General features: G+C 56.6%; 26 protein-coding genes and 1 long non-coding RNA gene across 36 annotated transcripts in view; 12 read left to right on the top strand and 15 right to left on the bottom strand.

The window, feature by feature from the left end:
- mrpl11 (mitochondrial ribosomal protein L11) overlaps nucleotides 1-13,832 on the top strand; it is an 18,308-nt gene extending 4,476 nt beyond the window's left edge. The window contains exons 3-6 of the mRNA XM_088909050.1: nucleotides 11,609-11,704; nucleotides 11,784-11,877; nucleotides 12,864-13,023; nucleotides 13,342-13,832. Coding sequence (XP_088765176.1) covers nucleotides 11,609-11,704; nucleotides 11,784-11,877; nucleotides 12,864-13,023; nucleotides 13,342-13,450 — 459 coding nt within the window. The 3' untranslated portion in view covers nucleotides 13,451-13,832. The remainder of the gene's footprint in view (nucleotides 1-11,608; nucleotides 11,705-11,783; nucleotides 11,878-12,863; nucleotides 13,024-13,341) is intronic.
- Nucleotides 871-4,449, bottom strand: tmem265 (transmembrane protein 265). Its single transcript, XM_088909056.1, has 2 exons — nucleotides 4,428-4,449; nucleotides 871-1,877 (listed from the first exon to the last, which is right to left on the bottom strand). Exons 1-2 carry the CDS (start codon nucleotides 4,447-4,449, stop codon nucleotides 871-873), a joined length of 1,029 nt encoding a protein of 342 aa, XP_088765182.1.
- Nucleotides 13,833-16,830: 2,998 nt separating the features above from the next.
- npas4a (neuronal PAS domain protein 4a) lies at nucleotides 16,831-23,200 on the bottom strand. The gene is made up of 8 exons (XM_088909049.1): nucleotides 23,026-23,200; nucleotides 22,406-22,560; nucleotides 21,861-21,963; nucleotides 21,178-21,427; nucleotides 20,979-21,088; nucleotides 20,529-20,664; nucleotides 18,963-20,398; nucleotides 16,831-18,528 (listed from the first exon to the last, which is right to left on the bottom strand). The coding sequence occupies exons 1-8, from the start codon at nucleotides 23,198-23,200 to the stop codon at nucleotides 18,500-18,502; spliced, it is 2,394 nt and encodes a 797-aa protein (XP_088765175.1). The 3' UTR covers nucleotides 16,831-18,499.
- Nucleotides 23,201-36,993: 13,793 nt separating this feature from the next.
- Nucleotides 36,994-48,108, bottom strand: efemp2a (EGF-like fibulin extracellular matrix protein 2a). Its single transcript, XM_088909016.1, has 11 exons — nucleotides 47,902-48,108; nucleotides 41,250-41,391; nucleotides 40,982-41,030; nucleotides 40,656-40,886; nucleotides 40,078-40,200; nucleotides 39,786-39,902; nucleotides 39,241-39,360; nucleotides 38,653-38,772; nucleotides 38,427-38,553; nucleotides 38,143-38,338; nucleotides 36,994-37,698 (listed from the first exon to the last, which is right to left on the bottom strand). The coding sequence occupies exons 2-11, from the start codon at nucleotides 41,331-41,333 to the stop codon at nucleotides 37,537-37,539; spliced, it is 1,329 nt and encodes a 442-aa protein (XP_088765142.1). The 5' UTR covers nucleotides 41,334-41,391; nucleotides 47,902-48,108; the 3' UTR covers nucleotides 36,994-37,536.
- Nucleotides 48,109-51,739: 3,631 nt separating this feature from the next.
- On the bottom strand, nucleotides 51,740-57,056 carry fibpa (fibroblast growth factor (acidic) intracellular binding protein a). Of its 2 annotated transcripts, none has more exons than XM_088909039.1 (12): nucleotides 56,976-57,056; nucleotides 56,611-56,675; nucleotides 56,198-56,291; nucleotides 55,912-56,110; nucleotides 55,297-55,423; nucleotides 54,935-55,035; nucleotides 54,712-54,845; nucleotides 54,277-54,385; nucleotides 53,967-54,030; nucleotides 53,797-53,883; nucleotides 52,609-52,706; nucleotides 51,740-52,345 (listed from the first exon to the last, which is right to left on the bottom strand). In XM_088909039.1, exons 3-12 carry the CDS (start codon nucleotides 56,280-56,282, stop codon nucleotides 52,276-52,278), a joined length of 1,074 nt encoding a protein of 357 aa, XP_088765165.1. In that variant the 5' UTR covers nucleotides 56,283-56,291; nucleotides 56,611-56,675; nucleotides 56,976-57,056; the 3' UTR covers nucleotides 51,740-52,275. The 2 variants fall into 2 exon arrangements, with proteins under 2 accessions (XP_088765165.1, XP_088765164.1); XM_088909038.1 differs by having other exon boundaries at nucleotides 56,969-57,047.
- A 3,624-nt stretch (nucleotides 57,057-60,680) lies between these two features.
- On the top strand, nucleotides 60,681-62,987 carry ccdc85b (coiled-coil domain containing 85B). Its single transcript, XM_088909015.1, has one exon. The coding sequence runs from the start codon at nucleotides 62,224-62,226 to the stop codon at nucleotides 62,824-62,826; it is 603 nt and encodes a 200-aa protein (XP_088765141.1). The 5' UTR covers nucleotides 60,681-62,223; the 3' UTR covers nucleotides 62,827-62,987.
- A 1,090-nt stretch (nucleotides 62,988-64,077) lies between these two features.
- fosl1a (FOS like 1, AP-1 transcription factor subunit a) lies at nucleotides 64,078-69,933 on the bottom strand. Its single transcript, XM_088909014.1, has 4 exons — nucleotides 69,730-69,933; nucleotides 67,793-68,026; nucleotides 65,769-65,876; nucleotides 64,078-65,224 (listed from the first exon to the last, which is right to left on the bottom strand). The coding sequence occupies exons 1-4, from the start codon at nucleotides 69,847-69,849 to the stop codon at nucleotides 64,691-64,693; spliced, it is 996 nt and encodes a 331-aa protein (XP_088765140.1). The 5' UTR covers nucleotides 69,850-69,933; the 3' UTR covers nucleotides 64,078-64,690.
- Nucleotides 69,934-75,114: 5,181 nt separating this feature from the next.
- mus81 (MUS81 structure-specific endonuclease subunit) lies at nucleotides 75,115-82,104 on the bottom strand. 4 transcript variants are annotated; one of them, XM_088909026.1, is made up of 16 exons: nucleotides 80,499-82,104; nucleotides 80,294-80,423; nucleotides 79,962-80,065; nucleotides 79,745-79,852; nucleotides 79,544-79,624; nucleotides 79,303-79,391; nucleotides 79,023-79,175; nucleotides 78,086-78,283; nucleotides 77,668-77,795; nucleotides 77,467-77,579; nucleotides 77,234-77,350; nucleotides 77,037-77,132; nucleotides 76,806-76,937; nucleotides 76,549-76,652; nucleotides 75,612-75,695; nucleotides 75,115-75,493 (listed from the first exon to the last, which is right to left on the bottom strand). In XM_088909026.1, exons 1-16 carry the CDS (start codon nucleotides 80,634-80,636, stop codon nucleotides 75,427-75,429), a joined length of 1,842 nt encoding a protein of 613 aa, XP_088765152.1. In that variant the 5' UTR covers nucleotides 80,637-82,104; the 3' UTR covers nucleotides 75,115-75,426. The 4 variants fall into 4 exon arrangements, 3 of the variants coding, with proteins under 3 accessions (XP_088765152.1, XP_088765153.1, XP_088765154.1); XM_088909027.1 differs by having other exon boundaries at nucleotides 79,745-79,849; nucleotides 80,499-82,085; XM_088909028.1 differs by having other exon boundaries at nucleotides 78,086-78,280; nucleotides 80,499-82,055.
- A 2,121-nt stretch (nucleotides 82,105-84,225) lies between these two features.
- ovol1b (ovo-like zinc finger 1b) lies at nucleotides 84,226-91,131 on the bottom strand. Its single transcript, XM_088909042.1, has 4 exons — nucleotides 90,661-91,131; nucleotides 87,613-87,818; nucleotides 86,338-86,527; nucleotides 84,226-85,848 (listed from the first exon to the last, which is right to left on the bottom strand). Exons 1-4 carry the CDS (start codon nucleotides 90,758-90,760, stop codon nucleotides 85,550-85,552), a joined length of 795 nt encoding a protein of 264 aa, XP_088765168.1. The 5' UTR covers nucleotides 90,761-91,131; the 3' UTR covers nucleotides 84,226-85,549.
- A 7,446-nt stretch (nucleotides 91,132-98,577) lies between these two features.
- cfl1 (cofilin 1) lies at nucleotides 98,578-102,581 on the bottom strand. The gene is made up of 4 exons (XM_088909012.1): nucleotides 102,366-102,581; nucleotides 99,760-100,070; nucleotides 99,537-99,613; nucleotides 98,578-99,330 (listed from the first exon to the last, which is right to left on the bottom strand). The coding sequence occupies exons 1-4, from the start codon at nucleotides 102,366-102,368 to the stop codon at nucleotides 99,218-99,220; spliced, it is 504 nt and encodes a 167-aa protein (XP_088765138.1). The 5' UTR covers nucleotides 102,369-102,581; the 3' UTR covers nucleotides 98,578-99,217.
- A 2,436-nt stretch (nucleotides 102,582-105,017) lies between these two features.
- atl3 (atlastin 3) lies at nucleotides 105,018-112,671 on the bottom strand. 2 transcript variants are annotated; one of them, XM_088909011.1, is made up of 13 exons: nucleotides 112,564-112,671; nucleotides 111,266-111,497; nucleotides 110,911-111,048; nucleotides 109,839-109,943; nucleotides 109,672-109,722; nucleotides 109,510-109,566; nucleotides 108,459-108,551; nucleotides 107,703-107,841; nucleotides 107,193-107,320; nucleotides 106,980-107,036; nucleotides 106,495-106,566; nucleotides 105,824-106,255; nucleotides 105,018-105,710 (listed from the first exon to the last, which is right to left on the bottom strand). In XM_088909011.1, exons 2-13 carry the CDS (start codon nucleotides 111,473-111,475, stop codon nucleotides 105,648-105,650), a joined length of 1,545 nt encoding a protein of 514 aa, XP_088765137.1. In that variant the 5' UTR covers nucleotides 111,476-111,497; nucleotides 112,564-112,671; the 3' UTR covers nucleotides 105,018-105,647. The 2 variants fall into 2 exon arrangements, with proteins under 2 accessions (XP_088765137.1, XP_088765136.1); XM_088909010.1 differs by having other exon boundaries at nucleotides 112,370-112,625.
- A 1,802-nt stretch (nucleotides 112,672-114,473) lies between these two features.
- LOC148810767 (uncharacterized) lies at nucleotides 114,474-116,888 on the bottom strand. The gene is made up of 2 exons (XM_088909013.1): nucleotides 116,549-116,888; nucleotides 114,474-116,176 (listed from the first exon to the last, which is right to left on the bottom strand). Exons 1-2 carry the CDS (start codon nucleotides 116,886-116,888, stop codon nucleotides 114,474-114,476), a joined length of 2,043 nt encoding a protein of 680 aa, XP_088765139.1.
- Nucleotides 116,889-119,782: 2,894 nt separating this feature from the next.
- On the top strand, nucleotides 119,783-123,548 carry LOC148810766 (forkhead box protein N2). Its single transcript, XM_088909037.1, has 5 exons — nucleotides 119,783-119,920; nucleotides 120,698-121,157; nucleotides 121,774-121,883; nucleotides 121,997-122,058; nucleotides 123,081-123,548. The coding sequence occupies exons 2-5, from the start codon at nucleotides 120,726-120,728 to the stop codon at nucleotides 123,467-123,469; spliced, it is 993 nt and encodes a 330-aa protein (XP_088765163.1). The 5' UTR covers nucleotides 119,783-119,920; nucleotides 120,698-120,725; the 3' UTR covers nucleotides 123,470-123,548.
- A 1,444-nt stretch (nucleotides 123,549-124,992) lies between these two features.
- On the bottom strand, nucleotides 124,993-126,932 carry tmem223 (transmembrane protein 223). The gene is made up of 2 exons (XM_088909040.1): nucleotides 126,315-126,932; nucleotides 124,993-125,578 (listed from the first exon to the last, which is right to left on the bottom strand). Exons 1-2 carry the CDS (start codon nucleotides 126,769-126,771, stop codon nucleotides 125,280-125,282), a joined length of 756 nt encoding a protein of 251 aa, XP_088765166.1. The 5' UTR covers nucleotides 126,772-126,932; the 3' UTR covers nucleotides 124,993-125,279.
- Nucleotides 126,933-127,216: 284 nt separating this feature from the next.
- On the bottom strand, nucleotides 127,217-133,550 carry yif1a (Yip1 interacting factor homolog A (S. cerevisiae)). The gene is made up of 8 exons (XM_088909043.1): nucleotides 133,264-133,550; nucleotides 131,386-131,615; nucleotides 130,821-130,925; nucleotides 130,234-130,312; nucleotides 129,968-130,025; nucleotides 129,726-129,881; nucleotides 128,260-128,353; nucleotides 127,217-128,182 (listed from the first exon to the last, which is right to left on the bottom strand). The coding sequence occupies exons 1-8, from the start codon at nucleotides 133,289-133,291 to the stop codon at nucleotides 128,027-128,029; spliced, it is 906 nt and encodes a 301-aa protein (XP_088765169.1). The 5' UTR covers nucleotides 133,292-133,550; the 3' UTR covers nucleotides 127,217-128,026.
- A 4,665-nt stretch (nucleotides 133,551-138,215) lies between these two features.
- LOC148810763 (uncharacterized) lies at nucleotides 138,216-142,814 on the top strand. Its single transcript, XR_016086603.1, has 3 exons — nucleotides 138,216-138,634; nucleotides 139,654-139,828; nucleotides 141,428-142,814. It is a non-coding gene; the product is annotated as an uncharacterized LOC148810763 (long non-coding RNA).
- A 4,243-nt stretch (nucleotides 142,815-147,057) lies between these two features.
- Nucleotides 147,058-156,706, top strand: ehd1a (EH-domain containing 1a). The gene is made up of 5 exons (XM_088909009.1): nucleotides 147,058-147,794; nucleotides 150,491-150,588; nucleotides 153,629-154,041; nucleotides 154,140-154,304; nucleotides 154,704-156,706. The coding sequence occupies exons 1-5, from the start codon at nucleotides 147,391-147,393 to the stop codon at nucleotides 155,229-155,231; spliced, it is 1,608 nt and encodes a 535-aa protein (XP_088765135.1). The 5' UTR covers nucleotides 147,058-147,390; the 3' UTR covers nucleotides 155,232-156,706.
- A 3,968-nt stretch (nucleotides 156,707-160,674) lies between these two features.
- On the bottom strand, nucleotides 160,675-162,671 carry map1lc3cl (microtubule-associated protein 1 light chain 3 gamma, like). Its single transcript, XM_088909008.1, has 4 exons — nucleotides 162,614-162,671; nucleotides 162,031-162,086; nucleotides 161,855-161,961; nucleotides 160,675-161,523 (listed from the first exon to the last, which is right to left on the bottom strand). The coding sequence occupies exons 1-4, from the start codon at nucleotides 162,669-162,671 to the stop codon at nucleotides 161,355-161,357; spliced, it is 390 nt and encodes a 129-aa protein (XP_088765134.1). The 3' UTR covers nucleotides 160,675-161,354.
- A 1,264-nt stretch (nucleotides 162,672-163,935) lies between these two features.
- Nucleotides 163,936-169,207, top strand: LOC148810760 (uncharacterized). The gene is made up of 4 exons (XM_088909002.1): nucleotides 163,936-164,256; nucleotides 166,689-166,827; nucleotides 166,920-167,114; nucleotides 167,196-169,207. Exons 1-4 carry the CDS (start codon nucleotides 164,056-164,058, stop codon nucleotides 168,455-168,457), a joined length of 1,797 nt encoding a protein of 598 aa, XP_088765128.1. The 5' UTR covers nucleotides 163,936-164,055; the 3' UTR covers nucleotides 168,458-169,207.
- A 1,258-nt stretch (nucleotides 169,208-170,465) lies between these two features.
- ttc9c (tetratricopeptide repeat domain 9C) lies at nucleotides 170,466-173,825 on the bottom strand. 3 transcript variants are annotated; one of them, XM_088909004.1, is made up of 4 exons: nucleotides 173,537-173,652; nucleotides 172,496-172,835; nucleotides 172,119-172,301; nucleotides 170,466-171,280 (listed from the first exon to the last, which is right to left on the bottom strand). In XM_088909004.1, exons 1-4 carry the CDS (start codon nucleotides 173,546-173,548, stop codon nucleotides 171,132-171,134), a joined length of 684 nt encoding a protein of 227 aa, XP_088765130.1. In that variant the 5' UTR covers nucleotides 173,549-173,652; the 3' UTR covers nucleotides 170,466-171,131. The 3 variants fall into 3 exon arrangements, with proteins under 3 accessions (XP_088765130.1, XP_088765131.1, XP_088765133.1); XM_088909005.1 differs by having other exon boundaries at nucleotides 170,466-171,176; XM_088909007.1 differs by lacking the exon at nucleotides 172,496-172,835 and having other exon boundaries at nucleotides 173,537-173,825.
- A 343-nt stretch (nucleotides 173,826-174,168) lies between these two features.
- Nucleotides 174,169-176,751, top strand: LOC148810758 (transmembrane protein 179). Its single transcript, XM_088909003.1, has 4 exons — nucleotides 174,169-174,674; nucleotides 174,800-174,937; nucleotides 175,283-175,361; nucleotides 175,867-176,751. The coding sequence occupies exons 1-4, from the start codon at nucleotides 174,262-174,264 to the stop codon at nucleotides 176,065-176,067; spliced, it is 831 nt and encodes a 276-aa protein (XP_088765129.1). The 5' UTR covers nucleotides 174,169-174,261; the 3' UTR covers nucleotides 176,068-176,751.
- Nucleotides 176,752-177,736: 985 nt separating this feature from the next.
- On the top strand, nucleotides 177,737-186,454 carry LOC148810757 (heterogeneous nuclear ribonucleoprotein U-like protein 2). Its single transcript, XM_088909000.1, has 14 exons — nucleotides 177,737-178,800; nucleotides 178,957-179,068; nucleotides 179,151-179,227; nucleotides 179,617-179,756; nucleotides 179,842-179,941; nucleotides 180,040-180,152; nucleotides 180,255-180,518; nucleotides 180,741-180,863; nucleotides 180,966-181,082; nucleotides 182,449-182,617; nucleotides 182,721-182,936; nucleotides 183,148-183,218; nucleotides 183,307-183,414; nucleotides 184,140-186,454. Exons 1-14 carry the CDS (start codon nucleotides 177,885-177,887, stop codon nucleotides 184,236-184,238), a joined length of 2,625 nt encoding a protein of 874 aa, XP_088765126.1. The 5' UTR covers nucleotides 177,737-177,884; the 3' UTR covers nucleotides 184,239-186,454.
- An 899-nt stretch (nucleotides 186,455-187,353) lies between these two features.
- On the top strand, nucleotides 187,354-232,116 carry LOC148810756 (serine/threonine-protein kinase MRCK alpha-like). The gene is made up of 38 exons (XM_088908999.1): nucleotides 187,354-187,460; nucleotides 187,971-188,252; nucleotides 191,510-191,601; nucleotides 191,876-191,959; nucleotides 192,044-192,139; nucleotides 192,416-192,564; nucleotides 192,655-192,748; nucleotides 192,971-193,171; nucleotides 194,037-194,285; nucleotides 194,379-194,458; nucleotides 195,328-195,404; nucleotides 195,507-195,602; nucleotides 195,707-195,825; nucleotides 196,183-196,425; nucleotides 196,755-196,865; nucleotides 196,979-197,196; nucleotides 197,296-197,398; nucleotides 197,490-197,614; nucleotides 197,743-197,848; nucleotides 198,925-199,073; nucleotides 199,319-199,407; nucleotides 199,527-199,579; nucleotides 199,800-199,904; nucleotides 199,999-200,082; nucleotides 200,254-200,359; nucleotides 200,448-200,572; nucleotides 200,772-200,893; nucleotides 201,202-201,283; nucleotides 201,604-201,820; nucleotides 201,972-202,034; nucleotides 202,921-203,159; nucleotides 203,244-203,601; nucleotides 203,824-203,921; nucleotides 204,018-204,102; nucleotides 223,884-224,001; nucleotides 229,701-229,906; nucleotides 230,512-230,578; nucleotides 230,667-232,116. Exons 2-37 carry the CDS (start codon nucleotides 188,075-188,077, stop codon nucleotides 230,559-230,561), a joined length of 4,770 nt encoding a protein of 1,589 aa, XP_088765125.1. The 5' UTR covers nucleotides 187,354-187,460; nucleotides 187,971-188,074; the 3' UTR covers nucleotides 230,562-230,578; nucleotides 230,667-232,116.
- A 2,668-nt stretch (nucleotides 232,117-234,784) lies between these two features.
- LOC148810755 (leucine-rich repeat neuronal protein 4-like) lies at nucleotides 234,785-238,329 on the top strand. Its single transcript, XM_088908998.1, has 2 exons — nucleotides 234,785-234,994; nucleotides 236,825-238,329. Exon 2 carries the CDS (start codon nucleotides 236,830-236,832, stop codon nucleotides 237,583-237,585), a length of 756 nt encoding a protein of 251 aa, XP_088765124.1. The 5' UTR covers nucleotides 234,785-234,994; nucleotides 236,825-236,829; the 3' UTR covers nucleotides 237,586-238,329.
- A 1,099-nt stretch (nucleotides 238,330-239,428) lies between these two features.
- On the top strand, nucleotides 239,429-244,505 carry LOC148810754 (uncharacterized). 3 transcript variants are annotated; one of them, XM_088909024.1, is made up of 6 exons: nucleotides 239,486-239,832; nucleotides 240,347-240,465; nucleotides 240,538-240,609; nucleotides 240,807-240,878; nucleotides 241,624-241,680; nucleotides 242,779-244,505. In XM_088909024.1, exons 1-6 carry the CDS (start codon nucleotides 239,565-239,567, stop codon nucleotides 244,072-244,074), a joined length of 1,884 nt encoding a protein of 627 aa, XP_088765150.1. In that variant the 5' UTR covers nucleotides 239,486-239,564; the 3' UTR covers nucleotides 244,075-244,505. The 3 variants fall into 3 exon arrangements, with proteins under 3 accessions (XP_088765149.1, XP_088765148.1, XP_088765150.1); XM_088909023.1 differs by having other exon boundaries at nucleotides 239,429-239,832; nucleotides 240,347-240,609; nucleotides 242,782-244,505; XM_088909022.1 differs by having other exon boundaries at nucleotides 239,431-239,832; nucleotides 240,347-240,609.
- LOC148810753 (uncharacterized) lies at nucleotides 244,426-248,177 on the top strand. The gene is made up of 2 exons (XM_088909025.1): nucleotides 244,426-245,819; nucleotides 246,365-248,177. Exons 1-2 carry the CDS (start codon nucleotides 245,114-245,116, stop codon nucleotides 247,354-247,356), a joined length of 1,698 nt encoding a protein of 565 aa, XP_088765151.1. The 5' UTR covers nucleotides 244,426-245,113; the 3' UTR covers nucleotides 247,357-248,177.
- A 364-nt stretch (nucleotides 248,178-248,541) lies between these two features.
- rps6ka4 (ribosomal protein S6 kinase A4) lies at nucleotides 248,542-264,324 on the bottom strand. The gene is made up of 17 exons (XM_088909021.1): nucleotides 263,145-264,324; nucleotides 261,847-261,918; nucleotides 261,291-261,509; nucleotides 260,519-260,634; nucleotides 259,988-260,095; nucleotides 258,717-258,797; nucleotides 256,608-256,711; nucleotides 255,791-255,941; nucleotides 253,766-253,927; nucleotides 253,494-253,619; nucleotides 253,187-253,320; nucleotides 251,843-251,936; nucleotides 251,457-251,627; nucleotides 251,093-251,284; nucleotides 250,664-250,823; nucleotides 250,003-250,166; nucleotides 248,542-249,321 (listed from the first exon to the last, which is right to left on the bottom strand). Exons 1-17 carry the CDS (start codon nucleotides 263,230-263,232, stop codon nucleotides 249,118-249,120), a joined length of 2,346 nt encoding a protein of 781 aa, XP_088765147.1. The 5' UTR covers nucleotides 263,233-264,324; the 3' UTR covers nucleotides 248,542-249,117.
- Nucleotides 264,325-270,224: the final 5,900 nt, after the last annotated feature.

The following is a 270,224-nucleotide window of genomic DNA, read 5'->3' as shown; positions in this document are numbered from 1 at the left end:
CTCAGAGCCCTTGAAGACGCAATTGGAACAGCAGCTACTGTGTTGCAGCTCACAGACAAGGTTTCGGAACAGTGACTCTGACAGGAGTGCCAATCCCTGTAGCTCTGTAAAGTAATTAAAGCCTTGCTTTGCATTCTAGATAGCAGATGTATGTCGGGGCTCTTAGCATTTTGACAAATGGCCCCTAGTTCTAATTGAGAAAAGGAAATGGCTGACGCACAGGGGCTTTTCCAACAGTGAAACTGACCCGCACAGTTGCACACTGCTATAAATCAACAGTAGGTCACACGTCAAGAAAAGTTCCTTGACTAACTGCTGGCATTGTTGTACTGCTGTGCCTGCTGGCTGGCTGGGCAGGGGAGGTAAATGAGGCAGGTTGTCTCTAATGAAACAGTGGAAGTAAAGCCTGCTTTAAAGAAGCTGCAGGGGCTCCCCTCAAGGCCGCTCCCCCTAGACCAGGAGGCTTCAGGACATGTTTGAGGAGGGTGTCCAGCCTGAGCTGGGAATCTCTGAGTGAAGGTCTCTCTCCAGCCCCTCAGATTCAAGTCCAGAACAAACTTGTCAGGTGTGTGTCAGGTGGGCTCGATTACAGACTGGCCCACGGGCTTGGCTGTCCAGGCCTCAGCTGTTTTGGGTAAGGGACTGGCGGGCACCTGGGCATTGTCTCTCGCCTCCTTCCTCCCCTCTCTCTCCCATCCCTGTGGTGAAAGGAAAGCCACTTAGCGCTGGTTACAGCCCTGCCCAGGGGTGTGTATTACCTGTGCATGGGTAGACCGCTGCTCTGGCGCAGTGCAAACGCAGGCCCTCTTGGCAGCGTCGCCTCCGGAGGAACCCGGGGCCAGCTGTGTTTCCCAGGGGGCCAAGCTACTGCTACAGCTCCCTGGTGATGAAGGAGGGTCCCAGGCTGTCCTCGGTGGGCTCCATGCCGTCGAAGGGGGCCGGCGGGGTGTGGGCATGTGAGAGGGGCAGGGGTGCCACCAGGGCGTGGCGGTGCCTGAGGGAGGTGCTGCCAGGCTCGGGGCCAAGGCCCTGCGAGGACTCAGCCAGCTGCCCCGGGTAGTGCAGCACCGCGCAGAGTTTGATGACAATTGCCAACACATTCTTGCCCAGGAAGACGGTAGAGACTCGCGGGTCGTGGTACCAGAGCATGTTCCCCCCGCGGATGAAGAGCGTGACCACGTTGATGGTGGCCAGGCTGAGGACGGGGTACACCATCATCCTGTGGGGCACAATGTTCTCGCCCTGCATGCTGATCTCGCTGAGCGACACGCAAGGCAGCACGAGCAGCAGGACGTAGCAGTAGAAGAAGATCAGCCCCTCGGCCCAGAGGGGCAGCCCTTTCTTCTGGGGTTCCCACAGGTTGGCCTGGATGTCCAGCACGTCTAGCAGGTCAATGACCACCCAGAAGAGCCAGTTGCGCAGGTCCTCCTTCTTGCGGAAGCCGGTGACATACTCCATGTGGTCGGTGGCCACCAGGATGACGAAGAGGGAGGGGATGGAGATGGACAGCAGGAGCGTCAGGGTCTTGCGGGCCAGCGGGTCCGGCGCTCGCCTGTCCGACTTGTAGTTTTGGTAGACGAAGTACAGCTTGATCTCCAGCACGAAGATGAAGAGGAACCACAGGACCATGGCGTAGCCTCGCTTGGCAGTCTTGACCTCGGCGCCGACCCAGACTGCCACATACCGCAGGACAATGAGGAAGCACAGGTCCCCGACTAGGACCATGATGCACACCCCAATCTTCTTGGGCCCCAGGTTCTGCTCCACCAGGTACACGTCCATCGCTGCCATGGTGGACATGATCACGATGGCCGACATGCAGACGTGGGGCTTGTTGGTAGGGGGAGGAGGGGCCATGCTGCACTGCACTCCACAGCCTGTAGAGAGGGAGAGAGGAAACAGCAATGAGTCTGGAAAGACATAACTCTGTTGCCTTAGTCATTGCTGAGTTTTGGCAGCTTTAGCCGTTACTCTCTGTGTGAGATACAGCCCTCAGCCCCTGCATGTGCTGCTGCAGGTGTTTGTATGTCACAGTGCACTGGAGCAAACCTTCCTCTGTTTCTCCAGGTAGTTCTGCAGGCACCTGGCCACCCTCACAGCCTGCACATGTCTGCTGAGACCTGCAGACAGAACTGTTGCTCAGCCCTCCTCTCCTGCAGGCTTCCTTCCTATTGGGGCTGGGGAAATGCTGACTGCTGTACAGACCCTCTGGATGAGGTCTGAACATGACACTCGATTTTCCCAGATTAGTGCTCCCCCACCTGCCTCATTTTCCTCCTCTGGATTTGGCTGCTGCGCTGTGCTGTGTCTGGCCAGCAGCCCCAGGAGAGCCATCCACTGGCTGCGCTCCCCAGCCCCTGCCTGTTCCCATTCTGCATGACATATGGGCAGACTTGTGGAGTCCTTGACAGCAGTAGTCAATGCTGAGATGTGACAGAGCTACAATTGCCTTTCAGATTTTATTATGCAGCTCCTTGTTCTTGCTGGAAGTCCTCTCTGTCGTCATTAACGGATGTGATATCCGCTGTTTCATGAGTGAGACAGAAGAGCAGGCCTGTCGCTCTGTCTTTAGGTTCTCCGTATCCTCTGTTCTTTGATTGACGGCAGTCAAAACCACCTTTTTTAAAAGGCTTTTTATGTCAAGTCTGTTTCTCCACATCAGTAAAGAGAACCACACTTGTTTTAACTCTCTGGTCTCAGGTGGCCCTAGTGCTGTTTTTGGAAGCAGCATCGAAAGACTGATTGTTTCTGACATGGAAGTTTTTCTCTCTAAATTAGCGTCTAATTCAATTAAAGAGCTCCACTCGAGCACTCAAAGACAGGAAGAGGTGGGGAAATGTGCTCGGAGAGCTGTCTTCACAGGACCTGGACTTAGTATCTCCGGCTCACAGGACTCCTGAATCCCCTGAGCAGAGCACCGCTCAGGACATCAAAGAAATTTGGTCCTGATTGCTGAAGTCTGAGGACAAATTCTCCTGGTGCACAGGCAGTGAGTCTTTGCCGAGCTGGCTCTGCTTAGAATTTTGATCTCTGTGTCTTTGAAAGAGGTTGCTGGATGCCATTGAAAAATAACTCTGATCCTGCATTCAGTATCACCATAGAAAGTGGTCTAATTGCTTATGTACTTTGACAGAGTGTTAAAATGCACCTTGTAGGAAACCCTCAGTTTGCACCTTTGCTCTGGATGTGAACTAACATCTTGTTTCAGCCCTCGCTGCCAGGTGCACCCAAGGGTGTGCGTGTTTCTGAGATTTTGGGGATGTGACTGCAGAGAAGCCGTTATATAGACCGGGCTTTTCACTACGTCTCCCACTCAGTCCACATCCCCCTGTCCCCCGCCTTTGCTGCCTGTAATCCTACAAAAGCACTTCGACAAGAGGGATTTGGAGCAGTAAATCTCTCACCCTGAACTTCAAATCCTCATTAAGGCTCAACGTAGTGTGTCAGCTCTGAAATCGATCAGCACGGCATCCAGAATGAATTCTGCCCACAGAGCTCATTCACAGGCCTGCGGCTGTGCAGTCAGGGAAATCACAATGAATAAAAAATGTACAATAAGTATTCAGCTTTTCAGCAGAGACATTTAAATATTTTATTAAATATTTGATGACCGCTGTGGACTGTGAAACTGTTTTTTTAAATGGCTTGCACATTGGATATGTTAGGCTTACTGTTGCAATATGAGTCTTTAGAGCCCCCCGAATTCTGCTCAGGGGGAGTCTCCCCGCGGAGTCCCCCAGAGCTGGGGAATCGGGGGCAAGGGCCACCGACCCTGGAGGTGGAGGGGTGTGGTCAGCATCACGCTCCGGCTGGATTAACCCCCGGCTGCTCCTTTGGAAAGCAGGCTGAGTGGACCTGAGAGCCGTCTGGAGGGAATTAGAGCTCCATCGCTGTCCCCTCCCTGGGATTGAACCCGGGACCTTCCGGTCAGGAGCTAGACGCCCTTGCCGTCCGAGCTACCACAGCTACTTTATTTTATATAGCGCCTTTAAAAGTAGCTACTCGGAGTGCTTTACAGTAAGAGGACAAAAACTGTGATAGGAAATAAAACGTTAGTAAAATAAGGGTTTTAAGTGCAGTGTACGATGCAAATCAATTAACGTTTCTGAGTCTGGATTTGAAGATGCTCTGTAAAATGACTGTTCCTTATCCTTCAGGACCAAATTGCAGAGCTCTGGGGAGCAGGAGAGCGCCAGGTGGGGATGGTGACTCCGTGAAATAAAACGCCTGCTGTCTGGCAGTGCTGGTGCTTGTGTCCCTGGCTGGACAGACACAGCAGGGTGCTGGTTGGGCCCCAGTGCTCTCCGTCAGCGCTGGGAGGGGGGAGCTGGGACAGGCTGCAGTATTTCGGAACGTCCTGGTGCTGTTCTGAAGATATTAAAAGGCACTTTGGCCTTTGTAACCCGATCAATAGACTTGTACAGTACCTGAGCCCAGAGCAGCAGACATCACTCTTCCCCAGCAAAAAGAGCTGTTTGTAACCAGGATCCTGACAGCTGAGTCTCACCCAGGAGCTTTAAAATGTGAGACTGGAACAGTGCTGCCTGTGTGCACAAAGAAAAGCGCTTTTGATTCATTCCAGCGGCTTTTATCGCCTTAATGAAGTGTTGCGGTGTGATGTTAACGGTAAATAAATAAGCCATGGAGGAGGGGGCTGTGCCAGCGCGCGGTGATGGATCAGGACCAGGGGCGCTGAGCCAGATGCCCATCAGAGTAGTTTGTGCTCCCAAAACGACTTGTGGCTATAAATGAATTAGCAGGTATTAATCACAAGCTCGGGCAGAGACGCCGGGCTGCGCAGCCAGAAACGAGGTGACAAATGATCCAATCTTGCTGTGAGCCCCTCCAACACACACAGAGCAGTTCACAAACCCACCAAGAGGGGGCACTGTCATATTGTTTCATTCTCGAGCTTGTCAGTCTGGCGAAATGTGACCTAGTACAGTATTCTCCAACATTTACACCCCTCAGTGAGGAAAGCTGTTCACATTAACCAAACTCAGGCACAGTCTTCCATGCAGAGATGTAAGCTGGGTCTCCAGGGGTCCATGGGTGCCCAGCTGTCTGTAGCCACACAGGGGGCAGAGCTGTGAGCCTCCTCATTCCCAGGGCTGTGTGACGAGATGTGGGAGAGCAATGCAGCAGCCAGCCCAGCGAGTGACCGAGGGCTCTGTGGATCAGTGATGGCCAGGGGGGCTGTGAGGGTCCCGCCCTTTAGTTACTAAGAGTGGCACAGCAGGCAGTGCCAGGGCCCCTGAGTCCCAGCTGAGCCTTACAGGCTTGTGGCTTGCTGTCATGTGACCCCATGTGCCGAGGTCACAGATGAGGCTGCACCGCTCCTACAGGGCGCTGAGGGGCGCTAGCCGTCACTGGGCTGGCAGAGCAAGGAGAGGGGAGCAGGTAGCCGAAGGGGGAGGATCCTAGAAAACCTGTTGTGCTTCTGTCGAAGAGAAAGTTACAGGCAGCAATTAGTCTCAGCAGTCCTGGCGGTGTCTAGGGCTGTGCTGCAGAGAATGGAGCTGTGTTCCTTCATAGTAGTGCCAGTTTACAGGCTCTGAAACTGCAAAGCCAGAAAAACTGGGTGAACTGTCCCAGGAACCATGCTGGTGTGTTATCTGTGCCAGTGCAGTGCCAGCACATCTCTACAGTTCTGACTCCTGTCCCCTGTGTCCACTTCCTCCTCACACAGGACACTGACGCCTGTCCCCTGTGTCTATCTCCTCCTCACACAGGACACTGAGCCCTGTCCCCTGTGTCCATCTCCTCCTCACACAGGGCACTGACCCCTGTCCCCTGTGTCCATCTCCTCCTCACACAGGACACTGACGCCTGTCCCCTGTGTCTATCTCCTCCTCACACAGGACACTGACCCCTGTCCCCTGTGTCCATCTCCTCCTCACACAGGATACTGACCCCTGTCCCCTGTGTCCATCTCCTCCTCACACAGGACACTGACCCCTGTCCCCTGTGTCCATCTCCTCCTCACACAGGGCACTGACCCCAGTCCCCTGTGTCCATCACCTCCTCACACAGGACACTGACCCCTGCCCGCTGTGCATGGACAGTGGACCGGACACTGACCCCTGCCCGCTGTGCATGGACAGTGGACATGCACCCCACACACACACACACACACACACACTGGACTGGAGTCCCAGCCCGCAGGCGGCGCGAGAGAGGAGCTCTTCACTGGTTTTGTTCCTGCCCGACAGGGTTAAAAATCTGAAACTTTTTTTTAAATTCGCGTGAAAAAAATAACGTCTTCAACCGAAGGAATACCGATTTTCTTTTAGATAAAGTTCTCAGCTACTTTTAGATAGTTTCGTAAAGCACTGCATTTGCACTGTGTAGCAGCTGGCCCTGTTTGAACACGGCGTGTTGTTACTGCTCGCGTGTAATTTAAATGCATTTCTGAAATGAGCAGTTGAGAGTGTGCTTTGTCTAAATGTGGTAGCGGATATGAAAAGAAAATATTCACCAGGTTTAAGACGCTCAGTTCTTGAATGACGATTGATCACAGATCGAGGAATTGAACCCACTTCGATTGTCAGTTCAATAACATCCGAACCCAAGCAAAGACGCTTTTCGGGTTCAGCAATCCGACGCAGTTGCAAACCCGGTTCTTTTAGAGCCACGTTTCGGTTCTAACTGGTGTTTCCGGTGCAAATCTGACCCTTGAGATCGCAGGCGCTGGTTCGGTTCAGTTCTTCGCAGGGCGGGTTCCGAACCTGTCGGGAGAGTTCAGGAGCGGTCTGGGGACAGCCGCTGACAGGCAGGGTCATTTCTGTGGTGCCTCTTCTACAGTCAATCCTGAAAACCGCTGAACTTCGCTTTTCGCCCACGGCTGGACAGCCCCTACAGCCTCGACGAGCCGTGACTGTGCGTTTTCACACTAATTTCATTAATTTCGTTCCTGCGACTTTGCCCGGGCTGCGCGCCACCACCGCGGGGACAATGTGACTGCCGAGCGCGGTCTGTTAGAAGCCGGTTGAGCGCTTCTCCGCGGACCCGGTGCTCTGCGGTTCGGGCTGTGATCGGAACCTCGTGTTCGGTCCGCCGGTCTGGCGGGACACGGCTCGGAACTGCAGTCTTTCCTCCGTGATCCTCGTCCACAAGGCAGAAAGGTCCGAGGCGCCCCGCCTTATACAGGTAGGTCGACGGAGGTCTGTCCGGTGGACGCGGCTAGCGGTGGGAACAGCAGCAGCAGCAGAAGTATTTCTTCAGTGGAGACGAGTCCCGTGCCGTCCCCGAGGCAGGTCTGATGCTCTCGCACACAGACCGATGTTACAGCTTTAATTAATCATCTTTAATTGAGCTCGTCTTCAGCGCCATGCCGAGTACACTAGAAATCTGTTCCCTCGCAGTCACCCCACGGGCTGAGTGCGTCACGATATCCTTTTCCTTTGGAAGCGTTTGTCCTTTAAGACATCTGTGCTGCTACAGAAATCCGTTTTCAGTTCCGTAGCGTCAAGTTTCTCGTCTCCGGCGCTATCGGTTACAGAGCACAGCGTAAAAAAACGTGAGAAAGTAGCGGTTTCACGGGAGGGTTGTGCGCCGGTCTGTCCCGGCAGGTCTGAGCGCTGACTGTCTCCGGTCTCGCTAATGAGGGCGGGTAGCGCAGTGTTGAGCTCCCGTTTGTGATGGCGCTCTGAGAGCGCCCCTCCGGGCGTGTCCGGCAGGAGATGTGCCTGCTGGTCCAGTAACCCGATTCTCTGCCGTCACACGTGTTCCTGCGTGTCAGAGTACAAGAAGTGTAACGCAACTGTACTGTACAATAAGTACAATTGGACTGAAGAACAGCAGCAGTAACCTGAAATTTTGTTCTGAAAGTCCAGCGTTTTCACATTTGCACTCCGGAGTGTCAAACCACAGCTCCCTCTGACACACTCCAGAGTGTCAAACCACCGCTCGCTCTGACACACTCCGGAGTGTCAAACCACAGCTCGCTCCCTCACTCCCTGTCTCTGTGCACTGGCCAGCGTGCTGCTGGAAGTATCGCAGACAGTGGAATATCACTGCAGCGCAGAAGCTACAGTCAATGAGCAGTGGAGCACAGCAGGGGCACGGGCAGAGCTGTGTTCTCGCTGCTCGTCTGGCCGGTGAGATACAGGCTCTTTACAGCGGGTCTCTCCACCTGCGCCGGCCAGAGCACACTGGCGCGAGAGGGGCCGACTGGTGGCGGTCTCTCACCCCCCTTCCCACAGCTCCTCTCGCTTGCCACCTGTCTCACGGTCTCGTATTCTTAATCACACGCTGCTGATGGAGACGTCGTTCAGCCTGCTCTGCTCCCGGGCAGTGTCGCGCTGCATTAATAAGGCTAGAGGAACGCAGGCTGCCTTTCCAGCAGGATCGCTCTGTAGCTGTGAGGAGAAGGGCAGCTCATTGCTGTGGGTGATTTATAAGTAATTCTCTGGCTGTTAAAAGAGCTGTTGGATGTGGACACACCCCCAGCCTGTGTCTCTCGCTCCCGGCGTCCTCCAGAGACGACAGCCCGTGACACAGGGAGAATGTCTGGTCTGAAAAGATGTTAATGTGCATAATTGCCTCATACAGGAGGCACATCTCAACCTTTCAACAGGTTTTTAATATTCTGCACACAGATCTCTGAAATACAGTAGGACTCATTCCTGGTGGGGGCAGGGATTGTTCCTGCAGGATCTTATCCTGATCGCTGGCTTGAGGGCCAGGCAGACCCCAGGCATGTGTACTCTGTGTCCAAGACGGCCCCCTGCCCTGCCCTCTACCCCAGTCCCCGTCCTGTCTTGACCGTCTGGGAAGCTGGTGGACAGCAGAGGATTTGAACTGGGAGCCCTTGGCGCTCGGCTTCCCTTCAGATTCCCCTCAGAGGGAGGTTCTGGTGAATTAAAGAAAAGGCTGCGGTTTTGAAAATGAGCCGATGAATATTTAATTACTTTTCTGAAGTTTTTTTTTACTTGGAATAATTATCTGCATCTCGGTGATTTATAGCAGCTGAGATCAGCTCTCTGGGGCTGCTGTCACCTGAGGAGCGGAGAGGCTCATACATCACCCACAGGAAATAACAGCCTGGTGAAAGCTGCAGGTGAAGATGAAGAGGCAGGAGAAGGCCAGTTATTCCCTGGAGCAGAAGAGCTGGGACATTAGGAATGGGCCTGAATTCTGTACTGAGTGTGTTCTCATCTTAGTAACTCCGGTAGCCAGGGGATGAAGAATCGGAGTTAATCGGGACAAGCTGCTTCCTCTGGAGCGCAGGGACGGGGGAACAGGCTGTGAGGGCAGTTTCAGGCCACAGCCGCGCAGAGCAGGAGACGGGTGGATGGGACCGGTCTGCAGACGGCCTTGGAGCTAAGAGGTGTGCCGCAGTACAGATAGAGTCACCCAGGGAACATTTCACACTCCGGAGTGGAGCAAGGTCACGTTTGGAAACTGACAAGGGATTTATTCGGGACAGGGATTGGGATGCTTTTTTGCACAAAGCTTTGCGGGTGTCTGGAACAGGCCTTGCACTCAGGGAAGAACATTTTTGGATGGCATGGCTGCATTTGTGACAACAGCGCCAGTGGAAGGGAGGGAGGAATCATTTAAGAAGTTTAAGAAGTGCAGCCTTGCCTGCAAATTCAGCTGTAGAGATATTTAAAACACGAGAACTCGCCTTTCTGCCTGCTGCATCCTGACAGCACAGTAGTGTCCGTTGTGGTCTGTCAGTCAAAGAGGCATTTCTGTTTCTGAGTACTGACACTAATCTCACTCCACACAAAGCCCACAGTCAACACCAGGCGCAAAACATGCGTGTAATCGCCAACAAGTCGAGCCCCTCGTCAGCGTGTCTGCGTGTGGCTGACCCCAGCCTCGGCCTCAGACAGGTTCCCGATCCTGCGACTGGGCTGGCCCAGTTCAGCGCCATGCCCTCTCTCGCCTGCTGGCTGGGTCAAGGCAGGAGAGCCCCTTCTTGCTGTGCTCAGTTACTGGTTAACTCCCTTCCAGCCCGCTGACGTCTGTGTGAACCAGCTTCTTTCTCCATTTCATACTACTGTAATGATAATCACATCAGAAGCACTGGAGACTGGTGATACATTCCTGAATCATTCATGAGTACGATCAATACAGACCCATCAGTCTCTGATCTTCACAGCCCTCTGACTGTGATCAGCACAGACCCATTGTTCTCCAGCCAGTTACAGCACAGTCCCAGCAACCATTGACTGCTCTTCCAGGCTGTAAGCTGAGTGACGTTTGTGAGGTGTGCTACTCCTTCACAGAATTCATCCTTCATCCCCTCACTCACTCCTCTCGTTTTGGAAACTGACAGAACTGGGAAGTCTCAGCAGCACAGGTTCAGCTCTAGGGAATGATGCACAGCTTCTCTGAGCCACACCAGCAAGAACAGCAACTCTCTTCTTGTTACAGAGCTGCTTTGTATTCAGAAGGACTGTCTCACAGACATCTCTGCTGGAGCACTGCAGTATTCAGGAGTGTGTCAGCATGTTGCAGTGTGCCCCAAGTGTGTCACCGTGTTTCAGTGTGTCTCTAGTGTATCTCTATTGTGTCGCTGTGTTTCAGAGTGTCTCTAGTGTATCTCTATTGTGTCGCTGTGTTTCAGAGTGTCTCTAGTGTTTCTCTATTGTGTCACTGTGTTTAAGTGTGTCTCCGGTGTGTCAGTGTTTTGAAGTGTTTACACAGCAATGTTTGTGCTTCCCTGTGTGTTTGTGTCTACTGGGGTGTAGTAGATAGTTGTGTGGTACATAGTGCGTGTTGGAGTGTGTGTGATTGCAAGAGGGTCAGAGTCTCTGTGTGTGTGTCTTTGCATTATTGATGTTTATGGCTGCAGTGTGGCAGTACAATCATAAGCAGTTGTCACCCAGTCATATTTTTCTATTATTTTTATTTATTTCTTTTTCTTATTTCTCAGAAGAGATAGAAGATGGTCTTCATTACCGGCTGGGATCGACTCGGCCAGCCAGGGGCTTTTCCATTAGGACTGTAATGGATTAATTTCGGCTCTGGCTTTGTGGTTATGGAGCGACGCTCTTGAAGGGTGACGTTCAGACGTGAGCAGGGTGCAGAAAGAGAGAGAGGGAGACCAAGCGAGGAGTCGTGCAGAATTAACACAGCCCAGCTCTGGTGGTTTCCCACAGAAATGTTACAGTGTCATTGTCAGCTCTACCGCGGTTTCTGTCGTGTCAGTGAGGGGCTGTCCACAGCCGGGGTGTCAGTGACAGACTCTGTAATCGGTTGGGGAGTCTGTCCCTGTTGTGCTCGTTTTCAGAGAGGTATTTGGAAGAAGAGAAGTCTCGGTTTGTGCCGCAGTAGTGAGGGAAATGTAGGAGGTACTGAGGTGACTGGGGGGCCCGTCCAGCACCTTCCTGCTGCAGGGTGTCTGATCTGCCCAGCAGTTATATCTTTATTGACGAGCAGCGCTTGTTAGGGCCAGTAGCGTTGAATAAGGGAAATGAGGAGCGTGTGACCAGTGTCGCCTCGAGACAGTGCATCAGCCTGCAGCTTTATTGGGGTGGATTCTCACCCAGCCCCTCTGTGGCAACACAGGTCTGCGAGTCTGGATCCTGAGGGCTCCCTGTCCGCCTGTCCGCCTGTCTGTAACACTGTTGTCTGTGTCTGTCTGTCTGCTCAGAGGGGGATTCCCATTGGTCAGTTCTGCAAGGACTTCAATGAGAAAACCAAGGACATCAAGGAAGGGATCCCACTGCCAATTAAGATCTTCGTTAAGGTCAGTCCTCCTTTCCCATACACCTCTTCCTCTCCCGCTCGGCTTGGCTGAAGGGTCACTAACAGCCATCTGCTCTCAGCCTGACAGGACGTATGAGCTGAAGATCAGCCAGCCCACGGTGTCCTACTTCCTGAAGGCCGCAGCGGGCTTGGAGAAGGGCGCAGGGAGGACAGGTGGGGCCCCTGCCGACAGACAAGCGGAGACACTGCTGTGTCAGGCGGGTCGTAGTCAGTCACTACTTCGCCTTCGCTGGTGAAGAGTCCAAGAGCTGAGCAGTGGTCGGGTGGCTCTTCGATGAAGAGCCCATCAGTTTGATGTTGTGTCCTTACAAGGTCTAGCGGTCTGTCGCTGAGTGTCTGGCCAGGAGCACTGCAGAGAGAAGCACTGAAATGGCTTAAGTTATTAAACATTGTGCGAGGATCCGACGAGCAGGGAAGGTTCAACCAGACCCAGATCGTGCGAGAGCTGGCTCTGTATGGTGCAGACTGAGACGGGTTGCACTCTGCTCCAGCTCTGAGGACAGTTCACTGACCTGTGGAGTTTTGACAAGCCGAGCTCGGGCTGCTGCCCTGTCTCCCTCCACGCCCATGCGTGAAGAATCCCACCCTTACGCTGACAGCTTTCACTGTTGATCAGTCAATCGCTTTTATTCTCATATTGCACAGAGCTTTCTCCAGGTACTTCACACAAATTGTACGTCAAAAAAAAACTCTCAGTGTTCACGTTTTCTGTGTTCATTGGCTTTGTTAGTAGTTTGGCAAAAGATACTTAACTGTATCACTGAAGTTAAGACGACTCTATTACAACCTCTGGCGCCCTCTTGTGGAATGTGTTGGAAATTTACACAGAACCTGGAAAAATACTTTCCACAGTCATTCATGAAAAATAACACATTTAAAAATATTTGTGAGTGTTTAATGCAAAGTTGCATGCACAGTGGACCTGTAAGAGGTTTTGAAATTAAATAAAAATTACTTATTTCTGCAAACTCTTTCTTCAGGTCCGTTGCTCTTACAGTGAGAGAGACAGTGGTGGACAGTGCCTTGACTGTCCCTGGCTTTTGTGTGAGTGGTCACTGTGTGCGAGTGGTCAGTGCAGTGATAGTGTACAGTACTGCCTATGGCCTTGAGTCAGTGGTCAGTCTCTCCTGCACACACAGGTCATGAAGTTGCAGGGATGGTGTCGGTGAGGCACGTGTATGAGATCGCACAGGCCAAGGTGAAGGACGAGAGCTTCGCACTGCAGAACGCCTCCCTGAAGACGGTTGTCAAGAGCATCATCGGCACCGCACAATCCCTGGGGATCAAGGTGGTCAATAAGTAAGGAAATCCACTATCATCTTCACAACCTCCACTGCTTTCTTTCTGCGTTATTCTCAGTGTCTCAATAACTGTCCACCACCCCCACTGTCCACTGCCCTCACTGGGTCTCCCACTGTCCCCACTGTCCACTGCCCCCACTGCCCTCACTGTCCACTGCCCTCACTGTCTCCCCCCACTGTCCACTGCCCTCACTGAATGACCTCCTCTCATTAATGAACATTCTCTTGTTGGCTCTCACTGCCTCGGCTCCCTCGGGGAGCTCTGTCCCCAGGGGCTGTGTCTGTGTCAGCGTGCGTCTGTGTCCTCTCTCTGCAGTCTGTCCGCCGAGGAGTACGCCGCCTTTCTCCAGCAGAAGGAGGAGAGACTGAGGCAGGAGCAGGAGGCTGCTGCCGCAGAACTCACTGCGTCCAGCAAGAAGAAGTGATTGCAAGCCTGTCGCTCCCTCTCGCACACCTGTACCTGTGTCGCTCCCTCTCGCACACCTGTACCTGTGTCGCTCCCTCTCGCACACCTGTACCTGTGTCGCTCCCTCTCGCACACCTGTACCTGTGTCTCTCCCTCACACATTGGACGTATTGGATGCCAACTGCTCTATCACACACCCACCAATGCCTGTATTTAAGAATGTTTGATATTTAGTGGGAGACTTCATAGTCGGACCCCCTGTCTCCTCAGACATGTGAGCGCTGAGCAATTCTGACACGTACATTCATCAGATATGCTAAACTGTAACATGGAGCCCAGGTCACGGATGACTGTTATAGAAAAAAATAAACTTTTTGTTTTGGTTATTTAACAGTAAAAAATTGCTTGTCGTTACTTAACTACAGCTTCACTCAGCAGGAGTTCTGTACTGGGCTGAAACGGGCCAGAGGCCTGGAAGAGGTTCAGTAGGGGTGGCTCTACCTGGTCCTGCTTCTCTCGTGACTAAAGCGGTTCTGCCTGTTTTCTTGGACACTGATGAATCAGTTTAAGAGCCCTAGTGGACTTAAAAACCTGTTCTGCTGGATGTGACCTCAAAATAATAATACTCAGTTGGAATTTGGTAAGATCCTCCTGCTCTGCCAGTGGGAATCATTACCAGAGCACCAGATCTCTTCCTCATTTCACCTGCAGATCACTCCTCCTCAGTCTGTGGCTGTTGCCTGCAGTGACCACAAGAGGGCAGCACAACACTAGCAGTGAAGGAAGTCTGTGGCTGTCCACTCTATGCTGTCAGACCCTGATCCCTCTGTCCAGCCTGGTCAGTGCTTTCTAATCTGGAGTGGTCATTTTGCCTCTGAGGATGTCCACTCTGTGCTGATGGACCCTGATCCCTCTGTCCAGCCTGGTCAGTGTAATCTGATCCTGCTGGGTTGAGGTCTCTTTGTCATTTGGAGTGGCTAAAGCAGAGAACAAAAACACCTGTTTTTTACACACACATGCACATAGCAACAGCACAGAGGAGATGATGGGGATAATAGTAGTAATAATAATAGTCCCACACAACATAAACAAGTGGCTAAATATAACTCTGGCACAGTTCACACAGACAGGCAGCACAGCACAGTGAGCAATTCCTTGTGACTCTGAGGGAGCAGGCTGGACCTTCTCTCCCGATGAGCTGCCCTGGGACAGACAGCCTGGGCAGGGGGACCAGTCTGGCCACACAGCGGCTTCGTGATGCAGGCGGCAGGGGTCCGCTGCAGGGGAGACTGTAGTCATCCTTCGGATGAGACGTAAAACCGAGGTCCTCGCTCTCTGTGGTCATTGAAAAATCCCAGGGCATTTCTCGAAAAGAGTAGGGGTGTTACCCCGGCGTCCTGGCCATATTTCCCCCAGTCTTTACCAATCATAGCCTCCTAATGACCCCCCTCTCTGAACTGGCTCCATCACTCTGCTCTCCTCCCCACTGAGAGCTGCTGTGTGTGAGCGGACTGGCGCATCATCTAGGTGGGGCTGCACACTGCTGGTGTAGAGGGGATCCCCATTACCTGGAAAGCTCTTTGGAGTGTCCAGAAAAGCACTATAGCAGTGTTAGCTATTAGTATCCAGAGCTCGGCGCTGCTCAGGGACCTCGCAGGCAGTTCATCGCATCACGAGCCAGGAAACCACTGCATACTGTGGCCGCCTCTAGGAAGAGACCGTGTCTGTGCCGTCCAGAGCAGAGGCCTCGGCCCTGGTTTCGCTCCTTGAGCACCGAAGGAGGCCACTTCCAGCTGCCTGAGAAAGAAGTTCTATTTTTAACCTTCTTCTTGTCTCAACGACTGTGTTGCTAAGAGCTCTTGTGGATAATGAGCACATGAGCCCCTCAGTGCACAAGAGGGAGGAGAGGACAGGTGGAGGGTGAAGGTCTTCACCTCATATATTTGCATGTTGTTTTCAAAAGGCACCAGGTGTCAGAACGTCAGCCAAAGACAATTGGCATGACCTGCGCTCTTGCCCTCCAGCACTCCTGTTGGGCTTCTCTCCTGCCCTCCTGCTCTCCTTTTTTCCCAAGCTCCAGCTGAGCTGTGTCATTCGCAGCAAGCCTTGGAGGAAGATGGGTTCCAGAGCTTTCCTGCTCCCCGAAACCTGGCCGCAGCACCTTGGACTGGGAAACCTCCCACCTGTCTCTCTGTCTCTCTCTTGCTTTCCTGGACCCCACAGCGCACCTGGAGACTAAGAGGGGCATTTAGGACTGAAATAAGGGGCACTGTTTTACACAAAGAGTAGTGGGGGGAGGTCAAGAGCAAATGGCCCAGTTATTTTGTCAAACCCGGTACCCAGGTTTCTTAAAACAAACACCCAGATGAGATATTCAGTTTACAATTAGCAAGGGTTGCTCCTACCTGCAGTGTGTCGATTGAAGGACGTGACTGCGGCCCGGTTCTGGCCAGAACCTGCCTGCTCAGTGCTGTCAGTGGCTGGGAGTGGGCTAGCTCTGTTCTTCCGTCTATCCTTCAGTGCAGCAGAGCAGAGGAGGCTGGAGGGGGGCTTTCAGAGTCTCTGCAAGACAATCCAATCAATTAGTGCACAGAGAAGAGGGTGGAGGGAGGCAATGGATTGATAAGTGGCTGTCTTTCTTGTCATCTCTAATAGAGGAGCACTAGAACTCAGTCTCCGTGCAGGAAAGCTATATATAGAATTCTATAGAATTCATCTCCACTGCAACGACCATGTCAGGGGGGTCTAAGGGAGTGATGGTTGTGTGCCTATTGCTGGTTTGTATTTCAGATACCAGGGCTCAACAGTTTGTGTGTTTGCACATCTGTTAAAAAAACACAAAAAGCATGAAAAATGCTTATTTTTGGTACAGTGGTAGCAGTAGAATACCTGCCCCTCTTTGTGTGTAGAAGTGCCTCCATTTCATTCCTAAAGGCGCTCTCTTGTATCGTCCAGTGCTGCCCTCTCATGCTGTCACCCTTTCTCATCAGGCATGTTTCTGACAGTCTCCGGAGCCTGAGCAGGACCAGAGAGATTGTGATTTTCTGTCTGTAACTCCAGTTTCAGCCTCAGCTCTGGAAAGTTAAGGAGCTCAGCTGTGGAGAGTTAAAGAGCTCAGCTCGGGAGCATCAAGGTGTTCAGTGGAGAGTTTAGGTGCTCAGCTGTGGAGAGTTAGGGTGCTCAGCAGGACACAATACTGTCGTAGGCATAGTTCTGCCTGCAATGTGTGTGTTGGGTCAGCCTGAGCTGTGCTTCTAGCTGGCCTGCACTGACTGACACCGGGTTTGCTGTAGCCTCCAGCGATGTACAAGAAGATCAGCACCAGAGTGGTAGTGTACCGTGTCTGATGCCATGAATGTGTTCTGTATACATACAAAATAAAGACAAACACTCTGCAGGTATCATCAGCTTTTAAGTGCACTTTAATATAAATGCATTTGTTTAACAACAAAATACACTTATCAGCAACACAACTGTTTCACAATGTCCATTTTCTTAAATGTTTTATAAAAAAAGGTTTTCTTTCTGTACATACTGTATTTATATAAATATACAAATTTTACTCCTTTCACATTCTGTGAATCACTGTACAGCATATACATATCTATAAATATGTATATACATAGAACATTTTTCTTAAACTTAGCAATTAAATAGCTAGAACTTATACAGGAATCAATCCTTATACTTGACCGTAGACAACTCTACGTTAACGTGACGACACGGAGGAACAGACACATTCTCTCCGTGTCGTTGGAGTTTAGTGTAACAGTACCCAGAACAAGAGTTCTTTTACCTTTGTTTCCTCAACCTGCGTCCCGATACTGAACCCCAGGAAAGACTGGGGGTTCTCTCACTGCGCTGGCACGGCCCCAGCCATGCCAGGCATCCCAGCTAAGCAACCCGCAGGGCACTACTGAGCGAAGTCCACCGCACCAGGACCCGGGCGGCTGGCAGGGGGGTCACCACGGCGTTTCAAATATTGATGCCACCCTCCCGCTGGCCAGCTGCCCGCCCGCGGCTCGGTGCACTCCATCCCATCGGAATACAATCAGTGTGCTCGTTGTGCATCTGGCAGACACACAACTCTGCCATTATTCGTCTGGAGGGCAGTCTGTGCACCACATATAAAACAGCTCTACTGTGGCGCAGCTACTGCCTCTCTCTGTTTTTTTTTTTACATTTTTTTATACAACACAATACACAAGGTCTTAAAAGCCAGAAACATTGCAGCCACAAGCGAATATCCCATCAGCGCTGAAGAAGCTCAACCAAGCAGTTGGTTTTTTTTTCAAGTTTTCAATATTGCAGTTCTGATATGACAGCAGCAGATGGCGCTCTCCTCCTTGAGAGGACCCCAGTGTTATTTCAGGCAGGGAAGCTCTAGGTCTGTGGGCGTGGTGTGGCAGGACACCTGTGGCTGGAGGGAGGACTTGTGTGCTGCAATGCTTCTCACTCCGATAACTCAGAAGCAGGACCCTTGACTCCTGCCCCTGAACTGGTGTGAATCTGCAAGCTAGTCAATGCAGCGGCTCCTATTCAACACTGAGGTCAAATTGGGTCGTTGTTGTTTTTTTGTTCTCCCGTGTATGCATTGAGCAAGCGAGCAAGCTTGTTTCTATTGTACCAACAGCAAGGAAAAGCTTTTTGTAAAAAAACATTTTTCTCGATAAGTTACATACAGATTACTCACTACGAGTGAATACAGATACATATGTAAGTCCGCTTACAATGTCCTCTTTGTCTCCCAAATAGCTACAGCATGTTGCTATTCTATCCAGTATGCTCTTAATACAGTGCTTACAATCTCAGTGAATATGCTTTCTCTCTGTACAAAACTGAAGCTTCCATTATTATTATGCACTCAAACCGGCATCTCACCCAGAGTACATATTATGCACCTTTGTGGGAAAAAAATAGAGAAGACAACCTTGGTCCCATCAGTAGCTGAGAGCTAAAAACTTCAGTGAATATTTTCCTCATGTTAAATATTCTTCACATTTGGTAAAAGAAGCTCCACAAAATATGACAATATGCCATACTTAATGAAGTAAGTCACAGACTTATTTTAGAACGGAGGATCCCTTCCACTCCCATCTGCAAGACAAGACAAGACAGAGGAGAAGTTATTACTGGGAGTCCTGCAAGACACACAGAGAGCAGACACTGGCCACTGGCCACACGGCAAGCAGAGACACTGACCACCGACACTGGCCACTGACCACCGACACTGGCCACACGGCAAGCAGAGACACTGACCACCGACACTGGCCACACGGCGAGCAGAGACACTGACCACCGACACTGGCCACACGGCAAGCAGAGACACTGACCACTGACACTGGCCACACGGCGAGCAGAGACACTGACCACTGACACTGGCCACTGACCACCGACACTGGCCACACGGCGAGCAGAGACACTGACCACCGACACTGGCCACTGACCACTGACACTGGCCACACGGCGAGCAGAGACACTGACCAACACCGACAGCGCTGGCAAGACTCTGGCTCGGGGAGCAGACTCACCTTCGTGGAAGTTGTCTTGCATGTGATTCCGGAGTTGATACAACTCATCGTGGAACCCATCACAGGGGCAGCTCGAGGCACTCGCCTCAAACACTGGTTCATACGAGGCTAGCTCTTCCAGGAAGGACTGCTCTTCCGGAGACAGGTCGGTGGAGGGGGGCGAGAGGGGCGCCGCCAAGGGCACCCCCCCGGCCGCCACCCCTGCCACGCTACTAGGGTGCGCCGCTTCGACGCGTGGATCCGCTGCGTCCAGGCTGAGTGGACTACTACCAGCGCCCCCAGCCGTCCCCCCGAACTGGGGGGCGGGGCGCCTCGCCGTCACCTGGCCACCCACCTTGGCGGGAGGGAGGGGCGGAGCGGCGGCCAGGGACGGGACACTGGGAGAGGGGGGCGAGGAGGAGGAGGGGAAGTCCTTGAGGATGCTCTCGAAGACGTTCTCTTCGAACAGGGAGGCGTCCTCTGCCAGGAGGGAAAAGTCGATGCTCTTCCATGGCTTGAGTTGGGAAAAGTCCACCAGGAGGCCGGGCTGGGGCGGGACGGGAGGCACCCCAGCCGGCAGGGAGGAGCTGCGGGCAACGTGGGCATGCTTGGCGCCGAAGAGGGGGTCGGGGTACAGGGCCGAGCTCAGGCCCTCGGCCAGAGTGCTGATCTGCTCCGCCAGCAGGCTGATCTCCGCCCTCTCCTTCTCCGAGTAGCTGAAGAAGGAGAAGGGCTGCTTGATGGGCGAGGCCTCGGGGGTCAGCAGGCCCTCGGGCACCATGGGCACGTCGATGTACAGGGGCCCCCTGACCTCGGGCACGGTCATCACCGTGCAGTCGCCGTCGCCGGGGCTGTCGGGCGTCGGGGGCAGCTTCTCGTAGGCGGTGCTGCTGCAGCTGTCCAGCGGGAAGAAGAGCTCGGAGGCCGTGGTCTCGGAGGGCGGGAAGGTCTGGTCGGGGGCCCCGAACAGGAAGCTGCAGCCGCCCTGCTGCGGGGTGTAGGGGGGGGTGCAGACAAACTCCTTGGGCGGCGGGCCGGGCAGCAGGGGGTCGGCCTGGAAGGGGAGGAACGCGCAGTTGCGGGCAAGGAAGTCCAGGGCGTCGCCGGGGGGCTGCTGGCCGGGGGCCGCGGGCTCCTCCTCGGCCGAGGAGATGCTGGACCGCGTCCCGCCCAGCTGCATGGGCTCGTCCGGCCCCAGAGCCGCCGCGCCCTGGGAGCCGCCGGCCCCCGCCTCCTCGGAGAGCTCCTGGCCGCTGTCCGCGGGGCAGACGGAGCCGAAGTCGAAGGACTGGACAGACAGGCCGCCGCTGCTGGGCGTGAAGACCTGGTCCGGGCTGGACAGCTGGCCCGGCGACTGCAGCAGGCTCTCCTGGTAGGAGGCGGTCGCGCGCAGCACGAAGGCCAGCTGGCTCTCCTCGGACGCCAGCTGCTGTCTGAGGCTCCAGGCCTCCGCGTCACTGTGGGGAGACAGGAGAGGAGCACACGGGTGAGTGCGAGAGGGAGGGAGGGAGAGAGGGACAGAGAGAAAGAGAGGGACAGAGAGAGCGCGGTCTGGCCGCGGCGGCGGGGGGCGGAGTGGCGGCTCACCTGATGACGTAGTTGTGGCAGCTGATGGGATTCTCCCGGGCCTCCAGCTGGAGCAGCGCGTAGATCCAGACCCAGGAGGAGTCCCGCGCCTGCAGCCGGACGACCAGCTCCACCTTGCCATCGCCGGCCTCACTGACTGCGGAGGGGAAGCAGAGAGCAGCGTGAGCGGGGGTGCCGGGGGGCAGGGGTGGGAGCAGCAGGAGGGGCAGGGGCAGGAGTGGGAGCAGGAGTGGGAGCAGCAGGAGGGGCAGGGGCAGGAGTGGGAGCAGCAGGAGGGGCAGGAGGGGCAGGAGTGGGAGTAGCAGGAGGGGCAGGGGCAGGAGTGGGAGCAGCAGGAGGGGCAGGGGCAGGAGTGGGAGCAGCAGGAGGGGCAGGGGCAGCAGGAGGGGCAGGAGTGGGAGCAGCAGGAGGGGCAGGAGTGGGAGCAGCAGGAGGGGCAGGAGTACTTACGCAGGCGGCAGTGCTGTGCAGAGGCGTGGGACAGGTCCTGCGGGTGCACCAGGCTGTACCAGGACCGGGACAGGAGGGCGGCTTTGTCGTAGCCCAGGTAGACGGAGAGGCTGCGGACGAGAGGAGCGGGCGTGAGCGCCGGCGGGCGGGTCTCTCTCCGGCGGCGCGGGGCAGGGCCGGCTCGGGCTCGGGGGCTCACCTGTCCGAGCTGTCCTGGAAGGCCATGTCGCGGCTGTGCCGGCTCTCGAAGCAGGCGAGGAAGAAAGAGTCCTCAGAGGGGCGCGGCCGCGGCTCCAGCGGGCAGCAGAAGGCGATGAAGACCGGGTTCGAGGACCAGTAGGAGCCCGCGGGCGGCTGGAGGAACCGGCCCCGGATCAGGACCAGCTTGTTCCCGGCACTCTGCCGCCGGACCGACTTGGACGTGTTGAAGCGGCACCGGAACAGGCGGTCTGTGGGCGAGAGGGGGGACGTCAGACCCCCAGACTCCTCACGCGCCCCCAGACTCCTCACGCGCCCCCAGACTCCTTGCAACACACAAACTCCTCATGACCCCCAAACTCCTCATGACCCCTAAACTCCTTGCAACACACAAACTCCTCATGACCCCATAACTCCTCATGACCCCTAAACTCCTCATGACCCCCAAACTCCTCATGACCCCCAAACTCCTCATGTGCCCCCAAACTCCTCACGCGCCCCCAGACTCCTTGCAACACACAAACTCCTTGCAACACACAAACTCCTCATGACCCCATAACTCCTCATGACCCCTAAACTCCTCATGACCCCTAAACTCCTCATGAGCCCAGCTGCACCCCTCTGCTCAGCACGCACAGCCCTTCCTCCCCTCCCGGAGCCCCGGGGGCACGGAGCGGTTCTCACCCGCGGCGGCGGCAGGGCTCGGGAGCAGGTTGCTGCGCATGACGAAGTGGTCGGTGGGGTCGATGATGTCATACACGCTGTCGCCTTGCGCCACGAGGTCCACCTGGGGAGAGCGAGACGAGCGTCAGTCCGCAGCGGGGGGGCACGTGAGTCACCGGCCCCCGGACCAGAACACCCGCGACATCTTCTAATGAGTTGCTGATTAAACGGCAATAATTAGTGACTCATCGCCCCTAATATCAGCCCGCTGGTAGGTAGCGGCTCCCAGTCAGCTCGCTCCTCTGACTCGCTAAGTGGCTTATTCATCGCGAGTGAGTCACCCGCGCGCGGATCTGAGCGAGTGGGAAGAGGCGCTAATTAAAATGTTATACTTGTTTAAAACGAAGAGGGGGCGACACAACTTTAGTGGCAGCTGATGCCCGATTAAGCTATTATTAATCGTAAATAGAGGGAGCGCTGGAGGGGACCTGAATTAACTCACTGAACCGCGCTCGTTCAGCAGCGAAGCGCATCCCCGCCCGTCCGCCGGGAGAGCGGCTCCGTACCATGGAGTGGCCCAGGTGCTCCGTGACGTTCTCCGACAGGTAGAGCAGCTTGCCTTCGCTGGTCATCACCAGCAGGAAGCCGGAGAGCGCCTGGACGAACTCGGACAGCTCCTGGAAGGACAGGAACGCCCCGCTCTCCTCCTGGGCGCCGGTACCTGCGAGAGAAAACAGCAGAAGCGCTTTGTTAACCGGGGGCACGCGCCTCCAGCTCCAGCACCGCGGACAGCGACCGCGCGCCTGCTGGCCGGCCGGCGACACGCGCCTCCAGCACCGCGGACAGCGACCCGCGCGCCTGCTGTCTCGCCGCAGCGCACACGCGCACGGGGAGGTCCGGCCGAACAGAACCGACACCGACACCGCGCTCTCGGCGAGGCGCGCCGGGGGGAGCCTGGGCGCCAGTCGGACTGTCCACCTGTTGATCCCCGGAAGCCCAAGCGAGCAGCTCGTTCAGACCGCGCGATTCAAGCAGTGGTCAGACACAGACAGGTCGGTAGACCTTCCTCTTCCTCGGGCTGCCTGATGGACGCGAGAGCCCGAGACATCCTCTCCGCTCCCCGACGCGTGCTTAGACCCCACACACATCCTGCTGCTCTGGGCTTCGTGGGTGCTCTTGTGCTTACCCTGCGAGAAGAACACCGATTTCCTGGTGTACATGCACGCCAGGGACATGATGTGAAGGTAGGAGAGCCGAGCTTTGTCCGCTTCGGAGATGGGCAGCAGCTCCTTTAGATTCCGGATTTCGGCGTTGATCTGGTCCCTCCGCGCCTTGGACGCCCCCTTGGTGGACCTGTACATCTTGCCGGAGACGGTGGCGGCGGTGGCGGCTCGGCAGAGGGCGGGGTTCGCGCTGCCTCGGCGGTCCGGTTCTGGGAAGCGAAGGACAAAGTTCTGTCGTTCTCCTCTCGCGCTCCGTGTAGCTCCAGGCTCCCCAGTCTGCCCGCGCGGATCCCCGTGTCGGTGCGCCTCGCGAGTCCAGATGCCGTGGCCGGTGTATCTGGTGGAGGTACTCCGCGCGCAGCCCCCTTATATAGGCTGGGTGCACGAGTGGGGGCCCGCTGGCATCACCGACGTCACAAGGGGGGATGATGGGGGGGGGGGGGGGGGGTTCGTTTGCACACAAGAACCAGTCCGGAGCCGTGAGGCGCTGCTGCCCCCCCTCTCTGACTCCGAGCCCACGTCACCCACTCCTGCCGATGACGCGGTCGGGACAAGGAGCTCCGGCGACGCAGACAGCCCGATTAGGACAAAATCGGAGAGGGGCGGGACTCCGCGCTCGGGCTCGGTTTGTCACACTCGGACCCGGGGCCGCGTCGAGCCCGCAGGTGAAGAGGAAGGCGCTCTTAGTGCCTCCTCGGTCTTTCGGATTTGACGCGCACGCCTGAGGACTTTGCTGCAGAGCCGAGCCGAGCCGGTCCAAGCCGAGCCCCCGGCTGAGCGGAGTGCTGGTGTGTCCGTCCGGGCTCTTTCCAGCGCGCTCTCAGTTTGGGGTCACTGAACACCGATAGCGGGGGGGAGGGGGGGTTGTGCGCTCCCGGGATGCCCATCACACGTGCGGTGCAGTTGCAGGACAGCCCGAGTTTTGTGAATGGCGGCGGGGTTCGGCTGCAGCCGAGCCGGGGGGGTTCTGCTGAAAACCGCGAGAGTCGGAAAGCGACGCCGGGAACCAGACAAGGCAGAGATGGCGGAGGAGAGTTTCATTCTTCTGCGAGGAAGAAAAAAATAATTGCGTTGTATTGGTTACATAACCACGTATCATTCCTTATAAGGGGAAAAGATTTGGGTGAAACGTAACTTTGAGGTGGCGTCTCACTGCGCAACTGCCTCGGGTTTCTATGCACGACTCGTATTAACAGTCAGGTCTGGTCCTCCCTTCCACACACAAGAAAACACACTCGGACGACGGTGCAGACAGTTTTATGTACAAGTGCACTGAACTGGGAACGGGGGTAGGACAATTAATCTCACTTCGCGGTCACGTCTCCCAGACTTCAGTCAAATCGCAATCGCACGTTATATAAAGAGGCCGGGAGAGCAGCGCTCCGCCGGGCGTGCGGACGGGAGATAAGGCGAGTCGTTAGTCGAGTAAATATTGGTGACCAGTCCGGAATAAGCCAGCAACTGGCGATCGAGAAGGAGGGTCGTCCTGCAAGACAAACGCCATTATCTTTCAGAGCAAAGCAAAATAAAAGCCAAACCGTCAATCTGCTCTGAAAGCAGCGGACTGCTACACCTCACACCGACACTTCATGGCGTGGACGCGCCAGGCTCTGTCCAGCAGGACATCGCCCAGTTGAGCCCAGGCGACTGAGCTCCTGAAGCCGTGTTCTCCAGTAATCACCCGCTCACAACTCCTGGAGAGTTTCTGAAACAAGTCCGCCGCGTGTTGTGAAAAAGAGAAAGATCTGGGTGACCTGTTCTCGAGAAATGGGAATCCGTAAATACATATAGCGCCTTTTATCTCAAAGGATCTCAAAGTGCCTTACGTACAGGTGGGGACTCGGCTCATCCACACCTGAAGTGCGGCCCCACCTGCATGACCCCACGCTCACCAGGCAGCAGGCGGCACCTGTGAACTCCGAGTTCTGACTGCTGTTCTCTATAGCAAACAAATCGCAAAACAGTCACCAATTTCTGTCAAATCTAGAAACAAAATGAGCAACAATATCAAAAGTAACATCGCGTGAGAACATGTTGTTGTTCTTTCTTCTCTGCGCAGTAATTAAGCTGCAGCTCTCGTTTGGATTGAGGCCCAAATACTTGTACCCAAGTCAGCATCACGCCGGTTCCGGCCCATTTTCTCCCTTAAATCGCTTGATTCTTAATTGCTTAATTGATATTCTGCGTCACTGCGAGTGCATTCATTAAGGACTAATCGAGCGCTTGAGGCCCGAGCAGTGGAAGAGGCCGGATGATCCCCCCCAGAAAAACAGCTTCCTTCGTAATGAGCGCGTAATGAATTGATCTTCAGTCTAAGACCCAGCTCATTAAGTTTGGACCAGCCCAGGTCCCGAGCCCGTACCGTGTGGTTGGAGCCGGGCGGACCGGTTTTGGGGGAGAAATCTCGCGCTTCGCTTCGGGATAAAAATAAACCCGGCGCGAGCGGGTCCTTGCACCAAGAGGGGCCGCGTGCTGCGGGAACAGCGGCTCGCGGCCTTGAAGGCAGAGACCCTGCGGAAGGGGTCTCGCTTGCTTGGGGTGAAATAAGAAACGGGTTTGTTCGGCTGCGTGGAAACTGGATATCTCAGCTAGAGAAGGAGCTTTAGAAACAGCAATTCTCGTGTTTGGCGTCAGGGGCTGTGCTGCACGAATGCGTGTAAATATCAAGGTCACGTAAATCTGACACACACACACACACACACACACACACACAGAGCTCTTGAGGATACATGGGCAGTATCCTGTCCTCAGCGGTAGGAGCCCCACTCGGCCCTGGCTGACAGGCGGGCTTCTGTTGTTTCGGAGAATGGCGGTGGTGGGGCGTCACGACGCCGCCTGTACCCCCCTGCCCCCCCAGTGGTGAACGCGCTCGGCTCTCGGGCGGTTGTGCTCGTGCCGGGAAGCCCAGAAAGGTGAACAACAAAGCCGATGACGTCGCGACGGCTGTAATTATAGCGCCCCAGCTCCGGGCACGATTACACACACGGGCTCATACCTGTCCATCGGAGAGTGACACTATGTATAGAGCAGTTTCTATTAATGGCTTTTAAAGGGAGAATGGCACGTACCCCCCACACTCAGGAACACGCTCACAAAGTTGAAATTCGGTCCATTTTTGGCGTCGGTGTGATTTATTTTTGTTCAGCGGAGAGTTCATGTGTAGTTCTGTCTCAGACTCCGAGGGCTCGTTACTGAGTGGGACTGAACTTCGGTAAGTGTTCGTGACGTTGCACAGTCATACAAAAATACAAAGGCAGCGATATTACCCGGCCCAGAGAGCCGGCCAGCTGCGCTTTCCTCTGCTGTTGCCAGTATCGTACAGCCCGGGCGGGCCGGTGAGGGACCCCGAGACAGAGGCCAACATCTGGATCTCAGGCAGCAGAGCCAACGTGGCGTCAGCAGGACTATGCCGCCTCTACGTAGTGCTACAGGTGCAAGTAATCACATTTGTTGCCAGAATGATAAAACCTGCAGGCGTGGTTTCTCGGTGAAGCGCGAGACAGGCGACTCCTCCCGCTCCTGACCCGCGCCAAGCACGTTCCTGCCTCTTCAAGACGCAACAGTGTCGCGCCAGGAAAGGCGCAGCAGGGCACCTAAACATCTTTGAAACATCGGTTCTTTTATCCTCGCACTTTTGGAATTAATCTGACGTGCTTTTCATTTTCCCACTAGAGTTTAAATTCTCTTAATAATATTGCTATTTTCTTATCGTGAATCTATTTTTTAGTACATGTATTATTTACTACATTTCCCAGAAGCCCCGGCGCAGATGACGTGCCCGAAACGCGGGAATGCGACCTCGGGGTTTAGAAACGTGGCGACTCGAACGGGAGCGGAAAGCGCTCACGTTTTCACCCCTTCCACGGGAATTACCTCCCAGAGTGGGCCAGGTACCACACTGTGTCTACACCGGAGGTTTGCAGTGGTTTGGGGACATGAGCGAGGTGCAGTTGTGCTGTTATTTTGGGCTGTCCTTCTCACCTGCCTGGGGGTCTGGGACCAGGAGCTGCAGCCCGAGAAACCAGAGAAGCTCTGGACCTCCCTGCTGTGAAATGAGCTGCAGGCTCAGCGCCAGGAGAGCACTAAAGAACAGCACCTGGGTGTCTGTGCACCTGCACTAACACCAGGCATGGCTTCTTGTAAAAGCTGGACTGGATCGGACAGCTGTGCAGTGGGAGTGTGATCACTAGGGCCGACAGTTTCAACAGCTGGATTCTGCCCCTCTTTTCCTTCTCCACCTCTTCCTGTCCGGCTGTCCGCGGAGGCTCGGCTCACCCCAGCTTCGCTTGTTTGGGGAGCCACACGGGTGTCCAGACACAACACCCCCATCGCAGTCACTTGCTGTGTCCAGCAGAACTCTGGCTGTGTGCGGAATCGCGCAGGGACACACACAAACGAGCTCAACCCCCCACACACACCCTGGCAGAGGGGCTCGTCTGCTGAGTGTGGGACAGGACGTAGTGCTGGAATCCCAAGGGACACTGTCCCCCTCGTTGTTAATATTGTCCCTCTAACGAGCAGGAGTCAGAGCTGTGCAGCAGTGGGCTGGAGACAGGAGGCAGTCCGCTCTGCCACTGTTCCTGCTCTGACGGCTGTGTGGACAGACCTGTCCCAGTCCAGGAGCACTGGGGTCTGCAGTGAGCGAATGGGCTCGCTCTAGAGCACTACTGGAAGGAGACTGAGTTTTTGCTTTAGAACACAGGCTGGGACGCGACGCAAATGACATATTCTAGCTGGGCGTGCAGAAACATCTAGAAGACTCACAAGTGAAGTGCAGATGCATATCATGTAACAAGTGCAACCAGGTTAAAAATAGTTATTTCTGAAAACTCATCCTTCCTCTCCTCTCCTACAACATGAGCAGTGTCCCTCTAGGCAGCCGCGAGCCTGATCTTCCCGAGTTTGTCTGTGCTTCCTTTATCCTACCTGTGCCGTTGTGGAGGAGGCTACTGGCAAAAACAGCCCCCCCTCCCTCTCCTTCTCCCTCTTCTCATTGATCACACCCCCTCTGCAGTTGAGAGCAGCACCAATTTTACCTTGTTTCCATTCAGAAAAGAAATGTTGTTTGCCTCCCTTCCCAGCAGCCTCAATGGGTCCTATTCAATAAGATGCTTAATTTCCTTTCATGATGCGAGCGCACTAACGAAGCCATTATTCTGGCCCTGCTGTGTGGGCATTCAGAATGAGGGAGGAATGAGTGCTGAGGCAGAGACAGAGTGGCATGGCCTGCCCGCGGAGACAAAGGCTAAGAGTCTGCTGAAAACAGGCCACTTGTAGCCCTGAAAGCGGCTCTTCTCCAGCCTGCTCGCGTTTCTGAGCTGCACGGTAGTTTGCTTTGATCCTCCCCACAGAACGACCCGCCGACCCCGTGTGTGTGTGTGTCCAGCTGTGTGCATCCCGTCTCTGTGGACCTGAAGGACGGTGACACGTCGGTTTCGTGTTGTGTGCAACGGACCTGCGAGACAGCTCAGAGCACAGGGCTGATCGACGTGATTGATCAGCCCAGGACAGACATTGCAAAGTAGGTTTTACAGATGATTTATTATTATTAAAAAACTTACAAATCCTTTATAACTGCAAATAACAATGCAAGAAACAGCAAACATGAATATTTCCACAAATTTTTAAAGTCTGGAGATTTTCATTTTTATTTCAAATTTGTACTTCAGGAATGCTACTAAATTTAGAAAAGGTGTCATAAGCAAAGCAGAGCAAAAGTACCAGTGAGATCAGGGTAAAGACACAGTGCAGTAGAGCCCAGCGAGATCAGGGTAAAAGCACAGTACAGAGCAGTAGAGCCCAGTGAGATTAGGGTAAAAGCACAGTACAGAGCAGTAGAGCCCAGTGAGATCAGGGTAAAAGCACAGTACAATGCAGCAAAGCCCAGTGAGATCAGGGTAAAAGCACAGTACAGTGCAGTAAAGCCCAGTGAGATCAGGGTAAAAGCACAGTACAGTGCAGTAAAGCCCAGTGAGATCAGGGTAAAAGCACAGTACAGTGCAGTAAAGCCCAGTGAGATCAGGGTAAAAGCACAGTACAGTGCAGTAAAGCCCAGTAAAGTGTTTTTTATTTTGAATAAGTGGTTCATTTCTTTCTAACCAGTTAAGGGACTGAGATGCAGGTGGGCCTGATGCTCTGTGAACTGCGAGAGTTCAGGTGCTGGGCCAGGGTCAGTTTGATGAAGAGTGTGAAGACGAAGAGCCCTGTCGCAGGAGCTGGGGGCTTGTCCTCTGCCAGCAGAGGAATCTATTTCCAGCCGTCTGCTGTGTGCACAACAGGACCAAGGACTCCAGCTTCTTGAAAGAAACGAGCTCATCTGTTGCCTAGCAACCCACCCACGCCTGTGCTGGAGAGCGAGAGTGGTGACGCTGCTCTCTGGCAGAGACGGACAGCCAGCCCCTCCTTCCTCCTCTTCCTCAGCGTCCCGCCTGGGAGCCCGCACCCTGTCCCAGCGCTGGCACACAACCGATCGCCCCTTGGCGGCAGTCCTGGTCAGCGCCAGGGCCGCGGTCAGCTGCACAGTGCGTCTCCGCCGCGCCGGTGTCCGGTCCAGCGAGCGCGGCTGGCCGGCCGGTGGCCTGTGAAACCCGCCTGTGTCTTTAAGCTTCGGCTGATGTCTCTGGACGCTCGGCACAGACGCCCCCGCGCCTCTCTGATTCTTAAAGGCTGTTTGTGAAGCTGTCAGCGCTGCTAGCCTTGTACCTGCCCTCTTCTTTTCTTGCCTGCTTTCACACTGGCTCTATTTTTAGAGCCGATGAAAAATTCTGCAGAGGAGGCCAGCAGCTCCAGCGCCTGCGCGTCTGCTCAAGGTGCAGTGAAGCCGGGGCTGGGCCTCGAACCCTGGAGCCTCATGGCACTCCTCCCAGCAGCGGGGAGAGCAGGCCGGTCCAGTCTGGGGGCCGCCTCCCACCTGAGCGCTGGCAAGGGGACACCCCCCGCCTGTGGGACCCCCGCAGCTCTGCTCTGAGGTCACGGTGGGGTAGGGCTTCCAGTTTCGGAGGGCGAGTATGCAGAAGGGACAGAGGGGTTTGTGGGGGAACCCCCAGTGCAGCCTTAACTCTGGGGAGCAGTATGCATCAGGCCCTGCGAAGCACACAATGCCAGTCTGCGAGATATAGAGGTGTGTTTGCATGGGGTTGTGTCTGCTCCCTTTTGTGCCCTATCATGCTGCCACCATATCGAACCTTCAGCCAGGGGGGCTGCTAACGGAGTCTGCCAGAGACCTGCTCTTTCTCTCCACCACTGTGCCCAGAGTTTCTACACACAGGGAATGAGCTGGAGTGTCAGTTTAAATTTAGCTCAGGAGTCAACAAGCTGTCATCCCAGAGAGCACCATGACGAGCTGGTTAGGGGCGCGAGAGGAGAGGACAGGGCTGAGCCGCGCTGCTGAGCACAGAGCAGGCGATAATGAGGCAGGGAAGATGCCTCTCATAGCTGTGTGATGTCACACACCTACCTCACGTTGCCATGGCAACCCTGCGTATGCAGCGGCAGCGACGAGCTGCAGAGGAGCCCAGAGCAGCAACCCACTGGAGAGGGGGTGCAGTGTGGAGGATCCCCAGCCTGGGACCGCGCTCCGTCACAGGGAGCCCCCCACATTCATCGCTGGCTGAGCTCTCTTCTGGGTGGGGTTAGCACTCTCCTCTCCGGGCCAGTCTCGCAGGACTGTTCTCCATGTGCTTTATCCTGCTTTCAGGACAAACTTCAGGTCTGTCTTCAGCCTGCTGCTTCTTGTGTACCCCACTCACGCGGCACTCCTACTGTACCCCACTCACGCCGCACTCCCACTGTACCCCACTCACGCCGCACCCCCACTGTACCCCACTCACGCCGCACTCCTACTGTACCCCACTCACGCCGCACCCCCACTGTACCCCACTCACACTGTGCTCTCACTGTACCCCACTCACACGGCACTCCCACTGTACCCCACTCACACTGCACTCCCACTGTACCCCACTCACGGCGCGCTCTAACTGTACCCCACTCACGCCGCACCCCCACTGTACCCCACTCACACGGCACTCCCACTGTACCCCACTCACGCCGCACCCCCACTGTACCCCACTCACACTGTGCTCTCACTGTACCCCACTCACGCTGCACTCCCACTGTACCCCACTCACGGCGCGCTCTAACTGTACCCCACTCACGCCGCACCCCCACTGTACCCCACTCACACGGCACTCCCACTGTACCCCACTCACGCCGCACCCCCACTGTACCCCACTCACCCTGGGTCTGCGTCTCCCTGGCTGATGTGGCCAGACCACAGGCAGAGGGGCTCAGTGCGAACTCACCTGAAGATGAGGGTCCTGATCTTCCAGGCTGGTTTGCCTGAAATGCTGCTTCCTTGGAAGCAGGTACCAGGAAGGGCCCTGCAGGCTGAGACCAGGGCTGGCTATTGGATCTGCCCAGGTGTGGCTCTGCGTGCTGCGAGCTGTGAGCTGCTGTGCGGTGATGCACACTGTGGGCAGCCAAGAGCACGGAGAGGTGAGAGGACGCCAGGCAGGTTCGGAACAGGTGCACAGGAGTGGGCAGCGGCTCAGTGGAGGCAGCGGAAGAGAGAGAGAGGTGCTGGATGCTCCAGGCAATTTTGTAGGCTTTCACCCACAATGCTTCTGAGTCTCTGTCTCCCAGCATGCCCAGCCCTTGCCCTGGGCTTGCTGTGTTGGAGTCAGGTCCTCTGTACTCCCTTCCTCTGGTGAAGTTGGAATCATGATATTCCACACGGTGGAGGGAGGTGGGGCGTCAACAGAAAAAGCATCCCACTCAAGTGAGAGCAGAGCAGCGAAGAGTAAGTACAATCACTGAGACAGCAGCTGCAGATAACTCCTTGAGCTCTGGTCACCGGGGTAACGCAGGTGGACAGGACAGGCGGGCGGGGCAGGACTTCAGGGCTTCAAACAGGTTTACTCTCTAGCTTTGACATGCTGGTGGCTAGAGTTAGGATTAAGGTTAAAGGGTCAAGGCTGGGTTAGAGTTTTGTGTAGGGGGGAGATCAAGGTGAAAGGTTAGGGGTCAAGGCTGGGTTAGAGCTCGGTGTGGGTGTAGATCAAGGTGGAAGGTCAAGGGTCAAGGCTGGGTGACAGTTCAGTGTGGGTGTAGATAAACACAAGTACTTGTCACCTCATTACTCTGTGTGGCCGACCAGTGTCACCTGCCGGCCTCCACATGGGAGCAGACAGGCAGCCCCACCCCAGCTCTCCACTCTCAGCTCCCCCTGTCCTCTGGGGGCTCTGTCGGTCTTTTCCCCGGGGCAGCAGAGAGCACAATGTCTGTGCGGTGAGTGAAACTTCCCGTCTGCCTCCACCACGTGCCTCTCAAGGGAGGAAGATGAGGAGGGAAGTGAAGAGTGACTTCTGTGTGCTCGTTGAGAGCAGGAGGAGGGATGGGAGTCTCCCAGTCTCTGGACAGACCCCAGTGGGACAGGCCCGCCATGACAGAGCTTGTAAAAGACTGTGTCCCACAATCCTTTTCATCAGTCCTTCAGGCACTGCTGATGAAATGTAAAGGCAGAGCTATGGACAGGCAGATAGACAGATAGACTGATCAATACCGATTGATCTAAATGGGCTCTGGTGTCTAATATGTGTGCTTCCACGCGCACTGTTTTCTCTAGCAACACTCTAGGGGCGTCGTCCCCCCCATTCCTCCAGCAGGAGCTATAATTAGCACAAACAGAGTATCTCTATTACACAACCCCCAGGAGGCTCTGTAAGGACTGAAGACTCAGAGCAGCTCCTGTCGGTTTCCAGCCAGTGAGCGCAGCCTGTGCAGCAAGAGGCTGTGCTGATTCATTCATAGCAAGTCCTCAATGAGCAGCGTCAGTTGCCAGGCAGCCACAACTTGCCTTCTTTAGGCAAAATGACAACACCAGTGTCACTGCTGGTCTCTTAGCCTGCGCCCTCTGATTGGAGCAGCAGCCAGCCAATCAGGAGGCAGAGTCAGCTTCAGGCAAAAGCAGGCAGGTTTAACCCTTTGGCTGCCGGGCCAAGAGACTCTCCTGTTTATTAGTTTGTCACAGTAAATCACGGCAGTGACTCTTCACTCTTGCCCTGATCTTACCGCACAGTCTTCTCATCATGGTTTGCTTTACAGTGGTTGGCTATGCTTTACCCTGATCTCACTGGGCTTTACTGCACTGTACTGTGCTTTACCCTGATCTCACTGGGCTTTACTGCGCTGTACTGTGCTTTACCCTGATCTCAGTGGAAGGATGAGTGAGGGAAAGAGGCTGAAAGAGAGGAGGAGGATAGAGAGTAAACAAGATTGAGATATTGATTTTTGTTTAAATGACTTATTTTATACTATCTATATTTGTGCAGTAGCGGTAAAGAACGAGGTGAATATATAACTGGCCACCAGGGGGAGCACTGAGCACTGCTTGGCACTGTTCAGCTCTCAGTGGGGAGGAGAGCAGAGTGATGGAGCCAGTTCAGAGAAGGGGTTATTAGGAGGCCATGAGGGGTAAAGGCCAGGGGGGAATTTGGCCAGGACGCCAGGGTAACAGCCCTACTCTTTTCAAGAAACGCCCTGGGACCACAGTGAGTTAGGAATTCAGGTTTACATCTCATCTGAAGGACCGTGCATGTTTTAGAGTAGAGTGTCCCTGTCACTCTACTGGAGCACTAGAACTCACACAGACCACGGGGTGAGCGCCCCCTACTGGTCCCACTAACACCTCTTCCAGCTGCATCCTTAGCTTTCCCAGGTCTCCCATCCAGGTACTGACCAGGCTCACACCTGCTGAGCTTCTCCATTGGCGGCTCAGTGGCATTTAATGTTTAAAGAAAGCCATCCTGTCACAGACTGAAATGAAACAACTGGACTGGCTTTGTCAGTGTCTTTCAGGGATTTCTAAAACTTGAGTCCTAAGTCCTTTTGATGACATTAGAGGAAGACTAAAGAGACTCAGTTGCTTTTCCAACATGGACTCAATCTGATTGACAAAGAGCACAGAGCAGAAACTCCCTACAGAGAGAACCACTGGCCCGTTGCGCACACTCACACAGATGCACACTCATGCAGAATGCACACAGGCAGGCAGACAGATAAACACACAAATACACACAAAGACAGACACGCACACAAGGAGACACATAATTAGCTCGCTGTTAACAGGGATGGGGGGTGGTAAGGACAGCGTGTAAAGAATAGCTTCCACATAGCCACGTGGAGACCATGCTAACTCCACACGGAAGGTGCTCTGAGCCAGAATCTAACCCAAGGCCTTGTTGCTGTGCTGATCCCCCCCATCCCCCAGAATAATAATTTTGGCAACACAGGTTTAATTATCAAACAGTCGTGCTGCGGCTGAGGTTTGGCACAAACACACAGACCCCCGGACTGCCCCCGCCTGCCGTGGGGTCTGTGTCCAGGGGAACAGAGCACATGAAGCCAAGCTCCTTGCCTCCTTCTCCCTCACTCTCTCCATCCTTTTCCAGCATGCTCTCCCATCCTCTCAGCCGCCCACGCGTCCCTAGCAACAGGATCGCCGTAGCCTAGTAACCGCATCTACGCACTGGCTCTGCGGGCGGGAGGACAGGATGGTGAGAGAGACAGCCGCGATGCTTCTCGGAGAAAGAGCACTGCTCCTGGACCTGCGGCATCCCACAGCAGTCAGACTGAATTTTAAAAACAGTGTTGCACAGCAATCGATGGAAAAGTCCCGATTAAAACCTGGCAGTGTCCCGGCCCCCCACACACAGGCACAGACCCCGCACAGGGACGGACGGAGACAGGGCAGGAGCAGGCTCACGAGTTGCTCCAGTCCTGTCCTGGGCCTCCAGCTCCCGGCCCTCGGAAGCACAGTTCCTCATTCCAGGCATCCCACTGGAGCAGATCAGTGTTCGGATTGGCTGCTTACATGGGAATGGGGTCTGAGTCTGGATATACACACACACGCGCAGGTGTTCTGGTCATTTGAGAGAAAATGGTGCAGCCCAGCAATAAGGAACGAATTCGCCTTGAAGGGGTGTATAGAGCCACAGCTTACAGACCTTGCTCTCCAGCCGCTACTACCCACTGCGTCCCGGCGCAGAGCAGAATGGAGGAACGTGCAGCCCGGAGTGCGGTCAAGAGGGAGGTCTTGTCTTCTCACTGATTCCACCTGGGCAAGCGAAGCTGTCTCTCACAGCCCCTCCCCGGCCGCGCTGGACACCTGTCCCCAGGTCTGGACAGGGGGTCTCCTGAGGAAAACCTCCACACTGTTTCGGCTCCAGGTTCAGCCAAGTCCCACAGCGGAGCTGTCCCAATCCCAGAATTCCAGGCTTCTCCCTGTAGCTGCTGTCAGGAATTTGCACAATGATCTGCCCACGCTGCCCCATCCTGTGCCGGCCTGTTGCCAGGTCCTAGTGCCAGGGAGCGCCACAGACTGGGGCGCCAGGCCAGGACACAGCGTCCCCGCGCGTGTGAGTGCGTGGGCATGTGTACACTCTGCATGTGCGAGAGGGACAGCGTGTGAGTGTGAGCCTCTCTCGCAGAGGAACAGCGGCTGTGTGGGCTGGTCCTGTCATCCGTGTGTGAGTCTGTGTCATCGCCATCGGTCCTGCCCGGAGCTTAGTGTGACCAGGAGGACGAGAGCCGGGCAAGGGCTCGTTCGTTTACGCAACGACACATGAGCACAAACGGGAAGAGCTACGAAACACGTGTGCAGCCTCGTGTTCCCAGGATCCCATCCTGCCATCTCGCGAAGGAAACCGGACTGTCAGTCCCAGCAGCAGGGCTGGGAACTTGTGTGATGCACTGGTGATGCACTCCCACACGATTCTGGTTGTGCAGCCTAGTTGTGAGGAAGAAGTTGCAGGAGATTGCACACAGGTCAGTATGAAGGTTTCACACGTGGCGATGAGGTAAGAGAGCAGGAGCTGCTGTTCCTGTGATATTCAACTGGAGTTTGTTGCAGTTACTTTAAAAGCATTTACAACCTGCTCTGCAAGAGCGTGAATGTGCTGCATGTGGCCGCTGGCAGGAACGTGTGAGAGGGAGCAGGCAGTCCGAGCAGAGCAGCTGGGACATCCTAGGACTGGAGGGGCAGGGGGCTGGCAGCATGCGTGGTGAAAGGAATCAGATCAGTGGTTTACTAGGTTACAGTTTCAGTGGGCAGGAGCTGTAGATCCCTCTGCTCTCTCCAGCTGGGTTTTTGGTGTCAAATACTGCCCTCCTGTGGTCAAAGCTGGTATTCCTCTGGCTGGCTGTCGCCTGTCAGTACAGCTGGCTGGGCAGTGTCAGGGAGAGCTTCTTGAGGTCCAGTTTGATCTGACTGTGGCCAGAGAGAGGAGTTAGTGCGTCACAGAGGAGTGTCCAGGTCTACCACCGTTCTTCCCGGAGAGGGTCTGTTAGTGATCTTCCTGCTGCTGACAGAGCTGTAGCAGCTCCCACCCAGTGCTGTTGACCTCGGCGTCGCGGCCACACCTGTGTGAGCTGACCGTTGTGCGCCTGTTTGTGCTTTCCCTGGCCGACCGCGTGTGGAGAATGTTTTTGCTGTAATAAGAAGATTGTGTAAGGGGGAATGTAGACTGCATTTAGGAAAATCTCATTTTGTGTGGCGGTACTATTTCTGCTGATATGAAGCCAAACACGCGACTCTCTCCCTCTCGTTCTGAATGGCAGTCTTGAGCTGCTGCCCCCTCCTCCCCCGCACAGAACAGTGTCTTCAGAACAGCGTGTGAAGTGAGATGTTCTCTGTTCTATCTATAGACGGCCGAGAGAGGCTGGGGGATTCAGAAAGGATTCAGAATCTCCCCTCTCCAGAGGGGCTGGGGTTCTGACCCTAATCCAGCACATACTGTAGCAGTAATTATCGTTATGGCCCTTATTCAAGATGAACAGCATAGACAGTCAGGGAGAGATAGCGCCCCCTACAGACACACAGAAACCCGACAGGCTGAGAGACAGCGCCCCCTACAGACACAGATACACTCACACTCCAGGTTTTCCAATTTTATTATTTTTTTGCCTTTTTTTTCCTACACAAATCCTTCATATCTTGAGGCCCCATAAACTTGATCTGATAATGAACATTTTAAAAAATAATAATCAAATACGTACATTTATATATGTCCTTCTTCTTTAATAAAAAAAACACAAAAAGGCAGTAAATACAAAAAAAGAGAAACTAATGCAACCCCACATCTGTCTGGCTCGGATTTGGAAAAGGGTTCGAATCTATTCGTCAACAAGGAGTCCAACCCTGTGGGATTTTATAGCGAGTGCACGCTCGTCAATGATTAAGGACTTCGAAGCGGTTTAAGGCCAATTAAGTCGCTAACTGACTGAATGAGGTTGTCACGAGCTCAGTGACCCAATGTGGCTCTGCAGGACCAGGAGAAACCCACTGCTCTCCTGGGCCGGCAGGACAGGGTCGAGGTCAGAGGCAGCGGCTCGGAGGCGGGCCGGGAGGGGTCAGTGTCCGGCGAACCCAGAGTGGACAGCAGCTGTAGTGGTGTCTGGGCTGAGGAGGGGGGCTCTCTCTAGAAGGCGTAGGGCCCCACGTAGATGGCCAGCCGCAGCGCGGAGCTGGTCTGGTAGCTCATCAGGGGGTTGACGGAGATCATCTCCAGGTCCAGGACGAATTCGCGGGGCCCGGTCACAGCGCGGGCCAGCACCAGCATGGCGCTAATGTTGTTGATTTGCTGGAGGGAGGGGAAGAGCAGAAATGAGCCTGAGCAGCGCTGGAGTGCCCTGCTCCTTTAAATCCCGATACTCAATCCCTGTCAGGATTACTCTGGAATGCTATCCCAAATGTGTAGTTGGACATTCCCAGCATTCCGATGAGATTAGAGGGGTTGTGTCTGGCAGCGCGGAGGAGTAGAAATGCGGGGACAGAATTTCAGAAAAACTCCCGACAGACAACGTGAAGCCGTCCAAGTTTCTGAAAGTGCTCAGAGTTCATTCCTGCAGAGTACAAGAAATAGGAAAACAAACGTGTTTGTGTGTGTCTGTATGATGTGTGTATATTGTGCCTGCGTGTGTATGCATCTCGTGTCCATGCGTCAAGGTGCGCTGTGTGTGCATAGTGTTGGGTCACCACGATCTCCATGGTCACTGCGGTCACTGTGATCACTGTAGTTGCTCACCCGGATGTAGAAGTCCCCCTGCTCGTCTCCGGAGCGAATGCGGAACGTGTTGTAGGCGCCGGGGTAGACGCTGGTGGCCTGGATCTGGAAGATGTCGGAGGGGACGGAGCGGTCAGACGTGATGCTCATGTACCGGTGGACGATGGAGAAGGGCAGCTCCCGGCACGCCGGCTTCGTCACCGGGCACACGCAGCGGCTGCGGAGAGCGACAGACAGGGCGATCACCAGCCAGCAGAGGGCACTCTCCCGCCCCACACGAGCCCGTGGGCCTGTCCGGCACGTACTTGTCCGACACCTGGACGTAAGGCTCCTGGCAGCGGTTGGTCTCCACACACTGGTAGCCCCCGTGGATGTTGATGCAGGTCTGGGATTCGCTGCACTGGTGAGCCCCCGTCTCGCACTCGTTGATATCTGCAGGGTCAGGGGAGGAGGGAGGCAGGCGTTAGCGCTGCAGCAGACAGGCCCCCGGGTCACCAGCGGGACCACTCCGCACCGCGGGCCGGGCCTCACCCTGGCACAGCCGGGTGCCCAGCAGCTGGTACCCCTCTGGGCAGACGCAGGAGAAGCGGCCGGGCTCATTCACACAGCGGTACTGGCACAGGTAGCTGGAGTAGCTGCACTCGTCGATGTCTGCAGCGGGCGAGAGGAGAGGTCAGAGGTCATTGTGAGGTCATGGAGGCGGCTGGCTGTGTCACTCCTGTGCATGTGTGCTGCCAGGTGAGAGTGCTTGCTGTACAGGTGTGTTAGTGTATAAGTAGTACCTTAGGTCTCTCGGCGTATAGGTGACTCAGTGAATATATATACATACTGTATGTCTCGTGTGTATAGATGTCTCAGTGCACAGGACTCGCGGTGTATAGGTGTCTCAGTATAGATACGTGAGTGTATATATACCTCAGTATATATGTGTCTTAGTGCACAGGTACTTTCTCAGGTTATAAGTGACGCCGTATAGTTCTCTCAATATACTGAAGCTGTTTCAGTGTACATTGTCTCAGTGTACAGGTCTCTCAGGTTGACTATATAAGTGACTCAGGTTATAGGTCACAGCGTATAGGTGACTAAGGTTATAGGTCACAGCATATAGGTGTCTCGTACCATTGCAGGCGAAGCCATCCTCTCCCAGCTCGTAGCCCTGCTCACAGCGGCAGGCGAAGGTCCCATAGGTGTTATAACAGCGCTGCTGACAGGGGGCACCCATGTCACACTCGTCCACATCTGCACAGAGTACATAGTAGAGAGTATAGAGTACAGTGCAGTGTGTACAGTATATCGTTTAAATGGTATATATGGTCTATATGGTGTAGAGTACAGTGCAGTGTGTATAGTATATGGGCTATATGGTGTAGAATAGCGGGCAGTGTGTATAATATATGGTGTATACGGTGTATATGGTCTATATGGTCTATATGGTGTAGAATAACGGGCAGTGTGTATAATATATGGTATATATGGTGTATATGGTGTAGAGTACAGTGCAGTGTGTATAGTATATGGTGTAGAATAACGGGCAGTGTGTATAGTATATGGTGTATATGGTCTATATGGTTTTGAGTACAGTGCAGTGTGTATAATATATGGTCTATATGGTCTATATGGTCTATATGGTGTACATGGTGTAGAGTACAGTGCGCCTCGCTCACCCACGCAGGAGCGGTTGTTCCCCGCCAGCTGGAAGCCGGGCTCACACTGGCAGGAGAAGGAGCCCGGCGAGTTCACGCAGCGGTGCTGGCAGTACCGGTACCGACACTCGTCAATGTCTGCGAGAGAGAGCAGCACAGGTCAGTCCTGTCGCAGTCGGACACTTCTGAACTCCACAAGACCCGGAACACGCTTGAGCTTCTGCGTGCTGGTTTCTCGCTCAGGACATAGAGGAGGTAATTTAACACATTTGATGATCTCAGCCCGGCACCCACGTTGCGCCCGGAGACATACCCACGCACTCGGTGCCGATCTTGCGGTACCCATCCGGACACTGGCAGGTGAAGGAGCCGGCGGTGTTGATGCACAGCTGGCTGGGCTGGCAGTCGTGCAGGTCCTGCTCACACTCGTCCACATCTGGCCACACAAAGACAGTGCAGTTAGCGGCCTGTGACGCCCCCTCTCTTCCCCCGACCCCTCAGCACAGCCCAGGTCCTGCGCGGGCTGGCCTGCTGCTCACACATGTCCACTCTGCATTTATAGGGTCCTAATAGCGTGGCCAATCAGCTGGTACACTAGAGATCCTTGCTCCAGAGCTCAGTTTCCCATATCACACTGGAGAAACAGACTGTGGGACAGACTCAAAGAATGGAATAGTAACAGACTTGAAGGAATACAGACCCACAGAAAGATGCTCTAACACACCGACTGTGCAGAGAGACACACAGACACATACAGACACACAGACAGTACAGACAGACACACAGATGGTACAGGCACACAGTCACACACACAGACACATAGTCACACACACAGACAGTACAGACAATACAGACACACAGACAGAAACACACATAGAGAGCAAAGCTCACCAGCACAGGTGTCTCCCTGGGGCTCGTAACCGAGGGAACAGGGGTTGAAGGGGGTGTGGCCAGCGGCCGGCAGGCTGGCTGGTGATTGGCTGGGATCGCCCGCCCCCGCGTTGACCTCGTTGTTGGCGATGACTGAGGCTGAGCGAGGGAGGCACAGATAGCCTCCATAGTGATTAAAACACTTCATCTCCCCCTTGCAGGCGTCCGGGATCGTCTCGCACTCGTTTATATCTGAGGAAGAGGAGAGCGGTGACCCGGAGGACCAGGTAGCAGGGTCTTTACAAGCCTGCTGAGACTGTGAGGCTCAGACTGGGGCTTCCACTTACCTTTACAGTGCAGAGTCTGGGCATCCCACTGGTACCCATCAGTGCATTCCTGCTCAGACAGAGGGAGAGGAGCGAGAGGGGAGAGAGAGGGAGAGAGAGGAGAGAGGGGAGAGAGAGAAGGGGGACAGAGAGAGGAGAGAGGGAGAGAAAGAATTTAGAAAACAATAGTGTTCAAGTTTAAGAATGAACAGTTTCACACTTCAATCACAAATGACCAACAGAGGCAAATGTACTTCACAAACAGGCTGGGGAGCAGCTTTCTCCTCACCGTGAAGGCGTCAGATTCAGAGGGCTCCTGTGAAATAGCTGTGTGCAGAGCACAAGTCAGCAGCACCACCCACAGAGGTCTCATGGTCTGCAAACAGGCCAGGACTGGGAGAGGTCAGCACCACGGAGCAACTTCTGGAGTCCTGGAAGAAAGATGGAGAGACTGAGACACTGAGACACTCTGAGACAGACGGAGACAGACGGAGACAGACGGAGACAGACGGAGACAGACGGAGACACTGAGAATCACTGAGACACTCTGAGAGAGACTGACACAGACTGAGAATCACTGAGACAGACTGAGAATCAATCACTGAGAATCACTGAGACAGACTGAGAATCACTGAGAATCACTGAGACAGACTGAGACAGACTGAGACAGACTGAGACACTCGGAGACACTCGGAGACACTCGGAATCACTGAGACACTCTGAGAGAGACTGACACAGACTGAGAATCACTGAGACTGAGAATCAATCACTGAGACACTCTGAGACAGACTGAGAATCACTGAGAATCACTGAGAATCACTGAGACACTCTGAGACACTCTGAGACACTCTGAGACACTCTGAGACAGACTGAGACAGACTGAGACAGACGGAGACAGACGGAGACACTCGGAGACACTCGGAGACACTGAGAATCACTGAGAATCACTGAGACACTCTGAGAGAGACTGACACAGACTGAGAATCACTGAGACAGACTGAGAATCAATCACTAAGAATCACTGAGACAGACTGAGAATCACTGAGAATCACTGAGAATCACTGAGACAGACTGAGACAGACTGAGACAGACTGAGACACTCGGAGACACTTGGAATCACTGAGACACTGAGAGAGACTGACACAGACTGAGAATCACTGAGACTGAGAATCAATCACTGAGACACTCTGAGACAGACTGAGACACTGAGAATCACTGAGACACTCTGAGACACTCTGAGACAGACTGAGACAGACTGAGACAGACTGAAAATCACTGAGACAGACTGAGACAGACTGAGACAGACAGACACTCTGAGAAACCCTGAGACACTGAGAATCACTGAGACACTCTAAGAGAGACTGAGACACTCCGAGACACTCCGAGACAGACTGAGACAGACTGAGACAGACTGAGACACTCTCAGGCATTCTCAGACACGCTGAGGCACTTTGAAACATTCTGAGACACTCTGAAAAACTCTGAGACACTGAGACATTAAGATGGACAGACACTGAAAGACACTGTGCCAGACTGAGCCAAATGGACAGAGACTAAGACACACTGAGACATTCTGTCTGATCCACCAGCAGGCCAGTCTATGCAATCTCCCTCCTTCAAGAACTGTAAGAACTCCTTCTCTCCTCTATCTCTCTCTGATGTTTTCCTAAACAATTTCCTGGTTGTTAAAGTTTCAATGTCTCACTATGTTTTTTAAAAAACAGCTTGTAACTTTTCTCCAATCTGTCTGGCAGCCTCACTGAAACTCTGGTGTTCCAGTAAATACACACTCTCTCACACACACACCAACACTGATACACACGCACACTTACATCAACACTTTCACACACTGTAATTCAACACTGACACACACCCACTGCATTTACATTTCAAATATTAAAACAGCCAGGCTTGTTTTGCCAAATTTTTCACTCCTGACCTCAGACTTGATCCCTCCCTGTGCCACCATTTACACAGCTGGGCTGAGAACCGCAGGATGAAAACACAAAACAATGTCAAAAATGTGCATGGAAATATAAATACGTGAGTCCAAGCTACTGCAAAAACAACTTGTGCTCATTCACAGAGCAGGCAGGATGGAACCCGGAGCAGTGGCTTTCTGTCACCCAGTACTTAGTCCTCTCCCTCTGCCCTCAGAACAGCACAGGTCCATCTGTGTGAGCAGCTCCCTTCCTGAGGGACAGGGGGACTGAGAGGCCAGAGGGGAGAGAGATGTGCAGACGAAAAGAGAGATGCAGAGATCAGGACGCAGAAAAACAGAGAGGGAGACAAGAAGATAATAGAGGGAGACTGGAGGAAAGGGAGGGACAGGACAGTCTGTGGAACTGACAGCAACACCCAGCTGTTGGTCCTGGGCTAGTCCCACTGTAGAGCCCAGACCCTGTAATTTCCCCTGAGGAGAAACAGGCTGTTTCCCAAGCACCTTATTACACCAAATTGCAGCCCTGCCTGCCTGCTGCTTCAGCCCTTTCATCTGGGGAGCTGGAATGAGCTCCCCTGCCTGTGCTGTCTGCTTGGGCTCAGCGCGCAGGCCCAGACCGCCCCTGTCTGCTCGGGCTCAGCGCGCAGGCCCAGATCGCCCCTGTCTGCTCGGGCTCAGCGCGCAGGCCCAGATCGCCCCTGTCTGCTCGGACTCAGCACACAGGGCCAGACCGCCCCGTCTGCTCGGGCTCAGCGCGCAGGCCCAGACCGCCCTGTCTGAAAGGGGCTCAGCGCACAGGCCCAGACCGCCCCTGTCTGCTCGGGCTCAGCGCGCAGGCCCAGATTGCCCCTGTCTGCTCGGGCTCAGCGTGCAGGCTGTCTGAAGCTCAGTTGCACTTCCAATCTCTCTGTGTCTCAGGACTGACAATCAGACTCCCGGTGAGCAGCAGTCTGATCCACTTCAGGTTTTGCCAGCTGCAGAACTCTCTTGAATGTCTATTCAGAACCAGGTGCCTCACACTGCAAACTGGGCTCCTTATTCAGAGCAGCGTCTGCACAGGCAGGCCAACGCAGAACATCAACCCTGATTGTTCCAGAGGCTGTGGGGGTGGGAAACTGGTGCTCCACATGGCCCAGTTCCCAACCCCCCCCCGGGGCTCCTCCCTGCTGTTCAAGTGCCCCCCAGGCTGACCACCCCCAGTACCCTGTGATCAAACAGTGCTCAGCCTGGGAACAAGCCCCCCTCCTCGCTGGAGGCCACACAGTGAGAGCAGAGACACAGGAGCCATCTGGCCTCTTGCTGAGCTCGCTTGGCTGCTCCCTGGCTGACTGATCTGAGGATCTCGTCCGGCCGTTACTCACAGGGATATCAGCGTTAACAGTGTGGACAGCCTGTTACAGACTCACACCACCCTTTGTGCAAAGAAGTGTCTCCTGTTCTGTTGTCATCATGAAGACCACCGGACTGGCCCACGCAACCCTGCTTAGAAATTCAGCTCTTTAGCAGATATTGGATGTGAGGGAACAGCAGCTCTGACCTGAACTTCATTCCCCAGAAAGCTGTGGGGTCTGACCTGCCACCCTCAGTCACATGACCAATTGGGTCTGTGTGGACCTGTGAGAGCCTTTGTGGTTTGAAGCTGGTATGCAACTTACTTGCCTGGTTAGTTCCTGATTGTGAGGGATACGAGAGGAAGTTTAATTACGACGACCCCTGCCTGTTACTTTGTAGTTGAGGGATGTGTTTGTGTCCATTTCTTGGGATGCCCTACAAAAAGATTACCTGCTGGGGCATCTGGTTGTGTCACAGTAATTCATCTGGAGGACCAGTGCAGTAGACTGGGGAACTGTCCTGTCTGCTGCCTGCTCTCTGCTTCCCCACAACCTCTGCTAAAAATACAGGGCCAGAGAGCAGTGAGCGCCGTCTGCAGACAGAGAGGGGGCGTCTGCATCAGAGCAGGCACGCGTGACATCTATCACATCACGAGAAGGCAGCTCCACCCTGCTTCAACACTTTCCTCTGTCTTCACCCGCTTCAACAAGGTTCACAGTATTCTAGCAGTTCATCTCCTTCAATACACTGACACAGCCCAGTCACAGGCTCTAGACTCCTCTAGTCCCTGTGGAGTCCAGCACACTGACACAGCCCAGTCACAGGCTCTAGACTCCTCTAGTGCCTGTGGAGTCCAGTACACTGACACAGCCCAGTCACAGGCTCCAGACGCTTCTAGTGCCTGTGGAGTCCAGCACACTGACACAGCCCAGTCACAGGGCTCTAGACTCCTCTAGTGCCTGTGGAGTCCAGTACACTGACACAGCCCAGTCACAGGCTCCAGACGCTTCTAGTGCCTGTGGAGTCCAGCACACATACACAGCCCAGTCACAGGCTCTAGACTCCTCTAGTGCCTGTGGAGTCCAGCACACTGACACAGCCCAGTCACAGGCTCTAGACTCCTCTAGTGCCTGTGGAGTCCAGCACACTGACACAGTCTAGTCACAGGCTCCAGATGCTTCTAGTGCCTGTGGAGTCCAGTACACTGACACAGCCCAGTCACAGGCTCTAGACTCCTCTAATCCCTGTGGAGTCCAGCACACTGACACAGCCCAGTCACAGGCTCTAGACTCTTCTAGTCCCTGTGGAGTCCAGGACACTGACACAGCCCAGTCACAGGGCTCCAGACGCTTCTAGTCCCTGTGGAGTCCAGCACACTGACACAGCCCAGTCACAGGGCTCCAGACTCCTCTAGTCCCTGTGGAGTCCAGCACACTGACACAGCCCAGTCACAGGCTCTAGACTCTTCTAGTCCCTGTGGAGTCCAGCACACTGACACAGCCCAGTCACAGGCTCCAGACGCTTCTAGTGCCTGTGGAGTCCAGTACACTGACACAGCCCAGTCACAGGCTCCAGACGCTTCTAGTGCCTGTGGAGTCCAGCACACTGACACAGCCCAGTCACAGGGCTCCAGACGCTTCTAGTCCCTGTGGAGTCCAGCACACTGACACAGCCCAGTCACAGGGCTCCAGACTCCTCTAGTCCCTGTGGAGTCCAGCACACTGACAGAGCCCAGTCACAGGCTCCAGACGCTTCTAGTCCCTGTGGAGTCCAGCACACTGACACAGCCCAGTCACAGGGCTCCAGACTCCTCTAGTCCCTGTGGAGTCCAGCACACTGACACAGCCCAGTCACAGGCTCTAGACTCTTCTAGTCCCTGTGGAGTCCAGTACACTGACACAGCCCAGTCACAGGCTCCAGACGCTTCTAGTGCCTGTGGAGTCCAGTACACTGACACAGCCCAGTCACATGCTCCAGACGCTTCTAGTGCCTGTGGAGTCCAGCACACTGACACAGCCCAGTCACAGGCTCTAGACTCTTCTAGTCCTTGTGGAGTCCAGCACACTGACACAGCCCAGTCACAGGCTCTAGACTCTTCTAGTCCCTGTGGACACACTGACACAGCCCAGTCACAGGCTCCAGACTCTTCTAGTCCCTGTGGAGTCCAGCACACTGACACAGCCCAGTCACAGGCTCTAGACTCCTCTAGTGCCTGTGGAGTCCAGTACACTGACACAGTCCAGTCATGGGCTCTAGATGCTTCTAGTGCCTGTGGAGTCCAGCACACTGACACAGCCCAGTCACAGGGCTCTAGACGCTTCTAGTGCCTGTGGAGTCCAGCACACTGACACAGCCCAGTCACAGGGCTCCAGACGCTTCTAGTCCCTGTGGAGTCCAGCACACTGACACAGCCCAGTCACAGGCTCTAGACTCCTCTAGTCCCTGTGGAGTCCAGCACACTGACACAGCCCAGTCACAGGCTCTAGACTCTTCTAGTCCCTGTGGAGTCCAGCACACTGACACAGCCCAGTCACAGGCTCCAGACGCTTCTAGTCCCTGTGGAGTCCAGCACACTGACACAGCCCAGTCACAGGTTCTAGACTCCTCTAGTCCCTGTGGAGTCCAGCACACTGACACAGCCCAGTCACAGGGCTCTAGACTCCTCTAGTGCCTGTGGAGTCCAGCACACTGACACAACCCAGTCACAGGCTCTAGACTCTTCTAGTCCCTGTGGAGTCCAGGACACTGACACAGCCCAGTCACAGGCTCTAGACTCTTCTAGTCCCTGTGGAGTCCAGCACACTGACACAGCCCAGTCACAGGCTCTAGACTCTTCTAGTCCCTGTGGAGTCCAGCACACTGACACAGCCCAGTCACAGGCTCTAGACTCCTCTAGTGCCTGTGGAGTCCAGTACACTGACACAGCCCAGTCTTAGACTCCAGACGCTTCTAGTCCCTGTGGAGTCCAGCACACTGACACAGCCCAGTCACAGGGCTCTAGACTCCTCTAGTGCCTGTGGAGTCCAGCACACTGACACAGCCCAGTCACAGGGCTCTAGACTCCTCTAGTGCCTGTGGAGTCCAGCACACTGACACAGCCCAGTCACAGGCTCTAGACTCTTCTAGTCCCTGTGGAGTCCAGCACACTGACACAGCCCAGTCACAGACTCCAGACGCTTCTAGTCCCTGTGGAGTCCAGCACACTGACACAGCCCAGTCACAGGCTCTAGACTCCTCTAGTCCCTGTGGAGTCCATATACAGTATAAGGTTAATCTTGTGATTACTAGTTCTTGTGTGGACAGAAGAGCTAACATCTGAGGACTGGTTAGAACTAGCAGTTAAAGTTTAGAGGTTAGAGCTATCAGCCAAGATCCTCTTTACTACTTTCTTTCCACTTTTCACACACTGAGCAGAAGGTTTCTACTGCTTCACAGACCAGTAGCAGCAATAAAACAAATCTGCCATCCATCCAGCAGAACTTCCTGGTTCTGACTCAGCCCAGCCCAGAGCCTGCCCATCTGGCTCCAGCGGAACGCCAACCTCACAAACCGCAGCAATCCCGCCCCCCTGGGCGCCTCCCCACACCCTACAGAGACCCCCTTTCCCAAAACGCAGAGCCGGCGGCGTAACCGTAAGCAGGGAACCGGGCCGGCGCGAGGTACTCACAGGCAGGCTGCGCGGACGTGACGGGCCTCTCTGTCGCACAGCAGCAGTGTGCTCATGTCCAGCCCCACGCTGAGCTCTGAGCGCATGGCCGGGAGGCGGCTCCGTAAGAGCGGAGAGCCCCGCCCCCGCAGAGCCCCGAGGCTGCGGATTCCTGGTGGGGAGCCAGCGAGCGCCGGCCCGCTCCCAGAACCCCACACCTGGTCTCACTTAACCCCCTCCCCCCCTGCAGCTGCTGGGGGTGGAATCGCCGCCCCTCCCACCCCCCCGGAGCCTGAGGCTGCACTATTTATAGACCCAGAGAGCGCCACAGGAATGTGACACGACCGCACAGAGACCGGCCACGCCACAGCACCGGCGCACGCACGCACGCACACACACACACACACACCACTGTTCGCGTTGGCTCAGTTCGTGCACAGGACAGGGGGCCAGGACACCCCATCTTCCTCTCTTCATTCTCCACAGAGATCGAATTCTTATTGACGCCAGTGATCAGGAGACCCAATTATACAGCTGGGCGTCCACTGGGGCAAGCAGAGAAAAACACCCCACTCAGCAGTGCCCGCCTCCCAGGATTCGGACCCGTGACCCTGGCATCCTCTGCCCCAGGCGCCTGCTGTCAGTGCAGGAGAGAATCTATTCAGCAACAACACTAAGCACACCTGACACAGACGCTGGGACTGGTCGCAGTCTGCAGCTGGGAGAAGGGTCTCAGCGCAGAGAGGGGGTCACGTTTGTCTGTCCTGTACGCAGGGGGCTCAAGGTGGGGTACATCAAGGCCAGCACCAGGCAGACACACGCACACAGGAAACCAGAGTACAGGGAGAACATGCAAACTCCACTCACACAGCACCCCAGGAGTCAAACGCAGGGCCCCAGCACTGTAAGGCAGCAATACTGACCACTGCCCCACCAGGCCGCCTGGCATGCCAGGCCCAGCTTGTACCCCACCTCCCTCTTTCCTGCCCCCTACCAGTCCCAGACCAGTCTCTGACCAGCCCCAGACCAGTCTCTGACCAGCCCCAGACCAGTCCTGTGCTCCTCTCCTAGTCTGGGGGACTGGGCCTGGATGTGGACACATTGTGGCTGCAAAATCTCTCCCTCCTCTGTACAGCCCCAGTTCCAGACTCCCACAACCCTTTGTGTAAAGACACACCCCTTGTAACCAGTGCTACACCTATTTCCCTCCACCGGTGTCCTCTGGTTATCTGGCTTGTGTTCCACCAGGGATTCCCAAGTCTGACACTGGAGGATTCTGAATACTGGTATCAGGTCCCTTGTACCCTCCGTTCCCGACGCCAGAGGTTCAGTGGGCCCCTCCCATGTGCCCAGGAGAGTCTCTGGTCATTATCCCTACACTGACTCCGAGCTTCAACATCCGTTTGTCCCACAGTGACCAACAGTGCAACTTGATTCCTGCAGCAGCTCAGCACTGCCCAACCTGCGGCCAGCAGAGAGGAAAGACGCGACGTGGAGTCGGACTTGAGGTTAGAGCTGTCATGATGCCAACCTTACATCCTGTCTCTCGTGTCGGGGAACAGCAGCAGCCGAGCCTCTCGGCAGCGTGCGGTGTCTGTCTGATCGTGTAGCTCTGGAATAAGATCTCTCCAGATGTTCACCGACAGCGGATGTTTAGCATCACTGTTGTGCTTTCAGTGTGTACTGCTTGCTGTGCGTGAAACTGAGACGGGCTTCGTTTCCTTGAGATGTGTACAAGTTTCCCCTCCCAGCGTGAGAGACTGGAGCTCAGCTGTAGGTAATTGGTGTGTGTGTGTGTCTATAAACAGGTTGTTTCAGAGCCCCGGTGGAGACATGTACCTGATCTGTTTTCACTACAAAAGAACAACCAAAAGGCATTGTGACAAGGCTGTAAGACAAGCACTGCTGTCGGCCCCCCAGCCCCAGGCATCCACTCTCACGCTGTCCCGGGACAGCTGCTGTGGGGGAGGGACTCTCCCCGCACAGGAAGGAAAACACACGCGTCTGCACCAGGCTCACCGAAACTCAGTAACAGGAACAAGACCCCCGGCACCACCTGCAGCTGGTAAAACCCGGAGTGGATCAGACTGCTTTGCAACATGCATGCAAGCCCAACCCTTCTGGGAGCCGTCATAGAGGAGAGGGACTGAACACTACACACCCACTGCAAAGAGAGAGAGATTAGACACTACACACTCACTGCAGAGAGAGAGGGACTGGACACTACACACTCACTGCAGAGAGAGAGAGAGAGAGAGAGAGAGAGAGAGAGAGAGAGAGAGAGAGAGAGAGAGACAGGACACTACACACTCACTGCAGAGAGAGAGAGGGACTTGACACTACACACTCACTGCAGAGAGAGAGAGGGACTGGACACTACACACTCACTGCAGAGAGAGAGAGGGACTGGACACTACACACTCACTGCAGAGAGAGAGAGAGGGACAGGACACTACACACTCACTGCAGAGAGAGAGAGAGAGGGACAGGACACTACACACTCACTGCAGAGAGAGAGAGAGGGACAGGACACTACACACTCACTGCAGAGAGAGAGAGAGAGAGAGAGAGGGACAGGACACTACACACTCACTGCAGAGAGAGAGGGACAGGACACTACACACTCACTGCAGAGAGAGAGAGAGAGGGACAGGACACTACACACTCACTGCAGAGAGAGAGAGAGGGACAGGACACTACACACTCACTGCAGAGAGAGAGAGAGGGACAGGACACTACACACTCACTGCAGAGAGAGAGAGAGGGACAGGACACTACACACTCACTGCAGAGAGAGAGAGAGAGGGACAGGACACTACACACTCACTGCAGAGAGAGAGAGAGAGGGACAGGACACTACACACTCACTGCAGAGAGAGAGAGAGGGACAGGACACTACACACTCACTGCAGAGAGAGAGAGAGGGACAGGACACTACACACTCACTGCAGAGAGAGAGAGAGGGACAGGGCACTACACACTCACTGCAGAGAGAGAGAGAGGGACAGGACACTACACACTCACTGCAGAGAGAGAGAGAGGGACTGGACACTACACACTCACTGCAGAGAGAGAGGGACAGGACACTACACACTCACTGCAGAGAGAGAGAGAGAGAGGGACAGGACACTACACACTCACTGCAGAGAGAGAGAGAGAGAGAGGGACAGGACACTACACACTCACTGCAGAGAGAGAGAGAGAGAGGGACAGGACACTACACACTCACTGCAGAGAGAGAGAGAGAGAGGGACAGGACACTACACACTCACTGCAGAGAGAGAGAGAGAGAGGGACAGGACACTACACACTCACTGCAGAAAGAGAGAAAGAGGGACAGGACACTACACACTCACTGCAGAGAGAGAGAGAGAGGGACAGGACACTACACACTCACTGCAGAGAGAGAGAGAGAGGGACAGGACACTACACACTCACTGCAGAGAGAGAGAGAGAGGGACAGGACACTACACACTCACTGCAGAGAGAGAGAGGGACAGGACACTACACACTCACTGCAGAGAGAGAGAGAGAGAGGGACAGGACACTACACACTCACTGCAGAGAGAGAGAGGGACAGGACACTACAAACTCACTGCAGAGAGAGAGAGGGACAGGACACTACAAACTCACTGCAGAGAGAGAGAGGGACAGGACACTACACACCCACTGACAAGGGAGAGAGAGAGAGAGAGGAACTGGACACTACACACCCACTGACGAGGAGGACAGAAAGAGAGAGACTGACCCCCAGGTAAACAACACAAAGAGCAGACGAAGACAAAACAATAAGGAGCCGTAAACTGTCCCACCTGACCAGAGCCTTGACATAATTTCACCCTTCCAAAAACTACACACCTTTCATGTGCTTAAAGAGTTTTATTTAAATTAAGAATAAAAACAGATAAAATAGCAGGTCTTGTGTGCAGGTATTCCCTCTCACTGGCTACTCAGCACACAGGTCCATATCGCCCCCTAGTGGCCCTCGATTAGTCAATGAGCTTGTTTCAGATCCAAGGGGAGAGCCTGCTTCTCCAGCTGCACATCTACATGTAGACGGCTTCCGACGTCCCAGCAGGCACTGAGGGCGGTCCCTCCGAGAACAGCTGTATGAACACTAACACCTCTGGGAAAACCGCCCCCTGGGGTCCCGGGAGAGAGGAAGAGGAGCTAACGGCAGGACCTCAGTGGCTCCTCAGTTCCAGAATCCCAGCCCCCGTCTCCCGAAGAGTCCCAGGGAAAGCCAGGCGAGAGTCTCCCTTGTCCTCCTGTCTCACGTCTCCAGCGGACACACCCCACTCCGCTGGTGTCCAGCAGACACAGCACGCTCCTGTCCCAGGCCTGGGCTCTGCAGAGAGGGGGCAGGAGGGACAGGGCAGGGGCGCAAGACGGGCGCTACTCATGGTACATCTTCAGGATGCAGCTCTTGATGACGCCCATGTACCGCTCCCAGATGGCCTGGTGCCTGCAGAGGAGTCAGGACACCAGGGACACCAGTCAGATTCCTTGTGCATGAAAGAAGCCAAGCAGGCCAACGGCGCCATCTGGTGGCCAAACCCAGCAGCACACCACATCTCAGTCCGATACAGGTTTCATTAAGATCCAACAGAACAAAACAACAGGCAAGCAGCTACAACTACAATTAAAAAAGACTTTTCATACGATTCAAACCTTAGGACAGGAAGAGGGGGGAGAGAGGAGAGCTCACCCTGTTCTATAGAACCTCACCTGAAGGCATCAAGGGCGCGTGCAGAGTTGGTGTACTGAGTCAGGAAGACTCGGACATCGTTCAAAATCCACCTGTCCGAGCGGCACGGCTCAATGAACTAAGACAAAGAGCAAGAGTCAGTGTACAACCCCTACACAGCCCAGCCCATATATAACCCAGGTCCTATATATAGCATGGCACAGCACCTCACACCTCTGTATGGTCCGGCAAGCCCCTGTACCAGACAGCAATACGGCCCAGCCAGCCCCTGTATCAGACAGCAATACGGCCCAGCCAGCCCCTGTATCAGACAGCAATACGGCCCAGCCAGCCCCTGTACCAGACAGCAATACGGCCCAGCCAGCCCCTGTATCAGACAGCAATACGGCCCAGCCAGCCCCTGTACCAGACAGCAATACGGCCCAGCCAGCCCCTGTACCAGACAGCAATACGGCCCGCCAGCCCCTGTACCAGACAGCAATACGGCCCAGCCAGCCCCTGTACCAGACAGCAATACGGCCCAGCCAGCCCCTGTATCAGACAGCAATACGGCCCAGCCAGCCCCTGTACCAGACAGCAATACGGCCCAGCCAGCCCCTGTACCAGACAGCAATACGGCCCAGCCAGCCCCTGTACCAGACAGCAATACGGCCCGCCAGCCCCTGTACCAGACAGCAATACGGCCCAGCCAGCCCCTGTACCAGACAGCAATACGGCCCGCCAGCCCCTGTACCAGACAGCAATACGGCCCAGCCAGCCCCTGTACCAGACAGCAATACGGCCCAGCCAGCCCCTGTACCAGACAGCAATACGGCCCAGCCAGCCCCTGTACCAGACAGCAATACGGCCCGCCAGCCCCTGTACCAGACAGCAATACGGCCCAGCCAGCCCCTGTATCAGACAGCAATACGGCCCAGCCAGCCCCTGTACCAGACAGCAATACGGCCCGCCAGCCCCTGTACCAGACAGCAATACGGCCCAGCCAGCCCCTGTACCAGACAGCAATACGGCCCGCCAGCCCCTGTACCAGACAGCAATACGGCCCAGCCAGCCCCTGTACCAGACAGCAATACGGCCCGCCAGCCCCTGTACCAGACAGCAATACGGCCCAGCCAGCCCCTGTACCAGACAGCAATACGGCCCAGCCAGCCCCTGTACCAGACAGCAATACGGCCCAGCCAGCCCCTCTCCAGGCCGGTCAGCTTCACCTTCTCCACCAGGTCGATGAACAAATCCCGCGCGTCCTTCGTGTGCATCAGCTTGGCTGCGATGTTCACCAGGCTTCTCGACAGGTTCTGAGGGAGGGAGAGAGTTCGGAAAGTCAGGACCATCACCCGTGCCTGCCGGAGAGACGCCCACAGTGGCCTCCCGCGCTCACCTTGAAGTTCGCCTCCATCTCCGCAAACACCTGAATCTTCCCCCGCAGCGCCGTGCAGACCAGACTGGGGCGGACAAGCACACAGGATTAAACATAGACCCTCCCCCTCCTTCACCCAGGACCCCCTTCCGAGACACAGACCACCCCTCCTCTCTCCCGGACTGGACCCGCAGGGACCCAGCTGCCCTCTGAACAGTCACAGTGACGCTGTGTTACACCGGGCCTAACCGCAGTGTCCCAGACGCAGGACACAGAGAGCCGAGGGTCCCCAGGGATAATCGGGGGGTCATTTTTGGCACACGGGCAATACCTCTTGTGCTGGTCCAGCATGTCTTTATCTGTGATGAGGATCTTGAGGTCCTTCAGATCCTGCAGGAATTCCTTGTCCAGATCAACATCCATGTCCTCCACCATGGAGTCTGAGAGAGAAAGAGCCAGCACTGGTCAGCCTCCGCGCCTCCCTGCCTCCAACATTCATCCCCAACTCTACAACTCTCTCCACGCCTCCCAGCCTCTGAGCTCCTGCAAATCGCAGCACTGAAGCAGCTCAGCTGGAGAGCACTGCAACCGAGGCTGGGGGACTGGAGTACTGTGGGGACTGGGGGGCTGGAGTACTGGGGGGACTGAGAGGCTGGAGTACTGGGAGGACTGAGAGGCTGGAGTACAGGAGTAATGGGGAGACTGGAGGACTGGGGACCAGGTTGACCGGGGGAACTGGGGGGCTGGGGGACCACTCTCTGCTCACCCACTGCTCCCACGGTCCAGTACTGGATAAGCTGACTGGCGCAGAAGGCAAAGTCTTCGAAGGTGAGATACTGCAGCTTCTTCTTGCCCGTCTCGAAGCGGCTGTTGGCGAAGAAGACGATGGCAGCGTAGTCCCTGCGGAGAGGCAGACGGACAGGGAGAGGCTGCCAAGGCGGCCCGGACCGGACCAGAACTCTAGAACTAGAACGGAACACGGGACTCACCGGGCCAGCCGGTCGGACAGCAGGAAGTGCTGCTGGATGTTCTCCACCAGGGGGCCCTTCATCTCCTCCACCACCTTGAACACCCGCTTGAAGTTGTCAAACTGTCAGGGGCGGAGAGGGAAGGGGCGTGTCACTGCAGCAGCAGCGTGACCACTCCACAGCCACACCCACACCCACACCCACACTCACTCACCCACCCACTCCACACCCACTCTCCAAAGGCACACATGCACCCCACTCTCCACAGACACACCCCCCACACACCCTCCCCACTCTCCACAGACACACCCCCCACACACCCTCCCCACTCTCCACAGACACGCCCCCCACACACCCTCCCCACTCTCCACAGACACACACACCTGGCGCCGGCAGCTCTTCAGCGTGATGCCAGTCTTGGCGCTGACGTCGTCCAGGTCCTTCTTGGTGCCCTTGGACAGTTTCTTGCCCAGAACCTCGCGCACAAACGCCTCGTCAAACGCGTAGTACCTGCGTCACAGTGTGCGCTTACCTCCGGATCAACACAGTGTGTCTGTCTGCGTGTGTGTATCTGTGGATCGCACAGTGCGTCTGTGTGTGTGTCTGGCGGGGGGGGGTGTAGCTCTTAATCTGTCAATCAGCATGGCCTGACTCTGAAGGGAGGGGTCTGTACCTCAATCAGCATAGCCTGACACTGGGGGGAGGGGTTTGTGTCTCTGGGGGGAGGAGTTTGTACCTCTCAATCAGCATGGCCTGGCTCTGGGAGGAGGGGTCTGACTCTGGGGGGAGGGGTCTGTACCTCTCAATCAGCATGGCCTGACTCTGGGAGAACGGGTCTGTGTCTCTGGGGTGGGAGGGGTCTGTACCTCTCAATCAGCATGGCCTGGCTCTGGGGGGGGGGGTCTGTACCTCTCAATCAGCATGGCCTGACTCTGGGGGGAGGGGTCTGTGTCTCTGGGGTGGGAGGGGTCTGACTCTGGGGTGGGAGGGGTCTGTACCTCTCAATCAGCATGGCCTGTCTCTGGGGGGGGATCTGGAACAGCAGCTGGTTGCTCAGCTTGGCCGGGTTGTGTAGAAGGCGCTCGGCCATCTGGAAGGTACGGTAGTGATCCATGGTGTCGCTCTCCAGGACGTCCTGCGTGGTTCCACACTGCTCCAGAATCCCACTCTTCATCCTGATGGCTACAGCATCGCTCACTGGAGCAGAGGGGAGAGGGGCTGTGTGAAAGACAGGGCAACCCACTGGACTCATGCTAACAGAGTGTCCCCTAGTAAGAGACTCACCAGTGTACCCATCCAGCCACAGCTGGTAGACCTCCTCATCCATGATGGTGGTGTTCCCCACAAAGACATCCAGCTCCATGGTCATCCTGGCAGCCTGGAGAGAGGGGACACAGCACTTAACATACAAATACACAGCACTTAACACACTCACGCAGCCTGGAGAGATGGGACACAGCACTTAACACACAAATACACAGTACTTAACACACTCACGCAGCCTGGAGAGAGGGGACACAGCACTTAACACATAAATACACAGCACTTAACACACTCACGCAGCCTGGAGAGAGATAGAGAGAGAGCGAGGACACGCACACGCACACTGGAGAGAGAGGACACAACATGCAGACAAATCTACATCCGGCACCTTTAACAATAAAACCCTAAACAGCAGAAACACTTCGTGTACATACAGCAAGGTCCGGGTGCACACCAGGACGTCACGGGTTCAGCGGTTTTCAGATACACGCAGCTGTTTCTGTTACAGAAAACAAACAAAATTCCTTCTTTGGAGAAATATCGGGTTCGACTCCGCCCAGCGAGCGTCCATGCAGGCGCGTTAAAATCGTTTTTGACCTTAATGCCACTGTCGCAATCTGCAGAGGTGCGTGAGGCTATCGTTTCTTCAGACTAAAACAAACAGGATGAACGAGAGTACCTTACTCGAGGCAGCTTATATTAGATGTGCGGCGTATTGCAGTCTCTGCATAACAAGTCTTTATCGCAGAACAACCGAAGAAATTTAAAAACCCGGCATGTCTGTTTACTTACGACTTACAGTCCTGCTGTCGGCGACACTCCGCCAGCTGCATCTGTTGTGCACGGTGTCACCGAGAAGACGTTCCGCCAGCCTGTTCCGCTCTGCACAGGAAGTAGCTTAGAAAGGATAGGGCACTTACAGATGACGTCAGAAAAAAAAGGAAGTGCTTTATTTCCTGTTTACAGCAGCAGAGTTTTCAAATGCGGGCTATCGCCACATATGGATGATGCGCCAGTCCACTCCCCACACACCAGCTCTCAGTAGGGAGTAGGGGCGTAGCCAGGAATTGATTTTTGGGTGGGCCTGTGCAAAAGTGGGTGGACTGGGCTCTAACTGACCGTCCTGCCAGCATAGGGGCAGCCCTCCAATTTACAATGCAATTCTCGAGCGGTATAATCGAACAGCAGAATTATGGGAACATTATATATATATACTGTCTCTCTCTCACACACACACAGGTTAAGCAACAATTACCTAGGCTGCCGAACGCTACTGTGCCACGGCGGACACACACACACAAAAACAATCAGTGCCTACCTCTGTGGTGAGGTTTTGGCCTTCTGGACCAGACGCAGGCGTCGGGCTTGGAATTGAATATGGCGATAATCTCATTACTGTCTAGAGAGTCGGCACATTCCCGTTCAAATGACAGCTAGTTTGCAAAGGCCTCTCATATGAGGACTTTGTCTTTAGCTGAAGAACAAGCAAGAGCTCATTTTCACTTGTTGCTTGTAACAGTTCTACGTATTTGTATGCCTGCTTTTAGATTGTTCAGTAGTTTTACGAGTTACTCTGAAGTTAATATTTTATTGCAAAACATAATGAACACAACGCAAAACGTAAGATACAAAATCCGTCCTAAATATTGTATTTAAAATATCATGCAGGGTTTTCCGTGAAGTTCGCCCCCCTACAGACAGCACAAACGATGAAACCCACCTCATTCGTTTGTGCCATTGAAAGTAGCGTTTGTGCTGCTTTTGTTCCCGAGATATAGCGCCTAGTTTTCCCGGTGATCACGTGACCATGCACGGAGACTTTGACCTCCAGTGACCCCGTCAACCGAGTTCAGCCGCTCTGTTACAGTTTAGCTCGTACCCTTAAGATTTTAAAGACAATCAATATCCATAAACATATGAGCCTCCTTAGATGTGAATAATACTAAGACATGACGCATGCCAACAAGTTAACCATCTATGACACAAACCTGTGGCTGTAATGCATGTAAAATCACCGTGATTTAGATCTATGGTTTTTATTTTCTAAGGCACTTTTTCCTTTTCTTTCCCTTTAGTGACAAGTTGTTGCCAAACACGTAACTGTGGGATACCAAGCGCTTTGAGTGGAGTGTCCAGAAAAGCGCTATATAAGTGTAAGCAATTATTATTATTATACCATCGTGACAAGACCACTGCAGCATGTCATGATAGGGACCCCATGTATATCACATGAATATCACGACTGGCGCCTTGCTTCCATGCCACCCTGGCACCGCTGTCTCAACAAAGGTCTAATTTCAGGACATGATACCCAGACAGGACGGGTCATGATATATGGACTTTGTGTCATTACACAGGTTCAACATATCCTGTCAGGGTATGTCCTATCGCGATATAGGGCCTTTCATGTCGCGACATGGGGGTTGGCGTTTTTGCCGGGGTATTTCATATCACGATATGCAGGCTTTAATTGCAAGAATGGTCTGCTAATAAAAGCGTCAAATACATACTTTGGATGTATTTTAGCACTGTAAACGTTGTTCACTTAAAAATACTGCAGGGCATTTAGAGGCGATCTGAATAGTTATCTGTAAAATGCACACTCGCATCTATCCGTCAATATTATCTTAATGTTATTCATGCATTCCAACACTTGTCATTTGTTTACAGGAGAAGTTTTAGATCCTCTTCGTGCTCAGCTCCTGCAGGTGGAGCAGTATCGAGCTGCTACAAGCAAACGCGAGCACTGCTGCTTGTGCTCGGGAAGCCAGGCTGTACTCCTCAAAACCCAAGGTGCCTGTAGCATCTCATGTGTCTTATTTGCTTTTTGAAAAACATAGATATATGCATTTGTTTTGCCAAGTTGGCTAACAAACCAAAAACCTAGCGCTAGATATCTCTAGGAGTGTCTGATGACAACAATAGCCAATTAGGCTATGGCTACGCATGCACCACCCCACTCCATTTACATCATTTTCTGAAATCAATCAAGCAATCAATCAATCAAGGTTTATTTATCAATGCACAACAATACAGCATACAGCGGTGGTTGTCGGACAGAAGTTGATAGAATTAAGTTTACAGAGTAGAATACAATAAATTAGTTTACAATTTACCAGATTAAAGCAATAAATAACACAAGGAGTAGGAATAGGAGGTATTTAGCACTGTCATTTATATCCTGAGAAGGCGAAGTACCAGGCGCACCTTATCAGTCTCAAGTGGCCTGACTGTTTCTCAGCGGTCTTTGGGTAACTGCTGGTGGCTGTGGGTGGCTGTTCAGTGGTCTTATTGCCTGAGGGAAAAAGCTGTTTTGAAATCTGTTGGTGTTTGTCTGTATGCTGCGGTAGCGTTTTCCAGGCAGTAGTAGAGAGAACAGATTGTGGTTGGGGTGACTGGGGTCCTGGAGGACAGACCTGGCCTTCCTGAGGGTTCTCACGGAGCAGGTGTCCTCGGTGTCTGGGAGCACGCCGCCGGGGATGAGCTGCGCTGACCTCACCGCCCTCTGCAGCGCTTTGCGATAATAGAAAAACGCTCCGACTCCCTCAGTGGGGCAAATACTTCCCAGCCTGGGGAAACACCAGCCCAGCTCCTGCTGCTCGCTGCTTTACTCCCTGAAGGCTGCGCTCCTGGGGGAAAGACTGCTCCCGCTTGGAGACAGAAAGAGGGAGACGCAGGAGTAATATCGACGCCCCGATCCGGAGCTGAGCACACTCCTGGCCTCACGGAGCAGAGAGCTGGAGAAGTGTATTCCCCACCAGTATCCCAGTGGGATAGTCCAGGACTGCGGAAACACCACACCTGGGCTCCCTGGAGCTGCAGGAACTTTCCTCCCAGCGGGGGCTCTGGGTTCGAGTCTGCGCCGGGCACCTTTTCACCCGGAGTGGCTCTGATCCCTGTGTCCCTGCCCCTGGAGGCCAGGAGATTCCCGGGGGGATGGATAGTATAAACTTGCTGAAGTGTTAGCTGACTAAACCCCACACAATACGATTTCTGCAATATTACGAGAGAACCGCTGGCCAGTTTTCACACAGTAATCCCTCACTCGGAGGTGGTCTGCATTCCAGTAACCCCACATCAGGAATTCCTGTCTCCACCCTGCTGGCCGTTCCGGAGCAGGATGCAGCAGGATCGGGGGGGTGTGGGCAGGGCGAGGCAGTCGGGCCCCCCCAGCCCAGCTGGTCCTGGAAAGGACACGGAGCCCAGATTCCCAAGAACACTGCTTTTCCCATGTTTTCTCCTGCTCCGCTGCTGGAAGGATGGAAGGAATCTGTCTTTTCCCTCTCTGCTCTCCCATTCACTCTCTCCCCCTCTCTCCTGTCCCTCTCTCTTCTCTCTCTCCTCTCCCTCTCTCTTCTCTCTCTCCTCTCTCCTGTCCCTCACTCCTCTCTCTCCTGTCCCTCTCTCTTCTCTCTCTCCTCTCCCCCTCTCTCTTGTCCCCCTCTCTTCTCTCTCTCCTCTCCCTCTCTCTTCTCTCCTCTCTCTCTCCTCTCCCCCTCTCTTCTCTCTCTCTCCTCTCCCCCTCTCTTCTGTCCCCCTCTCTTCTCTCTCTCCTCTCCCCCTCTCTCCTGTCCCCCTCTCTTCTCTCTCTCCTCTCCCTCTCTCTTCTCTCTCTCCTCTCCCCCTCTCTCTTGTCCCCCTCTCTTCTCTCTCTCCTCTCCCTCTCTCTTCTCTCCTCTCTCTCTCCTCTCCCCCTCTCTTCTCTCTCTCTTCTCTCCTCTCTCTCTTCTCTCCTCTCTCTCTCCTCTCCCCCTCTCTTCTCTCTCTCTCCTCTCCCTCTCTCTTCTCTCCTCTCTCTCTCCTCTCCCCCTCTCTCCTGTCCCCCTCTCTTCTCTCTCTCTCCTCTCCCTCTCTCTTCTCTCCTCTCTCTCTCCTCTCCCCCTCTCTCCTGTCCCCCTCTCTCCTCTCTCTCTCCTCTCCCTCTCTCTTCTCTCCTCTCTCTCTCCTCTCCCCCTCTCTCCTGTCCCCCTCTCCTCTGCCTCCGGACCCTTCAGAACTTCCGAACGGTATCGTTTTTGGAGCTGAAATTCACAAGGGAAGGGGTTCGGCTTGTTAGCAAGAGCTCGGGAGTCTCCTTATTGAGCCCTGGGAGGAAACCGGGCCTGGTTCTGCTCGGAGCGGAGGGGGGGAAGATGAGCGGTGTGCTGAGCCCACAGAGCCCCAGGCAGGGCACAGCCCGGTCAGCTGGCTTTTGTTTTCGCTGCAGTGTGGAAGCTCTTACAAATCCCCCGCACCCCCCCCCAGGCTAACACCCCGCATTGTCACAGCGCCGCTCGAACAATAGGTCGGGCTGCGGGCGGAAGGATGTGCCAGCAGCGCGAGCTGGGCTTTTACCTGTGACGTCAGCCCCTTTATAATACGGGCTCACACCGCTCGAGCCTAAAATTCATTTCTGTGGTTTTTTCCCCCCACGAGCACCGTGCGGAGCGAACGGAGGGGAGAGAGGGGGGGGGCGAGATTTCCCCGTCTGCGCATCTGCGGGGTTAATTAAACCCGAGCGGAGGGAGAGGCAGCGAGAGAGCCGCACCGACACATCCATCTCTGGAAAAACAGGACCAGGCAGCGGGCTCGGTGCGCGAACAGCGCTCTGCGGACACGGCCGCACAGAGGAGGGGCGGACTGGACTGGACGGGTCGAGTCCATTTTCCCTCGGCTGGCCTGGTTTAACCGTCGGCACGAGACGGCCCTGCACCTGACCGCGGTGGTCAGCGGAACCGCGAGGGGGTGAGTGTCCGCGCTCCCGGGCTGGGCTCGGTCCGGCATGCTGGAGAGGGGCTCTGCCCAGCGGCAGGAGCTCGGAAAAACACCCGGAGTCGAACCCCGCGCCCCCCCACCGCTGGGGTGCCGTGTGCGAGACTAATCCACAGACACGCAAGACCGGAAAATAGGGCGAGGAGGAGACTGTAATGGACTCAGCCGCCGCAGTGCCTGGGAAGCGGCGCTGTGACTGAGAGTAAACCGCGCACCCCGCGCGTTCCCGTGCGGCGAACACAAGGCCGGGTCCCGCGCCAGGCCGAGCGCCGCGCCCGGGGCCGCGCGGCTCCGACATGGGCAGCGGCGACGGCGAGCGGGCGCAGCGCGAGCTGGGCCGGCTGAGCGACGAGGATCTGCTGCGCAGCTCGAAGGAGGAGCTGGTGTCGCGGCTGCGGCGAGAGGAGGCGGACAAGATCGCCGCCCTGCTGCAGCGCGGCCGGCTGATCACCGAGGTGAACCGGCAGCTGCAGGGCCACCTGCTGGAGGTGCGCGAGCTCAAGGCCGTCAACCAGCGGCTGCAGCAGGACAACCGCGAGCTGCGCGACCTCTGCTGCTTCCTGGACGACGACCGGCTGAAGGCCAAGAGGCTGGCGCGCGAGTGGCAGCTGTTCGGCCAGCACGCGGCGCGCGTGCTGCGCGACGACCTGGGCGGCTACCTGCAGAAGCTGGCGGAGCTGGAGCGCCTGCAGGGGGCGCTGCTGCGCGAGAACCTGGACCTGAAGGAGCTGTGCCTGGTGCTGGAGGAGGAGTGCGTGGGCCGGGCCGAGGGCAGCCCGGCCGGCTCCTCCGAGCTCAGCCTGCCCTGCCTGGCGCGCGACCTGGGCGATGGCAGCTCCAGCACGGGCAGCGTGGGCAGCCCCGACCAGCTGCACGCCGCCTGCTCGCCGGAGGACTGACGCGGGCGCGGGACGGCGCCTTCGTGCGCCAACAGTGGGTGTTGTGGTCGTGCCGTCGTTCACCGGGCCGGTCTGGGCCGGGCCGGGTGTGTTCTGTGTGTGACTGGCGCCGGATTGTTACTCAAGGGCTGAGGCCTCAATACATCTCTTTGACCAGTCGGGCTGAACAGCTGCTGTCCTTCTGTGGGTGACGGCGAGGGCACCCTTGGGTGGGGGGTTCGTGGGGTACTGGCCTGAGCTGTGGAGTTGGCGAGTTGCACACAGTTCACCAAGGGGGGGGGGAATAAATGAGACCCTGTCTGTGAAATACTCGCTGTCCTCCTCTACAGGCCAGGCCAAGGGGGGCCGGTGGGGTTGCGGGTTCGGTTGTGAAAGCAGCACAGCAACGGTGAGGAGCCGTTTGACGCACGTAGCTCATCCGGCAGTTAGTGGTTAATCGATCCCAGGATCCCAGCTGTGTGTGGAGAGAAGCCAGGGCATCGGCTCCAGCAGCATGGCTGGGCTGCTTGTTCCACCCTCCCGCCTCCCTCTGTGTACAATAGTGCCTCCTGTGCTGCCCAGATCTCACCCAGCTGTGTCGAGTCCTGGGCTGAGTGAGAAGGGTTCGACCAAGCAATTGAGTCACTGGCTGGAAACCTGGCAGGGTGTGAATTCACCTGCTTTGTGCTCACGAGCATCTACTTCTGGCCCTGCGGAGCACCGGCTCCTTGCAGCAGTGAGCTCCATGTTCAGCCACAGGAAAGGACACGGTGCCCCTGTCCCGCTGCGCTGAGCGACATGTGGACGCAGGTCCAGTCCTGTTAGACCAGGAGAACAGCTGGTCCGGTGGCTCAGGTCCAGTCCTGTTAGACCAGGAGGACAGCTGGTCCCGTGGCTCAGGTCCAGTTGGAGCAGGTCGGACATGTTCAGTCCCAGCTAACTGCAGCCATGGGCGGCGTTAGTGTGGCCAGACTACAGGACAGCCGTGCCCCTCACAGCCGTTCAAAATCAGAGGTTGATTAGGGACCCTGTTCTCCAGCTGTCCAGCTGCCCCTCGCCTTAGACCTGCTTACTCCTCCTCGTGCTGGCCGCTGGGCCCACAGACAGGAAGTGTGTTCCAGGAGAGGGAGGAAGCCGGCTTCCTGTGACATCACTCTCTCTCGGCGCAGGATGTCCTGAGGAAGAGCCGCAGGCCGCCACGCCCACGACACCCCCTCCCCCCCGAGCGAGCTGTCCACCGACACCCCAGCGTGAGCAGGCCAACTGATCAGATCAGCTTTCCTTCGCTTTATTTTCATAACTCAGCTTGCAAAAACACAAACATCCATACATTTCAGTCATATGAAAATAAGTTATACAAAAATATCTTTTTCTGCAATAAATATATATCTCTAATTTCTGATTTAGTAGGTGATATTCTGTAGAAAAGGTACAAGGAGACTCTAGCATGAGACTCAGACATGCGAGTTGCACTCGGGAACAGCTTATAGTGAGGCCTGTCAGTTAAATTAGCAACCCTAACCCTAACCCTAACCCTGCTTTGACTGGAAACATCACAAACTGGCAAGAGGCCCTCCAGTCCGCCGAGCTCGTTTGTTCCCCAGTTGCTGATTGGTGCGAGGATCTCCGATCCCGATGGCTCTCAAAGGAATCCGGGGAATCGGCCTCCTCTTGTCGAACGCTCCCACCACCCTTTGTGTAAAGGCTGCTCCAGGAGCGAGGATGAAATTCCCGCCTCGACTCTCGCGGCCCTGGCTCCCGATCCGGAGAGCGTCCGGATCCTGGCCCCCACCTTTCCCCGTGTTCCCCAGCGACTCCGCTGCCCCCTGCTGTCGGCCGGGAGAACAGCTCGGGCTCGGCGCCGTCGCCGTGGTGACGGCCCGGCTCACAGCGCCAGCAGGGTGGGCGAGTTCAGGGAGTCGGACGACTGCTCGCCGCTGCTGCTGCTGCGCCGGTGCGCGGTGCCGCAGGGCTGGGCCCGGGCGGCGGGGGGGGGCGCGGCGGCGCCGGCGCCGGAGTCCAGCGGGCTGGGGGGGTAGGTGAAGACCAGGCTGGCAGTGAAGGGCGTGAGCGAGGGCGTGGTCAGCAGCACGGGGGTGTGCAGGGCATCGGCGTCCGGCGCGGAGGACGCGGGCAGGCGGATCTTGGGGGGCAGCCTGGTTTTGGGGCGCCCCTGGGTCTGGGCCGTGGCGGAGGAGGAGGAGGAGGAGGAAGGTGGCTCCCTGGCACTGGCTGGCTCACTCTTGACCGGGCGCAGGGCGGACAGCCCCGGCGGGGGGTCGGAGTCGGAGTCGGACTCCTGGATCTTGCAGATGGGCCGGTGAGCCTCCAGGACCAGCTCCAGCTTCTCCTTCTCCTTCTCCAGCTCGGCGATCTCCTTCTGCAGCCTCGCCTTGTCACTCTCCAGCTCGTCCGTCTCCTGAGAGAGAGAGAGGGGTCACCACTGACTGGACAACACTGCACTGAGAGAGAGAGGGGTTCATACAGACACACTGACTGGACACTCCAGTCCCTTAACACTGCACTGAGAGAGAGAGGGGTTCATACAGACACACTGACTGGACACTCCAGTCCATTAACACTGCACTGAGAGAGAGAGGGGTTCATACAGACACACTGACTGGACACTCCAGTCCATTAACACTGCACTGAGAGAGAGAGGGGTTCATACACACACACTGACTGGACACTCCAGTCCATTAACACTGCACTGAGAGAGAGAGGGGTTCATACACACACACTGACTGGACACTCCAGTACATGAACACTGCACTGAGAGAGAGAGGGGTTCATACACACACACTGACTGGACACTCCAGTACATGAACACTGCACTGAGAGAGAGAGGGGTTCATACAGACACACTGACTGGACACTCCAGTACATGAACACTGCACTGAGAGAGAGAGGGGTAAATATTAACAGACAGTGGCTGGACACTCGTGTGTCCACTCCAGACTCACGGTCTGCAGCGTCTCGGTCAGTTCCCGACGGCGATTCCGACACTTGGCTGCTGCCAGCTTGTTCCGCTCCCTCCTGACGCGCCGGCGCTCAAGCTCCTCCGGAGACAGCTGGACACAGACACGGAGGGACACACAGCCGGATCAGGGGACACAGCAGAACCTCACTCCCCCCACACACACGCTGAGCGTCTGTGTCAGGCCCTGCTCGTGCTCACCCTGTCCCCAAGCAAGTGCTGCTGGGGAGCTGATACAAGGTACAGCGTTTAAAACCAGGAGCAAGAGGCACTTCTTTACCCTAAGGGTGGTGGGAGTGTGGAGCAAGCGGCTCAGCTTCAAGCTGCTGAAGCTGCCACCCTGGCACGACATGGTTAGATCAAGGCATCACTTAGCTACTTCCTTCCAGCCAGGCCAGATGGGAAAAAGGCCTCCTCTCGTTTTGTAACCTTTCTATTCCTATGAGGGCAGCATGGTAACACAGTGGTCATTCCGGACCTGGGGTGCTGTCTTAATTAAGAGATAATTAAATGTGGGAAAACAGGCCCTGTTGTGCGTGTGTGTATTTCTTTGTGTGCCCTGTGGTGGGTTGGCGTCCCGTCCAGGGAGTAACCCCGCCTTGGGCCCCTTGCTGCGACACTGTTACGGGCGAAGCGGTAAGAAAATGGACGGACAGTCTTATGACATCTGAAAGGGAAGAAAAATACGGGGCACTGCTGCCACCCAGTGGCCCGCCGTGGTACTGCGCCAAGAGGGGACCGGGATGCTGGCGGGACAGCAGGGTGCAGTGTGATGCGTGTATGAGCAGCGCGTTACTCACAGGGGGAAGTCATCAGGCCAGTTGTAGTGTCTTTCTGTTGCACAACCTGCTCATTTAGCTTCACTAGAACCAGTAATTCAATTACAGAACTGAGCCGCTGGTCACCGACATGCTGAGGGATTGATAACGAGGTCTGGGTGCTTTCTCCAGGTGACTCACAGAGAGCCCCTGACTCACCCCCTCGTCGATGAGTCACATGACAGACATTTCCTGTGTGCGGGCCACCCCCCCCGCCTGCCCCAAACCCGCTCCACAGGCAGGGGAGGGAGAAAGGTGGGCAGCTGGGGTCTCCAAAGCCCCAGTACCCCAAGTCCCAGTTCCAAAAACATGCCGCCTCTCCCTAAGGCTCTGGTGACCTCAGCTGCCAATGAGCTGCGAACACAGTGAAGAGGAAGGGCTCCTGTCTCTCACCTGAACAGCTGCTTTTACATCATTCCAGTAACATCTACATCTTTAAAACACACAACATCTACATTTCCAGCTTTTAAAGTGCGCTTTTACCCTGATCTCACTGGGCTCTACTGCGCTGTACTGTGCTTTTACCCTGATCTCACTGGGCTCTATTGCGCTGTACTGTGCTTTTACCCTGATCTCACTGGGCTCTACTGCGCTGTACTGTGCTTTGACCCTGATCTCACTGGGCTTTACTGCGCTGTACTGTGCTTTTACCCTGATGTCACTGGGCTTTACTGCGCTGTACTGTGCTTTTACCCTGATCTCACTGGGCTCTACTGCACTGTACCGTGCTTTTACCCTGATCTCACTGGGCTCTACTGCACTGTACCGTGCTTTTACCCTGATCTCACTGAGCTGTACTGTGCTTTGACCCTGATCTCATTGGGCTTTGCTGCACTGTACTCTGGTATTACTCCAGTATTACCCTGATCTTACTGGGGTTCACTGCTCTGTTCAGCCTCAGCTGCTCCTCACAAAGTCACGTGCCAGCAGACTCATCCACAGCAGAAAGGCTGAGTCACTACGGTCTCAGCTCAGCTCTGCCTGAGAGCAGCTTATCGCAGTTCCACACCCTCCTGCCTTCTTTACACTTTGCAACAGCTCTTAACATCTTTATGACTTTTACAGACTGAGGCTGCTGCTCTAAAAGCAGGGTGTTCTTCCAGAATCCAGAAACCAAGGTGGACATGGCTGGTGTGGGAGAGCAAGTTAATTAATCAATTAATTAATGAATTGCTAACAGAGCTGTACTCACATGTTCGTCGTGCCTTCTCCGGGCACCGCCGGCCACACCCACTGCTCTGATGACCCCTGGGCGGCCGGAGGCACCGGGCAGGGGCAGTGGGGCAGCACAGGGGTAGTAGGGCAACCGGGGGGATCCCTGCGGCCCCGACAGCATGGCGGGCTGGACCATCCACTGCAGGTCCTGGCTGGACGTGATGGCGTTGAGACTGGGCACGAAGGGCACTGTGTCCGAGCCGCCCTGCTTCTGCCAGGGAGAGACGGACACAGGGGTCAGCGAGCTCACACCAAACTCCCCCAGCGACGCGCCTCCCGGGGGTCGGGGGTCAGGAGGTCACGGTGAGGTCACACCCAGGCGGGCTGGGGTGGAGAAAAGCTCCGCTCCGGGTTCGAGGAGGGAGCCAGCAGACCAGGTGTGAGTGGCTCAGGTTCCCTGAGAACAGGCAGGGCGCCACCATCATGGAGGAGCGGGAATGTCGGAATGACTCATCGGATCCCGCCCAGGGACACAGGAAGTCGAGTCTGCTCCCGGGAAATTGCTCGCTGGCTGTCAGACTGACAAGGGGTCAGGGAGGGCACGGCTGAGCTCCCAGCTCCGGCACGGACACCGGTCGCCATGCCAACATCCACGTATCCGACTCCCGGAATAACAGGCACAGACCCAGGAGCTTGGCAGTTCATCAGCAGTTTGTGGGATTTGTTTTATCCCAGTGGACCAGTTCAGGACCCTGCGATTCCAGCGCCCGGGGAAGTTAAACCACCGCACCACTCTCCTGGTCTCGAAGTCTGGAACCCCGACAAGTGAAATAATCCTGGAGCTCAGACACACGGCAGAGCAGGACAAGGAAAACACAACTGGATACAAACGGGATTCGGTATCAACATGGAGTTCATCTGCTCATCCTGATTATTTCTGTGCAGAACTGCCCCCCTCCTGCCCTGCTGCTCCCAGTACAGCCCCCCTCCGCCCTGCTGCTCCCAGTACAGCCCCCCTGCAGTCCTGCTGCTCCCAGTACAGCCCCCCTCCTGCCCTGCTGCTCCCAGTACAGCCCCCCTCCTGCCCTGCTGCTCCCAGTACAGCCCCCCTGCAGTCCTGCTGCTCCCAGTACAGTCCCCCTCCTGCCCTGCTGCTCCCAGTACAGCCCCCCTGCAGTCCTGCTGCTCCCAGTACAGTCCCCCTCCTGCCCTGCTGCTCCCAGTACAGCCCCCCTGCAGTCCTGCTGCTCCCAGTACAGTCCCCCTCCTGCCCTGCTGCTCCCAGTACAGCCCCTCCGCCCTGCTGCTCCCAGTACTACAACACTGGTCCACTGGACCCCTGGACCTGTTCCCACCCCTACTGCCGCTGCCCTGATACCCCTGGTCCTGTTCCCACCCCTACTGCCGCTGCCCTGATACCCCTGGACCTGTTCCCACCCCTACTGCCGCTGCCCTGATACCCCTGGACCTGTTCCCACCCCTACTGCTGCTGCCCTGATACCCCTGGACCTGTTCCCGCCCCGACAGCTACAAAACTCAGTCCGTCTGGCCGGCCGGTACCGATCAGTACCGAGCTGTGGGAAAGAGGTCACGGTACAGTCCGGTCTCCCTCAGGGGAACTTCCGCCCAGCGTGACACCGACCCGGCGCTGAGTCAGATGACGAAGCTCTTCGACACGTCTGTCCTTCTCGCTTCGCGCTTTAAAATGTTGAAGCCAGAAGTTTGGGGCTTCTTTGCCGGCGGTCTGGAGCCCCAGGTTCCCCGGCACCCCAGCGGCTTCCCCGCTCATCCTCGGCCCCGTCGGCCTGGTGGCGGAGAGTGGGCTCGGTCCCGCCGGCTCGGACACGGACCGTGCGGGGGTTCCCCAGGCTCCGCGGTCTCCGCTGCCGGGGACAAGGTGAGGGTCCTGCTGCCGGCGCCTCCCCCGGGTGGCGGGGCTGGGAGACCGCGGGAGAGGCGGAACGGTGCCCTTACCTGCAGCTGCGCCGCGCCGGACCGGTCCGCTCCTCCCGGGTTAGGGGCTCTGCTCGCTCCGGGGCCCCCGAACGGTCCCCCGCTGCCCCCGCTGCAGTTGCCTCCGTAATCCCGAAACATCCCCGCTGTAGTAACGGTCGACTCTTCCACTACTGAAGCACAGTCGCCGGGTTTGGTACAGGAACCCTCCGCTGTTTTCCCTGATGTCACCGGCACACCGCTCTGACTCACACCCGCAGCGCCCGGGTCTTTTCTTATGAATGAGTTAGAGAGATTCCAATACGGACTTCACCCGGAGGGGGGAAAGCACTCTCCTGGCCTCTGTTTTGAATCCACCTAGATCTTCTTCCAGCTATGTCGACAACAGGATGTGGTGCGTGGTATCGCAGACAATCCTTCAGCGTCTCAGCAGGACTGGGAGAAGAGGACTGGGCGCCGAGACTCATAAATCAGATGGGCATCCAAGAACACACACCCCCTGACGGGAAATGGTGCCGGCCGAGGAGGTGCCGCTCTCTGGTCACGTGGGGATGACGTAGATGACCCTATATGGTGAGTTTCCTCCCCGTGTCCCAGGGATTCCTTCGTTTTTTTATTTTCTTGTTGACAAGCGGGTTTTAGGGCCACGTGAGGGCTGCTTTTCCATCAGTTCACTAGACTGACTCGCCTTTACTGCCCGGCCTACACTTCTTAGACATAAAGACGTCGTCTGTGGAATTTAGTGCTAATGCAGCTTTTTCTATACAGTGGGACGTGATTTTTTTTCCTCTGTTGCACAATTACGCCCCGGTAAGCGAGTGATCGCGGGTCCTCGCTCCGTGTCGGTGTCGGCTCTCCGGGGACAGGCAGCAGGTGTCATAGCTCTCGCTCAGCAGCGGCCGGCCGGGTTTCTGCTAAACGGACCGGTCACGGGGCTACAACAGCGCGCATCGCCCCTGACCCGGCAGTCGGGAGATCGGAAAGTGTGCGTTTCCCTTCCGTACAGATGCGTGTTTTTAAACTGCACGTCTGTCTGCAGAACTGTGCGGGCTTGTCGGATTCTGGAGGAAATGTAGGCCGGGCCAGTGTGTGTTTGTGCCTATTTTTGTCGAGTGCGCGGTGTTTGTGATTGTGTTTAGGAGAAAGGGGCTGTTGTGTTCCACTCCCACGGCGCCTGATGTCACCGCTTTCCAATAACAGCCCTCAGCTCGCGGCCGATTTTCCGCCTCTCCTCGCTGAAACCGCGTGGCTGCCGCGGCGTGCGCGCGGCTCTTCGAGGAAAAGAGCTTTCATTTCCCGAGACAGAAACACTGAGAGAGAGAAACACAGAAACACTGAGACACAGAGACACTGAGGGACAGAAACACAGAAACACTGTGAGACAGAAACACCGAGAAAGAGAGACAGACTGAGAGACAGACTCACCCGATCACTCGTGTCCCTCGAGGGAGAAACAGATACCAGGCTACTTATACCAAACGCACATCAATACACCGTACAGCAGGAATGGGCAAAGAAATGTTTTTTTCCGCAGAGTTCTCCTGCTGCCTGTTATTACAGGACAGTGCTTTCCCCAGACCCGCCTTTGCTCCGGGTCCGAATCCAGCCGGTACCCCTGCGCGCTGTGCTCCGGCCTCGGCCCCGAGTTTAACTGGGTAACTGGGTTTAACCTCGCGGTGGAAGTGGGGGGCACGGGGGGGCTCCTGGTGCGCGGACCGAGCTGTGCGGGCCGGGTACTCACGCGGGGGGAGTGGAGGGAGCGCGTGCTGGGCACATCCGGCTGGCACGCGGGGAGAATTCCCACCTCTCACGGACCGCCCGTCCTGGTCACGAGCCGCGGATGAGTCAGGCGCTGCCGGGAAGCCGGCCCCGAGAGCGGGGAACGGGAGCAGCTGTCGGGCGCCTCTTCCAAGCGCGGTCCTGCTGTTTACCGCTCATGACAGCCACCGACCTCTCTGAATGGGCTCATCCTGAGGCGGGAAAAACAACCTGTTTTTACGAAAAGTGCAAGATAAGACCTAGGAAAAAACAGGAAATTCGTGCACCCGGTGAAATACGTAATTGTTTCTGATCTGGACCGTAAAAAGAATGTTTTGAGGAACTGGCGGCTGTTTTGCGTCTTCAAATCATTCTTTCCTATAGATACAGCACTACAGGAGATTCCAATACGTTTTAGTTGACAATACAGTACTATAAAAAAGTAAAACAAAAAATCAAAATAAATTTTATGTGATATAAAATTTAGTTGCTATTTGAAATATATATTCATTCTCAATAACAAAAAACGCGAATCAATTCCTTCACTGTAACCTGAAAAGGCGAATAACTACATATCCCAGCGTGCACTGCTCAAGCGTCATTCGCCTCGCCCCTTCCCAGCTGTGACGTCACGGGCTACCCCTTTCTCGACTTGCAGAGCAAAACCGGCAGGTACCGGAGCGCCGGCTGACGTAGAGCTCGCCGGCTGTGACTGTGCGAAACGAAACTGCGTTCAGCTCCGTGAACACCAGGGAGTGATTCAGCAGTCGTGGGGAAACGTGCTGTCCAGCCGCAAGCGCCCTCGTGAAGTATCTGACGCGGAAGGGCTCGTCCCGCCGCTCACGGAGGCTCGTGCTGCTGCGGCTCAGCCACAGTGCAGGACGGAGTCGGCGGCGGAGAGCCTCCAGTTCTGCCAGACCCAGGGTCGCTTTGTTTGGGTCCAGATCGATAATGAACCCACCCGTTTTCTAACCGCTTCGTCCACTACAGGGTCTCGGGGGAGCTGGGGTCTCTTCCAGCAGGCAAGATGGGGTACACACTGGAGGGGACCCCAGTCCATCCCGGGGCAGACACACACTCTCGCACCAGGGCCAGTTTTCATCAGGCGGAGGAACACCCCGTCTAACAGGAAGACTCCACACAGACAGTACCTCTGCACTGACCCTGCACTCTGACCCCCAGCTTCCCTCCCTGTCTGTGTGTCTGTGTGTCTCATGGAGAGCGAGCTGGGGTCTGTGAAAAGATTCAATTCGAATACAAGAAATTTTAGATGGGAAATCAAGTGATCTTATCTTAGCGAAAGAGGCAAGTCTTTACACAGAGAGTAGTGGGGGGGTGGAACAGCTGCCCTGGGTTCTGGGAGTCCTCTGGAAACACACAGGGAAGAGTGTGGGAGCTGCCATCTCGTTCTGAAGAACAGCGGGACTCCAACTGTCTCGGGGTGAAACAGGCAGAGTGAGTCACAGCGCAGAGCAGCTGGCGTGCAGCAGACACTCGACACCGGGAGACAGCAGGAGACAGCGGGCTCGGCCCCCTGCTCCTTCCCAGAAGCAGTCTGGGGTCCCATTACACTCACCTGCGAGGACTCGGACACCGACACAGGCACAGAGCCAGAGACACACTCACCCACACCCACACTCACACACACAGCCATCTAGAGACACACTCACTAGCAAACACTCACCCACTCCCACACACACAGACACCCAGGGACACACTCACACACACAGACACGCACTCACTAACAAACACTCACACACACAGACACGCACTCACTAACACAGACACGCACTCACTAACACTCACACACACAGACACACACTCACTAACAAACACTCACACACACAGACACACACTCACACACACACAGACTCACACCGCAGTCCTGGACTGACAGAAACAGAAAGTGTGACATTGCTGAGGCAGAAGGGACCGCTCTGCTAGTGGCCCCGTCAGCCAGCCCCGGAGCCGGGAGAGCAGGGACACGTGGAGAGAGCTCCCCGTGCTGAACACACGGCGGCCAGGCGCAAGCAGGCGTGACTAAGCGCCCTGGGCCCAGATCCCCCGAGACAGAGCAGGCCTGAGTGATGTGTCACCCCTCTTTCCTTGAGTTTCACCAGCTTCCTGCTGGGCTGGGCCACTTCCTCGCCCGCTCAGGAGTGAGACAGCAGGGGGTTTCCACACGGAGCCAAGTGTCCGAGCTGGAGTCCAGGACTCCGCTCCCGCCCAGCTGCTGCAGCTGGATCTCAGGCAAACACTGGAGTAGAGCCCAGTGAGATCAGGGTAAAAGCACAGTACAGTGCAGTAGAGCCCGGTGAGATCAGGGTAAAAGCACAGTACAGCGCAGTAAAGCCCAGTGAGATCAGGGTAAAAGCACAGTACAGCGCAGTAGAGCCCAGTGAGATCAGGGTATAAGCATGTACAGCGCAATAGAGCCCAGTGAGATCAGGGTAAAAGCACAGTACAGCGCAGTAAAGGCCGGTGAGATCAGGGTACGAGTGTGATTAAGCCACAGAAAGCCTGGAGATGTGAACCCTGTGTGCTGTCAGGACGGCCTGCTCCAGCCTGCACTGGCCCTGCTCTCCTGATGATGTCACAGGTTCGGAATGCTGCAGAGCCACACCCCTCAGAGCCCTGCGCAGACACACGCGCCGCACACACGCTCCGACAGGAACATGCACTCGCTTCAGCAGGTCCAGCCCAAACTAGAGTGAGCCAGATGATTTGCTGCAATTCGCATGAGTGACCTCCAACTGCGCTGCACGTGTGGATCACAGAAAGAGAGCATGCAGACTCCACACAGACAGGCTTTGCAAGCTGGACTTGAACCCAGGTCCCGGGAAGGAGCCGAGAGGCAGCGGCGCCGACTTTCCCTGCAGCTCCTCTCGCTCCCTGTCTGACTCAGCGTTGCTCACTCCTGGCAGCTCCAGGCCTGGCCCCCCCTTCGAGAAACACACATTCCTCTCTGCACTTCATCACAGCCCAGCGCCGACCACAGGAGCCGCGAGGCCTGGCTTCAATTCGCCCATCTCCGGCGATTCACCACACCACACGTACCAACACTCAGACAGGGGCTGCGGCGGGATCCCTGGTCTGGAGAGGGGAGATCGAGACACCCTGGACTGGATCAGTGATCTGGAGCAGAGAGATCGGGACACCCGTGACCGGATCAGTGATCTGGAGAGGGGAGATCGGGACACCCTGGACTGGATCAGTGATCTGGAGCAGAGAGATCGAGACACCCTGGACTGGATCAGTGATCTGGAGCAGAGAGATCGAGACACCCTGGACTGGATCAGTGATCTGGAGCAGAGAGATCGGGACACCCATGACCGGATCAGTGATCTGGAGAGGGGAGATCGGGACACCCTGGACTGGATCAGTGATCTGGAGCAGAGAGATCGAGACACCCTGGACCGGATCAGTGATCTGGAGCAGAGAGATCGGGACACCCTGGACCGGATCAGTGATCTGGAGAGGGGAGATCGAGACACCCTGGACCGGATCAGTGATCTGGAGCCAAGGGAGCTGGGTTCTCCAGCTTGGCATGTCTATGCCTGTCCAGGCTGTGAGCTGCGTGCTGGTGGTGGCGTGGTTACTGCCCGGGTCACCTCTGCCCCTCCAGCCTCCTCACACAGACTCACGGCTGACAGGAAACATCTTTATTCTTTCCAGCACAGGAAGCACAACACTGTCCAGAAGAGACCCCATGATTCTGTCCTGCAGTTCCAACGGGTGGGGGGGGTCAGAGAGCAGAGGTTGCTGACCCCAACAGGCTGCCGTGCCCGTCCCTCCTCCTCCTCCGCTGGCAGAGCCATGGCTGTGGCTCCTGAGCTGCCCTCCTGCCTCCGGCTGGCGGGATGGGGGCAGAGGAGCGCCCACCCTCATGCCCAGGCCTCCTGGCGGTGCCGAGGTCAGGGGTCAGCCGTGTCCATCTCTCCCCGGGGGCCCCCAGCCCCTCTAGGGCAGGGGCCCGGGCGTGCAGTACAGTTGGCACACTGTGCGGCTCAGCACGGGGCCCAGATTCCTGGAGACAGAGAGACGGGTCACTGCGCCGGCTGTGCAGACAGGGCAAGGCCGGCCCCCTGCTCTCTAGCGCCCCCTGTAGGCGGCTGGCCGCTCCCACGCGGGCGGGCAGGCCTCACCTCTGCAGTTTGCCGTATCGGATGGAGGACAGCAGTCTCTCCCTCTCCTGCTCAGTGGCGCAGCTGTCGTAGGCCTGCAGCAGACTAGCGAGAGGCGGGAGAGAGGTCAGACACGCAGGCCCAGGCTGGACTGTCTCCTGTCTCCCACTCAACCCTCACAAGCCCCTGTGATGCTAAATCATTCTGAGCAAACAGCACCACCTAGTGGCAGTGAAGGAGAAATCCAATATCACCCCTAAACAGAAAGGTACAAAGTATTACGGCAGTGATTTCTGACAGATAGACAACATACTGTACACCTGCTCACAGGTCTGTATATACCGTACATACTGTACACCTGCTCAACATACTGTACACCTGCTCACAGGTGTGTATATACCGTACATACTGTACACCTGCTCAACATACTGTACACCTGCTCACAGGTCTGTATATACCGTACATACTGTACACCTGCTCAACATACTGTACACCTGCTCACAGGTCTGTATATACCGTACATACTGTACACCTGCTCAACATACTGTACACCTGCTCACAGGTCTGTATATACCGTACATACTGTACACCTGCTCAACATACTGTACACCTGCTCACAGGTCTGTATATACCGTACATACTGTACACCTGCTCACAGGTGTGTATATACCGTACATACTGTACACCTGCTCAACATACTGTACACCTGCTCACAGTGCTGTACATTCCGTACACCTGCTCAACATAGTTCACCTGTTTACAGTGCTGTAGATACTGCACACCTGCTCACAGTAGATAGATAGGTAGACTTTATTGATCCCGAAGGGAAACTGATGTAGATAGTGATACAGATGTATAATTGATACAGACAGTGCTGTAGATACTGCACACCTGCTCACAGTGCTGTAGATACTGCACACCTGCTCACAGTGCTGTAGATACTGCAGATACTGCATACCTGCTCACAGTGCTGTACTGCTCGAGAATTGCTGCAGCCTTGTCTCCAGAGATGCCACTGATCTGCATTAGCTGTCGAGCAAAGACTTCCTTCACCGTCTGAGCCTGAGAGGAAACAGAGGAGAGATACAGTACTGTACCGGATTGGTACAGTACAGAACATAGGAGAGAGAGAGACAGTACTGTACTGGACCAGAACACAGAGAAGAGAAATACAGTCTTGTGCTGGACCAGAACCAGGGCAGAGAGAGACAGTACCTTGTTCTTCACAGCTCCCTGGTTGAAGTCGGTGAAGGTGAGAAGGGAGCAGGGGGGTGTCGGCGAGGGGGGGGGCTGTGGGGGCAGGACACCCCAGTCCTCGTCCCCGGAGCGACTCTGCAGGGTGCGGTTCTGGACAGAGAGACAAACAGGCAACAGCCCTTCAGCACACACTGCCTGACCGGAGAGAGGCTAACCTGGAGTCGCACCTCCACCCCTGTCGGTCCGTACCGCGTAGATCCGCTGCAAGAACCGGGTCATGACCGTGAGGTAGGCAGCAGACTCTCGGACATCCTGCGTGCGCTTCACGAAAAACCCATCCACAACCTGGAGGGAGGAGAGCGAGAGGAGGGGAGAGAGGGGAGAGAGGGGAGTGTTGTCGATGGCCTGTCTCAGAGTGTGTGCGTGTGTGTGCGCGCGCGCTGTACCTGTGTGTTGACGATGGCCTGGCTCAGAGTGCTCTCTGGGAGGCTCAGGTGAGTTGCAGATCGATAATTCTCCACCAGGTATATCGGCTTCCTCAGCCCACAGCGCTTGAGCCGGAACTGGGCAGGGAGAGAACGTGACAGGGAGTCTGAGAGCAGGGACTCCCCAGAGAGGAGGACACAGGTATCGGGGCGCAGGGCGGAGAGAGGGATACAGGTATCGGGGCGCAGGGTACCTTCTGCTCCCGGAAGCGGCCGTCGATGATGCTCCCACACAAGTCGTCCATTCTCTTTCGCTCCACGATGTAATCCAGCACCAGCTCTCGTGCTGGGGGGGCGCGCAGCTGACCTGGCAGGGCGGGGTGGACCCCCACACACAGTCACACAAATGAATAAACAGCATTTACACCCCTGACCCCCGACCCCCGACCCCTCACCTGGCACAAAGTCCACCCTCTGCCTGGCCACCCACAGGAAGTCGCCCACGTGGAGCTTCCGGACGTCAAACTGCACCCCGTTCCTGCGCAGCTCCGACACCAACTCCTGCTTCCGGGCGCTGGAGCCGCTGGGAGAGAGAGGGGGGCCTGCTACACAACACTGCACAACACAGACACAGCTGCGCAACACTGCGCCACAAACTACACAGACACAGCTGCGCAACACTGCACAACAAGCAACGCAACAACACTGCACAACACAGACAGCTACACAACACAGACACAGCTGCGCAACACTGCACCACAAACTATACAGACGCAGCTGCGCAACACTGCACAACACAGCAACACAAAAACACTGCACTACACAAACACAGCACGCTGCCGCTCTATGGCTGCATTCCTCGCTGCCCTGTACCCTGTGGTCTCGATGAAGTCCACACACAGCAGGATCTCGAAGGTCCCGGGCAGCAGTGTGACCTCCGGCGTGGGGTCACTGCTCCCACCCCATGAGGCCTTCGAGCTCCCCGAGGCCTGGCTGTTTCCTGCGCTGGAGAGCCCAGGATCCTCTGCCCCTGTCCGGGCCGGCAGGGCAACCGCAGGCTCCTCCTCACTGCTGGAGACAAGACGGAAATGACTGGAGAGGTCCAGCCTTCTGAGGCCACACCTTCACCCCTCCGCCTGGCCTGCAGAGACTTGCAGCGTCTTGATTCTGATCTGCTTTGTTCAGAGTTTTGACAGGTGTGCGAAGCCAGGAGCAGCAGAGTCCTGACCAAAGGTTGTTATTTATCAGTGTGAGTATTTATCTGTGTAGCTTAATGATTAACTGCCACAGACAGGCGCGCAGGAAACATAACCACAGAGACCAGCGTGCAGGAACCACAGAGACCAGTGTGCGGGAACCACAGAGACCAGTGTGCAGCGCACTGTGACCAGCGTGCAGGAACCACACAGACCAGCGTGCAGCGCACTGTGACCAGTGTGCAGGAACCACAGAGACCAGCATGCAGGAACCACAGAGACCAGTGCGCAGCGCACTGTGACCAGCGTGCAGGAACCACAGAGACCAGCGTGCAGGAACCACAGAGACCAGCGTGCAGCGCACTGTGACCAGTGTGCAGGAACCACAGAGACCAGCGTGCAGGAACCACAGAGACCAGCGTGCAGGAACCACAGAGACCAGCGTGCAGCGCACTGTGACCAGTGTGCAGCGCACTGTGACCAGTGTGCAGGAACCACAGAGACCAGCGTGCAGGAACCACAGAGACCAGCGTGCAGGAACCACAGAGACCAGCGTGCAGCGCACTGTGACCAGCGTGCAGGAACCACAGAGACCAGCGCCTGCAGGGCCTCACCACTCAGTTTGCGTCTCCCCCAACTGCGGCTCTTCCTCGCCCTCCTCCTCCGTCAGGTCCACTGTCTGGGACCCCTGAGCCCCATCTTTCAGGGGGGATCCCCGCTTCTCCAGCCTCTCCGCCAGCTCCCTGCCCTTCTCAGTCAGGGAGTACCTGGACACAGATGTGACAAGTGTACCAACATAAAAAAGGGATCATGCAGCCCCAGACCAGCCCTGTCCGTCCACACAGAGACCAGACCAGCAGACCTGTCCGTCCACACAGAGACATGATGACTCACCTGGCTGGAGAGTGTGTCTTGAGCAGCAGGTCTTTCTGGATCAGTGTGCTGACCGATGACCAGGCTGTGTACTTGCTGCCTGGTTCCGGCTGCAGACAGCAGTGAAGCAGCAGAGAGAAGGAGCAGACAGCAGGTTTAACCTCACCGGAAGAAAACAGAGCTGCGACCAAGAGTGGGAGAGAGCTATGGGACACACACTCACACAGACACACTCACACTAATTCACACACGCTCACTATACCAGAGTGAAGGACTTGTCACACAAAGGCTGGGCCTCCCTCTGCAGCTCCGACTTCAGCATGAAACCGCAGCTGCCTGCAGCCTGAGAGGGACAGAAGGGCAACAGAGGGACAGGCGTCAGCTCCGGCAGCAGACTGAGTGCAGGGCGAGTACACTGCGAGCAGGGGGCGAGTACACCGTGAGCAGGGGGCGAGTACAGTACCTGGCTGTGCCGGTACAGCGCCACCAGCACTGCGTATCCTCCAGAGCCCTTCTGCGGGACGTACTCCCTGGCCCTCCTCCCCCCTCCACCCGCCGGCTGCCTCTGCTTCTGAAACAAAGGAGAGCAGAGGTGTGATCTCAGCAGTGACCTGGACCTGGGCCCTTCAGAGCTCCTCACTGCGCTGTGGCCCAGCCCGAGAACAGCAGGACACACTCACCCTGGGAGACACCTGGGGGCGCTCCGGGGGGGGCTCTGCGCTCCTGTTGCGTCGCGGGGGGGGCGCGTCATCCTCCGGGAGACAGTGGATGGGGGCGTCCGGACCTGCAAGAGGAAAGACTGTCCCTGAGGGAGAGGAGGAGGAGAAGGGATCCAGACAGGGGCGCCCCGTCACCGTGGGAACGCCACACCGCATCCCGTCACAGTGGGAACGCCACACCGCGCCCCCTCGCCTCTCTCTCCATCCACAACTTCATTCTATCTTCCAGAACAGGCGGGGAACAGTGGGGGACAGTCGGGGGGCTCACACTGGCGGCCGGGACGCCGCCTCACCGTGCTCGGAGTAGTACTGCTCCAGGCGCTCGTCCAGGATCCGGCAGATCCCGTCTCCGAAGTGCTGCAGGATCTTGGCCTCCTTGCCGTTCCTCAGAGGGAGGGGGTACTTCCTCAGGGAGCCGATGGCCTGGGGGAGGCGAGCGCGCTGTTACCCCGGGGGCAGAGCGAAGGGCCGCGTCTGCCCCAGCGTCCTGCCCCTCACCTTCTGGTAGGTGAACTGCGTGCGCTGCCCCCTCTCCGCCGCAGAGTCGCGCAGCTCTGTCAGCCAGCGCAGGAACAGCGGGTTCGGGCACCCCGGCACAGCGCGCTTCCTGCCGAACTGCACCTGGCCTGACGCCATCGCCTCCTCGAACCCTGGACCCCGTCAGACTGCAGCTCCTCGAACCCTGGACCCTGTCAGACTGGAGCTCCTCGAACCCAGGACCCCGTCAGACTGGAGCTCCTCGAACCCTGGACACTGTCAGACTGCAGCTCCTCGAACCCTGCACCCCGTCAGACTGGAGCTCCTCGAAACCCGATCCCTGTCAGACTGGAGCTCCTCGAACCCTGCACCCCGTCAGACTGGAGCTCCTCGAACCCTGCACCCCGTCAGACTGCAGCTCCTCGAACCCTGCACCCCGTCAGACTGGAGCTCCTCGAACCCTGCACCCCGTCAGACTGGAGCTCCTCGAACCCTGCACCCCGTCAGACTGCAGCTCCTCGAACCCTGCACCCCGTCAGACTGCAGCTCCTCGAACCCTGCACCCCGTCAGACTGCAGCTCCTCGAACCCCGGTCCCCGTCAGACTGGAGCTCCTCGAACCCTGCACCCCGTCAGACTGCAGCTCCTCGAACCCCGGTCCCCGTCAGACTGGAGCTCCTCGAACCCCGGTCCCCGTCAGACTGGAGCTCCTCGAACCCTGCACCCCGTCAGACTGGAGCTCCTCGAACCCCGGTCCCCGTCAGACTGGAGCTCCTCGAACCCTGCACCCCGTCAGACTGCAGCTCCTCGAACCCCGGTCCCCGTCAGACTGGAGCTCCTCGAACCCTGCACCACGTCAGACTGGAGCTCCTCGAACCCTGCACCACGTCAGACTGCAGCTCCTCGAACCCCGGTCCCCGTCAGACTGGAGCTCCTCGAACCCTGCACCACGTCAGACTGCAGCTCCTCGAACCCTGCACCCCGTCAGACTGGAGCTCCTCGAACCCCGGTCCCCGTCAGACTGCAGCTCCTCGAACCCTGCACCCCGTCAGACTGGAGCTCCTCGAACCCCGGTCCCCGTCAGACTGCAGCTCCTCGAACCCTGCACACTGTCAGACTGCAGCTCCTCGAACCCCGGTCCCCGTCAGACTGGAGCTCCTCGAACCCTGCACCCCGTCAGACTGCAGCTCCTCGAACCCTGCACCCCGTCAGACTGGAGCTCCTCGAACCCCGGTCCCCGTCAGACTGCAGCTCCTCGAACCCTGCACCCCGTCAGACTGCAGCTCCTCGAACCCCGGTCCCCGTCAGACTGGAGCTCCTCGAACCCTGCACCCCGTCAGACTGCAGCTCCTCGAACCCCGGTCCCCGGACCCTGCCGGACCTCCACAGCGGGGGGGGACACACGGCGCTCTGAGCCGCAGCTGTGCCGCGGCGTGACAGAAACACGACAGAGACACCGAGCCGGGCAGCAGTCACGCCGCGCAGCGCTCCGGACTGCAGCTGCAGGGCTCCCTTTGCCCCGGAGATACCCCAGCGAGCCTGAAAGCTGCCCCACCAACACCAGCACCACTAGTCTTTCTTGCTCCCCGAAACCGCTCCGCTATTCAAACGCTTCCGGCTGCAGCCGAGCGACCACAGAGTTCAGGCTGGAGCTAGAGCGATCGAGAGGCCTTGAGAAAGAGCGCAGCGCCGCCTTGTGATCATAGTGCGCTTAGCCGCGCCCTGCCGTGACAGCACTAAGCAGGCTGGTGTTCACACCTCTTGCCCATAACCGACTCTCTGCGCTGCCTGCTATGAGAGTAGATACGGTGTCTAACTAGAGGACACGCACGCACAGGGTGTTTCTAGGTATTACTCCTGCTAACAGCTCCGTCAGTAACAGCAGAACAACAAACGGACAACAACAGCTGAGCTGATGGAATGAACGCTAGAGCCAGGAGTTAACTCTGTCCTGCCCAGAGACTTGCAATGGGTAGTGTGTATGTTGTGTTTGTGTACTCGTAGTGCATGTGGCCTGTGTGTTCAGAGTGTGTTGGTGCTGTGAGGTGTGGTGTGTGCCTGGAGCGTGAGCAGTACTTGTGCTGAGTGCACACAGGGTGTGGTGTGTGTATGTGTTGTGTTTTTTGCAGTGTGTGTGCTATGTGTGTTTAGTGTGTTGTGCTATACTGTGTGGTGCAGTGTGAACAGTACAGTCACTGGGCATTCAGAAGTATACAGAATGGATGTGTGTGTAGTTGTGAGTGTGTGGTGTGTGAATTTTGAGTGGTGTGTGAGAGTGGGTGTGTGTGTGAGAGGTTGTGTGTGCGCAGTTGAAGGTGTGTGTGTGCAGTTGACAGTGTGTGTTTGAGGGCGTGTGCAGTTGAGGGTGTGTGTGTGCAGTGCAGTGTGTGCAGTTGTGGGTGTGTATGTGTGGTTCAGTGTGTGTGTGCGCGCGCAGTTGAGGGTGTGTGTGTGTGTGTGTGCAGTCGAGGGTGTGTGTGCGGTTCACTGTGTGTGTGTGCAGTCAAGGGTGTGTGTGTGTGCAGTCGAGGGTGTGTGTGCGGTTCAGTGTGTGTGTGCAGTTGAGGGTGTGTGTGCGCGGTTCACTGTGTGTGTGTGTAGTTGAGGGTGTGTGTGCGTGTGTGTGTGCAGTCGAGGGTGTGTGTGAGTGTGCGTGTGCAGTCGAGCGTGTGTGTGCGGTTCACTGTGTGTGTGTGAGTGTGCGTGTGAGAGAGTGTGTGTGAGTGAGAGAGTGTGTGAGTGTGTGTGTGTGCGTGCGGTTCACTGTGTGTGTGTGAGTGTGTGTGCGGTTCACTGTGTGTGTGAGTGAGAGTGTGAGTGTGTGTGTGTGAGTGTGTGTATGAGAGAGTGTGTGTGAGTGAGAGAGTGTGTGAGTGTGTGTGTGTGCGGTTCACTGTGTGTGTGTGTGAGTGAGAGTGTGAGTGTGTGTGTGTGCGGTTCACTGTGTGTGTGTGTGAGTGTGTGAGTGAGAGAGTGTGTGTGAGTGAGAGAGTGTGTGTGTGTGCGGTTCACTGTGTGTGTGTGTGTGTGTGAGTGAGAGTGTGAGTGTGTGTGTGTGCGTGTGTGAGAGAGTGTGTGAGTGTGTGTGAGTGTGTGTGTGTGTGCGGTTCACTGTGTGAGTGAGAGAGTGTGTGTGGGTGAGAGAGTGTGTGAGTGTGTGTGTGTGCGGTTCACTGTGTGTGTGTGAGTGTGTGTGTGTGTGCGGTTCACTGTGTGTGTGTGTGTGTGTGTGAGAGTGTGTGAGTGAGAGAGTGTGTGAGTGAGAGTGTGAGTGTGTGTGCGTGTGTGAGTGCGTGTGTGAGAGAGTGTGTGAGTGCGTGTGTGAGAGAGTGTGTGTGTGCGTGTGTGAGAGAGTGTGTGAGTGCGTGTGTGAGAGAGTGTGTGTGTGCGTGTGTGAGAGAGTGTGTGAGTGCGTGTGTGAGAGAGTGTGTGAGAGAGTGTGTGTGTGCGTGTGTGAGAGAGTGTGTGAGTGTCACTGTACCCTGTTTCATCCCTCTGTATCCAGCAGGATTCTGTTAGAGCACCAGGAGGGAAGGGAAGACGTTGGGCAGCTCGCTCTGAATTCCCTGGGCAAGACGGAGCACGCCTCAGGAATCCGCTACTCTCGGGAACAGTTAGAGGAGCTGGGATCAGGTCTCTCTGCTTCTGTTCCCTTCTCCATTTCTACCCCTCTCTCCCTCCCTCCCCATCTCCTGGAATACGACAGTAGTGAGCAATGAATAAAAACTGAGAGTAAACACGTGGAAGGACTGGCCAGGGCCCTGGACCCCTCTTTAATATTGTACAGCTCTGTCTGCCCCCCACTCCCGCTGCCCCGCCCCAGCCACCCACCCACGCCTCTGAGCACAGTGCTTTGCACAAATCCACACATAGAAAAACAGCACCACCTTCCCATTCCTGGTAAACACATTTCACCTTGATAAATAAGGAATATACACTTTCCAGGGAATATCTGAATTACTGCCATCGTTTTTCAACTGTACAAAACATTACACATAAAACTCCAATAAAAATACAGTGTTGTCAATAAGACTCCCATTGCACAGCAATCTAATCCACTCCAGGATCTGCAGTGTTATCAGCCAGACTCCTCGTGCACAGCAGTCTAATCCACTCCAGGTTTTACCACCATTGTTCAAAACGCACGTAGAAGCAACTATATTCTCTGTAAAACATGGCATGGTTCACACTGCTTTGCACAGGGAGTCTTGGAAAGAATAATGTTTTTTTTTGTTCAGAATAATTATTACTTCTTTTTCTGCTACCACATGCATCAAAGCAGAAAGCTTGAACAACAGGATCTCTGGGATATATTCTATATGGCACCAGAAAACTGAGCAGGTTTCTGCATTTCAGGTTTTATCTGCTACAGTTGATCCCACTGCTGCCACCACAGTGACTCCTGCTGCTACAGCGACAGCCGGGTTTGCTGCTACTCCCCAGCCTGAGGTCCCCGAGGTCCAGCCACAGTTCAGTTCAGCATTTCCCTCTGGAGGCTCAGAGGGATCTCAAGGAAGCATTAACTTCTCCCGGTATCTCCAGAGTCGCTGCAGTCGGGTAGAATCGCAGACTCATGGAGCCCCCAACTCAGACAAATCCAGCCCTCTGCCAGGAGTCAAGAACACAGCATTGCTCTGCCCTAGGTCACCCAGGGCTCTTTCGGGGGACAGGGACCCCTGTATCTGCACGGCGCCGACTCAGACACAGCAATTCCACACAGGGCAGGCACAGCATACAAGACACTTTCATTTAAAAACAAATAAAAACATTTCCCGTGCCCACTTCCAGTCCCAGTCTCGGGATCTGTTCTGTACTGAATGGATCGCAGTATCTAGTGTGACAGACAGCCGGCTCCGCTGACGCTCAGGGCCTGGGCTGGGGTGACTCTCTCCCCCCTCGAGTTTCGGGTGGTGTTTGAGCTTCTGTGGCCGCGGAGCTCGGAGCCAGAGGGCGAGGACGCGGGGAGCAGCGGCCTTCACCTTCCAGCAGGACAGAGCCGGGAGCAGCATCCGGGCGGGTCCGTCGGAGCGAGAGGCGTCCTGCCCGGAGGCTGGGGCTCCCCCCCGGCCGCGCTCAGGGCTGCGGCTCGTCGTCGCTCTGCAGGGGCGAGCCGCAGTGCAGGCCGCCCGCCAGCCTCTTGGCGGTGGTCTTGCGCAGCAGCGGGCTGTGGGGGTGCGCGTCGTGCAGGTGCTGCAGCAGGGAGTCCTGCGTGGAGGCGGTGTAGCCGCAGTCCTCGCACACGTACAGCTTGCTGCGCCGCTCCTTGTAGGCGTACTGCTGGGTGACGCCATGGATCTTCTTCATGTGGGACTCCAGCGAGCAGCGCTGCGTGAACGCCTTCTCACACTGGCTGCACTTATAGGGCCGGACGCCTGGGGAAGAGGGAGCAGACGTTAGATCCCACTGCCCCAGCCAGAGATCCCACTGCCCCAGCCAGTATAGTGAGGTAGTGCTGTCCAGTGTGTGTTGTGTGTGTGTCCCAGTGGAGCGAGGTAGTGCTGTCCAGTGTGTGTCCCAGTGGAGTGAGGTAGTGCTGTCCAGTGTGTGTTGTGTGGGTGTCCCAGTGGAGTGAGGTAGTGCTGTCCAGTGTGTGTCCCAGTGGAGCGAGGTAGTGCTGTCCAGTGTGTGTCCCAGTGGAGTGAGGTAGTGCTGTCCAGTGTGTGTTGTGTGTGTGTCCCAGTGGAGTGAGGTAGTGCTGTCCAGTGTGTGTTGTGTGTGTGTCCCAGTGGAGTGAGGTAGTGCTGTCCAGTGTGTGTTGTGTGTGTGTCCCAGTGGAGTGAGGTAGTGCTGTCCAGTGTGTGTTGTGTGTGTGTCCCAATGGAGCGAGGTAGTGCTGTCCAGTGTGTGCTGCCCGGGCTCACCTGTGTGTGTGCGGACATGTCTCTTCAGGTCGAAGGTGTCGTTGAAACCCTTCCCACAATAATTGCACAGGTGTCTCTTGCTGTCGTTGTGACACTTCATGTGTCGATTCAGCATCCGTTGAAACTGAAAGCTCTTCTGACACACCTGACAGGTGAAGAGCTCACCTGAGGGCGGCTCACCTGTTGTCACCTGGCAGAGAGAGAGGGGTTCATACAGACACACTGACTGGACACTCCAGTACATGAACACCGCACTGAGAGAGAGAGGGGTTCATACACACACACTGACTGGACACTCCAGTACATGAACACTGCACTGAGAGAGAGAGAGAGGGGTTCATACAGACACACTGACTGGACACTCCAGTACATGAACACTGCACTGAGAGAGAGAGGGGTTCATACAGACACACTGACTGGACACTCCAGTACATGAACACTGCACTGAGAGAGAGAGGGGTTCATACACACACACTGACTGGACACTCCAGTACATGAACACTGCACTGAGAGAGAGAGGGGTTCATACAGACACACTGACTGGACACTCCAGTACATGAACACTGCACTGAGAGAGAGAGAGAGGGGTTCATACAGACACACTAACTGGACACTCCAGTACATGAACACTGCACTGAGAGAGAGAGGGGTTAATACAGACACACTGACTGGACACTCCAGTACATGAACACTGCCCTGAGAGAGAGAGGGGTTCATACAGACACACTAACTGGACACTCCAGTACATGAACACTGCCCTGAGAGAGAGAGGGGTTAATACAGACACACTGACTGGACACTCCAGTACATGAACACTGCACTGAGAGAGAGAGGGGTTCATACATACACACTGACTGGACACTCCAGTACATTAACACCGCACTGAGAGAGAGAGGGGTTCATACAGACACACTGACTGGACACTCCAGTACATGAACACTGCACTGAGAGAGAGAGAGAGGGGTTCATACAGACACACTGACTGGACACTCCAGTACATGAACACTGCCCTGAGAGAGAGAGGGGTTCATACAGACACACTGACTGGACACTCCAGTACATTACCACTGCACTGAGAGAGAAAGAGGGGTTAATACACACACACTGACTGGACACTCCAGTACATGAACACTGCACTGAGAGAGAGGGGTTCATACAGACACACTGACTGGACACTCCAGTACATGAACACTGCACTGAGAGAGAGGGGTTCATAGAGACACACTGACTGACTGGACACTGGAGAAGGGTGCTGGTCACTATCCTTCTGCTTACCTTCATTTTGGACCGCACATAGGTGGTCTTCTTCAAGCAGCTGCCATTGACCTCTGAACTCTGACCTGTGCCCTGCGCTGTGCAGGACGGCAGCTCGGCGGCATGTGGCAGTGCAGGGGTGTGGGGGGGGCGCGTGGACAGGCACAGGGCCGACTCCGCTGGGCTGGCCTCCGACTCCTCCAAGCAGGCAGAGACGCCCAGTGAAACTGTGGAGACACACAGGGTCAGACACAGCTGCTGCAGTGGCAGGGGGCTTCAACTGCAGACTCCACCAGCTCCTTCTGAGGGACAGACAGTCCCAGACACAGGCAGTGTCCAGGACAGACATGAGGAGCACAGCTCAGCGCAGTATGAGGGAGTACAGTACCCTGGAGCACAGTACAGAGGAGCACAGCTCAGCGCAGTATGAGGGAGTATGGTACCCTGGAGCACAGTAAAGCTCAGCACAGTACAGCTCAGTACAGTTTGTGGAAGTACAGTACAACAGAGTACAGTATACTATGGGGGAGTACTACACAGTACAGTAGAGTACAGTACAGTGTGGGGAGTACCACACAGTACAGTAGAGTACAGTACAGTATGGGGAGTACAGTAAAGTACAATATACTATGGGGGAGTACTACACAGTACAGTAGAGTACAGTGCAGTACAGTATGGGGAGTACCACACAGTACAGTAGAGTACAGTACAGTACAGTAGAGTACAGTGCAGTACAGTATACTATGGGGGAGTACTACACAGTACGGTAGAGTACAGTGCAGTACAGTATGGGGAGTACCACACAGTACAGTAGAGTACAGTATACTATGGGGGAGTACTACACAGTACAGTAGAGTACAGTCCAGTCCAGTACACAGCGGGTGAGGCTGTGCTGACAGAGTGGGGGAAAGGGGGGGCTCCTTGTAGGAGGCTGGTTGCTTTATTTACCCCCCTCCCCCGTTAGCAATCCAGGGTGGGGCAGCACTATTGTCCCTTTGTTGACGTGAGAGAGTCAGTTTACTGCAGCTCTGCAGGTCAGACCTGCTGAGCCAGAGCTACCAGCTGCATAGCAGTTCTGCACAGCTACACAACACAGCACAGACACACATCATAGCACAGCTACACAACACAGCATAGCTACACAGTACAGCTACACAACACAGCACAGACACACAACACAGCATAGCTACACAGTACAGCTACACAACACAGCACAGACACACATCATAGCACAGCTACACAACACAGCATAGCTACACAGTACAGCTACACAACACAGACACACATCATAGCACAGCTACACAACACAGCACAGACACAAAACACACTGCAGAAGCACAGCACAGACACACAGTACAGCTACACAACACAGCACAGCTACACAGCAAAGACACAAAACACACTGCAGAAACACAGCAAAGCTCCACAACACAGCACAGCTACACAGCACAGACACAAAACACACTGCAGAAACAGCACAGCTCCACAACACAGCACAGCTCCACAACAGACTCCAGAAACACAGTACAGTTACACAACACACCACAGACACACAGCACAGCTACATAACATACTATAAACACATGACACACCACACTATAAACACACAGCACAGCTACACAACACAGTGCCTTGCAGTACAGTGTGGTTGTCCAACACTACAGTACACCATAGTCCTCACTACTCTTTCTGATTAATAATGAGCTTGTGCAGGCTGTCACAGTGCGTTTATCACCTCTACAGTTGTAGCTAGAAAACAAGAGGGAATTTGTTTGTTGACAAAGCCCGCAGTAAATCAGACGATTTGCAAATCCTCTTGCAAATGACCAGATCTTGTCATACAGTGTGTAACGGTACAGAACACACAACTCTACAGACAACACACACAGCCCTGCAGACAACACAAGCTGTGGGATCTACTGTATAAAGTATAACACACTGTGTTAAACTGTGGTATATACTGTAGTACACTATAACACACTGTAGTAAACAGTGTACTGTACCACGCTGCAGTAAACTGTGGTATATTCAGCAATGCACTATGACATACTGTAGTAATCTGTTTTCTAACTGTGGTACACTATAACACACTGTAATAAACTGCGGTATAAACACACCAACAATGTAGGAAACTGCGACAAGCTATAATACACTAGCTCAAAACAACGAAGAAAACAGCCGCAATGTCGCCCACCCCCCCTGCTTTGAGTCCGGGGTCAGAGACACCCGCCTGGCCGAACCGAGCCCGCGCGCGGTCGGAACCGGGGGAACGCGAGACAGAGGAGCAGGGAGCCGGCAGGAGCCCTGCGCCCGGCGCAATCTGCACCCTGGTGTTTGCTAAGGGAGGCTCGCTCTCCGAGCCCGTTATGTCCCTATAGCGTTTACACTATAAACATTAACCAGCCGGGACTCCTGCGCTGGGAACAATGGGGCTGAGTGCCGGGGGGGCGGCCGTGCGCCCCCTCTGCGGTGGCGGGTTTCCTTATCAAGGTGTGTTACCGTGTAGTTCAGGTGTTTCTGCGCGCCGCGGTGACGCACACAGCCCCCCCCATCTCCCGCCCGGGTGCTCAAGGAAGTCGCTGTAAATAACTTTGGAAAAGTGATCAGGAATCGAGAAAGAAGCGGGCCTTCGCCTAGTCACTCACAACCGCTCGCTTCGGAGTCAACAGTCTTTCTCACATCGAATCATACAATCGTATTGCCCCTGAAACAACTGCTGGCGTAAAAGCTGGCGAATACGTCTAAAAACACCCGGTAGCTGGATCTCGGCAGTAAAGCTTAGGTACAGCTATCGCATTCCGTTAGGTGAGCTTCTGTTAAAGTGTGGCTGGTGAAGTCCCAGCCGCACACACGCCGCGCAACGCCGAAGGGAGCTGTTTGGTCAAATCGTCCGGAAAAACGACGTGTAAATCCGTTTGCTCGGACGCGACTGCGTCTCAAAACCCGAAGGCAGCGGCGCTCAGCTCCCCGGCTCTCCAGGAGGAAGTGTCCCGGGTCTGAAGGTCGCACCGCCGGCTCGCGGGGGCGCGGGGGCTCGTGTCGGGGCAGGAGGGGTTTCGGGGAGCTCACCCGGGATGTAGATCTCCCCCCGCTCGTCGTCGGGCAGGTCGCTCCAGTTCCTCTTGCCCGGGGAGACGCAGGGCTTCTTGACGAGAAAGGCTCTGGGCATGTTGAGGTAACGTTTCCGTCTGTGCCCTCTCCGTCCCTCGCTGGCGCCGCCAGGTGAAAGCGATCCCACCTAACCTGCCCGGGTGAGACAGGGCGAGGGAGCCGGACGCAAGAGAAACTTTTCTTCAGAAGAGAAATCTTCTCCGACTTCTCCCTCTGCTTGTGCGTTCGGGTCGTGCGCTGCTTCGCGTTTGTTCTCTGCTCGTCCGCCGTCTCTGCAAAGAGTTTCAAAGCAGCGAAATCTCCAGCCAGCCCCTTTGTTATGAGAAAAGAGACCGAAACGCAGCACCTGGGACCGGCGAGCGGAGAGGCGGGCTGCCTGTTACCTGCTCGCTAACGGAGCGCAGGGCGGCAGGGAGCCTATTGAAAAGCACAGGCAGCTGCCGGCAGGTAAAATTCGCCAGGAACGAAGGCGGTATGGCGCATGCGTCCAGAAATAACGGTGACAACCTCCTATTTGAGTTACCTGTCGGACCGGTTTGTCACAGTGCTGGGAGAGAGAGAGGGGGGGGAGGAGGAGGAGAAGGAGGAAACGGGCCTTTAAATTGAAAACGAACAAAAAACCTCAGGTGCCGACTGGTTTGGTAGGTGTCCTCGCCCACACTGCGCACCCACAACTCTGCTGTCTCCCCCCCCCCAGAATGCCCGCGGGACTGAGCGCCTCTCGGTGTGTCTGTACGCGGTCCTGCGTGTCCGTGTGCGGCGCTGCAGCCTCTCGGACTCGGACTCTCCCTGCGGGGGGACCTGTTGATCAGTATGTCTGTCCAGCTGTCCGGCAGCCTGCAGCGTGGCTGTCCCGTCTACCAGACCCAGGGGACTTTAATGCCGTGTGTCGCTGGCTGGGCTCTCTCAGCCATCCAGCCCCTGTCCCTGTGTCTGGGGGTGAGTGAGTGAGTGAGTGAGTGAGTGAGTGTCAGCAACGGTCTCTCAATCCACAGGAACTAGTACAGGTGAACAGAGACCAAAGGAAATGTTTCGGCTGTGGAGCCTTCTTCTTGGGGAGCACTGTACCCCCCGAACGTTCCCGAGATCCTCCGGCGCCTCACACAGGGGCGTGCCTCTCCCCGAGTCTGCATTCCAGCCTGTCCCTCCCGGAGAGAAAGGAAACGAATAACAAGCCAGGCTGATTGTGTCGATTAACAGCACAGCACAGCGCAGCACAGCGCAGGACGGGTGGACCAGGGCAGCCAGCCTGATACTGGCTACCAGTACAGCTTTACTGGTGAGAGACACCTGGTCCAGTCTTGTTAGACCGGGTGGACAGCTGGTCCGGTGGTTCAGGTCCAGTCGGACTGGGAGGACAGCTGGTCCGCTTGTTCTGGTCCAGTCTTAGAGCGGGAGGACAGCTGGTCCAGTGGTTCAGGTCCAGTCGGACTGGGAGGACAGCTGGTCCAGTTGTTCTGGTCCAGTCTTGTTAGACCGGGTGGACAGCTGGTCCAGTGGTTCAGGTCCAGTCGGACTGGGAGGACAGCTGGTCCAGTTGTTCTGGTCCAGTCTTGTTAGACTGGGAGGACAGCGGGTCTGGTGGTTCAGGTCCAGTCGGACTGGGAGGACAGCTGGTCTGGTGGTTCTGTTGGACACACGCACTGATTTGCAGGTAGTCGGGTGGAGACGCCTGTCTGGGCTCCTGAAGGGGGGCTGGGGGCTCGTTAGTGTGACAATGGGGATTTCGAAGGGGAGTGTGAACAGAGAGACTCAGGGGAGCCAGTGAGAGCGCAGTCCGACTACAGTCCAGCACCCCAGGAAACCCAACCACCCCAGGACTGCGCCCCAGTGCAGTTTGGGTCGGGCCTCAGCCCCAGTGCAGTATGGACTAGGCCGGGCTTCAGCACCAGGGCGGGGCGCACCGGATCAGAACAGTGAATCCAGCTGCTAGCGGACTGACATCACTGACAAAATGCAGGTCAGAGGTCAGAGGTCGGGGAAGTGGAAACACGCTAGGAGCAGCGAGGGGAGGGTTCGAGGCCCTACAGGACAAACAAGGACAGTGGCTGGAATCAGTCCCAACCTCTGGCTCGAACCCGGAATCCCGCAGGCCTGGATAGCACTGGGGGTTCTTCCTCCTGCTGCTCCTGTCACTCTCTCCTCCTCTCTCCTCTCTCCTCTCTCCTCTCTGTATTCAGTACAGTTCAGTTCAAGGTGCTTTATTGGCATGACCGGTGAGTACGATAAGCGTTGCCAAAGCAAAACAAATACAATTAACATAAACAACAATCTACAGACATTTACAATAAAGACACAGCCATGAGATATTTTCATATAGACACATGGAGCATTACTGGGAGACAGACTCACTGTTCCTCAGGCTGGGACAGGAGATCACACACTGGGCTACCAGTTCCACTGAGTTCCCTCCTCCCTCTCCCAGTAGGATGGGGACCCGTTGTGATTCTGGCAGGTGTGGGAATTCTGGGATTAGCTGTGTAAATTTGGGCAAGAATGTTTGTCCAATCCCAGAGTATCTGTCACAGTGCAGTAGGAAGCGCACCTCTGTCTCTGTTTCTCCCCGCTGGCAGTGGGAGGACAGCCTGTCCTCTCTGGGCAGCCAGGTCTGCCTGTGTCCAGGCTCTCTTATCTCTCTCCTCCTGCTGCTGCTCCTGTCTCTCTCTCCGAGTCCCCGGTGCAGCCGGTTGGACTGGCCCTGCCGCAGGATCATTCCGAGACTGACACCTGTCAGAGCCGCCCGTCCACTCGTGTTACCTGCATGCCTCAGCGCCCTGCCCACCTGTGGAATGACTCTCCGTTTCCGAGAAACCCCTTCCATTCCCTCTGCCGAGCCTGAACCTGCCCAAGCACATTCCCCCGTCCCGGCGTTCCGGCTCTTCGGACACGGCTGGGCTCTGGGGTGAAGCTGTGGCTTTTAAGTGTCCCCATGGCAGCGCAGGTCGACAGCATTTGGCTGCATCTTCACATCTTACTGGCCAGACGAACGAAGCTCGAGGGGTTAGTGTCTGTCACAGAAGTCCCAGGAAGTCAGGCCCTGCTGTTACTGTTGATATCACTACTGGTGTCACGACCGATATCACAACTGAAATCACTACTGGTGTCACGACCGATATCACTACCGAAATCACTAATGTTATTACTGTTGATATCACTACTGAAATCACTACTGCTGCTGTTACTGTTGATATCACTACTGGTGTCACGACCGATATCACTACTAATATCACTACTGCTGGTGTCACGACCGATATCACTACTAATATCACTACTGCTGTTGTTAATGTTGATATCACTACTGGTGTCAGGACCGATATCACTACTGCTGCTGTTACTGCAGTGTCCAGCAGAGTCCAGCTGTGTCTCCAGAGTGCTGCAGGACCGCTGGTGCAGCCTGAGAGGTGCCTCACAGTCATGGAGAGAGGGTGCAGTGGGAGCGGTGGGTGCAGACACTACTGCTGCTGTTACTGTTGAGTAGGTGGTGTGACAGGCATGTGGAGAGAACAGTCAGGGCAGTTTGGGCAGAGCGAGTCCTCTGTTCTCTCCTTCTCTGCCCCATCTTTCTCTCCTGCTACCCCTCTCCCCTGCCTGTGGTCACTGAGCCTGTCCTCTCTGAGCAGCCAGGTCTGCCTGTGTCCAGTGTCTGTGTCCAGGCTGTGGTCACTGAGCCTGTCCTCTCTGGACAGCCAGGTCTGCCTGTGTCCAGTGTCTGTGTCCAGACTGTTGTCACTGAGCCTGTCCTCTCTGAGCAGCCAAGTCTGCCTGTGTCCAGTGTCTGTGTCCAGGCTGTGGTCACTGAGCCTGTCCTCTCTGAGCAGCCAGGTCTGCCTGTGTCCACTGTCTATGTCGAGGCTGAGGTCACTGAACCTGTACTTCATCAGGGTCTGTTTGCCCTTGCTGTATCTAACCTGGCTAGGTTCCTGGGCAGTGAGTGTTGTCATTGCATTTGTGTTATAGTTGTGTGTGTGTCCCAGTGTTATTTGTCTTGTGCTGTGATGTGCTTGAGTCTGAGTTGTGGTGCTCTAGCAGTGCTGTCCTGAGGCTGGTTGTGTGTTGTGTATTGTGCTGTGATGTGCTTGAGTCTGAGTTGTGGTGCTCTAGCAGTGCTGTCCTGAGGCTGGTTGTGTGTTGTGTATTGTGCTGTGATGTGCTTGAGTCTGAGTTGTGGTGCTCTAGCAGTGCTGTCCTGAGGCTGGTTGTGTGTTGTGTGAATTGTGCTGTGATGTGGTGGAGTCTGGGTTGTGGTGCTCTAGCAGTGCTGTCCTGAGGCTGGTTGTGTGTTGTGTATTGTGCTGTGATGTGCTTGAGTCTGAGTTGTGGTGCTCTAGCAGTGCTGTCCTGAGGCTGGTTGTGTGTTGTGTGTATTGTGCTGTGATGTGGTGGAGTCTGGGTTGTGGTGCTCTAGCAGTGCTGTCCTGAGGCTGGCTGGTGTCGGTGTGGCTCAGGACAGTGAGCCTCAGGACCAGCTGGCTCAGGGGGCTCTGTTTTGGGCTCAGCTCTTGGCTCAGCAGGGCCTTGTGGTGAAAGGAGTTCTGATCTGGTTTTGAGGTGGGAGGTGTATTTCATTGCTCTCTTCACCATGTGTGAGTGCACAGTGGGTACTGGCCTAACCCAGCTTGCAGGATTCTGACAGCCCAGCATGGGGACTGAGACCAGGACAGCTCAGCTCTTCCTGTGTGCTGTGACAGCTTCCTTATCTCTGGGCTTCCTATGCAAATCCTCTGGGATATTTTCCGGCTGGCAGAACAACATTAGCAATACCCTCCCTGTATGAGTCTGTAATCTGATAGTTTGGTGGTATAACAGTACAGCACTATACAGCTGTGTCACTGTGTGACAGTGTGTGTCAGTGTGTATTAGTGTTTGTTGTCTGTGTCTCTCTGCGTCTGTGTCTGTCAGTGTGTGTTTGTGTCAGTGTGTGTGTCTGTGTCAGTGTGTGTGATAGTGCGTGTCAGTGTCAGTGCATGTCAGTGTGTGTCTCTGTGTCAGTATGTACATCAGGAATGCTGTTGGATCAGTCCTGTGTTACTCTGCCTCCTGTCCCACCTCTTTCACCGCAGGGACAGGACAGACCTGCTGCATCACTGCTGCTCACAGCTCTGCTGTGTCAGGGTCCTCCAAAAACATCCCACTGGGGCCGTCTGGCTGCGCTGCCTGCGTTGTCTGCGCAGCTGCCTTGCCTGCCAACAGCTGTCTGTGCAGCAGAGCAGTTTCTGTCTGCGGGTCCACAGGACAGCACATTGGCATCGGGTTAGGAGGGCACAGCTCTTAGCTCTCAGGTCCGGGGGCACCGTTAGGACCTGGGCTGTACAGAACTGACCTGGTCTGGGTCAGTAAGAGCTGCTGAGGCACCTGGGCCTGCAGGGGAACTCCACAAAAACCTGTATCTGCCTCGGTGTGTGTTTCTCAGTGCGTGTTTATGCAGCAGTGTGTGTTTGTGCATCGATGCGTCTCAGTGCGTGTTTGTCACTGTGTGTGTTTGTGCATCGTGTGTGTCTCTTTCTGTGGCTATTTCTGCTCTATTAATAACCTCAGGTGAAGAACTGGTTCAGCCACACCCATCAAGACATTCCTCGCGTGCCTGTGGCGGCGCCCCCTGCTGGTCCTGCCAGTCTGACGCTCCCTGGGCCTTTATACAGCAAGACGTCACCAGACGATGTTACACAAGCAGTGGTAGCGCACACTGCAGATCTTACTCGCTGCACATAGCAGGACAACAGCCTTGTGTCTGTACAGAATTCTTACCATTATTCCCTTAACTTTACCCTGGTTTCACCCTGCGGTTCCAGCAAACTTCCAGCACTGCCAATCTCACTGGGCTCTACTGCGCTGTACTGTGCTTTTACCCTGATCTCACTGGGCTTTACTGTGTTGTACTGTGCTTTTACCCTGGGCTCTACTGCGCTGTACTGTGCTTTTACCCTGATCTCACTGGGCTCTACTGCACTGTACTGTGTTTTTACCCTGATCTCACTGGGCTTTACTGTGCTGTACTGTGCTGTGCTTTTACCCTGATCTCACTGGGCTCTACTGCGCTGTACTGTGCTTTTACCCTGATCTCACTGGGCTTTACTGTTTTGTACTGTGCTTTTACCTGATCTCACTGGGCTTTACTGTGTTGTACTGTGCATTTACCCTTATCTCCCTGGGCTCTACTGCGCTGTACTGTGCTTATAACCCGATCTCACTGGGCTCTACTGCACTGTACTGCGCTTTTACCCTGATCTCACTGGGCTCTACTGCGCTGTGCTCTGCTGTGTGTAGAGATGCAGTCCGGGTTGGGGGGTACAGTCAGAGTGGCTGTCTGTAAGTGAACTGGTTGGACCTGTGAGGCAGGAGCAGCAGGGGCTGAGAGCCTCTCAGGCTTCCTCTCCTGACCTGCCTGCAGTTGCCCGAAACTGCACAAGGAAGACAGACAGCAAACCGTGTGTCTGCGCACAGGTGCGTGACAAGACCACCCCCCCCCCCAACAGAGCTCGCCTGCGCAGAGGTGAGGACTGGAACCCTCAGCTGCGCAGCTCCACTGCAGGCCTGCGAGCCATGTCCGGGGAAAGAGCTCCTCCTGCTGGGGGGTCCGTGTCATTGCAGTGCCCTCCGCCAGCGCGAACTCCACTCATCACTGCCAGCGGGAACCATTGCTTCCGGTCCTCTCCGCCTGCACAGGCCTGACACGGCGCGGCCCAGCGGCCCTGCCTGCTCCTCGGGTGCCCTGACTGTTACATTCTGGGCAGGTCCGGGCGGGTCCAGACAGGCCGGTACACGGGAGGCGGGATACCGTTAGGAGAGGAGGGAGGGCCTGGGAGAGCACCCGCGCACGGCGGCTCCGGCGAGTGCAGACTCGCCCCGCAGAGCCAGAAAGTCAGCTTCTGAAATCAATAACAGATTATTACGCAAATTACACAGATGAAGCACAGGAGTTACATGCTAGAGGTATTACCCAGGATCTGTATACTGTACACTCCTGGAACGGATCAGACTGCTGCGCACTGGGAGTCTGACTGACAGCACTGTCACACCTGGAGCGGATCAGACTGCTGCGCACTGGGAGTCTGACTGACAGCACTGTCACACCTGGAGCGGATCAGACTGCTGCGCACTGGGAGTCTGACAGCACTGTCACACCTGGAGCGGATCAGACTGAGACGTGGCAACACATTTTGATCAGTTCCACCTTTTTTTCCACAGAACATGACGCTTTCAGACAAGAACTGCATCTGCATCACCTCCCTGCAGGCTGCGTGATGTCGGCTCCTGAAACTGGCCTCAGATTCTGTGTGCTGTGAAGACTGACAACAGGGCTATCCAGTCCCTGTCCTAGAGGGTCAGTGTGTCCAGAACAGGGCTGTCCAGCCCAGGTCCCTGCTGGCCAGCCTACCTGTACTGGAAGAATTTACCAGCTTCCCCCCCCCCCTCTTCAGGCACTGCTGCTTTGCAGAGACCCAGGGAACCCTCAGACACACTGAGCAGCCCTCCCAGCCCATGGTCTGCCCCTTTGGGCTTGAGTCACCCCCCCCCACAGGCACCAGCAGAGCGATTCAGCAATACAGCAACAGCAGCCCTCAGCAAGTTAAACATGCAATATCTTAAGGCTCCACAAGAGGGCGCTACAGCACCAGCTATAACCAGCCAGGTTTTCATCTCCCTGCTGCAGTACCGCAGACTCCAGCAGTTCTTCCTCATGGTGCGATTCCCTCACACACCAGCAGGTGGAGCTCTGCAGACTGCAGCTGGACCAGCCCCCACCTCCCCAGGCCCCCCACCAGCCCGAGGACCCAGGACACGCCACCAGCGCGGGGGCGGCGACGGCAAGGAGACCAGGACCCCAGCTACAGCGCCCCCCCAGGGCCCGGTGAAGGAAGACTCGCAGACAACGGGAAAGTTTAGTGCTTTTTATTAGATACGAGACGATACAAAAACAACACAGACTTCCTGTTCTCCAGTCTGCTGCTGCTGCCTTGGGCCCAGGCACAAGCTTCTCCCCGCCTTCGTTACCCCCCCTCTCTCTCCAAGGAATGCTTCACTTAAATAATGTTACAGCATGGAAATGGCAAAGGAAACAGACTGAAAAACAAATATGGATCAACTCCCAGCTGGAATGGGTCGGACCTGTGAGGGCTCAGCTGCTGAGCAGGTCGCCGCCAGCAGACCAGCGCCCCCCACAAGTCACCCCGTTCCCCGAGTCTGATCGACACCCCGGCTCCTCGCAGAGCTCGTTCGCATCGGGCCCCAGAATTCCCCAACATCAGCTTTAGCGAGAAAAGCAGAAAGGCGAGAGTAATAATCTATTTTAATTTCCTTCATCTGGTTTTGTTTTGTTTTTTTTTATCTTTTGAGCGTGTCCTGTAGACTTCTTGTTTTGAAAATGAAACCGAGTGACTCTGGGGGGTGGCGGGGGGGGGAGGCCGAAAGCACTCCCCCCTCCCTGTCCCCCCCTCCCCTGCCCCCCCCACCCCCCCGCGGAATGGACAGCCAGGCCTGCAGTGAGCGGAGGCCCCGGAGAAGCCTGGGCCTCGATTTATACAGGGCTCCCCTCCAGGGAGATGACGGAGGCGCCGCCCAGCTTCTCGGCCAGGGTGCGTCGGTCCTTGATGTCCTCCAAACCGTTTACCTGCCACTCGTGCTTGATGCCTGCGAGGGAGGGGGGGTAGAGATGGGAGGCGCTCGTCAGTGTTTCGACAAGTACACAAGCCCTGTGAGGGAAACGGCACCATAACCTCACCCACCCCTGACCTCTGAGCCCTTCCCACTGGTCCAGAGGCCCCTCCCACTCGTCCAGAGGCCCCTCCCAGCAGCCCACGGTCAGAGCACCGCCAGGCTGCTGCCCTCCTGCTCACCTGTGAACTTTCTCTTGATGGCGTCCTTGGAGCTGGCGTAGATCATCTTACTCTTCAGCGGGGCACTCTCTGGCGCCCTGCAGCACAGAAGGGCAGCCTTAGACACACCCCCCTCACGCCACAGACACACCCCCCTCCCACCCTCACGCCACGCACACACACACCCCCCCTCCCACCAGTGACACACATCCCCACGCGTCACGCACACACCCCCCTCCCTCACCAGAAGATGAAGACCAGGTCCTCCTTCTTGGTCTCCTTGGTCTCGTACGTGGCGTCGTACAGCGCGTAGCGGCAGTCGTCGGGCGGCAGCATCTTGACGAAGTGCAGGTAGGGGTCGTCGATGGTGGTGCCCACCTCGCCCAGCAGGATCTCGCGCCCCTCCTCCAGCACGATGTGCTTCTTGTCCTCGCTGAGGCAGAAGAGCACCGCCTTCTTCCTCCGCCGCTTCTCCTCCTCGCCCGCCTGCGCCTTGCGCACCTTCATCTCGTTGAACACCATGATGACGTCGTCCGTCACGGTCACGCCGGAGGTCTGCGGGGGCCGAGCGCGGGATCAGACAGAGACCCCACAATGCTCCTGCACCAGCCGGTCAGGCAGGACCGGACCCGAACCACAGGCCCAGCTGTCCTCCCGGTCTGACAGGACCGGACCGGACCTAAACCACAGGCCCAGCTGTCCTCCCGCTCAGACAGGACCGGACCGGACCTAAACCACAGGCCCAGCTGTCCTCCCAGTCTTACAGAACCCAGCTGTCCTTCCGGTCTAACAGGACCGGACCCGAACCACAGGCCCAGCTGTCCTCCCGCTCAGACAGGACCGGACCCGAACCACAGGCCCAGCTGTCCTCCTGGTCTGACAGGACCGGACCGGACCTAAACCACAGGCCCAGCTGTCCTCCTGGTCTGACAGGACCGGACCGGACCTAAACCACAGGCCCAGCTGTCCTCCTGGTCTGACAGGACCGGACCGGACCGGACCTAAACCACAGGCCCAGCTGTCCTCCCAGTCTTACAGAACCCAGCTGTCCTTCCGGTCTAACAGGACCGGACCTGAACCACAGGCCCAGCTGTCCTCCCGGTCTAACAGCTGCAGCAGAACTGAGCAGAACCCAGCCAGAACTCAGTCTGAACAGAACAGCCCGGCCCCCAGAGCAGCAGACCCCCTCTGGGGGTCTCTGCTCCTCCTGGTCGACACAGCAGCTGGGCTTCCCGCCGCCGGCCCAGCCCGGCCCAGATCGCAGACCCGCCACTTGCTCTCCCCCTCCTGCGCGAACTCGCGCGATACAGGAAAACACTCGCGATACTGCGGCAGCACTTCCTCATGCTCCGATTCCCACCCCGCGCGCGCGCTCGCGCTCGCTCGCAAACAGACAGGCGCGCGCGCGCGCGCTCGCCTCCCGGTTTGACCAAAAAAGGGCGCGTGTGTCAGCGAGAGAGATTCAAATCCTGCTCGTGCGAGACGGTTAACGGTATCTCTGGGTCCCTCCGCTGTCGGAAGCCGGAGATGCGACAGGAGATTTTCATTTTCACCAAGACTCGAGAGCGGGTTCAGCCACACGGGCCTCAGGGGCCCCGGGCCCCTCGGGCCGCCGGCGGCGGAAACGCCCCGAGTCTCCCGAGCGGTTCTGCTCCCGCCGGGGCGCGGCCGGGCTGCCAGCAGTGTTTCAACTGACAGAATAAAGACAACAGACCCGGGTCTGATGGCGGTCTCCCCCTCTTCCTCCGCTCGAAAACTGCGGCGTCATCCGCCACCTGCGCGCCAGCCGGCGGATCGGGGGGACCGGGTCTCCCCCGGGAGAACAACGGGGAGCGGGGGTGGACTTGAACCGGGGTCCGAGGGCAACCGAGCCGCGGGGGAGACGGCGGGAGGACGAGAGAGGAGACAGTCGCGCCCCCCCTCCTCCTCCTCTTCCTCCTCCTCCTCCCCGCAGCAGCTCCGCTTCCTCTTTCGCACTGCCGGGTCGGGGCTCCGTGCGCACGGCGGCCGGGGGGCGCGGGGGGCACCCCAGACCCGCCCGCCGGCTTCTTCATCCCCCCCCCCCCCCCGCTCCTCCTCCTCCTCCTCCTCCTCTCCCGAGCCGAGCGGGTCCGGGGTGTCGGCCCGTCTCCTCCCACACAAAGACGCTCCTGCCGGGCTGCTGGGCTCCGGACCGACACGCCCGGGGCGCCTTCGAACTCCCAGTCCAGCCGGGGGGGCACCTTGAGGGCCCGAACCGAGCCGAGCCGCCGGGACCCGGAGCCGCAGCGGCGGGCGGGCCGGCCGGCCGGCGAGCGCGAACCGGTAGCCGGGGTGGCTCGAGCGCCGACATCGCTGCTGTCAAGCTACGCCCGGCTCGCGCGCCCCGGCCGGCCTCGAGGGAGGGGAGGAAGCCGGGTCCGCCGCGAGCCAGAACACGATGGGTGGGGCCGGCGCGCGCTATATTTAGATTGACAAAAAGACGCTCGAGATGCGGCAGGGCGACTCCGCACCGTTATCCGCCCCGGGCACCCCGCAGCGGAGGGAGGGGCGCCCCCGCCAGCGAGGACACGGGGCAGCGCAGCTCGCGGTCCGGTCCGGTCCGGTGCGGTCCGCTCCCGCGCTGGCGAGCCGGCCGGGCAGCGCGAGAGGACGGGAACAAAGGGCCGGGCGCCCGGCCGCGTGCGGGCCTGCACGGGCAGGGAGAGGAAATGGCGCCGGCATCCTCTCTGTGCAGCAACAATGCACCGTCACACCGCCCGGCTAGCTGGCCCAAACCGCGGAAAAACCCCACGCAGGCACAATCCACACGCCTAAGCCAAGCCCGGGCTGCGAGCGGCAGGACAGCGGGCGAGCCGGGGCGCTACGTACCATTTTGTCGGCTTGTGAAGATCGGGAGCTGGACTGCAGAGCTGAATGAGCTGCTCGAGACACTTGCTTGTCTGTCCGGGATCCCGCACACTGAGCACAGGCGCGAGGCACGCCGCCCCACCATAAGGGGAGGGAGCAGCATCCGGGGAACGCGGCCGCCGCCCGCAAGGGCTCATGGGAGATGTAGTCCGTGAGGCCAGAGAGGGGCTCTGTTCCCTTGCATGTCTGCCTCCATCACCGAGAGGCAGGACTCATAGTGTTCACGGCTGATCGAAATAAGAAATAAATACTGACACTGATCGAGGTGCTTTCTCTGGGGGCTGGCGGTCCATGCCTGTATGGCGATAGACACAAACAGATAACGCCAAAACACGTAAAACCGTTTCACAGGGACAAGAAAGAGGGAAACTACTTCCGCATCACGCGATGAGGTTCATGGGAAATGTAGTTTTTCTCTCGCCCCTCATCATGAGAATTGTAGTTCCTCGGCCCGCCATGATGGCAAGCAGGATGCCAGGAGTCGGTGACGTAATGCGCAGCGGGGCGTGTGGAGATGTCAGCTTGCCGCTCGCCGGCCGTGATCTGTCACTCAGTGCCCTCAGGCCTGAGTCTGACATCAAGATCTGTCGCCGCAGCCAGTAAGAAACGCCCCAGATCTTGTTCACCGATTGCGCGCACACGCCCAAATACACACAGTACTGCTCATCACTTCTTACACAAACATTGTAATACCGCTCGCAAACATTCCCTCAGAATCAATCGCTGGTGCCAGGCTCTGGAGCTGGGAACCCTGGAGTGGATCTGGGAGGGGTACACTGGGGGTCCGAATGACAGGAGAGAGGGAGTGAGGCAGGCCTGGCTGGGGGGGCAGGGAGAGAGTCAGACTCTATATTGTAAATATCTGTAGATTTTATGTTCATTGTATCTGCTTTGGCAACACTGATTTATTCACTGGTCACGACAATAGAGCGTCTTGAGTTAAAAAATGAAATTGAATTGACGAGGCAGTGAGGCAGACAGGGAGAGAGGCAGGGAGAGGCTGAGGCAGGGTGAGGGTGAGGCACACAGGGGGAGAGGCACGGTGAGAGTGAGGCTGAGGTAGACAGGGGGAGAGGCAGGGAGAGGGTGAGGCACACAGCGGGGGAGGCAGGGAGAGGCTGAGGCAGACAGGGGGAGAGGCAGACAGGGGGAGAGGCAGGGTGAGGGTGAAGCAGACAGGGGGTGAGGCAGGGAGAGGCTGAGGCTGACAGGGGGTGAGGCAGGGAGAGGCTGAGGCAGACAGGGGGAGAGGCAGGGTGAGGGTGAAGCAGACAGGGGGTGAGGCAGGGAGAGGCTGAGGCAGACGGGGGGAGGCAGGGAGAGGCTGAGGCTGACAGGGGGTGAGGCAGGGAGAGGCTGAGGCAGAGACGAGCCCGGCTGCACAGACAGGAGAAGCTCATGCAGGCGCCTCAGCGAGTTACAGCTCCTGTAGGAAGAGACGAACCGAGGCGCAGCAGCGACACCCCGAACCCGCCCGGACCGCTCGCGAGCTGCGCTCCCACCAGCTTCCTGGTTTGCAGCAGCACGCTCGTGCGGAGCTCCGCGCGCGCGTCCCCCCGCCCCCCCTCCTGTCAGGTTCACGAAACTCACTTCCAAATATGGAAGCGAATCGGACGCCGCGCGCCTCACGCCACAGCGGCTCGTGTCGCTCCTCGCCATATAAGGCAATCAGGGCCGCGCGGCGCGCGAGGCGAGCGGGAGGCTGCAGCAGAGCGCGGGGTCGCTCCGCGGCGGCGATTCTGCTCCAGCAGGGAGCTCGGAAGTAAAGGGGCCCCGGGCACCGCTTCACCCCCGGAGTCTTTATTTCCGCTGCTGGCGCGCTCGCTCAGAGAAGGAAATACCGGTGCTCGGGGTCAAGGGTCACTCCCCGCTGGCTGACGGGAAATGAAGTTCACCCCCCTCCTCCCCCTTCAGAAAGAAATGCGTGACGTTTGCGATGCTGACCAGTTCTCAGAGCTCAGAAACCGCACTCGCTGCAGACGAAGGCCGTTACTTCCGTTTTCTTCACTCGCTGGTCTGTCACGCGCCCGTGAAAATCGGCGAGACGACATATCGCGAGCCGTGTCGCGACGGTGCGCGCGCTGGCGGTCACGGCGGGCGGGTGGGCGGGTGGGGGTCACCAGTCCGCTCCTCGGCGCCGGCAGGGTGCAGCGGGGTGCGACGGCGCAGCGCCATTAGCGCCCCGGGCACGCGCCGCTCGCCGAGTGCTCGGCGTCGCCATGACAACGAGAACGGCGAGCGGGCTCGCCCCCTGGCGGCCGGAGGCAGAGAGACAGAGACACAGACAGACAGGACTGAGACAGAGACACAGAGAGACAGACAGGCAGGACTGAGACACAGAGAGACAGGCAGGACTGAGACAGAGACACAGAGAGACAGACAGGCAGGACTGAGACAGAGACACAGAGAGACAGGCAGGACTGAGACAGAGAGAGACAGACAGGCAGGACTGAGACACAGAGAGACAGGCAGGACTGAGACAGAGACACAGAGAGACAGACAGACAGGCAGGACTGAGACACAGAGAGACAGGCAGGACAGAGACAGAGACACAGAGAGAGACAGACAGGCAGGACTGAGACACAGAGAGATAGAGAGAGACAGACAGCTCGCTTCTCCACACGCCTTTTATTTGGTTTAAGAGCTTTGTTCTTTCGTGTAACATCCTTTACAAAAAATATATATAGAAATAAGAGGAATTGCTGTATTTTAAAAAAACATCACACAAACAAAGGCTCCTGCCTGGACAGTGAGCAACTGGTCAGTGTGAGACCTGCAGACAGACACGGAGACACAGAGAGACAGACAGGCAGGACTGAGACAGAGAGACAGACAGGCAGGACTGAGACACAGAGACAGAGAGGCAGGACTGAGACACAGAGACAGAGAGGCAGGACTGAGACACAGAGAGAGACAGGCAGGACTGAGACAGAGAGACAGACAGGCAGGACTGAGACAGAGAGACAGACAGGCAGGACTGAGACAGAGAGACAGACAGGCAGGACTGAGACACAGAGACAGAGAGGCAGGACTGAGACACAGAGAGAGACAGACAGGCAGCACAGAGAGAGACAGACAGGCAGCACAGAGAGACAGGCAGGACTGAGACACAGAGAGGCAGGAGACACACAGAGGGGGCAACGCGGGGGCAGTTCTGTGTGTCGGCGGGAGGCAGAGAGGGGGGTTAAGGCACGGTGCAGTAGCAGCAGGGGGCGCTGCTGGGCCAGCTGGACGTCCCCCTGGCTAGCTGGACTTCTTCTCCTGCTGCACGGCCGCCCCTCGGGAGCTGTTGATGACCACAGTGGCCTAGGACAGAGAAGGCAACACATAGTGAGGCCCCGGCGCACGAGGGCGCCCCCGAGCCCCAGCCCCCCGCCGGCGCCCCTGAGCCCCAGCACCCCCCCGCCGGCGCCACCCACCTTCTCCAGCATGAAGCCGGCGCTGGAGTCGATGGCCTGGCCCACCTCGCGGTACTGGCCGGAGTAGCGGATCAGCGCCCAGGCCAGCATGGCCGCCAGCGCCAGGCCGATGCCGCAGTTGCACAGGCCGGCCACCAGGGCGAGCCCCACGAAGCCGGCCAGGCCCGACAGCAGGTAGAGGCCGGCGAGCAGCACGAAGAGCACGGCCGGCGTGCGGAAGGCGCTGAACACGTTCTTGCTCTGGTTGTGCTTCTGGAAGTCGGCCCACAGCTGCTCCAGGTCGCTGGCCAGCTGCTGCCGGTAGCGCTCGGAGAACGTCGCGCCGCCCATCTTCTTGGTGCGGGCGAAGAGCTCCAGGGCCTCGGCGCAGTGGAAGGCGTGTTTCTCCTCCAGCGACTCGGGCGCCACGTAGGGCAGGTCCCCTCCACACACCTGTGGGTTGGGGGGCGGGGGCAGCACAGTTCAGACAGGCAGCATGCCGGACAGCTCCATGGGGTCCTCGCACGGCGGGTCCTGTCTCCACCCCTCGCTGACCAATTAAAATGCACACCACCCACCCCCGGCTCCTCAGCCAATCAGAACTCTGCTGCTCTGGGCACCCTGACCCCGATCCGGCGATAGCCTGAGCGCAGAGCCCACAGCGCCCCCTGCTGCCCGGAGGACTGACTCACCTTCTCCATCTGCTTGTAGTACAGGTCCTTGGCTGCTGCCACGGCGGCCAGGTTGTTGGCCTCTGCGGTGGCCTGGAAGAGGCAGAGACCAGGATCAGCTGCTCAAGCAGGTCGGAGAACAGGGCACTGGTACAGACTGGAACAGGGCACTAGTACAGACTGGCACAGGGCAGACTGGTACAGACTGGCACAGGGCAGACTGGTACAGAGCACAGTGGCACAGAGCAGACTGGTACAGACTGGCACAGAGCACTGGCTCAGACTGGCACAGCGCAGACTGGCACAGATCACACTGGCACACACTGGCACAGAAGAGTACACTGGCACTGGGCTGGCCTGCTGAGTGTTCGTCTGTGGCAGCAGTGCGGGTCTCTGACACGGCTCAGGCGGAGGGTGACAGTGGGGCCTGACTCAGACGCTGGCACTAGGGACAGGCTGGGGTCCGCTACAGGGCCAGACACAGACGCTGGGATCTGCGGGCTTACCTGGAGCATGGATTTAGGGTGTGGCAGGTCCTCACCCTGGTAGATCTTGATGTAGGCCTGGAACACAGCACACAGCACCTTCATCATCCTCATCATCACGTGCATCTGTCATGCACTGCACAGAGAGGAGCAGAGAGAGAGGAGCAAGAGCAGAGACAGGAGCAGAGAGAGACAGGAGCAGAGAGCAGCGAGAGAGAGGAGTACGCCGCTGACCTTGAAGTACTCCAGCAGCCCGCGGCAGGTGACTTTGGCTCCGTTGATCTCCTTCTCCATGAGCTTCTGCGGCTGGAGCACCAGCGGGATGAAGGTCCGCAGCTCTGACTTGTACTCCTCTGCAATATCTGGGACAGACCAGAGCAGCCGCTGTCAGACAGCTCGATCGAGACAGACGGCCGGCGCTTCTGATCGGACTCCAGACCCGAATCCTGACCCCTGACTGGGTACGTCTCTCGGCTCGCCCCAGTGGAAACTGTATAAACGCACCTGCAGTTTGTGCTCAACTGACTTACCAGGCAAAGTAAAAAAAAATGCTTTTACCACACTGAAATACAGTTTGAGCGACGCCCATCACTGACCAGGGCACAGAAAACCATCCACCGGCACAGCAGTCCCAACCGCTCCGGGATTTACCAGCTGAAACAAGCACCGTAAAACCAGGAGCAGATCAGACTGCCCTGCAGTGGGAGTCCAGCTGACAAGGCAGGCTTAGAGAGGGGGCAGTACCGCTGAGCTGGCCGGAGAAGGAGGGGCTTGTGGCGACCTTTAACCCCGGGTGTGGCAGCAGGAAGCAGGAGACGTTGGAGAAGCAGGAGTGGATGTGTTTCCGGACCGTCTGGATCTCCTCGTGCTGAGCGTCCTTCACCTGGGAGCAAGGGAATGATAATGAGAACAAGATCAGATCAGAACCACCGGACCAGCTGTCCTCCCGATCTGACAAGACCGGACCTGAACCACAGGCCCAGCTGTCCTCCTGGTCTAACAAGACCGGACCTGAACCACAGGCCCAGCTGTCCTCCTGGTCTGACAAGACCGGACCTGAACCACCGGACCAGCTGTCCTCTTGGTCTAACAAGACCGGACCTGAACCACAGGCCCAGCTGTCCTCCTGGTCTAACAAGACCGGACCTGAACCACAGGCCCAGCTGTCCTCTTGGTCTAACAAGACCGGACCTGAACCACAGGCCCAGCTGTCCTCCTGGTCTGACAAGACCGGACCTGAACCACCGGACCAGCTGTCCTCTTGGTCTGACAAGACCGGACCTGAACCACAGGCCCAGCTGTCCTCCTGGTCTAACAAGACCGGACCTGAACCACAGGCCCAGCTGTCCTCCTGGTCTAACAAGACTGGACCTGAACCACCTGACAAGGTGTCCTCTATACACAAAGAACCCAGTTAATCTCAGTAAAATCACATGAGACCAGCCCTGTCAAACACAATCCTTGCCCCTGGAAAAGTGGCGCCCCTTGGCTGTGACCTACCTGCAGGCGCTTGTCCAGGAACTGCATCCCACCCTTCAGCCCGTAGCTGTACTCGTATGGGAAGCTCCAGTCTCGGATCAGGAACATCAGGGACTGCGACACAGAGGAGCACATAGTCAGTTCCGGCCAGATCGCAGGCATGCAGGTCGGATCAATACTGGCTAATCAAGCTGAAAAGGGTGAGAGAAGAAGCCAATACAGGCCAAAACCGGCGACTGCCGATCAATATTCATCATCATTACAGGAAGGCACTGGTCAGCAATGGTGGCTCTGTTGTTCAGGATCTGCGCCTGTGGCTGGAAGGCTGCCGGTTCATATCCCACGGCCGGCAGAGGAATCCTACTCCATTGGGCCCCCGAGCAAGGGCCTTCACCCCAGCTGCTCCAGGAGCGCTGTATAAATGGCTGACCCTGTGCTCTGACCCCCAGCTTCCCTCCCTCTGTGTGTCTCATGGAGAGCGAGCTGGGGTCTGTGGAAAGACACATTCCTACTACAAGAAATTGTATAGGGCTAATAAAGTGATCTTATGTTATCTTATCTAACAGAGCAGAACCCCACCAACACAGAGCTCCTGGACACAGGTCACACAGAGCACAGAGCTCCCTGACACAGGTCACACAGCTCCCTGACACAGGTCACACAGAGGACAACCCCACAACACAGAGCTCCTGGACACAGGTCACACAGCTCCCTGACACAGGTCACACAGAGGACAACCCCACAACACAGAGCTCCTGGACACAAGTCACACAGAGCACAGAGCTCCCTGACACAGGTCACACAGAGCACAACCCCACAACACAGAGCTCCTGGACACAGAGCACACAGTTCCCCGACACAGGTCACACAGAGCACAACCCCACAACACAGAGCTCCTGGACACAGGTCACACAGAGCACAGAGCTCCCTGACACAGGTCACAGAATTCTGCGTGTCACTCATCTCTTGGACGACTCTGTCAAGTCCATGCAGATCAATTTGGCTCAGCACACAGGGCTCCATACTGTCCAGGAGGTGTCCCAAGTAGTCACCAGGCGCAGGATCCGTGTACCTGGAATGGCTTCAGGAAAATCTCATCCATCGCCAGGCGCCCGTACTCAGTGAACAGCTGGGGGGGGAGAGACACATGATTAACCAGCAGGACTGACTGTACTGTATATGCACTCTGCAGCTCGTTATCACACACGCTGACGGCCTCCCTGACCACACCGACCTGCAGCTGCTGCAGGTCGTCTTCCTGGATGTTCTGGGACAGGTTGTAGATCTGCAGGACAGAGGGGCAAAGAATCAATCAATAATCAATCAATTAATCCATCCACCCACTCACTGACCTGGGGATAAGTGTAGTGAGAGGGAGGGAGACAGAGAGCCGACACTGACCTGCACAGAGCTGGTCATGGTGCTGAGGGCAAAGATGGTGGCACAGTCCTTCACAGTGGACTGGCTGTCGAAGGCGCCCTGTGTGTCCATCAGCAGCACAGCCACCTGCCAGACCAGCAGTCAGACAGATAATTATTCTCTTTACAAGGATTCTTTTAACAGGCACAGTCCACAAGGAGCAAGAGACCCAGAGAGCTTCACATCCAGAACAGGAACCACCTTAACCTCCCCTGAAGAACCACCTGGGAGACGCACAGCGGCCCCACCTGGGAGACACACAGTGCTGACTAGGGCAGTTGTGACAATCTGCTTCACAAGGGGGATTATGGGTGAGTTTCAGGAAGGACAGGCTGTCCCAGCGTGGAGTGGGGTTTCTCCAGGACCCCAGCATTGACACCCCTGCTCTGCAAGACAGCGTCCTGGGGTCTCTTTCCTGTACAGTCCCTCAGTTTAGGATCTCACCTGAAGGACAGCGCCTCCCACAGCACAGCTAAGGCACTGCGCTATATAGAGACCAGCGCCCCCTACAGCGCGACTGAGGCACTGCACCAGAGAGACTGGCGCCCCCTTCAGCGCGGCTGAGGCACTGCGCTACAGAGAGGCCGGTGCCCCTTACAGTGCGGCTGAGGCACTGCGCTACAGTGAGACCGGCGCCCCCTACAGTGCAGCTGAGGCACTGTGCTACAGTGAGACCGGCGCCCCCTGCAGCGCGACTGAGGCACTGCGCTACAGAGAGACCGGCGCCCCCTACAGTGCAACTGAGGCACTGCGCTACAGAGAGGCCGGTGCCCCTTACAGTGCGGCTGAGGCACTGCGCTACAGTGAGACCGGCGCCCCCTACAGTGCGGCTGAGGCACTGTGCTACAGTGAGACCGGCGCCCCCTACAGCGCGACTGAGGCACTGCGCTACAGAGAGACCGGCGCCCCCTACAGCGCGACTGAGGCACTGCGCTACAGAGAGACCGGCGCCCCCTACAGTGCAACTGAGGCACTGCGCTACAGAGAGACCGGCACCTCCTGCTGGTCCACCAGCACCTCCTCAGCCCGTTCACAGGACCGGACGGCTCAGCACCTCCTTGCCGTTGGGCTTCTCCACCACAAACACCTCGCTCCAGATCTGGATCCCCGTGGTCTCCGGGTCAGAACCGCCCCGCCAGGAGAACCCGGTCAGGGGCTCGGTGTCGGAGCCCAGCCAGTCTCCAGCTTCATCCTGCAGGACAGGAGAGAGGTTCAGCCCTGAGGGCATGAGAGTGTGTGTAAGAGTGTGTGAGTGTGTAAGAGTGTGTGTATTATTGTGTGTGCATCAGTGTGTGCAAGAGTGTGTGAGTGTGCATCAGTGTGTGTGTCGGTGTGTAAGAGTGTGTGTGTATCAGTGTGTGTGAGTGTGTCATTGTCAGTGTGTATCTTGTGTGCTCTGCGCTCCTCACCTTCCTCTTCATGTAGCGCAGCATGAAGTCCAGGAGGAAGGACTTGCCCTTGCGGAACGCCCCGGCGACCGACACCACGGCAACGTCCAGGTCCCGGACCTCCGGCCGCAGCAGCACCGCCTCCAGGGCCTTGGCGTCCAGGGAGAAGGAGTGGTCCTCCTTGTGCACGCTGACGATCTGCACCGGCCGCGGCTCACTAGCGCCCCCCATTTCTCACTGTGTGTCACTGCGCCTGGGGATTGAGGGCACCGGGTCAGCGCAGCTCTCTCACTCACTCACACATTCGCACCGACAGCACCGTCACACCTGGAGCGGATCAGACTGCTGCGCACTGGGAGTCTGACTGACAGCACTGTCACACCTGGAGCGGATCAGACTGCTGCGCACTGGGAGTCTGACTGACAGCACTGTCACACCTGGAGCGGATCAGACTGCTGCGCACTGGGAGTCTGACTGACAGCACTGTCACACCTGGAGCGGATCAGACTGAAGCCCTTCCAGAAAGTCCGATCACTCCGATGGGAGTTGAAGGCGCTGGACTGGGGTGCAGAATCCATTCTCTGCGGCCAGACCAGCGCCTGGGCTTCATGAAGGAGCTCTTTGAGCAGAGCCAGTCAGGCGCTCTCCACACTGACAGCAGAACAACACATCTGTCACACAGTGTGAAGACACGCCAGATCTGTAGGGAGCTGGAGATCTGGAGATCTAGATATCTGACGATCGCCTCCACAGCGCTCGACACCCCCACCCCCACGCGTGCCGGTGTGCTGTGCTGTGCTGCCCTGCCCTGCCCTGCACAGCCCAGCCCAGCCCAACCCAGATCCAGGCTCGCACGGTCCAACAAGCCCCCCGCTCCCAGTGTCCGATCCACGCGTCCCGAGAGGATCCGGGTCCCTCCGGTGAATCTCTCGCCAGCACAGACCCACTCGGCGAACCGCGCTCGGTCCGGCTGAGTGAAGAAACGGTCCAAGACACGCACACGCACTCGCACACGCAACCCCAAAGCCTGCGTTTTCATCTTCCCGGGACGCGCAGAAACGCTGTCAGCGGCCGCGGAGAGCAGGAAGTGAAAACGCACAGGTAGGCACGTCCAGAAATACATACTTTTCAAAGGAGAAAGTGCTCCTTCCCTCCCCCTCGAGAGCCGAGCCAGACGCCTCGCAGACGCGGACGGACTCCGGTTTGCACACGCAGCAGGACCGGAGCAGAGCAGCCTTAGCCTTAGGGGCTAGCCGGACCCGCAGAGACCACCAAGCAAGAGAAAGGAACTTCGAAGTGCGGTCAACGCTTTTCTTTACCTGAACAACGAGCCCGTAACGCGATGCCAAAACTTTTCTGTTTTTTTTCTCGTCGTTATCTGGAAAAAAAACCCTCTAACCAACCAGGATTGAGGGGCAAGGGCGTCTGGGAATCGTATTTCCTGACAAGGGCGACGCCCGTGCGGTTTGGCTTACATCTTTTTGCAGAAGACTACATCTCCCAGGAGGCACCGGAAGCCAGGGGCATCATGGTAGTTGTAGTGAATCGCTGCAGACCGTGGAGGGGAAGGCGAGGCCAGCCTGGCAGACGAGCAGGCATCTCAGGGCGGAGGAGCGATGACTCAGAAAGTAGCCATTTCACGCCAGTGTAGTTAAAAAACAAAACTGTGGTTTATCCTGCAGACACCCGAGCGTTAAGAGAAGAAACAGCCGCATCTTCCTGAGAACCGATGTGACGTTTTGACTGCAGTGGTAACAGTAATAATGATGAAGGGTGTCGCAGAGCGTGCAGGTACAGGGGTCACAGATGGGGTGCAGGTTTTTGGGGCTGTAACTCCTGGGGTAGTGGGGTCACAGATGGGGTGCACGTTTTTGGGGCTGTGACCTCCGAGGTAGAGGGATCACAGATAGGGTGCAGGTTTTTGGGGCTGTGACTCCTGGGGTAGAGGGGTCACAGATGGGGTGCAGGTATTTGGGGCTGTGAGTCCTGGGGTAGTGGGGTCACAGATGGGGTGCAGGTATTTGGGGCTGTGAGTCCTGGGGTAGTGGGGTCACAGATGGGGTGCAGGTTTTTGGGGCTGTGAGTCCTGGGGTAGTGGGATCAGTGATGCAGGAGAAAGAAAGAAACACACAGCAGTCAGCCTGTCTAGATCAGACACATCACACTTTAATCAGAGCATCAGCAGACAGCAGCACACAGAGAGCCGGAGCTGGACACTGACCGCAGGCACGCAGAGCCCCGAAACTGCACTAGGAGCTGGACACTGACCGCAGGCACGCAGAGCCCCGAAACTGCACTCGGAGCTGGAGACTGACCGCAGGCACCCAGAGCCCCGAAACTGCACTCGGAGCTGGACACTGACCGCAGGCACGCAGAGCCCCGAAACTGGACTTCGAGCTGGAGACTGACCGCAGGCACGCAGAGCCCTGAAACTGCACTCGGAGCTGGACACTGACCGCAGGCACGCAGAGCCCCGAAACTGGACTTCGAGCTGGAGACTGACCGCAGGCACGCAGAGCCCCGAAACTGGACTCGGAGCTGGACACTGACCGCAGGCACGCAGAGCCCCGAAACTGGACTTCGAGCTGGAGAATGACCGCAGGCACGCAGAGCCCCGAAACTGGACTTCGAGCTGGAGACTGACCATAGGCACACAGAGCCCCGAAACGCCAGCAGGAGCCCCCAAGAAGCACACAGCGCACTCCGCTGTCCATCAATGGGGTGCACAGAACCCCCCCACTCCACACAAGGACATCAGGTCCTGCAGAGCTGGGGCTCAGAGTCGCATCACTCCTGTCCTCGATTCCCTGCACTGGTCCCAGAAGGTTTCCAATCCCCAAGGTGTGTCCAGTGACATCCCAGGCCACAGTGTTGAGCACCGGAGCAGGAGAGGAGCAGGAGAGGAGCAGGAGGAAGCAGGAGAGGAGCAGGAGAGGAGCAGGAGAGGAGCAGGAGGAAGCAGGAGGAAGCAGGAGGAAGCAGGAGAGGAGCAGGAGAGGAGCAGGAGAGGAGCAGGAGGAAGCAGGAGGAAGCAGGAGAGGAGCAGGAGAGGAGCAGGAGAGGAGCAGGAGGAAGCAGGAGGAAGCAGGAGGAAGCAGGAGGGGGGACAGATATCACACGAAGCACGAAGGCAGGGGTACGACACACCAAGCCCATGTCTGGAGTCCAGGAAAGGCTGGAGAGCTGAGGTCTCTCGGGTCCGGACTGGGGGTCCACCGTCCTGCTGGTCTCAGCGGAAAAAGTCTTTGAGGACGGCCAGGGACCCCACAGCCCCCAGGGGCTCCTCTCTGGGCCTGTCCCCCTTCCACACCCCAGCCAGTCCCACGCCAGAGCTGCGCTGGGAGCCCCGCCCGCGCTCGGGAGGGGGGATGGGCGAGCAGGGGTCTCCGAGCGGGGCGCCCCCACACTCCAGGGACCCCAGCCCACTGGAGGACAGCCCCATCTGGGAGCTGCTGGCCACGCTGGCCGCGCCGGTCTGTGGGGGGCTGCCCAGATTCCCCAGCGACCCCAGCCCACTGGAGCCCACGGCGGGGTCACTGCCGGACCCCTGCACCTGCCCTCCTGCCCCCGCCTGCACCCCCCTGTCCCGCAGAGGGCTGACCTGGCGGCTGGCGAGCTCACTGCAGGGCCAGCGGCCAGCCTGCTGAGAGTGAGAGGGAGTGAGACGGTGGGGGTGACTGGGGCTGGCAGCTCTGGTGTGAGAGGGAGTGAGACAGTGGGGGTGACTGGGGCTGGGAGCTCTGGTGTGAGAGGGAGTGAGACAGTGGGTGTGACTGGGGCTGGGAGCTCTGGTGTGAGAGTGAAAGTGGTTTCCATGCCGACCTTGACCACAGTAGCTGTCGCCGTGGAGACAGTCCCGCCGGGCGCTGTGGGGTCGCCCCTGGCCGTAGCCCCGGCACGTCTCGGCCAGTTTGCTGTGCATGACGGCCAAGGACCCCAGGCTGTCCAGCAGGCTGCCCGCTCGCTCCCCCTGCGGAGAGCAGGACGCCCCCCTGCTGGGGCTGTGCCCTCTCTGCGCCGCTGCCCCCTGGGGGGCGCTGGCAGCGTCCGTCTCTGCCCGCTCCCGGTCCCCCCCGCCCTCCTCCTGCACCCCCACTCCAGGCTCGCCCTCACCCGCCTCGGCGCCCCCCCAGGCCAGCCGGCGGCGCCTGCCCCCCAGCGTGGGGGAGGGGGGGGCGGCCAGGAAGTCGCGGATGGCGCTCGTCTCCAGGGAGACGCGGCGGGCGTCCGTCTCGCTCTCGAACACCGCCTCCGTGTCCATGGAGACCTCGCTGGCGGCTGGCAGGGCCGGGGCGCGGGGGCGGGCACGCCAGCCGGGGGGCGGGGCCGTGGCGGCGGGCAGGCCGGGGGGGCGGCGGCCGCGGGCCCGGGGGGGCGCGGGGCGGCGCCGGGCGGGGCAGCCGGACCGGTCCAGCAGCCAGCTGAGCAGCTCCTTGATGAGGATGGAGATGACGTTGAAGAGCGAGTACGTGCAGCACACGCCCAGCAGGATGCAGGCGAAGTTGCCCAGGCCGTACAGGGGCGGCTGTGACCCCAGGGGCGCGCCGCGCTGCCCGCTCACCAGGTCCCCGAAGCCGATGGTGCTGAAGGCGACGAAGCAGAAGTACAGGGCGTCTCCGTAGCTCCAGCCCTCGGCCGCGCTGTACAGGCAGGAGGCGCCCAGCGACACCGCCCCCGCCGCGGCCCCCAGGATCCCCATCACCGTGTAGACGGAGGGCTTCCACCCCCCCGGCGGCGAGCCCCCGGTCTCGGGGTACACGCCGCGCCACCGCAGCCTCCCGCCGCGGACCCCCTGCAGCATGACGGCCAGCAGCGTGACAGCGCGCTCCAGGAACAGGTTGAGGAAGAGGAGGGTGCCCGCGCAGCCCAGCAGGCCGTAGAAGACGAGGAAGACTTTGCCTGTCACAGTCGCCGGGGTGGTCATTCCAAACCCTGGGGACACAGAGCAAAGACAGAAGGGATCACCGGTCCAGTCTGGGTCACACTGTACCCCTACAGTCCAGAGATCACTGTCCAGTCTGGGTCACACTGTACCCCTACAGTCCAGAGATCGCCGGTCCAGTCTGGGTCACACTGTACCCCTACAGTCCAGTCTGGGTCACACTGTACCCCTACAGTCCAGAGATCACTGGTCCAGTCTGGGTCACACTGTACCCCTACAGTCCAGAGATCACTGTCCAGTCTGGGTCTCACTGTACCCCTACAGTCCAGAGATCACTGTCCAGTCTGGGTCACACTGTACACCTACAGTCCGGTCTGGGACCCTCACTATGGACGCTATGGTCGCCCCCAGGTCCAGCTCACCGATGGTGGACACCACTGTCCCCACGAAGTAGAGGGCCCCGGCGAAGTCCCAGCGCGGCCGCAGGGCGTCCATCCTCACGCCGGCCGCCATGGCGAGCTCGTACTGGCGCAGCAGGCGGCGGGCGTCCTCGGCGCGCACGCGGTGGCGGCGGGAGAAGGCGTCCAGCGTGGCGTTCCAGAAGCGCTGGCTGCGCAGCTCCGCCGGCCGCTCCAGCGTGGAGAAGACCGCGGCGCCCAGCAGCAGGTACAGCGCCAGCAGCGCCCCCAGCAGGAGGAAGCGGGCGGAGTCCTCGCCCGGGCGCAGCCTGCACACACCACCGCAGTGCGGCCAGGAGGGCATGGCCGGGCCGGGCCGGGCCGGACGGGAGCAAGCTGAGCTCGTCTAGGATGCACTGAAGCGGGCTGGACTGGACCGGACCGGGCTGAGGTCGGGCTGTACTGGACTGAGCGGAGCTACTTCAGACTGCACTGAACCGGGCTTGGACAGAGCCGGACTGGACCGAACCGGACTGGGCTTCACTGAGTTTTGCCACTCCTGAGTACATTGGACTGTTCTGAGCTTGGCTGACCTGCATTGTGCTGCATTGAGCTAGGCCGAGCTGGACCTGGTACTCTTCGCTCATTTAGACACGCCACGCTCCGCCCCTCAGCTCTGAGCCTCCGGTGTCTCTCTCTCATGCTCACTCCTCCTGCTGGCGGTCTCTTCTTACAGCGCCCTCCCTCCCCTCCTGCCCGCCTGCAGCCTGGCCCCTCTCCTCCTCCCTGGACCCCCCTGTTCACCCTGCGCCCCCTCTCGCCTCCCCCCCCTCATCATCGCTCTTCACACAGGAAGTCCAATGCTGGGGCGGCTCGTTCCCGGCAGTCTGTCACGCAGCGTCTTCTGACCCCGCCCCCTCTGTCCCGCCCACGGCCACGCCCCCCTCTCGGCCCGCCCTCCCCGACTCCGCCCTCTCTCTCTCGCCCCGCCCCCTCTCCTGATCCCGCCCTCTCTCACCCCGCCCTCTCCCTGCCTCGCCCTCCCCTGGCTCCGCCCTCTCTCACCCCACCGTCCCCTGACTCCGCCCTCGCTCTCGCCCCGCCCCCTCCTGTTTCTTATCGTGCACGGGCTCCTGGCCCCGCCCTCTTCTGCCCCATGTCGTGGTGGTGTTGCACCAGAGATTATTTTCACTAACACCACTGAAAATCAGGGAGTACTCTCACTAACCCAGTTCAGGAGTATTCTGGAGTATTCTCACTAACATAAGAGAGTATTGGGGAGTATTTTCACTAACATGAGCAAGTATTACAGAGTATTCTAACTAACACGAGCTAGTACAAGGGAGTATTCTCACTGGTGCAAGCAAGTATTAGGGAGTATTCTCACTAACGCAAGCAAGTATTAGGCAGTATTCTCACTAACGCGAGCGAGTATTAGGGAGTATTCTCACTAACGCGAGCGAGTATAAGGGAGAACTCTCACTAACGCGCGCGAGCATTAGGGAGTACTCTCACTAACGCGAGCGAGTATTAGGGAGTATTCTCACTGACGCCACCTCTGAGCCATTATCCGGGTCGTGTGTCCTGCCTCCGATCCAAGGTGTCAGAAACACAGAGATTCCCTCTGCTCCTCCCGGAGTCTTCCAGAAAAATAACGGATTGATCTTTTCCGTGTGCGCGTGTTTTTCCACCTCTCCTTAGGCCGAGGCTGAGGTAACCACGGCAACAGCATCAGCACCACGGACACAGAGAGGCAGAGGAGTGAGGGACAGAGAGAGAGGAGTGAGAGAGAGAGAATGAGTGAAGGAGAAATGAGTGAGAGAGAGGAGTAAGGAGGAGAGAGAGAACGGAAGGAAAGAATTCTTCACCCAAGGTTCTGGGGCGAGACAGGGCTGCAGTCCCAACACTGTTCAATATCTCTATCAGTGGGTTAGCAGGAGTGTTGGAGCAGTCTCACACTACATGACACGGATGACCTGGTCCTGCTGTCGCCCACAGAACAGGGGGGTCCCCTCACAGACCAGGAGTACACTCAATGGGACAAACACCCCACAGAAACTCTGCACATGGACATCTGTAGAAACATCCTCTGTGTGCAGAGAAAAACACCTAACAAAGGGTGCAGGGCCGAATTAGGCCAGTACCCACTATTGATAAACATACAGAAAAGAGTATTAAAGTATTGGCTACACCTAAAAAACAGCGACCAAAATTCCTACCACCACAAAGCCCTGCTGAGCCAAGAGCCGAGCCCAAAACAGAGCCCCCTGAGCCAGCTGGTCCTGAGGCTCACTGACCTGAGCCACACCGACACCAGCCAGCCTCAGGACAGCACTGCTAGAGCACCACAACCCAGACTCCACCACATCACAGCACAATACACACAACTCATAACCAGCCTCAGGACAGCACTGCTAGAGCACCACAACTCAGACTCCACCACATCACAGCACAGATCAGACAGCAATATCTCACACACTGGGACACACACACACAAACACAACATAAACTGGAATGCAACAGAACCCTAAACAGACAATACACACAAGCCGAATATTTAACCAAGATAAGAAACAGCAAAATGAAACAGACCCTGACGAAGTACAGGCTCAGTGACCACAGCCTGGCCACAGGAACACCTGGCTGTCCAGAGAGGAGTGAGCCTGTCTCTCAGTAATAATAACACAGTGTGTGATCTCCTGTCTCTCAGTAAAGCTCCATGTGTTTGTATGTAACTGTATTATGATGTGTCTATATTGTAAATAGCTGTAGATTTTATGTTCGTTGTATCTGCTTTGGCAACACCGATGTATTCACTGGTGGTGCCAATAGAGCGTCTTGAACTGGAAATTGAATTGAACGAGTGAAGGAGAGAGACGGGGAAGATCTGCCGGTGAGAAAGGAGGACTTCTACACCGGACCCGGGCGGACAGCGGTCACTCTCTCCTGTCTCTCGCCGCCCCGAGTGAACTTTAACACGGCGGAGTTGATCATTTCCCGGCGCCGGGGTTAAATATCCAACCCGGGTTTGACTCCGGCGGGGGGGGGGGAGCTCCGCGCGGCGGCGTCCCGACATCCTGGGAATCTGCAGAATTCCCGTTCTTCGGTGCACGTGCGTCGGATCGCGACAAAGCGCACGAGACGAGAGGAAGGAGAGAGTGAAACCCGGACAGCCCACGAGCCCCACCAGCCCACCAGCCCCACGGAATCCGCCGCCGCTGTGTCTTTAAATGAGGCCCCGTGGGAGGCTCGCAGAGCGTCCTTTGGTTCCCAAGGAAACGGAGGGGAGGGGGGGGCAAATTCTCCTTCTGTGACATAAAAGCAGGGCAAGTTTCCCCCGGCAGCGCGCGGAGCGGCTCCGGGTCCCGGACTTCGGCTTGGACGGCGCTGACCCGGGTGAGCACTGCGGGCCGGTCCTGTTCGGGCCGGTTCTGGAGGGAGGAGGGAGCGGGTAGCGAGGTCGGGAGGAGGGAGAGGAAAGTCGACACGCTCACGCCATCTTCCCCCGCGCGCCTGCCGCCGCGCAGGGCTCTCTGGCACGTGCGGCGGGGGGTGGGCTAGGGGTACCGGGACCCCGACTTCGCCCAGTCCGTGGGGCAGTGACGCTCCGGGAAAAGGCTCCAGTTTGCGGCGATGAGACTCCGGCTTCGCGCAGCGCGGGCGTCTCCGCCGGGGGGGGGGTGTGTCGGCTCGGGGGGGCAGGTCCGTGTCGCGCTCAGGACGTCCGAGCCGGGCCGCCGCGCCGAGCTCGGTCCCGGTGCCGCGGAGACCTCCGGACTGCACGGCCGGCGAAGAGGGAGAATGACTGACCAGCGTCGGTAAAGTTCGGTCTCCTGCCGGGGGCGCTCTAGGGCAGCACAGGGTTACTGGTGTCTTGTAGTTTACTGTACCGTGGAGTCACTGGGCTTACTGGTGTCCTGTAGTTTACTGTACTGTAGAGTCACTGGGTTTACTGGTGTCATATGGTAAATAGAATATAGTTACTCCTCTGTTCTTTTGTCCTTATCTGCTACGCCCAGTAAACTACAGGACACCAGTAAGCCCAGTGACTCTACGATACAGTACACTACAGGACACCAGTACAGCCCAGTGAGATTCAGACACCCCCTGGAGACCCCAGACACCCCAGGAGTCCAGGCCCTGACAGCGCGCCCCCTCTTCCTCTCTCGGCAGCCCCAGCTCGAGCCCCACAGGGACAGAGATGGAGCCCGCAGACGCCCGTCTCTGCCCACCGCCTGCCCTACAGCCCCTCCCCGCCGCGGCCCCCCCAGCGGCCTGGCGGGAGCCCGGCTCAGGCGAGCTCGGCCTCCAGGGCTGCGCGGACGAGGACCTGACCTGCCTCAGCTGGCTGCACCAGAGCACTGACCTCCTGCAGGAGCTCCGGCTGGGGGAGCCCCAGCCCCCCCAGAGCCCCCCCAGCCCCCCCGCCAAGCCCCCCTACTCCTTCAGCAGCCTGATCTTCATGGCCATCGAGGGCTCTCCCCACAAGCAGCTGCCCGTGAAGGAGATCTACCAGTGGATCCTGTCCTCCTTCCCCTACTACAGGCTGGCTCCCGCTGGCTGGAAGAACTCCGTCCGGCACAACCTGTCGCTCAGCAAGTGCTTCCTGCGCGTCGGCCGGGAGCAGGGCAGGGTGGGCAAAGTGTGTGTGTGTGTCTCAGTGTGTCTCAGTGTGTGTGTGCTCCACAGTGTGTGTCTCAGTGTGTCTGTCTCAGTGTCTGTCTCAGTGTGTGTGTGTGCTCCACAGTGTGTGTCTCAGTGTGTGTGTGTCTCAGAGTGTCTCAGAGTGTCTCAGTGTGTCTCAGTGTGTCTCAGTGTGTGTGTCTGTCTCAGTGTGTCTCTCAGTGTATGTGTGTCTTCGGTGTGTGTGTGTGTGTGTGTGTGTGTCTGTCTCAGTGTCTGTCTCAGTGTCTGTGTCTGTCTCAGTGTATCTCTCAGTGTATGTGTGTCTTCAGTGTGTGTGTGCTCCACAGTGTGTGTCTCAGTGTGTCTGTCTCAGTGTCTGTCTCAGTGTGTGTGTGTGCTCCACAGTGTCTGTCTCAGTGTGTGTGTCTGTCTCAGTGTGTGTGTGTGTCTCAGTGTGGCTCTTAGTGTGTGTGTTTCCCAGTATGTATGTTTAACAGTGCGTGTTTCTGAGTGGGACAGTGTATGTAATGCAATGTGTGTGTAATTCAGGGTGTGTGTTTTACAGCGTGTGTACTTCATCGTGTGTGTTATTCAGTGTGTGTGTAACTAAGTGTGTTTTTCAGAGTGTGGGAAAAGGCTCTCTCTGGTCTGTGGCACCTGAATACAGATCTGTGCTCCTGGAGGCCCTAAGAAAGACAAACAGCCTGAACACAGTTCACACCCTGCCAGGACTGTGAGTATCTGCCTGAACACTGTCTGTACAACAATTAATGATATCGTAGTTTATTAACACAGCTATCAAGCTATTAATGTTCTGATTAATTCTGGTGCTGTTTGTGTGTACAGGTCAGAGGTCACTGTCTCAGGGGAAACTGTGGTTTGTGGTACTGACCGTGTCGAGTACAATGGTGAGAGTCTGTCTGTTAATGTACTGTAGTGTCCTGTAGTTTCAGTGTGTCTGTACTAACCGCTCTCTCTCTCTCTCAGTGCAGTGTTAATGTACTGGAGTGTCCAGTCAGTGTGTCTGTATTAACCCCTCTCTCTCAGTGCAGTGTTAATGTACTGGAGTGTCCAGTCAGTGTGTCTCTATTAACCCCTCTCTCTCAGTGCGGTGTTCATGTACTGGAGTGTCCAGTCAGTGTGTCTGTATGAACCCCTCTCTCTCTCAGTGCAGTGTTCATGTACTGGAGTGTCCAGTCAGTGTGTCTGTATTAACCCCTCTCTCTCTCAGTGCAGTGTTCATGTACTGGAGTGTCCAGTCAGTGTGTCTGTATGAACCCCTCTCTCTCAGTGCGGTGTTCATGTACTGGAGTGTCCAGTCAGTGTGTCTGTATGAACCCCTCTCTCTCTCAGTGCAGTGTTCATGTACTGGAGTGTCCAGTCAGTGTGTCTGTATTAACCCCTCTCTCTCTCAGTGCAGTGTTCATGTACTGGAGTGTCCAGTCAGTGTGTCTGTATGAACCCCTCTCTCTCAGTGCAGTGTTAATGTACTGGAGTGTCCAGTCAGTGTGTCTGTATGAACCCCTCTCTCTCTCTCAGTGCAGTGTTAATGTACTGGAGTGTCCAGTCAGTGTGTCTGTATGAACCCCCCTCTCTCTCTCTCAGTGCAGTGTTCATGTATTGGAGTGTCTGTTTTAATGCCTCTCTTACATGAAACATGTTGTGAAACATTTGAACTTCAGTGTAATAAAAAGATTTGCAATAAGTAACGAATCTTTTTCATGCAGAAGATTTTTAACCTTGACAGCACAGTGGTTAGCAACGCTGGATTCAATTCCGGACCTGGCGGGCTGTCTGTGTGGAGTTTGCATGTTCTCCGTTGCTTGCCGGGCGGGATAGGCTCCGGCTCCCCGGCGACACTGAACTGGATGGAGATGAAGAGGAAGGAAAAAGGGTGGTTTTTTAACGGTCTCTCATTTCTCTCTCCCAGAGCCCCTGTCCCCCTCACTCCCCCTCTCCCCCGCTCCTGTCCTGCTGGGTGACCCCGGCCCCTGGGAGACGAGCCCCGTGCCCTCTGACCCCAGCGAGGACCACAACTACAGCATCTACCAGCTGGCCACCAGCCTGGCCGGGGGCGTGGCCCTGCAGCTGGAGGTGGGCGTGGAGGAGGAGCTGGTTGCCATGGAGGCGATGGAGCTGGGCGTGGCCGAGAAGGACCCCCTGGCGGACAGCGGGTATATAGAGTACCACGAGTACCTGGTTCTGCCAGGAGAGCCGGGCCTGGACCTGGAGACTGTGGAGATCCTGCAGCTGGACCAGGAGCTGCAGGAGGCGGCCGGGTCTCTGCTCAACCTGGCAGGGGGTGGGTACTCTCACTGAGGGACTGACTGACCGGGCAGTGGACATACTGACCCACACACTAACTCACTGACCAGTCAGTGGACACACTGACCCACACTGCCTGACTGTCCAGCCAGTGGACATACTGACCCACACACTAACTCACTGACCAGTCAGTGGACACACTGACCCACACTGCCTGACTGTCCAGCCAGTGGACATACTCACCCACACACTAACTCACTGACCAGTCAGTGGACACACTGACCCACACTGCCTGACTGTCCAGCCAGTGGACATACTCACCCACACACTAACTCATTGACCAGTCAGTGGACACACTGACCCACACTGCCTGACTGCCCAGCCAGTGGACATACTGACCCATACTGTCTGAAACACAGGCCACAGGATATACTGATCCACACTGCCTGACTGTCCAGCCAGTGGACATTCTGACTCACACTGACTGGAACACTGCCTGACTGTCCAGCCAGTGGACAGACTGACCCATACTGACTCACACTGACTCACTGACCAGCCAGTGGACATACTGACTCACAGTGACTGGTACATGCCTGACTGACTGACCAGTGGGGACAATGACCCACACTGCTGGACTGACCAGCCAGTGTATGCACACACTGCCTGAGAGGCTGATGGACAGACACAGCGACTGATGTACTGACTGTTCGCGGCAGTCTCATGCTGGATATATAAAAGCAATATCTCTTCCAGTCCTTCTGCTCGGGGCTCAGAACCACAGAGGACAGGGACTAAACAGTTCAAGGGCTCCACCTAGTGGCCACACTGCCAAACAGCACTTTGAGTTCAAAATGGGAGGGCAGGATGCCACTGTTTCACAAGAAAATTGTGAAATTTTTGCACTGGTCTGTATTTGTGCATTTACTATCAAAATCATTGGCTGGAGACCAGTGTCTCTAGATTTTGTTCCAAGCTGAGCAGCTGATTAAACCTGGAAGTATTACAACTGTGCTGTTAATTAATTAATTGGACCTGTGGGAGAGTGCGCAGAGTCTGATCCCTGCTGTAGACTCAAACCTCCCTCTCCTGTCCTGGGACCAACCAGCAGCACCTGACCAGTTGCTTGAACATTTGTGTCATTCTTCTAATGCAACCACATCTCCCTTCAGTATCTACACTGACACACTGATCTCCCTCACTGTGTACTTCAGTATCTACACTGACACACTGATCTCCCTCACTGGAGCTCCTGCACTGTGTACTTCAGTATCTACACTGACACACTGATCTCCCTCACTGTGTACTTCAGTATCTACACCGACACACTGATCTCCCTCACTGTGTACTTCAGTATCTACACTGACACACTGATCTCCCTCACTGTGTACTTCAGTATCTACACTGACACACTGATCTCCCTCACTGTGTACTTCAGTATCTACACTGACACACCGACACCAGGAAAACCCAGGCAGGAGCACATCCTGTACACTGTGCTGGGGCAGAGATGGGACACTGGGGACCCCACAGGGTGACAGTGAGGGCTCCAGCCTGGTGAGAAGAAGAGACACTATGTCTGTGAATCAGGCTTTTATTGACGGAGAACGAGAGAGAGGCAGACACAAGGAGAGGGCAGCCCAGCCAGCTCGGAGTGGGATCGTCGAGGAACAGAGTTTGACAATGAAGATGTCAGTTCAGGAACACGCCTGTTGGTCTTACTGACTAGCGTCCCGTTCCAGAGTTCCTCAGGCGTGTTTTCTTGTCCTCTGAATCCCATATGACGCACATGAAGGGGTGACCTTTGACCTTTGCTAGGCTCCCCGGGAACAGTGTCCTGAGGCAGCATGGAGATTCTGGGGGTCCCTCAGAAAGGACGGTACGCCCCCACGGTGACGTCGAAGAGCCGGGGGTTGGGCCACCGCCCCTTTTTGTCCAGCAGGTAGTAGAGGGTGTGACCTTTGACCCGGAAGGGGATGTGCACGGGCGCTCCTGTGCGGTGCGCGACGCAGGAGATGTGACGCAGGGGAACGGTGAGGCCACGCCCCCTGGCCGCACCGAGCAGGGAGTGCGTGAAGATGACCACTTCCTGTCCCCCCCGGCACAGGACCAGCCTGCGCACGGAGCGCCGGGAGAACAGCACCCCTCCAGCCAGGATCAGGCAGCCTGAGAGACAGGAGACAGGCAGACCACCGGTCACTGCACACAGCCCAGGAACTGGACTGTCCACCCGCAGGCCTGTCCAGACCACCGGTCACTGCACACAGCCCAGGAACTGGACCGTCCACCCGCAGGCCTGTCCAGACCACCGGTCACTGCACACAGCCCAGGAACTGGACCGTCCACCCGCAGGCCTGTCCAGACCACCGGTCACTGCACACAGCCCAGGAACTGGACCGTCCACCCGCAGGCCTGTCCAGACCACCGGTCACTGCACAAAGCCCAGGAACTGGACCGTCCACCCGCAGGCCTGTCCAGACCACCGGTCACTGCACAAAGCCCAGGAACTGGACCGTCCACCCGCAGGCCTGTCCAGACCACCGGTCACTGCACACAGCCCAGGAACTGGACCGTCCACCTGCAGGCCTGTCCAGACCACCGGTTACTGCACACAGCACAGGAACTGGACCGTCCACCTGCAGGCCTGTTCAGACACTGTTACTGCATACAAGACAGGAACTGGACCGTCCACCTGCAGTGCTGTCCAGACACTGTTACTGCACACAGGACAGGAACTGGACTGTCCACCTGCAGGCCTTGTGTCCAGACACTGTTACTGCACACAGGACAGGAACTGTATTGTCCACCTGCAGGCCTGTCCAGACCACCGGTCATTGCACACAGCATAGGAATTGGACCGTCCACATGTCCTGTCCACCTGCAGCCCTGTCCACACTCTTACCCAGGGTCAGGCAGGACCCGGTGAAGCCGTACCGCCACTTGTTCGAGCCCAGGTTGAGCGACACGCCGCCGAGTTTGGGCAGGTTCCGCGCCTCCTCCCCCACGATCACGGCGTCGCGGAGCCCCGTGTCCCGCAGGCTGGTGAAGGCGAAGTGGGCCAGGTACGTCCAGAACACGAACTGGCCGGCGCAGAACAGGCCCATCAGGCGGAAAAAGCCGGTCCGCTCGTGCTCGAAAAGCAGCACGTCTTTGGGCACGTTAGCGGACACGATGCCCCGGACAGGCTGGGCCAGCCCGGACCTGAGCGCCAGCAGGCCGGAGACCCAGCCGGACCGAGCCGTGCCCGCACTGCACTGCCGTGTTACACCCGGGCCGAACCGACAGAGAGGTCCCAGCTCGAAACCCTGCAAGAGGCGGTACCGCCCGCACAGGCTGTGCAACACCAACCGAAAGCTCATTTTCGGGAAGCTCAACCTTGTGGGTTTTCATTCAGTCCACCTGCGCTTCGGTGTGGGAGGAGGTGACTGCGGGTCCAGGACTCGTCACGCTTGGACTACAGCTTCACAACCCACAGCGGTTTGCCAAGGGCGCAGCCATTTCTCGCCCGACTACGGGTCCCGGCGAGGCTCAAAGCGCAAGCGACTGGAGTAGTCGAACTACGGGTCCCGGAGAGGCTCAAACCGCAAACACTCGAAGCTGTAAATGCAAGATCTTTGGATCCATTAGCTGTTAGCGAGTAGGCGAGCCCGACAGAGCCAATGGCTCTGGACCAGGAGGTACTGGAGAAGCAGGCAGACTGGTCTCCCGCTGGCCCGCGGGCAATAAGAGCCTCGTCTGGCTTCGAACCTGTGTCCTGCCCGTACACACACACTTCAACAGCAAGAAGGAAGACGACAGCAGGCGCCAGACACCCAGTATCTGCTTTTATTGAACAGCACAAGACAAAAACTGGACAGGACAGCCAAGCCTGCAGGCCCGGCTCGCTCCCCCGCAGTAGGGCCGATGACTTCACCCACTAGCCCAGCGGGTCCGAACGCACACTGTCCACGCCTGCCCCCTCCCGGGCCCGACACAGGCAGGGGAACGCGCTGGGCACTCCAGGACCGGGACTGAGACTCTTCTCACCGCTGTGGGCCCGGCCCGGCCCAGTCCAGTCCAGTCCAGTCCAGTCCGCCTGGCCTCGCTGTTGTCCAGTAGCAGTCGAATTCACCCCGAGTGGACAGACTCCACCGCAGCTCTGCACTGGACACGCAGGTGCACCAGCCTGATCCGGCTGGTCAACCAGGCCCAGGGGCTCTTCTCACAAACACGCGCCACTCCCCCTCGAACCCGGCTCCTCCGCACACAGTCTGCCCCCCTCCCCCCACCCCCTCGAACCCTGATCTCCTGTACACAGTCTGAGTGTGAAGAGTCTTCGCTCCTCATCGCTGTCAATCAGGGCAACACCTTGAAAAGTCTTCTGGTTTCAGCAGGAGTCAAGATCCCACTGTGTGTGTGTGCAGTGTGTGTGCGCTGTGGTCAGTGACGACGCAGTGAGGGTGTGTAACAGGGTGGGGGTACACAGTAACTAACCTCTTCATGATGCTACGACCCCCAGTTCAGTCAACCCAGAAGAAAAGAAGATTGTGTCTGGTGTTCAAATGCGTGCGAGTTTTGTGTTTGTGTGTGTGAGTGTGTGTAGAGGGTTGTTAGGTTCCAGCCACACCGACTCCTTCATCTGATGAGGTGAAAGGTCAACCAGTAAATGATGATTGGCTGGAAGGCGGCAGTTGCCACGGTGATGTACATGCGGAGGCGGTTCCTGGAGTTGTGTCCACCCATCCCGTCTGCTGAGACCGAGGAAAGGATCTTCATCCGCAGGGAGCGCACCTGAGGGGGGACAAAGACTCAGGGAGCGCACCTAAGAGGAGACACACACACCCCCAGCACTGACCCCCGTTACTCACGATGAAGTACATCAGTGCGCAGGAGGACCAGGCCAGAGCCACATAGTAGCCATCACTGCCAAAGAGCAGCCCGCAGAGTACAGTGAGGATCATCCTGAGAGACAGAGAGAGGGGTTCATAGAGACACACTGACTGGACACTCCAGTACATTAACACTGCACTGAGAGAGAGGGGGGTTCATAGAGACACACTGACTGGACACTCCAGTACATTAACACTGCACTGAGAGAGAGGGGGGTTCATAGAGACACACTGACTGGACACTCCAGTTCATCAACACTGCACTGAGAGAGAGAGGGGTTCATACAGACACACTGACTGGACACTCCAGTACATTAACACTGCACTGAGAGAGAGAGGGGTTAATACAGACACACTGACTGGACACTCCAGTACATGAACACTGCACTGAGAGAGAGAGGGGTTAATACAGACACACTGACTGGACACTCCAGTACATGAACACTGCACTGAGAGAGAGAGGGGTTAATACAGACACACTGACTGGACACTCCAGTACATGAACACTGCACTGAGAGAGAGAGAGGGGTTCATACACACACACTGACTGGACACTCCAGTACATGAACACTGCACTGAGAGAGAGAGGGGTTCATACACACACACTGACTGGACACTCCAGTACATGAACACTGCACTGAGAGAGAGAGGGGTTCATACACACACACTGACTGGACACTCCAGTACATGAACACTGCACTGAGAGAGAGAGGGGTTCATACAGACACACTGACTGGACACTCCAGTACATGAACACTGCACTGAGAGAGAGAGGGGTTAATACAGACACACTGACTGGACACTCCAGTACATGAACACTGCACTGAGAGAGAGAGGGGTTAATACAGACACACTGACTGGACACTCCAGTACATGAACACTGCACTGAGAGAGAGAGGGGTTCATACAGACACACTGACTGGACACTCCAGTACATGAACACTGCACTGAGAGAGAGAGGGGTTCATACAGACACACTGACTGGACACTCCAGTACATGAACACTGCACTGAGAGAGAGAGGGGTTCATACAGACACACTGACTGGACACTCCAGTACATGAACACTGCACTGAGAGAGAGAGAGAGGGGTTCATACAGACACACTGACTGGACACTCCAGTACATTAACACTGCACTGAGAGAGAGAGAGGGGTTCATACAGACACTGACTGGACACTCCAGTACATGAACACTGCACTGAGAGAGAGGGGTTCATACAGACACACTGACTGGACACTCCAGTACATTAACACTGCACTGAGAGAGAGGGGTTCATACACACACACTGACTGGACACTCCAGTCCATTAACACTGCACTGAGAGAGAGAGGGGTTCATACAGACACACTGACTGGACACTCCAGTACATGAACACTGCACTGAGAGAGAGAGGGGTTCATACAGACACACTGGCTGAGAGAGAGGGCTGCAGCCCAGACTCACCCCACGTATTTGTAGCCACAGTATGCCAGCAGGTCGAAGGTGGTGAGGTCGGAGTGCACGGTGACCAGGTAGAGGCTGAGCAGCAGGGCCAGAACCTCGATGATGATCCAGACCAGCGCGGTGCTGGCGCACAGACCCAGCACCTCCGGGGAGAACCTGCGGGACAGGGCCAGCAGCGAGTAACCCACAGGGTCCGATCAGGCCGGGACGGAGCCGGCGGGGGCACCGGCGGCTGGACTCACCTCTGCTGTATGCCCAGGGCCATGCCCGCCAGCAGGATGTAGGTGATGAAGGCCATGGCTGCAGAGAGGGAGAGGAGGAGAGAGAGTGTTCACTCACTGCATCCCTGCTGAGGGTCAGCCTGGCCTGAGAGAGGTCATTTTACCCCATTTTACTCCAGAGACGAGACCAGACAGACAGAGGGAGACTGGGAGACTCACTCACTGGGGCTCCACAGACCAGGAGGGCAGACAGACAGGCAGAGAGACTGGGAGACTGGGAGACTCACTGGGGATGTAGAGGTCTGGGGCGTTGACATCATGCCTGGGGGTCATGGGGGAGTCCCGGTGATACCTCACCTCCCAGTCCTGCAAAAATAAAATTAACTCAATTAATTAATTAATACTTTTAATCAGATCTTGAAAACTCCTATCCACGGTCCACCAGACCAGGCAAACAACACTGGAAATAAGATGATCAGACTGCTGCGCACTGGGAGTCTGACTGACAGCACTGTCACACCTGGAGCGGATCAGACTGCTGCGCACTGGGAGTCTGACAGCACTGTCACACCTGGAGTGGATCAGACTGCTGCGCACTGGGAGTCTGACAGCACTGTCACACCTGGAGCGGATCAGACTGCTGCGCACTGGGAGTCTGACTGACAGCACTGTCACACCTGGAGCGGATCAGACTGATGCGCACTGGGAGTCTGACTGACAGCACTGTCACACCTGGAGGGGATCAGACTGCTGCGCACTGGGAGTCTGACAGCACTGTCACACCTGGAGCGGATCAGACTGCTGCGCACTGGGAGTCTGACTGACAGCACTGTCACACCTGGAGCGGATCAGACTGCTGCGCACTGGGAGTCACCTGGTGGGTGTAGGGGAACATCAGAAGCAGCAGTTTCTTCATCACATACTTCGTATCGACAGCGAAGAAATACTTCAGCTTGTTGATCGACATGAACCTGTGGATCTGGGGGGACGAAGAGGAGGGGAATTAAAGACAAATTAAACATCAAACTTGGAATCATCAGTAAAGACAACACTGTTGTCCCTCTCCTCTCTTGACAGTGAGCACAAGCCATCATGCCCATCCTGATTGGTAGTTAGTAATTAATTCATCCCTGGCCCTGGACCACACACACCATGACCCTGCCCTGCTGTAGACACACACCCCCTGGCTCCACCCCAGAACAGACACGCCCCCTCCTGGCCCCGCCCCACAGCAGACACACACACCCTGGCCCCGCCCCAGAACAGACACGCCCCCTCCTGGCTCAGCCCTGGAGCAGACACACACCCCTGGCTCCACCCCAGAACAGACACACCCCCTCCTGGCCCCGCCCCGGAGCAGACACGCCCCCCTCCTGGCCCCGCCCCGGAGAAGACACCCCCCCTCCTGGCCCTGCCCCGGAGAAGACACGCCCCCTCACCTCCTTGTTCACGATGTCTTTCCCCTGCGCGGCGATCGAGGAGCCGTACATCACCGCGGCGCTGGCCACCGGCTCCGACAGCAGGCTGTTCACGTTGAAGCCGGCACCCATGTCGTACCCGGGCCCGCTGTACACACCCCCACCCTGCGGGGGCGCCCCGGAGCTGGTGTCGTCAAACAGCTGGGCGTCGCCCATCCCTGGTGCCACCACCCGGCCCCGGAGCTTCGAACCTGCGACACAGAGCGGAGGGAGGAAAGAGAAACACGTGCTGCCAGTCCTGCCTGGGCTCTCTGTAGGGCCAGCGAGGGACACGGAGAGAGAGAGAGAGAGAGAGAGAGAGAGAGATGCACACTGCCTCACACACAGAGAGAGAGAGAGCTGCACACTGCCTCACAAACACTCACAGAGCTACACACTGCCTCACACAGACACACAGAGCTGCACACTGCCTCACACACAGACACGCAGAGCTGCACACTGCCTCACACACAGACACGCAGAGCTACACACTCCCTCACACACAGACACGTAGAGCTACATACACCCTTCCAGACACTCTCACACTCACAGAGACACTCACACACTCTCACACAGAAACACACAGCTACACACAGTCTCACACACACAGAGCTACATACACCCTTACAGACATTCTCACACTCACAGAGACACTCACACACTCTCATACAGAAACACACAGCTACACACTGTCTCACACACACAGAGCTACATACACCCTTCCAGACACTCTTACACTCACAGGGACACTCACACACTCTCACACAGAAACACACAGCTACACACTGTCTCACACACACAGAGCTACATACACCCTTCCAGACACTCTCACACTCACAGGGACACTCACACACTCTCACACAGAAACACACAGCTACACACAGCTACACACACAGAGCTATATACACCCTTCCAGACACTCTCACACTCACAGGGACACTCACACACTCTCACACAGAAACACACAGTCTCACACACACAGAGCTACATACACCCTTCCAGACACTCTCACACTCACACTCAGAGCTACACACTGTCTCACACACACAGAGCTACATACAACCTTCCAGACACTCTCACACTCACAGGGATACTCACACACTCTCACACAGAAACACACAGCTACACACTGTGTCACACACACAGAGCTACATACACCCTTCCAGACACTCTCACACAGAAACACACAGCTACACACTGTGTCACACACACAGAGCTACATACACCCTTCCAGACACTCTCACACTCACACTCAGAGCTACACACTGCCTCACACACACACACAGAGCTACATACACCCTTCCAGACACTCTCACACAGAAACACACAGCTACACACTGTCTCACACACACACAGAGCTACATACACCCTTCCAGACACTCTCACACTCACACTCAGAGCTACACACTGTCTCACACACACACAGAGCTACATACACCCTTCCAGACACTCTCACACTCACAGGGACACTCACACACTCTCACACAGAAACACACAGCTACACACTGTGTCACACACACAGAGCTACATACACCCTTCCAGACACTCTCACACAGAAACACACAGCTACACACTGTGTCACACACACAGAGCTACATACACCCTTCCAGACACTCTCACACTCACACTCAGAGCTACACACTGCCTCACACACACACACAGAGCTACATACACCCTTCCAGACACTCTCACACAGAAACACACAGCTACACACTGTCTCACACACACACAGAGCTACATACACCCTTCCAGACACTCTCACAGAAACACACAGACACGCACTCCGTCACTCATACTCGCAGAGCGACAGGAGGCGCTCGGCAAGAAACAGCGAGAAGCCATTAAACTTCATGCACTCACTCTGTCGGTATCCGTGGTGCGATTCCATATCCGGAGTCGGAATAATTAATATTTATATCACTTATCAAAGCTGCACCTCCACCTGGCGCAACAGCATACGGTTCTGTACGATCAGAAAACTAGTTGCGGCTAAGCTCCGCTCTATCTTTCACCTGCAGATAAAACCGGCTTGTGAAGGGTCTAAATCTGGAGAAAAGAAAGACTCATTTCTGTCGCAAACTTAGGGCACCCCGACACCACAGCGGACATTCCGCCAGCCTGGACACTTCAGAGCGCCCGCCCTCTCCGAAAGCCCATTTGCCGACGACGTCTGCATACGTGCCAGCGTGGCGCACCAGCGAAAGCCTATTTGTTCACACAAGTGCCACTCAATATGTTCGGCGTGCTGATTGGCTGTCACGGCAGTCGTTTTTCCCCACGGAGCGCAGGCCCTTGCCGTGTTACGGGGGCGGGATTACTGTCATGAAATTAGTCCATTGGATGAACTAGATGTCCCTCAAGAAGCTCTTCGCCCACGATTGGTTCGAAATTAGTCTCGTACCCGAAAATGTGTTTTCTAATTGGCTAAGAGCGAAAGCACGTCAGATCAGGGATGATCGCAATTGGATGTTTTTCTTCTTTTTTTATATACTGTAGATATTTTGGAAACCACAGCGGCTCCTCTGGGAAGTTTAGCGGGTTGGGTTGCGCGGAGGGATTCGGTCCAGATGTGTCTGGGTGAAGAAGCCAAGGTATCGGCTTGAACAATACGGCCGCTCTTTCTGCACGAAGTGACCTGTTTTTAGTTTCTGGTTGTCTCCTCTGATTCACAGCTCACCGCGGATTCTGAAATCTGCTGGTTGGCAGTGATTTTAAGGATTCTGAACACTTCTGTCAGGTCGCCTTGTAGTCTGCTCTGTTCAAGACTAAAGAGACTCAGTTCCTCCAGCCTGTCAGTGTGGAACACTCCCTCCAGACTAAAGAGACTCAGTTCCTCCAGTCTGTCAGTGTGGGACACTCCCCTTCAGACTAAAGAGACCCAGTTCCTCCAGCCTGTCAGTGTGGGACACTCCCTCCAGACTAAAGAGACTCAGTTCCTCCAGCCTGTCAGTGTGGGACCCTCCCTCCAGACTAAAGAGACTCAGTTCCTCCAGTCTGTCAGTGTGGGACACTCCCTCCATCTCTTGGTGGACTTCTAAATCTAATGACGTATGTCTCACAGTGGACCTGTAACCTTCAGTGGTTCCCAGCCAGTCTTAAAGATGCCTTTTCTTACTTGGAAACGTCTTTTTGCTGTTTGAAAGGCGCAGTATCGCACGTCCACCACGAGGTGGAGACAAAACGCCACTTGTCAATGTCGAGCGGCGCAGTGGTCCCCCTGGTGGTCAGAGCGGGGAGCTGCAAGAGACGGCCTCAGCTGAACCCTGCTGTGGGAAACCGGCGAACAGTCACTCGGGGGCTCTTTCAGAGAGCACTTTGTGAAAGTAAAGGTTTCATAATGTTGTGGTGTTCTTCTGAGAATTAAAACTGGAAGTACTGTATGTTAGATCAGGGGTCTTGAACCTGGATCCCGGAGTGCTGTGTTGGAGTCACTCTCACTGAGCGAATGCTTAATGAATTGAATTAGTAGATGGATTCATGTGTTCCAACAGTAGAGCCCCAGTCCTTCAGGGCTTACAGACTAAGGGTCGGGGTCAGAAATTATCTCTAAATTGCCTAATCTAACAAATCACCTTCATTGGTGATGACATAACTGTCAGCCAGGAGCAGGCAAGAGGTCAGAGTGGGCAGTGGGCAGTCCAGACAGGTGTCAGTCCAGGCAGTGGTCAGTCCAGACAGGGGTCAGTCCAGGCAGTGGTCAGTCCAGACAGGTGTCATTCCAAGCAGGTGTCAGTCCAGGCAGGTGTCAGCGCAGGCAGGGGTCAGCGCAGGCAGGGGTCAGCCCAGGCAGGGGTCAGCGCAGGCAGGGGTCAGCGCAGGCAGGGGTCAGCCCAGGCAGGGGTCAGTCCAGACAGGTGTCAGTCCAGATAGGTGTCAGTCCAGGCAGGGGTCAGTCCAGACAGGGGTCAGTCCAGGCAGGGGTCAGTCCAGGCAGGTGTCAGCCCAGGCAGGTGTCAGTCCAGGCAGGGGTCAGCGCAGGCAGGGGTCAGCGCAGGCAGGGGTCAGTCCAGGCAGGGGTCAGCGCAGGCAGGGGTAAGTCCAGACAGGGGTCAGCGCAGGCAGGGGTCAGCGCAGGCAGGGGTCAGTCCAGACAGGGGTCAGTCCAGGCAGGGGTCAGCGCAGGCAGGGGTCAGCCCAGGCAGGGGTCAGTCCAGGCAGGGGTCAGCGCAGGCAGGGGTCAGCGCAGGCAGGGGTCAGCAGCCTTGGCCGTTGCTCGCTCGATCACGTGGTGCTGTAAGGAGGCAGCCTGGGTGCCAGAGTCCAGCGCTGCGCCCTCGGTTTCGCTCTGACTGGCAGCGGACTCTGCACAGCGGCACTCCCTGCCCACACGCTGTCCCAGTCCACACCCTGGCGAGATAAGATAGCGGGCTGAGCCAGGGCCGGGGCAGCGCCCCCTCTCCGCGTGCAGGGAGGGCCGATCGCCAGCCTGCGCGTGGGGGGACAGCAAACTCAAACGCAGCTGCAAGTCAGGGGCGAAAACACGGCACGTCCTTCATTCTTCAGAGCCGGTCTGCGCAGCACAGCATGGTGACAGCTGGCTGCGCAGATGGACGTGATGAGAGAACAGCTGGCTGCGCAGGTGGATGTAGTGAGAGAACAGCTGGCTGCCCAGGGGGACATAGTGAGAGAACAGCTGGCTGTGCAGGTGGACATAGTGAGAGAACAGCTGGCTGCGCAGGTGGAAATAGTGAGAGAACAGCTGGCTGCTGAAGACCAGACTCTGGAATCCTACAGGAACCAGAGTACTCTGAGAGAGACAGGTACAACACTGATAGAGAGAGAGACAGGTACACTCTGAGAGAGAGTGAGACAGGTACAACACTGAGTGAGAGAGACAGGTACAGCACTGAGAGAGAGACAGGTACAGCAATGAGAGAGAGAGACAGTTACAGCACTGAAAGAGAGACAGGTAAAAGCACTGAGAGAAAGACAGGTACAGCACTGAGAGAGAGAGACAGGTACAGCACTGAAAGAGAAAGAGAGGGGGGTACACCACTGAAAGAGAAAGACAGTGCTTATTTGCAGGGCACTCTGTCAGTGTCTTTTGAACTTTTAAGGAAGTTGGCAAGCCCAGGGTTTATGGTGAGCCTGTCCAAAGATCGCTGAGATGAGTAGCTGGGGGACCGTTCTCCTGAGTCTAACACACCAGGAACAGGACCGGGACCTGGGCCAGGAGCCAGAGATCATGGACCGGACTGGACTGGGCCAGACTATAGGTCTCAGTATTGTAGTGTGCTACTGTGTGCTACAGTGACTGCTATTTGTCAATGCAATATTGTGTACTGCACCGAACTAAACTGTACAGACCTATACTTAACTGTATTGAGCCACTACACTACTCATCACTTCACATATCAGCACAGGACTGAGAGCAGAAGTCTGGAGACACAGAGCGTTCTATATAATGTACAGAGGTATCTTACTATACCGTGGAACAATCTGTATAAGGTGCAATAGGTGTTCACTGAGATCAGGGTAAAAGCACAGTACAGCGCAGTAGAGCCCAGCAAGATCAGGGTAAAAGCACAGTACAGCGCAGTACAGCCCAGCAAGATCAGGGTAAAAGCACAGTACAGCACAGTAGAGCCCAGTGAGATCAGGGTAAAAGCACAGTACAGCGCAGTAGAGCCCAGTGAGATCAGGGTAAAAGCATAGTACAGCACAGTAGAGCCCAGTGAGATCAGGGTAAAAGCACAGTACAGCACAGTACAGCCCAGCGAGACCAGGAGATCAGGTTGAGGGGTTTCCAGGTCCAGGTATGAAGGCTGAGGACAGACCTGTGAAGCTGGGGAGGCTCAGCAGGGTGAATCTGCCCCTCTTCCTGGACAGGAGTGAGTCTAGGAAGGGGGTGATGAGGGGAGTGGGGTGCAGGGCTCTTCTCTGTCTCCCTGGGCTCCCGGGAGGCCCTGTGATGCACTGAAGGGGCCTGTCTCAGGGAAGACTAGCAGTCCGGTCAGGACAGGGGGCACAGCGGTACTCAGAGAGGGAATGTCCCCCGCGCTGGGGTCCGACAGACAGCAACAGGGTGGGAAACAGGGCCTGGGAAGGGCTCTCTCCCGGGGTTGATCCTGTCACAGCCTGAGGCAGAGAGTCACCGGCACAGCTGGGCGGTCTGCTCCATACACCCACTCCTCTCTGTGCACCGGAGAGCCTTCTGTTTCCGGAGCAACTGAGCTATTCGCTCACTTACCCAGTGGCCAGCAGGGAAGGAGTGGGAGGCAGGACACCAAGAGGCCCCCCGTGCACCTGAGGGGTGCACCTCCACCGTCTTGGGCTTTGCACTGGCCGTACGCTGCCTGTACCTAATAAACTGGCCGGTCCCCGCCCTGCTCCTGCGAGCAGTTGTCTGCCTGCAGGTTTGTGTTTGTCTTGCGGCTGTGCTCGGAGGAGACTTTGCTCTCCGCTTCTCTCAATCAGAAGGTTATTATCTGCCCCCTCCTCTTAATTACTCTCTTCTCGTTAGTCAGCGGGGGGGGGCAGGGGGGGACTCTGGACCGGCGGGCGGAGATCTCAGGAGCAGTTTCTGATAGGCACCCTGGCGCCCCCCAATACCGAGGGCGAATTTCGGGGTGATGACGCAGCCTTGGGGCTCCCCTGTGGGGAGCAGGGGGTCGGTTTGACGATGTCGGGGGGGGGCCTGGAGCTGGGCCCGCAGACGGGCTCAGGAGCAGCACGTATCCTCCGCAGGGCCGGGCCGGGCCGGGCAGGGCAGGCAGAGTTAAATATTGACAGGCCTGATAATCATTAACCTGTGCTCAGCTCTGCGCTCTTAAGCTGCGCGCTGCCCTGGGACTGACAGTCCAGCTCCAGCACCAGGGCCCTCTCTGCTTTCTGTCCCTCTCTCCTCTCTCCCCTCTGTCCTTCTCTCTCCTCTCCCCTCTCCCCTCTCTCCTACTCTTCTCTCTCCTTCTCTCCCCTCTCCCCTCTCTCCCCTCTGTCCTTCTCTCTCCTCTCCCCTCTCTGTCCTTCTCTCTCCTCTCCCCTCTCCCCTCTCTCCTCTCTGTCCTTCTCTCTCCTACTCTCCTCTCCCCTCTCTGTCCTTCTCTCTCCTCTCCCCTCTCTGTCCTCCTCTCTCCTCTCTCCTTCTCTTCTCTCCTCTGGACCGGGGATAGGGCCGGACCCCTGCGGGGATCCTGCAGAGAGATCCCAGTGTCCCGGTCGGTCGAGGATCGATCCGGAGGGAGAGGTTACTCCGAGTCTCCGCGGGAGCGACCGGCGCCTGGAAGAGAGGGTGAGATTCTGGACCAGCAGCTCTGACCGGGAGAGGGGTTCTGACGGCTCCTGGTTGTGAGAGGGACACGGGTTCTGACGGGCTCCTGGTTGTGAGAGGGAGGGGGGTTCTGACGGGCTCCTGGTTGTGAGAGGGAGGGGGGTTCTGACGGGCTCCTGGTTGTGAGAGGGAGGGGGGTTCTGACGGCTCCTGGTTGTGAGAGGGAGGGGGGTTCTGACGGGCTCCTGGTTGTGAGAGGGAGAGGGGTTCTGACGGGCTCCTGGTTGTGAGAGGGAGGGGGGTTCTGACGGCTCCTGGTTGTGAGAGGGAGAGGGGTTCTGACGGGCTCCTGGTTGTGAGAGGGAGGGGGGTTCTGACGGCTCCTGGTTGTGAGAGGGACATGGGTTCTGACGGCTCCTGGTTGTGAGAGGGAGGGGGGTTCTGACGGGCTCCTGGTTGTGAGAGGGAGGGGGGTTCTGACGGCTCCTGGTTGTGAGAGGGAGAGGGGTTCTGACGGGCTCCTGGTTGTGAGAGGGAGGGGGGTTCTGACGGCTCCTGGTTGTGAGAGGGACATGGGTTCTGACGGGCTCCTGGTTGTGAGAGGGAGGGGGGTTCTGACGGCTCCTGGTTGTGAGAGGGAGAGGGGTTCTGACGGGCTCCTGGTTGTGAGAGGGAGGGGGGTTCTGACGGCTCCTGGTTGTGAGAGGGACATGGGTTCTGACGGCTCCTGGTTGTGAGAGGGACGGGGGTTCTGACGGGCTCCTGGTTGTGAGAGGGAGGAGTGTTCTGACGGGCTCCTGGTTGTGAGAGGGACGGGGGTTCTGACGGGTTCAATGGCTGACAGCGTTGATGGTTCTGACTGGGCCGATGGCTCTGACTGGGCCGATGGCTCTGACGGGCTCATGGCTCTCTGCTGGCCCCAGTGCAGGTGGAAGAGAGCCCCTCTGAGCTCCCCTGTCAGGGGCAGAGACTTTCCAGAGTTCACGCGGCAAGCACACAGTTAGAATCCTCCGATTTAATTATTGAGCATTATTCCACAGCTCACCTGGGCTGGGCACTGTGCTCTGATAAGGGCTCGATGATGTCACCGCCCACATCACGGACCCTGTTAGTGCAGGAATGAATCTGAAGGAACACAAAATGGCTGTCATGTCAACCCGCTGACATGGCAACGTGCACAGCACCCTCTGGGACGCAGACTTGTGCTCGTATCCGGTAAGAGAAATACACTGTGTTAATCATTAGAACAATTTCAGGGAGTGTTCAAGGCAGAAAGGTATGTTCCCACAATGCACGGCATCATGTATCACTTCCAGACCTGGAGGACTACAGCAAACTGTGTGGCAGTGCATCATGGGAACTGTAGTCACTCGAGCATCTATTCAGTGATTCTACAGACCTGGTGATGATGAGGATGGGGTGTTAATGTGAAGATACAGAGGAGCTGGACTGAGTGTCTCTACAGTTACTCTACAGATCTGAGGATGAGGATGAGCTCTGACGAGTGTCAGTCCTGTTCTCTTTGACTCTAAGCTGCAGTGTAATGCAGCCAGAGAGAGAGAACAGCTCTCCTGGGCGCAGAACTGAGCTTTTATGGTTTTATGGTTCTGTTTTCGTATGGGGGGGAGGCTGGGTAAGTCAAAGTCTGAAAGATACAGAGAGAGACAGACAGGAAGAGAGAAAGACAGACAGTGAGAGAGACAGAGAGAGAGACAGACAGGGAGGGAGAGAGACAGGAAGGGACAGAGAGGGAAAGAGACTGAGAGAGACAGTGGGAGGGGGGCAGAAAGACTGGGGCCAAGTTTTTGCTCTCTGGTCTCCCTGCTCTGGCTATATTTAGAAGTACCATAAAGTTGCTCTGTTATCTAGATAGGCCCTGCTCTTTGGCCAGTGGGTGGGAGGAGCAGAGCGTCTATGGTGGGGCTGTAAATTAGAGCTCGTGGCCAGGAGATAGTGATCACATGACACTGATACTCAGAGGCATGAAGAATCTGAGGGCCAAACCCCAGTGAGATCAGGGTAAAAGCACAGTACAGCGCAGTAGAGCCCAGTGAGATCAGGGTAAAAGCATTGTACAGCGTAGTAGAGCCCAGTGAGATCAGGGTAAAAGCACAGTACAGTGCAGTAAAACCCACAGAGATCAGGGTAAAAGCACAGTATAGTGCAGTAGAGCCCAGTGAGAACAGGGTAAAAGCACAGTACAGTACAGCGCAGTAGACCCAGTGAGATCAGGGTAAAAGCACAGTACAGCGCAGTAGAGCCCAGTGAGATCAGGGTAAAAGCACAGTACAGTGCAGTAGACCCAGTGAGATCAGGGTAAAAGCACAGTACAGCGCAGTAGAGCCCAGTGAGATCAGGGTAAAAGCACAGTACACTGCAGTAAAGCCCATTGAGACTGTGGTAAAATTGAAGTTCAGTGTGGTAAATGTTTCAGTGCATATTTAACTGTCTACAGCAGATATGTGTTGCTCTGTGCCATGTAGCCAAATCTAGTGCTGTTTCATGGCTCTGTGCTCAGTGTCAGTATTCTGTTATCTGTGTTCAGTGCTCAGTGTCAGTGCTCAGTGTCAGTATTCTGTTATCTGTGTTCAGTGCTCAGTGCTCTGTGCTCTGTGCTCAGCGTCAGTGCTCTGTGCTCTGTGCTCATTGTCAGTATTCTGTTATCTGTGCTCTGTGCTCTGTGCTCTGTGCTCTGTGCTCAGTGTCAGTATTCTGTTATCTGTGCTCTGTGCTCAGTGTCAGTGCTCAGTGCTCTGTGCTCAGTGGTGTTACACGTCTGCCTGCTCTAACTCTGTCCTCTCTTCTCCATCCCAGGGCCTCAGTGTGTCCACCCAGCCAGCAGGGGGCAGCACAGCCCTGCTCGACTGGCACTCGCTGGCTGTAACAGCAACTCCATGTGGAAGAGCTGTGGTTCCAGTGGAGCTGCTGTTACCTGCAGAGAGGAGCCCCTGTGCAGCAGACCGCGGGACTGGCCACCCTCCTCCTGGCCCCCAGAGGGGCACGGGGGGCCACGAGCCCTCAGGGCCAGGGGCGCAGGACGATGACCTATGAATTGACAGCCAGTGTTGTGTGGCGCCTGCCTGTCAGTTCTATAGGCCACAGGCCTGCGGCCTCACTCCTGGACGCTCGGACAGCCCGACCACCCCCTTCGCTCCGAGAGACGCAGACAGATGTGGGGAACTGGGATTAGTGGGATAATAAAAGCCACAAGGCCTTTGGAATCTGTGTGTCCGTGTCTTTTTCTCTTTTCACTTTGTGTAAAGAAGTGGCTCCTCTTCTCAGTTTTAAAGGCACTTTCACTGGTGTCCTCGGGTGCACGTTTCACTGTTCCTGCAGCCTGTCAGTGTGGGACACTCCCTCCAGACTAAAGAGACTCAGTTTCTCCAGCCTGTCAGTGTGGGACCCTCCCTCCAGACTAAAGAGACTCAGTTCCTCCAGCCTGTCAGTGTGGGACCCTCCCTCCAGACTAAAGAGACTCTGTTCCGCCAGCCTGTCAGTGTGGGACCCTCCCTCCAGACTAAAGAGACTCTGTTCCGCCAGCCTGTCAGTGTGGGACCCTCCCTCCAGACTAAAGAGACTCAGTTCCTCCAGCCTGTCAGTGTTCATTCCCTTCAGCCCCAGAATGGGTCTGATTCCTGTTCTCTGGACTGACTCAGAAATGTTTTTTTTCTATAACATGTTGATCACAGTTGTACACAATATTCTAAGCAAGACGTTAGTAGTGTGCTATATAATTCTAAGACAAGATCTCAGTTAAATTCTGCACTTTTCACTCTGTATCCTGAGCTTCTGTGTGCCTGTGAAACTGCTCCCCCGGTGTCTTGAATAGAATAGAATCTTTATTTTTATAGAAGATGGAAGTGATGTATCAGCAAAAAAAGCTCTTCTAGCTCAGCTTCCCAGTCTGGGTTTATCATGAAGATTTCTGGACAAGACACCGGTCCATCACAGGACACACACACACACACCCTGGATAGGACACCAAGCTCATCAGGAGAGCAAGCTCTGTCATTGGGTTTGACCTGGACTCCTTGGAGGTAGTGGCTGAGAGGAGAATGATGTCCAAACTAGAGGCCATCATGGACAACTTCTCCCATCCCCTCTATGACAGGCTTGCAGGAATGAAGAGCACGTTCAGCAATAGACTGATTCATCCACGGTGCGACAGGGAGCGCTACAGGAGGTCATTCTTGCCGTCTGCCATAAGACTGTACAACGCATCCACCTTGCGTCTTGGCAGAGGCAACATCGACAGTGACCTGTTTCTGGACTAAACGCATCTACACATCTACTGCTACATCTGTTCTCTTTCTTTTTCTTTTTCCCGTTTACAACCACTTTTTGTGCAATATATGCCAGGGACCTGTGCAATACATTTATATTTATATCTATAGTTACATCTATATTTATATCCATATGTGTGATATGAGTGTGATATGATTTTCTGTGTACTGTTCTGTTCTAGTTTGTTCTTGTGCGTCTGGACTGTGAGTAACTCTTGTATTGTATTGTATGTATTGTACTATTATTATATAATTCGTTACACTGTGGCTGTGTTGCGTGTGTTAAGCTGCTGTTGCACTGAAATTTCCCTCACGGGATCAATAAAGTATCTATCTATCTATCAGTCCATCACAGGACACACACACACTCACACACCCTGGAGAGGACACCAGTCCATCACAGGACACACACACACACACACACACACACACACACACACACACCCACCCTGGACAGGACACCAGTCCATCACAGGACACACACACACTCACGCACCCTATAGAGGACACCAGTCCATCACAGGACACACACACACACAGACACACACCCTGGACAGGACACCAGTCCATCACAGGACACACACAAACACACACACCCTGGACAGGACACCAGTCCATCACAGGACACACACACACACCCTGGACAGGAGACCAGTCCATCACAGGACACACATGCACTCACACACCCTTGACAGGACACCAGTCCATCACAGGACACACACACACACATCCTGGACAGGACACCAGTCCATCACAGAACACACACACCCTGGACAGGACACCAGTCCATCACAGCACCACACACTCACACCAGGGCCAATTTTCCAAAAGCCAATTAGACCTTCCAGCACGTGTTTGGACTGTATGAGGAAACCCATGCAAAAATGGGGAGATCATGCAAACTCCACACAGACAGCACCCCAGGAATTGAACCCAAGGCAGCAGGGGCCACTTTAACACAGAAGTACAGTACTCCCCAAACCCTGCACTCAGTCAGACTGCACACTCGTCCTGAGGGGGTGTGATTGCAGGGCCTGGCCACGCGGTGGCGCTCCTGATTCAGGAATCTCGATATTGATATTGTCGGCTCTGCCTGGGTCACAGCTCGCTTCTCACTGATAGCCATCCTGAAACTAATGACCAGCGAGCTCCTACTGGTGGGAATTTCCCAGGGACTGGGATTGCAGGTCTCTGTCCTGGGGTATTCCCACTGGCATGCTAATCTCCTTCCTGGAAGAGACCCAGGCATGGGAGATTCCCGGATATCTCCCTCTGGAACTTCCCCTCCTCCTCTGCTCCTGCTTTCACTTTCACTCCTTCATTATTCTCTCCGTCCCACTGTCAACCCATCTGGCTCCCAGTCCAGCCAGTCCAGTCCAGTCTGTCAGTGGAGTCTGATTATAATCCCAGTTAATAACTACTCCAGCTCCCAGTCCAGTCCAGCCTGCAGTGTGTTACTGTGAGTGGAATTATAATCCCAGTTTATAACTACACCAGCTCCCAGTCCAGTCCAGCCTGCAGTGTGTTACTGTGAGTGGAATTATAATCCCAGTTGATAACTACACCAGCTCCCAGTCCAGCCTGCAGTGTGTTACTGTGAGTGGGATTATAATCCCAGTTGATAACTACACCAGCTCCCAGTCCAGTCCAGCCTGCAGTGTGTTACTGTGAGTGGGATTATAATCCCAGTTTATAACTACACCAGCTCCCAGTCCAGTCCAGCCTGCAGTGTGTTACTGTGAGTGGAATTATAATCCCAGTTGATAACTACACCAGCTCCCAGTCCAGCCTGCAGTGTGTTACTGTGAGTGGGATTATAATCCCAGTTTATAACTACACCAGCTCCCAGTCCAGTCCAGCCTGCAGTGTGTTACTGTGAGTGGAATTATAATCCCAGTTGATAACTACACCAGCTCCCAGTCCAGTCCAGCCTGCAGTGTGTTACTGTGAGTGGAATTATAATCCCAGTTGATAACTACACCAGATCCCAGTCCAGTCCAGCCTGCAGTGTGTTACTGTGAGTGGAATTATAATCCCAGTTGATAACTACACCAGCTCCCAGTCCAGCCTGCAGTGTGTTACTGTGAGTGGGATTATAATCCCAGTTTATAACTACACCAGCTCCCAGTCCAGTCCAGCCTGCAGTGTGTTACTGTGAGTGGAATTATAATCCCAGTTGATAACTACACCAGCTCCCAGTCCAGTCCAGCCTGCAGTGTGTTACTGTGAGTGGAATTATAATCCCAGTTGATAACTACACCAGCTCCCAGTCCAGCCTGCAGTGTGTTACTGTGAGTGGGATTATAATCCCAGTTTATAACTACACCAGATCCCAGTCCAGTCCAGCCTGCAGTGTGTTACTGTGAGTGGAATTATAATCCCAGTTGATAACTACACCAGCTCCCAGTCCAGCCTGCAGTGTGTTACTGTGAGTGGGATTATAATCCCAGTTGATAACTACACCAGCTCCCAGTCCAGTCCAGCCTGCAGTGTGTTACTGTGAGTGGAATTATAATCCCAGTTGATAACTACACCAGCTCCCAGTCCAGCCTGCAGTGTGTTACTGTGAGTGGGATTATAATCCCAGTTGATAACTACACCAGCTCCCAGTCCAGTCCAGCCTGCAGTGTGTTACTGTGAGTGGGATTATAATCCCAGTTGATAACTACACCAGCTCCCAGTCCAGCCTGCAGTGTGTTACTGTGAGTGGGATTATAATCCCAGTTTATAACTACACCAGATCCCAGTCCAGTCCAGCCTGCAGTGTGTTACTGTGAGTGGAATTATAATCCCAGTTGATAACTACACCAGCTCCCAGTCCAGCCTGCAGTGTGTTACTGTGAGTGGGATTATAATCCCAGTTGATAACTACACCAGCTCCCAGTCCAGTCCAGCCTGCAGTGTGTTACTGTGAGTGGAATTATAATCCCAGTTGATAACTACACCAGCTCCCAGTCCAGTCCAGCCTGCAGTGTGTTACTGTGAGTGGAATTATAATCCCAGTTGATAACTACACCAGCTCCCAGTCCAGCCTGCAGTGTGTTACTGTGAGTGGGATTATAATCCCAGTTTATAACTACACCAGCTCCCAGTCCAGTCCAGCCTGCAGTGTGTTACTGTGAGTGGAATTATAATCCCAGTTGATAACTACACCAGCTCCCAGTCCAGTCCAGCCTGCAGTGTGTTACTGTGAGTGGAATTATAATCCCAGTTGATAACTACACCAGCTCCCAGTCCAGCCTGCAGTGTGTTACTGTGAGTGGGATTATAATCCCAGTTTATAACTACACCAGATCCCAGTCCAGTCCAGCCTGCAGTGTGTTACTGTGAGTGGAATTATAATCCCAGTTGATAACTACACCAGCTCCCAGTCCAGCCTGCAGTGTGTTACTCTGAGTGGGATTATAATCCCAGTTGATAACTACACCAGCTCCCAGTCCAGTCCAGCCTGCAGTGTGTTACTGTGAGTGGAATTATAATCCCAGTTGATAACTACACCAGCTCCCAGTCCAGCCTGCAGTGTGTTACTGTGAGTGGGATTATAATCCCAGTTGATAACTACACAAGCTCCCAGTCCAGTCCAGCCTGCAGTGTGTTACTGTGAGTGGGATTATAATCCCAGTTGATAACTACACCAGCTCCCAGTCCACCCCTCGGGGCTCCGGCAGCTGCTCCTGAGGGCGCTGGGTCCCGTCTTCCGTGCGTGATGACCCGTCTCCTGTCTCCTTCCTTTCCGGGCTGCTGGCTGAGCACGGCCACTCGTCCTGCCTCTCGCTGCCGTCAGGAGCGGCTCCCGCTGAGCTCACGGACGGAGCTGGGCGGCCGACAAGACAGGCAGACCGTTTTACTTTCAGTTACCAGCTGCAAAATGTTTCACTTGAGAAAGACCAGAAATCCCGCTCCGCACCAACTCTGCGTGCGTCAGCAGTAAAGCCCCGGGATTTCTCACGAACCCCACGGCCTCTGGCACAAGGTGAGGTCCGACGGGACCGTGGGTTTACAGATCTACGCCACCGCCGGGCGATGTGGGTCTTTACGTAACTGTGTGCGCGTACCCGTGTGTTAGGTGTGTGTGTGCGTGTGCGCGTATGCGCGCCCTACCCAAGATGGCGGCCGCTGACGTCGCACCAATCAGGCGGCCAGACCCGGGGGTCACGTGCCGGGGGGGGCACGCTCCAGCTGCTCGAGACCGGGAGAGCCAGCTCACGAGCGGCGGCCGTGTCGGAGGAGAGACGGGCGGACGGACGGACTCGCTGTGTATCGGACCCTGATCCGGCCTCAGGCCCGAAACAGAACAGCTTCCCCCTGCGACAGGACCCCGGCGCCAGCGGAGGTCCTCGTTTCTGAACCCGGGTCGCCGACAGGGAGGGACCCCGACTCCCCCACAGCGCCGGGCGGCGAGGCCAGACCCCCTCCCCGGCCCTCCAGCACAGGCTCCGCCGCCAGTCGGCTCGCACTGCCCCCGCTCCTGCCCCGCCGCCGGCAGCCGCCAGGATGTTCAGCTGGGCGAGCAAGGACGGCCGGCGCAAGAAGGACCCGGAGCTGTTCCAGACGGTGTCGGACGGGCTGCGGCGGCTGTACCGGAACAAGCTGCTGCCGCTGGAGGACGCGTACCGCTTCCACGACTTCCACTCGCCGGCGCTGGAGGACGCCGACTTCGACAACAAGCCCATGGTGCTGCTGGTGGGCCAGTACTCCACCGGCAAGACCACCTTCATCCGCCACCTGATGGAGCAGGACTTCCCCGGCATGCGCATCGGCCCCGAGCCCACCACCGACTCCTTCATCGCCGTCATGTACGGGGAGCAGGAGGGGGTGGTGCCGGGCAACGCGCTGGTCGTGGACCCCAAGAAGCCCTTCCGCAAGCTCAACGCCTTCGGCAACGCCTTCCTCAACCGGTGAGGCGACCCCCCCTGCCCACGCGTGTCCGTGGGAGCCGGGCTCTTCCAGCCGGGGCGCGGGGCGCAGGGCTCCGGTCGCGGGGTGGGGTGGGTGGTGTCTTGGTTTTTTTTTGCCCGACTTTCAACGCGTTTCGGGTCAGAGCGAAAGCTGGCCCGGGGCGTGACTCTCCCACACCTCGCGTGTTTTTACAACAGTCTTATCGACACGGGCATCTGTCCTCTGTCACCGTCTGCCCTCCGCACCCACCCCCGGAGCGGGGATCCCTCTCGTGTTTCCTGGAAAGCCCGTGATCCCCCCCCACCCTCTCCCGGGACCCACGGGCATCCTGTTCCTCGGTCGCGAGTGGGGCAGTTCGAGGGCTGCGCTCCTGCCCCTCAGCCGACAGCCCGGGTGGATCAGCCGCCCGCTGCCCCGGGTCTATAAAAGGAAACGCGCGCTGTGGCGGAATGCGAGTTTCTGCACCCTGAACAGCAGCAGCACAGGGCTCCTGCTGCCCCTTCACCTCCCGGCGGTGTGTCGGGTTTCTCCTGCGAGATCAGACTCACTGACACCGACAGAGCAGTCTGACACACTGCAGGCTGGACTGGACTGGCTGGACTGGGAGCTGGATTAGTTCTTCACTGGGATTATAATCAGACTCACTGACACTGACAGAGCAGTCTGACACACTGCAGGCTGGACTGGACTGGCTGGACTGGGAGCTGGATTAGTTCTTCACTGGGATTATAATCGGACTCCACTGACACCGACAGAGCAGTCTGACACACTGCAGGCTGGACTGGACTGGCGGGACTGGGAGCTGGATTAGTTCTTCACTGGGATCATAATCAGACTCCACTGACACTGACAGAGCAGTCTGACACACTGCAGGCTGGACTGGACTGGACTGGGAGCTGGATTAGTTCTTCACTGGGATTATAATCAGACTCCACTGACACTGACAGAGCAGTCTGAGACTCTGCAGGCTGGACTGGACTGGGAGCTGGATTAGTTATTAACTGGGATAATAATCAGACTCACTGACACTGACAGAGCAGTCTGACACACTGCAGGCTGGACTGGACTGGACTGGGAGCTGGATTAGTTACTAAAGTAGATTATAATCAGAATCTCATTTACATCTGACTGTACTGTGAGCTGGATTAGCTATTAACTGGGATTATAATCAGACTCCACTGACGGAGCAGTCTGAGACACTGCAGGCAGGGCTGACTGGACTGGGTTTATTAACTCAGTGTTAATCAGCCTCCTCTTGTGATTCCTGAGTCAGGGTGTCTTGAGCGAGAGGGCCGACCCGCCCAGCGCCTCGGGGTCCGAGAGCTCCTCCCTCTCCAGGCAGGAGAGCCTGCGGGGGGCCGGGGGGCTGCTGCTGGAGGAGCCAGGCTCTCGATCCGTCTCTCAGCTGTTCGGAGGGATTGAATTCCTCTCCTGTGTGTGCGGTGGGGTGGGGTCCCCTGGCTGCCCGGTGGGACGCTCGGCGCTGGTAAAACCTGGAGTGGATCGGGCTGCTGTGCAGCGGGAGTCGGGCCTGTTCTTGTCAAATTGGCCTCTAGTCTTTGGCGGTGCTGTGAGACCCGTGACCCGGGTCAGGAGGCTGTGAATACGGCTCTTTTCTGAAACACTGTCTCCCGACTGACTTTAATTCTTCATGCTGTGCAGCTGACTCCCTGTCTGTGTGTTCAGGGGCAGCAGACCCCCGACACGCTCAGGGTGCTGTCTGGTGTGTTCAGGGACAGCAGACCCCCAACACACGGGCCGGTGTGTTCAGGGGCAGCAGACCCCCGACACGCTCAGGGTGTTGTCTGGTGTGTTCAGGGACAGCAGACCCCCAACACACGGGCCGGTGTGTTCAGGGGCAGCAGACCCCCCGACATGCTCAGGGTGCTGTCTGGTGTGTTCAGGGACAGCAGACCAGTAAGACAGCAGCAGCCTGTTTCAGACCAGCGAGACTCGCGGAGCCTTGGGCCGGGCCGGGCTGGGCTCAGCTCAGGTCCTCTCTGCCTGTGCCTCTCCGCGCCGTCTCCCCCTCCCTCTTCCTCCCTGACAGCAGCTGCCGGGGGAGGGGAGTGGAAAAACAAGCCGGGCTTTCTCTCTCTCTCTCTGGAAAACCCACCTGCTCCGCGCCTGGAAAGAGCGGCTCAGCGCTCCGGGAGGAGAGAGGCGTGAAGGACAGCCGGGGCGCGGGGGGGGGGGGCAGCAGCTTCGGAACGTCCCGGGAATGCGGGTCCCGGAGCGCCGGGTGGAGGACGCTGGGATACCGCGGGCTGTGGGAATGCGGATCGCGGGGGTCGCGGTCGGGGTCCTGGCCCGGAGAGGGGGGGGCGGTGTTCAGGTCCGCTGGTAAAGCCAGGAGTGGATCCGGCTGGTCGCTTCCCCAAAGTCTGCAGAGCGAGCGTGCGGTCTCCCCCATGGTGGCTGAGCAGGCCTGGGACAGAGCTCGCTGGACAGCAGTTTGGGGAAGTTTGGGAAGGGGGGGGGCGAGTGGTTTGTGTGGCGGCCGGGGGGGGGTCAGGGTCACGGGTGAGGTCAGCTTCCAGGCCCTGTTCCTCCACTGCTCCTCCGTCAGACCGCGAGCGAAACACAGCTCAGTCTTTCAAAACACTGCTGTTTCATTTCCTCTCCGCTGCGCGCGTGTGTGTGTGCGCGCGTCCTGCCCTGCGCTGCGCTAACCCCCCTCTCTCCTCTGCCCCAGGTTCATGTGCGCTCAGATGCCCAACCCTGTGCTGGAGAGCATCAGCATCATCGACACGCCGGGCATCCTGTCAGGAGAGAAGCAGCGCATCAGCCGAGGTCGGTCTGCCCGTCTGTGTGCCTCTCGCCCTGCTCGGGCCTGCCGTGTTCCACGCTCCCACCACCCTCTGCGCAGTGTGATCTGCGCTCCCCCGCGGGGCCTGGCCCGTGTGCGTCTCCTCACTCTGTCGAAATCCGGCTGGGCAGGCGTTCCCGGTGCCTCAGCGGAGTTTGACCTCCTGTGTCGGGTCGCCTCTCTGTCCGAGACCTCAGAGTCTCGCTTCTTCCAGCAGTCCGGCTGCCGTGGACAGTGAGGACTGACCGCTGGACTTGAGCGGGCCGGCGCTGAGCGGAGAGAGACCTGCTCGAGCGTCTGAGTGGGGCCCTGTGGGGTTGGTGTCTGCTCTCCAGTGTGTGGGGCTCCCAGCTCCTACAAGTGACAGGGGCAGCTGGGTGTGGGGGGGGGGTCTTCCTGCGCTGGCTGCCGAGGGGGCTGTGTGTGTCTGGGGGGGGTCTCTCTTCCTGCCCGCCTGTGTGGGGGTGCCGAGTGGCGCAGGGAGATAACCTCTGACGAAGCGCAGGGCAGCGGAGCAGGAAACAGCTGCTCCAGCAGAGAGACGGGGGGGGGACAGGCAGCGCTGTGTGTGCTGTCTAACACTGCGGTGTGACGCCCCTGTGTGCTGTGTGTGCTGTCTCTCTCACACTGCGGTGTGACGCCCCTGTGTGTGCTGTGTGTGCTGTGTCCCTCACACTGCGGTGTGACGCCCCTGTGTGTGCTGTGTGTGCTGTGTCCCTCACACTGCTGTGTGACGCCCCTGTGCGCTGTGTGCGCTGTCTCTCTCACACTGCGGTGTGCTGTCAGCTCCTCATGTGTGTTGGAGGCGCGAGCTGCTGTGTCTCGGGGTGCGGACTGAGCGCCGGTGGGGGTGCGGGGTCTCGGGGTGTATGGGGGTGTTGTGCTGCTCTTGGACTGTCAGCGGGATGATGGAGCCGCCCCTGGCTCTGGCCCAGCCTGTCCTTGTTTGTGCTCGGCGCTGGAAGCAGTGAGGTCACTGTTTATCTGCCAGAGGAAGGCTGCGGCAGGGGTCACTCGGGGGTCGTGCTGGGCCCGTACTCGCCAGCGCCTCGCTGACCTGGGGTCCCAATCCGCTCCGCAGTCTGCTCCGCTCCAGGCTCTGCAGCCACCTTGGAAAGCCTGGAGTGGATCACACTGCGGAGCGGATTACCGTGGCGGAGCCGGGGGTACGACTGCAGGTGGCGAAACCGTGGTTACACGCTGGCGTCCTGTTGCGGCGGGCGATCAGATCCGGAATCCAGCTCGCCGCAGCAGGGGAAGTGCGAGCGACAGGGAGAGAGACGTTGAATTTCTTCAGTCCTTTAGTGTGCTCTGTGTGTCTCTCTGTCCTCCTGCTGCCCGGCTCTGGGTCTCTCTCTGTCCTCCTGCTGCCTGGCTCTGGGTCTCTCTCTGTTCTCCTGCTGCCCGGCTCTGGGTCTCTCTCTCTGTGCTCCCTGTCCTGCTGATTACTGGTATAACTGAGCGAGTCTGCTGAGGTCAGAGGTCAGGAGAGCTGTGTGTTGGAGCCTTGTTCTTCTCAGGAACCCGAGAAGAGAAACAATCTGAACAGCTCGATTAGTGATCCCCGGTTCGGCAGCGCGGCTGGGAGGCCTGCTCCTCACTCCTGCCCCCGGCTCTGGGAGGAGTGTCTCCCTTTCTCTTCTCTGTAGCCCCCCCTCGTGTCCGCTGGTTCCTGGTGCCTTCGAGGGTGTAGAATTCGGGGGTCTGGTCTTCGTCTGGCTTGAAGTAAGGAGGCGGGGGCTGCCTGCCCGCGGGGACTGTGGGAGGGACCCCTCCTCCTCTTCCTCCTCTGTCCAGGACGTGCCCTGGGGTGGACCGGCGTGCTGCAGGTCAGAGGTCAGAGGGCAGTGTGGGCGAGGCTGGACAGGACCGGGCCGAGGACGGTACAGGGGCCAGGACGAGTCGAGCAGGCTCCGCGGTTCTTGGAAGTTCACACTCAGCGGTTTTATAAACCTGGGACTCGGAGTGCGCTGTGCTGCAGCTCGTATCTCTGCCCCTGGAGTTTGGCCTCTTGGGGCATTGTCAGATGTTTTATGAGATGTGGGAGCAATTCTTCCGATAAGACAGAACTTGTTGGACTTTACTTCCCATGAGCTCGATTAGTGTTAACCTTGGCAGGTCATTAGAGCAGATTCCCACTGACAGAGCAGTCTGAGGACACCACTCAGAGGTCACTACTGGGAGCTGGATTAGTTATTAACTGGGATTATAATCAGACTCACTGACACTGACAGAGCAGTCTGAGACACTGCAGGCTGGACTGGACTGGACTGGGAGCTGGATTAGTTATTAACTGGGATTATAATCAGACTCCACTAACGGACTGGAGGCTGGACGGGGAGCGGAGTTATTAATATGCCGGTGTTTCTGAAGCCGGCTGGGCTCTGCTCTCTCCGGGATTCTTCCTGTTCGGAGCGTGGCGAGCAGGAGGCCGCTGCCAGCGGCTCCTCCAGAGCTTTCCGAGGAGGCGGAGGAAAGGCTGTGTTTAGGTTTCGGTTTCCTCTAGCAGGATAAACTGGATTTTTCCTTGCGTGTGACCTGTTTGGCGACTCGCAGGAGAAGGAGTCGCGCTGCGGGTGCCCCCAGCAGGTTCCAGGAAGCGCAGGGAGAGCTCACGCTGCGGGTTCGGGGTCACGCGGGGCGCCCTGCTGTTTGAGTCCGAGTCCCGGCTGTGTTGGGGTTCCGTTCTGCTGCCGCTCGCTCGTCACTCGTGGAGAGCGGTCAGGAGGAACTGGTGCTGTTGATAACAGAGCAGTACTGTCTGTGTGCTCGCTCTCTCTCTCTCTGTCAATCAGTGCTGGTCTCTGTTGCTCCTCTCCCTCGCGCTCTGCAAGCTCAGAGCTTCTCGTTCCCCTTGAAACTCTGCTCTGCGTTTCTCTTTCTGCCCCACAGGGGGCAGCTGCCTTTGCCCCCCCGCCCTGCCCCTCTCTCTCAGGCAGATGGAGAAGTCAGACCCCCCACGAGCCGCGGCGTAGCGAATCTCGGGCCGCGCTCACCCCCCCCCCCCGTCTCCGTCCCCCCCAGGCTACGACTTCGCCGCGGTGCTGGAGTGGTTCGCCGAGCGGGTCGACCGCATCATCCTGCTGTTCGACGCGCACAAGCTGGACATCTCGGACGAGTTCTCGGAGGTGATCCGCGCCCTCAAGAACCATGAGGACAAGATGCGGGTGGTGCTGAACAAGGCCGACCAGATCGAGACGCAGCAGCTGATGCGGGTGTACGGCGCCCTCATGTGGTCGCTGGGCAAGATCGTCAACACGCCGGAGGTGGTGCGCGTCTACATCGGCTCCTTCTGGGCCCAGCCGCTGCTGGTGCCCGACAACCGCAAGCTGTTCGAGGCCGAGGAGCAGGACCTGTTCCGGGACATCCAGGGCCTGCCGCGCAACGCCGCGCTGCGCAAGCTCAACGACCTCATCAAGCGCGCGCGGCTCGCCAAGGTAACGGCCCGCCGTCGGGCGGCACGGCTGCGTCCGTTTGCCGGAGTCGTACCGAGGCGTCCCGGCCTGCCTGACCCCCCCCTCTCTCCCCCCCCCAGGTCCACGCCTACATCATCAGCTCCCTGAAGAAAGAGATGCCCAACGTGTTCGGGAAGGATAACAAGAAGAAGGATCTGATCGCCAACCTGGGCGAGATCTACCTGAAGATCGAGAAGGAGCACCAGATCTCCCCGGGCGACTTCCCCAACCTCAAGAAGATGCAGGTACTGCCCCCCCCCCGAGATGCCCTTCCAGCCCGGCCCGTCACTCCTCCGGCTCCCAGGGCGGATCACAGCGTCTTTTCTCCTCTCTGTCCCCCAGCAGTCTGCAGTGTTAACCCCTCCCCTCCTGGCCTGGTGGTCGCTGTGTGGCAGTGACCCCTCCCCCCTCCCGCCCCGTATGGCGCTGGCCCCTCCCCCCTCCCGCCCCGTATGGCGCTGGCCCCTCCCCCCTCCCGCCCCATATGGCGCTGGCCCCTCCCCCTCCCGCCCCGTATGGCGCTGGCCCCTCCCCCCTCCCGCCCCGTATGGCGCTGGCCCCTCCCCCCTCCCGCCCCATATGGTGGTGGCCCCTCCCCCCTCTCGCCCCGTATGGCCGTGACTCCTCCTCCTCTCTCTGTGCAGGAGCTCCTGGCTACCCAGGACTTCAGCAAGTTCCAGTCCCTGAAGCCCAAGCTGCTGGAGGCAGTGGAGGACATGCTGGCCAACGACATCGCCCGGCTGATGACCCTGGTGCGGCAGGAGGAGGCGGCCATGCCCAGCCAGGCGGTCAAGGGCGGTGCCTTTGAGGGCACTATGAACGGGCCGTTCGGGCACGGCTACGGCGAGGGCGCGGGCGAGGGCATCGACGAGATCGAGTGGGTGGTGGGGCGCGACAAGCCCAACTACGACGAGATCTTCTACACACTGTCGCCCGTCAACGGCAAGGTGTCGGGCGCCAGCGCCAAGAGGGAGATGGTGAAGTCCAAGCTGCCCAACACCGTCCTGGGCAAGATCTGGAAGCTGGCCGACGTGGACAAGGACGGCTTCCTGGACGACGAGGAGTTCGCCCTCGCCAACCACCTGATCAAGGTGAAGCTGGAGGGGCACGAGCTGCCCGCCGAGCTGCCCCCGCACCTGGTGCCGCCCTCCAAGCGCGGCACCGCGCAGTGAGTGAGGGGGGCGGCGGGGGCTGGGGTGCGGGGGGTGTGTGTGTGTGTGTGAGGCGGGTGAGACCTCGGTCGCTCAGAACAAATCTTTGGGGTGAGCCTGGGGTCCGCTCGGCGCTTCGGCCGCAGTCTCGCACCCGGGCCCAGGCGCCCAGGGGGGCATCATTGTAAACCAAAACTAAGTAAAACCATCGCGATGCTAGTCCTCTAGAAGAAACGCCAACACGAGGTTTAAACACTTGCTAACTTATAAAGCTCTGGGCTCGCCTGTCCGCGCTGTGAGAATTTTCCGCCTTCTGATTTCCCCCCCCCTCTCTCTTGCAATCATTTTAATCGCCTGTCTGGAAACGCTCAGATCTGTCCGTCTTTCCACGTCACTCCAGCGCCGCAGAGAAACGGGACACAGTGCCGATCCTGCTCCCGGTCCCAACCTCGGGGCGCAGCGCCCAGGACCGGGGGTGTTCTCAACACCCGTCTCGATTTTGCCCATTTGATAATACCCCCCCCCCCCTCCCCACACACGTGCACGAGAGGGCTGACTTGCCCCAGGGGTCAGAGGGTCTAGACACACTGTCCCCCCGGGACCAGGACTGGACTGCCCTGTTCTGGACACACTGACCCTCCAGGACTGGACAGCCCTGTTCTAGACTCGCTGACCCTCCAGGACCTGGACCGGACAGCCCTGTTCTAGACACACTGGACAGCCCTGTTCTGGATACACTGACCCTCCAGGACTGGACTGGACAGCCCTGTTCTTGACACTGACCCCCAGGACTGGACAGCCCTGTTCTAGACACACTGACCCTCCAGGACCTGGACCGACCAGCCCTGTTCTAGACACACTGACCCTCCAGGACTGGACCGGACTGCTGTTGATGTCCTATTTTCCAAAGATATGTAAGCGCTAAAGGGATGCCCGGGGTGGTGGGCGTGCAGTGCGTTTGCAGTCCCTGCTCCAGCCCGCGGGGAGCTGGGCACAGCTCTCCTGCTCCAAGTGCCTGCGGTGCGAGCCCTCCCTGAGCGCTGGGGTGTGGCGCCGCACCACTCCAGCTGTGAAAAGTGCCTCCATAACGCTGCTTCTCCAGGCTCTGTAGCTCCGTCTTCTCCTCTTCCTGCTGCTTCCTTCGCTGCACCGGTGACGGTGAAAGTCTGGCTGTAAATCGCTTTGCGTCGTGTGTGAGAGAGAGAGACCGGTCCTGCCTCAAACCCAGGCTCTGCTGCTCAAGGCCCAGAAGTCCGAGGTGAACGGTTACCGGCTCCTGCCAGCGGAGGGCGCCGCGTGCGGTTGGCAGGAATTTCCAGAAGGATCTGGCTCGGGGGGCAGAGCCTGGGTTTCAGGGGGGCAGGTCAGCAGTCCTGATGCTGCCACTGTGAAAGACACTTGTCCTCGTCGCTCTGTCGAGCAGGAGCGGAACCTACCTTCCTGTCTCCTCTTCCTGTTTCTATTTAATTTTGGAATTAAACCACTACACCCAGCGACCCTGTGTGGCTGTGATTTCTTATAGCTGGCTGTGGTACCGATCAATACTGATTCTGTTGTAAATCAGGCATCCTGCACCCCTGACTTACAGACAGAATCCCTCCTGGGTCTCTACTGTCCCCACACCTGTCAGTGACACACTGTACCTGCTGGGTCTCCACTGTCCCCACACCTGTGTCAATGACACACTGTACCTGCTGGGTCTCCACTGTCCCCACACCAGTGTCAGAGTGACGCACTGTACCTGCTGGGTCTCCACTGTCCCCACACCTGTGTCAGTGACACACTGTACCTGCTGGGTCTCCACTGTCCCCACACCTGTGTCAGTGACACACTGTACCTGCTGGGTCTCCACTGTCCTCACACCTGTCAGTGACACACTGTACCTGCTGGGTCTCCACTGTCCCCACACCTGTGTCAGAGTGACACACTGTACCTGCTGGGTCTCTACTGTCCCCACACCTGTGTCAGTGACACACTGTACCTGCTGGGTCACTACTGTCCTCACATCTGTGTCAGTGACACACTGTACCTGCTGGGTCTCCACTGTCCCCACACCTGTGTCAGTGACACACTGTACCTGCTGGGTCTCCACTGTCCCCACACCTGTGTCAGTGACACACTGTAGCTGCTGGGTCTCCACTGTCCCCACACCAGTGTCAGAGTGACACACTGTACCTGCTGGGTCTCCACTGTCCCCACACCTGTGTCAGTGACACACTGTACCTGCTGGGTCTCCACTGTCCCCACACCTGTGTCAGTGACACACTGTACCTGCTGGGTCTCCACTGTCCCCACACCTGTGTCAGAGTGACACACTGTACCTGCTGGGTCTCCACTGTCCCCACACCTGTGTCAGAGTGACACACTGTACCTGCTGGGTCTCCACTGTCCCCACACCTGTGTCAGAGTGACACACTGTACCTGCTGGGTCTCTACTGTCCTCACACCTGTCAGTGACACACTGTACCTGCTGGGTCTCCACTGTCCCCACACCTGTGTCAGAGTGACACACTGTACCTGCTGGGTCTCTACTGTCCCCACACCTGTGTCAGTGACACACTGTACCTGCTGGGTCTCTACTGTCCTCACACCTGTGTCAGTGACACACTGTACCTGCTGGGTCTCCACTGTCCCCACACCTGTGTCAGTGACACACTGTACCTGCTGGGTCTCCACTGTCCCCACACCAGTGTCAGAGTGACACACTGTACCTGCTGGGTCTCCACTGTCCCCACACCAGTGTCAGAGTGACACACTGTACCTGCTGGGTCTCCACTGTCCCCACACCTGTGTCAGAGTGACACACTGTACCTGCTGGGTCTCCACTGTCCCCACACCTGTGTCAGAAGGGTTATAATTCCTATACTGGAGAGTGAGTGTGTGTGTGTGTTTCGGCTGGAGACTGTCTTTGTGAGTATGGGGAGAGTGTGTATGTTTATATACTGTCTATATGTCCACAGGAGGTGACAGGTGTCAGGTGACAGGAGCTGAGACACTCTGACCTTCACTCTGAGTCCTGGAGTTCAGATGTACACACACACACACACACACACACACACACACACACACACGTGTACGAAACTAGTCTGGGAGATTCCGGCAGGTGTGTCTGCCTGCGTTATCTCTGTTCTCTCTGCACGAAGGATGAGGGAGTTTTTCCACAGTCCTCAGCACTTCCACTTTCTGTCTCGTCCGTGTCGTTCTCAGAGCTGTGGGCCCAGGCACGTCCCCGGCGTGCAGCAGGAGACTGTGGGTCCGCTCCGGGTTTTCCACCAGACCGTGATCACACCCAGCAGGCTGACGATCTGTTCTCTCGTTCTCTTCGCTGCAGACAGGCCGGGGGTGAAAGGTCAAAGGTTTTAATGAGGTCCTTAACTTTCTCTCTGCACAAAGCTGGAGATCTGTGCTCTTTAAGAGCAGAGAATTCCTCGAGACGTGTCCCTTTGAACTGTAATTCAATACAGCTTTATTGGCACAACGGACGAGCTAGTGTTGCCAAAGCATTTACAATGAACACAACATCTCCCGACATTTACACGACAAACATGCTGGAGGTTTACTTGTATCAGGGTCCGTTTCTCCTTGCTCTCTCATACCCTGGTCCATATGCAGCTCGCGGGTGTTGTCTGTTTAGGGTCCTGTAGCACTGCGGTTTGTGTTGTGCTTGTGTGTGTGTCCCAGTTGGTAAGGTGGTGTTTGGTTTCATTTTAGTGTTGTGTTTCCTGGGGGTGAGGTAGTGTTGTCCAGTGTGTGTTGTGTGTCCCGGGGGGGTGTCCATTGTGTGTTGTGTGTGTCCCAGTGGGTCGTCTTGAACTGAGGTAGTGTTGTTTGTATCTGCGGACCACAAGGAAAATAAACTATTGTTGCTGTTCTGCGATTTAGCCACACGGTGGCAGCGGAGGGCAGCCTTCGGGAATCTCTGCAGCGCTGAGCTGCAGTGACACCTTGTAGACGGCAGAGGGCGGCGTGGTACATTTTCACAAAGGTCCCGGCCTTCATTGGCGTGAAGCAGCGATGCGGGAGATAACTGAGCTCCGACCCACCCCCCCCTGCCGGCAGGAGGCTCAGCCTCTGTACGCAACCCCGGGGGGCAACCTGAGCCCTCGATCTGCCTCCCTGTGTCGGCTGTCGCCCGTGGGCGTGCAGGGGCAGTCTGCGCTGTCTCCCCCTTCTGCCCGACCTTCCTGGCCCCGAGTGCAGAGCCTGGGTGTCAAAGCTGGCGTTGGGGTGTGAAGTGAGGCTCCTTGGCCTCTGGAGAGGTCTCACCTGCACGACGCTGACCGGGCTGGGGTCCCAGCGCTCCAGTCTCTCTGTAGTCTCTCTGGACCGGAGCCTCTCTGTGACCGGTGGTCAGATGGGCAGGTCTGTGTTGTGAGCCCTGGTCTGTCCAGCAGTGCGTGTGAGAGGTCGGGGAGCAGGGATGAGTTTTGTAACCTGAGAGTCAGTGGGTTTGTACTGGTCCGTGTTGGGCTGGTGCTCAGAGTTACTGGGCTCGTCTTGAACTGGGCTTTCAGTGATCCTGCCTCCAGGCAGGCGGCCAGAGTCCCCCAGAGCTCCCAACACACATGAACAGCGCCCCCTGTGGCCTGACCCTAGATCTGTTTCCTGAAGCTTCCCTGAGAGCCCGCGCTCGGAGAGCACAGCCGGGCACTTTGTTCCAGAGAGCAGAACCCTTCCTCTCAGCAGAACTCGCTCCGGAAACCAGGTCTCTCAGTTTTACATTCACACTTACGTACAAAGACAACAACACCAAAAATAAATAAGTCTCCTTTATTGGTATTTTTTTTATTTCCAAAAACATGTCTTGTGTCAACAGGAGCTGCATTTACATCCAGTGGCCACGGGGTGGCAGTGTGCACAGTAGAAGGCTGTATCACGGAGTGCTTATGGCAGTGGTATGGCTGCTGCAGGGTGCTTGTGGAGCCAGCAGGAAGCTGACTTCCTCACACAGACCAGCTCCTTTCTCTAAGAAGCAGGAGCAGAGCAGAGGGGTGTTTGTGGCCGTACAATGCGAGTCAGAGAGAGAGAGAGTGCCATCTGGGAAGGCCTGACACAGAGAAGCCTTGTGCGTCCCAATTCCACAAGACATCGTTCCCCACGCTGTCATCCCCACAGGAATTCAAGGTCCCGGAGAGGTGCAGGGTCTCGGCGTATATCCTGGTGTTGAAACCGGCTGGCTGGAGAGCACAGGTGTGGGGCTTTATCTGAAGACCCAGGGACAAGGCTGGCAGGAGAATAGTCTCTGAGGACGTGGGCTGGACATCTTGTCATGATGGCGCTGGACCCTCATGTCCCAGCTCCTGGAGAGAGAGAGAGCCCACAGCTCTCGCAGTGTGGCGGCAGTTTCGTGTCCTGCACTATGCTGTGTGTGTGTGTGTGTGTGTGTGTGTGCGCCCTCACACTGCCACCAGGGGGCACCACAGTCATTCCCCTGTTCCCTGGGAACACTGCCTGACCCAAGCACATCCTTGGCAACGGGAAACAGCGATGGGGAGTCGTGAAGCAAGGCGCAGTTACATCATGCCTGTCACCGGGAGGCGCTGGTGCACAGCTCCTTGCAGTTCAGAGAGGATCTGCGGGCTTGCTGGAAATCTCCTGCTGGGTCGGGCCTGAATGGAACTTGACCTCTCTGGACTCAGGCCTGCCGCTGGCGGGGGGTCTGCGTTGCCATGGATACTGTCCGTGGCGCGCCCGCGGGAAAGCTGCCAGCCCTAAAGCAACGACTGTCCCCGGGGCCGGTTCCTTAGCAACAGCCCAGGCTGTGACGTCAAGCACACAGGCCAAGCAGGAAGGAGGCTGAAGTGACATCATCACAGGGCATGGTCCTCTTTAAGAGTCAAGAGAAGTGATGTCACTTCCTCTGCAGGCTGAAAAACCTCACTTTCAAAGGACAGGGAGACACCTCAGCTTCAAAAACAAGTAGTATTGCTTTTTGGAAAATCTTAAAGGAATGTTAGTTAATCCAGTAAAAAAAAAAAGTAAAATTATATAAAGGAAAAGAACAGCAAAAGCACAGCACAGCCAGAAGTGCATGTTCCTCTGTGACATCACAGAGGGGGCGATGACATCTTAAGGAATGATGTCATAGCCAGGTCAGTCTGGGAGGAAGGCAGTGAGGTGTCACGCCCCTCTGATGGGGTGTCGTCAGTGCGGCGCCCCGAAGGTTTCCTGTGAGGCGTAGGTGATGTAGAGGAAGCCATCAGGGTCGCGATGACAGGCATAGACTTCAGCCATGGTGACCGACAGGCTGGCCAGAGTGTGTCCAGCCACTAGCAGGTAGAAAGCCTGGCTCGCCTGCAGCTCGATCCTGTTCCTGAGAGAGACGGGGCAATACAGACACACTGACTGGACACTCCAGTACATGAACACTGCACTGAGAGAGAGAGGGGTTAATACAGACACACTGACTGGACACTCCAGTACATGAACACTGCACTGAGAGAGAGGGGTTCATACAGACACACTGACTGGACACTCCAGTACATGAACACTACACTGAGAGAGAGAGGGGTTAATACAGACACACTGACTGGACACTCCAGTACATTAACACTGCACTGAGAGAGAGGGGTTAATACAGACACACTGACTGGACAGTACAGGTGTAGTACAGTATTACTCAGCAGTAGAACAGAGAGTCTGACCTCAGCAGAGTGACGAACTGGCCCATGGTCATCTCCTGCGGCACCAGGAACTTGGTCTTGTCCAGCAGGGGGAGAGTCTTCTCTCGGGCATAGCGTTCCACTATCACCTGCGGGTTGTCGATTATTAATATTATTTTATTATTATTATTGTTGTTGTTGTTGTTGTTCGCACTCACCGGAAGCTTGGTGGGGAACCTGGACCGGATGCTGCAGACCTCGTGCGCGCGTGTTGCTGGAACAGAGGGAGAGAGTCAGTCGGGGCGGGACGAGCACACCGCCGGACCCGGTCCGGCTGACCCCGGGGCAGGGCCCGGAGCTGTCTCTGGAGCTCTGCCCCTGTGGCTCGCTGCCCGCAGTGATTCCGGACCGGCTCGTTAGTGCTGCTTCCCACCCGCCGTGTACGTGTACGTGCAGCGTGGACTGTCGCCTCTCCGTCCCGCCTACGTCCCGACATTGCCCAAAACACAGCTCCGCAGCTCCCTGTCGCGATATTAAACTCGTTCGGCCCGATGTCGTGCGAGTCCGACAGCAGGGAGCAGTATCTCACACCAGAGGTCTGACGTCCGAAGAGGTGCTGGAGTTACCAGCGGGTTTTCCGTTTGAAATAATTAAGAGCCGAGATGTCGGTAGAAACTAGACTAGCGATAAAAAAAACCCGAAAGACACAGCTCTCTGCCTGGGGTCAGAGTCGTGTGACGCCTGTGAAAGCGGTCGTCTGCGTGCGATTAGAAATCGGCGACATACGGACGCGGCTCGTACCCAGACACTTCCTCTGCTTGAACGGCTTCAGCTCCTGCGACTGCTGGAAGGGAGGCATGGTGCTGGGCGCTGTCTGTTGTCCCAGCTCGAGTCTATATACTCCGCTGCGGGCTCAAACTGCCCCAAACCAGCTGGGCGTGCGACCCCCCTCTCTCTCTCAGTGCAGTGTTAATGTACTGGAGTGTCCAGTCAGTGTGTGTGTATTAACCCCTCTCTCTCTCAGTGCAGTGTTAATGTACTGGAGTGTCCAGTCAGTGTGTGTGTATTAACCCCTCTCTCTCTCAGTGCAGTGTTCATGTACTGGAGTGTCCAGTCAGTGTGTCTGCATGAACCCCCCTCTCTCTCAGTGTGTCTGCATGAACCCCCCTCTCTCTCAGTGTGTCTGTATGAACCCCTCTCTCTCTCAGTGCAGTGTTCATGTACTGGAGTGTCCAGTCAGTGTGTGTATTAACCCCTCTCTCTCTCAGTGCAGTGTTAATGTACTGGAGTGTCCAGTCAGTGTGTCTGTATGAACCCCTCTCTCTCTCAGTGCAGTGTTCATGTACTGGAGTGTCCAGTCAGGGTGTCTGTATTAACCCCTCTCTCTCAGTGCAGTGTTCATGTACTGGAGTGTCCAGTCAGTGTGTCTGTATTAACCCCTCTCTCTCTCAGTGCAGTGTTAATGTACTGGAGTGTCCGGTCGGTGTGTCTGTATGAACCTCTCTCTCTCAGTGCAGTGTTCATGGACTGGAGTGTCCGGTCAGTGTGTGTATTTACCATTCTCTTCGTACAGTTTGCAAACTAGCTTTTTAGTAGTGAGATTCAATTCATTGGTGGGGGTGGAGGGGATCCCCATTGCCTGTAAAGCGCCCTGAGTGGAGTGTCCAGAAAAGCGCTATGTAAGTGTAAGCAATTATTATTATTATTAATATTCCTCAAAAGGTGAGACAGCGAGTGATAGTGTATATGTAGTGTCACGGCTCCCCCTGGTGGTGCCTGTTTGCATTACAACAAGTGAAGAGACCGATTTCCAATGAAAAGGAAGAGAAAATGATCGAAGTAATTGAAGACGGTCAAGAATATGGATTCGCCTCTTATTTCAATAGAAAGGAGGGATATAGTAGTGTTGGTGTAAAGGGAGCGCAGTACTGTAGTAGTGCTGGTGCAGAGGGAGGGCAGTGCTGTAGCAGGGCTACCTCCTGCGCCGCACGCCCGAAAGAGAATGAAAACAGTGACGTGTCGGTTTGAAAACTTCCCCCGGCCAATCAGCGCCGCCTGCGCGCCAGGCCCCTCCCCCGCGGCGGAGCCCGAGCGGCTCATTGTTGCTCCGGGGGCGGCGGAGCGAGTCACGGCCGCGCGAGGACGGAGAGGAGGCCCCGCGTCACACGCGCCGCTGCATGGCCAGCGGGCTGAGCTGTGGGCTGTACTCGAGCGACCGGCCCGTTTCCACGTGACGCCCGGGCATGGCCGGCCGCCGCGGCTGCGTCAGCTCGCTGTGGTCCGGCAGCGAGCGCGCCCGGTTCGGCGAGCGGCTGCGGGCCAGCCTGGCCGGGCTGGTGGAGCTGGACCTCCTGCGCAGCCGGCAGCAGGAGAGGGTCCAGGCCGCGCTGGAGCCGGAGGAGGAGGAGGAGGAGGAGGGAGCAGCAGCGTCCCGCACGCAACAGGTCAGTGGCGCTGCGGGGGAGGAGGGGGGCTGGGACGCACACGGTCAGTGTTCAGAGACGCGCAGTCTCCCTGCTCAGCCGCTGAAGAGCCGGTGGTCCTGGTTTCTAGAGCACAGCAGTGTGATCCACTCCGGGTTTTACAGTGTTGGTGATAGTCTGAGTCCCAGTGCGCAGCAGTCTGATCCGCTCCAGGTATGACAGTGCTGTCAGACTCCCAGTGCGCAGCAGTCTGATCCGCTCCAGGTGTGACAGTGCTGTCAGTCAGACTCCCAGTGCGCAGCAGTCTGATCCGCTCCAGGTGTGACAGTGCTGTCAGTCAGACTCCCAGTGCGCAGCAGTCTGATCCGCTCCAGGTGTGACAGTGCTGTCAGTCAGACTCCCAGTGCGCAGCAGTCTGATCCGCTCCAGGTTTCGCAGCTCTGCAGGGTGTGAGAGCTGCAGGAAGGCCTCAGTGCTCTCTCACACTGGGGCCCTGAGGTCTCCTGGCTCTGCCTGCTCCCTCTGTGGAGATGTTATGTAAGGAGTCTGCCCACCTGCCTCCCACTCTGTGACTCGTCCCCCCTCAGTACAGCAACAGCTGAGTGTGCTGTCATCACTGCTGCCCACTCATGGCCCCAGGGGGGGGCAGGAGAGAGGAGAGAGGGATGGAGGAGGTAGAAGAGAGAGAGAGAGGAGAGGAAGGGAGGTCTGCACACGCAGGCTGTAACACAGACGGGTCATCAACCAAAACAGCAGTGAGGAGGAGGAGGGTTTGTACTGCTCCTGCTGATCCGACTGCCTGGGATTCAGCTAGATCCTGCTTCTGATGTCAGAACACCTGTAACCTAACCAGCAGCACTGCTGCTCTGTACCGAGACCACCCACGGACCACGCTGGACGCCTCAGTGCAGTTCCGGGGCTCAAACTGCCCGAGGTGTCCAGAGTGGTGAGTTCCGCATGCTGGACACTCGCTCTCCCAGGGGGCTGGTGTGGGGAGGAGGCCTGGCGCCGGGTTCCAGTACCATTCCGGCTCGGAGTTGTTTGTGCAGGCGGGTCCAGCTCCTGGGTCAATAAGACTGAGCAAACAGTGACGCGGCGCTGCTCTCCGCGTGCCAGTCCCAGCTCGGGCGGACCCGGGCGCGCCTGGGGGCGCTGTCCCACGCGGGCCCCGGAGTGGCTCGGCTCCTGGGGCCAGGCGTGACAGTGGGGGCCGTGTGTGGCCAGGAGCTGCTGCAGGTGGGGGGGGTGATGAAGACGCGCCCCCCCCCCCCTCACTCCCTGCCTCCCGTCTGTGCTGCCGGGCAGAGGAGGGAGAGCCCAGCGCTGCTCGCTGGCAGCTGGCCGCCGGGGGCACCTCTGCTGTCGTTACAGTATTAACCCCTCCGTGTCCTGAAGTCTCTCCCGGCAAGCAATGGGCGCAAGGCGGGGTACACCCTGGAGGGGACCCCTCCACTAGCACCAGGGCCTGTTTTCACCCACCAGCCCAGTCTTTGGGCTGTGGGAGGAAACCCACACAGACCTGGGCAGAACATGCAAACTCCACACAGACAGACCCCCAGAGCCCCAACGCTGAGAGGCAGTGGTGCTAAACTCTGCTCCACCCTGCAGCCTGTACATAATTAACGTTATTATACATTGTTAACGTTATTCAGAATTCCTGTGGTCATTGAACTCAAAGCCGCCTTCTCCCAGCTGGGCAGGCTACTGGAGTCACCTGCCGGGAGCCCCTCGGGGCTCAGAGGTACCACAGCACTGCCCCTGCTGGGATTTGAACCCGCGACATCCCAGTTATAGCAGTGCACCGCCTCCTGAAGGAGTGAAGCACCTCCGGATGCCACACCTGTGCCACACCTGGGGTTGGAACCTGCCGCCCCCCAGAGCCCCTGGCCGCTGCTCCTCTCGGTGTTCAGTGAGACCCTTGATGGCGAGCGTGACCCAGGAATGAAATTCTCTCGCCGGGTTCAGGGTTAATGGCTCTTCTGCTCACGCTGGTTGGAAAGCTTACAGCAGAATCAGGCTGCTGCTGGAGGAGGTGTGGGTGGGGCCAGTAGGGGGCGCTCACCCTGCGGTCTGTGTCCTAATGCTCCACTAAACTGTAAAAAAGGCACCATCCTTCGGATAAGAGAGGAGAGAGGTCCTGACTCTCTGTGGTCATTTAAAATCCTGGGGTGTTTCTCGAAAAGAGTAGGGGTGTTACCCTGATGTCCTGGCCAAATTTCCCCCTGGTCTTTACCCCTCATGGCCTCCTAATAAACCCTAATCCCCTGAATAACCCTTATCATCTGTGAACTGGCCTCATCGCTCTGTGTAAGGAATGACAATCATGATTATAATTAAGAATAAATGATCATCCTGACTGTGTGGCTCACGAGCTACAGAGCCTCTGCTCATGCTGCCCTGAGAGACCGAGAGCGGCTCTGGACAGCTCGGCCGACCGCTGTGTCTCCCTGCAGACGCCCGGCTGTGAGGACAGCGCGGACTGTCGCTGGTCCGCCGTCTCCTGGGACGCCCTGGCGCTGCCCGACCCAGAAGCGGTGTCCTCCGACCCGCCCGGCGCCGCGCGGCCCACCTGCGACTCCAGGCCCAGCTCAGGTACGGAACCGCTGAGGCGAGGAGGGGGCGACCCCAGCAGACCCTGTGTGACCTCTTGCACCTCTCCGCCCCCCCCCCTCTGCCCCCCTCAGGGTTCTACTCGGTCAGTGGCAGCTCCCTGTCGGCCTCCTGCGGCTCCGTCTGCAGCGAGGGGCCCGGGGGGCCCTGGGCCCGCCGCCCGCACTCCGCCGACCACAGCGCCGCCCAGTGGCCGGGGGCCAGACTGCAGCCCGCCCCTCTCCAGCAGACGCGGCCCGAGAGGGGGGAGCGGAGGCCGGTGTCCACAGGTGAGGGGGGGGCAGGACCCGCCGTCTCCGCGGCCGACTGGGCGTGAATCGCCCTGACGACTCTCCTGTCGCTGCTCTCAGGTGACCTGGAAATACTCCGCGGCTTCCTGTCGCTCTCCGACCTTTGCCCCGGGCTGGGGGGCAGGTCCCCAGGGTCGCCCTCCACTTCCTCGCACCGCCCTCCAGCGTCCTTCTGCTGGGACCCCCGAATCCCGCTGGACCCCAAGTTCTGCTCGGACCTGGTGTCGCGGAAGACCAAGGAGGTGTACCCCTACCCCAGCCCCCTCCACGCGGTGGCGCTGCAGAGCCCCCTGTACGCACCCTGCGGCGCCTCGAACCCGGAGCCGGACGGCAGTGGCGGGGGGGAGGAGGCGCCCAGGTGTCCCTGTGGCTCCAGCCCTCCGGACCCCCCTGGCCCGGCCCGGGCAGATCGCTACATCGGCCAGCTGCTCCTGCGGTACCGGCGCCGGCCCGGCTCGGTGCTGCTCTCCGCCCTGGACCCCGGCCCTGCGGGCCGCTGGCAAGCGAAGAGCCTGTCGCTGTCGTCCGTCTGCAGCGGCAGCACCTCCTCCACGCTGACAGGGGGCGCCCTCCCCTCCGTGCCCTCGCTGGGCTCCCTGGGCAGCTCCGGGAGCACGCCCCAGGCCGGGTGGGGGGGCAGGCGCTGGGTCCCCAGCCCCCCCGAGGATGACGAGGGCCGCTCGGACAGGGGGGGCTCTCTGAGGGGGCTCGGGGGGGACGGCCTGTACCGCGGGAAGCACTACTCCCGCGTCCTGGTGCGGGCCGCCACGCTCAGCAGCGCCGGGGAGGGCGGGGGCCGCCGGGGGGCGCAGGCTGGGGGCGGCAGCTCCGAGGGGGGCGCCCCGAAGAGGGGTGTCAGCTTCCGGAAGCGCCTGGAGCTGCTGTTCGGGGGGCGGGGGGGGCGGGGGGCCGCGGGCAGCAGCCGGGCGAGGGGGCTGTTCCGCAGCTCCTCCCAGGGCGTGCTAGAGCGACCCCACCCCAGCCGGGAGCCCCCGGGACCCCCCGGACCCCCCAGGCCCCAGGGCTTGCGCTGGGCCTCCGCGCTGGAGATCCGGCAGAGAGGGGCCGGGCTCGGCTCACACGGCCTCTGCCGGGGGCAGGAGGAGGAGAGTGGGGGGCGAGAGGCAGGGAGGGGGTGCCTCGAGGATGGGAACCCCCTCCGCTCCCCCTCCTCCCCGCCCCCGCAACCTCCCCCCCTCCTCCCTCGCTCGCGCTCCCTCAGGGATCTGGGGCGCAGGGTGCTGGGGTCCGTACGCCCCCCCCACTTCAAGACACACAGCCTGCGCAAGAGTGGCCCCGAGCTCCCGGCTCCCGGCTTCTGAGACCGCTGACCCTGGCCACTGAGAGGGGCGTGTCCCCGATGGGGGGAATGTTCATATATGGGCATATCCACCGAGAGGGGCGTGTCTTCGATGGGGGGAATGTTCATATATGGGCATATCCACCGAGAGGGGCGTGTCTTCGATGGGGGGAATGTTCATATATGGGCAGATCCACCGAGATGGGCGTGTCCTTGATGTGGGGGGGATGTTCATATATGGGCGTGTCCCCTGTGGAGGGGGCGTGTTCTGAGAACCCCTCACCACTAGGGTATGAGCTCGAGCACAGCGACCCATCTCCCGGCGCCAGCGAGAGGGGGAAGACAACGCATTTGTCAAGAACGATCATCGACGGGCCTTGGTGCGCGGAACGAGGCGGCGGAGTTATCGGAATGTGCGAGTTCAAGACTGGACACCTAATTTAAGATCGCTTTGAAAGGAATCAGACATACGTCCAACACGAATTACTTTCGTACCGTGGGCGATTGCACTGTAGCGTCATCAGGGCTTGAGGGGGTCCCCAGTGCCCCCCAGTTTTGACTGTAACCCCTCTCACACGCCCTTCGATCCCTGGCGGGGCACGGTGATCTTCGGAGCTGTTAACTTCCTGGAGCCCCGGTCAACAGCAATACGCTGAAGTCAGGAAATCGTTCGAGAACGTGCACTCGAAACTGCTCGAAGACTCAGCCGTGAGGCTCTGTAAGAACACTACTGACCTTAATTAGACAAAATTAAAGTGACAGAACTTTCTTTTGCTAATGAATCGTTGTTTTTTTTTTTAAAGCTTTAGATCGTGCGCTCGGTCTCTTTGTTGTGGCACAGCGTGCAGTGACCAGCACAGGTGAGGGACTAATGTCACGCAGGGAGCTACACTCTGCCATCCGCGCTCAAACGGGTTTGCTTGAGCTCAGAGGAGAAGAAGTCAGCAGCTCACATCTTTCGTGCTGTTAAGGCCGAGATGAACTCCTTTGCCTTGACAGAACTGCTGCTCAGCAGGAGTGGCAGGACAGCAGGAGTTGCGAGGGTTTCCTGTTCGGATGCAGGGGAGAGTTTGTCAACAAGCCCCTGTGAGTTCCTGTTGAACTGTCCTCGACTGGCAGGTGTACTGAGGGTGACGTCCCCGGTATTTACTGTCAGTTTGGACAGGTCTTTATTACATTGTGCAACTCGGAGAACAAACACTGGCCATCACATTTATCACTCCCTGCACCCTGCTTGATGAGGAGGGCATTGATATTTTCAGGTGCTTTTTTTTCTTTCCTCGGTTTCCTTGTGCCTGGTTTGGGTCCGGTCATTTAATCTCATTCCTGCCCAGCTCGTAGCATGCCACCTGCACGGGCTGTCCGTTTCAGACAGTCCGGAGATAATCTCGGTCCAACCCCAAATATCAGTAGTTGTCCAACAGGATAAAAAAAATATTGAGATTGAAGAACACTTGTAGTGCCACAAGTCTTTTTTTCCCCAAGTATTCTGTAAAGGCCGTTCTGAAAAGCGCCCGCAGTCATCAAGAGGTTTGGCGCAACAGCGCCTTCGTGCGGTCACACGGAGGAAATGCGCCGACATCCTTTCCACCCACCCCCATCCCCCGCCTGTGTGCAGGAGGTATCGCCCTCTTCCGGCCAAATCCTCGTATTACAGCCCCAGCTCTTTCCTCTGCGAATCGTCAGTGTGCCGATACGTTTTTTACAGTGGGGGTAACGCTAAAACGTGTCCTGGTTAAGACTTGGGATATTTAACTTAACTGATTGGGAGTTCCCAGTACCTGGAAAGAGCTTTGAGTGGAGTATCCAGAAAAGCGCTATGTAAGTGTAAGGTATTAATAATATTAATTTAGAGATTGTTGGACATAAATGAGAAGCCAGTTCAGCTCTTAAGAACTAGAGCTCTATTAAATGAATGTTTCCAGTTTTTAAATACAGAGGCTGCTCGGGGTGATTCCGATGCTGGTATTCTCTGGATCAGGGCTGCAGAACTGTTAAATTAACCAAACACACCAGTTTATAACACTCCGGTCAATGCATTTTTATTTACAGGTAAATTTTTCTACTTTATTTTTTTTAATATCAGTTCTGCTTGACATGTTATAGCCAATCATACATTAAAGTCAGTCCAGTCCAGCCTGCAGTGTGTCAGACTGCTCTGTCAGTGGAGTCTGATTATAATCCCAGTGAAGAACTAATCCAGCTCCCAGTCCAGCCTGCAGTGTCTCAGACTGCTCTGTCAGTGTCGGTGAGTCTGATTATAATCCCAGTGAAGAACTAATCCAGCTCCCAGTCCAGCCAGTCCAGTCCAGCCTGCAGTGTCTCAGACTGCTCTGTCAGTTTCAGTGGAGTCTGATTATAATCCCAGTGAAGAACTAATCCAGCTCCCAGTCCAGCCAGTCCAGTCCAGCCTGCAGAGTCTCAGACTGCTCTGTCAGTGTCAGTGGAGTCTGATTATAATCCCAGTGAAGAACTAATCCAGCTCCCAGTCCAATCAGTGTCTCTCAGTGGAATAGCGAGATGTGTTGCTGCCCCTGCCCTCAGCAGACAGACGCGCGGAGCTGCTGTCCCGAGGGACGGGGCCCCCAGCTGCGCCCTCTCGCGCTCCTCCCCCTCCCCTCCCCTCCCAGCCAGCCCGGGACGCGCTCAGCCGAACATCCCCCTGTACAGCGCCTTCTCCCGCTCGTGGTCGCTGCTCAGCCTCTCCTCCGCGAGCCGGAGGTACTTCCTGACGTTGGCGTCTGGGGGGAGAGAGGAGCCCGGTCAGTGCTGACCCGTCCACGCCGGCCGGCGGACAGCGACGCACCCACCTCGTCACCCTCTCTGACCACTACGACCTCAAACACTGAATGAGGACAGAATAAACATCCCGATCTCAATTTCCCATCATTTTCCTGCTTTTCGTGCTGCTTTGCCGTGGGAAACAAACCGCTTTTGGATCAGGAATTGTGCGGAATATTAAACTGATCGATACGAACAGCTTAACGAGTCAGAGAGCAGAATTTCCAGCAGACGAGTCTGATCATGGACTGTTTCTGTAAACAAGATCCACTCTGTTTCACCATCCGATATGTAACTGAAGACTAGAGGTAGAATAACTATAGCTTAGTTGCATTTTACTAATTTTTGTCTTTTACAAGTTTTCCAGTTCACTCATGTTTCCTAGGTATGGGTAGATACATTTTCCCAGATATTGACACAAAAGGAGATTTCTATTGGACAAAATCATGTGGCTAATGATGACATTTTTACTCGTTTGGTAGTATTGTTATGGACGTTATTGGACTAATTTGAGTCTTAGTACTTAACACACTATCTGATCTTATTTTACACCAATGTATTTGCGTGTTGTGAACTTCATTTAGTCGGCATTTTATTGACAGTAAGATTTCAATACTTTTTCTAAACCTGCGTGTCATTTTCCAAACTTTAAAAGCGCCCAGGGTGTTTCTCAAAAAGAGTAGGCGTGTTACCCCAGTGTCCTGGCCAAACCCCCATCTCTGAACTGGCTTCATCACTCTGCTCTCCTGGTGTGCGGGGAGCGGACTGGCGCATCATCACAGTGTGTTCCCCCCATTGTACCCGTTATCTACACAGCGCTTTGAGTGGCGAGTGCAGGAATATGAGGGTTATTGATCGCTCGTGAACCCCCCCGGTGCAGCCCAGACTCCCGGCGGGAATACCGTGAGGCTGCCCCCTGCTGGCCTGCAGCAGGTACTGCTTGGCGGCGTGCGGGTCGCCCAGCTGCAGCGTGGCCACGCCCGCCCGGTACAGCGCCTTGACGTCCCCTTCTCGCCAGCGCAGCACCCGCAGGCTGTACTCGCGCACCCGGGCGTAATCCACCGGGGGGCGCTGCAGCAGACAGGCTGCGGGAGGGGAGAGGAGGATGGAAGAGAGGCAGAGGAGGGGGGGGGAGAAGAGGAGAGAGGGAGAGGACAGGGGGAGAGCCAGTGTTGATTACTCAGCCGGAGGAAGTGTGTCGGACCAGACGCAGAGCTCCCTCACCTCTCAGGACAGTGCCTGGACAGCGGGGTGGGGCAGACAGGCCTTTAGCCTTTACCTGCCAGGTTGTTGTAGCAGTCCACCTGCGTGCTCCTCAGCAGCGCCTCCTGCTGGGCGCTGAGCACCGCCCTCTGCGCCACGAAGCTCCTCATGGGCGCGGTCACCTCGGGGTCCAGCCCGCGCAGCAGCAGCAGGGCCCGGTGGTACTTCCCGATCGCCGCCCGGTACCGCCGGTCCCGGTACAGCTCGTTCCCCTGCGCCTTCCGAAGGACCGCCTCCTGCAGCTGCGCCTCCGCCTCCTGGGCGCCCGGCTCCGCCCCTCCCACTGGCCCCTCCCCCGGGCCCCGCTCAGACCCCGCCCCCTCGGGGCCAAGCTCCGCCCCCCATCCAGCTGCACCCTGGGTGAAACACAGACACAGCTGATTCAAGCTCCAGCAGGGAGCTGTGGCAGCATGCGCAGGCTACAAAGAAACAGGCAAAGATTGATTTCTGTATCTATTTCAATATTCTGTCTCCTTTTTTGTATTTCTGGTGTTTAAATAAAAACTTTTTAAAAATGAAAAGAGAAGAAAGGAGACAACGTTTCGGCTGTGGAGCCTGTGGTCACACCCCAAGAAGGCTCCACTGCTGAAACGTTGCGTTTCCTTTCTTCTCTTTTCAGCATGGATTTAGATAGATGGATAATACTTTATAAATCCCGTAGGGAAATTGATGTTTTTAAAGTTTTTAAGAATTTAAAGTTCTGTGCCAAAACAAATTTCATCTCTCCTCTGCTCAGGTGCTGCAGTTCCCCCCACTGTGCAAAGATATACCGGCTGGGTTAACTGGGTAAACTGGCATCTCCCAGCTGGCCAGCGTGTGCGCCCACGCCGGACTGAGCCCCGAGTTTGTCTCCCGCTGGAGGAGCAGAGGAGGGGGATTCCTGCACTGCAGGCGGGTCGGCGTGTCCCGGGAGTCGCACGGGGCAGTCCCACAGCAAGTATCCCACGGGCCGACGGCGCGAGTCTCGGCGCATGAGCGACTTTCACCTGCAACCCCCCCTCGGTCCTGCCGTTAACCGACCCGACTCCTGCTAACTCGTCTGCCCGCAGCCCTTTACCTCTTCGGCCATGAACACCCCCTCGCTGCGCCCGCTGGACTCGCCGGCTGTGGAGCAGAGCAGCACAAGAGCTCGCCGCCGGAGCGCTCCCCCTTGTCCCAGGCGAGTCTGCCAGTGAGAAGCTGCTTCCGCCCTCACCGCGGCGCGACCCGGAAGTCCTTGACGCCACCAGGAAGTTGGGCACCCCCGGGTCACGTGACGGTAAGGGTTTATTTACATCGTGAACAACACCGGCGTCACGAGTTATTTTTCCCAATGAGGGGTGATTTAACCCCCTGGCGGTTCCCATTTACTGTTTCTGCGCCGAAATTGTGACTAATCGCGTAAGGAGGTTGAAGAGCTTGTGCCCGAAATGTGTCTGGTAATATCCATTCGTAACAGCATGTCCCTATTTATGAATATGTATTTTTCCTTTCTGTCCCTACTTCTGAAATCCCCTCCAAAAAAAAAAACTGCTGTATATTTGTTACTGATGTTTCTACACCACTTGCGCCCATCTCGAAACCGTCTGTGTCTTTATTTCATCTTGATGTGTGAACGTGTGCATCCCAGGCGCACTGCCTTGTGCTTCACAGGACAGCCTTTGTTCTCATCAGCGTCTTCCTCCCGCACTTCCCACCCCGTTTCTTCCACCCTCCCGTTATTCTGAGGGACACAACACCGCCGCAGCTCCGCACCTCACACGCAAAAGGCTCGGCCTCCCCCCGTGCACGTCGGCAGCGCGCATGACGTCAGCCGCGGCTCGGGATCCGCCCCGGCGTTTCCAGAACCGTCTCCGGGTTCCCCTGGCCAGCCGAGCCGAGCCGAGCTGGGCCGGGCACGCCATGGCCCCGCAGCGCCGGCTCCTCCTGGCGCACGGCGCCGCCTACGCCCTGTCCGTGCTGGGCGGCCTGCTGACGGTGGTGCCGCTGGCGCTGAACGGCTCGCACTTCAAGGGCCGGTGTCTGCTCTTCAGCCGGGGCCACTGGCGGCCGGAGGGCGGCCCCGGGCCGGGACTCGGGGCGCCCCGGCTGCAGGTGCTGGAGTGGGGGCCGCCGGCCGCCTGCCAGCTGGCCGCCTTCGTTGGGGTGTTCACGGTGCTGTTCGGGGCCGTGCAGAGCTGGCGGAGCCTCTTCTACCTGCAGCGCGGGCACGACGAGTAAGTGGGGGGCGGCGGGGTGCCCCGAGCTGCGCGCGGCAGCGGTACCTACAGAATGTTAATCCGCGCAGAGAGGAGGTTTAACTGCCGGGCGTCCAGCGCTGATTCTCTCTCTGTGTCTCCAGCACGCCGCTGTGCTCGGCTCTGACGCTGCTGCTCAGTGCCAGCCTGCTCCTTCTGTCTCTGGGCTCCAGCGTCACGCTCAGCCTGGGCTTCCAGTCCTGGTGCGACACCGTCACCGGCCAGCAGGCGGCGCCCTTCAGGTACACAGCCTCGATGCTCGGGTGCGGCGACACTGATCTGACACACACACACCGATTTTCTGACACACTGAGCGTGGGCACTGGGGTCAGAGAAGGGTTGGGGTGACCCAGAGACCGATCCCAGCGCACCGGTCTGGGTTAAAGTTTCACCTTTAACCTTTCACCTCCTGGGACGAGGCAGCTCACAGTTCAGTTCGGACCCTGAGCAGAACTGCAAAGGCCCGCCGGACAGCACCAGGTCTTGGTCCGGTCCACCCCGATCCACCCACAGTCTTCCGAAATGTTTCAGCCTGTTTCTCACTCTGCACACACTGACGTCCTGCTGACCTCTCTCTCCCTCTCCAGCTGTGCAGAGGCCCAGGCCACCCCCCTGTACCTGGACGTGGACACAACAGCCTTCTACAGCGAGCTCACCTGGGCACAGGTAACACTGGACACCTGTACCGTCCTGTCAGTTTGTCTGTATTAACCCCTCTCTCTCTCAGTGCAGTGTTAATGTACTGGAGTGTCCAGTCATTGTGTCTGTATGAACCCCTCTCTCTCTCAGTGCAGTGTTCATGTACTGGAGTGTCCAGTCAGTGTCTGTATGAACCCCTCTCTCTCTCAGTGCAGTGTTAATGTACTGGAGTGTCCAGTCAGTGTGTCTGTATGAACCCCTCCCTCTCTCTCAGTGCAGTGTTAATGTACTGGAGTGTCCAGTCAGTGTGTCTGTATGAACCCCTCTCTCTCTCTCAGTGCAGTGTTAATGTACTGGAGTGTCCAGTCAGTGTGTCTGTATGAACCCCTCCCTCTCTCTCAGTGCAGTGTTAATGTACTGGAGTGTCCAGTCAGTGTGTCTGTATGAACCCCTCTCTCTCTCTCAGTGCAGTGTTAATGTACTGGAGTGTCCAGTCAGTGTGTCTGTATGAACCCCTCTCTCTCTGTCCCAGGCTGGCCTGTGGGGAGTGTCCGTGCTGTGGCTGGCCCTCTCTGTGCTGTCCTTCCTGAGGCTGTATTGCTCCCACAGGAGGGAGGTACTAGGGCCCTGCCTGGCCAGGGAGAAGGAGCTCCTGCTGGGACTTGGCTGTGACTCTCAACCTATGACCTCTCAACCCTGCACACATGCACACCCCGCTGGGCACTTTATCTGACCTCCACACATACGCACATAAACTGCACTGACCCCACTGGACACCTCAGGGCAGTGTGGCCCCCAGCACTGACCCCACTGCACACCTCAGGACAGGCACTCATGTACTTCTGACACACAGAAATCAAGCAGTTATAGTAGAGCTGTACTAGTAGAGCACACACACACACACACACACACGCGCAGGAAACACACATGGCCGCTGGGACAGCACCCCCCGGAGGGTGGAGCTCGCCTGCCGCGGTCCGGATGACGGAGTCTGTGGCGACGCCGCCGCCGGGAGAAGTTCTCCTCGCCTCCTCAAGGGGGCGCCGGCAGGCTCGCAGCTCTCCGCCAGGGCCGCACCCGGAGGAGTCGGACCGACGTCCGATCGGAAGGACGGAGCACGAGGGGGTCCAGTCCCTGTCTGGGGGGACCCCCCTGCTCTGAAGAGCGCCGCCTGAGGACACCCCCTTCCTCCAGGGTGCCTGGGGCTGACTGGGCTGCTGTGACCCCAGATTCCAGAGCGAGGACCCCAGGGGCGAGCAGTGACCCCTCCGGGGTGGGGCGCTGTGTTCCTGCACAGAGTGTTATTTTTCCAGGACCTGCGCGTCTGGCAGGAAGCGTGGTGGTGGTGGTGGTGGTGGTTGTTGTTGTTGTTGTTGTTTTTTAAAACAAAGTTAATAAAGCTGAATTTTAACTTTGATTTTGCGAGTCTGCTTGTCCATCTTCTGATGCTGTCAGCTTGTTCCACACCCCCACCCCCCACTGCGTACAGACGTGCCAGGCGCTCGTACCTGGAGCCCAGCGCCCCTGGGGGAGGGATACAGATCGTTGGCTTCTGGGACGTCCCGCGCGGGCTGGGTGAAGAGGCCTTGGGGTCCCCTGTGTTTCTGCCTGGGGGGCGCCCCAACACTCACTGCTCAACAGCACAGACAGCGGGAGAGATTCGGGGTGTCTAAACACCAGAGGACCTTGGGGTGTCACTGGAGAGGTCCCTGCCGGTCCGACCCCTGCTGCCTCACTGCCTGCATGGCCAGGGGGTCACTGCTGGGCACAGGGTCACTCCATTGGCCATGGGGTCACTGCTCTGGCCAGGGGGTCTCTGCTCTGAACACAGGGTCACTCCGCTGGACACAGGGTCACTGCTCTGAGCCTCTCCAGTAGGGATGCTGGGGACCCCATAATGAAAAGAGTCACTTGGGGTGGCTGGTGTGCTTTTAATACTGCGATTCGCTGTAGAATATATTTGTAAGATGATAAAGTGATAAATTTGTTCTTGTTGATGAAGCGAACAGTTGTTTTCCTGCTTCTTTTTGAACTAGTGGCCATTTTGACAGACGTCACTTCCCTAGTTACCGGTTTCTCGACCGAGGCCCTCTCAGTGTTCAAGGAATTTTTTTTTTATTCCTAATCAGAAGCTTTCCGCTTACAACCAATAGAAAAAAAGCCCAGGCCAAACCCCTTCGTGTTGCTAGGTAAAAACGCGGGGCAGTGTACCACACTCGATTTTAAAAGGAGGGTTTAAAAATCAACCGTCCAATCCAAAAAAAGCGACAGAACGGCGCATCGAGTGACCAATCGGCTGCGAGAGTTGAAGCCAGTGGGCGGGGTGACGGTCTCTTCTACCAATCAGAAAATTTATGTTCCCATGCGTCGTTGCTAGGTAAAACTCACGTAGGCTGGCCAGTCCCCGTTTCTTCCTTTCGTCAGGTGACGCTGTATTTACAAACTGTAACGGGATCTGATAGCGGGCAATATATTTTTTAAAAATTAGGGGGAGACGGGATAATTTTTTTTTTTTAACCAGAAAAAGGGAGGACAGACACTGAAGTGGAAATGAGCGCGCTGGACGTGAAGAAGCTGAAAGTGGCCGAGTTACGGACCGAGCTGCAGCAGCGCGGCCTGGACACTCGAGGGCTGAAGGCCGACCTGGTGGAGCGGCTGCTGGCCGCCATCGAGGCCGAGACCGCGGTGGCGGCGCCAGGAGAGGCCGGGGATGTCGGGCCTACGGAGGTGGACGCCGGGGAGCCCCAGGAGGCCCCAGGAGGGGAGACCGAGGCGGTTGAATTGACGGCGGGGGACCAGCAGAGTATCGCTGGGGTGGAGGAGGAGGAGGAGGAGGAGGAGGAAGAAGAAGAAGAGGAGGAAGTCGCCCAGGCGACGGAGGCAGAGTCGGCGAGGCCGGAGCCGCTGGAGGCCCTCGGCCCGAGCAATGCCGGGCCCCAGCCGCCCGAGCAGGCCCCCAGAGAGGCAGAGACGCCCGTCGAAGCTGCTCCCCCGACGGTGGACGTGCAGCCGGACCCGAAGCCGTTCTCCGAGGCAGAAGCGGCTCTCAGCCCGGCCCAGGCGTCGCCTGCCCCTTCCCCGCAGAGGCCCGCGGCCCAGGAGCCCCAGCCGAGCGAGGCGCCGGGGGAGCACACAGCCAGGCCCGGAGACGCACGGCCACAGCAGCCCGGCGGCCCATCCGCGGAACACAAGGACCCCCAGGCCTCTCCGCCGGGCGCCGAGCCGGGGGCTGGAGTAGCCGGCTCGCCGGTGAGGAACGCCCAGTCGCCGGCCAGAGCCAAGGAGACGCCGGCCGCGAGCAGCGAGGCGGCCGCCGCCACACCAGCTCCGGCCTCCACGGGCAGCGCAGCGCAGGGGGACGGGGTGAACGGGCAGCCCCAGGGCCGGCCGGGGGCCGCCGAGGGAGGCAGCGAGGAGTCCGGCTCGGAGATGGAGGCGGACGGGGAGCAGGCCGGCGAGGGAACGGGTGAGGAGCCGCCGTGAAGCTGCGTGTTCAGCCTGACAGGGCCGGAGGGGGGCTGGCGGAGCCCGGGTGTGCAGCAGTCTGGTCCGCTCCGGGTCTGCGGGCCGGGGGCCCCGTGTCGGGTCTCTGCCGCGCTGACTTGTCTCCCTCTCCCGGCAGGGGCGGCGGCCGAGGGGGCGCCGGCCGAGGGCGAGCGCCGGGGGGTGAAGCGGCCGCACGGCGAGAGGGGCCGGGGCTACTACGAGTTCAAGGAGGAGATCAACTACAACAGGTAGGGCGCGGGCCGGGGGGCTGGGGGCCCGGGGGGCGCGGAGACACGCGTGTTCCTGACTGTGTCTGTGTCCGCGCTGCAGGGCCAAGTCTCCAGACCCGGAGCCGGAGCTGGGCGAGGAAGAGGAGGTGGACGAAGGACAAGTCCGCCTGGATTCCTGTGAGTCAGCTGGCCGTCCTCTGACACGCACACTGTGCCTCGGGGTCACGCTCTCCTGGGGGTCACTGTGCCTCGGTGGCTCTCCTGGGGGTCACTGTGCCTCGGGGTCACGCTCTCCTGGGGGTCACTGTGCCACGGGGTCACGCTCTCCTGGGGGTCACTGTGCCTCGGGGGCTCTCCTGGGGGTCACTGTGACTCGGGGTCACGCTCTCCTGGGGGTCACTGTGCTTCGGGGGCTCTCCTGGGGGTCACTGTGCCTCGGGGTCATGCTCTCCTGGGGGTCACTGTGCCTCGGGGGCTCTCCTGGGGGTCACTGTGCCTCGGGGTCATGCTCTCCTGGGGGTGTGTGTGTGTAGTGTGACGGCAGCCCCCCTGTCTCTCTCCCCCAGACAACAGTGACCTGCACTTCGAGGTGGGCAAGGGCGCACTGGGCGGGCAGCCCCTCTTCTCCGAGCGGTTCCCCTTCCTGTGGTCGGGCTGCAGGGTCACCCACGGGGTCGCGCAGGGGCAGGTCGGGTTCGAGGCCAAGGTGGGTGTGGTCACACGCTTGTCCGTCCTGCGCTGAGACACACACACACACACACTCTGACGCGCGCTGTCTGCCCGTCCTGCAGTTCGTCAGGAAGCTATCGGACAAGGAGCTGCAGCCCGACGACCCGGAGGTGCCGGTGCTGAGAGTCGGCTGGTCGGTGGACGGGTCCAGCTTCCAGCTGGGTGAGCATCTGCCCCCGAGCGCGTCCCTGCTAACTGCCCCCCTTCTGCTAACTGCCCCGGCCCACGTGTGACCTCTCCCCTGCTCCCCAACCCCACAGGTGAGGACGACCTGTCCTACGGGTATGACGGACGGGGCAAGAAGGTGTCGGGGGGCCAGGCAGAAGATTTCGGGGAGCCCTTTGCGGAGAACGACGTGATCGGCTGCTTCGCGGTGAGTCAGGGGGCCGTTCCGGGGAGGGGTATCTCACCGCCCGCCCGCCCCCCAGGGGCGCCGCTCCGTGTGCTGAGCTGACCCTCGGCCCTCTCTCCTCAGAGCTTCTCGGACGAGGAGGTGGAGCTGTCCTTCCAGAAGAACGGCTGCCCGCTGGGCGTGGCGTTCCGCGTGGGCCGCGGGCCCCTGGCCGGCCGGGCGCTCTTCCCGCACGTGCTCTGCCGCAACTGCGCCGTGGCGCTGCACCTGGGCCAGGAGGAGGCGCCCTGGCACCCCGGCCCCGCCGGCTTCGCCCTGCTGCACTCCCTGCCCCCCGAGCAGCGCGTGCGCGCCCCTGTGGCGCCCCGGACCAAGGAGGACTGCGAGGTGGGTGGGCGTCCGCGCTGCCTGCTGGGTCCGTCAGCCGCAGGGCCGCAGAGCGCGACGCTCCCGAGACCCGTCCCCCTGGCGACGAACGGGGGTCGTGACCCTCTGTTGCTGAGCCCGGGGGAGGCACAGAAGGCGAAGGTCGTGGGAGGGTTTTGTGGGCCCGAACCTCTATAGTTCGGGGTTCACAGTGACCCCTGACCGCTGTGTGTGTTTTGCCAGGTGATTCTGATGGTGGGCATGCCTGGTGCTGGGAAGACCCACTGGGCCCGGAACCACATGGCCCAGAACCCAGAGAAGCGCTACAACCTGCTGGGGACCCGGACCGTGCTGGACTGCATGAGGGTGAGCCCCAGGGCGAGTTCGGGGGGAGTGTGGGGGAGGGCCTGGCTCGGCCCCTGCCTTCCTGTCTGGACCAACACGGCCTGTTCCGCTCGTCTGCCGCAGGTGAAGGCTCCCTCGAACCCGGAGCAGAAGGAACAGATGCTCCAGCAGGCCACGCAGTGCCTCAGTCAGCTGATCAGGGTGGCGGCACGCCAACGCCGAAACTACATCCTTGACCAGGTACAGTGCAGGGGCGGGGTGAGTGGGAGGGGGCGGGGTCGTACTGCGGTGGGCGGGGTGAGTGGGAGGGGGCGGGGTCGTACTGCGGTGGGTGGGGTGAGTGGAAGGGGGCGGGGATGTACCGCGGGGGGCGGGGTGAGTGGGAGGGGCGGGGATGTACCGCGGGGGGCGGGGTGAGTGGGAGGGGGCGGGGTTGTACTGCGGGAGGCGGGGTGAGTGGGAGGGGGCGGGGTTGTACTGCGGTGGGTGGGGTGATTGGGAGGGGGTGGGGTTGTACTGCGGTGGGTGGGGTGAGTGGGAGGGGGCGGGGTCGTACTGCGGTGGGTGGGGTGAGTGGGAGGGGGCGGGGTCGTACCGCGGTGGGTGGGGTGAGTGGGAGGGGGCGGGGTCGTACCGCGGGGGGCGGGGTGAGTGGGAGGGGCAGGGATGTACCGCGGGGGGCGGGGTGAGTGGGAGGGGGCGGGGTCGTACTGCGGTGGGTGGGGTGAGTGGGAGGGGGCGGGGTCGTACTGCGGGGGGTGGGGTGAGTGGGAGGGGGCGGGGTCGTACCGCGGGGGGCGGGGTGAGTGGGAGGGGGCGGGGTTGTACTGCGGGGGGCGGGGTGAGTGGGAGGGGGCGGGGTTGTACTGCGGTGGGTGGGGTGAGTGGGAGGGGGCGGGGTCGTACCGCGGTGGGTGGGGTGAGTGGGAGGGGGCGGGGTCGTACCGCGGGGGGCGGGGTGAGTGGGAGGGGGCGGGATGTACCGCGGGGGGCGGGGTGAGTGGGAGGGGGCGGGGTCGTACTGCGGTGGGTGGGGTGAGTGGGAGGGGGCGGGGTCGTACAGCGGGGGGCGGGGTGAGTGGGAGGGGGCGGGGTTGTACTGCGGTGGGTGGGGTGATTGGGAGGGGGTGGGGTTGTACTGCAGTGGGTGGGGTGAGGGGGTGGGGTTGTACTGCGGGGGGCGGGGTGAGTGGGAGTGGGAGGGGGCGGGGTCGTACTGCGGGAGGCGGCGGGGTCTTACTGCGGGGGGCGGGGTGAGTGGGAGGGGGCGGGGATGTACCGCGGGGGGCGTGGGAGGGGGCGGGGTTGTACTGCGGGGGGCGGGGTGAGTGGGAGGGGGCGGGGTCGTACTGCGGGGGGCGGGGATGTACCGCGGGGGGCGTGGGAGGGGGCGAGGTTGTACTGTGGAGGTGGGGTGTTTGAGGTGAGAGGTGTGTTGTGAGGAGGAGGGCGGGGCATGTGGAAAAGAGGCGGGGTTGTACAGTGGGAGGCGGGGTATGTTGGAAGGGGCGGGGTTTGTGCTCGGGGGGCTGGGTGTGTGCAGGTGGAGGCGGTGGGGTGTCTGCGGTGCTGCGGGAGCCATCTCTCTCTGCCCCGCCCTCTGCAGGCGAACGTGTACTCCTCGGCCCAGCGCCGCAAGCTGCTGCGCTTCAAGGGCTTCCAGCGCAAGGCGGTGGTCGTCTTCCCCACGGACGAGGAGTGGAAGCGCAGGCTGGGGCTCCTGCAGCAGGAGGAGGGGGAGGAGGTGCCGGAGATCTCGCTGCTCAAAGTCAAGGGTGAGAGGGGGCGGAGCTGCGTCCGCGGGGCGACCGGCCCGTCCGTCCGTCCGTCCGTCCGGCGGCCGCGTGCTGACCGCTGTCCGCCGCTGCCGGCCGGCAGTGAGCTTCACTCTCCCGCAGTGCAGCGAGGTCCTGGACGAGGTGCTGTTCTCCGAGCTGTCCAAGGAGGAGACGGAGAAGCTGCTGCTGGGCTACAAGGAGGAGGCCCGCCGCCTGCTGCCCGCACCCCCCAAGCGCAAGAAGAACCGCAACCGGCGCAAGCCGCCCCCCCAGCCTGGCCGGCCCCCCCGGCCGGGAGACCGGGACCGCGGATACGGTGAGCCGGGTCCGAGATGAGTTCGCCTGAGTAAGCGGGGGGTCGTCCGGGTCACAGGAACCCTCGAGTCCGCCGCAGGCCTGAGCAGACTGACCGACGGGGCGCGCTGATCGCCGCCATCGTGTCGCCGCCCGCTCGGCTCGGCTCGGCTCGGCTCGGCTCGGGACCCAGAGGAGTGCTGTACTAACCTCCTCACTCTCGCTCTCTGCAGGGGGGGGCAGAGGGGGCTATATCCAGAGGCCGTACGGACAGCCCCAGCCCTACTGGGGCCCCCAGCGCGGGGTGAGTATGAGGCGCCCGGTCCGGTCCGGTCTGCCCCCGGTCCGGTTGCCTGCCTGTCGGTGTGACCCGTCCCCTCTCCTCCCCGCAGGAGTACCGGCCCTTCTTCAGCCAGTACTGCACCGAGTACGACACCTTCTACAACCGCGGCTACAACCCCCAGCGCTACCGTGACTACTACCGCCAGTACACCGGCGAGGTGAGGCGGCCCCGCGGCCACTGGGCTCTGTCCCCCTCTCTGCACCCCTCACCTCTCTCTCTGTGCGCCCCTGACCTCTCTCTGTCTGCCCCCCAGCTTCTCTCCCTCTGTCCCCTGTCTCTCTGCACGCCCCTGACCTCTCTCTCCCTCTCTGCGCCCCTGACCTCTCTCTGTCTGCCCCCCAGCTTCTCTCCCTCTGTCCCCTGTCTCTCTGCGCCCTTGACCTTTCTCCCCCTCTCTGCGCCCCTCACCTCTCTCTCTCTGTGCGCCCCTGACCTCTCTCTCCCTCTCTGCGCCCCTGACCTCTCTCTGTCTGCCCCCCAGCTTCTCTCCCTCTGTCCGTCTCTCTGCGCGCCCCTGACCTCTCTCTCTTCCCCTCTGTCCCCTGACCTCTCTCCCTCTCTGTGCCCGTGACGTCTCTCTGCCCCTGACCTCTCTCTCTTTCTGTCCCCTGTCTCTCTGCACCCCTGACCTCTCTCTCCCTCTGTCCCCCGTCTCTCTGCGCGCCCCTGACCTCTCTCTCTGCGCGCCCTGATCTCTCCCTCTGTCCCCCGTCTCTCTGCGCGCCCCTGACCTCTCTCTCTGCGCCCCTGACCTCTCTCTCCCTCTGTCCCCCGTCTCTCTGCGCGCCCCTGACCTCTCTCTCTGCGCGCCCTGATCTCTCCCTCTCTCCCTCTGTCCCCCGTCTCTCTGCGCGCCCCTGACCTCTCTCCCTCTCTGTGCAGTGGGACCGGTATTACCAGGACCAGGATCGCTATGGCTACAGCGGGGGCCACAGGAACTACAACTACGGCGGCGGCGGCAACTATCGGGGTTACCGGTAAACCCGCCTCCCCGACCGCCCCTCCCTGAAATCGACACGGCAGCTACACCCCCTCTCCCTGCCTGCCTGCCTCTCCCCTCCGGCGTCGCAGGTCCCCCCCAGAGGAGCGGGGCGCGCTGTCGCCAGGACGGGCCGGGGGGAGGCCGGCCCGGGGCAGCGCCGAGGAGGCAACTCGACTCTTTTTCTAAATCGTTTTTAATCGTTGATCCTCTTTCTTAATCCGCCGCCACAGGAAAAAAAAAACTACAGACTTTTCGGTTGTATTTGTAAATCGAAGAAGAGGTTTTCATTGTCTTAATTCAGAAACGGTCTCTGACTTTGCTGCACTCTTTCTGTGCTCCCTGTCTGTAAATAGGTGTCAATATTTGGGACGTCCTGTCACGGGGCGCGTGGTCTCTCCAGTAGAATAGCTCTTTTTGCTGCTGGACTTTGGGTTAGGGCTCTGGGTGTGCTGCTGGGTCTCGGTCCAGCCTGCAGTGTCTCAGACTGCTCTGTCAGTGTCAGTGGAGTCTGATTATAATCCCAGTTATTAACTAATCCAGCTCCCAGTACCGTCTGCTCTGATCTGTCGGCGTCAGTGAGATTCTGATTATAATTATATGACAGTGCTGTCAGTCAGGCTTCCACTGCACAGCAGTCTGATCCACTCCAGGCTTTCCAAGCTGCTGGAGGCTCTTTCCCAGAAGTTCAAGGCTGCTCCCTTGTTTTGAGTAAAGCTGAAATGTGGGCTTGGACACAGGGCTGGTCCTCCTGCTTTCCCAGCATGCACTCAGAGCCAGCTAGCCATTCTAGGTGGCAGGAGAGAAATATCTGTGTGACTTGTTATGCTTTTCCTGACATGCTAGTGTGACTGGAGTCCTGCACAGTGGAGTCCAGCTCAGCCACCTGAGTTTCTCTTTGCTCTGTAGGGTGATTTTTTGGCTTTTAGATTTTATTCAGCTTTTGTAAAAAAAACAATTAGCTGTTTTATGCTTTGACAAATTTTAATAACTTTAAAACAGCTTTAACCATGTATACCTAAGGGTTCAAAATTATTTTTTTTTAAATTGCATAAAGCTTCAGATCTGCAAGCATTTGTTTTTTGTATGATTACCTGTGAAACTGTTCTCACAGCAATACAATCTGTGCGCGAGAGAGGGGGGAGGTGCTGGAGGCAGTTCTGGGCCTGTCCTGCACTCGGATAAGTCAGCACACAAGCAGGAGCTGTGTATCAGTCTCTGGGCTTCCAGTTGTGTAGCTGTCAGAGTCAGTGTCTGTCTGTGCCTGTTATTGAAGAGGCTGTCTGAGCAGGTGTGTGTCAGGAGATGTCCGTGTGTGACCGCAGAGATGCGACTGTGCGTGCGTCCGTGTGTGACCGCAGAGATGCGGTTGTGCGTGCGTCCGTGTGTGACTGTGTGACCGCAGAGATGCGACTGTCTGTGCGTCCGTGTGTGACCGCAGAGATGCGACTGTCCGTGCGTCTGTGTGTGACCGTGTGACCGCAGAGATGCGGTTGTGCGTGCGTCTGTGTGTGACTGTGTGACCGCAGAGATGCGGTTGTGCGTGCGTCTGTGTGTGACTGCAGAGATGCGGTTGTGTGCCCCTGTATCCCAGTGCAGCCTTTCTGACTAACGCAGCCTGAGACAGATGTGCCCCACAGAGGCTCCGCCTGCCTGCTCCTGGAGAGCCCTGATCCAGCCCGTTTCTCAATAACTCAGCCCTGAGGATGACAAGTGTTTGGATCCTGGAGCCTGGAGGTCGAAGAGGCGTCTGGTTTCATTGTTTGTTCTGAATCGCTCCGTGTCCACGGGCCTGCTGCATTCCTCACAGTTCACCTGTCCCGAGGCTGCTGAGATCCTCTTCTGGAGTTAGGGGTTCATTCAAGGCCCTGTGGGACGTGGGGCTCTCTGAGACCCCTCCACGGTTCGCCCAGTAGGGGGGGCCCAGCTCCTGCCCTGGCAGGGGGGCTGTGCACTTGAGCTCCATTCTCTTCCATGGCAGATCCTGGCTGGTGGTCTTTCCGCATTCCTGGAGTGACCTTCAGCAGGGGGGCAGGATCCCGGCCTCGGGCCGTGCGAGTCGAACCCGGAGTACGGGGGCTCGGTGGTACCAGAGGGCGAGGAGGTGGGAGGGTTGAATAGTGTGGGGCCTGGTTAAATTGTCCTCCTTGGACCAGCGCTGGAACAGAGTGGGAATTTGAAGGCTGTAATTAATATAAATAAAGTTAATTCAAACGTACTTGAGTTTTTATTTCCTCTCGGCCCCTTGTGCCTGCGCCCCTGGAGGAGGGGCTCCCCAGCAGAGCCGCGCGGCGCACTCCGTCGTTACTGTCTGCTGCCCGTATTACTGCAGCTACCGTTTCTCCTGCAGAGGGCTGCCAAGCCAATAACAGAGCAGGTGGGTTTTGAACCTGGGCGGGGGTCTGGCATGGGCCCTGCAGAAGCCCACTGTGTCCGTTAATTCCTCCCGGTTAGGAGCTCGATGAAGACCGGAGGTGGGGCTCCGTCCCTCGGGGGAGACGCCGAGCCCAGGTTCTGCCAGGCCGGCCAGACGCTGGTAGCGAGTGGTTAATTACCGGAGGGGTGGAGAAGGGGTTCTGTGGGGGATCTCGATTCCGCAGGACAGCTGCAGCTCTGAATGGATCAGAACAGGACAACATTCTGTGACGTTTAGTTTGGGGGGGGGGGTCTTTTGAGCTCTTGTGTTGCTTTCGATTTGTTTCATTTTTGGCTTTATTTTGTGTCCAGTGGGGGTCTGGACTGGGGGCACACCAGAACCATTTCAACTGGACTGGCTGTCCTCCTGGTCTAACAAGACTGGACCTGGACCACTGGACCTGCTGTCCTCCTCGTCTAACAAGACTGGACCTGAACCACCGGCCCAGCTGTCCTCCTGGTCTGACAGGACTGGACCTGAACCACTTGAACAATAATGAATGTGAAAATCGATGTGTGTGTTTTAATCAGAGTTTTCACTGCGTTCCTGCGGAAGTGAGGCGGTAGTCGTCCCGGACGGGGAGAAATAGGCGCGCTGTCTCTTTAAGAGCAGCTCGCCCGGTTGCAAAACACCTGGAGAAAAGACGGGAGGGGCCGGCCGCGCCGATTGGCTGAAGGCGCTGTCAATCAAGCGGACCGCCTCCCAGGTAAGTCAGCGGGTGGCGAGACAGAGGAAGCAGAGCAGGAAAACAGGGAGTTTTAAAAAGAGCGCATCGGGCCCCAAATCGGAGAAAAACAAAAAATAATAGGTGAGTCGCGTTCCGGGATTAAAGAAAGCGGGAGAAGGAAGGGAAGGGGAAACGATTCCGAGTTTATTTGGGAAAGAATTTCCCGAAGCGCCGCGCCGCGCTGGGAGACGCAGGAATTCCACGGGAAGTCATCACGGATTTTGACAGGACTCGCAGACTCACCCGTGAGTCTGAGGAGGATCCCAGCGCCGGAGCTGTGGCCGGGAACCCGGGGAGAGAGGGGTAGAAACAGGGGTACAGAGGGATAGAGAGTGGGAGAGAGGGGTACAGAGGGATAGAGAGTGGGAGAGAGGGATACAGAGGAGCAGAGAGAGGGGTACAGAGGGGGAGTGAGGGGTAGAGAGGGGCTACAGAGGGATAGAGTGGGAGAGAGGGGTACAGAGGGGCTACAGAGGGATAGAGTGGGAGAGAGGGGTACAGATGGGCAGCGCTGGCTCACTCCTGGCCCGGAGGGAGGTTCTCGTGTTTTAAGGGGAGCCCCATCAGTCTGGATTCCTCTTCTGCCCCCAGCGCCCGGCTCCCCAAGACTCTGGGAATGACCTCCTGACCAGCGGGCCGCTCGCTGACCGCTCGGACCCGTGTCTCCCCCTGCCCTGCCCAGCGCTGCGGCGCGGATGGCGGCGGAGGAGCGCCTGCGGCGGCTGGAGGCGCTGGTGGCCGGCGGGCCGGAGCAGGACGGGCCGGCGCTGAGTGTGGAGGCGCTGCTGGACCTGCTGCTCTGCCTGCACCTGGAGTGTGTGAGCACCGCAGCGCTGCGCAGAGAGAAGAACGTGCAGGACTTCCTGGAGTGGAGTGAGTGTGTGTCAGTGTGTGTCAGTGTGTGTGTGTGTCTGCGTCACTGTCCGATTGTGCGTCACTATGTATCCTGTCCTGCAGTGGGGTGTTACTGGAATGCTGTAGTCCTGTGTTGCTGTGATGCTGCAGTGGGGTGTTACTGGAATGCTGTAGTCCTGTGTTGCTGTGATGCTGCAGTGGGGTGTTACTGGAATGCTGTAGTCCTGTGTTGCTGTGATGCTGCAGTGGGGTGAAACTGGAATGCTGTAGTCCTGAGAGCTGCCAGTGCGCAGCAGTCTGATCTGCTCCAGGTGTGACAGTGCTGTCAGACTCCCAGTGCGCAGCAGTCTGATCCGCTCCAGGTATGACAGTGCTGTCAGTCAGACTTCCAGTGCGCAGCAGTCTGATCCGCTCCAGGTGTGACAGTGCTGTCAGACTCCCAGTGCACAGCAGTCTGATCCGCTCCAAGTGTGACAGTGCTGTCAGTCAGACTCCCAGTGCACAGCAGTCTGATCCACTCCAGGTGTGACAGTGCTGTCAGTCAGACTCCCAGTGCGCAGCAGTCTGATACTTTCTAGGTTGTTGCAACTGTGGGAGAGTCTTGTTCAAATGAACATTTACCCTAGTAAACATGTTCGTTATTTGAACTCCACCTGTCTGGTTATGCAAATGTACTCAAAGCAGTGAGCCAGGAATCCACAGTGTGTGCTCAAGCTGCGGTGAAGCCTGGACTGGATCACAGTGCTCTGCAGTGGGAGCCCAAGTGGCAGCGCTGTGATCCCTGGAGTGGATCTCCAGCTGCACGAGACAGGTGATCGGGGTGATCCAGGGTTCTGGGTTTGAAAGGTGTTGGGCTTGGGGTGAGGGGAATGGGGCTACGGGACGGAGATCTGGTGTGCAGGTTTGTAGGGTTTGATTCACTGGAACAGGTCAGGGGTGCAGGGTGTAGGGGTAGTGGGGTACGAGTCAGGGCTGTGGGGAGGTTCAAGTATGGGGGTGCAGCAGGTGGGGTATGGGAGTAGGTTTGGTTCACAGGGAGTGAGGTATGGGGCTGGAGTTTGAGACGTGGGTAGTGGGGTTCAAGTCTGGGGTTCAGGTGTGCAGTGGAAGTGTGGGGACTGGGGTACAGGTCTGGGGCACAGGGAATAGGGGTACTGGGCTGGGGTTTGGTTCACAGAGTGGGGTACAGGACTGGGTTTGGGGCACAGGGAGTCGGATACAGAACTGGGGTGCAGGGAGTGGGGTACAAGGCTGGGGTTTGGGGCTGGTTTGCATTCTCCAGCTGAGCTGCGTCTCTGAAAACACTCAGCGCTCTCCGAGTGGGTGGAGTAACAGTGAGACCCACACGCACACACACTCTCACTGCCAGGGGGCGGGGCCTGCGTGCTGCTCGTGTTTGGAATAGCAGAGCCTGCTGGGACAGGTCTGGCCTGCCCTCACACCGGGAGCAGCACAGCAAGGGCCTGGGATCAGGGATCAGGGATCAGGGATCAGAGCACGCTGCCCGGATGGGATTTAGCATGTAGTGGGTCTCGCGATCCTGTCCCGCTGTTTTCTGAAGGAAGCAGGTACAAGGGGCAGCAGGGAGCTCACTGCCACAGCCTGTCCACCACTCTGACCACAGTGTAGACCAGGTCACTGCCTCAGCCTGTCCACCACTCTGTCCACAGTGTAGACCAGGTCACTGCCTCAGCCTGTCCACCACTCTGTCCACAGTGTAGACCAGGTCACTGCCACAGCCTGTCCACCACTCTGACCACAGTGTAGACCAGGTCACTGCCACAGCTGCACGAATCACACACAGTGAGCAGATTCCTGCTTTACTCCACTGGGCTCTACTGCTCTGTACTGTGCTTTTACCCTGATCTCACTGAGCTTTACTGCGCTGTACTGTGCTTTTACTCTGATCTCACTGGGCTCTACTGCGGTGTACTGTGCTTTTACCCTGATCTCACTGGGCTCTACTGCGCTGTACTGTGCTTTTACCCTGATCTCACTGGGCTCTACTGCGCTGTACTGTGCTTTTACCCTGATCTCACTGGGCTTTACTGTGCTGTACTGTGCTTTTACTCTGATCTCACTGGGCTCTACTGCGGTGTACTGTGCTTTTACCCTGATCTCACTGGGCTTTACTGTGCTGTACTGTGCTTTTACTCTGATCTCACTGGGCTCTACTGCGCTGTACTGTGCTTTTACCCTGATCTCACTTGGCTTTGCAAGGACTGAGTGTGGGAGGGAGAGAAGGAAAGAGGGAACGAGGGAGCGTGCCGACAGAGGGGACCGATGATGTCACTGGCTCTGTCTGGACACGCCTCTGAGCTGAGGGATACAGGGATACAGGAGGAAGAGCAGAGAGAAAGATCAAAACAAACTCATTCCTCTCCCTGTGACAATTCCTCTCCCAGTCAGGCCCACATACTGGATACTGTCAGTGTGTGTGTGTGTGTGTGTGTGTGTGTGTGTGTGAGCCTCTATACTGTACTGTCAGTGTGTGTGTGTGTGTGTGTGTGTGTGTGTGTGTGTGTGTGTGTGTGAGCCTCTATACTGTACTGTCAGTGTGTGTGTGAATGAGCCCCTATACTGTGCTGTCAGTGTGTGTGTGCGTGAGAGCCCCTATACTGTACTGTCTGTGTGTGTGTGTGAGCCCCTATACTGTACTGTGTGTGTGTGTGTGTGTGAGCCCCTACACTGTACTGTCTGTGTGTGTGTGTGTGTGAGCCCCTGTACTGTACTGTCTGTGTGTGTGTGAGTGAGCCCCTATACTGTTCTGTCAGTGTGTATGTGAGTGAGCCCCTGTACTGGGACTGTTCACACTCCCTGCAGAGTGTGTGTGTTTGTCTGTGCATGCTCACACCCTGCAGTGTCACTCCGTGTGTCGCAGGAGTGAGCGCTCGCTGAAGGAATGCTGCTGTTCAGGTTTCAGGGTGGAACCCAGTGGAACAGAGATGCAGAGTAGGACACAGGGCAGCGAGAGGAGAGAGTGTTACAGCCCAGAGTCGAAAACCAATCCTGAATGTCAGGTGGCGACAAGCGAGAGGCTTACTGCATCCACCTCGTTCGCCTGACGAGTTATTTTAGCCCAGAGACTTTACCAGCTGTTTCTTGAAAGAACACCAGGGTATGAGCTTCAGCAGCATGGCTGGGCAGCTTGTTCCACACTACCACCACCCTTTGTGTAAAGACGTGTAGAGAAAGGAGATGTACCATCCCCTCAACAGTAAACGCACACAATAGGACAGTCACATGCATGATGAAGTGTTTCTCCCCACCTCCAGGCCAGCCGTTTGTGTCCCGGGTCCGAGAGCTCAGGCTTCACCGCGACGACTTTGATATCCTCAAGGTCATCGGGAGAGGGGCGTTCGGCGAGGTGAGAGCAGCTCGCGCGCCGTCACTCATTCATCGGCTCGTTCTGCCTGCCCGTCTTCAACTCCGGATGTCCTGTCCTGAGACAGCTGCTACTCCTGATCCTGTTTTCCAGGCAGGGTGTGTGGGCGCTGGGGTACAGATTGCTCTGCCCTTTATCTGTGGGCGCTGGGGTACAGAGGACACCCCCTCTGTGTCTGTGGGCGCTGGGGTACAGAGGACACCCCCTCTGTGTCTGTGGGCGCTGGGTATAACGCAGTCCTGTGTCTGTGTGCCAGGTGGCCGTTGTCAAGCTGAAGGACACGGAGCGTGTCTTCGCGATGAAGATCCTGCACAAGTGGGAGATGATCAAGCGTGCCGACGTGAGTCTTCCTCTCCGCTCTGCTCGGGCCGCCCTGCGCCTGCGAGCAAGGTGGAGCGCGATGACCCCTGTCTCTGTCTCGCAGACGGCGTGTTTTCGGGAGGAGAGGGACGTGCTGGTGAAGGGGGACAACCAGTGGATCACGACGCTGCACTACGCCTTCCAGGACGACAAGTACCTGGTGAGGGGGAGGAAGAGGAAGGGTGGGGCGGGGATATTTCTTTCATGTTTGTTTTTGTCATTTTCATCGGTCACAGACGCTGACGTTAAACATCTCAGACTTTCCCTTTTCCTCTCCTCCTCCTCTTCATCTCCCTTCAGTACCTAGTGATGGGCTCCTCTCTCTTCTCTCAGTACCTAGTGACGAGTTCCTCTCTCTCTTCTCTCGGTACCTAGTGACGAGTTCCTCTCTCTCTTCTCTCGGTACCTAGTGATGGGCTCCTCTCTCTTCTCTCAGTACCTAGTGATGGATTACTATGTGGGTGGAGACCTCCTCACTCTGCTCAGTAAGTTTGAGGACCGCCTGCCGGAGGAGATGGCCCGGTTCTACCTGGCAGAGATGGTTCTGGCGATCCACTCCGTGCACCAGCGGGGCTACGTGCACAGGTGAGGCCTGTCCTGTCGTGACCTGGTCCTGCAGTGGAGCAGCATCGTGGCCCAGTGACGCGCGTAATAACACAGCACTGCCCCCCTCAGGGACATCAAGCCCGACAACGTGCTGATCGACATGAACGGACACATCCGGCTGGCGGACTTCGGCTCCTGTCTGCGGCTGGGCAGCGACGGGAAGGTGAGTGACCGGGTGGGGGGGGATTTCAGGGGATTTAGGGAATCGGAGAAGGGCTCAGGAAGCAGGGGGCGAGATTTTCATGTTCTGAAGTTAGAACAAATTAATAAAGATTTTGATCATCACGGCACAAGACAGTTTGGGGGAGTAAATTAAGCTGGGAGACTGCCCTCTGTTAACCTTTCACCCCTGACCTCTGATCTGTGAACCCCGGACCCCCCCCAGGTGCAGTCATCGGTCGCCGTGGGCACCCCGGATTACATCTCCCCTGAGATCCTGCAGGCGATGGAGGACGGCAGGGGGCGCTATGGCACGGAGTGCGACTGGTGGTCTCTGGGCGTGTGCATGTACGAGCTGCTCTTCGGGGAGACGCCCTTCTACGCCGAGTCGCTGCTGGAGACCTACAGCAAGATCATGAACCACAAGGTGAGGGGTCAGGGGGCGCCAGAGAGGGAGGGGGGAGGGGAGAGTTTAGGGAGAGGGGAAGGAGGCTAGAGAGATGGTTGGGGCTAAAAAGAGGGGTGGAATTAGAGATGCGAGGAGTTAGCAAGAGAGGGTGGGGCTATGAATGGGGTGGAGCTAGAGATGGGAGGAGTTAGCAAAAGAGGGTGGGGCTAAAGGAGGGGTGGGGTTAGAGATGGGAGGAGTTAGTAGTACAGAGGGTGGGGCTAGAGAGAGGGTGGGGTTAGAGATGGGAAGAGTTAGCAGTACAGAGGGTGGGGCTAGAGAGAGGGTGGGGTTAGAGATGGGATGAGTTAGCAGTACAGAGGGTGGGGCTAGAGAGAGGGTGGGGTTAGAGATGGAAGGAGTTAGTAGTACAGAGGGTGGGGCTAGAGAGAGGGTGGAGTTAGAGATGGGAGGAGTTAGTAGTACATAGGGTGGGGCTAGAGAGGGTGGGGTTAGAGATGGGAGGAGTTAGTAGTACAGAGGGTGGGGCTAGAGAGAGGGTGGGGTTAGAGATGGAAGGAGTTAGTAGTACAGAGGGTGGGGCTAGAGAGAGGGTGGGGTTAGAGATGGGAGGAGTTAGTAGTACAGAGGGTGGGGCTAGAGAGAGGGTGGGGTTAGAGAGGGATGGGGGTTAGAGACAGGGGAGAGATGAGAGGGAAGGGTCAAGGGAGGGGTGGAGGAGGAAGAGGTGGAGGACCCCAGTGTGTAATCTCCTGTCCCAGCCTGTGGGACAGTGTGTGAGCCTCCCTAATAATAAGATCTCATTTTTTATCAAAGTCTACAAATGTGTGGGATTAACTGTTTCTGCTTTGGCCACATTGCCTGCCCCCCCTGCCTCCACCAGGAGCATCTCAAGTTCCCCTCTGATGTCACCGACGTGTCCGCTGAGGCCAAAGACCTGATTGGCCAGCTGATCTGTGACCATGACAGCCGTCTGGGCCAGAACGGTATCCAGGATTTCCGGGATCACCCGTTCTTCCAGGGGATTGAGTGGGATCGCATCCGATCCAACACCCCCCCACACATCCCGGATGTCACCAGCCCAGCAGACACCTCAAACTTTGACGTGGACGACGAGTCTCTGAAGAACCCAGTCAGTAACCCCAGCACTCCATCTGAGCCTTTGCCTGTCTGTCTGTCCATCCGTCTGTCTCTGTCTGAGCCTCTGTCCATCTGTCTGTTCCAGGAGACTCTCCCGCCCTCCTCCCACAGCTCCTTTTCTGGGAATCAGCTGCCCTTCGTGGGATTTACCTTCACCTCCAACTGGTAAAGTATCACCACCCCTCTGTCATCTTCACCACAGCCTGCTACAGCATCACCACCCCCCTGTCATCTTCACCACAGCCTGCTACAGCATCACCACCCCTCTGTCATCTTCACCACAGCCTGCTACAGCATCACCACCCCTCTGTCATCTTCACCACAGCCTGCTACAGCATCACCACCCCTCTGTCATCTTCACCACAGCCTGCTACAGCATCACCACCCCTCTGTCATCTTCACCACAGCCTGCTACAGCATCACCACCCCTCTGTCATCTACAGCATCACCACCCCTCTGTCATCTTCACCACAGCCTGCTACAGCATCACCACCCCTCTGTCATCTTCACCACAGCCTGCTGCAGCATCACCACCCCTCTGTCATCTACAGCATCACCACCCCTCTGTCATCTTCACCACAGCCTGCTACAGCATCACCACCCCTCTGTCATCTTCACCACAGCCTGCTACAGCATCACCACCCCTCTCTCATCTTTACCACAGCCTGCTACAGCATCACCACCCCTCTGTCATCTTCACCACAGCCTGCTACAGCATCACCACCCCTGTCATCTTCACCACAGCCTGCTACAGCATCACCACCCCCCTGTCATCTTCACCACAGCCTGCTACAGCATCACCACCCCCCTGTCATCTTCACCACAGCCTGCTACAGCATCACCACCCCTCTGTCATCTACAGCATCACCACCCCTCTGTCATCTTCACCACAGCCTGCTACAGCATCACCACCCCTGTCATCTTCACCACAGCCTGCTACAGCATCACCACCCCCCTGTCATCTTCACCACCGCCCGCTGCAGCATCACCACCCCTCTCTCACTCTCCCTCTCTGTCTGCCTCTCTGTTCTCAGCTGTCTGTCGGACCGGGGCTGCCTGAGGGTGGCAGCAGGGAGTGAGGGACCCTCTGTGAAGACAGATGCACCCCAGGGTGAGAGGGGTGGGGAGGATATCGGGGCGACTCTGTGTGTGCCTGTGAGTAGGACGACACTGGGATGTGTCAGTACCTGAACTCTCTGTCTGTCTGTCCCAGAGTCCATGCTGCCCTGCTCTGTCCCACGCAGTGACTCTGCACCCGAGCTGCAGGGGCTGAGAGAGGAGGTGGACAAGCTGCGCAGGAGACTGGCCGGTACGCGCTGACCGCCTGACTGCATCCGCGTGAGGTCAGTGTCCTCGAGTCCGCCTGGCGTCCACATTCCCACGCCTCCCTCTCTCCCGCTCTCTCCCTCCCAGAGGCAGCAGCGGAGGGCGGTGAGGCAGCCAGGCGGCGCGGTGAGGACGAGGCCAAGCAGCTGCGCTCTCTGGAGTCCCAGCTGCGCGCAGTCCAGCAGGACAGAGACTCCCTCAGCACGGTCAGAGGGGAAAGGGGGTGGAGACAGTGGGAGGAGGAGGAGACGGGGGGGAGAGAGGGAGAGGGATGGGGGAGGAATGGAAGGGGGGAGGGGACAGATGGATTTGGGGGGCAGAGGGAGGGGGGACAGACCGTGTGGGCGGGGCAGAGGGAGGGGGCAGGTGGAATGGGCGGGGCAGGGGGAGGGGACATACAGAGTGGGCGGGGCAGATGGAGGGGGGGAGACATACAGAGTGGGTGGGGCACAGAGGATGGGGACAGAGAGCAGGGCAGGAGCCGAACGGAAGAGGAGAGGAGACAGAAGTGGGGGGAGTCAGGGGGACGGGGGGCGCTGTCCCTCACCCTGCCCATGCCCCAGGAGCTGACGGAGTCCCGGGCGAAGCTGCAGTCCCAGGCGGCGGAGCTCCGGGAGGTGCAGGCGAGGCAGCGGCTGGCCCAGCGCGAGGCGCAGGAGGCGGAGGAGAGGCAGGCTGAGGCCCGGGCCCACCGGCAGCGCCTGGCCCGGCAGCTCCGCGAGCGCGACGAGGAGATGGAGGCCCTGTCGGCCCGGCTGGAGGCCGCGCGGCAGGAGCTGCGCCGCACAGAGAGGGCCAGGAAGGAGGTGAGCGAGCGAGCGAGCGGGCAGGCGGGCCACTAACGACAGGAGGGCACCCCCGTCCCACCCTGATCTCACTGGCCTCTAACGCGCTGTACTGTGCTTTTACCCTGATCTCACTGGGCTCTACTGCGCTGTACTGTGCTTTTACCCTGATCTCACTGAGCTCTACTGCGCTCTACTGTGCTTTTACCCTGATCTCACTGGACTCTGCTGCGCTGTAATGTGCTTTTACCTTTATTTTGCTGGGCTTTACTGAGCTCTACTGTGCTTTTACCCTGATCTCACTGGGCTGGGCTGAGCCTGTCTAAGCGTGCCTGTGTGTCTGTGCCCAGCTGGAGCTGGAGTGCGAGAGCAGCCTGTCAGAGGTCAGCCAGCAGAAGAAGCTGAGAGAGAGAACAGAGCAGTACTGCAAGGAGCTGGAGGAGGAGCTGCAGGGCCTGAAGGTACAGCCGCGAGTCTGCCGGCCTGCCCCTCTTCCCTGCATGGTCAGGGCTCCGGCCCTCCGCACTGCCGGTCTTACTCGCTGTCTGTGTTCGTCTCGCTGTCCTGCTGACAGAAGAGGCCCAGTCTGGCCCAGGGCTCCGCTGATGCGGGGGGCGGGGCCACGCAGGAGCTGTCCCGCCTCCGGGCGGAGCTGGAGCGCAAGGGGGCGGAGCAGGAGGCGGAGCTCAAGAGCCGGCAGCGCCAGCTGCGTGAGCGGGAGGAGCAGCAGGGGGCGCTGGAGAGCGAGCTGGCAGCGCTGCGGGAGAAGCTGGAGACAGCTCGCGCCCGGAGGTACGGGGCTGGCGAGAGCCGGAGGTGGGGGGGGGGGGCAGTGGGAGAGGGGCAGAGCTGGGAGGTGTGTGACCGCGCCCCTGCCTGTGTGTGTCTCAGCCTGCAGGACCAGGAGGCCCTGGCGGAGCTGAGGGGGGCGGCGGAGCGAGAGAAGAGCTCCCTGAGAGAGGAGGGCAGGAGGCTGGGCACCGAGCTGGAGCAGGTGAGCTGGAGCCACACCCCCTGCCCGCCCGCCGGCCCCACCTCCGGCCCTCCGGCTCTCACCCCTCCCCCGGCTCTCTGTCGCCCTCTAGCTGACGGAGGAGGTGATGCAGCTCAGGGCGGCGAACAGACAGCAGGAGGAGGAGCTGAAGACCCTGAGCGGGAGGAGTCAGTCTGTGTCCCACTGGGAGGACCAGATCACTGACATCCTGCAGTGGTGAGAGAGGGGTACAGAAGGGAAGACAGAGGGGGACAGGGGGTAGACAGGGGGAATGAGGGAGGGGTACAGAGAGGGAGCGCGTGCCTGTCTGAGTGTCGGAGTGAGGACGCTGTCTGTGTCCTCAGGGTCAACGATGAGAAGGAGTCCAGGACGTACCTGCAGGCTCTCACCACGCGCCTCACGGAGGAGATGGAGGGACTCAAAGCGTCTGACCGCGCCACAGCCCGACAGGTACCACACCTCCCAGTGCACCTGCGACACTGCACACCTGCAGACTGTGACACTGTGCCACTGTGACACTGCACACCTGCAGACTGTGCCACTGTGACACTGCACACCTGCATCCCTGCACACTGCACACTGCACACCTGCAGACTGTGACACTGCACACCTGCAGACTGTGACACTGTGACACTGTGACACTGTGACACTGTGACACTGCACACCTGCATCCCTGCACACTGCACACTGCACACCTGCAGACTGTGACACTGCACACCTGCAGACTGTGCCACTGTGACACTGCACACCTGCATCCCTGCATCCCTGCATCCCTGCATCCCTGCATCCCTGCACACTGCACACTGCACACTGCACACCTGCAGACTGTGACACTGTGACACTGTGCCACTGTGACACTGCACACCTGCATCCCTGCACACTGCACACTGCACACCTGCAGACTGTGACACTGCACACCTGCATCCCTGCACACTGCACACTGCACACCTGCAGACTGTGACACTGCACACCTGCAGACTGTGCCACTGTGACACTGCACACCTGCATCCCTGCACACTGCACACTGCACACCTGCAGACTGTGACACTGCACACCTGCAGACTGTGACACTGTGACACTGCACACCTGCATCCCTGCACACTGCACACTGCACACTGCACACTGCACACCTGCAGACTGTGACACTGTGACACTGCACACCTGCATCCCTGCACACTGCACACTGCACACCTGCAGACTGTGACACTGTGACACTGCACACCTGCATCCCTGCACACTGCACACTGCACACCTGCAGACTGCGACACTGCACACCTGCGACACTGCACACCTGCAGACTGTGACACTGTGACACTGTGACACTGTGACACTGTGACACTGCACACCTGCATCCCTGCACACTGCACACCTGCAGACTGTGACACTGTGACACTGTGACACTGCACACCTGCATCCCTGCACACTGCACACTGCACACCTGCAACACTGCACACCTGCACCACCACTCCTCCAGTACATTCCGGTACAGCTCAGTACGGCCCAGCACAGCTCAGCCCCTCTCTCAGGACAGCCAGTGGAAGGCGCGCAGGCTGCTGAAGACGGAGGCGTCAGCCAGGCTGGAGCTGCAGTCGGCGCTGGAGGCCGAGCTGAGGGCCAAGCAGAGCCTGCAGCAGGAGCTGAGCACGCTGAAGGCAGCCAGCCTCAGCACAGAGGGGTGAGGACCTGCCGTCACCTGCCCCTCCTGCTGTCTGACACTGTCTGTCCGTCTGTCTCTCACCCTGTCTTTCTCTCTCACCCTGTCCCTGTCCCTCTCTCACCCTGTCCCTGTTTGTCTCTCTCTCACCCTGTCCCTGTCCCTCTCTCACCCTGTCTCTCACCCTGTCCCTGTTTGTCTCTCTCTCACCCTGTCCCTGTCTGTCTCTCTCTCACCCTGTCTCTCTCTCGGTCTGTCTATCTCAGCAAGCTGCAGGAGGTAGAGGAACAGAACACGGAGCTGAGAGCAGAGGTGGAGAGACTGAAGAAGGAGATTAAATCGCTGCCCGTTTCAGGTCTGGCTGTCAATCACAGCTCCTGTCCCTGTGTGCGGTGTGTCTGTCCCTGAGCTCCTGTCCCTGAGCTCCTGTCTCTGTGTGTCTGTCCCTGAGCTCCTGCTGTGATTTCTCTCCAGATCTCAGAGGAAGAGATTCCATTGTAACACTGATGCCTCTTTCTCCTGTGGAGGTGAGTCTGTACCCCATGGGTGTCTATACACTGTGTCCAGTCAGAGCCTGTACCCCAGGGGTGTCTGTACAGGTGTCCAGTCAGAGCCTGTACCCCAGGGGTGTCTGTACAGTGTGCTCATTAAGACTCTGTACCCCAGGGGTGTCTGTACAGGTGTACAGTGAGAGCCTGTACCCCAGGGGTGTCTGTACAGGTGTACAGTATATGTCCGTCTCCACAGAATAACTCCATCAGTTTTTCGGGGTTCTCCGGTGCGCCGCCCCAGCTGCAGAGAGCGAGTGTTGACGGTGCCCCCCGCCAGGAGCCCGGCAGCGCTAAAGCAGACGTGAGTCCCAGCGACCCGACACCCCCCCCGTCTCGCCGTGTCTGCTCTCCGTCGCTCTCGGTCGCCCCGATAACCCCCGCTGTGTCTCTCTCAGACCCGGAGTCGCTCCTCCCCCCCGCCAACGTCCCCGGCGAGGCCCCCGCAGTACCCCTCCGGGCCAGCAGGGGGCGAGCCCAAGGTGCGAGCAGCAGCGCCTGAGCCTGGGAGCCGCAGGAGCCCAGAGCCCTGAGAAGAGGCCAGCGCTAAAGTTGTGTTTGAACCCGTTACAGCGCTCCTGACCTTAATAATGACAGCTCTGTCCTTCCCTGCCCCTCTCTGCCCCCCTCTCTCTCTGCCCCCCTCTGTCCAGCCCACTCCGCACCAGTTCAAGGTGAAGTCCTTCTCCTGCCCCACGAAGTGCAGCCGCTGCACCTCCCTGCTGGTGGGACTGGTGCGACAGGGCCTGCAGTGCGACGGTGAGGGTCTGGGGGTCTGGGGGGCTCGGGGCAGCGCGGTCGGGCACACTTGGGGCGGTGCTAACCCCTCTGTCTCTCCCCCCTGCAGCGTGTGGGTACGCCTGTCACGTCACCTGCGCCAACAGCGCCACCATCTGTCCCGACACCAACGCAAAACCGCTGGGGGTCGACCCAGTCCGGGGCACCGGCACGGCCTTCACCGGGCACCTGTCTGTGAGTCAGTGTGTGTCTGCCAGTCAGTGAGTCAGTGTGCCAGTGTGTGTGTCTGCCAATCTGCGAGAGTCTGTGTGTCTGAGTCTGCCAGTCTGCGAGTCTGTGTCTCCCAGTCAGTCTGGGGTTCTGTCTGCCAGTCTGTGACCCTGCCTGTGTGCTCGTGTGCCAGTCGGCCAGCCTGCCTGTCTCTCTGCCCCAGGTGCCCAGGCCTGCGGGCGTCAGGAAGGGGTGGCAGCGCTGCTTTGCTGCGGTCAGTGACTTCAGGCTCTTCCTGTTCGACTTCCCCCCCAGCCCAGGGGTGCTGCAGGTCGTTGACATAAGGTCAGGGGACAGTTTACCGGAGTGTGTTCGTACAGTCGTGTTTCATCAAGCCTCTCCCACATTCTTGCTCTTTCTGTCATATATATCATGTATTTCTCACACCTGTGCACAGCCTGTACTGTGCTTTTACCCTGATCTCACTTGGCTCTACTGCACTGTACTGTGCTTTTACCCTGATCTCCCTGGGCTTTACTGCACTGGACTGTGCTTTTACCCTGATCTCCCTGGGCTGTATTGGACTATACTCTAGTATTGCTGTTCTGTGTATTGTAGTATTACCATCGTAAACCACAGTTTGCTGTTTGCAGGGATCCTAACTTCTCGGTGAGCTCTGTCCTGGCGGCGGATGTCATTCATGCCAACAAGAGAGACGTTCCCTGTATCTTCAGAGTGAGTCCAGACAGAGCTGAGCCTGCTTCCCACATTCATGAATTCACATTCCCTCGGTGCAGTGTGACCCCCAGCCCTGATGCCACTGGACACCTCAGTGCAGTGTGACCCCCAGCCCTGACCCCACTGGACACCCCAGTGCAGTGTGACCCCCAGCCCTGACCCCACTGGACACCCCAGTGCAGTGTGACCCCAAGCCCTGACGCCACTGAACACCTCAGTGCAGTGTGACCCCCAGCACTGACCCCACTGGACACCCCAGAGAGGAGCCTGGTCTGCAGGAGCCGTGATGTCTCTGTCTCTCCCTCCCTTCCTGCCAGGTCACATCCTCCCAGCTGACGGCTCCGCCCACCACCCAGGCCGTGCTGCTATTGGCCGAGAGCGAGGCAGAGAAGTCCCGGTGGGAGGCGGTCCTCACGGAGCTGCACGGCCTGGGCAAGAAGCACCGCCTCCCTCCCCGCAGCGTTCTCCTGCCCCGCGAGGCCTACGACTCCGCCCTCCCCTTCATCCGCTCCTCCCAGTCGGCAGCCATCATTGGTGAGACACGCCCCAGTGACATCAGTCTCTCAGGGGACCCCTCTGTCTGCCCCCACTGAACGATCCCAGAGTCTCCGGTGAAATCGCACAGTGGGGCAGTGTGAACATCCCGGTGAGCCGTGAGCTGACGCAGCCTGTCTTGTGTCTGTAGATCGTGGGCGCGTCGCCCTGGGCACAGAGGAAGCCCTCTACGTCATTGACGTCACAAGCAATGGTGAGTGCACCCTCACACACCCCGGACTGATCTATCCCACCGTCTTTTCTCTTTGCACCCTTTGCACTGGCCTGTCTCTCTCTCCTCACTGCACTGTCTCTCTGTGCTGCTGCTCAGAGCTCTCCTCACTGCCTTGTGTCTCTGATCTGTTGTTCAGCACTCTCCTCGCCGCCCTGTCTCGCTGATCTGTTGTTCAGCACTCTCCTCGCCGCCCTGTCTCGCTGATCTGTTGTTCAGCACTCTCCTCGCCGCCCTGTCTCGCTGATCTTTTGGTCAGCACTCCTCTTGCCGCCCTGTCTCGCTGATCTGTTGCTCGGCGTTCCTTTCCCCGCCCTGTCTCACTGATCTGTTGCTCGGCGCTCCTCTCGCCGCCCTGTCTCGCTGATCTGTTGCTTGGCGCTCCTCTCGCCGCCCTGTCTCGCTTATCTGTTGCTCAGCGCTCCTCTCGGCACCCTGTCTCGCTCATCTGTTGCTCAGGTGCTCCTCTCGCCGCCCTGTCTCGCTGATCTGTTGCTCGGCGCTCCTCTCGCCGCCCTGTCTCGCTCATCTGTTGCTCGGCGCTCCTTTCGCCGCCCTGTCTCGCTGATCTGTTGCTTGGCGCTCCTCTCGGCGCCCTGTCTCGCTGATCTGTTGCTCAGCGCTCCTCTCGCCGCCCTGTCTCGCTTATCTGTTGCTCAGCGCTCCTCTCGGCACCCTGTCTCGCTGATCTGTTGCTCAGCGCTCCTCTCGCCGCCCTGTCTCGCTCATCTGTTGCTCAGTGCTCCTCTCGCCGCCCTGTCTCGCTGATCTGTTGCTCAGTGCTCCTCTCGCCCTGTCTCCCCGTGCTGCTGTGGACACGCTTCTCGTTCAGTCGCTCTCTGGTTCTCTCCCCCCTGTCCCCTCTCAGAGATCGTGCAGCTGGCCGAGTGCAAACGCGTGGTGCAGGTGGAGGTGGTGGGCGGCGCTGAGTGCGTGGCCGTGCTGTGTGGGCGGAGCCGCTCGGTGAGGCTGTTCACGTGGGACGAGCTCAAGGACCCGGACTGCGGGGGCTCCAAGCTGCCCGACACCCGCGGGGTCACCGTGCTGGCGCAGGGCAGCCTGGCTCAGGGCACCCAGCCCTGCCTGTGCGTGGCCATCAAGAGACAGGTGCCTGGACACCACAGCGCCGCCGCTGCGCCCCTGACCGCCCCCACGCCTCTCTGACGCGGCTTCTCCCTCTCTGTCGCCCAGGTGCTGTGCTACCGGCTGGCCCCCGGAGCCCCGCGCTGCGCCAGGCTCTGCGAGGTGCAGGCGCCGGCCCCCGTGCAGTGGCTGGGGGTGTTTGGGGACCGGCTGTGTGTGGGGTACCCCTCCGGGTTCTCTCTGTACTCTCTGGTCAAGGAGGTCCCCCCTGTGGCCCTGCTGAGCCCCGAGGACCCCTCCCTGCTGCCCCTCCCCCAGCCCCCCGCCCCCGACGCCCTGTGCGCGGTCGAGATCGCCCGGAACGAGCTGCTGCTGTGCTTCGCCAGCGTGGGGCTGTACGTGGACTGCAGGGGGCGCCGCGCTCGGCACAGGGAGCTGATGTGGCCCAGCCTGCTGACGCACTGCTGTGAGTGAGAACACGGGAGCAGGGGGTAGCTACTGGTTCCACACTCCCACCACCCTTGGTGTAAAGAGGTGCCTTCTGCTCTGTTGTTAAAGCCCTTTGCTGACTGACAGGCTCAGTCCTGGCTCCAGGCTCAGACGCACTGATTCGCACTGCTGGGCTCGCAGACGGGTGGCTTTGACAGCGTCTCCCTTCACCTCTCTCATCCCTTGTGTCTCACTGCAGGTTACAGCGCCCCCTACCTGTTGGCGTACAGTGAGAGCGGCATCCATGTGTTCGATGTGAAGAGCATGGAGTGGGTCCAGACCATCGCAGTCCAGAAAGTGAGAATAGCCTTCCAGTGCCCAGGGGCTCTCCAGTGTCTCTCTCTCTCTGCCCACCTGTCCCCACTAACAGTCTCTCTGCCCGTCTGTCCTCAGCCCCGCCCCCTCAACACTGACGGCTCCCTCACTCTCTTCAGCACTGAGCCAGCCAGGCTGGTGTACCTGCGCAGCAGGGACGCAGGTAAGCTCTGTTCTTACTGCTGGAGACCCACTGGACTGTAGTACTGTATAACTGCACTGCTGGAGACCCACTGGACTGTAGTACTGTATAACTGCACTGTGAGACACACTGGACTGTAGTACTGTATAACTGCACTGCTGGAGACACACTGGACTGTAGGACTGTATAACTGCACTGCTGGAGACCCACTGGACTGTAGTACTGTATAACTGCACTGCTGGAGACCCACTGGACTGTAGTACTGTATAACTGCACTCCTGGAGACCCACTGGACTGTAGTACTGTATAAGTGCACTGTGAGACACACTGGACTGTAGTACTGTATAACTGCACTGCTGGAGACCCACTGGACTGTAGTACTGTATAACTGCACTGTGAGACACACTGGACTGTAGTACTGTATAAGTGCACTGTGAGACACACTGGACTGTAGTACTGTATAACTGCACTGTGAGACCCACTGGACTGTAGTACTGTATAACTGCACTGTGAGACACACTGGACTGTAGTACTGTATAACTGCACTGTGAGACACACTGGACTGTAGTACTGTATAACTGCACTGCTGGAGACACACTGGACTGTAGTACTGTATAACTGCACTGTGAGACACACTGGACTGTAGTACTGTATAACTGCACTGAGACACACTGGACTGTAGTACTGTATAACTGCACTGTGAGACACACTGGACTGTAGTACTGTATAACTGCACTGAGACACACTGGACTGTAGTACTGTATAACTGCACTGTGAGACACACTGGACTGTAGTACTGTATAACTGCACTGTGAGACACACTGGACTGTAGTACTGTATAACTGCACTGAGACACACTGGACTGTAGTACTGTATAACTGCACTGCTGGAGACCCACTGGACTGTAGTACTGTATAACTGCACTCCTGGAGACCCACTGGACTGTAGTACTGTATAACTGCACTGTGAGACACACTGGACTGTAGTACTGTATAACTGCACTGCTGGAGACACACTGGACTGTAGTACTGTATAACTGCACTGTGAGACACACTGGACTGTAGTACTGTATAACTGCACTGTGAGACACACTGGACTGTAGGACTGTATAACTGCACTGCTGGAGACACACTGCACTGTAGGACTGTATAACTGCACTGTGAGACACACTGGACTGTAGGACTGTATAACTGCACTGCTGGAGACACACTGCACTGTAGTACTGTATAACTGCACTGTGAGACCCACTGGACTGTAGTACTGTATAACTGTACTGTGAGACACACTGGACTGTAGTACTGTATAACTGCACTGCTGGAGACACACTGCACTGTAGTACTGTATAACTGCACTGCTGGAGACCCACTGGACTGTAGTACTGTATAACTGCACTGCTGGAGACCCACTGGACTCTAGTACTGTATAACTGCACTGTGAGACACACTGGACTGTAGTACTGTATAACTGCACTGCTGGAGACACACTGCACTGTAGTACTGTATAACTGCACTGTGAGACACACTGGACTGTAGTACTGTATAACTGCATTGTGAGACACACTGGACTGTAGTACTGTATAACTGCACTGCTGGAGACACACTGCACTGTAGTACTGTATAACTGCACTGTGAGACCCACTGGACTGTAGTACTGTATAACTACACTGCTGGAGACCCACTGGACTCTAGTACTGTATAACTGCACTGTGAGACACACTGGACTGTAGTACTGTATAACTGCACTGCTGGAGACACACTGCACTGTAGTACTGTATAACTGCACTGTGAGACACACTGGACTGTAGTACTGTATAACTGCACTGCTGGAGACACACTGCACTGTAGTACTGTATAACTGCACTGTGAGACCCACTGGACTGTAGTACTGTATAACTGCACTGCTGGAGACACACTGGACTGTAGTACTGTATAACTGCACTGTGAGACACACTGGACTGTAGTACTGTATAACTGCACTGCTGGAGACACACTGGACTGTAGTACTGTATAACTGCACTGCTGGAGACACACTGGACTGTAGTACTGTATAACTGCACTGTGAGACACACTGGACTGTAGTACTGTATAACTGCACTGTGAGACACACTGGACTGTAGGACTGTATAACTGCACTGCTGGAGACCCACTGGACTGTAGTACTGTATAACTGCACTGCTGGAGACCCACTGGACTGTAGTACTGTATAACTGCATTGTGAGACACACTGGACTGTAGTACTGTATAACTGCACTGTGAGACACACTGGACTGTAGTACTGTATAACTGCACTGCTGGAGACACACTGCACTGTAGTACTGTATAACTGCACTGCTGGAGACCCACTGGACTGTAGTACTGTATAACTGCACTGCTGGAGACCCACTGGACTCTAGTACTGTATAACTGCACTGTGAGACACACTGGACTGTAGTACTGTATAACTGCACTGCTGGAGACACACTGCACTGTAGTACTGTATAACTGCACTGTGAGACACACTGGACTGTAGTACTGTATAACTGCATTGTGAGACACACTGGACTGTAGTACTGTATAACTGCACTGCTGGAGACACACTGCACTGTAGTACTGTATAACTGCACTGTGAGACCCACTGGACTGTAGTACTGTATAACTGCACTGCTGGAGACACACTGGACTGTAGTACTGTATAACTGCACTGTGAGACACACTGGACTGTAGTACTGTATAACTGCACTGCTGGAGACACACTGGACTGTAGTACTGTATAACTGCACTGCTGGAGACACACTGGACTGTAGTACTGTATAACTGCACTGTGAGACACACTGGACTGTAGTACTGTATAACTGCACTGTGAGACACACTGGACTGTAGGACTGTATAACTGCACTGCTGGAGACCCACTGGACTGTAGTACTGTATAACTGCACTGCTGGAGACCCACTGGACTGTAGAACTGTATAACTGCATTGTGAGACACACTGGACTGTAGTACTGTATAACTGCACTGTGAGACACACTGGACTGTAGTACTGTATAACTGCACTGTGAGACACACTGCACTCTAGTACTGTATAACTGCACTGCTGGAGACCCACTGGACTGTAGTACTGTATAACTGCACTGTGAGACACACTGGACTGTAGTACTGTATAACTGCACTGAGACACACTGGACTGTAGTACTGTATAACTGCACTGTGAGACACACTGGACTGTAGTACTGTATAACTGCACTGCTGGAGACACACTGGACTGTAGTACTGTATAACTGCACTGTGAGACACACTGGACTGTAGTACTGTATAACTGCACTGCTGGAGACCCACTGGACTGTAGTACTGTATAACTGCACTGAGACACACTGGACTGTAGGACTGTATAACTGCACTGCTGGAGACACACTGGACTGTAGTACTGTATAACTGCACTGCTGGAGACCCACTGGACTGTAGTACTGTATAACTGCACTGTGAGACACACTGGACTGTAGTACTGTATAACTGCACTGTGAGACACACTGGACTGTAGGACTGTATAACTGCATTGTGAGACACACTGGACTGTAGTACTGTATAACTGCTCTGCTGGAGACACACTGGACTGTAGGACTGTATAACTGCACTGTGAGACACACTGGACTGTAGTACTGTATAACTGCACTGCTGGAGACACACTGGACTGTAGGACTGTATAACTGCACTGCTGGAGACCCACTGGACTGTAGTACTGTATAACTGCACTGCTGGAGACCCACTGGACTGTAGTACTGTATAACTGCACTGCTGGAGACACACTGGACTGTAGGACTGTATAACTGCACTGTGAGACACACTGGACTGTAGTACTGTATAACTGCACTGCTGGAGACACACTGGACTGTAGTACTGTATAACTGCACTGTGAGACACACTGGACTGTAGTACTGTATAACTGCACTGCTGGAGACCCACTGGACTGTAGTACTGTATAACTGCACTGAGACACACTGGACTGTAGGACTGTATAACTGCACTGCTGGAGACACACTGGACTGTAGTACTGTATAACTGCACTGCTGGAGACCCACTGGACTGTAGTACTGTATAACTGCACTGTGAGACACACTGGACTGTAGTACTGTATAACTGCACTGTGAGACACACTGGACTGTAGGACTGTATAACTGCATTGTGAGACACACTGGACTGTAGTACTGTATAACTGCACTGCTGGAGACACACTGGACTGTAGGACTGTATAACTGCACTGTGAGACACACTGGACTGTAGTACTGTATAACTGCACTGCTGGAGACACACTGGACTGTAGGACTGTATAACTGCACTGCTGGAGACCCACTGGACTGTAGTACTGTATAACTGCACTGCTGGAGACCCACTGGACTGTAGTACTGTATAACTGCACTGCTGGAGACCCACTGGACTGTAGTACTGTATAACTGCCCTGTGAGACACACTGCACTGTAGTACTGTATAACTGCACTGTGAGACCCACTAGACTGTAGTACTGTATAACTGCACTGCTGGAGACCCACTGGACTGTAGTACTGTATAACTGCACTGTGAGACACACTGGACTGTAGTACTGTATAACTGCACTGTGAGACACACTGGACTGTAGTACTGTATAACTGCACTGTGAGACACACTGCACTGTAGTACTGTATAACTGCACTGTGAGACACACTGCACTGTAGTACTGTATAACTGCACTGTGAGACACACTGGACTGTAGTACTGTATAACTGCACTGTGAGACACACTGCACTGTAGTACTGTATAACTGCACTGTGAGACACACTGGACTGTAGTACTGTATAACTGCACTGCTGGAGACACACTGGACTGTAGGACTGTATAACTGCACTGCTGGAGACACACTGGACTGTAGGACTGTATAACTGCACTGTGAGACCCACTGGACTGTAGTACTGTATAACTGCACTGTGAGACACACTGGACTGTAGTACTGTATAACTGCACTGTGAGACACACTGGACTGTAGTACTGTATAACTGCACTGCTGGAGACACACTGCACTGTAGTACTGTATAACTGCACTGCTGGAGACCCACTGGACTGTAGTACTGTATAACTGCACTGTGAGACACACTGGACTGTAGGACTGTATAACTGCACTGTGAGACACACTGGACTGTAGTACTGTATAACTGCACTGCTGGAGACCCACTGGACTGTAGTACTGTATAACTGCACTGTGAGACCCACTGGACTGTAGTACTGTATAACTGCACTGTGAGACACACTGGACTGTAGGACTGTATAACTGCACTGCTCGAGACCCACTGGACTCTAGTACTGTATAACTGCACTGTGAGACACACTGGACTGTAGGACTGTATAACTGCACTGCTGGAGACACACTGCACTGTAGTACTGTATAACTGCACTGTGAGACACACTGGACTGTAGTACTGTATAACTGCACTGCTGGAGACACACTGGACTGTAGTACTGTATAACTGCACTGCTGGAGACACACTGCACTGTAGTACTGTATAACTGCACTGTGAGACACACTGGACTGTAGTACTGTATAACTGCACTGTGAGACACACTGGACTGTAGGACTGTATAACTGCACTGCTGGAGACCCACTGGACTGTAGTACTGTATAACTGCACTGTGAGACCCACTGGACTGTAGTACTGTATAACTGCACTGCTGGAGACACACTGCACTGTAGTACTGTATAACTGCACTGTGAGACACACTGGACTGTAGTACTGTATAACTGCACTGTGAGACACACTGGACTGTAGTACTGTATAACTGCACTGCTGGAGACACACTGGACTGTAGTACTGTATAACTGCACCGTGAGACACACTGGACTGTAGGACTGTATAACTGCACTGCTGGAGACCCACTGGACTGTAGGACTGTATAACTGCACTGCTGGAGACCCACTGGACTGTAGTACTGTATAACTGCACTGTGAGACACACTGGACTGTAGTACTGTATAACTGCACTGCTGGAGACCCACTGGACTGTAGTACTGTATAACTGCACTGTGAGACACACTGGACTGTAGTACTGTATAACTGCACTGCTGGAGACACACTGGACTGTAGGACTGTATAACTGCACTGCTGGAGACACACTGGACTGTAGTACTGTATAACTGCACTGTGAGACACACTGGACTGTAGTACTGTATAACTGCACTGTGAGACACACTGGACTGTAGTACTGTATAACTGCACTGCTGGAGACACACTGGACTGTAGTACTGTATAACTGTACTGTGAGACACACTGGACTGTAGTACTGTATAACTGCACTGTGAGACACACTGGACTGTAGTACTGTATAACTGCACTGCTGGAGACACACTGGACTGTAGTACTGTATAACTGTACTGTGAGACACACTGGACTGTAGTACTGTATAACTGCACTGTGAGACCCACTGGACTGTAGTACTGTATAACTGCACTGCTGGAGACACACTGGACTGTAGTACTGTATAACTGTACTGTGAGACACACTGGACTGTAGTACTGTATAACTGCACTGTGAGACCCACTGGACTGTAGTACTGTATAACTGCACTGCTGGAGACACACTGCACTGTAGTACTGTATAACTGCACTGTGAGACACACTGGACTGTAGTACTGTATAACTGCACTGCTGGAGACCCACTGGACTGTAGTACTGTATAACTGCACTGTGAGACACACTGGACTGTAGTACTGTATAACTGCACTGCTGGAGACACACTGGACTGTAGTACTGTATAACTGCACTGTGAGACCCACTGGACTGTAGTACTGTATAACTGCACTGTGAGACACACTGGACTGTAGTACTGTATAACTGCACTGCTGGAGACCCACTGGACTGTAGGACTGTATAACTGCACTGCTGGAGACACACTGGACTGTAGGACTGTATAACTGCACTGTGAGACCCACTGGACTGTAGTACTGTATAACTGCACTGCTGGAGACACACTGCACTGTAGTACTGTATAACTGCACTGTGAGACACACTGGACTGTAGTACTGTATAACTGCACTGCTGGAGACACACTGCACTGTAGTACTGTATAACTGCACTGTGAGACACACTGGACTGTAGGACTGTATATCTGCACTGTGAGACACACTGGACTGTAGGACTGTATAACTGCACTGTGAGACACACTGGACTGTAGTACTGTATAACTGCACTGCTGGAGACCCACTGGACTGTAGTACTGTATAACTGCACTGTGAGACACACTGGACTGTAGTACTGTATAACTGCACTGCTGGAGACACACTGGACTGTAGTACTGTATAACTGCACTGCTGGAGACCCACTGGACTGTAGTACTGTATAACTGCACTGTGAGACACACTGCACTGTAGTACTGTATAACTGCACTGTGAGACACACTGCACTGTAGTACTGTATAACTGCACTGTGAGACACACTGGACTGTAGTACTGTATAACTGCACTGCTGGAGACACACTGGACTGTAGTACTGTATAACTGCACTGTGAGACACACTGGACTGTAGGACTGTATAACTGCACTGTGAGACACACTGGACTGTAGGACTGTATAACTGCACTGTGAGACACACTGGACTGTAGTACTGTATAACTGCACTAAGACACACTGGACTGTAGGACTGTATAACTGCACTGCTGGAGACCCACTGGACTGTAGTACTGTATAACTGCACTGTGAGACACACTGGACTGTAGTACTGTATAACTGCACTGTGAGACACACTGGACTGTAGTACTGTATAACTGCACTGCTGGAGACACACTGGACTGTAGTACTGTATAACTGCACTGTGAGACACACTGGACTGTAGTACTGTATAACTGCACTGAGACACACTGGACTGTAGTACTGTATAACTGCACTGCTGGAGACACACTGGACTGTAGTACTGTATAACTGCACTGAGACACACTGGACTGTAGGACTGTATAACTGCACTGCTGGAGACACACTGGACTGTAGTACTGTATAACTGCACTGTGAGACACACTGGACTGTAGGACTGTATAACTGCACTGAGACACACTGGACTGTAGGACTGTATAACTGCACTGTGAGACACACTGGACTGTAGGACTGTATAACTGCACTGAGACACACTGGACTGTAGTACTGTATAACTGCACTGCTGGAGACCCACTGGACTGTAGTACTGTATAACTGCACTGTGAGACACACTGGACTGTAGTACTGTATAACTGCACTGTGAGACACACTGGACTGTAGGACTGTATAACTGCACTGTGAGACACACTGGACTGTAGTACTGTATAACTGCACTAAGACACACTGGACTGTAGTACTGTATAACTGCACTGTGAGACACACTGGACTGTAGGACTGTATAACTGCACTGAGACACACTGGACTGTAGGACTGTATAACTGCACTGTGAGACACACTGGACTGTAGGACTGTATAACTGCACTGCTGGAGACCCACTGGACTGTAGTACTGTATAACTGCACTGTGAGACACACTGGACTGTAGTACTGTATAACTGCACTGTGAGACACACTGGACTGTAGTACTGTATAACTGCACTGCTGGAGACACACTGGACTGTAGTACTGTATAACTGCACTAAGACACACTGGACTGTAGTACTGTATAACTGCACTGTGAGACACACTGGACTGTAGGACTGTATAACTGCATTGAGACACACTGGACTGTAGGACTGTATAACTGCACTGCTGGAGACCCACTGGACTGTAGGACTGTATAACTGCACTGCTGGAGACCCACTGGACTGTAGTACTGTATAACTGCACTGAGACCCACTGGACTGTAGTACTGTATAACTGCACTGTGAGACACACTGGACTGTAGGACTGTATAACTGCACTGCTGGAGACACACTGGACTGTAGTACTGTATAACTGCACTGCTGGAGACCCACTGGACTGTAGTACTGTATAACTGCACTGTGAGACACACTGGACTGTAGTACTGTATAACTGCACTCCTGGAGACCCACTGGACTGTAGTACTGTATAACTGCACTGTGAGACACACTGGACTGTAGTACTGTATAACTGCACTGCTGGAGACCCACTGGACTGTAGGACTGTATAACTGCACTGTGAGACACACTGGACTGTAGTACTGTATAACTGCATTGTGAGACACACTGGACTGTAGTACTGTATAACTGCACTGTGAGACACACTGGACTGTAGTACTGTATAACTGCACTGCTGGAGACACACTGGACTGTAGTACTGTATAACTGCACTGTGAGACACACTGGACTGTAGGACTGTATAACTGCATTGTGAGACACACTGGACTGTAGTACTGTATAACTGCACTGCTGGAGACACACTGGACTGTAGGACTGTATAACTGCACTGTGAGACACACTGGACTGTAGTACTGTATAACTGCACTGCTGGAGACACACTGGACTGTAGGACTGTATAACTGCACTGCTGGAGACCCACTGGACTGTAGTACTGTATAACTGCACTGCTGGAGACCCACTGGACTGTAGTACTGTATAACTGCACTGCTGGAGACCCACTGGACTGTAGTACTGTATAACTGCCCTGTGAGACACACTGCACTGTAGTACTGTATAACTGCACTGTGAGACCCACTAGACTGTAGTACTGTATAACTGCACTGCTGGAGACCCACTGGACTGTAGTACTGTATAACTGCACTGTGAGACACACTGGACTGTAGTACTGTATAACTGCACTGTGAGACACACTGCACTGTAGTACTGTATAACTGCACTGTGAGACACACTGCACTGTAGTACTGTATAACTGCACTGTGAGACACACTGGACTGTAGTACTGTATAACTGCACTGTGAGACACACTGCACTGTAGTACTGTATAACTGCACTGTGAGACACACTGGACTGTAGTACTGTATAACTGCACTGCTGGAGACACACTGGACTGTAGGACTGTATAACTGCACTGCTGGAGACACACTGGACTGTAGGACTGTATAACTGCACTGTGAGACCCACTGGACTGTAGTACTGTATAACTGCACTGTGAGACACACTGGACTGTAGTACTGTATAACTGCACTGTGAGACACACTGGACTGTAGTACTGTATAACTGCACTGCTGGAGACACACTGCACTGTAGTACTGTATAACTGCACTGCTGGAGACCCACTGGACTGTAGTACTGTATAACTGCACTGTGAGACACACTGGACTGTAGGACTGTATAACTGCACTGTGAGACACACTGGACTGTAGTACTGTATAACTGCACTGCTGGAGACCCACTGGACTGTAGTACTGTATAACTGCACTGTGAGACCCACTGGACTGTAGTACTGTATAACTGCACTGTGAGACACACTGGACTGTAGGACTGTATAACTGCACTGCTCGAGACCCACTGGACTCTAGTACTGTATAACTGCACTGTGAGACACACTGGACTGTAGGACTGTATAACTGCACTGCTGGAGACACACTGCACTGTAGTACTGTATAACTGCACTGTGAGACACACTGGACTGTAGTACTGTATAACTGCACTGCTGGAGACACACTGGACTGTAGTACTGTATAACTGCACTGCTGGAGACACACTGCACTGTAGTACTGTATAACTGCACTGTGAGACACACTGGACTGTAGTACTGTATAACTGCACTGTGAGACACACTGGACTGTAGGACTGTATAACTGCACTGCTGGAGACCCACTGGACTGTAGTACTGTATAACTGCACTGTGAGACCCACTGGACTGTAGTACTGTATAACTGCACTGCTGGAGACACACTGCACTGTAGTACTGTATAACTGCACTGTGAGACACACTGGACTGTAGTACTGTATAACTGCACTGTGAGACACACTGGACTGTAGTACTGTATAACTGCACTGCTGGAGACACACTGGACTGTAGTACTGTATAACTGCACCGTGAGACACACTGGACTGTAGGACTGTATAACTGCACTGCTGGAGACCCACTGGACTGTAGGACTGTATAACTGCACTGCTGGAGACCCACTGGACTGTAGTACTGTATAACTGCACTGTGAGACACACTGGACTGTAGTACTGTATAACTGCACTGCTGGAGACCCACTGGACTGTAGTACTGTATAACTGCACTGTGAGACACACTGGACTGTAGTACTGTATAACTGCACTGCTGGAGACACACTGGACTGTAGGACTGTATAACTGCACTGCTGGAGACACACTGGACTGTAGTACTGTATAACTGCACTGTGAGACACACTGGACTGTAGTACTGTATAACTGCACTGTGAGACACACTGGACTGTAGTACTGTATAACTGCACTGCTGGAGACACACTGGACTGTAGTACTGTATAACTGTACTGTGAGACACACTGGACTGTAGTACTGTATAACTGCACTGTGAGACACACTGGACTGTAGTACTGTATAACTGCACTGCTGGAGACACACTGGACTGTAGTACTGTATAACTGTACTGTGAGACACACTGGACTGTAGTACTGTATAACTGCACTGTGAGACCCACTGGACTGTAGTACTGTATAACTGCACTGCTGGAGACACACTGGACTGTAGTACTGTATAACTGTACTGTGAGACACACTGGACTGTAGTACTGTATAACTGCACTGTGAGACCCACTGGACTGTAGTACTGTATAACTGCACTGCTGGAGACACACTGCACTGTAGTACTGTATAACTGCACTGTGAGACACACTGGACTGTAGTACTGTATAACTGCACTGCTGGAGACCCACTGGACTGTAGTACTGTATAACTGCACTGTGAGACACACTGGACTGTAGTACTGTATAACTGCACTGCTGGAGACACACTGGACTGTAGTACTGTATAACTGCACTGTGAGACCCACTGGACTGTAGTACTGTATAACTGCACTGTGAGACACACTGGACTGTAGTACTGTATAACTGCACTGCTGGAGACCCACTGGACTGTAGGACTGTATAACTGCACTGCTGGAGACACACTGGACTGTAGGACTGTATAACTGCACTGTGAGACCCACTGGACTGTAGTACTGTATAACTGCACTGCTGGAGACACACTGCACTGTAGTACTGTATAACTGCACTGTGAGACACACTGGACTGTAGTACTGTATAACTGCACTGCTGGAGACACACTGCACTGTAGTACTGTATAACTGCACTGTGAGACACACTGGACTGTAGGACTGTATATCTGCACTGTGAGACACACTGGACTGTAGGACTGTATAACTGCACTGTGAGACACACTGGACTGTAGTACTGTATAACTGCACTGCTGGAGACCCACTGGACTGTAGTACTGTATAACTGCACTGTGAGACACACTGGACTGTAGTACTGTATAACTGCACTGCTGGAGACACACTGGACTGTAGTACTGTATAACTGCACTGTGAGACACACTGCACTGTAGTACTGTATAACTGCACTGTGAGACACACTGCACTGTAGTACTGTATAACTGCACTGTGAGACACACTGGACTGTAGTACTGTATAACTGCACTGCTGGAGACACACTGGACTGTAGTACTGTATAACTGCACTGTGAGACACACTGGACTGTAGGACTGTATAACTGCACTGTGAGACACACTGGACTGTAGGACTGTATAACTGCACTGTGAGACACACTGGACTGTAGTACTGTATAACTGCACTAAGACACACTGGACTGTAGGACTGTATAACTGCACTGCTGGAGACCCACTGGACTGTAGTACTGTATAACTGCACTGTGAGACACACTGGACTGTAGTACTGTATAACTGCACTGTGAGACACACTGGACTGTAGTACTGTATAACTGCACTGCTGGAGACACACTGGACTGTAGTACTGTATAACTGCACTGTGAGACACACTGGACTGTAGTACTGTATAACTGCACTGAGACACACTGGACTGTAGTACTGTATAACTGCACTGCTGGAGACACACTGGACTGTAGTACTGTATAACTGCACTGAGACACACTGGACTGTAGGACTGTATAACTGCACTGCTGGAGACACACTGGACTGTAGTACTGTATAACTGCACTGTGAGACACACTGGACTGTAGGACTGTATAACTGCACTGAGACACACTGGACTGTAGGACTGTATAACTGCACTGTGAGACACACTGGACTGTAGGACTGTATAACTGCACTGAGACACACTGGACTGTAGTACTGTATAACTGCACTGCTGGAGACCCACTGGACTGTAGTACTGTATAACTGCACTGTGAGACACACTGGACTGTAGTACTGTATAACTGCACTGTGAGACACACTGGACTGTAGGACTGTATAACTGCACTGTGAGACACACTGGACTGTAGTACTGTATAACTGCACTAAGACACACTGGACTGTAGTACTGTATAACTGCACTGTGAGACACACTGGACTGTAGGACTGTATAACTGCACTGAGACACACTGGACTGTAGGACTGTATAACTGCACTGTGAGACACACTGGACTGTAGGACTGTATAACTGCACTGCTGGAGACCCACTGGACTGTAGTACTGTATAACTGCACTGTGAGACACACTGGACTGTAGTACTGTATAACTGCACTGTGAGACACACTGGACTGTAGTACTGTATAACTGCACTGCTGGAGACACACTGGACTGTAGTACTGTATAACTGCACTAAGACACACTGGACTGTAGTACTGTATAACTGCACTGTGAGACACACTGGACTGTAGGACTGTATAACTGCATTGAGACACACTGGACTGTAGGACTGTATAACTGCACTGCTGGAGACCCACTGGACTGTAGGACTGTATAACTGCACTGCTGGAGACCCACTGGACTGTAGTACTGTATAACTGCACTGAGACCCACTGGACTGTAGTACTGTATAACTGCACTGTGAGACACACTGGACTGTAGGACTGTATAACTGCACTGCTGGAGACACACTGGACTGTAGTACTGTATAACTGCACTGCTGGAGACCCACTGGACTGTAGTACTGTATAACTGCACTGTGAGACACACTGGACTGTAGTACTGTATAACTGCACTCCTGGAGACCCACTGGACTGTAGTACTGTATAACTGCACTGTGAGACACACTGGACTGTAGTACTGTATAACTGCACTGCTGGAGACCCACTGGACTGTAGGACTGTATAACTGCACTGTGAGACACACTGGACTGTAGTACTGTATAACTGCATTGTGAGACACACTGGACTGTAGTACTGTATAACTGCACTGTGAGACACACTGGACTGTAGTACTGTATAACTGCACTGCTGGAGACACACTGGACTGTAGTACTGTATAACTGCACTGTGAGACACACTGGACTGTAGTACTGTATAACTGCACTGAGACACACTGGACTGTAGTACTGTATAACTGCACTGCTGGAGACACACTGGACTGTAGGACTGTATAACTGCACTGTGAGACCCACTGGACTGTAGTACTGTATAACTGCACTGTGAGACACACTGGACTGTAGTACTGTATAACTGCACTGTGAGACACACTGGACTGTAGTACTGTATAACTGCACTGCTGGAGACACACTGCACTGTAGTACTGTATAACTGCACTGCTGGAGACCCACTGGACTGTAGTACTGTATAACTGCACTGTGAGACACACTGGACTGTAGGACTGTATAACTGCACTGTGAGACACACTGGACTGTAGGACTGTATAACTGCACTGCTGGAGACACACTGGACTGTAGTACTGTATAACTGCACTGCTGGAGACCCACTGGACTGTAGTACTGTATAACTGCACTGTGAGACCCACTGGACTGTAGTACTGTATAACTGCACTGTGAGACACACTGGACTGTAGGACTGTATAACTGCACTGCTCGAGACCCACTGGACTCTAGTACTGTATAACTGCACTGTGAGACACACTGGACTGTAGGACTGTATAACTGCACTGCTGGAGACACACTGCACTGTAGTACTGTATAACTGCACTGTGAGACACACTGGACTGTAGTACTGTATAACTGCACTGCTGGAGACACACTGGACTGTAGTACTGTATAACTGCACTGCTGGAGACACACTGCACTGTAGTACTGTATAACTGCACTGTGAGACACACTGGACTGTAGTACTGTATAACTGCACTGCTGGAGACACACTGGACTGTAGTACTGTATAACTGCACTGCTGGAGACACACTGGACTGTAGTACTGTATAACTGCACTGTGAGACACACTGGACTGTAGGACTGTATAACTGCACTGCTGGAGACCCACTGGACTGTAGTACTGTATAACTGCACTGTGAGACCCACTGGACTGTAGTACTGTATAACTGCACTGCTGGAGACACACTGCACTGTAGTACTGTATAACTGCACTGTGAGACACACTGGACTGTAGTACTGTATAACTGCACTGTGAGACACACTGGACTGTAGTACTGTATAACTGCACTGCTGGAGACACACTGGACTGTAGTACTGTATAACTGCACCGTGAGACACACTGGACTGTAGGACTGTATAACTGCACTGCTGGAGACCCACTGGACTGTAGGACTGTATAACTGCACTGCTGGAGACCCACTGGACTGTAGTACTGTATAACTGCACTGTGAGACACACTGGACTGTAGTACTGTATAACTGCACTGCTGGAGACCCACTGGACTGTAGTACTGTATAACTGCACTGTGAGACACACTGGACTGTAGTACTGTATAACTGCACTGCTGGAGACACACTGGACTGTAGGACTGTATAACTGCACTGCTGGAGACACACTGGACTGTAGTACTGTATAACTGCACTGTGAGACACACTGGACTGTAGTACTGTATAACTGCACTGTGAGACACACTGGACTGTAGTACTGTATAACTGCACTGCTGGAGACACACTGGACTGTAGTACTGTATAACTGTACTGTGAGACACACTGGACTGTAGTACTGTATAACTGCACTGTGAGACACACTGGACTGTAGTACTGTATAACTGCACTGCTGGAGACACACTGGACTGTAGTATTGTATAACTGTACTGTGAGACACACTGGACTGTAGTACTGTATAACTGCACTGTGAGACCCACTGGACTGTAGTACTGTATAACTGCACTGCTGGAGACACACTGGACTGTAGTACTGTATAACTGTACTGTGAGACACACTGGACTGTAGTACTGTATAACTGCACTGTGAGACCCACTGGACTGTAGTACTGTATAACTGCACTGCTGGAGACACACTGCACTGTAGTACTGTATAACTGCACTGTGAGACACACTGGACTGTAGTACTGTATAACTGCACTGCTGGAGACCCACTGGACTGTAGTACTGTATAACTGCACTGTGAGACACACTGGACTGTAGTACTGTATAACTGCACTGCTGGAGACACACTGGACTGTAGTACTGTATAACTGCACTGTGAGACCCACTGGACTGTAGTACTGTATAACTGCACTGTGAGACACACTGGACTGTAGTACTGTATAACTGCACTGCTGGAGACCCACTGGACTGTAGGACTGTATAACTGCACTGCTGGAGACACACTGGACTGTAGGACTGTATAACTGCACTGTGAGACCCACTGGACTGTAGTACTGTATAACTGCACTGCTGGAGACACACTGCACTGTAGTACTGTATAACTGCACTGTGAGACACACTGGACTGTAGTACTGTATAACTGCACTGCTGGAGACACACTGCACTGTAGTACTGTATAACTGCACTGTGAGACACACTGGACTGTAGTACTGTATAACTGCACTGCTGGAGACACACTGCACTGTAGTACTGTATAACTGCACTGTGAGACACACTGGACTGTAGTACTGTATAACTGCACTGCTGGAGACACACTGGACTGTAGTACTGTATAACTGCACTGTGAGACACACTGGACTGTAGGACTGTATATCTGCACTGTGAGACACACTGGACTGTAGGACTGTATAACTGCACTGTGAGACACACTGGACTGTAGTACTGTATAACTGCACTGCTGGAGACCCACTGGACTGTAGTACTGTATAACTGCACTGTGAGACACACTGGACTGTAGTACTGTATAACTGCACTGCTGGAGACACACTGCACTGTAGTACTGTATAACTGCACTGTGAGACACACTGGACTGTAGTACTGTATAACTGCACTGCTGGAGACACACTGGACTGTAGTACTGTATAACTGCACTGTGAGACACACTGGACTGTAGGACTGTATAACTGCACTGTGAGACACACTGGACTGTAGGACTGTATAACTGCACTGTGAGACACACTGGACTGTAGTACTGTATAACTGCACTAAGACACACTGGACTGTAGGACTGTATAACTGCACTGCTGGAGACCCACTGGACTGTAGTACTGTATAACTGCACTGTGAGACACACTGGACTGTAGTACTGTATAACTGCACTGTGAGACACACTGGACTGTAGTACTGTATAACTGCACTGCTGGAGACACACTGGACTGTAGTACTGTATAACTGCACTGTGAGACACACTGGACTGTAGTACTGTATAACTGCACTGAGACACACTGGACTGTAGTACTGTATAACTGCACTGCTGGAGACACACTGGACTGTAGTACTGTATAACTGCACTGAGACACACTGGACTGTAGGACTGTATAACTGCACTGCTGGAGACACACTGGACTGTAGTACTGTATAACTGCACTGTGAGACACACTGGACTGTAGGACTGTATAACTGCACTGAGACACACTGGACTGTAGGACTGTATAACTGCACTGTGAGACACACTGGACTGTAGGACTGTATAACTGCACTGAGACACACTGGACTGTAGTACTGTATAACTGCACTGCTGGAGACCCACTGGACTGTAGTACTGTATAACTGCACTGTGAGACACACTGGACTGTAGTACTGTATAACTGCACTGTGAGACACACTGGACTGTAGGACTGTATAACTGCACTGTGAGACACACTGGACTGTAGTACTGTATAACTGCACTGTGAGACACACTGGACTGTAGTACTGTATAACTGCACTGTGAGACACACTGGACTGTAGGACTGTATAACTGCACTGCTGGAGACCCACTGGACTGTAGTACTGTATAACTGCACTAAGACACACTGGACTGTAGTACTGTATAACTGCACTGTGAGACACACTGGACTGTAGGACTGTATAACTGCACTGAGACACACTGGACTGTAGGACTGTATAACTGCACTGTGAGACACACTGGACTGTAGGACTGTATAACTGCACTGCTGGAGACCCACTGGACTGTAGGACTGTATAACTGCACTGTGAGACACACTGGACTGTAGTACTGTATAACTGCACTGTGAGACACACTGGACTGTAGTACTGTATAACTGCACTGCTGGAGACACACTGGACTGTAGTACTGTATAACTGCACTAAGACACACTGGACTGTAGTACTGTATAACTGCACTGTGAGACACACTGGACTGTAGTACTGTATAACTGCACTGTGAGACACACTGGACTGTAGGACTGTATAACTGCATTGAGACACACTGGACTGTAGGACTGTATAACTGCACTGCTGGAGACCCACTGGACTGTAGGACTGTATAACTGCACTGCTGGAGACCCACTGGACTGTAGTACTGTATAACTGCACTGAGACCCACTGGACTGTAGTACTGTATAACTGCACTGTGAGACACACTGGACTGTAGGACTGTATAACTGCACTGCTGGAGACACACTGGACTGTAGTACTGTATAACTGCACTGCTGGAGACCCACTGGACTGTAGTACTGTATAACTGCACTGTGAGACACACTGGACTGTAGTACTGTATAACTGCACTCCTGGAGACCCACTGGACTGTAGTACTGTATAACTGCACTGTGAGACACACTGGACTGTAGTACTGTATAACTGCACTGCTGGAGACCCACTGGACTGTAGGACTGTATAACTGCACTGTGAGACACACTGGACTGTAGTACTGTATAACTGCATTGTGAGACACACTGGACTGTAGTACTGTATAACTGCACTGTGAGACACACTGGACTGTAGTACTGTATAACTGCACTGCTGGAGACACACTGGACTGTAGTACTGTATAACTGCACTGTGAGACACACTGGACTGTAGTACTGTATAACTGCACTGAGACACACTGGACTGTAGTACTGTATAACTGCACTGCTGGAGACACACTGGACTGTAGTACTGTATAACTGCACTGAGACACACTGGACTGTAGGACTGTATAACTGCACTGCTGGAGACACACTGGACTGTAGTACTGTATAACTGCACTGTGAGACACACTGGACTGTAGGACTGTATAACTGCACTGAGACACACTGGACTGTAGGACTGTATAACTGCACTGTGAGACACACTGGACTGTAGTACTGTATAACTGCACTGAGACACACTGGACTGTAGTACTGTATAACTGCACTGCTGGAGACCCACTGGACTGTAGTACTGTATAACTGCACTGTGAGACACACTGGACTGTAGTACTGTATAACTGCACTGTGAGACACACTGGACTGTAGGACTGTATAACTGCACTGTGAGACACACTGGACTGTAGTACTGTATAACTGCACTGTGAGACACACTGGACTGTAGTACTGTATAACTGCACTGTGAGACACACTGGACTGTAGGACTGTATAACTGCACTGCTGGAGACCCACTGGACTGTAGTACTGTATAACTGCACTAAGACACACTGGACTGTAGTACTGTATAACTGCACTGAGACACACTGGACTGTAGGACTGTATAACTGCACTGTCCTGTACTTGTGTCTCTGCAGAGGAGGAGTTTGCTATTCCAGAGACGAAGGTAAACAGCCACAGGCAGCTGCAGCGAACGAAGTCCAAGAGGAAATTCAACTTCGGCCTCTCAGAGGAGCAGAGAGCTGAGCAGCGCAGGTAAATACTGGAGTGTCCAGTCAGTGTGTCTGTATTAACCCCCCTCTCTCTCAGTGCAGTGTTCATGTACTGGAGTGTCCAGTCAGTGTGTCTGTATTAACCCCCCTCTCTCTCAGTGCAGTGTTAATGTACTGGAGTGTCCAGTCAGTGTGTCTGTATTAACCCCCCTCTCTCTCAGTGCAGTGTTAATGTACTGGAGTGTCCAGTCAGTGTGTCTGTATGAACCCCTCTCTCTCTCAGTGCAGTGTTAATGTACTGGAGTGTCCAGTCAGTGTGTCTGTATGAACCCCTCTCTCTCTCAGTGCAGTGTTCATGTACTGGAGTGTCCAGTCAGTGTGTCTGTATGAATCCCTCTCTCAGTGCAGTGTTCATGTACTGGAGTGTCCAGTCAGTGTGTCTGTATGAACCCCTCTCTCTCTCAGTGCAGTGTTAATGTACTGGAGTGTCCAGTCAGTGTGTCTGTATGAACCCCTCTCTCTCTCAGTGCAGTGTTCATGTACTGGAGTGTCCAGTCAGTGTGTCTGTATGAATCCCTCTCTCAGTGCAGTGTTCATGTACTGGAGTGTCCAGTCAGTGTGTCTGTATGACCCCCTCTCTCTCTCAGTGCAGTGTTCATGTACTGGAGTGTCCAGTCAGTGTGTCTGTATGAACCCCTCTCTCTCTCAGTGCAGTGTTCATGTACTGGAGTGTCCAGTCAGTGTGTGTGTATGAACCCCTCTCTCTCTCAGTGCAGTGTTCATGTACTGGAGTGTCCAGTCAGTGTGTCTGTATGAACCCCTCTCTCTCTCAGTGCAGTGTTAATGTACTGGAGTGTCCAGTCAGTGTGTCTGTATTAACCCCTCTCTCTCAGTGCAGTGTTAATGTACTGGAGTGTCCAGTCAGTGTGTGTGTATTAACCCCCCTCTCTCTCAGTGCAGTGTTCATGTACTGGAGTGTCCAGTCAGTGTGTCTGTATTAACCCCCCTCTCTCTCAGTGCAGTGTTAATGTACTGGAGTGTCCAGTCAGTGTGTGTGTATGAACCCCTCTCTCTCTCAGTGCAGTGTTCATGTACTGGAGTGTCCAGTCAGTGTGTCTGTATGAACCCCTCTCTCTCTCAGTGCAGTGTTAATGTACTGGAGTGTCCAGTCAGTGTGTCTGTATTAACCCCTCTCTCTCAGTGCAGTGTTAATGTACTGGAGTGTCCAGTCAGTGTGTGTGTATTAACCCCTCTCTCTCTCAGTGCAGTGTTAATGTACTGGAGTGTCCAGTCAGTGTGTGTGTATGAACCCCTCTCTCTCTCAGTGCAGTGTTCATGTACTGGAGTGTCCAGTCAGTGTGTCTGTATGAACCCCTCTCTCTCTCAGTGCAGTGTTAATGTACTGGAGTGTCCAGTCAGTGTGTGTGTATTAACCCCTCTCTCTCTCAGTGCAGTGTTAATGTACTGGAGTGTCCAGTCAGTGTGTCTGTATGAACCCCTCTCTCTCAGTGCAGTGTTCATGTACTGGAGTGTCCAGTCAGTGTCTGTATGAACCCCTCTCTCTCAGTGCAGTGTTCATGTACTGGAGTGTCCAGTCAGTGTCTGTATGAACCCCTCTCTCTCTCTCTCAGTGCGGTGTTCATGTACTGGAGTGTCCAGTCAGTGTGTCTGTATGAACCCCTCTCTCTCTCTCTCAGTGCAGTGTTAATGTACTGGAGTGTCCAGTCAGTGTGTCTGTATGAACCCCCCTCTCTCTCAGTGCAGTGTTCATGTACTGGAGTGTCCAGTCAGTGTATCTGTATTAACCCCCCTCTCTCTCAGTGCGGTGTTCATGTACTGGAGTGTCCAGTCAGTGTCTGTATGAACCCCTCTCTCTCTCAGTGCAGTGTTAATGGACTGGAGTGTCCAGTCAGTGTGTGTGTATTAACCCCTCTCTCTCTCAGTGCAGTGTTCATGTACTGGAGTGTCCAGTCAGTGTGTGTGTATGAACCCCTCTCTCTCTCAGTGCAGTGTTCATGTACTGGAGTGTCCAGTCAGTGTGTCTGTATGAACCCCTCTCTCTCTCAGTGCAGTGTTCATGTACTGGAGTGTCCAGTCAGTGTGTCTGTATGAACCCCTCTCTCTCTCAGTGCAGTGTTCATGTACTGGAGTGTCCAGTCAGTGTGTGTGTATGAACCCCTCTCTCTCAGTGCAGTGTTCATGTACTGGAGTGTCCAGTCAGTGTGTCTGTATTAACCCCCCTCTCTCTCTCAGTGCAGTGTTAATGTACTGGAGTGTCCAGTCAGTGTGTCTGTATTAACCCCCCTCTCTCTCAGTGCAGTGTTCATGTACTGGAGTGTCCAGTCAGTGTGTCTGTATTAACCCCCCTCTCTCTCAGTGCAGTGTTAATGTACTGGAGTGTCCAGTCAGTGTGTCTGTATGAACCCCTCTCTCTCTCAGTGCAGTGTTAATGTACTGGAGTGTCCAGTCAGTGTGTCTGTATTAACCCCTCTCTCTCTCAGTGCAGTGTTAATGTACTGGAGTGTCCAGTCAGTGTGTGTGTATGAACCCCTCTCTCTCTCAGTGCAGTGTTCATGTACTGGAGTGTCCAGTCAGTGTGTGTGTATGAACCCCTCTCTCTCTCAGTGCAGTGTTCATGTACTGGAGTGTCCAGTCAGTGTGTCTGTATGAACCCCTCTCTCTCTCAGTGCAGTGTTAATGTACTGGAGTGTCCAGTCAGTGTGTCTGTATTAACCCCTCTCTCTCAGTGCAGTGTTAATGTACTGGAGTGTCCAGTCAGTGTGTGTGTATTAACCCCTCTCTCTCTCAGTGCAGTGTTAATGTACTGGAGTGTCCAGTCAGTGTGTCTGTATGAACCCCTCTCTCTCAGTGCAGTGTTCATGTACTGGAGTGTCCAGTCAGTGTCTGTATGAACCCCTCTCTCTCAGTGCAGTGTTCATGTACTGGAGTGTCCAGTCAGTGTCTGTATGAACCCCTCTCTCTCTCTCTCAGTGCGGTGTTCATGTACTGGAGTGTCCAGTCAGTGTGTCTGTATGAACCCCTCTCTCTCTCTCTCAGTGCAGTGTTAATGTACTGGAGTGTCCAGTCAGTGTGTCTGTATGAACCCCCCTCTCTCTCAGTGCAGTGTTCATGTACTGGAGTGTCCAGTCAGTGTATCTGTATTAACCCCCCTCTCTCTCAGTGCGGTGTTCATGTACTGGAGTGTCCAGTCAGTGTCTGTATGAACCCCTCTCTCTCTCAGTGCAGTGTTAATGGACTGGAGTGTCCAGTCAGTGTGTGTGTATTAACCCCTCTCTCTCTCAGTGCAGTGTTCATGTACTGGAGTGTCCAGTCAGTGTGTGTGTATGAACCCCTCTCTCTCTCAGTGCAGTGTTCATGTACTGGAGTGTCCAGTCAGTGTGTCTGTATGAACCCCTCTCTCTCTCAGTGCAGTGTTCATGTACTGGAGTGTCCAGTCAGTGTGTGTGTATGAACCCCTCTCTCTCTCAGTGCAGTGTTAATGTACTGGAGTGTCCAGTCAGTGTGTCTCTATGAACCCCCCTCTCTCTCAGTGCAGTGTTAATGTACTGGAGTGTCCAGTCAGTGTCTGTATGAACCCCTCTCTCTCTCTCAGTGCAGTGTTCATGTACTGGAGTGTCCAGTCAGTGTGTCTGTATGAACCCCTCTCTCTCTCAGTGCAGTGTTCATGTACTGGAGTGTCCAGTCAGTGTGTCTGTATTAACCCCTCTCTCTCTCAGTGCAGTGTTCATGTACTGGAGTGTCCAGTCAGTGTGTCTGTATGAACCCCTCTCTCTCTCAGTGCAGTGTTCATGTACTGGAGTGTCCAGTCAGTGTGTCTGTATGAACCCCCCTCTCTCTCAGTGCAGTGTTCATGTACTGGAGTGTCCAGTCAGTGTGTCTGTATTAACCCCTCTCTCTCTCAGTGCAGTGTTAATGTACTGGAGTGTCCAGTCAGTGTGTCTGTATGAACCCCTCTCTCTCTCAGTGCGGTGTTAATGTACTGGAGTGTCCAGTCAGTGTGTCTGTATGAACCCCCCTCTCTCTCAGTGCAGTGTTCATGTACTGGAGTGTCCAGTCAGTGTGTCTGTATTAACCCCTCTCTCTCTCAGTGCAGTGTTCATGTACTGGAGTGTCCAGTCAGTGTGTCTGTATGAACCCCTCTCTCTCTCAGTGCAGTGTTAATGTACTGGAGTGTCCAGTCAGTGTGTCTGTATTAACCCCTCTCTCTCAGTGCAGTGTTAATGTACTGGAGTGTCCAGTCAGTGTGTGTGTGTGAACCCCTCTCTCTCTCAGTGCAGTGTTCATGTACTGGAGTGTCCAGTCAGTGTGTCTGTATTAACCCCTCTCTCTCTCAGTGCAGTGTTAATGTACTGGAGTGTCCAGTCAGTGTGTCTGTATGAACCCCTCTCTCTCTCAGTGCAGTGTTCATGTACTGGAGTGTCCAGTCAGTGTGTCTGTATGAACCCCCCTCTCTCTCAGTGCAGTGTTCATGTACTGGAGTGTCCAGTCAGTGTGTGTGTATGAACCCCTCTCTCTCTCAGTGCAGTGTTAATGTACTGGAGTGTCCAGTCAGTGTGTCTGTATGAACCCCTCTCTCTCTCTCAGTGCAGTGTTAATGTACTGGAGTGTCCAGTCAGTGTGTCTGTATGAACCCCTCTCTCTCAGTGCAGTGTTCATGTACTGGAGTGTCCAGTCAGTGTGTCTGTATTAACCCCTCTCTCTCAGTGCAGTGTTAATGTACTGGAGTGTCCAGTCAGTGTGTGTGTATTAACCCCTCTCTCTCTCAGTGCAGTGTTCATGTACTGGAGTGTCCAGTCAGTGTGTCTGTATGAACCCCTCTCTCTCTCTCAGTGCAGTGTTCATGGACTGGAGTGTCCAGTCAGTGTGTCTGTATGAACCCCTCTCTCTCTCAGTGCAGTGTTAATGTACTGGAGTGTCCAGTCAGTGTGTCTGTATGAACCCCTCTCTCTCTCAGTGCAGTGTTCATGTACTGGAGTGTCCAGTCAGTGTGTCTGTATGAACCCCTCTCTCTCTCAGTGCAGTGTTCATGTACTGGAGTGTCCAGTCAGTGTGTCTGTATGAACCCCTCTCTCTCTCAGTGCAGTGTTAATGTACTGGAGTGTCCAGTCAGTGTGTCTGTATGAACCCCTCTCTCTCTCAGTGCAGTGTTCATGTACTGGAGTGTCCAATCAGTGTGTGTATTAACCCACAGTGCAGCCATATCACTCTCACAACTGGCAGCCCACTGGAGCTCAGCAGGTGTGAGCCTAGTCAGTACCTGTAGGGGAGACTCCTGGGAAAGCTAAGGTTGCTGCTGGAAGAGGTGTTAGTGGGGCCAGCAGGGGGCGCTCACCCTGCGGTCTGTGTGGATCCTAATGCCCCAGTATAGTGACGGGGACACTACACTGTAAAAAGGCGCTGTCCTTCGGATGAGACATAAAACCGAGGTCCTGACTCTCTGTGGTCATTAAAAGAGTAGGGGTGTTACCCCAGTGTCCTGGCCCAATTTCCCCCCTGGCCTTTACCCCTCATGGCCTCCTAATAACCCCCCTCTCTGAACTGGCTCCATCGCTCTGCTCTCCTCCCCACTGAGAGCTGGGGTGTGGGGAGCAGACTGGCACATCATCCAGGTGGGGCTGCACACTGGTGGGGGTGGAGGGGATCCCCCTGACCTGTAAAGCGCTGTATGAGTGTAAGCAATGATTACTATTATAATAATTACAACCCCTCTCTGTCTCTCAGGGTGATGATGAGAGACCCGTCTCTGCGCTCCAAGCTCATCTCGAACCCCACTAACTTCAGCCACCTGGTCCACGTCGGGCCCGGGGTGGAGGTCCCGGGGACCGTGGGGGACCCCCGTGCTGCCCCAGTCCCGTATCGTCCCCGCAGCGCCACAGAGTCACAGCGCCCCCTGTCGGCCGAGACGCAGCGTCTGCGTGAGTACCGTGGTAAGAGGCATGTGGCGCCGGTAAACACACGCACACGCACACACACAGACACACACACACAGACACTGGTGCAGCCTGGCTGAGACGACACAGGTCTGCAGTGGGGATTCAGGTCTTAATGATTAATATAGCGCCTTTCAGGCTAAAGGATTGCAACGCACTTCATATATGGGACAGGACTCACTTCACCCCTGAGTGACAGCGGTCCCCCTGGGAGACACACACACACACACACACACACACACACACACACTCCATCTGACCAGGGGAGTTGTGACGATCTGCTGCACCAGGGGCACTATGGGGAGGTTAGGAAGGGTACACTGATCCAGACTGCAGTGGGGTCACACTCCTGCTCTTCCTGATGCCCCGGGTTCGATCATGAGCTCCCAGCACAGTGTCCGCAGGAGAAGAGCGCCACCTACTGGGCTACCAGCACCCCCGACAGCAGCCCCTGGGTCTTCCTCTGTCGGGGGCCTGGCCGTGCGCGGACCCCTGTGCTGGTCGCCCAGAAGCAGGGAAACGGCCGACACGGGGCCCAGCTCTCTCGAGTTTGATTTTGTGGTGTTTTTGAGCTGATGGAACCCGCGTCTCTCTGCCGGCAGAGAAGCGCCAGTCCCACGGCTCGCTGTCCGACGACCTGCTCGCGGAGTGAGGCGCCGGCGCCGCGCGGTGAGTCTCCTCCCGGCCCCCTCCTCCTCCTCCTCCTCCTCTCCCTCCCGCTCCCCCACCCCTCTCTCATCGCTCCTCTCTCTGACAGCCGGAACCGGGGCCCACAGCACCATCTCTCTGCACCAGCGCCGGGAACCGGGACCGGCTGCTCCCGGACTCGCCACCAGGGGGCGCCCGGGGCGCGGCTCTCCGCTCCAGCTCGCGCCGGGAGCTGCCGCTCGCCGCTCGATTTGATTAAAACGCTGTTTTTAGTTTTTTTTATGACTGTTTTTAGGATTGTTCTTCATTTAGGATCTTTAAAACGGCCAAGTGCAATGGTGTGAACACATAGTCCTTATTACTTTTATTAAAGAAAGCAGGCATGCAGGAAACACGAATAACCGTCTGCTTTAACAAATGGGTTTTATATTTTTAAATCTTGTGTGTTTTAGGTGCCAGGGCATTTGCGGTTATGTAACTGATGTAAAACAAATGCTATTGCTGTTGTGAGACAGGAAACAGGATCCAAACAGGACCCCGAGCCTCCTGAGTCGGTTCGCTCTCCAGTAAACTGACCCTTTGACATCCCTGCTGGGAGCACTGGGCACCACTGGGCTGTGTGGTGATATCTCCACACACAACATCACAGACACTGTACTGTGCTTTTACCCTGATCTCACTGGGCTCTGCTGTACTGGGCTTTTACCCTGATCTCACTGGGCTTTACTGCCCTGTACTGTGCTTTTACCCTGATCTCACTGGGCTTAAGTCACAGGGAGCAGAGACACAGAGCTCACAGTAAGGTTACAGGGAGCAGAGACACAAGGGGGTCACAGTAAAGTTACAGGAGTAGAAATGGGGTCACAGTAAAGTTACAGGAGTAGAAACAGAGGGGGTCACAGTAAAGTTACAGGAGTAGAAATGGGGTCACAGTAAGGTTACAGGAGTAGAAACAGAGGGGGGGTCACAGTAAAGTTACAGGAGTAGAAATGGGGTCACAGTAAAGTTACAGGAGTAGAAACAGAGGGGGGGTCACAGTAAAGTTACAGGAGTAGAAATGGGGTCACAGTAAAGTTACAGGAGTAGAAACAGAGGGGGGGTCACAGTAAAGTTACAGGAGTAGAAATGGGGTCACAGTAAAGTTACAGGAGTAGAAACAGAAGGGGGTCACAGTAAGGTTACAGGAGTAGAAACAGAGGGGGTCACAGTAAAGTTACAGGAGTAGAAATGGGGTCACAGTAAAGTCACTTTCTTCCTGCAATGTGTTCCCTCGTGCCTAGACTTCATTTCAGCAAAATGCTGTGTTTTGCAAAGTGTGCCTTATTTCCACAGTACCAGTTCAGGTATATGAATTCAATTAAACTGTTATAAATGCGATATTTTGTAGGGCGTTGGGGGGGGGATTTAAATATTTGCAATATACATTTTTATCTATTTATGATGTTTTACCTTTTCGCCTTTTTTGTAACCAAGTGGTTGTATCTGTTCTGTGTGGGTGTGGCTGTCCGGCTGGCTGTGCGCTGAGCTCGGGGGGATTTATAAATGAGTGTTGACAGACAGACGGCTTGTGTTGTCTCTCCTGGTCTCAGCTGTGCTCTGGAATCCTGTGCTTCTGATTCCCGGGAGCGTGATTATCCTGCAACCCAAGATCCTCACGCTCAAACAAGGGGCTGTCTTCAGCACTGCCACCGAAACGCCACCCAGAGGACACGAGTGGCAGCTGCAGAGAAGTGCATTCTCCAGAGAGAGCAGGAGGCTCTTCTTTACACAGAGAGTAGCGGGTGAATGGAACAGGCTGTGGTGTTGAAGCCGATGTGCTGGCTGGAAAGGCTGGGCCGGATCCTGGGACGATTTATCTCCACTCTTTCATCGTGTGCCGCTGGTTGATCAGAGTGATCAGTTCTCTGCTCCTGCCCTCCCCCGATCGGTGTCACTGATCTGCTCTGGGAGGAGCTGTGAAGATTGAAATCCGAGAGTGACCTGGGTTCAGTGAGAGGGGGAGTGTGGGGCGCAGGTCCGGGCCTGTCCGGGTCAGCTGGTTTCCCGGAGTGTGGGGCGCAGGTCCGGGCCTGTCCGGCTCAGGAGACGGTCTCCGAGCTCAGACAGTGACTCTCCGAGCCCCCAGAGCCGGTGATCTCAGTCTCCCAGACAAAGCAAAACAGGAGACCAGCCGCCCGTGCCCTATCCCTGCTCCGTGCATCCCGTATTCCTGGACTCGCCTCCGAGCTGCTGTTTCTCCGAATCCCAGCCTGGCAGGGGCCCGTGGGGGGGGTCACTGTGTAGTCCGCAGGGCTGCGGGGTCACAGGAGCCCAGACTGAACCCCAGATCGCTGCACTGGGGCTCCGGTCGAGGTCACGTCACAGAGGGGAATCCAGACAGCGCAGGGCTCCGCCCACTTCGAACCGGGGCCGTAGCCCCTGCTCCGCTCTACGAGCTCGGCAAGCTGCGCCCTGAGTTTCAGTCACAGGAACGTGAGACAGCAGGGGAGAGTGAGTCCTGCCGATAGACTCCTGGTGGAAAAGGAAACCAGGAGGACAGGAGGTCCGGTGGTTCAGGTCCGGTCTTGTCAGACGAGGGGGACAGGAGGTCCGGTGGTTCAGGTCCGGTCTTGTCGGACGAGGGGGACAGGAGGTCCAGTGGTTCAGGTCCGGTCTTGTCAGACGAGGGGGACAGGAGGTCCGGTGGTTCAGGTCCGGTCTTGTCAGACCAGGAGGACAGGAGGTTCAGGTCCGGTCTTGTCAGACCAGGGGGACAGGTGGTCCGGTGGTTCAGGTCCGGTCTTGTCAGACCAGGGGGACAGGAGGTCCGGTGGTTCAGGTCCTGTCTTGTCAGACTAGGAGGACAGGAGGTCCGGTGGTTCAGGTCCTGTCAGACCAGTGCCTCTGCAGTCAGAGCTCTTTCCTGGCCGCCAGCCTGTTCCCACAGAGCAGGGGTTAATGGCAAACACATGTCCAGCTGTTTGAGGGGGCGCGGTTTCCACTGCGCTGCTCACTTCCAGGGGTGCACGACCCCCTCCTGTCACTGGATTTCCTTCATGAGAAACTGTCTGCAGCTTCCCCAAATGAGAAACTGAACCCTTGTACCAGGACACCCCTGTACCCCAGATTTAGATACTGAAGCCCTGGTACCCCAGTGCTTGTACCAGGACACCACTATACCCCAGAATGAGATCAGACTGCTGCGCACTGTGAGTCTAACTGACAGCACTGTCACACCTGGAGCGGATCAGACTGCTGCGCACTGGGAGTCTGACTGACAGCACTGTCACACCTGGAGCGGATCAGACTGCTGCGCACTGGGAGTCTGACTGACAGCACTGTCACACCTGGAGCGGATCAGACTGCTGCGCAGTTATTCTGAGTGGTTTCCTTGGTGATGACATTGCTGTGGAAACAGCAGTGCTTGTGTTGGAAAACGCCCGGGAGAATGATGAGGCAGTTCTCGCCAGGGAAGAGAATGGAGGCGAGAGGCGGCGGAGCACAGAGCTGCTGTCTGATTCAGAGCTGAGGGCGGCGTGTCTCAGCCTGGCTTTGGCCTTATAAGGGAAGTGAAGATGTTTTCCAGCAATGGGGCGTTTCTGAGAACTCAGCTGAGGAATATGTGACAGAGCCAGACTGTGTAATGAGCAGCCGAGCCACACAGAGCCACGCACACTCACACAGCCCCACGCAGACTCACACAGCCCCACACAGACTCACGCACACTCACGCAGCCCCACACAGACTCACGCACACTCACGCAGCCCCACACAGACTCACGCACACTCACACAGCCCCACGCAGACTCACACAGCCCCACACAGACTCACGCACACTCACACAGCCCCACGCAGACTCACGCACACTCACACAGCCCCACACAGACTCACACACACACACACAGAGCCACGCAGACTCACGCACACATGTCTATAACTGTTAGGCACCCATATATTGTGGGGGTCTGGCCTAATTGGTCACTTACAGAGAGGGACCCCAGATTCTGGGACTGTGAGGCTGCTGTTGGAGGTCGTCTCTCTCCAGATCTGCAGGCTCCTGGGACAAACACCTGAAACAGGAGAAGAGTTACAGCCATCTTTCAGCACCAGAATTTAGAGACACACTGCCCCTCACACACACTCAGTCTCTCTCTCTCACACACACACTCTCTCACACACACACTCTCTCTCTGTCTCTCTCTCTCTCTCACACACACACACACACTCTGTCTCTCTCTCTCTCACACTCACACACACACACACCCTCTCACACACACACACTCTCTGTCTCTCTCTCTCACACACACACACACAGGCTGCCCCTGTGGGCTCTGACACACCGAGGGGGGGGCAGGATTATAAAGAGGCAGGAGGCCGGGGCAGGGGGAGAGTCTGGAGAGGAGCAGGAGCAGAGAGAGAGCGAGCAGCCTGGGACAGACAGCAGAGGCACAGCTCACAGGTAGGACAGCTTCCTCTGTCTCTTTCCCGCTGGATTCCCACCGGATTCCCGCTGTGCGGGCCGGAGCGTGACCGGAATGCCGAGCGTGGCGGAGCGGAGGTGCCGAAGGGACGCCCGTTGCCGTGGCGACTCTCCTGAGTCGGACGCATCGGTCTGTGTTCCGCCAGGACCATCGGTGTGGGGGGGCTTGGCGGAGACCCGCGGATGTCGGGGTGCTGGGCAGAGCCAGCAGCCGCCCGCTCGTTACTAACGAGGCTGGAATGTCAGGGCAGCGGATCCGATTACTCAACTTGTTCAAACGTCTTGAAAGCAGCTTAAAGAGCGAGTCTTCTGGGAGGTCACATGCAGTCCCGGGGTTTGGGGGGGCTGGTCTTTCTTGCTAGTTTTTGGGGGCATCTCCTATCCTCCCTCACCACCCCAACACAGGGAGAGCTAATATTAGGGGCGTTCAACTGAGGGGTGGGGGTCCCCTTTAGCACCTCACTCCAGCTCAGCCCAGCCCTGTGTGCAATCAGCAGACGGGCCTGTCCGGCTCACCTGCCTGCTCGGTCCAGACTCCCACCACCCTGTGCGTAAAGACGTGCCTCCTGCCCTCAGTGTTGATGACTGGGAGTCCACTGGGAATCGACAGAGAGGCACAAAGCACAGGACGTGCCGTCGACGGCAGCAAATGATGATTTTAAAAACCGATCATCTGCGCTCTGATTACCTGCTCAAGCTGATTCAACTGCTTAAAAACCATATATGGCCTTGGACGATCTAAACGGCTTTTTCGCCCTATATCCAACCACATTGTTGCAAATAACCGCTTCAAATCCTTTCAGTCTGGAATCACGCAGCGCCCTGGTTAACATCTCTCACAATCTCCTTTCAGCTTCCGACTGGCTCTCCTTCTGTCCTTACTCTCCTTGACGCTGCGAGCCGTGACATCTTACACTTTGGGTGTTTGGGGTTTGTGACGTTGCTCTAACCTGACTGATCGCCGACACTGTCACTGATTCCGGTGCTGAAACCAGACTCGTTAAGGCTGGTGTCCCCCAGGGCTCGATGCTGGGCCCCATACCATTCAGTCAGGAAGTAAGAACACATGGTCTGAATGATCATTTCTTCGCTGATGATACTCAGATCTGCGCCCACACTAAACCTGACACTGAAGTGGCTGTCTCTGCTCTCTCCTCTTGCCTCTCTGACATAACATGACTCAAGATTTCCTTCATTTCATCGGAGACAAGACACCATCGTGCTTCTCGGCACCTCCTACCCACTATCTAGAGCCAGTCGGTGCACGGTACTGCACCTGAGTTTGAATCTAAATTGATTTATCTGGGGGTGAGATCTGATCCAAGCTGAGGGTTTGGCCGACAAGTACAAAATATTGCAAAACATAATTCTTCCATCTCAGAAATATTGCCAGACTTCGTCATTTGTTGTTGCTGAATGTAGATGAAAAGCAGGTCAGCTTTTCTCAGTCTGATTACTGTTCTCAGTACTCCCTACTCCCAGGGGTATCTAGACCCACTCTGAACAAACTGCAGTGTGTCCAGGATTCGGCAGCCAGAATCCTGACCAGGTCTTGCACTCCTGTCCTGGAGTCCCTGCACTGGCTTCCTGTCAGTTTTGCAATGAGACAATCTATCTCTATGAGGTTTTGTGTTGACTTCAGAGTCCTCCTGCTCACCTATAAGGCTGTGCGTGGCTTGGCACCTCAGTACCTGTCTGCGTTACTATCCCCCTACTCCCCACCTCGCAGCTCTGATTCTGGCGTCCTGCTCGTCATTATTATGGGCTCCCCAGAGTGACCGCACTGACTCTTTGATTGGTTGTGCACAGATATCATGGCGTCCAGTCAGAAGACGGCGTTCCTGAGGCCCTTCCTCTTCATCCTCGCCCTGATTGCCTGCTGCTCGACTGATCCCGGCAGCCGGACCGGCACCAGCCCGGCGACCACGCGGGCCAGAATCATCTATGAGACGGGGCTGGACTTCGGCGCCTACGAGAGCGAAGACGACAGCGAGCCGGCGGGAGGGCCCCACACCCCTGCCCCCCACCCGGCCCCCGCCTCGCGCGCTGGCCACCAGGTCTGCGACTACGACCCCTGCCGCCACGAGCAGACGCCCTGTGCGGCCCTGCGGGAGGCCAGCGGGTGCCTCTGCCCCGGCGTCAGCGGCCCCACGGTCACCCCCGAGCCCCCCAGGCTCCGGGAGGTCATCCAGCAGGGGTCGGAGGTCAGAGTTCACTGGTGTGCCCCCACGTCCACAGTGGAGCGGTACTGGGTGACGGTGGAGGGCGGGGCGCCCCTGGTTTTCGGGGAGCGGTCCAGGGTGGCGGCACTGGCGGGTGGCATGTACGAGGTGTGTGTGGCGGCGGAGAACGGGGCTGGGCGCAGCGCCCCCTCCTGCTCGCTGCCCCAGGTGACAGCGGACGCCAGCCTGGCCCTGCAGGCGGGGCTGATAGGGGGCGCCCTGCTCCTGCTCCTGCTGCTCAGCCTGGGGGGTCTCCTGCTCTGGAGGAGGCGGCGGGCTAACAGGAGGGCGGCGATGTCAGCGGGGGGGCTGGGGAACCCCACGTTCGGGTCTGAGCCGCCCCTGTGAGACCCCAGACTGCAGAGGGGGGCCTGTCCCCCAGGGGGTCACCCTGCTGGAGATGGGCACACCCCCACACAGGCACTCCTCCCACTGAGGTGTCCAGTGGGCTCAGTACTGGGGGTCACACTGCACTGGGGTGTCCAGTGGGGTCACTGCTGGGGGTCACACTGCACTGGGGTGTCCAGTGGGGTCAGGGCTTGGGATCACACTGCACTGGGGTGTCCAGTGGGGTCACTGCTGGGGGTCACACTGCACTGGGGTGTCCAGTGGGGTCAGGGCTTGGGATCACACTGCACTGGGGTGTCCAGTGGGGTCACACTGCACTGAGCTGTCCACTGTGGTCAGTACTTTCCTGCAGCTCTTTACAGACACATGGGGTAACGGAGTTCTGCAGATGTATAAAACTGGATTTGAATTCTGGATATTTCTGTGCTTTTATAAAGCACATAACAAGCTGTTTTGACTGGAATTTAGATTTTTACATTTTTTTAACTAACTTACCTGTTACATTTTGATGAGTGTTTTATCCTGAAAAATGTTCTAATCTTTTTTTTAAAATTGCAGATAAATACGATAAAAATATGAAAAGATTCTAATATTTTTATTTATAAGATAGAATTGATTTTTTAATCATTTGGAATATTTTTGTTAATAAGACTTAATTTAACCTCTATGATGAAAATGTATTTATGTGTCACAACTGTGATTTTTAATGCTTCATCACTGACAATAAACAGAGTATTTTTCACTTATCGTGTCCAGTGTGCAGTGCTCTTCTAGAACCAGTCCAGAACCAGTCCAAAACGTCTACATGGGCACCAAAATAAACCCTTATCAAGTGGACTTTCCTGCCAGTGTGTCACACTCCCTTCAGACTAAATCAGATGTAAACTTGGTTTAAACATTTCTGAATTTTGTTTGCTAATCCTCTTAACATGTTGCCAGCTGAAATCGTGAAATGTTTACTAACGTGGAAGAGGGCTGTCTCACTCCATCAGCCCAGTCTGAGAATTCACCTCTTACACCTCTTAACCACGTTCCCCCTGGAACTAGAGTGGATCTCTGCGAGCCTGACTACACCGTGTCCCATGCCCCCTGTGTCCTGGACTGTTGCTGTGTGCGGTCAGGGCAGACCTGCTCTTTCTGAACCCAGACAGACGTCCCGGTCCCAGGACTCGGAGCTTCACACAGGTGATCCTCCAGTATAAGGTCAGATATTCCCTTATTATCCATCCAAAAGGAACGGAATTCGTCTTTGGCATTACCACACAAAACTACAAAAAACGACACTCAACATGAAATAAAATACATATAAAAAACGATTGTTCTTGACGTGCAACGATACACAAACACACATTTCCTCATTACACCACCCTAACGCCAATCCGATAGCTTCATACAGGACACAGTCACGCAGCTGTGCTCAGCATGCCGACTGCACAGGGATATTCGTGTTGATATTTTTCTTGGCTACGGGTTGTCTAAACCGCCTTACTAAAGGCAGCGGCTGGAAACGGGAATGCAGTCTGCAGTCCCGAGTTTCACACCTCGGTAACAAAACTACCGGACGGCGCCGCACAAATTTAAATTTCCAATCAAGGGCAAGATTGTGAACTTTTTTTTTATTGCAGCAACAACAACAAAACACTAAAAAGTACATACAATACTAACACAACACAAGAGTGCACATAAAATCATCATAGGTACATGAAACAGTTACATCTGACAAAGGAAGACTGAATGTAAATAAAGATTAGATACGCACAGCTCAGAACTGTGAACTTTCTGAACGAAACCGTCCTACCTCCGCCATTTTGTTCGACCCGCCAGTCTCGCCGCGGACGAGAACGAGAGTTCGCGAGAACCGTGACGTGAAAACGGCCCTTCCGGCTCGCTAGTGCCTGTAACCCGCCGCGGAGCGTGCCCTGTCGACAGCGGAAGTCCTGACTTTAAGTGTTTAACAGCTCGCGTGTGTCTTGTAAACGATGCCTCACTGCCGAGCCTTTGGCTGTTCAGAACACAGTGGTCGCAGGCAGAACCTAGGACCGGGTCTAGAGAAAGTCAAACTGTTCGCTTTTCCAAGGGACCGCCAGCTGGCCGAGAAATGGGTAACAAACATGGGCACTGACGTCGGGCCCCTCGACAGGTTTCTGGACGAGATTCGGCGCGACGTCCATTCGAATAAGTACAGGTTGTGCAGCAGACATTTCACCCCCGAAATGTTCAGGCGCGACCTGGAAGCTGAGTTAACAAGTAAGTAGTCTGTGCCAGCAAATCTGTCCCTTAAGGCCGTAGATATATTGAATTCAGTTCACTGGCACCAATTTGAATGAGCCGTTTGGGCCACAGCACCTGCCTGAGTGCAGCAAGTCCTCCTAAGATACAAGTCCTGCCAGAATTTTTCCTTCAGGTGCGATTTCCCACAAAATAACCTCCTGTGTAAATGAGAGAGCGCTTTTGCAAAGCTTGAAAATGATAAATATGAGCATGTGATAAATATGAGCGGTTGGCAGGATGCTCCTTTTTTTTTGCAATACTCAAAGTATCTGACATGTCTTCCTCTTTGTGTTGGGTTCATGAAAATATTTAAAATGCGTATAGTTGCAAAACTGGCTTGGTCTAGACCGTGTGCTTCACTGCAGCAGAGGTCGACTGGTTCTCCAACACTGTCGATGTGGGATGGGACGTCTGCATTGACCTTTTCTCCGCTTGGGAGTTTATATGACTACAAAGCCTGATGGCCCATGATAATATATTTCCATTTCAGACACTGAACCCAGACTTCTGCTGAAAGCAGGTGCCGTTCCGACCGTGTTTCCTCATAGCAAGCAGCCAGCGAGAAGAGGGCGCAAGAGGAAGCCGATATCCGCGCTTGAAGAACAACAGGTACGCGCGCTCACAGCTCTTCTAAAACACAGCTGGATTTTCATTCATCTCTGCTCCTTCCACGCGTTTCAGGCAAGCTCGCTTCGAGCAGGTGAAGCTGAGGCCACAGGAGGGAGCAAGAGGAAGAGGAGACCTGCCAGCAGAGTAAGTCAGAAGTTGTCTGAAATAAATGCATTCAGCCTGTATTGTAGTTGATTTATCCTGAATCTTATATTTTAAGTTCATTGCTTGGTTTTATGATTATTATTCTAGTTATAGCAATGTTGAACACCACAAAAACATTGACTCCGTAGGTACCATCACTTTAACAGAAACACTGAATTTCTCTGTTTCCTTTTCAGGCTGCTGTTTCCCTGCAGACCAGGAAATCTAAAGGCAAAAGAGACCAGAAAAGGAAGATGCGTGGGAGAAATGTAACTGATTCAAATTCAATGCACTTTCCGTCATTGGCGTCCTTTTCCAGCCTGTTGTTGGGAGATCACTCCGATAGCCTGCTGGCTTTCACGGAAGCTGATACGCAGTAATCTCTGCAAATATTCCGTATTGAGATGAAAAGCCCACGTGCCCCGGCTGTGCTTTGGCTGGGGCTGCGCGCTCGCTCGGCTGGTGGGGTGATGGGATTGAGTGCTCGGTCACATGACCTTTCAGGGGTGAACTACACTTCATGACTCCTCTGGCAGAGCTGCCTGCTTTTACGTTTCTCATCGATGGAGATAACTACCCGACTGTAAAATCACTGGGCATCTCTTCAGCCTTACTCAGGGTCGATTACTGGGGTAGAAAACATCTAACAAGAAATATTGAGATCTAGATTTAAAAGACACTTGTGTCTGACGTTTAGAGAGGATTTTTTGTTTAATGACTTGGAAACTAAGCAAGTGAATATTTACTTTCTTTTTTCAATTTTAGGCTTGTAAGTCAGGCATGCAGAGGTCACTGGCTCTGTGCCATCCCTCAGGAAGAGTAAAGCCAGTTTCTTTGTATAACATTTAACCACTGGCTTCTTAAACAGCTTAACAATTGTAAGTCTTGACAAAAACCCACAGTATTTACTCATTTCCTCCATAAAAATAATTCGGAATTAAATAATCTTTTGATGACGGCTTAGGTGACACAAACTTGCGTCCTGTTCTAATGTTGTGTTTTTTGTTTTACAAGACTAGAGACAAAGAGACTCTCAAAATCTATGCAGACGCATCGAGCCAGACGTCCAGTGTAAGTGGTGAAAATGTCCTGCTGTCTTGTCTCGTGAGGGGGCGATGTCACAGGAGCTTTTGTGCTGCAGACAGTGGGGGCATTGTGGAGCTGCACACAAATCGAACCTTTCTCTCTCAGGGTGTAAACTGGAGGTTGTAGATGTTCCCACTGTGGTTTGAAACACACTCATCATCGCTGATTCATCACAGCGCTGAAATGTAAAAATAGCTTCCCAGTTCCTCTTCAATACTCAACCTCTCAGAACGGTAGAAAGCAATGTGATGCCTTCTACCAGCGTCCTGCAAGCCTCTTCTAAAAGGTTTTGACTCAACCCGAACCCTTTCTGCTTCCTGATCAAAAATATACACTGACTAGCCCTCTTAAAGATTAAAAACGCCATTGGTATTCTCTGGGGAAAGTTGAAATGTCCGTATTGCTGTTCCTAAGTACCTGAAACACTGACCAGCCCCCTCAGGATGATTAATAAGCCAGAGACATATTGCTGCCGCGAGTAGCCAGTTCTTTGGTTTCTGAGTATGGCTGTGAAGTGTGCTGGACTGTGTTCGGAGTAACTCTCCAGGCCTCTCTGTCACCCCCAGTAAACAGTCCCACTGGGGCCATGTCATCGGAGCGCTTTAATAGACTGACAGAGGTGCCCTGCGTTCTCACTCCATTCGTACAGATGGAAACCAGTATAGGCCCCTAGGAACACCAGAGGTGAAAACAGTTTCACTTGAAAACCCACTTTTCGTAAGAACCCTCTGTAGGCGATCTGGTAGAAGATCCTTAATCTGTTTTATTCGGGATTCCTCCCCTTAACGTCCAAACCCAGCAGCCCTTCCAGCAGCAGTGGGTCAGGATCGTACGAAACGCTGAGCTGAAATCGGGAAATAAAATGACACTTTTAGGCCTGTGGCCCGTCAGCTGCTGCAGTGACAGCAGGGATCCCGGGGATCTGCCCTCCCCGCGCGTGGCCAGCAGGGGGCGGTGCACGAGCTGGACAGAGCCCGTCTGTGGTAGCTTCTCCGACCCGGGTCACTCGGCCCAGCCGGGCTCTTCGTTGGCGTCATCGCCCTCTTCGTCTTCGTGGACCTGACTCTCTCGTGTCCTTCCCAGCAGCCCCTGCAGCAGGAACCCGGGCCGGCGGAGCAGTCCTGGCTGTTCGAGGGAGTCGTGGGCCGGACGTGGGAGGGTGCCCTGGACTCGCGGAACGGGGAATCGCGGAGCAGTGTGGACAGCTCCTGGTCCGTCCCCCGGGAGGGCGGTGATCCCGAGGAGAGGCCCGGAGATCAGCGGGATCTGGAGCTGCGGCGCTGGCTGTCTGAGCGCGTGAAGGAGGAGGAGGAGGAGTGTCTACTGGGAATACCCGGACAGCCGAAGTCGGAGCCTGTGGAGACGGCGGAGCTTCCTGGGAGCAGCCTGCCGGCCGGGATTCTCCCGGTCCTCGTGAAGACGGAAGCACCGGACGTCGGGCCCGCGCTCCCGAGCCTCAAGCCGGAGAGGAGCAGCCGGCCTTGCTCCCCGAACCCGGGCCCTCCCCACGTCCGCTCGGAGTGTCGGCTGCAGACGTGCCCTGAATCCGCCCCAGATACGCGGGAGAGCTGGTCTGGTCCAGCTGAGCGGCCGGATCTCGGATCCAAGCACCCGGATATTAAAGAGGAGAATCCGGGCTGGAGGCTCCCGCTGGAGAGCGAGGGGGTGAAGGGGGAGCGGGGCTCCCCCCAGAGGAGGCCGGAGCTGGGTGCCCGTGTCCCAGCGGAGGACAGGAGGGACAGCCGGCCCGCGCGCCTCCTCCCGCCCCTCTCGCCCGCGCAGGCCATCCTGGTCCGGCTCCCGCCCGCGGGCACCGCCCGCGCCCCGGTCCAGCTGCTCCTGCTGCCCGCGCTGAGCCGCGGCGTCCCGGAAGAGCAGTCCAGCTCGGCGTCCAGGCCCACGTTGACTCTGGTGTCCAGGGCCGTGTCCAGTCCAGGCTCGAGTGTGTCCACGGCCGTCTTGAATCCCGTGCTGACTGCGGTGTCCAGTCCAGTGCCCACCGCGGTGTCCGGTCTGGTGTCCAGTCCAGTCCCGACTGTGGTGTCCAGTACGGTACCAACCACAGTGTGCAGTCCGATGTTGACTGCTGTGTCCAGCCCAGTGCCGACCGCTGTGTCCAAGCCCGTGTCCAGCTCAGTGTCCAGCTCGGTGCCCAGGCCCATGTGCTGCGTCTGCCAGCAGGACTTCCTGGAGTGGGCGCGGCTGGCGGAGCACCGGCTGGCGGCGGACGGGCGGGCCTGGCGCTGCTGCGGGCGCGAGAGGTTCTTCCGGCAGGAGTGGAAACTGCTGCGGCACCAGGACGCCCACTGCAGCTGCCCGTCCTGCCCGCGGTGCGGCCGGCGCCCCCGCCCGTGCCCTGACTGCGCCCCGCCCCAGTGAGTGTCTGCTGCAGGCCCTGCGCGCCGCCAGGGGGCTCCTGGGATACGCGCTGGCTTCGTGCCGGTGGCGGTGGATCTGTTGTTACTCCTGCAGCACAGCTGCCTGCCTCTCCGTATGACTGAACTGGGCGTGTGTGTGCAGACACAGGTGTGTGTGTTGAGCCTTCTCAGAGGCTCATTCTTCCAGGCTGGGAACTTTTCCTGCTGTGCTCAACAAAGCAGCCGCCAGGCAGCCGGGATCTGAGGTGAAACAGTACGGACTCTCCGCAGGCGTTCCCCTAGCGCAGCACGCAGGAGGGCGGGGCAGCGGAGCTTCTCGTACGTGTGCAGGGTGTTAAACTTGCAGTCGGGATTATTAACCCCTCCGCCGTCTCGGATTGCGTCACGTCGAGATGTTTTTTGGGAAATAAAGATGTGAAGAATTTGAAAGGGCTGAAGGTGCGGTGTTGTGTGTAGCAGTGGCTGGGGATCTTTTCACACCTTTCCCCACAGGGGGTGAGAGGTAAAAGGGGAAGAGCGAGCGAACAGAGAGACGGATCTGCAGGGAGAACCGAGGGTGAGAAACGCACGAAGCCCCACTCAACATGGCCGCCGACTGAACCACTTCCGTTCCCCGGGGCACGCAGCGCAAGCGCCATTTCGTGGCACCGCGGTGACGACAGTGCTGCGTCTCGCATGACGTCATAGGGACGCGACGCAAGGCTGCCAATTAGAAGTGAGGGTAAGAGTGTCCCATCTTTCCCAATACTTGTTTATGTCCGGAAGACTGCGAGAGCATCTAACGGGACTTTGTTGTTCACTTTTTTTAAAAAAAGGGAAAGCGTTGCTATGTTAAAAAAAACAAAATAACTTGAATTATTAAATACTCCGAGTGGGGCGGACCGCAGTCCTGTTCCGTGGAAGACGGCCCGAATTCTGCAGAGCCTCCGGAGGCGACACGTCCGGACCGGGTCGCGCTTGGCGTCTGGAAGGTGGCGGAGCTGTTTTCTCCGAACCCGAGCAGGCCGCGGGGTTGGGCACCAGCTGACGCCCGGAGTACCATGAGCGCCAGGCGGCTGGGCTGGGTGCTGGGGGCGCCGGGGGGGAGCGGCACCGGGGCCTTCGGCGCCGGCAGGAGGAAGCCCAGCCTGGGCTCCGGGCTCAGGGGCGACCGCGCCGAGGACACCAAGGCCGGCGGCGACAGCGGTCTCGCCCTGCCCTACCTGAAGGAGCGCCTCGCCCCCACCATCCACAGCACGCTGGCCGCCGCCGTGGACACGCTGCTGGGCGAGGTGGCGCGGGTGGTGGGCGACAGGCTGGCCCAGGCGCAGCTGGAGGCGGCCAGCAGGGACCGGGAGAACGAGAGCCTGCGGGTGCGGCTGGAGGTGTCGGAGGCGGAGCTCAAGGCGCTGCGGGAGTGCGTCAGTAGCGCCCAGAGGTTCATCGACCAGCTGCCTTTCCCCGGGCCCGGCCCGGAGCAGCCGGCCCTGGAGCCCAGCGGCGGGGGGGAGGAGGACTGCAGCCGCTTCTTCGGCGAGCGGGACGCCGGGCCCAGCCCGGCCGGCCTCCCAGCCGCGCTGCCCGGCTGCGCCTCCGACCTGGACGGCGCCCTGGGGGCCCAGCTGCCCGAGTTCGGCTCCGGCGACGAGCTGAAGGAGTGCCGCCTCTCCATCCAGCCGGACGGCACAGTGACCAACCACGACCTGCTGGACGGCTTCGCCAATCACACGCCGATGCAGAGTCCCTGGTCTGACATGTCCATGCAAGGTACAGTCTGATCCGCTCCAGGTGTGACAGTGCTGTCAGTCAGACTCCCAGTGCGCAGCAATCTGATCCGCTCCAGGTGTGACAGTGCTGTCAGTCAGACTCCCAGTGCGCAGCAGTCTGATCCGCTCCAGGTGTGACAGTGCCGTCAGTCAGACTCCCAGTGCGCAGCAGTCTGATCCGCTCCAGGTGTGACAGTGCTGTCAGTCAGACTCCCAGTGCGCAGCACTCTGATCCGCTCCAGGTGTGACAGTGCCGTCAGTCAGACTCCCAGTGCGCAGCAGTCTGATCCGCTCCAGGTGTGACAGTGCCGTCAGTCAGACTCCCAGTGCGCAGCAGTCTGATCCGCTCCAGGTGTGACAGTGCCGTCAGTCAGACTCCCAGTGCGCAGCAGTCTGATCCACTCCAGGTGTGACAGTGCCGTCAGTCAGACTCCCAGTGCGCAGCAGTCTGATCCGCTCCAGGTTCCCCCCCGACCGCATTAAACTTCGCCCTTAACCTTTCCCAGTGCCGGCAGCCTGAGCCTCTTCTTCCTCTGTGTGTTCCAGGCGAGTGCGAGAAGGAGGGCAAGGAAGAGGAGGAAGAGGAGGGGGCAGCTGACCAGGAGAGCCAGCGGGGGCTGGACTCGCGGGCCCGGGCCGCACCCAGGTTCGAGATCAAAGAGGAGCAGGTGGCGCCGGGCAGCGGGTTGGCGGCGCGCAACGTGGGCGACCTGGGCTACATCCACGTGGTGGAGGAGGAGCGCCCCTCGCGCGCGCCCCGTGGCCCCCCCCGGGCCCGGCCCCCAGAGAGGCACCCCAAAGAGGAAGGGGACTCCGAGGGGGACGGGGCCCCACGGGGAGCCCAGCTGGCCGGGGGCGCCCCCTCGGCGGAGGCCAGCGGGAGCCCACTGTCCAAGCAGGCCGGGGGTGCCGGGCCCGGTTCTGGTCCTGGTTCTGGTCCCGGTCCCTCCCCCAGGCCCGCCCCGGAGCCGGCGCCCGCGGAGGAGGGGGCGGGCCGGCCGCACCTGTGCCTGGAGTGCGGGAAGACGTTCCGGCTGATCTCCAGCCTGAAGAAGCACATCCGCATCCACACGGGCGAGAAGCCGTACCCCTGCCCCGACTGCGGCCGGCGCTTCCGCGAGTCGGGCGCGCTGAAGACCCACCAGCGCATCCACACGGGCGAGAAGCCCTACCAGTGCGCGGAGTGCGGCACCAGCTTCCGGCACCTGGACGGGCTGCGCAAGCACCGGCGCACGCACACGGGCGAGAAGCCCTACCAGTGCGCCGTGTGCGGCAAGAGCCTGAGCCGCCTGCAGCACCTCAAGCACCACCAGCGCATCCACACCGGCGAGCGGCCCTGCCGCTGCCCGCGCTGCGGCAAGAGCTTCAAGGAGCCCGCCGCCCTGCGCAAGCACCTGCGCACGCACGGCCAGGAGGCCGGCCTGGGGGCGCCCGACGCGCTGGCCGGGCCCTTCGGCGCTGCGCTGCCCCTGCTCGCCCTCCCCGCCGGCGCCTTCGACCTGTGGTCCGCCGCCGCGGACGAGGACGCGCGGACGTGACCGGGCGTGGGGGGCGGAAGTCGGGGTGCTTGTTCCGGAGGGCTGGCCGTGACCCCCGTGGGCCCCAGGAGACCGAGAGGACTGAGGTGATGTCGGGGCCCCCCCTCTCGCTCTGTTGCAGTATGATGTGTCGGCACCGTGCACAGCATGACCGCGCGGTGGTCTTTTTAGAGCAGGATGATGCATTTCATTTTTTTAATCTTTATTACTAATTATTATTAGAAGAATAATTATTATTATTTTAATCTGTGCAGTTTTACTTGTAGTTATTTGTAGTCAAGTCACCCTTTGCCTGGTGGCTGTCAGTCCTCATCCCAGTCTCTCTCTCTCTGGATCAATGGCACCGATCGGGTGCTTCGCTGGGAGTGTGGCAGTGCAGCGATCGGGGTGACATTTTTGATTGAAGGGAAAGGTGACTCGTTAGTGGACCCGTTTCTCCCTCCCAGTGTGAACTCCTGTCTCCCAGCGTGCTGGGCCAGTGTGGGGTCATGATGCATGTAGAAAGGCCTGGGCCCCTCACCTGCACAGAGCAGCAACCTCTACGTCTGAGAACACGATCAGAAACTTTTACATCTCCCTCTAGACCTGAGAACAGGATTAGAAACCTTTTAAATCTTCTAAAGCTGAGAACAGGATCAGGGCTTGAGGAACCTTCAGCTCTGCCTCTAGCTGTGGCCTCAGGGGCAGCACTGTGGGGGGGGTGGGGGGGTCCACGTGCAGCTGCTGTCGCTCGTGTGCTGGACAGAGGGGTCAGTCTGTGGGTGCCGTGACGACGGGACAGCCTCTCGTTGGATGGATTGAAATAAACAGCGGTCAAGTTGGTTCCCAGTGTTTCTCTGTCCTGCTCTGTGGTCTCCGGTGAGGTGTGTGAGCGAGCTGTGTGTGTTGGCGAGTGTGAGGGGGTGACTTTGTCAGGGCTGTCCGTGTACCGCTGCTGGGCAGGGGACCGCAGGACTCTTCTTAGCCTCCCCACACCCACCAGAGAGCAGCACCTCTCTTGTCCAGTAGGTGGCGCTCTATCACAGTCTTCCAAGGCTGCCTTCAAGCCAGTTTTTATTTAATTGAGCAAAGAGATTAATCAGCTCGGCCCAGGGCCCAGAGCACGCAGCAGGGGGGTTCAGGGGTCAGGGGTCACGGGCTCAAGTCCCAGGAACCACTGAAGCTCACGGCCGTAGACAGAACCTACAATCATTATTTTTATTATTTTTTAAATAAAACTTCCAAAACATTCTGGTTAAAAAGCACAGGAATACCATTGGGCTAAAACAATATGATATATTAAAGTTCTCGTATTACAAATTCCTGACGTGAAAAAAGAAAAGAGCTTCTGCTTGCCAGCGATCCCCTGGGCCACAGCCCCCCCCACACCCCCCGGAGCCAAGTGCCGAAGGGGGGCACCTCCTGGTCTCCATGGTTACAAAACCTGTCTTAAAAAATTCACAAACGGGTAAAATTACAGCAACGACAACAAGTAAAAAACGGAGCTTTACATTCGTCATGAGAAGACTTAGCACTGACTGCAGGAGAACGAGTACGCTGCTCCTTAACACGGACTCCAGCGACCCAGCAGCACGGCCCACCTTAAAGCTGAATTCGTGATTCCCGGGCGCAGAGGCAGCTCGAGCCGCGCCAGACCACAGCAGGCAGATCCACTCCAGGATGTACAGTGTGGACAGGCTCCCAGCGCACAGATGGACTCGATGAGCCGAGCCGAAGTCTCCCGCTGCTGGCAGCCCCTGGAGTGGATCGGACAGCTGTGCTCTAGGACTCGGGCGTGGTGCTGCCAGGAGGGGGGGGGACGCGCGGGTGGGAGGACGAAGAGGAGGAGGAGGAGGAGGAGGAAGAGGAGGAGCTCCTCCGCGTCTCCACGCCCGTGCTGGTCATCTTCATCTTCCTGCGCTTGGCCAGGGGCGCGTTGTCCACGCTCTTGAGGAAGAAGCCCTCACGCTTGCCTCTGTTGAAGGCCTGCAGGGACAGACGAAGACAACTGCAACAGCTCGTCCAATCCCAGAATTCACACACCTGCCACGGCCTGGACAGACAGTGAGCCTGCCTCTCAATAATAATAATACAGTGTGTGATCTCCTGTCCCAGCCTGAGGAACAGACAGTGAGCCTGTCTCTCAATAATAATAATACAGTGTGTGATCTCCTGTCCCAGCCTGAGGAACAGACAGTGAGCCCATCTCTCAATAATAATAATACAGTGTGTGATCTCCTGTCCCAGCCTGAGGAACAGACAGTGAGCCTGTCTCTCAATAATAATAATACAGTGTGTGAGCTCCTGTCCCAGCCTGAGGAACAGACAGTGGGCCTGTCTCTCAATAATAATAATACAGTGTGTGAGCTCCTGTCCCAGCCTGAGGAACAGACAGTGAGCCCATCTCTCAATAATAATAATACAGTGTGTGATCTCCTGTCCCAGCCTGAGGAACAGACAGTGGGCCTGTCTCTCAATAATAATAATACAGTGTGTGATCTCCTGTCCCAGCCTGAGGAACAGACAGTGAGCCTGTCTCTCAATAATAATAATACAGTGTGTGATCTCCTGTCCCAGCCTGAGGAACAGACAGTGAGCCTGTCTCTCAGTAGTAGTAATAATACAGTGTGAGCCCCCTGTCTCCTCTCTCCTGTCTCTCCCTCTCACCTTGTACGTAGCGTTGACGTAGGTCCTCACAGTGGGTCCACAGGACTCCAGCACATCAGGGGTCCTCAAGGGGGTGGAGGACAGCGCACCCCCATTCTGCAGCCACTCGTTCTCCCGCAGGACGGACATCTTGAGGCGCTTGGCGGGGTCCACCGTCAGCAGGCCTGTGGGGAGAGAGGCCAGGTCAGCGGTCTGAAGCACTGACCTCACAAACGCTAACACACCGGCGACTGGGGTACACACAGCCCTGAGCACAGACTCTGCTCAAGACACGAGGAATAACAGTAACAGTTACAGTCATCATAACAGCGATAGGAACAGTAACAGTGATAATAGTAATAGTAATCCTTACACTTATAGAGCTGGACACTCCACTCAGAGCTCTTTCCAGATAATGGGGAACCCCTCCACCCCCATCAGTGTGTACCCCCACCTGGATGATGCGCCAGTCCGCTCCCCACACCCCAGCTCTCAGTGGGGAGGAGAGCAGAGTGATGAAGCCAGTTCAGAGATGGGGGTTGTTAGGAGGCCATGATGGGTAAAAGCCAGGGGGGGAATTTGGCCAGGACACTGTGTTACACTCAGACACCCCTGGGGTGCAGACCCCAGGGCTAAGGGGGCTGTGAGGTGAACTGCGGGGACGTGGCCAGGGACGTCATACCTCTCACCAGGTCTTTGGCTTCCTCGGACACGCCCCTCCAGGCCTCTCCCTCCAATGAGAAGTCTCCCTCTTTGATCTTGCGCATGATGTCGGCGGCGTGCGATGACGTCATCCCCTTCTGCCCACTCTGGAAGGGAACCTGGCCTGACAGCATCGTGTACTGGAACAGAGAGACACAGAGGGGGTAGGGACAGGCACAGAGAGACAGACAGGCAGTGAGAGAGAGAGACAAGGCACAGAGAGAGAGACATACAGACTGTGAGAGACACAGAGAGAGACAGTGGAAGACAGACAGGCAGTGAGAGAGAGAGAGACAAGACACAGAGAGAGACAGGTAGTGAGAGAGACAGGCAGTGAGAGACACAGAGAGAGACAGTGGGAGACAGACAGAGAGGTAGGGAGATAGAGAGACAGGCACGGAGAGGGTACCAGGATGACGCCAAGACTCCAGAGGTCGCAGGCCTGGTCGTATCCGGCGCTGTGGAACAGCTCTGGCGCGGCGTACTGCAGGGTGAAGCAGGGCGTCTGCAGGGGCAAGCTGCCAGCGGGGCACAGCCGCGCGAAGCCGAAATCGATCACCTTGAGCGCCGCGTCCTCGCCCTCGTCCGCAAACAGCAGGTTCTGCACAGCGCAGACAGAGTGACCATCAGCTGCTCCACACCCCCACCACTGTCAGCGTACATCAGCGCCAGATTCGCATAGACCCAGTGTCGCATTGCAGTATTGGGGTACAGAGCGACGGTACCTTGGGCTCAAGGTCGCGGTGCGGTATTGGGGTACAGAGCGACAGTACCTCAGGTTTGAGGTCGCGGTGCACCACCCCCACGTCGTGCATGAAGCTGACAGCCGACACCAGGCTCTTCATCAGCAGGCTGGCCTCCCCCTCAGCAAAGAGCTTCTTCCTCTTGATCCTCTCCAGCAGCTCCCCACCCTGCAGCAGCTCCAGCACCAGGTACGTGTGGTACTGAGAGAGGGCCAGAGTCAGCGCAGAGCCCGTCTGTGTGTGTGTGTCTCTCCAGCAGCCCGTCTGTCTGTGTGTCCATCTGTCTCTCCCCCAGCCTGTCTGTCTATCTCTCTATAGCAGCCTGTCTCTCTCTCTGTCGCAGTCTGTCTGTCTGCCTGCCTATCTGTGTGTCCATCTGTCTCTTCCTCAGCCTGTCTGTCGCAGTCTGTCTGTACCTGGTCCTGGAAGACCTCGTGCAGTTTCACAATGTTGGGGTGACCGTCACACTGCCGCAGAGCTGTCACCTCCCTCTGTGTGTTCACCTCCATCCTGACAACACAGACACAGTGACAGCATCTCAGCATGACAGCTTCATGTGTGTGAACCTTCAGTCCAGTCTGGGTCACCCTGTACCCCTACAGTCCAGTCTGGGTCACCCTGTACCCCTACAGTCCAGAGATTGCCGGTCCAGTCTGGGTCACCCTGTACCCCTACAGTCCAGTCTGGGTCACCCTGTACCCCTACAGTGCAGAAATCGCCGGTCCAGTCTGGGTCACCCTGTACCCCTACAGTCCAGAGATCGCCGGTCCAGTCTGGGTCACCCTGTACCCCTACAGTCCAGAGATCGCCGGTCCAGTCTGGGTCACCCTGTACCCCTACAGTCCAGTCTGGATCTTACTGCACCCCTACAGTCCAGTCTGGGTCATACTGTACCCCTATAGTCCAGAGATCACTGGTCCAGTCTGAGTCACCCTGTACCCCTACAGTCCAGTCTGGGTCTCACTGCACCCCTACAGTCCAGAGATCACTGGTCCAGTCTGGGTCACACTGTACCCCTACAGTCCAGTCTGGGTCATACTGTACCCCTAAAGTCCAGAGATCACTGGTCCAGTCTGAGTCACCCTGTACCCCTACAGTCCAGTCTGGGTCTCACTGCACCCCTACAGTCCGGAGATCACTGTCCAGTCTGGGTCATACTGTACCCCTACAGTCCAGAGATCACTGTCCAGTCTGGGTCATACTGTACCCCAACAGTCCAGTCTGGGTCTCACTGCACCCCTACAGTCCAGTCTGGGTCATACTGTACCCCTACAGTCCGGAGATCACTTCCCAGTCTGGGTCACACTTTACCCCTACAGTCCGGAGATCACTGTCCAGTCTGGGTCACCCTGTACCCCTACAGTCCAGTCTGGGTCACACTGTACCCCTACAGTCTGGAGATCACTGCCCAGTCTGGGTCACACTGTACCCCTACAGTCCAGAGATCACTGGTCCAGTCTGGGTCATACTGTACCCCTACAGTCCAGTCTGGGTCACACTGTACCCCTACAGTCTGGAGATCACTTCCCAGTCTGGGTCACACTTTACCCCTACAGTCCGGAGATCACTGGTCCAGTCTGGGTCACCCTGTACCCCTACAGTCCAGTCTGGGTCACACTGTACCCCTACAGTCCGGAGATCACTGGTCCAGTCTGGGTTTCCCACTCAACAGCACCGCCCCTGTGTCTGCCTGGGCTGCCCGTGACCGTGCCGAACTGTGAGTCACGGGTTCGAGCCAGGTGCCCCCGGGGGAAACACACCTGCGGCTGACGATCTTCACGGCGAACTCCTGGCCCGTCTGCCGGTGCCGACACCGGCGGCACACGGAGAAACTGCCCTCCCCCAGGGGCGGCTCCTGCAGGCACAGGTCATACTGCTGGAAGAACTGAGAGTCCTGCAGAGACAGGGTGCAGCTGTGGGGTCAGTCTGAACTGCTCTGGCCACACTGGCATGCACTGGGCATGCCAACACAGGAGAGGGGGAGAGGAGAGAGACAGGGGAGAGAGAGGAGAGAGGAGAGAGGAGCGTGCAGCCGGTACTGAGCTCAGCGTGTATCTGGGCTTGTACCTTGAGCATGGCACTGCGCTCCACGCTGGCAGAACCAGGCCGATCCGGGCTCATCTGGGCCTCCAGGAAGTCGCCCATCACTGCGTTGCGGTTGAAGAGGATTGAAGGAGCGATGAAGGAGTAGCCCTGGACAGAGACGAGAGTCACAGAGTCACCCTCCTGACACACAGAACAGCACGACAGCAGCGGACACAGTGCGGGGCGGGCTCTCAGGGGGCGGGCTCTCAGAGGGGGCGGGCTCTCAGGGGGGGTCAGCGGGGGCAGGCTCGGACCTGGAAGAGGCGGTCAGTGCTGGGGGGGGTGCTGGCCGGGGAGTCTGTGGGGTCCATGCTGGTGAATTCCTCCGCAAAGTTACTGACGTCCAGCTCGCTGCGCAGCTCCGGACGGAAAGGAGCCGGAATCTTTTTCGCTGCCAGATCTGCCCAGTTCAGACCCTGCGGACAGAGAGAGGGGTTAGAGGAGAGAGAGAGAGGGGTTAGAGGGGAGAGAGAGAGAGAGAGAGAGAGAGAGAGAGAGAGAGAGAGAGAGGGGGTTAGAGGGGAGAGAGAGGGGTTAGAGGGGAGAGAGAGGGGTTAGAGGAGAGAGAGAGAGAGAGAGGGGTTAGAGGGGAGAGAGAGAGGGGTTAGAGGAGAGAGAGAGAGAGAGAGAGAGAGGGGTTAGAGGGGAGAGAGAGAGGGGTTAGAGGGGAGAGAGAGAGGGGTTAGAGGGGAGAGAGAGAGAGAGAGAGGGGTTAGAGGAGAGAGAGAGAGGGGTTAGAGGGGAGAGAGAGAGAGAGGGGTTAGAGGGGAGAGAGAGGGGTTAGAGGGGAGAGAGAGAGGGGTTAGAGGGGAGGGAGAGAGAGGGGTTAGAGGAGAGAGAGAGAGAGGGGTTAGAGGAGAGAGAGAGAGAGGGGTTAGAGGGGAGAGAGAGGGGTTAGAGGAGAGAGAGAGAGGGGTTAGAGGAGAGAGAGAGAGAGAGAGAGGGGTTAGAGGGGGGAGAGAGAGAGGGGTTAGAGGGGAGAGAGAGAGGGGTTAGAGGAGAGAGAGGGGTTAGAGGGGAGAGAGAGAGAGAGAGGGGTTAGAGGGGAGAGAGAGAGAGAGAGAGGGGTTAGAGGGGAGAGAGAGAGGGGTTAGAGGGGAGAGAGAGAGGGGTTAGAGGAGAGAGAGAGAGGGGTTAGAGGGGAGAGAGAGAGGGGTTAGAGGGGAGAGAGAGAGGGATTAGAGGAGAGAGAGAGAGGGGTTAGAGGGGAGAGAGAGAGAGGGATTAGAGGAGAGAGAGAGAGAAAGAGAGAGAGAGAGGGGTTAGAGGGGAGAGAGAGAGAGAGGGGTTAGAGGGAGAGAGAGAGAGAGGGGTTAGAGGGGAGAGAGAGGGGTTAGAGGGGAGAGAGAGAGAGGGGTTAGAGGGGAGAGAGAGGGGTTAGAGGAGAGAGAGAGAGGGGTTAGAGGAGAGAGAGAGAGAGGGGTTAGAGGGGAGAGAGAGAGGGGTTAGAGGAGAGAGAGAGAGGGGTTAGAGGAGAGAGAGAGAGGGGTTAGAGGAGAGAGAGAGAGGGGTTAGAGGAGAGAGAGAGGGGTTAGAGGAGAGAAAGAGAGAGGGGTTAGAGGGGAGAGAGAGGGGTTAGAGGAGAGAAAGAGAGAGAGAGAGAGGGGTTAGAGGGGAGAGAGAGAGAGAGGGGTTAGAGGGAGAGAGAGAGGGGTTAGAGGGGAGAGAGGGAGAGAGAGAGGGGTTAGAGGGGAGAGAGAGAGGGGTTAGAGGAGAGAGAGAGGGGTTAGAGGAGAGAGAGAGAGGGGTTAGAGGGAGAGAGAGAAGAGGGGTTAGAGGGGAGAGAGAGAGAGGGGTTAGAGGAGAGAGAGAGAGAGGGGTTAGAGGAGAGAGAGAGAGAGGGGTTAGAGGGGAGAGAGAGAGAGGGGTTAGAGGAGAGAGAGAGAGAGGGGTTAGAGGAGAGAGGGAGAGAGGGGTTAGAGGGGAGAGAGAGAGAGGGGTTAGAGGGGAGAGAGAGAGGGGGGTTAGAGGAGAGAGAGAGAGGGGGGTTAGAGGAGAGAGAGAGAGAGAGAGGGGTTAGAGGGGAGAGAGAGGGGTTAGAGGGGAGAGAGAGGGGTTAGAGGAGAGAGAGAGAGGGGTTAGAGGGGAGAGAGAGAGAGGGGTTAGAGGAGAGAGAGAGAGAGGGGTTAGAGGAGAGAGAGAGAGGGGTTAGAGGGGGGAGAGAGAGAGAGAGAGGGATTAGAGGGGAGAGAGAGAGAGAGGGGTTAGAGGGGAGAGAGAGAGAGGGGTTAGAGGGGGGCAGGACAGGGATCCCGAGGGAAGGAGAGGTGGGGGGGCACCTTGAAGAAGGGGTGACTCTTGATGTCGTCGGCCCCGCGGGGCCCCGCGCCCAGCCTCCTGCGGGGGTCCTTCACCAGCAGCTTCCGCAGCAGGTCCTTCGCCAGGGGGCTCATGTCCGTGGGGAACGGGGGGTCACAGCGCAGGATCCGCCTGGACAGGGACACCACACTGAGCAGACAGATCCCAGGATGTACCCCAACTCCTCTCCCTCTCTCCTGGGGCGCAGTCAGGGCTGTACCCCAGATCCTCTCACTCTCTCCTGGGGAGCAGTCAGGGCTGTACCCCAACTCCTCTCCCTCTCTCCTGGGGCGCAGTCAGGGCTGTACCCCAGATCCTCTCACTCTCTCCTGGGGAGCAGTCAGGGCTGTACCCCAACTCTCTCTCCCTCTCTACTGGGGAGCAGTCAGGGCTGTACCCCAGATCCTCTCACTCTCTCCTGGGGCGCAGTCAGGGCTGTACCCCAGCTCCTCTCCCTCTCTCCTGGGGCGCAGTCAGGGCTGTACCCCAGATCCTCTCCCTCTCTCCTGGGGCGCAGTCAGGGCTGTACCCCAACTCTCTCTCCCTCTCTCCTGGGGCGCAGTCAGGGCTGTACCCCAGCTCCTCTCCCTCTCTACTGGGGAGCAGTCAGGGCTGTACCCCAGATCCTCTCCCTCTCTCCTGGAGTGCAGTCAGGGCTGTACCCCAGCTCCTCTCCCTCTCTCCTGGGGAGCAGTCAGGGCTGTACCCCAACTCTCTCTCCCTCTCTACTGGGGAGCAGTCAGGGCTGTACCTCAGCTCCTCTCCCTCTCTCCTGGGGCGCAGTCGGGGTACCCTCACCTGGACACATCGGCCTGGGAGTTCTTCTCGCCCTCCAGGGTGAAGGGAGAGGCTCCGGTCAGCAGCTCGAACATCAGGATGCCCAGACTCCACCAGTCCACGGACTGCGCACAGAGAGGGGGACCCCGTCAGCCACCGGACGACCCCCCTCGGCTCCACTGCCCGATCCCCAGAGACCCCGCGCTCAGTCAGCCCGTCCGGGAGTCAGTCAGCCCGTCCGGGAGTCAGTCCGTCCGTCCGGGAGTCAGTCCGCCCGTCCGGGAGTCAGTCCGTCCGTCCGGGAGTCAGTCCGTCCGTCCGGGAGTCAGTCCGCCCGTCCGGGAGTCAGTCCGTCCGTCCGGGAGTCAGTCAGCCCTTCCGGGAGTCAGTCCGTCCGGGAGTCAGTCCGCCCGTCCGGGAGTCAGTCAGCCCGTCCGGGAGTCAGTCAGCCCGTCCGGGAGTCAGTCCGCCCGTCCGGGAGTCAGTCCGTCCGTCCGGGAGTCAGTCCGTCCGGGAGTCAGTCCGCCCGTCCGGGAGTCAGTCAGCCCTTCCGGGAGTCAGTCAGCCCGTCCGGGAGTCAGTCCGCCCGTCCGGGAGTCAGTCCGCCCGTCCGGGAGTCAGTCCGCCCGTCCGGGAGTCAGTCAGCCCGTCCGGGAGTCAGTCCGTCCGTCCGGGAGTCAGTCCGCCCGTCGGGAGTCAGTCCGCCCGTCAGGGAGTCAGTCAGCCCTTCCGGGAGTCAGTCAGCCCGTCCGGGAGTCAGTCCGTCCGTCCGGGAGTCAGTCAGCCCGTCCGGGAGTCAGTCCGTCCGTCCGGGAGTCAGTCCGCCCGTCCGGGAGTCAGTCAGCCCGTCCGGGAGTCAGTCAGCCCGTCCGGGAGTCAGTCCGTCCGTCCGGGAGTCAGTCAGCCCGTCCGGGAGTCAGTCCGTCCGTCCGGGAGTCAGTCAGCCCGTCCGGGAGTCAGTCCGCCCGTCCGGGAGTCAGTCCGCCCGTCCGGGAGTCAGTCCGTCCGTCCGGGAGTCAGTCCGCCCGTCCGGGAGTCAGTCAGCCCGTCCGGGAGTCAGTCCGTCCGTCCGGGAGTCAGTCCGCCCGTCCGGGAGTCAGTCCGTCCGTCCGGGAGTCAGTCCGCCCGTCCGGGAGTCAGTCAGCCCGTCCGGGAGTCAGTCCGTCCGTCCGGGAGTCAGTCAGCCCGTCCGGGAGTCAGTCCGCCCGTCCGGGAGTCAGTCAGCCCGTCCGGGAGTCAGTCCGCCCGTCCGGGAGTCAGTCAGCCCGTCCGGGAGTCAGTCCGTCCGTCCGGGAGTCAGTCAGCCCGTCCGGGAGTCAGTCCGTCCGTCCGGGAGTCAGTCAGCCCGTCCGGGAGTCAGTCCGTCCGTCCGGGAGTCAGTCAGCCCGTCCGGGAGTCAGTCCGTCCGTCCGGGAGTCAGTCCGTCCGTCCGGGAGTCAGTCAGCCCGTCCGGGAGTCAGTCAGTCCGTCCGGGAGTCAGTCCGCCCGTCCGGGAGTCAGTCCGTCCGTCCGGGAGTCAGTCCGTCCGTCCGGGAGTCAGTCACCCCGTCCGGGAGTCAGTCCGTCCGTCCGGGAGTCAGTCCGTCCGTCCGGGAGTCAGTCACCCCGTCCGGGAGTCAGTCCGTCCGTCCGGGAGTCAGTCCGTCCGGGAGTCAGTCCGTCCGTCCTGGAGTCAGTCCGTCCGTCCTGGAGTCAGTCAGCCCGTCCGGGAGTCAGTCCGTCCGTCCGGGAGTCAGTCCGCCCGTCCGGGAGTCAGTCCGCCCGTCCGGGAGTCAGTCAGCCCGTCCGGGAGTCAGTCCGTCCGGGAGTCAGTCCGTCCGTCCTGGAGTCAGTCCGCCCGTCCGGGAGTCAGTCAGCCCGTCCGGGAGTCAGTCCGCCCGTCCGGGAGTCAGTCCGCCCGTCCGGGAGTCAGTCCGCCCGGGAGTCAGTCCGCCCGTCCGGGAGTCAGTCAGCCCGTCCGGGAGTCAGTCCGCCCGTCCGGGAGTCAGTCCGTCCGTCCGGGAGTCAGTCAGTCCGTCCGGGAGTCAGTCAGTCCGTCCGGGAGTCAGTCCGTCCGTCCGGGAGTCAGTCAGCCCGTCCGGGAGTCAGTCAGCCCGTCCGGGAGTCAGTCAGCCCGTCCGGGAGTCTCACCTTGCCGTGCCCAGACTTGCCTCGGATGATCTCCGGAGCCATGTACTCGATGGTGCCGCAGAAGGAGTAGGTCCGCTCTTTCTATAGGGAGACAGTGTTACTGGACCCAGAACCACACCTGCCTGGAGCACAACACTGGACTAGGAGCTGGATTAGTTCTTCACTGGGATTATAATCAGACTCACTGACACTGACAGAGCAGTCTGAGACACTGCAGGCTGGACTGGACTGGCTGGACTGGGAGCTGGATTAGTTCTTCACTGGGATTATAATCAGACTCACTGACACTGACAGAGCAGTCTGAGACACTGCAGGCTGGACTGGACTGGCTGGACTGGGAGCTGGATTAGTTCTTCACTGGGATTATAATCGGACTCCACTGAAACTGACAGAGCAGTCTGAGACACTGCAGGCTGGACTGGACTGGCTGGACTGGGAGCTGGATTAGTTCTTCACTGGAATTATAATCAGACTCCACTGACACTGACAGAGCAGTCTGAGACACTGCAGGCTGGACTGGACTGGCTGGACTGGGAGCTGGATTAGTTCTTCACTGGGATTATAATCAGACTCACTGACACTGACAGAGCAGTCTGAGACTCTGCAGGCTGGACTGGACTGGCAGGACTGGGAGCTGGATTAGTTCTTCACTGGGATTATAATCAGACTCACTGACACTGACAGAGCAGTCTGAGACACTGCAGGCTGGACTGGACTGGCTGGACTGGGAGCTGGATTAGTTCTTCACTGGGATTATAATCGGACTCACTGACACTGACAGAGCAGTCTGAGACACTGCAGGCTGGACTGGACTGGCTGGACTGGGAGCTGGATTAGTTCTTCACTGGGATTATAATCAGACTCACTGACACTGACAGAGCAGTCTGAGACACTGCAGGCTGGACTGGACTGGCTGAACTGGGAGCTGGATTAGTTCTTCACTGGGATTATAATCAGACTCCACTGCTGACAGAGCAGTCTGACACACTGCAGGCTGGACAGAACTGACATTTTCCAATTAGCCAAACAAAGACTAGCATGGGGACTATCAGATATAATACAAGAAAAGTACTTGATGGAGGTAATTAAATTTACCGTACCCACTTCAGTTTATTTACCTGTTCACCTCTCATGGACTGCTGTTACGTTTTTAAGCACCTGTATGTTATTTGTTGAGACCTAAGTGATTTTTAAATTCTGCTTTGTGTGTCTAATGTTTGATGTCCTTCTTACAGGAGAAGCCCAAGACAAGTGTCCACAGCTCTGATCACCTCATCGTCCAGGAACTCTTTGCTCAGGCCGAAGTCCGTGAGCACCACATGGCCCTCGCTGTCCAGCAGGATGTTCTCCAGCTTGATATCCCGGTAGACGATTCCCAGCTGTGGGAAAACAGAGGCACCCTGGTCAGACAGCAGCATCGGATGCACAGATAAGAAACAGACACAGAGTTTAAACTGTCCAGAAGGAACACTGGGTCTCTCTCTCTCCCAGTGACTCCAGTCCAGGAGGAACACTGGATTTCTCTCTCTCTCTCCCAGTGACTCCAGTCCAGGAGGAACACTGGGTCTCTCTCTCCCAGTTACCCCAGTCCAGGAGGAACACTGGGTCTCCCTCTCCCCCAGTGACTCCAGTCCAGGAGGAACACTGGATTTCTCTCCCTCTCCCCCACTGACTCCAGTCCAGGAGGAACACTGGGTCTCTCTCTCCCCCAGTGACTCCAGTCCAGGAGGAACACTGGGTCTCTCTCTCCCCCAGTGACTCCTGCCCGTGAGTCCCACAGTCAGACAGGAACGCAGGGGGACCTTGTGCAGGTGCTCCAGCGCCAGCACGATCTCTCCGATGTAGATGCCGACCTCGTCCTCGCTGAAGCGGTCCCGCTGGTACAGGTGTGTGAACATCTCACCCCCGCTGACATAATCTGACACAGGAGACACACAGCAGTCAGCTCACACTCTCTGGGGACACGGGGACAGGCAGAGGACAAGCAGGGGGCACAGGCTGGGGGGACAGGTGTGGGGGGGACAGGCTTGGGGACAGGTGGAGGACAGGCTGGGGGGACTGGTAGAGGACAGGCTGGGGGGGACAGGCTGGGGAGACAGGTAGAGTACAGGCAGGGGGGGACAGGTAGAGGACAGGCTGGGGGGGACAGGCTGGGGGGACAGGTAGAGGACAGGCGGGGGGGACAGGTCGGGGGGGACAGGTAGAAGACAGGTCGGGGGGACAGGCGGAAGACAGGCTGGGGGTACAGGCGGAAGACAGGCTGGGGGGACAGGTAGAGGACAGGCAGGGGGGGACAGGTAGAGGACAGGCAGGGGGGGACAGGCTGGGGGGACAGGTAGAGGACAGGTTGGGGGGACAGGTTGGGGGGGACAGGTAGAGGACAGGCTGGGGGGACAGGTAGAGGACAGGCAGGGGGGGACAGGTCGGGGGGGAGAGGTAGAGGACAGGCTGGGGGGACAGGTAGAGGACAGGCTGGGGGGACAGGCGGAGGACAGGCAGGGGGGGACAGGTAGAAGACAGGTCGGGGGGACAGGCGGAGGACAGGTCGGGGGGACAGGCGGAGCAGGCCCTGACCCAGGATGAGGTGCAGCTTGGCGTGGGTCTGGAAGGCGTAGTGCAGCGTGACGAGGAAGGGCGACTGGCGGATGTGCTCCAGGACCTGGCGCTCGGTGCGCGTGTGCTCCGCCGTCTTCGCCTTCTGCACGATGGCCGCCTTCTTCAGCACCTTCATGGCGTACAGCTTGCCCTCGTCGTGCCCGCTGGCCTTGCGCACCAGGAACACCTTCCCGTAGGCTGGGGGCACACAGGGCACGGGGCAGGTGACCACCGGGGGCACACAGGGCACGGGGCAGGTGACCACCGGGGGCACACAGGGCACGGGGCAGGTGACCACCGGGGGCACACAGGGCACGGGGCAGGTGACCACCGGGGGGCAGTAACTGCCCAGGGTCAGGGGCCAGTAACAGGGAGAATGAGTACAGTGAGTGAGTTATTGTGCATCATTGCTAGTTTGTGAGTTATTGTGCGTCATTGCTAGTTTGTGAGTTATTGTGCGTCATTGCTAGTTTGTGAGTAATTGTGCGTCATTGCTAGTTTGTGAGTTATTGCGTGTCTTTGCCCGTCTGCTTACCTCCCGTCCCCAGCACCTTCAGCAGCTCAAAGTTCTCCATCCCAACTCTCTCCGTGTGCCCTGTCAGATTAGCTAGGAGGAGGAAGAGGGATAAATCTCATTACTGTCCACAGACACACACCTGTCTCCTTCAAGACTCTCAACTGCCCCACAGCAAGTCTGACAGCACTGTCACACCTGGAGCGGATCAGACTGCTGCGCACTGGGAGTCTGACTGACAGCACTGTCACACCTGGAGCGGATCAGACTGCTGCGCACTGGGAGTCTGACAGCACTGTCACACCTGGAGCGGATCAGACTGCTGCGCACTGGGAGTCTGACTGACAGCACTGTCACACCTGGAGCGGATCAGACTGCTGCGCACTGGGAGTCTGACTGACAGCACTGTCACACCTGGAGTGGATCAGACTGCTGCACACTGGGAGTCTGACTGACTGCACTGTCACACCTGGAGTGGATCAGACTGCTGCGCACTGGGAGTCTGACAGCACTGTCACACCTGGAGCGGATCAGACTGCTGCGCACTGGGAGTCTGACAGCACTGTCACACCTGGAGCGGATCAGACTGCTGCGCACTGGGAGTCTGACTGACAGCACTGTCACACCTGGAGCGGATCAGACTGCTGTGCACTGGGAGTCTGACAGCACTGTCACACCTGGAGCGGATCAGACTGCTGCGCACTGGGAGTCTGACTGACAGCACTGTCACACCTGGAGCGGATCAGACTGCTGCGCACTGGGAGTCTGACTGACAGCACTGTCACACCTGGAGCGGATCAGACTGCTGCGCACTGGGAGTCTGACTGACAGCACTGTCACACCTGGAGCGGATCAGACTGCTGCGCACTGGGAGTCTGTCTGACAGCACTGTCACACCTGGAGCGGATCAGACTGCTGCGCACTGGGAGTCTGACTGACAGCACTGTCACACCTGGAGCAGATCAGACTGCTGCACACTGGGAGTCTGACAGCACTGTCACACCTGGAGCGGGTCAGACTGCTGCGCACTGGGAGTCTGACTGACAGCACTGTCACACCTGGAGCGGATCAGACTGCTGCGCACTGGGAGTCTGACTGACAGCACTGTCACACCTGGAGTGGATCAGACTGCTGCGCACTGGGAGTCTGACTGACAGCACTGTCACACCTGGAGCGGATCAGACTGCTGCGCACTGGGAGTCTGACTGACAGCACTGTCACACCTGGAGCGGATCAGACTGCTGCGCACTGGGAGCCTGACTGACAGCACTGTCACACCTGGAAACACACGAACAGACAGCAGAAAGCCCAACACTCACCGTTCGTGAGCTGGTGTTTGACCGTGTGCTCCTCCCTGCCCTCCTCCCCGGAGTCCTCGGCTCCGCTGCCGGCGCTGTCTCCGGACATAGCGGCGCGGCTCCTGCCTGCGTATCCGGGAATTTACCGCATACAGGGCCGATATACTGCTCAGCAATCAGCCGTGGGTCGGAACTGAGAAACCTCGGTTTTAATGGGAGCCCCCAAAAAATGTGTATCGCGATTGATAAGCCAGGCAACTCGCTCGGACAGGTGGGGGTTATGAAAATGTTCCGGTTCGGCTACAACACCCGCCACGGCACCGGTGTACCGCCGTCTCTACCTTTCACTGAACACACACACACACAAAAAAACGGCGTTGCCACCTCTTCCCCGAAAATAAAAAAGAGTTAATCACGAAAAAGCACTTTTTTAAAAAAAAAAACGTTCTCCTCCTCCTCCTCCTCCTCCTCACCCGCCCCCTAACCCCGAGAGTATGGTGTTGACTCTTCATTCATTTCGGGCGCATATCCGGCCCAGGGCATCGCCTTCAGCCGCAGCAAATGGAACCATTTTTTACGATCAAATGCCGAATTTCCTCTTTTTTCAAGAAAAAAAAAAGGAGGAGAAAACTACATGTTGCTCCGGTACCAGCTAGCGCCGCGGTGGAGCCGGTGCTGCAAACACAAACTTCCGGGTCCGGTGTCACAAGAGGCGCGGTTTCACTGTCTTCAAATCGTTACCATTAATGTCAGTTCATAATAATTATTAATTATTATCGTTCACACCCCCCTCCCCGATCTTCGCCCTGCGACGCCTCAAGGGTAACAAGTTTTCGGCTTTACGGAAAGACAGTCTTTCCCTCCTCCCCTCCCCAGATAAAAATAAAATAAAATCATTTAAATATCCGCCGGAGTCCTGATTTATGCACCACAAAAAAATAAAATAAACGTGTTTCTTCCCGTGTTTGACGAGCGTTACACGGGCGGAGACGTCGGGTCGGATCGGATCGGTTCGGTTCGCCTCGCCTCCTCGGCCCGGCTGCGGGGTCGCGGAGGTACCGGGCCCGGGTGGCAGGAAGGGGCGGGAGGGGGGGGGTCGGCGTCGGAAAGTGGGGAGCCGAGCTGGTTCGGGAACCGGGGTCGCCGGGCTCCTCTCCTGGCAGTGTCGGTGCCTGGCAGACTCGGCCCTACGGGGGCCGACGAGTTTGAATTGAAGTTGGCGGACGGGCGGGGCTGCCGAGGGGGGAGAGTGAGAGAGAAACGGGGTGGAAGGACTCCCTGTCCCCTCCCTCCTGCTATCCCGGCCCTTTCGATTCCCCTTTCTCCTCGAAAACGGCCTGGCTCGGTCCCGGCTGCCCCGCTCGCCTCCGCCCGGGGGCCGGCGGGACCTGGGGGGGCCTGCAGCCCGTGGGAGGGACGCGCTGCGCCGGCCAAACGGCGCTACGCCAGTCCGCTGCCGCGGCCGCGGGCGGGCGGACGAGCAGGCCGAGTGTAACGGCGGTCCTGATGCGGCTTCTCTCCGAAAGCGAGTCGTGTTTTCACACCGGCTCGACACTGACTAGAAGAAACTCTGGTTGAATTTCGAAAAGGATTTCGCCTAGAGATAGTGATAGATCATGTTTTGTTGTAAGCAAAACAGTGTTGCACTTCTCACCTGAAGTACCGCACAGCGGAGAAATCCAATTTTAAGACAAAATGACAAGATCTAGTCCGGGCAGTTAGTACTGCAGCTATTAGCGTTTATCTGGCGGCTTCCTTTCCATTTTGTTTCCGAGGCATTCGGATCTCTGGGTGTTGAACACAGTCAACAAGTCTTTTCCAAGCAGCAGCACCTGAAGATCTGGGGAAGCTGATAAACTGGACCCGTTAAATCAATAAGGAGTTGTTTTCTAAACACACTGGTCATCTAGGCCCAGGACTGGACAGTCCTGTTGTAGACACACTGGTCATCTAGGCCCAGGACTGGACAGTCCTGTTGTAGACACACTGATGCTCCAGGACCTGGACTGGACAGCTCTGTTCTAGACACTGTCCCTCCAGGACTGGACAGCCCTGTTCTGGACACATCACACTGTCCCTCCAGGACTGGACAGTCCTGTTCTGGAAACACTGACCTCCCAGGACCGGGACTGGACAGGTGGTACGACTCAAGTGAAGGACCTTAGCTGTGTTCCCCCAGGGTTTTGAACCTGCAACCTCTCTGTCACCTGACTGCCACTTGCACTCTTTTGACGTATTTGACCCCACCCTGAGTACGAACGATGGGAGACAATAAGACACTAGGACTGCGCTGTGGTTAAGGAGCTCGTTAGAGAGCAGGCACTGCCCTGGGCTCCTACCGGCATGTGTGTGCAGGCCTGTGGGTGCGGCCTAGTCACCTGTCCCCCGCCCAAACAACACATAGAGCCTGGCCGCATGTACAGTACCAGCCCAGCAGAGAGGAGAAACGCCCCATTATTCACACCACGACTGTCACCTGGGCCGGCGAGCTCCGGACTGTAGGGGTACAGTGTGACCCAGACTGGACAGTGATCTCTGGACTGTCGGGGTACAGTGTGACCCAGACTGGACAGTGATCTCTGGACTGTCGGGGTACAGTGTGACCCAGACTGGACTGTAGGGGTACAGTGTGACCCAGACTGGACAGTGATCTCTGGACTGTCGGGGTACAGTGTGACCCAGACTGGACAGTGATCTCTGGACTGTAGGGGTGCAGTGAGACCCAGACTGGACTGTAGGGGTACAGTGTGACCCAGACTGGACAGTGATCTCTGGACTGTCGGGGTACAGTGTGACCCAGACTGGACAGTGATCTCTGGACTGTAGGGGTACAGTGTGACCCAGACTGGACTGTAGGGGTACAGTGTGACCCAGACTGGACAGTGATCTCTGGACTGTCGGGGTACAGTGTGACCCAGACTGGACCAGCAATCTCTGGACTGTCGGGGTACAGTGTGACCCAGACTGGACCAGTGATCTCCGGACTGTAGGGGTACAGTGTGACCCAGACTGGACCAGCAATCTCTGGACTGTAGGGGTACAGTGTGACCCAGACTGGACCGGCGATCTCCGGCCTGTAGGATTATACGCAGTGTAGAGAGAAGATGGATACTCATTTTACAGTAACACTGATTTTAATTCATTAGAATCCAGGCTTTGACTTCACCAGCTACAGTATGTGTGTGTAGGAGTGTGTGTGCACATTACACAGAACGATGTTCAGAGGCAGGTGAGACTGAGTCCGCACTCAAACAGGAAATGCGCTTGTAATGGACAACAGCAGGGCTAATGTGTCTGCACTGCAGATGTAAGAACAGGCCAGTGCAGTTCATTAGCAGCCTGTGCCAGACCACCAGGGCTGGAGCTGAGAGGAGGGTGACATTCTCCAGTCACTGTGTGTATGTACAAGGCTCCACCCACGCAGGAACAGGACCGGTCTCATTGTAATCCACCTAGATCTCCCACATGCAGGCAGCAGCTCTTCTGCAGGAGGGCCTGTCCTGTAAGCCCATATTCCCGATGGGATACAGTAGAGCTTCTTGTCAGGAGCAGCACAGGCCAGCACAGGGAGCCCTCCTCTTCCTCTTGGCACGATGAGGCGCAGTCTCTCAGCACAGTGAGGCGCAGTCTCTCAGTCCAGTGAGACAGTCTCTCAGCACAGTGAGACAGTCTCTCAGTCCAGTGAGACAGTCTCTCAGCACAGTGAGACAGTCTCTCAGTCCAGTGAGGCGCAGTCTCTCAGCACAGTGAGGCACAGTCTCTCAGCACAGTGAGGCACAGTCTCTCAGCACAGTGAGGCGCAGTCTCTCAGCACAGTGAGGCACAGTCTCTCAGCACAGTGAGGCGCAGTCTCTCAGCACAGTGAGACAGTCTCTCAGCACAGTGAGGCGCAGTCTCTCAGCACAGTGAGGCACAGTCTCTCAGCACAGTGAGGCACAGTCTCTCAGCACAGTGAGGCACAGTCTCTCAGTCCAGTGAGACAGTCTCTCAGCACAGTGAGGCGCAGTCTCTCAGCACAGTGAGGCGCAGTCTCTCAGTCCAGTGAGACAGTCTCTCAGTCCAGTGAGGCGCAGTCTCTCAGCACAGTGAGGCGCAGTCTCTCAGCACAGTGAGGCGCAGTCTCTCAGCCCAGTGAGGCGCAGTCTCTCAGCACAGTGAGGCGCAGTCTCTCAGCACAGTGAGGCACAGTCTCTCAGCACAGTGAGGCACAATCTCTCAGTCCAGTGAGGCGCAGTCTCTCAGCACAGTGAGACAGTCTCTCAGCACAGTGAGGCGCAGTCTCTCAGCACAGTGAGGCACAGTCTCTCAGCACAGTGAGGCACAGTCTCTCAGCACAGTGAGGCACAGTCTCTCAGCACAGTGAGGCGCAGTCTCTCAGCACAGTGAGACAGTCTCTCAGCACAGTGAGGCGCAGTCTCTCAGCACAGTGAGGCGCAGTCTCTCAGCACAGTGAGGCGCAGTCTCTCAGTCCAGTGAGGCGCAGTCTCTCAGCACAGTGAGGCACAGTCTCTCAGCACAGTGAGACACAGTCTCTCAGCACAGTGAGGCGCAGTCTCTCAGCACAGTGAGGCACAGTCTCTCAGCACAGTGAGGCACAATCTCTCAGCACAGTGAGACAGTCTCTCAGCACAGTGAGGCGCAGTCTCTCAGCACAGTGAGGCGCAGTCTCTCAGTCCAGTGAGGCACAGTCTCTCAGCACAGTGAGGCGCAGTCTCTCAGCACAGTGAGACAGTCTCTCAGCACAGTGAGGCGCAGTCTCTCAGCACAGTGAGACAGTCTCTCAGCACAGTGAGGCACAGTCTCTCAGCACAGTGAGACAGTCTCTCAGTCCAGTGAGACAGTCTCTCAGTCCAGTGAGGCACAGTCTCTCAGCACAGTGAGGCACAGTCTCTCAGCACAGTGAGGCGCAGTCTCTCAGCACAGTGAGGCGCAGTCTCTCAGCACAGTGAGGCACAGTCTCTCAGCACAGTGAGGCACAGTCTCTCAGTCCAGTGAGACAGTCTCTCAGTCCAGTGAGGCACAGTCTCTCAGCACAGTGAGGCACAGTCTCTCAGTCCAGTGAGACAGTCTCTCAGTCCAGTGAGACAGTCTCTCAGTCCAGTGAGGCACAGTCTCTCAGCACAGTGAGGCGCAGTCTCTCAGCACAGTGAGACAGTCTCTCAGCACAGTGAGGCACAGTCTCTCAGCACAGTGAGACAGTCTCTCAGTCCAGTGAGACAGTCTCTCAGCACAGTGAGACAGTCTCTCAGCACAGTGAGGCACAGTCTCTCAGCACAGTGAGGCACAGTCTCTCAGTCCAGTGAGGCACAGTCTCTCAGTCCAGTGAGGCACAGTCTCTCAGCACAGTGAGACAGTCTCTCAGCACAGTGAGGCACAGTCTCTCAGTCCAGTGAGGCACAGTCTCTCAGCACAGTGAGGCGCAGTCTCTCAGTCCAGTGAGGCACAGTCTCTCAGTCCAGTGAGGCACAGTCTCTCAGCACAGTGAGGCGCAGTCTCTCAGCACAGTGAGGCACAGTCTCTCAGCACAGTGAGGCGCAGTCTCTCAGCACAGTGAGACAGTCTCTCAGCACAGTGAGGCACAGTCTCTCAGCACAGTGAGACAGTCTCTCAGTCCAGTGAGACAGTCTCTCAGTCCAGTGAGACAGTCTCTCAGTCCAGTGAGGCACAGTCTCTCAGCCCAGTGAGGCGCAGTCTCTCAGCACAGTGAGACAGTCTCTCAGCACAGTGAGACACAGTCTCTCAGCACAGTGAGGCGCAGTCTCTCAGCACAGTGAGACAGTCTCTCAGCACAGTGAGGCACAGTCTCTCAGCACAGTGAGACAGTCTCTCAGTCCAGTGAGGCGCAGTCTCTCAGTCCAGTGAGACAGTCTCTCAGTCCAGTGAGGCGCAGTCTCTCAGCACAGTGAGGCGCAGTCTCTCAGCACAGTGAGACAGTCTCTCAGCACAGTGAGACAGTCTCTCAGCACAGTGAGGCGCAGTCTCTCAGCACAGTGAGGCGCAGTCTCTCAGTCCAGTGAGGCACAGTCTCTCAGCACAGTGAGGCGCAGTCTCTCAGCACAGTGAGGCGCAGTCTCTCAGTCCAGTGAGGCACAGTCTCTCAGCACAGTGAGGCACAGTCTCTCAGCACAGTGAGGCACAGTCTCTCAGCACAGTGAGGCGCAGTCTCTCAGTCCAGTGAGGCGCAGTCTCTCAGCACAGTGAGGCACAGTCTCTCAGTCCAGTGAGGCGCAGTCTCTCAGCACAGTGAGGCGCAGTCTCTCAGCACAGTGAGGCGCAGTCTCTCAGCACAGTGAGGCACAGTCTCTCAGTCCAGTGAGGCACAGTCTCTCAGTCCAGTGAGACAGTCTCTCAGTCCAGTGAGGCACAGTCTCTCAGCACAGTGAGGCACAGTCTCTCAGTCCAGTGAGACAGTCTCTCAGTCCAGTGAGGCGCAGTCTCTCAGCACAGTGAGGCGCAGTCTCTCAGCACAGTGAGGCGCAGTCTCTCAGCACAGTGAGGCACAGTCTCTCAGCACAGTGAGGCACAGTCTCTCAGCACAGTGAGGCGCAGTCTCTCAGTCCAGTGAGGCGCAATCTCTCAGTCCAGTGAGGCGCAGTCTCTCAGTCCAGTGAGGCGCAGTCTCTCAGCACAGTGAGGCACAGTCTCTCAGCCCAGTGAGGCACAGTCTCTCAGCACAGTGAGACACAGTCTCTCAGTCCAGTGAGACACAGTCTCTCAGTCCAGTGAAGCACAGTCTCTCAGTCCAGTGAGACACAGTCTCTCAGCACAGTGAGGCACAGTCTCTCAGTCCAGTGAGGCGCAGTCTCTCAGCACAGTGAGGCACAGTCTCTCAGCACAGTGAGGCACAGTCTCTCAGTCCAGTGAGGCACAGTCTCTCAGTCCAGTGAGACAGTCTCTCAGTCCAGTGAGGCACAGTCTCTCAGCACAGTGAGGCACAGTCTCTCAGTCCAGTGAGACAGTCTCTCAGTCCAGTGAGGCGCAGTCTCTCAGCACAGTGAGGCGCAGTCTCTCAGCACAGTGAGGCGCAGTCTCTCAGTCCAGTGAGACAGTCTCTCAGCACAGTGAGGCACAGTCTCTCAGTCCAGTGAGGCACAATCTCTC

This window comes from Atractosteus spatula (assembly GCF_055471065.1).
Source record: "Atractosteus spatula isolate fAtrSpa1 chromosome 24 unlocalized genomic scaffold, fAtrSpa1.hap1 SUPER_24_unloc_1, whole genome shotgun sequence".
Lineage (NCBI taxonomy): Eukaryota > Metazoa > Chordata > Actinopteri > Semionotiformes > Lepisosteidae > Atractosteus > Atractosteus spatula.
Note: the sequence above shows the minus strand (reverse complement) of the source record. Positions and strands in the feature narration are given on the sequence as shown.

Excerpts from the sequence above, each read along its gene's own strand:
- LOC148810756 (XM_088908999.1), top strand. The coding sequence starts at position 188,075 with ATGGCGGCGGAGGAGCGCCTGCGGCGGCTGGAGGCGCTGGTGGCCGGC. Across the intron at positions 199,905-199,998 it reads CCGGCAGCGCTAAAGCAGAC|ACCCGGAGTCGCTCCTCCCC; the intron begins GTGAGTCCCAGC and ends TGTCTCTCTCAG. Across the intron at positions 201,284-201,603 it reads ACGTTCCCTGTATCTTCAGA|GTCACATCCTCCCAGCTGAC; the intron begins GTGAGTCCAGAC and ends CCTTCCTGCCAG.
- tmem223 (XM_088909040.1), bottom strand. The coding sequence starts at position 126,771 with ATGAGCTTTCGGTTGGTGTTGCACAGCCTGTGCGGGCGGTACCGCCTC. Across the intron at positions 125,579-126,314 it reads CGGGTCCTGCCTGACCCTGG|GCTGCCTGATCCTGGCTGGA; the intron begins GTAAGAGTGTGG and ends CCTGTCTCTCAG.
- LOC148810767 (XM_088909013.1), bottom strand. The coding sequence starts at position 116,888 with ATGCCCTCCTGGCCGCACTGCGGTGGTGTGTGCAGGCTGCGCCCGGGC. Across the intron at positions 116,177-116,548 it reads GACAGTGGTGTCCACCATCG|GGTTTGGAATGACCACCCCG; the intron begins GTGAGCTGGACC and ends CTGTGTCCCCAG.
- ttc9c (XM_088909004.1), bottom strand. Across the intron at positions 172,302-172,495 it reads CTGCTACAACAACCTGGCAG|CCTGTCTGCTGCAGCGCCCC; the intron begins GTAAAGGCTAAA and ends CCCCTCCCGCAG. Across the intron at positions 171,281-172,118 it reads CAGCAGGGGGCAGCCTCACG|TGTTTGAGGTCGTAGTGGTC; the intron begins GTATTCCCGCCG and ends GTCCTCATTCAG.
- map1lc3cl (XM_088909008.1), bottom strand. The coding sequence starts at position 162,671 with ATGCCTCCCTTCCAGCAGTCGCAGGAGCTGAAGCCGTTCAAGCAGAGG. Across the intron at positions 162,087-162,613 it reads CAAGCAGAGGAAGTGTCTGG|CAACACGCGCGCACGAGGTC; the intron begins GTACGAGCCGCG and ends CCTCTGTTCCAG. Across the intron at positions 161,962-162,030 it reads GGTTCCCCACCAAGCTTCCG|GTGATAGTGGAACGCTATGC; the intron begins GTGAGTGCGAAC and ends GACAACCCGCAG.
- atl3 (XM_088909011.1), bottom strand. The coding sequence starts at position 111,475 with ATGGGGGGCGCTAGTGAGCCGCGGCCGGTGCAGATCGTCAGCGTGCAC. Across the intron at positions 107,842-108,458 it reads TCCTGGACAAGCGCCTGCAG|GTGAAGGACGCTCAGCACGA; the intron begins GTAGGTCACAGC and ends CCTTGCTCCCAG. Across the intron at positions 106,567-106,979 it reads ACCCTAAATCCATGCTCCAG|GCCACCGCAGAGGCCAACAA; the intron begins GTAAGCCCGCAG and ends TGCCTCTTCCAG.
- fosl1a (XM_088909014.1), bottom strand. The coding sequence starts at position 69,849 with ATGTTTCGGGATTACGGAGGCAACTGCAGCGGGGGCAGCGGGGGACCG. Across the intron at positions 68,027-69,729 it reads CCGGCGCGGCGCAGCTGCAG|AAGCAGGGCGGCTCGGACAC; the intron begins GTAAGGGCACCG and ends TCTCCCTGGCAG. Across the intron at positions 65,877-67,792 it reads GGAGAAGGCACGACGAACAT|CTGTCTCCGGAGGAGCTTGA; the intron begins GTGAGTACAGCT and ends GTCTGTGTCCAG.
- LOC148810758 (XM_088909003.1), top strand. The coding sequence starts at position 174,262 with ATGACGTCAGCCGCGGCTCGGGATCCGCCCCGGCGTTTCCAGAACCGT. Across the intron at positions 174,675-174,799 it reads CTGCAGCGCGGGCACGACGA|CACGCCGCTGTGCTCGGCTC; the intron begins GTAAGTGGGGGG and ends CTGTGTCTCCAG. Across the intron at positions 174,938-175,282 it reads CAGCAGGCGGCGCCCTTCAG|CTGTGCAGAGGCCCAGGCCA; the intron begins GTACACAGCCTC and ends CTCCCTCTCCAG.
- fibpa (XM_088909039.1), bottom strand. The coding sequence starts at position 56,282 with ATGACCATGGAGCTGGATGTCTTTGTGGGGAACACCACCATCATGGAT. Across the intron at positions 54,846-54,934 it reads CTGTCCGACCGGCTGGCCCG|GGACTACGCTGCCATCGTCT; the intron begins GTGAGTCCCGTG and ends GCCTCTCCGCAG. Across the intron at positions 54,031-54,276 it reads ATGCTGGACCAGCACAAGAG|TCTGGTCTGCACGGCGCTGC; the intron begins GTATTGCCCGTG and ends TGTCCGCCCCAG.
- LOC148810760 (XM_088909002.1), top strand. The coding sequence starts at position 164,056 with ATGGCCGGCCGCCGCGGCTGCGTCAGCTCGCTGTGGTCCGGCAGCGAG. Across the intron at positions 166,828-166,919 it reads CGACTCCAGGCCCAGCTCAG|GGTTCTACTCGGTCAGTGGC; the intron begins GTACGGAACCGC and ends TGCCCCCCTCAG. Across the intron at positions 167,115-167,195 it reads GCGGAGGCCGGTGTCCACAG|GTGACCTGGAAATACTCCGC; the intron begins GTGAGGGGGGGG and ends CGCTGCTCTCAG.
- ovol1b (XM_088909042.1), bottom strand. The coding sequence starts at position 90,760 with ATGCCCAGAGCCTTTCTCGTCAAGAAGCCCTGCGTCTCCCCGGGCAAG. Across the intron at positions 87,819-90,660 it reads GGGGGAGATCTACATCCCGG|TTTCACTGGGCGTCTCTGCC; the intron begins GTGAGCTCCCCG and ends GTGTCTCCACAG. Across the intron at positions 85,849-86,337 it reads ACATGTCCGCACACACACAG|GCGTCCGGCCCTATAAGTGC; the intron begins GTGAGCCCGGGC and ends CCTCTTCCCCAG.
- LOC148810757 (XM_088909000.1), top strand. The coding sequence starts at position 177,885 with ATGAGCGCGCTGGACGTGAAGAAGCTGAAAGTGGCCGAGTTACGGACC. Across the intron at positions 178,801-178,956 it reads GCAGGCCGGCGAGGGAACGG|GGGCGGCGGCCGAGGGGGCG; the intron begins GTGAGGAGCCGC and ends CTCTCCCGGCAG. Across the intron at positions 179,942-180,039 it reads CGGGTCCAGCTTCCAGCTGG|GTGAGGACGACCTGTCCTAC; the intron begins GTGAGCATCTGC and ends CCAACCCCACAG.
- yif1a (XM_088909043.1), bottom strand. The coding sequence starts at position 133,291 with ATGGAATCGCACCACGGATACCGACAGA. Across the intron at positions 131,616-133,263 it reads GCACCACGGATACCGACAGA|GTTCGAAGCTCCGGGGCCGG; the intron begins GTGAGTGCATGA and ends TCTGTGTCGCAG. Across the intron at positions 128,183-128,259 it reads GCGCACTGATGTACTTCATC|GTGCGCTCCCTGCGGATGAA; the intron begins GTGAGTAACGGG and ends GTCCCCCCTCAG.
- rps6ka4 (XM_088909021.1), bottom strand. The coding sequence starts at position 263,232 with ATGTCCGGAGACAGCGCCGGCAGCGGAGCCGAGGACTCCGGGGAGGAG. Across the intron at positions 261,510-261,846 it reads GAAGGTGCTGGGGACGGGAG|CCTACGGGAAGGTGTTCCTG; the intron begins GTAAGCAGACGG and ends GTGTGCCCCCAG. Across the intron at positions 256,712-258,716 it reads GCAAGTCTGGGCACGGCAAG|TCCGTGGACTGGTGGAGTCT; the intron begins GTGAGACTCCCG and ends CTCTGTGCGCAG.
- efemp2a (XM_088909016.1), bottom strand. The coding sequence starts at position 41,333 with ATGAGACCTCTGTGGGTGGTGCTGCTGACTTGTGCTCTGCACACAGCT. Across the intron at positions 38,773-39,240 it reads GGATGGCTTCGCCTGCAATG|ACATCGACGAGTGCAGCTAC; the intron begins GTACGAGACACC and ends CGCCCGCTGCAG. Across the intron at positions 38,339-38,426 it reads TACGTCCAGGTGTCGGACAA|CCGCTGCGTGTGCCCGGTGA; the intron begins GTACGTGCCGGA and ends CGCTCTCCGCAG.
- LOC148810755 (XM_088908998.1), top strand. The coding sequence starts at position 236,830 with ATGGCGTCCAGTCAGAAGACGGCGTTCCTGAGGCCCTTCCTCTTCATC.
- LOC148810766 (XM_088909037.1), top strand. The coding sequence starts at position 120,726 with ATGGAGCCCGCAGACGCCCGTCTCTGCCCACCGCCTGCCCTACAGCCC. Across the intron at positions 121,158-121,773 it reads TCGGCCGGGAGCAGGGCAGG|AGTGTGGGAAAAGGCTCTCT; the intron begins GTGGGCAAAGTG and ends TGTGTTTTTCAG. Across the intron at positions 121,884-121,996 it reads GTTCACACCCTGCCAGGACT|GTCAGAGGTCACTGTCTCAG; the intron begins GTGAGTATCTGC and ends TTGTGTGTACAG.
- ccdc85b (XM_088909015.1), top strand. The coding sequence starts at position 62,224 with ATGGGCAGCGGCGACGGCGAGCGGGCGCAGCGCGAGCTGGGCCGGCTG.
- LOC148810754 (XM_088909022.1), top strand. The coding sequence starts at position 239,565 with ATGCCTCACTGCCGAGCCTTTGGCTGTTCAGAACACAGTGGTCGCAGG. Across the intron at positions 240,610-240,806 it reads AGAGGAGACCTGCCAGCAGA|GCTGCTGTTTCCCTGCAGAC; the intron begins GTAAGTCAGAAG and ends TTTCCTTTTCAG. Across the intron at positions 240,879-241,623 it reads GGAAGATGCGTGGGAGAAAT|ACTAGAGACAAAGAGACTCT; the intron begins GTAACTGATTCA and ends TTGTTTTACAAG.
- LOC148810753 (XM_088909025.1), top strand. The coding sequence starts at position 245,114 with ATGAGCGCCAGGCGGCTGGGCTGGGTGCTGGGGGCGCCGGGGGGGAGC. Across the intron at positions 245,820-246,364 it reads GTCTGACATGTCCATGCAAG|GCGAGTGCGAGAAGGAGGGC; the intron begins GTACAGTCTGAT and ends TGTGTGTTCCAG.
- cfl1 (XM_088909012.1), bottom strand. Across the intron at positions 99,614-99,759 it reads GACCTGGTCTTCATCTTCTG|GGCGCCAGAGAGTGCCCCGC; the intron begins GTGAGGGAGGGG and ends TCTGTGCTGCAG. Across the intron at positions 99,331-99,536 it reads CATCAAGAGAAAGTTCACAG|GCATCAAGCACGAGTGGCAG; the intron begins GTGAGCAGGAGG and ends CCTCCCTCGCAG.
- ehd1a (XM_088909009.1), top strand. The coding sequence starts at position 147,391 with ATGTTCAGCTGGGCGAGCAAGGACGGCCGGCGCAAGAAGGACCCGGAG. Across the intron at positions 147,795-150,490 it reads GGCAACGCCTTCCTCAACCG|GTTCATGTGCGCTCAGATGC; the intron begins GTGAGGCGACCC and ends CCTCTGCCCCAG. Across the intron at positions 154,042-154,139 it reads AGCGCGCGCGGCTCGCCAAG|GTCCACGCCTACATCATCAG; the intron begins GTAACGGCCCGC and ends TCCCCCCCCCAG.
- npas4a (XM_088909049.1), bottom strand. The coding sequence starts at position 23,200 with ATGTACAGGTCCACCAAGGGGGCGTCCAAGGCGCGGAGGGACCAGATC. Across the intron at positions 21,089-21,177 it reads TTCCAGGACAGCTCGGACAG|CCTCTCCGTCTACCTGGGCT; the intron begins GTGAGCCCCCGA and ends TCTCGTCCGCAG. Across the intron at positions 18,529-18,962 it reads GCAAGACAACTTCCACGAAG|ATGGGAGTGGAAGGGATCCT; the intron begins GTGAGTCTGCTC and ends CTTGTCTTGCAG.
- tmem265 (XM_088909056.1), bottom strand. The coding sequence starts at position 4,449 with ATGTCTGCTGCTCTGGGCTCAG. Across the intron at positions 1,878-4,427 it reads GTCTGCTGCTCTGGGCTCAG|GCTGTGGAGTGCAGTGCAGC; the intron begins GTACTGTACAAG and ends CCCTCTCTACAG.
- mus81 (XM_088909026.1), bottom strand. The coding sequence starts at position 80,636 with ATGGCGTCAGGCCAGGTGCAGTTCGGCAGGAAGCGCGCTGTGCCGGGG. Across the intron at positions 77,580-77,667 it reads GAGGGTGGACTTTGTGCCAG|GTCAGCTGCGCGCCCCCCCA; the intron begins GTGAGGGGTCGG and ends CCGCCCTGCCAG. Across the intron at positions 76,653-76,805 it reads AGGGAGCTGTGAAGAACAAG|GCTCAGACGGTGAAGGAAGT; the intron begins GTACTGTCTCTC and ends GTTTCCTCTCAG.